The sequence below is a fragment of the Capra hircus genome, chromosome 27 (assembly GCF_001704415.2).
Source record: "Capra hircus breed San Clemente chromosome 27, ASM170441v1, whole genome shotgun sequence".
Taxonomy (NCBI): Eukaryota; Metazoa; Chordata; class Mammalia; order Artiodactyla; family Bovidae; genus Capra; species Capra hircus.
The window spans coordinates 16,983,132-17,271,489 of NC_030834.1; the positions used below are offsets into that span (position 1 = coordinate 16,983,132).

Sequence of the window (288,358 nt, forward strand, 5' to 3'; positions counted from 1 at the left end):
GCTGCTCAACATACAGTTGTTATTGAAAACGGATTTGGCTATTGGTGCTAGATTGGAGAAATGATAAAATAAATTTGATCAGTTTGTGCCATATAGACTGTGTCATTTGGGACTGAAAAGTTTAGTTTCCAAAATAACCTGGAGGGGAAGGAGCAAATAGAAGGTAGCATTTGAGTACTCACCATGTGCTAGACGTTTTCTAGCTTCCTCCAAGTGTTCAAATGTAATTCTCACTACGCTATGGCTTTGTAAAGTCATTTGAATTCCCGTGTTAGAGATCAGGAAATAATCTTGGAGGAGGAAACTGTCCAAATTCGCAAAGTCACTAAGTGGTGGGGACAGAACTTTGACAGCAAAGGCCTTCCTCGTTGCACCGTAGGATGCTACCAACATATTGAAGTTATGAATTCATCTTCCTGGCTACACTTCATTTCCTTGGGAACTGACTTTTAGGGAAATAAGCATAGAGTTACTCAGCCAAGCAAATTGGGCTCCAGAGTAACTTGTGCTGAGCCAGAGGGGCTCATATTCTTTCAAGTAGAGACTTGGTTTTGCATGGAACTTGTACTGTCCACGTTATGAAGGGCTGAGAATGAAAGAGTTGTTTGTGCTCAGCTCAGGGGAAGGGGAGGAATACAATTTGAAAACCTGGGAAAACATATTACCTCTGCAACTCACTAGATGAGTAGCCCGAGGACAGCTTTTTTTTTTTTTTTTTTTAACATTTCTGAGCCTCAGTTTTCCTGATGATTTCACCTACCAACATCCCAGGGTATTAAGAGAATAATAAAGAAATAAAGGATGTTTTAAGTCATAAAATAGCATAAAATGTTATTCTATTTAATAGTTTCTCTGCATAAGAACAAACATATAAAGCTATTAAAGATGTTTATGCTGACAAAGGTAATAATCCTCTAGACTCTTTGACATGTTGAGGGGGTGGGAAGAAGTGTTGTTTTCTCCATCAAATTCTATCCCCAAAAGTTCAGTTTGAAGGAAGAATGTTAGGGAATGATCCTGGATGGAAATTTTACTCTATACTCTGACTCCTCCTTAGGATTCCTATAGTATTCCTCTTTAGGAATTACTGGTCTCCCTTTCCTGATGTGTTTTCAAAAGGATTAGGTAGATCATGATATCTTTCCTCCAGGTTAAAAAAAAAAAACAACAACCTTTTCCTGTCTCCTTGGTGGGTGATATTTGGGAGCTTGAAGTTTAAAACCAATAGCTCACTGGAGAGGTCCAACAACTGCTATGCCAGGAGGTTAATAGGAGCCACAGGTACACACAGAAGTGGGTCTGACTACTCTTTCCAACAACAGCCTTAAAGGTTAAGAATACAGCAGCTTCCTAGAGCAGCAGAAAGGTTCTCTTGTAAACAGAAAGCTTTTCTGTTTCTAAATTAATCTTTTGGAGCAAGAATTTCCATCAATTTATTTTATTCCATCCATTACAGAAAGAGCAAGTCAGAGTGCAAAGTGACACTACATGAGATCATCAAAAATTTCCACTCCATCCAGCATCCCAAACCTCTAGATTTCAGAATTGCCTCACATCACCCCAAATCTCTGACATTAAGACCTTTGTCGTTTATCCTAAGGATGGAGAGCCAAGAAATCTAATGATGGGGAGGATATTAGGTTGGAAAGACAGACTGTTTGCTAGTTTGCAAAGCTGGCCTGTGTGACATTCAGGTGTCTACATGGTTAAAATAAATGGAGGATTGTAATCATTATCCAGATATTGAATGTGGACGTGTGTGAGTCTTTGCTGTCTCCACACCATCCTCCATCGCCCATGCTTCTGTCTCCAATATCAGTGTATCTTAAGGAGGGCATGGCAACCCACTCCTGCATTCTTGCCTGAAGAATCCTTTGGACAGAGGAGCCTAGAAGGCTACAGGGCAAAGGGTCGCAAAGTCAGATGTGACTGAAGTGACTGAGCACGCAAGGACTCAGTTGTAACCTAAATGACTAAGACAGCTGCCTGTGATTTTCAATTCCGGGGATGGACCAAGCCTTAGTTGTAAGCTGAATACAAAGGGAAGTGTCTTCACCTTTCGTTTTTAAGTATTCTGCGCACTCCTTGATTTGCTCAGTGGCTGCATGGACGGACTGGACACGTGAGTGAATGTCATGACTCTGGGAGGGTGTGTCAAGAATTCACAAGTGCCTGTGTGTGTATTTGTGTGCATACCAATGTTAACACAAATATGAAGATGCTGAATAGCTTTGAAAATTCAGTAATACCAATAGAAAAAAACTAGCACAAAGGCCCCTCCTTGAATCTCCTGGACATCCAGATGGCTTTGGAAATGATGCTAGTGGATCTTCCACTAGGTAATAGGAATTGCACACAGACACAGAGGTGAGAAGACTCAGGGTACCCTCAGACTCCAAAGGAGGCCAATGGTCACCCCAAAGGACTGCTGACCTCAACTGCATACACTGTGGAAGTCCCAATCCTGTTTGGAACAATGAGTAAGATGCTTGAAATATACAAAAAGTATCACTCATGCAAATATCTATTTGCTAAAGTATGGCTTTTGTTGAGGCTAATTTCAAGAAGAGAAGGAATATCCTCACTCCTATGACTGAGTCTTAGAATGCAGGACATTTCTCATGCCTAGGTCCTTCCCTGAGCAGTAAGATGGACACTGAGCTTGATTTACTGATAGAATGAAGAGGAAAGAACCCAATTTAGCCTTATTTTCTCTTAGACCTGTGAATCGCTCAATCATAGACCAGATGGAGAAAACACATTTACTTAAGCTCTAGGAGAGCTTAGCTTAGCCAGTTCTGACTGGCTGCCTTTGAGCTGTGGTGGCCACCAGATCCTTTGGACCATGGCAACATGTTTCTGTCTCACGACTGAATGGGTTTCCATACTGACATTTTCATGAGTTGGAAGAAATTACATGCTGTCTCTACAGAACGTGGTAGTGATCAGGATCCAGGCAATCAGGCCCTATGATGTCCCGTCTATGCTCTTATGTAAAAAAGTCATATTGCTTGGTTGTGATTCCTTCAACAAGGAACACAGTGGTAAGCAGAACTGACAGGCAGGAGATGATTTGAGGACAGGCAGGGTGGCAAAAGCAACGGACAGACAAGGTGAACATGGGATCCATCAAACAGGGTCCTGAGTTAGCACAGCCATCACAGTAAAAGGCAAGGTGCTGGTCTAACAGACTGGACCCTTTGTCTGCTGACCCACACTCCCAGATCTCCGCAGAGTAGCATCTTTATTGCAGTGTGTCTTTCATGGAAAATGGACAAAACTTTAAATAAATCACAATTACTTATTGCTTAGTATTTTGGATAATAAATTCTTTAGTTTATCGGTACCTCACGGCCTTCAAATGTGCATTCTTCAAATAGTTTCAGTTACATATACATTCTTTCTCCTGAACAATAAATTATTCTTAAAAAAAAAAGCAAAAGGAAAAGATACATAACTTTAAAGCAAAGAAAAACCAAAAAACATATATTTTTGACATTTATCTTAAACTTATATGAAAACAACTCTATGTTAGATGTTTAAATATAAATAATAAAGGACATTATGTTATTTACAATGTTACACAGTAAGTTAAGAGAGTTTAAAAAAAAAGAAACTGACATGAACTCATAAAGACAGTAAATGATTTAGGAACACATCCAAGTAATGTACAATGTGTATTTACAAAAGAATATATAATAGAACTTGTGATATGTGGCCATTTCCTTTTGTCTGCATTTCTCTGCAATGTTTCATGGGCCTTTGTGGATAGACATCTTTGTGGCTGGTGGGATGCAGCCAGGACTAAAAAAACTAGGTATTTTATATTTTTACCAATGTGAGCCATATACCTTTCAACCCAGGCCAAAAAAAAAAAAAAAGTTATAGAGCAAATGACCCTGGATAAACTCTATCATGACAGTCACACTTAAACAAGGAGGATATGGCATATTGGTCTTTGGGACACATTCACAAATTCCCAGGCAGACTGCCATTTTGTAGAAGGCAGGAGACTGTCCAGACACTCTCAGAAATTAAAGTCCTACCAGGCAAGGAGGGAGAGCAGGATGTAAAAGGAACCCAGAGTGAGAAAAAGGCATTTTTCATATTCTACGCTCCCCTGCATCTTCCTCAATGGGACATGATCTCAGACCCAGGAAACAAAGTCACTGTCAAACATCTCAGCAATTTCCACCACCTGAAGACCCAGAGAGGCTTCCCTTCTGCTGGGAATGTTGGTTCACATGCTTTCTTTGTATTGCCACTGCACTCCCGAGTTTATAAACAGGGATGGTGGCATTTGAACATCCCAGAGATGCCCCTGTGGACACAAATCTGGTGGCCACAGCAGGGAGCCCCGAGTAGTCTGCTGGCCTTTCCTATGAAGGAAATCTGTCATTCTGTGGACAGAAAGCCTGTCCTAACTGATATATGTCACCTTGATGAGTGACCAGAACAAAGTTGGAAAGAAAACTTCCTCTTGTCCTTAAGCTGAAAATTGACAGAGATTTTTCATACTGAGGAACATGTTGTTTCTTGCTCTCGATCAAAGATTTTATGTATTCCAGAAATTCTCCAGAACAAGACTCCCATGCCTGAAGAATTTGAAACTGAAATTCTAGAGTTTTAATCATGGTAGGATTTTTTTTTTAAATTGAAATAGTCTAAGAAGGAGGAGTCCAGGTCTTCAAAGGCAATTGAGAACAATTTGGAGAACTTCTTTGGGGTTGACTCTTTTCTTTCCCCTGCTGTGAGCTTACTGATTTTACCGAATTGGGAAATCAGTGCAACTTGGGGAGTTGTCAAGGGCTCCTTAGGAAAGGTGAACAAGCACACGAGGACACTTCTGAGCACAGAGGAAGTGGCAAGGAAACATGAAGGACGCTTGGGATACCAAATGCCAAGGGCCCATAGACGATCTCTGTGAACTGTAGAAACACTTAGGAGCTTAATGACATGAGTCATGCTCAGCCTGCACTTTTCTTCTAAGATCTCTTTGCATGTCCCTTCTTCCTTTTGATTTTAACATAGAGATGTGGTGAAGAAATAGACTCCATTTACTTGCAATCAACAGAGTCACTCTCCTTAAATTCATGGCTGGTATTTTGAGACCCCTGCTAACCTATTTCCCCATTTTGTCCCAGGGCTCCTAGGAGGCCACTTGGAACCTAAGTAAACCTCCAGCCCAACTTGACAGAGATGGGACTACAATATTTTATAAAGTTCTCTTCTTTTCCTTGATTAGCAGTTATTTCAAGTATTTCTACCTATAGACCTTCCTTGGATTGCTTACCACAAGAGAACGTGCAAAAGGTAAACCCATCTTAATCCTATTTTTGTTGACAGTAAAGCAAAAAGTAAGAAAGGGGGAAAATGGATGATGATACAGCTGCAAACGGAGAGGTTAGCACATGTGGGGGTCATTTCTGCAAGGAAAGGTGCAATCTTTCCGAGACTACCGCCATTTCTTGATGCATCCTCGCTCGTGGGAGGTTCTTCCTAATCACAAATTACATGCACATGGGCCATTCCTGACAAAAGTGTTCATGCATAGTACGATCTAATCAAGGTGAGACTGAAAAACAAGAAAGGAATAATGAGGACAAAGGAACGGGCAAAAAAAACTTAAAAAATTACACACCGGGTCAGACAGCCACTCTTCCCCTGTGTCTTCCACACGTTCACTCCTCTAGACAATCTACGGCGGAACCAGTTCTCTATAATGATGTCACCACCATATACAACAGGCACACTGCATTCCAGAAGTATTCCAGACAAATTGCTGAGTGTGCTGTTGAAACTGGGGGTTTTTGTGCCATAACACGTCTGTCCTTGAGCCGAGAAGACACAACCAATCACTAGCTCCCAAATCAGTGAAAAAACACAAGTCAAGAAGGATTGCACCTTTTTCAGCCATGGTTTGCTCTTCAATTAGATGAGCCGCTGTATCATTCCCCCAGAGAGAGAAACTGAAACCGAGTCCTCAACTTAGGGTTGGACCTTACCCTGGTCGCTAGCCAGCATCCACTTTGCATGCTAGCCCCAACACTTGTTTTTTCCTTTTGTTGAGAAAATTCAATCCGCATAAAGTAAATGGTAGCTCCTTTTAAGTCAAAGCGAGCTGTCTTCTGATGAATAATATAGTTTTTGAAAAAATCACAATATTACTTTCTTCCTAATATGTAACATGACTTAATGCAGTTTCCTGCTGTAATTAATAGTAGCATGCTGCTGGACCTACTATTATCTCAGAGCCCAGTGAAGCAACCTTTGGCTGGCAGAATAGACACAACTCATTTCACATACGGAAAGCAAAACAAAAATCTCATACAGAGGGGGAGTACTGGATGGATGCGCCATTACAAGACATCCTGATTGAGTACTACTCGAAGCAAACAGAGCGACAGGTGCAAATCTTGTAAATCATACATCCGGTCAACATGATAATGCAATACACGAGAAGCCAGCAAAAAACAGAATATATGGGGTGGAGGGTCACTGAAATACTGTGAAAAAGCAGTCACGGGATGGTACAAAACTTGCTCTGGACATAACATAACATAAAGGCACCATTGATATCTTTCTCGTTTGGAAATACTGTAAAAAAATTGCTACATATGGCACATAACACATTTGTACATACATATATTTAATTTATAAAAGTTTTTTTTTTCCTGTTTTCTATTTGCAGAACTGCTAAAATAAAATAAATTGTTTAATTTAAGGTGGAATACTTTATTATATAAAATAAAGTTTTACAGGTGAATCTATGGGTGTATTTCGGTTTTAGACAGCGATAGGGTCTTGGTTAGCGATTACACCGGAGAGCCTGGCCTGCAATTCTTCCTGCGGAGAGAAGCGACCTGTTGGGTTAGTCCTGCTGTCGACCAGGCGGAAGGCAGGGGCCGCCTCGAGACTGGCCGCCAGGGGGTTCTGTATGGCCAGGAAAGGCGTATCTTCTCCTACTCTCTCATCCTCTGTTTCGCTCTCTGAGTTACTGCTGTCAGTGCCTGTGTTGGCCATTTCCAACCTGTGGGCAATGTGACCATTGGGCTTGGTTCTTTTGGCCCGCCGGCTGCTGTTGGTGAGTTTCTTAACCGGCTCTTGAGCTGGTTCGTACTCCTGGGTCGTTTCATACTCCTCATCCTCCACTATCCTCAAGGGGCTAGGGGGCAGGCTGTTGCTCTCATGCGCGGGGTTGCAGTGAAACGAGTTGAATTGCTGGGCGTGGTGGTCATACTTCTCCCGCAGCCGTGGTGGCGTCACAAGAAGCAGGGGTCTCTCCTCTTCCACGAAGGGACTGATCGCCATGGATGGCATGGAGACCGTTGTGCTGGACACGGGCGGGGACATTTCCGAAGGGGGTGACTTGGGGGAGCTTGGCGTGTGGAAATCTACAGGTGACATACGAGCCGGGGTGGTCATTGCTGATACATACCTGTGTGAGCACAGAAGACCCCAGCGTAAGTGTGGTGCAGTGAGAGAGGCAGAGAGTGAGGGGTGGGGGGGTCAGGGGGCAGAGGTCATTATCTTATCATCAGATATCATCATCAGACAACAGAGTAATTCTCTTCATTGTAGACGTCTCAGATTTTACACTAGGACATTTGGAATCTCCAATTAGGTGGTCAAGAGTCTCCTCACAGGAGTGCATGCAAAGATCAGCTAAATTGCCTGGCTTAGCAAAGCGTTTGAGATTTTTTTCCATCTCATCGTGATTTTCTTTTTTTTTTTTAATCATGATTTTCAATAAAAGCATGTGAGTTAAGACAAGAGGGCACAGGGTCCTGGAAACCTCTCAGTTTGTAAGGACCAAGGCTCGGGGATTTGGAAGGGGAAGAAGTATTACTTAAATACTATACCTTCCTAAAGGCCAAGGGGTCTTAGAGAATGAAGCCCAAATGGGGAATGGAAGAAGCTCTAAGATGAGTTGCGGAAAGCTGGATCTGCATGCATTTGGATCTGTGGGCCTTGTTTCTCCTTAGCTCAGCTATAAGGTTATGTCTTATGAAAAAAAAAGAGCATAGTAACTTAGATTTATTCCTGAAAACAGCGTAACACATTTGTGTGCTTTTAACTTTTCCATGAAATGCGACTTCTTAACATTCCATTTGCAACTCTATATCCCACTGACCACGACATTCAAAGATAGCTGACGCTTGGCTTCATTGCTATGCCCAATCCCTGCTCTGGCTCTCTTCCAGAACCCACTGCTGTATCCAGCTCTGGCTTATCTTTTCTGACTGCTCAAAGGTGGCTGTACCGTGTCACCTTATGTCATGCTATGTTTGGTGACGCTCAGGAAATCTCGTTGTCAAGACACCGAGTGCACTGTTTTCACCATACCGTGCTTTCTTCCCCCCAAACAAGAAGGCCTTACGTGGCACTGAGAAAGACGTGGCTTATTCAGAGTCACATTTCTCAGCTTAGATAAAAATGTCACCAATGCGTAGCACTAAAGGACTCTTTCCTTCATGGTGGCATTTGCAGAATCTAATTTGACATGACCTGTGATGACACAGGACACCGTTTTCTCATCTCCAGCTAACAGGAACAAGAAACCTATCAACCCTCCTGCTTGCCATCCATGATTCTGAGTCATACAGATGTGAGATCTGACTGTGTCTAAAATGGGAAAGTGTCTCCAGATGGAAATATCTGGGGCTCGAGTCTCCAGACTTATTATTTTGGGGATACTTAAATTAAGCTCTCTGAGAAATGCTAATCCAGATTCAACCAACCCATAGCACGGCTTCATTGTTTTTCTCCAGGGTGCCAGGTACATTCTGATGGCCTAAATAATACCTGGGGTATGAAAGGAAGCCTATCCCAGCAGGAAAATGTCAACCTTTAAAGATAAACATCACCTGTAGTGGTGGAGAAAGAATTTATCCCTATCTTCTTTCTCAGGTTTCTAAAAGGATTGAATTGGAATAGGCTCAATATATGAAGATACACTTACTTGAATTTAAGGCTGATGTTTTAAACCAGCTTTGGACCAAGCTTATTTTTATCATAGATGAGTTAGAGCAACCACTAATTCCATAAAATTCTGAAAAGCCATTTTGGGGTAAAGGCCCTTGAAAAAGTAATAAGCAGGCTCTAAATGACCTGCAGGCTCCAAACTGGCCATCCTTTGCTGTATGTACTTTCCAATGCATGAGTGAAGGAGTGTACCCAAATCATCTCCACCCATGAAAACCAAGTAAGTATGACTTCGACATTATGTAAACCTTTTAGCAAGTGGTTAGAGATTGGACTGAGAAAGCAATACAGTAAACCAATAAACAGAACTCTGCTGGATTTGAAAACAAACGAGTAATAGCTTCTTGATGGACTGGGAATGCTGGCTGGGTATAACTTTCTCCTCCAGCTTAGGTGAGAATGGATCAGGAGAATCTATGAATTCAGCAATGCGATTAAGCATCTCTTTCAGGTTACTTTCTTCTGATCTTTATTTTACATTTGTCTTGACTTCCCCCACCCAACCCAATAGCGCCAGAAGAAAGCCAACACATTCTGGAATAAAACCCGTATCAAAGGCAGTATCTGCTTTGAAAACCTCCTGTGAAGACTGCGAGCCACAGTGGACAGGAGATTGATGGACGCATTCCTTGCTGGAATTTCACAAAGGGATACTGTCTGGTGGAATGCAAGGCATCCCCATGACAGTTGGCAAGGACACAGCCCTTGATCTGATTTAACTGAGGCTGGAAGGTAAGAAAGGGTTAGCTCATGAGAACAGGAGGCCAGCTAGACCAGAGTTTGGATAACCGGCCACTTAGGATTCTAGAAGGGTCCTGATCAATCACTGAGGCCAGTGTTCTCAAGTTCCAGTTGAGGAAACTGAGACTCCCCCAGAGGGTCTGAGCCTAAGGTCAAAGCTGGGAACTCCAAGACTGCTGCACCTTCCACATCAAATCATTCCAGCTCTTTTAAGAGTCTGTTGCCTGTCAGCCACTGGGATGATGCGAGAAGCTCGGAAGAAATGAGTTCAGTCAAGCCAAAAGATGCCTTCATCAACTAGGATCACTCCTAGACCAGGCAACTGGCGCCCCTTATTCTCATGAGAGCAGCTTCCTTAGGTGGGAGAGCGGATGCTCGCGGGGATTCTCTTACTGGGGTGCTTTCTTCTCTGCGGTAGCTTTGCCCTTCGGTTTTACCTTTCACTATGAGGAGAGTCTCGGTAGGAGTCAGGGGTTTCTCTGGCATGCCTGAGGAAGCTGTTACATTCACGAGGGCCTCCCAAGCCATTGAGACGTCCTCTCGGGCCCCCAGTGGGGCTGCTGTGCCTACTGTTCTCTACGGATGACATCACGATGACAGAGTGGCTTTCCGAAATGATGCTTTCCGTGTGTCCATTGCTCCAGCTACAGGGGAGTGTGAGAGGCAGAGAGAGGGAGAGTTTTAACTCTATGCACACACGGAAATGAAAGGAAGGGAAGTGACAAACCTTGCAAATGACTGATGTTTCACGCTGGGATTACTTGTCTCAGAATAGGACTGTCTATTAAGATGCTTGTGATGCATAGGATTGTGATTTAGGTTAGCTTTGTGAGGGTACACTTTATCTACACGTTCACCCATTCAACACACATTAAACAAATGCCATTTTGTACTAAATATTTTTAGAGTCTCTCTGTTCTTGAGCGTCTTATATTAAGGATGCCCTGGTCTTATGTGCTCCATTTGGAAGTCTAGTGCTGCCCTTGGCAGAACCCACTCAGATATCACCAGAGCATTTGAGAGTTTGAGGTTCAGCTAGGTAACCAGTTCTCATGTGATATCCCAGGGCAATCCAATCACTGGAAGAAGTTAACTTCTAAGTATTATATAGTATCTTAGATAAACTCTCTCCAGTATAGCAATTCATTGGAAAAGACCCTGATGCTACGGAAGACTGAAGGCAAAAGGAGAAGGGGGCACCAGAGGATGAGATGGTAAGATAGCAGCACTGACTCCATAGACATGACTTTGAGCAAACTCTGGGAGACAGTGGAGGACAGAGGAGCCTGGTGGGCTATCGTCCATGGAGTCACAAAGAGTTGGACAGGACTTAGTGACTGAATAACAATAACAGCAATTCCGAAAATGGTCAGGCATGAAAAAAGACAACCTCTAAAATGGGGAATAACAATACTGTAAGGTGGGCATTATTTCCCCTTGTTTTGGTGACAGAAAAGTTGAGGGTCAAATTCAAATAGCACTTAGTGGCAGAGTCAATTGGATGTCCAAAGCCTGTTTTTGTTCCAAATCATACACACTACAGTACCGTACTCCTGCTCCTTTTGTAGGCAGTGAGAACAAAAGGGAACACGTAAATATTCGTTCTTGGGGAAATGTCATGCAGCTTTTTATTCTCATACCTGTGACTGGGAGTCTGAGTGACAGTAGTGGAATGATGAGCTGTCGAAGTGTAGTGACTGGTGGAAAAAGATGTCTCCGCCTCTCTCTCAACAATATGCTCGCTAGAGATGACATTTTTAGATACGTATTGCTGGATAAACAAAGAGACACAACTTGAAGATTTAGGGAAGTCAAAATTCTAACAATGTCACATACACACACAAATCTAATACACATGCTTCGTAATAAGCTCTATTTCTCCAGTGGCCATATGGCAAAGCCTATCCTGGTTAGTATGATCTTTAAATTAGATAAATAGAATTCATGAAATTCTCTTTGGATATACACACACAGTGTAGGTCCTACCATAACAACTACATTTTATCAGAGAAGACCTGTTTCTTCTCTTTCGTTTCCAACTGATAACATGACTAGATTCAATACAATTCAATTCAATACAAACACCTTCATGGTACTTACTTTTGTAAGCTGTTGCAAGCACAGAAATGGTTTGTCTTATTTCAAATTTTAAGTTATTAGAAGAATTTTTAAAATAATCTCTATATTTCAATCTACATTTCTCTTTCAATTTCCCAGCATCCATGTTGCTCTAATGATATCATTGAAATTTTTACCTCGTTGTCAATGGTAAGACTAACAAGGTTACTGAGAGATTTGAAGAATTTATAACAGTGGTCAAGGTTATAAATGTTGACAAATCATACAATAGATAGAAGGTCTTATATTTGGTACAAGTAGATTCTATTTTATTTTTTGCCACTAAATCACAGTAGTTATTACCACCTTTATTAGTAAGAGAGGGACATTTTAAAATTTTCTTTTAAACACTGGAAATGGCAACCCACTCCAGTGTTCTTGCCTGGAGAATCCCAGGGACGGGGGAGCCTGGTGGGTTGCCGTCTATGGGGTCGCCCAGAGTTGGACATGACTGAAGTGACTTAGCAGTAGCAGTATTTATACCAAACTGAGTTAAGTAATGGGAAAAGACATGCATAGGAATAGTCTTAGATGAAATAGGACATTGATGATCTGATAAGTTATGGGCTCTAAAAGGAGAAGGTGAAGTCGCTCAGTCGTGTCCTACTCTTTGCGACCTCATGGACTGTAGCCTACCAGCCTTCTCCGTCCATGGGATTCTCCAGGCAAGAATACTGGAGTGGGTTACCATTTCCTTCTCCAGGGGATCTTCCCGACCCAGGGATCGAACCCAAGTCTCCTGCATTGGAGGCAGACGCTTTAACCTCTGAGCCATCAGGGAAGCCCTGGGCTCTAAAAGATGAATATATCAGTTTCATGAATATATCGGGATCTAAAAGAAACTGATATACTCATGGAAACAAACAAAAAAATACAATCTGAATTATACTTGAAACTCTAGCTGGTTATCCTAACCATAGAAAGGTTTATTCCATGTGGATCTTTGCTTTAAGGAAAAGATGGTGTTGTTGTATGTAATGAGCTATTTTTAGTCTGTATAACAAATGACTCTTGTTCCCTGGAAGGCAATGTAAGCTCAGTGAATCTAATGAAAATAATATTTAACAATTATACAACACTCACCAACTGCCACTGGGCCAATGGATTATGTGGATTATTTTTCTAATGCCCACTGGAACTTTTTGAAGTAGGTATTATTTTTATGATGAAGAAATGGGGGTTAGAAAAGTTAAAACTCACAATCACATAGCTTGAGCCATAACCAGGATTCAGGCAGTCATTCTGCTTCCTATATAACATACAACGTGACAGACTAAAGGTATGTCTATAGAGAATGTACTTAGCAACTGTGTAGAACATTTTAATGAACACACTGGTAGGGGGAGGAAAGGATGTTACTTCATCCTTTCCTTAACTACTTCACTGGTAGTGAAGGATGTTAATTTATCAGCACCTAACAGTCTTCTGACTTCCTGGTGGTTGAACTACTAGCAATCCTGAACTTGGGTCTTTTGATATATTTGCTCCACACAAAATTCATCTTTGACTATAAGATTGAAAATGCTACTGTCATATAATCTTCCAGCTCTGCTTATAAAAAGCCAATCGTCTAAGGGAAATGAAGGCAAAACAAGAATGATGGTGAAGTAGGAAGAGTAATACTCCAGAAACCAGGAAAGCTGAGTTCCGCTCTGCCCTGGCTCTTACAGTAAGTCCCCTACATAATTCATGTCAATGTATGGCAAAACCAATACAGTATTGTAAAGTAAAATAAAGTAAAAATAAAAAATAAAAAAAAAAAGAATCTTCAAGTTGCAAACTTTCAAAGATGTGAACATATTATAAACCTATTATAGTACTATATAGCCGGTTGTGTTAGCTGGGTATGTAGGCTAATTTTGTTGGACTTACCAACAAACTGGATTTACAAATAAGAACTTGTTCGCAAGGAACTTGTTTGTATGTAAAGGACTTACCCTATCTATAAAAAATCTAGGGGGAGTTTTGGAAAATGCTATCTAAAGACTCTCTGAATCTAATATTTAATGACTTCATTATATTTAAAAGCTAGATGATTGGTAAATTTAAAAAATGCATCTTTGAATGTTGAAGGATTTATTTCCTCCAGAGGGTTTGGTATCTTGTAGAAAGAGTCAAGGAATCAGAAAGTATTAAATTCTTCTGTTTTGGCTACTGAGAAGCAAGTCTGGTAATGCCCTTAACATTTTCCATGGCCTAATATCTCCCTTCTCAGAATCAGTAAATCATAAGGCGCCTCAAAATGCCTCTAATTAAAAAAAAAAAAAAGGACTCTAGAGCCTTTAGCTCAGTTATCAGTGCTAATTAGTTATAGACTCAAGCAGCCTTCATTTCCCAAGTATTAAAAAAATAAAACATTTCCTTCTGATTCTTGTGTCATGAGTTTTATTCTTTTTCTTTGTGTTTTTTTTCTCTGCTCTTTCTTCCGGGTTATGGCTTCCTTACAGAACAAACCCAACATTATTATTCCGACCCATTAATGAACACTTGAGAAGAGGAAATGTGCTGGTTTTACAGTCACCAAATCCACTTTAAAAAATGTTCCCATTATTTTCTCTTGGCGAAACCTTGGCTTCCTGGAAGCCCTGGTGATTAATGGCAGCAGCTAAGAGACTAAGAGCTTTAGAAAATAAACTTCAAGGTGCCTGAACAGAGGAGAGATGCTGAACTTTCCCACTGGGCAGAGTCAACATACATTCACCAGCTGCACGTTCTCGGGGGGCGGATTGGGGTGGTGGGGCCCGTTGGCTACGTTCATCATGGTGTTTCTTTCAGACCGAAGGCTCTGCCGAAGCCGGTCATGAAGCTTTTTCCGTTGTTTCCTGGATAGGGAAAAATGGAGCACTGATTTATTTTTTTTCTAATTATTGACATTTTTCAGTACAGTCAGTTCTTTCTTCTACCAACACAACACTCAAGGCAGCGGATTGGTGGGGAGAGAGAGAGGGCACGCCACACCATCTCAGAAGTGGAATCATCTGTTCTTAGCAAATAGATTGAAGAAGCCGGTGGGATTCTTACAGAAATTGAACTGGGCTGCTGAGAGATAAGGAAAAAACAGCGGAGAAGACAAGATAAGTCAAGTTGAGCTTTGGCTAAAACTCAGACTTTCATAATCACTCCATCTTTGCCCAAGTCTTACAGATGGTCATGTGTCTTAGGCTACAATTCATGCTGTGCAATTGATAAGGCTGATTTCATTTATAGTTTTGCCTGTGTGTCTTTCAAGAAAAGGGAGTTACTTTTGAATCTGTGTATCATAGTGTGTGTATGTGAGTGAAAATGTGTACATCTTTTGCCAGAAGATTTTGGCACAATTATAACATGATCCTATTCTAGTACATTTTTGTATAACTAGGTAATGAATATTCAAATATTGAGACTGAATCTAGTAAGACTCATAAGACGGATTCCATGAAGGTTTATTTTTCTCTGTTGCTTGCTCAATTCTGGCAACACGCTACATCCCAGGACATTAAGGAAATGCCATCCATGTCCTTGATTCTATGGCATAAATGCAGATTGTCTGTGTTTCTCCATTCAGATCGTAATAATATTCCCAAGACTAGTTTTGGCATGAGAGTTTATGTGATGAAATGACAAAGTAAAATAAAACTGTGAATAGCATTATTTCAAAGTAGAAGTTCTACATACGATACAAAAGTGAAAGGAATTCATATCATATGATAATTGTATTTGTTAACAAGGACCCAGCTTCAACAACCAACAAAGTGAACACAAATCTATTTTCATCTTTTCTCTTTTATTCTTTCAAAGCAAGTTTTGCTTGCTTCTCCTCCCGTGAGAGTCCTTTTGTACATCTCACACTGTGGGAGAATTTGAACTGGTAACCTAACTAGATGCAACTGAAAACTCCATCATGGTTTTTAAAAATGCCTGCCTTTCAAACGCCACCAAACGCCTCCATTGTCCCCTATGCCTGAGTGCAGATTGGACGTGTCCTCAGAGTTGAGGTGACAAGCTCACTTGTGGTACCCACCACACTCCTTTCAGGAGGGACCCATATCCACAGACACCCGCATGGGTACCTATGCAACCCTGTCCCTCCAACCCTTTTCTTGGGTCACGGGACTGTGGTCAATGAACAAAAGTCTGAACACTTTCACACAAATAGGCAAAGCTTTCTAATGCCTGTGGTTAGGAAGGTCCTCAGAATGGGTTATTTGGGACCAAAAATAAGGAGGAAATCCCCCTGCCCCTTCCAGGACAAGGCTGTGGAGCCCAGTTTCTGCATAACCTTTGCCACCCGGGCTGCCTGTGAGCTCAGGGGGAAGGAGGCCGGGGAGGTGTTTACTTGGTTTTGCAGTAGGCCACCACACACATGATGCCAACCACGAGCAGTGCGATGCAGATGCCAGTGATGGTGAGCACTCTCTTCTGGTAGAGCTCCTCCGCTTCTGGAAAGGGATGAGAACAGACGTCAGCGAGGCTAGCTCCCTGACCCTCGCCCAGACTTACAGCTGAAGAGCTGGCATTGTCCATGTTCACAAGAAAATACACACGGGACAACTCATTCCTTCGGCAAATAAGACGTAAGGTGCAGCACGCTCCACACCACATTTTGAGCATAAAGCTGCAAAGCCCATTGGAGGGCCATTTATAATTTAAAAAATACGATCTATTCAATGACTTTAATGTTAAGCCATAGATGCGTACTAAACTGACAAACCATAAACGTTAATGGTAAAATAACGATTTTGGTTAAAACTGTAGATTTTATTAAAAAAAAAAAAAACTCTTGCAAAGACAACAGGAATTGATGCCAATAAAAGGAGCTGGCATTGGCACCACTGGGACCCTCCCCTTCCCCCTTCTTCCCAGCCTCCTGTCCCCTCCCCTCCCCCACCCCAAGCCTTTTTTGATTTCCCAGCTAGTTCCTATTCCCGTGGTCTTTACAAAGAACCACTTTTAACTTAAAACAAAAGAAAAAAAAGAAAAGACAACTCAAAGACATTTGCAAACATGAGCTTGACTTGTAGTTAGAAACAAAACTGAGGCAGGATTCCTATGATTTAATAGGAAAATGGGGACAGAAGCAGCAGGACAAGGAGTAGCTTGGCACTGTATCAGAGAAACTCCAGTAAGATGGGTGGGATAGTCCTGGGCCACGAGGAAGACTTGTCCTTTGAGGAACAGTTATTACGACTTCACCAGTTGTACTTAGAGATCTAGTTTACGACACTACAAAACCACTGGCACAAATGATATGATTTGTAACAGACTGTACCTTCCTGCATTGGACAAGTTGGCAAATTGGCTAATGTCGGTTGCACCAGGGAGGTGGGATGTTTAGAAATTTCAGATGAAGGTACTACTATACTCCCACTGCAACCAGTTTCTGATTCATGGAGGTTTTCGATTTGCAAATCAGCTTTGGAGGGGGATAAATTGCTATAGAACGGGAGTCAGGTTCTTAATAAGATTGGCTGATTTAATGGTGAACCTGATCCTCTTAGGAACGAAGCTTCCAACCAGTCTGGTCACACTCACTGGGAAATATTCACAAGTTCAATGAGAAAGAGAAATTAACCAATGCATAATAAGCAGTCTAAGCTGCATTTGCTATTCTGATTAACACGCTGGTCAAGAACTGGGAAATATTTTACCAGTGAAGGTCTCTTATCTGGATATCAACATGGGGCCTTATAGAACAATTTCAATTTACATTCTGTCTCAGCAGCCACAGTTTTTTGTTTTTTGTTTTTTTTCTTTTTCCCTCTACTGACAGAGGGCAAGTTGCCGGAAGTCTTCTTGAAATGAAAAAAGGTACAATGCCATTTCTATGATACAGCAGACTTTATCATTAAACAAAAACATTTCCTACAAGCCAAGCCCATGGTAATCAAATTCCAGTTAACAGGTCAGGAACATTGTCAAATCAAATTAATAAGATCACTGATTATTAACAGGAGGAGGAGGAGGAGGAGAAAATAGTCAGTGGGTAAAAAAAAAAGACCAGAATGCTGCAGAGATTATACGAAAACAAACAGAAAGGGTTGGAAGAGGAAAAGAAAGCAAACCAAGAGGACAGACTGACAGAATGACGGAGAGAGGGAGGAAGCCAGGTAGGAGGGAAAAACGAGGTTAAAGAGTGAAGGAGCCATCTGAGGTTCCTGGCACAGCATGCCTGATACTAGGGGAGGAAAAATAAATACATAAAAGAAAACCAGAGGGAGGAAGTGCTGGGGTGGGAAGCAAGGTGGATATAGATTTGGAAGGGTTATCCCATACAGCATAACTCCTAACCTAGGCTGGCGGTCACGTGGCAGCCACAATTAGAAAGCAAAGCAGCTGGTGCATTGCGGGGGCGACAACGGACCAGGAGACAGAGAGCCCTGTCACGTTATTTCTGTGCCGCGTCAGTCAAATGAGGACGTGACGTGTGGATGCTTGTATGTTAATTGCGAGTGTCTGCTGCCTCCCTTCCCCTAGAGCCACAGGACAGGGAATTCAATTTCATAAGGTGTTAATCTGTGAGCTGATGTGGCTGGAACGGGCACCTGGATGATTTTAGCACTAAGTCTAAACAGCAAAGGCATCACCCCACTGGTCCTTCTCTGGGGGAAGCAGAACACAGAGCAGGAATCTTTTGTTTGGGATGAACTAGTTAAGAAACAGGAGTGTAAAAGCCTCACTGCCTAGAAAGTGAAGATCCTACTGTATTTCTTTCACTTACTCTATTTTTCCTTCTTTTCAAACAGCAAGCACTGGTAGTGCTTCCATCTTCCAGTTCTATCTTTAGAAAAACCTGGGAAACTGCTTCTCCAAACTGCAAAAAGAGGACCTATCCAAGGGCTAAAAGTGGGGAAGGCATCGTGCTGTCTTTGGCAAGTTTTTTGGTGGTTGTTAATTCTAAAAGAATAGACTGACTAGGCTTCGTGAAGAAATGGCATATAATGACTTGCTCATTCTCCCCCGGTTATGTCAGCAGATGACACTTCCCAGGAAAATCAATCACGGAACTGGAAAGGCAGCCCAGTCAAGGGCAAAGGGCAAAACAAAAGTGCTAAGATGAGCCAGTTGAAACCAAGTCCCCTAGAGCATAGATGTGGCTTAGGACTCTATACTCACATCAGGATGGCCTGAATGCATTAAATATTTTCCCTTTAAGTTTCTATCAGATCTTTCAATGGTTCCCTAAATCAGGTGACCCTCACAATATAAATATGTTCAAGGAGAAATACTTGGTGGAAAATAATATAAAAAATGCTTTTTTTTAAAAAAACAACCCTCCTTTTCCTCCCTTATTTTTTCCCTGTGTTACAGGGTCAACTGGACAAGAGCAAATTAGAGACAGTGTTGAAAAAAAGAATCCATCAGTCCTGTTGGTGGATCTGCCTTAATGAGTTGAAACACTTCTAAGCCTTTATGGTTTGGCTGGATGCATTAAATGAACCAGATCAAGCATGTGTTTCAGACTGATCTGGCCAGGCCAAGAGACAGAAGCCTTGGCCGTTGCAATTAGCCTGTAAGGTCTGATTTTCCTTAAGGATGGAACGTTCTGGCTGGCTGGAACCTCTGGAAGCCTTTCCTGTAAGAGGTGTGTGGGTATCAGCTCAGGGTGCCTTTACTAAACCCTTCAGGTCTTACTGAGGGAGGTCATGTATCTGAAAAAGCCATCACCCTACTTCATTGTTTGGGAAAATAAATATTAAATTTAATAATTAGACCCTAAAGTGATAACATTGGAAGGATGCTATTAGGGAGAAGAGAGAAGGTGATGGTGGGATTTTTCTTCCTTTCAGGTAAGGCCAATACGCCTTTTGAGAAGTGGGATAAATTTCATCCCGAGGGAAGTAACGTGAATAGATAACGCCCCTCAAGTAGACCACCTGACGCCCGTGGGATGTTGGTGGGGCTTTTCGTACTCCTTACTCTCGAGTGATGTTCTCTGACGTGCAAAGGACCAGTTACACGAATGTAGGGCTTTCCCCATCACATGAATAGTTTTCTCTTGGAACTTTTTTCTGGGGGGAGGGGAATGTGCAAGTAATTGAGTTTCTATCCCTGGAAACTGATAGCTTGCAACAGCCTCACTTTCCAGATTATGGAAAGTACATTAGGTGTAGACTGTGATGTTATCATTGAAAAGAAAGCAACAGCTATAAGATGCTTTTGTTGCATGATGTCACTGACACTAGCTGAATGGAGGCCAGACAGTCCTTTATCAAGGACATTGCTTTATTGACTGATACGCACTTCCAGCGCTGTAGCATTCAGGAAGCCTGGGGACCTGCACTGCAGAGCCTCCAGGAGGACAAAATGGCTTCCCCTTCCTGCCAAGCCTGGCTTTTCTCCCAACTATCTAGGATGTTGTCTAGTCGCTAAGTCATATCCAACTCTGCAACCCCATGGACTGTAGCCCACCAGGCTCCTCTTTCCATGGGATTTCCAAGGCAAGAATACTGGAGTGGGTGGCCATTTCCTTCTCCAGGGGATCTTTCCAACCCAGGGATAGAACTTGAGTTTCCTGCATTGGCAGGTGGATTCTTTACTGCTGAGCCACTGGCAAACAGCATGAAAATTTGTATTTGATTACTTGGGATATGGTGACTCAAATTTAATTCTATTAGTGCTAGAATTTCCACCTACAATAGCACAGTGTATTTTGTTGTTTTTTATTTCCTTGCTCATAAGATAATGAAGCTGACTAGTGCAGTGCTTGTGTCTATCTCCAGAAAACTAGAGTAATCCATGTCTGAAAGTTGCTCAGCCATATACAGTCCATGGGATTCTCCAGGCCAGAATACTGAAGTGGGTAGCCATTCTCTTCTCCAGGGGATCTTTCCAACCCAGGAATTGAACCGGGGTCTCCTGCATTGCAGGCAGATTCTTTACCACCTGAGCTATCAGGGAATGTATGTAATATTATGCTGCAGTGTAAGAACTTTCTATGTTTACAATATGAATAGATGATTTTTACATTGTACGTAAAGCTGCGATTCATGGGGTCGCAAAGAGTCGGACACGACTGAGCGACTGAACTGAACTGAAAGCTCCCATTAGCCGAAAATGCGGAGTGTTCTTAAGTCGGTGTATGTGAAGCTTCTTTTGTTCTCAGGCCCCTGGCTTGGTTCCTCCTAAAGCCTTTTGAATCACTTCAACTTACCCAGCTCTGGAATAACAGCATGGTCAGCTCCGATCAGTGGGTCAAGGAACATGGGATGTATGTGAATTGTACCAAGTAAGGCGATTTTCAACCCTAAGTGAAAGTTTTGAGTCTAAAAACTGCTGCCCTCAGTACCTCGTCGGTAAACTAACCATAGATTGAAAGCAAAGAAATCATTGTTATAGCTGTATGATCCCTTCTAAAGAGAAAGGAAATTAGTTAGGAACTGAAAGGTAAGAGTAGACAGGGGGGAAATATAAAGGTTTCAGCTCATAGGCTCTAAATTCTGCAGGCTAAAAGGAATGATGATTGGTCCATACCCATAAATTCAATCCCAAGATGCTCTGCCAATGCAGAAAGTTGACAAAAAAAAAAAAAAAAAAAGAAAGAAAGGGAAAAAGTTTCAGAAAAGAGCAATACACTGCACTCCAAAACACATTACACATGACTATTACGGCTCTGTGCGTGCACATGGAACAAACAAATGGCGGATGGTTAAGGAAGCAGTGCTCAGGTACGCCCCTACGAGTCCACAGAGGGAACTTCTCTTTCAAGAGGTGTGCAAATTTCAGCACTGTCTTTATTAACCCTTAAAAGACCTTACTGAGGGAGAAGTGAATGGCTGACCCCTCCTCTATGCTATGCATTATCTGGGAATCGAAAGACCGGATTTATCATCAGAGATGGCATTTGGTATCATTTCATCCTTCTGCTTTCAAAAGGCAGGCGTGGAGTTCCAGGCAGGGAGGTGAAGTCATTTTACCCAAAGGCAGAGAGTGGCAGAGCAGGGAGGTGAAGCCAAGAGGAGCAATTAGGTTGGAAATTTTTGTCCCATTAGATCGCTCATTTTCACTGTTTGGGGCTAGCTATGCTCTAATATTTCCTGTTGTATTATTTACTTATCTTTAAACTATTTCCTTTCCCCCAAATCTTCCACTCTCTCCATCATGGGTATGACATGGAGAACACTTCTGCTCAAAAAAGCCAGCCAGGGCACCGAGGCAACCGGGAGCCTGCTTCCAGTTTTCTGTATCATCTCTGTGTGGCATAAGATAGCAGTGACTCCCTCACTTTTTCAAATGGTTTAAAAAAAAAAAAGGAGGCAGGGGGAGGATGCAATTCCTGGGTTCTTTGGTTAATTTTTATTTAGCACTTCCTCAAATCACAAAGAGCCAATTAGATGGGCACTTCTCAGCACTGAGCCCGGATGCCCAGATGATAGCTGATGGCCACAGGCACCCAGCGGGCCTGCAGAGCTGCCCAGGGGACAGGGCTGGAAGCTGTGCGCCCCCAGCCCACAGTCCTAGCACACCTGACTGAGGACACATCAGAACTGCAGGCCTGGCAGGACCTGCATAGACTCAAGTGGAAAAGTGGGGAAAATCGGGCAAATGGAAAAAAAAAAAACCCCAAACACAAAAAACAAAAAAACCAATCGAGAAATGACGCTTTCCATTCTTAAAACAAAAAACTGTTAACCACATGTCATCATCTGGGGCCCTTTTGGACTCCCGTATTTGTGTGTGGGGGGCGGAAAGGCAGGTGGGAAGGCGGGGCAGGATGAAAACAGAGGGGTTCTGCGGTCTGTATTTCTTTTCCTTGGTCACTGACTAGAGAGATACCAGGACAGTCCCCGAATCTGACAAGGCATCTCTTCAGTTTGAAAGCACACGCTGGAGGGTACTTCTTTTCCAAAACAGTTTGGACATGAACAGATCTCCTCATAGAGAGATTGTGTTTGGAGTCATCCTGGTTTCAGGTCCTTTCTCTGCCATTTACCTGTTCAGTGACTTTGGACAAGTTCATTTCTCATTGACAAAATGCTTATGGTATTGACACAGGCCTCACAGGGTGACCCTGTGGAATAAAGGAGACGTGAGGTGTGTCGGCCAACAGCAGAGGGGTTTAACAGCTTGGCGGACAGGTGTATCTGGAGATTTACTTTGGGCCACTGATCGCAGGCATGCAGGCTTAGTTTTGACTAATTTCCGGGCCCTCAAAACTCTGACAGCCTCTGTGATATATCAAGAATTTATATTAAAAAAAAACAAACAAAAAAAACCTTGCCACCTCTTACGGAAATGAAGTTTCCCAGATTTTATATATATGTATGTATAATATGTATGTATAAATACATATCAAATAGTATACTGACTAACAATGATAAAGAGGCACTTTATGTAATAGAATTTTCTTTGCCTTAAGTCCAGGGTACGCAGACAAATCACGTACATTTTTCATAAATTTAAAGAAAGAGGCTGTAGAGTGACTTTGGTTTGCACCGTGTTCACAGCAAAATTAACAGTTTTTTCCCGTCCAAATTTCTCTTGCCTCTGTGCAACACTGAATTGGACAAATTGCCATTTTCCCTCAAGTTTTTTCTTCCATATAAACTTCAGAACATCAAGGTACCACAATTCATTTTCTGAGGAAGTGATAATAAATTTCCTTACACGTTTCCATGAGCAACTGACTCAATTTTTCTCCCTACAACCCTCTGTGTCTTGCCTTTTCCTCCTACATCAGTAACAATTTAAGGGTTAAAATCAACAGATGACTACAGAAACTCTTTCCAGAGAAGAGAATCATGATTCCATGCCTACATGAACACTGCTAATTATCTATATTAGTTGCATAGAAAGCTTGGTTAAGTCTTCAATAAAATTAGTAGCATGCTCATGCATATATATTACTGCATTTACAGTTTTATAGGTAAGTTGGTGAGCCTAACTCTAATTTCATTTCATGGGAAGTCATTCGTATCAGGCAGCTCCAATTTCAAATAATTCAAAGGGAAATTGGTACTTAAAATTGTACTCTCTTCTGCCCATAAGCCCTAACAAGGAAACACGCAGAGGGAAGCATGCATCAATCACCCAAGTCCTGGAGCAAACACTACTGTGATTTATTTGACTATTGGTGGCTACATTTCTTTCATTGTGAGTCAAGAAAAGCAGAATACACAAATATTTTTCATTTTCTGAAGAGCTTATTACTTTCTATCTGTTCTATTTAATCTAATGTTGGCTTAGGCTTATTACATATCATATGTTTCCTATTGAACATCTGCCTAGCCACTCCATTTTTCAAATTAAATTAATAATTCAAAAACACGAAGGTTACTGTAAACAATTTAGCTTCCTTTTCTACATGTGATTTCCTGCTGTGCAGTAAGCAATATAAAAAATTAATTTAAATCTGAGTCTTTAGAAACTATTAAGTACTGACTCACTAATCTTTTGCTGTAGGATTTTATAATTGTTTGAAGAAAACTGATTAACCTGTAGGTTAATTTAAATTTTCAATTGCCTTAGAGAAAAGAACAAGAAAACTTCTTGAAAAGTTGAAATTGTCCATACATGCAATTATAATTTCTGTTAACATTTGAAGACATTCTTGGGTTTTCTTAAGCAAGTAATCTCAAAGAGGTATGTGTCCTCTTGACTTTTGCCCCCCTGAGGATTGTAGAGGAGTCCTGTCAATGTCATTTCTAAATGGGACCAATTTAGCCACTGACTTCTAATTTTCAACTTACCTTTACAATAGGAGATGCTTTTTTTTTTCACATATACCAATCCATATTGCCACTGAACCCTTTGAAATGCAATAGGAAACTCTTCCAAGTTTACATATGCCATGAGCAAGTATGTTCATAAAAACACACAGTGAAATCTCACTAATGCTTAGCTGGAGTTAATAATTCTGTTATAGGTTGATGTGTCTTTATTCTACTTTCAGCAAGATGCGCATGTTTGATAAAGAAACTAACAACTTCAGTGAATTTTAAAAACATTTGGAAAAATCAACACAAATAATTTAGGCACTAGTAACCTATGAATCAAAAATACTTTTAAGGCTGTCTGAGTTTACTCATTCTGAGGAAATGCCTATAAACTCTAAAATTGTACTCTTTTAAAATAGTCTATACTTTGGGCTATTCTAGAATTACTTCCTATTAGATGTTAGTTTATATATGACCTATTTGCTCCATACTGCTTGAAACTATTGAAGCTGTGTGTTTTTTCCTATAGTCTATAAATTGATTATTGATTGTCTGTATACACAAACACAGACACACATGCACCCCCCCCACACACACACACAACACACACACAATGATGAAAACAATCCTTTCAAGCAGGAACTCTGTGTCGAGAGGGGCGAAACCTAACGCTTACTAACCTCGACAGTATTTTCCAAGAAAGTATTATAAATGTTTTATTTCAAGGCAAATGGCTTCCTTCAAGAAAGCCCTATAAAAGATACATGTGTTCCTTTCTTTTATATTTTAAATCAGTTTTTATAAATCAATACATGTCCCATAGGACACCCTGACCAGAAAAATTGTATTAAATCCTAATAATATAAGTTATGTATTTAGAAGCATTTAAAAAATTGTATGTTCTTTTACAATGTGATTCATCAACTGAAAATGTGGTTTGGTAAGTTGAACAATGTGTCTCTCTGAAGCTGGGGAATATTTTTTCTTTTAAAATGTATGATATGCGTTTTAAACTTTATGAACAAAAATAAGTAAATTTTAAACTTTACCAAGATGGCAACACTTTTTAGCTTTTGTGTAGCTTTCATTACTAGTTGAACATAAAGTTCTTAGAGCAGCAAATATTTATTTCCCTGCCTTCGATGTGAAGGTTTGTGGAAGTAAAAACTGAGAATTTAAGACATGGAAGTTAGAAAATTAACTCTGGGCAAGACAATTTTGGAAAGCAGTTTCTGAATGGAAGCTCTTGCTTTTCCAGACACGAGGCAGGACTGATGCACAGTCATTACAGACTTTGTTTATAAATGTGCTTCCTATCTATCTTTGTTAAATCAGGTTAAATCTGAATGCTGTTTTCCTGGACATCTTCCAAAAGTGCCACTGAAAGCTTACTAAAGAATTTATTCAAGGAATCACATTCTGATTAAAATACATAATGGCTATTTTAAAATTATATCTTATGAAAGAGAATATGGTCTAAAAGAGAAATTGAGAACATTTTTTCAGGTTCTTCTGTCAGATCTCACTGCATCATTATTTTGGAAAATGCCTTCATTTTTACAATGCTTTCAGTGCACAATGATATTCCAAAAATTTAAGTACAATACACATGTTCAGAATTTTCATTAAAGTTTAAAATATAATTGTACTGAATTTATACAGTCACAGGGATTTGTAAATCCATGTCATTTGAATACAAACATTTCTAAAAGGAATGGCTGTATTAAGTAAAATTTTATTATTTACCTTCTGTTTTTACGTTCCATCTTATCTACCTTCATAAAAAAAATCTATAGCTACAGAGAGAACCATTCTGTCCAATAAAAGCATTTTATTTAAAGGTTTTGAATAAAGAGGAGATTGTGTTTGAAAATTTGGCAATGCCAATTTATCACTTTTTCACAACAAAAAATGGTCTGTAACGTGATTTTTAATATGCAGCTTTTGTAAATACATCAGAAGTACCACTCACTAAAAAAATGATGGAATAGTATGGGTCCAATCTCCTCATAATGCATATGAAATTTCTTTTTTGATAGAATTTATTCTTCCATGACTGTTAACATGAGAAACGGAATGTTATTCTTTGCATGACTACAAATAAGGGTCAAATCTCATTCTTTTAGGGCCCCCAAATGACCAATTTCTATCACTGTTTCTTGTGTTACATGAATTTATACCACAATACACTATGTGAAATATTTTTGGGGATAAGCAATTGACAAGCCGAATCAGAGGCTGACAAATCCATTATAATGTTTTTGTAAATAAAATCTAATAGCACACGACCATACTTATGAATTGCTTTTGTGCTCCACAGGCTGAGTTTTCTGTGGTTATGACAGTAATGGTATAGTCTGCAAATGCAAAAGCATTTACTATCTGATCTAAATTTACAGAAAAAAAAATGTCACTCTTGATCTACATGGATAACTACATGGAATCTATTTTTAAAATAATGCTTTGAAAGTTCCAGAATTAAAAGCTAAAGTCCTTGTTCACAAAAGAAGGACAGATACATAGTTTAGTTATCCATGCAGTTATATACAATGTAAACGGTCTTTTAGGAATGTTCAAAACTTCATGAAGCCAAAGAAATCCATCAGAATTTCCCGGTCCTCATTTTAAAAGTATACATCTAGCAGTGAACTGTGATATTTCATAGTAACTAAGAAATATTTTAAAAAAACAACTTTTTCCTAAAATTATTATTGAGAGTAGAATAGCATAAATAAGTGATTTAACAATTCATCTAAAAATCATTTAGACTTGAATCCCTTGTTTCCTAAACAAGGTCAAATAGAAGCCAGGCTATCTCCTTTACTGTGAAATGTTTGCTTTTAATTTTCCTATTCAGTGCTTTTTTTTTTTTATGCAAACTGTTTGGTTAATGAAGAGAAACATCTGAACTCTTTTTATTCTGTTTATTTGTCGGAAAGAACACATTCTGAACCGAAGCGAACTTACCATCATTTCAAGTGTGTACTGGTTACAACTTAGCACACCTCCTTTTCAAGGATGGGGTCATTTTATAAAGAAAATGGACTGTTCCGTGGAATGATTTTTATTTTCTCAATAAAAGTGAGACTTTTCAAGGCCTTTATTGTCATTGCACTGGGTGAGAGAGACTATCACGTTGTATCACAGTAATTCAAGATCAATTTCAGAAACACTGGAGCCTCACGCACCTATGAGTAGCTCAGAGCCCACTAGTCACGAACAGAGGAAGTCATACATTTGCTTGTGTTAATGTTCTCATGCGACAGGCAGAGGCAGTCAATGTTAGACCTGGTAAAACGCATCTAGCTCTAGGTGGAATCTGAGGGGAGATGCGGCAACAAGAAAGCGGCACCAACTGAGCATGCTCCTATTCAGGCAGAGACAGAAAGGGAGTGGACGTACTGTAGAAGCTGGCCATTACGTAGTTTTGGCAGCGATCACCAGTAAACTCATTTGGGCACCTGAGAGAAGAAACAAAAAAACAATGGTAGAAAAAAAACAGAGAAAAAAGAGAAGAGGTGAATATATGCTAGAAAGAAGCTCCTTCAGTGTCATTTGACTGAACTTGGTGAGTTCACTCTCAGGAACTGAGTCTTCGTCCTCATCATGGCTTTTAGACTCTGGCAGTTCCCCCAGTGGGATAAAAATTTGGATAAACATGATAGAAAGATCCCAGCATTTTAAGTGACCGTGTTCTCTCAAACGGGGCCACTTAAAATGAAAGCTGGATGTTTTTCTTCAACTAGGTTTTCTGCTTGGTAGTGTTGGTCCAACGCACTGGAAGGAGAGGAGGTTTGGTGGGCCCGCCCGCCATGATTGCCAGCGTCATGGACCATCCAGATGGGTTTTATGAAATTGAGGACCTTTGTGGTTTGTTGCAGAGACATAGCTAGACAATATCGCATTGAATGGGTTTCTGCCCTGAGTGGGTTAACCATGATTAGAACAAAAGGAATCAGTCAGAACTGAGCTGTAAAGGCACCAAGCGGTAGCGATTGTTGCTGTAGTTTGGGGGAGAGAGCAAATTTCAGATTATTTTAACATACTTTCTTGGGTTTGGACTTTCATGGGCACATTCTCAGTACATCTTGCTCCAGTGAATCCAGGTTGGCACCTAGAGGGTAAAAATGTAATAAGCAATCGAACGCTACAGACACTGAACTTTCAGACTGGCAATATTCCTCCTATGGAGTATGGAGAGTCCTACAAATGACCTGGTGGCTGAACAACACAAAGAAAAGAAGACAAAACATTTAGAAAACCATGTCCCATGAAAACTGTGGGGTATATATTTCTGTCGTTTGCTTCAGTCTTTGTAAAATCAGTTAACTGAAATTTAACTAGTGTGAGGCTGAAAGGTTGAAAGGGCTTGGCAAGGTATGGGCAGATACGTCATTATCTCTTGGGCATTTCTGAATTTGTCAATGATCAACTGACGTTGAAACACTGATTTTGGTAAGAGCTTATATGGTTCCATCCATCATCATTTACCATTTAAATAATTCTGAGTTTTTTCTTTTGTAGACATAATTTTGTACTTCATTTCATTTTGCTGTTGTTTGGTTGTTAAGTCATGCCTGCCTCTGAGACCCCATGGACTGTAGCCTGCCAGGCTCCTCTGTCACTGGTATCTTTGAAATCATCAAATTACAATAGGAATAAAGCACTTTCACACTCTAATGATTACTGACAAGAAAAATGACATCCTCCTTTTTTTAAAAGATAATACAAAGTAGGTCTTATTTTTAATGGTGTAAAAAATCTATAAAGAGGCAGAGTTTTAGTTTAATTTCACTTCATGCAATTATCCCAAATAAAATTTAAAAAAATTTAAGCAGTTATTCTTCTACTGAAGTACTTCATGAAAATCATTTTGCATTTAAGGTAAACTGCTTTGAAACTGTATAAAATTTACATTTTACTCACTCACATTTGCCTATCAAAATTCCAGAATCTTGGTAGAATATTGTTCTCAAGGTCTTGGGATGGGGCTGTACCTAGAGATGGAAGTCCTTTAAAACTGCTCTTTTTGTTGCTATAACTCCAGTAACTAAAGTATTTCAGAATGGATTCATTTTACCCCAAATATCATACTCAAAGAAACAGGGTCATCAAAAAGTTCCAGGACACAAATATACTTCTTACAGGTGCCCCACACTGATAGCCATGATTATTATCAATAGTTCATCTAGACCATAAACGTCATGCATGATTTCTTTCCCAGAATAAATAAAAATAAACACCACCTTTTTGGCATCAAAGAGATGTGAATAAAACTATTCATTTTTGCTAATATCAGGTTGATTTTTTTTTCATCCCCCTTAAAGCCAAATTCAATGTCAAAAAAACATTCTCAAGTGATTTGGTATATCTGCTTCACTAACTTCACGAAGAATGGCTTGTAAGAATAAATACTAACAGTTCCATATTTTCAGCCCTATGAGTACTTGTGTCAATAAAGTATAATTATGGTCATTAATAATAATATCAATAAGCTTAACAACAAACATCTTATTTACATAGTTTGTTTTTAATTCTTCAAAACAAGTTTTTATAAATGAACTGGTTATTTTTGTATAGAATACTTTTGCTGCAATGAGTAGAGGAAGAACTACCTAGAGAAATACAAAAATAAGAACTATAACCTGTGAGGTTGGGTCATTTCTTATGGATATGTCATTCTACCTGCTTCAATTAAGAATGTCTTTCCATGTAATTTAAGAAAAACACATGGAACCTTGTTTTCCATGTACCTTATTTGATGTAAAAATTTGTGAAGTATATGAGATTTTATTTTTATATTTTTTCTGAACCAGGACTATAAATCCATGTAGACATATACTATAATTAAGTAGGTAATTCCAGAACTAAGAATATATTCTATAATGACCATTTCATCTTACCCATTTGTACTCTTCATAAAATTTTAAATTCTTAATTTGATCACCTAATAACCCATTTGCTTCATACAAAGAACATAGTATGTGTGACTATGGCGTGTGTGTGTGTGTGTGTGCGTGCACGTGCGTGTTTCTGTGTGTGTGAGAGAACTATTAGAGGTAAGAAATGCACTTATTTAAGAATCATAAAATTCACAAAGAGCTCAAGAATCATGAATCCCTTAAGATAAGAAAAACATTTATCAGAAAATTGCCAATTATGCATCTTAGATGACATTTTTGAAATAAGAAGGCATGGGACAACTAGATGAAAGGGATCAAAAATCCTACCCAATCAATTTTCTAATTAGTACAAGATTCTAAAATGATGTTTCCTAGGAAGCTAGTATTATAAGATGGTGGTTTATCTCTATCATAAAATGATACAGAATATTTGGTGCAGTAACAGGAGATCTGCATAAGGTATACCAATCCTTTTTGGAATTACCTGCTATGTCTGAACCAGAGCTACCCTTTCACTAATGTTTATCTTCACTTGGAGGCATTTTCTTAGCGTAAATCCTTATTATTATTCAAAGTGGGGTCCAAGGACCAACAGAATCAGCATCTGCTGGAATCTTGTTAGTAGACACATAGAGTCTCAGGCCCCAGTCGAGAACTATGGAATAAGAATCTGCATTTTAACAAGATCCCTAAGAGATCTGTAGGTACATTAAATTTAGGATGTCAGGGATCCTGACTTCCAAAGATGGAGATTAAGGCCCTCTATCCTGGCATTGCAGAATCTTGCTGTTTGGATGTGAGAAGTCCATTTGGCTTCACTGGGCCACAGTTGTCTTCAGTGATAAAATGATAAGATTTATCTAAGTGATTATCAAAGGTTTCTTTTACCACAAAGGTTCTGGGAGTCACTCTCCTACATGGAATCACTGTGCAAAAACCTGGCATCATCTCTTCTGAATGTATTACCAGTCAGGGAGGACTCAAGAACTTTAAAACCATTCTTCTGATAGAACTGATATTTTAAGACAATCATGGAGGCAAAACAAATGTCAAATACCTATTCCCAGGCCAGTCAAGGGTTCAGAGCTATAATCATTATGTAACTTTTGTGGACATCTGGAGTTGTTGCCCAATCAGACGGGAGGAATGGAAACAACTGCATAAGCAAACTGCAGACTGCATTGATTGGGCAGAGAAAGCATATGCAAATGGAAATGCACTTGATCTATGAGGTCTGAGTTGCTCAGTCGTGTCTGACTCTTTGTGAACGCATGGACTGTAATCCACCGGTCTCCTCTGTCCATGGGATTCTCCAGGCAAGAATACTGGAGTGGGTTGCCATTTCTTTCTCTACGGGATCTTGCTGACCCAGGGATCAAACCCAGGTCTCCCATACTGTGGGCAGACTCGTTACCATCTGAGCTATCAGGAAAGCCCATCTGATCTATAGGCTCTGATTAAACTCTACAGTATGACTCCTACAAGAACAGGGTGACTGTCTGGCTGCTGGCATACTTTTCTGTTAGCACTGTCCTTTAAGCAGCCAATCTGTCACTTTCTTCGGAGATAGGAGTACAGTAGCTTTAATTTCATTGTAAACAATATGCTCTGGCCTGAGTCTGAGCACCTTCCAAGAATTCTATGTCTTAGAAGAATCTGTCTGAATAATAATTGAGCCGTTACTGTAGCTTCAAAACTATATATATACCATTTATTTTACCGATCAGATTAGAAGATAGAGATATTTTTAAAAATGTTAGTATTTGCTCTTATACAAAGATAAATGAAGATAAACAAAGGTAAGCAATCTTTGTTCTATATTTGTTCTTCAGGGGATGAAAATTCATAGTTTCTTCTGAACGAAGCACTCTCTTCAAATACAACATTAACTCCTTCCTGAGTGTCACCTCCTCACCAACCCATGTCCAGACCTGGTTGAGGGATTCCTTATTTGGCTCTCACTGCATGGTGCCTGCCTCTCTTCCACTGCCCTGACCTGTTGGTCTTGTGATTATCTCTTTGTGAAGACGGTGAACAAATTCCGATCATTTCATAGCTCTAATGTTTTAGTCCAGTGCCTGGCTCTTGAAGGCCTCTCATAAAATACTGGTTAAATTGAACCTGATTGAAGGTTAAAACATAGTGTTCAGTAAAGAACTGTATCAAAGAGACCCAGATAGCCAACTGATTGGCCAAGTACAGGTTAATGTCAAACTTTTGGCTTTCATCTCTATAGTTTATGACCAACTCTCTCCTCTGTAGACTTCTAGATAATTTTTTTTTTTATGGTTCCTTCCTCACAGGCTCCTTCCCCTATACAGAAACCTTTAACATTGAGTCTGGAATTTGGAAAAGACTCCATATAACTCTTTAACAGTAAGTCTGTTACCTCAAATTTAAATCCCATTACTGAAATTAACCCAGGATTCAATGAAGCAGTTATAGTCTAGTAACCAAGACTTCTGCATAGTAAAATAAAAATGGTTCTTAATAATAACCTTAATATGTAGTTATTATTATATAATTCAGCATATATTATCATATATCAATATCAGCATATATTATCCTGATATGCTTACTGTGTAATCGATTATCAACTCATGTTATTTTGTGAATCAGTTTAGTGTTTGGTGTATTTTTTACATTCTAATTGAATAAATTATTCCCCCCCCCTTATTTTTGGTGGAGATACTAAATATCATTAAAGATATTTCCAGAACCCCAAGAAACTTTCAGTTATTTAGGATTTGCTAATTTTATAAGCCATTATAAATGGCTTAGTGGTTTTTGAAATTTATGGTCAATTTATAAACCATCCTTACATCCCTGCTTTTCCTGTCTTTACTTCTTGGTTTCATTAATTTTCATTAGGTTCTCCCTTGATCCAACAGGAGAAGGGAAACAGGTTTACATATGCTATTTCCCCTCTATTTACGCATCACTCCACAAGGAGGTATTTTAGACAATCATTCAAAAAGGAAGCAGCCCTACTGTCTTTTCACTCTACCTCAATATTAGTTGGGGTATTTCCTTCACATAGTACAACATCTGAAGCAATTTCTTTGATGTCCATGTTTACAAATAGTAGGTAACGGAAAGGCCAACATACACGTGTGAAGGGTTATCGGTGAGTTTAAACTTTGGGCTTTTAAGGACTTCGGCCCTTACTCTGTAAACCAGACTTGGCAGTGCACACACTACAGCGCTAGCTTGTTTTTCTACAGGATCCTATTGCAAGGGCTGACTCTTTTCACCCCTTCACTTGGGATTCTGACTAGAGCTCGCCCACTCACTGGCTGAGTCTCTGTGTTGTACATTATTCTTTCCCAAATGGACTGTTACTATTAGTCTGCATTTTTCCAAGATGATCTGCATTCTGTTATCTACTGTGAAGTGAAATTTCTTAAGGTTCATATATGCTTTTCTAATTTGTGTTTTAGTGTTCCTTATGGTATCATCTGCAAAATACATTTGTTTCCTCATGGAAATGCCTTCTTCAACATCATTAAAGAAAGTATTAAATATAACATGTTCCTTCAATAACATTTCCTACAGATCCAACCTTAGACCTCCCCATCACTGTTCAGCTAGTACGGATCATCCCATTGCGTTTTTATTATGATCTGGGGACTAGTTCCCAATATTTGAGATAACGGTACACACAGAGTGGCCACAGTGGACTCATGGATAAATACTGAGGGGCGAAAAAAAAACGAAGTCATCCTGGATCTGCACTGTTGATTTTCAATGTCTAAGACATACAATCCCACTAATGAGGTGTCAGTGTTTATGAATTAACCTCTCCTTGTTTGAACCCTGGTGCCCTTCCCAGCGTTCTGTTTGTACAGCTTGTTCTGAAATGCTCATCTGTAGATGAAAATCCTTGCCATTGTTTACCCTAAATGATGTATCCTTTACTTTGGGGTCAAACAATTTCATCGGATATGGGCTCAGTCTATAGCCCATACATCTCTCTGTCCCTGTGACATGATGACTTATGGACTCGGCTAATTTGTGGTTTGGTTTTGTCTCTGGAGGATGCCCCTATACACAGCATAGCGATTCTGAACCTTCCATCCACTCCAGCCTCATTTGATGATGAAACCTCTAAATACTCACTTTTGACTTAAATCTTTCAATAGAAATATTTCAAAATGGTGCATTTTATTTTATTTTAATTTTTGATTTTCCCCCAGACTTATGGAGGTATTATTGACAATACTGTCTACAGTTAAGCTGTGCAAACTGATGATTTATTATACGTTATTAAATGATTACCACAAAGAGCTAATTAACTCATCAGTCACCTCATATGGTGACTATTTAAAAATTTTTTGGTTATAAGATAAATAATTTCAGTTATAAGATAACTTATAACTTCTTCAGTTATAAGATAAAAAAACCCCCTGGGATCTAATGTGAAATTAGTTCATAATATGGTATCGTATATTTGAATTTTGCTGAGAGATCATTTTATTTTAAATAGACTATATACTTCTCAAGGCGAGGGCTGCATAAACATTTTTTCCCCCATGGAGGCTCTGCTTCTGGCTGGTTGGTGTCCTCCATGATACATTCCTTAGTTCCCTAAATACTTGTCAAAGCACTCAGCACACCTATCATTTACAATTTAATTAATGATTTGAAATCTGTCTGCTCCTCACAGGCCTATGGACTCCATGAGGGCTGAGACCAGCCAATTTTGTTTACTACTTCATAACGAGCACAAGCACAGAATTTGCCTCATGGAAGAAGATCAATAAATATATGTGGCTGCCTAACTGATTTCAGGAGAAAAAAAGAACCAAGCTGTTAAGAACACAATGCAACTGCTTTTAGGCCAAACTGCCACTAAATTGATTTCTATAAGAACCAAAATATTTCCTTCCATCTGTCTTCTTGAAAGTCAAAATGAGTTAATAAGTACCTAGGAAGTACACAGCAGGATTGTAGATACAGGGAGGGACACTGAAGAAATGAGTACTCCTTCAGTAACATTTTCTACATGTTACTCTAAGAAATGACTACGATGACCATCACTGTAGGTAGGTCATCTGAAGAGCTGACTCTCTAAGATCTTTGCCATGAGTCCCACCCACTCACAAAGGTTGGTCTCCCTGCTCAATGTGATAGCAGGTACGTGTCTCACTTGGTCTGAAGGATGAGGTCTCCCAGAGCTGGCTGTTCCTAGGCACTCGAGGACTAACCCAAAATATATTCCTTTGCTCTATTCCAAATGTCTCCTTCTACAGCCATGATGATGAAGCCACAGGACACAACTTGAATCTGAACCACCAGCTGCTGATGTGCTATAAATATATTATTTCATCATCATTTTTACTTGCATCAATTACTAAGCAAGGATTTTATAAAACCTTAACCTTAGCTAATGTCTTGACTTTTTCTCCCCATCTTATCTAGTGCCCAGGTGTCTCTAATCTGTACGGAAGTCTCTCTTCCCTAAACATCTTCTAGGTTTATGGTGTACCCAAACTGTTCCAGAAGGTACTATGACTCTTGATTATTTGTCACAATGTCCAAAGTCCTCTCCCTGGTTTTCAGAGCTCAGAAGCTGCTTCTCCTGTCTAACTTGACTTTTTTTGTTTGTTTTGTTTTACTTCCCAGAATGGAGTTGCTGGTCTAGGTATGCATGTCACTGTGTCTAATGAGAAGATTAGATGGTATGTTATATGGTGTATTTAATAGTATGTGGAAAAAACTCCATAAATGATGACTATGCTTATAAAGTCTTCAACAAATTCCAGTCTTTTCTTTTCCTTCTTTAAATTCTTATTATCATAATAATCAGTGCTCTACCACCTGGGATAAAGACACTCTAATTGATGTACTATTTTAGTTACTCTATTTCCATAAATAGACTAAGTTCCCAGGGACCAGAGACCATGCTGTATATTTTCATTGTGTTTACAAAAATGCCTGGGATAGATATAGCTGTTTTATAAACAAATTTTAATTAATATTTCATCTACTGAGTTTAATTTATTTTAGCACATTTGTTGTGACTTTATCTCCTATGGTTAAATATTTTTTATAACTATCTCTATAATCATGTGTAATACAATATAGGCCCTTATATATACTACATGGTTTCATAAAAGTTAATTAGACAAAATGATAAGCTCATGTTTAAAGGCACCTCCCACTTTCTTATGCTTTGTTTGTTTCCTGTTTCTGTTTTTAAATAAAAGGAAATTAACGATCAGAGATACTACATGATTGAATGAACATCAAATGCAAAGTTATAAAGCTAGCTGGTGGCCCCAACAAATCAAATAAAAATGGCTAGTGTTAAATAAAATGAAGAATTGGGAATTAAACATGATAACACAGTCTGTTAAGACAGGTGTATATATTTTTCCAATGTCTACAGAGAGAATGTAATTCTACCATTTATTTTTTATTGTAAGGAAAAACTCACTTCCCCAGAGTTAGAAGTGCTTTCACAGAAATGAGTTCATTTAATTTCACTGACTCCTGGGAAGAAATTTGGAGAACATATTAATTCTATGTTATAAATAAATTGTCCAGAGAGTTGCAGTGAAAGAGCTCAAGACTAGTCACCAAAATTGGTGGTTAAAACTCTAATCCCCACATGGGGATGCCACATCTGTCCACAGGACAGCACCGTGGGTTTATAAATATGGTCAGGTGTAAAGTCATTTTTAGATTAAAAAAAAAAATCACATCAATATGTTCCAAAAGAGTTCTCTTAAGTATAACTACTCAGAAGAGCAGATATACAAGAACAGGGGAGAAAACCAAGTGGATAATCTGGACAATGTCAAGTTCAAAGTGTTTTGTTTCTTTGAACCATGTGACTACATGGGGCACCAGAGGGTAAAAGATGGAATGATTCTTTTCTAGTCTTTATGCAGTCCTGAATAGAAACTGTTTTTTTTCTCTCCCCCTCAGGATAAATTTTAAATTATTATAGAGAGAAGAGAAATATAAAAGATGAGAAACACCGCGGAAATTCCCACACTGTTCCCAGGAGAGAAGTCCAAGTAACAGCAAACCTCTCCTCAGAGAAGTGTTTAACTGTTATATGGTTAATCCATTTGGAACACCTTGTTCTAAACGGAGAGACAAAAGAGATTTGCTGTAAAGTCTTCCACTTCAGCTCCCAAGAAGACAACAGTGGATTAGGTGACCAGAGAGACCACTTGGAAACTTACACGCTTGTGGTGTTTCTGAGTCATGTCTTAAGTCAGGGATAAAGCTGACTTTGAACCATGTGGCTCATGCTTCAGAAATGTTTTGCTCTAGACAGATGGACCATATGGAAACTATGAACTGGCTTCATACACAGGGCGATGATGAACCAATGCAACACTTTCACGTCTTCTGTTTCTATTCAAGTCATCCAATGAACAACATATTATTGTAAGACTCAGTATATGATGTGCCTTTGTCTCATTTCTGACTAGTGATTATTTTTAATGTTATACATGTTTACAACACAGGGACTAAAAATATACTCATTTAACAAAAAAGGCATGAAACATTTTGGATATTGACTGTACTCAACTCTTCAGTGTTCTGGCTTGCTTTCATGTATCAATAAAGGCAGTGCAAAAGGGGGATAAAACTTATCAAAATCATAGATGTCACAGGTTTTCTTTTCAACAAGAGCTAATGATAATCTTTAACACTTTTCTCAAAGATTATAATTACCAAAAAAAAAAAAGATATGATAAAATCATAGTGCAAATTTTCTGAGAATTGGTACAGGATTCAGTTGGAGGACACAATGTTTATTTGTGGTTTGCTGCTTTAATAACTATTAGAGGAATACCAAACATTTCACATTAAGATTAGAAAAATATAAAACAAGTATTTCTTTCTAGATTGGGCTTAATGTTTAATGAAAAGCTGTATGGGTGAAAAAAAAAAATCACAGCTGTTGGAACAATACCAAAATGGAACCAATGAAGAGCACTTAGGTGATAGCATGTTTTCCATAGGTCGTGGGAGGGCCACAGAAGAGCTGAAATTAACATGTGGGGAATAATTGCACTGGTTCCTAAGAGATATTCAGAAACTATCATATGCACTCACTCAGCTTGCAAATCTTTTTGCAAAGGCTAGGATGAAAAAGATCATGTTTCATTATCATAACTAAAATCGAGTGGTCTAAGATGCTTTTTTAAAGAAGTAAACAAACAAAACAAAACCCCCAAACAGGAGGCACAGATTTAAATAATCTGGGTACGATTGTTCAAAAAGGAGAAGCATCTAAGGAACTGTAATTTAAAGGTTTTCTTCCAAGGAGACTTACTGAAACATAACTAGATTGTATGTCTAGGACTAGGGCAGACTACCAGGATGTACCCATATAGTAAATGTACTTTATTTTACAGATTATAATTCTTAGCTTCTGATATTTTCTATTTTGATCAGAGAAAATCTTATAGGAAATTACAGAATTTATTCATTTCCACTCACAATGAAAAATTCAGGGAGGTAGAAATGTTTGGGATATATTCACAGCAAACTGGCAGAATCAAATGCTAAAACTGACCCATTTTAATTCTCCGCTATAGGTGCATAGTGGAGAAGGTGATGGCACCCCACTCCAGCACTCTTGTCTGGAAAATCCCACGGATGGAGGAGCCTGGTGGGCTGCAGTCCATGGGGTCGCTAAGAGTCGGACACGACTGATCGACTTCACTTTGACTTTTCACTTTCATGCACTGGAGAAGGAAATGGCAACCCACTCCAGTGTCCTTGCCTGGAGAATCCCAGGGACAGAGGAGCCTGGTGGGCTGCCGTCTATGGGGTTGCACAGAGTCGGACACGACTAAAGCGACTTAGTAGCAGCAGCAGCAGCATAGGTACATAGATTTGATATGCTGGTGACCAAAAAAAGTGAATCTTTAATTTTCAAACAATAAACATGTTGGCATAGGAAACTGTTCGGTGTTATGCCGCAGCCTCGATGGGAGGGGAGTTTGGGGGAAAATGGATACATGTACCTGTATGACTGAGTTCTTTGGCTGCCTACCTGAAACTATCACAACATTGCTAACTGGCTAAGTCACAAGATAAAATAAAAAATTAAACATCTGACAGTCATAAAATCATTCACACCTGAAATAAATTATTTTTATATATATGCTTTCAGTTTTTATCTTGCTTCAAAGTTTTGAAAAGTCTCTTACCTATTAATTTTATCTTGGCTTATAATTATTCTCTATATTTATGAAAGATACAGCTTCTAGTTAACTACAAAATAAACATGTACTTTTAATCATTTCAATGAGACATTAAATATCTTTTAACGTGACAAATTATTTGAGTTCATGGACCACACAGACCTTATATATCAAGCATAAACTAAAAATGCATTGCACAATAAACGTGCTTTTAATAAGATCTACTAATTTTAACTGCAGGGTTTTAATATTTAATGTCCTGACAACGTCTTTGTTTAATTTTGTCTGTTGAGAGAATAACTGTGATACTTCACAACGGTTCATCAACTCCTTCAGGTTATTGGAGAGAGCACCATTTTAAATATATCTATAAATAACTACAGTGCATGAAAAAACACTCTGCCTTCTACACGCAATGATGCTACACACACTAAGTGCATTTCCAAACTAATAACACATTGCTGGTTTTTCATTAGTGAGATCAACTTAAACTCCATTTTTAAAAAGGAGCTATAAAGCTAATGCCAAGTTTAACAGATCAGTCAGCAAATAATTGCCTGCCTTTCTGCTTCTTTTAGTTGTCCTATTTGCTTCACAGGTGACACCAGAGTAAAAAGGAACATTATCTTACAGCTTCAATCATACATTGGATGGAGATGCAAGTATCCAAAGTTCTAGGCGTCTATGATATTTGCACATCTCTCTTAAGTAACAAGGAGGAAAACCACAAGGAAAGCAACTTTATAAATATGAAGGCAAACAAACAAACAAACAAACAACCAAACACCCACATGGAAAAAAGCAAAAAACCATTCTGGAAATAACAGAGTAGATAAATGGTGTGACCTTTTCACAACACTCTACAAATAAAACAGCATTACTCAAACAATGCAACAAAACTGGAAAAGGCAGCAGCAATACATCATGAGACACAGAATCGTCTGAAAGAAGCGGTCATGGACAGAAGTCACACAGAGGGTTTCTTTTCTTACTTGCACAAGTATCTTGAGGGATTTGAAAGGTCTTTCACCATGAAGCACTCGCCTCCATTCACACAGAAAGTTTTCTCCTTCTCTGCACACTTGACAAGATGGCTTGTCCCAGCTGTAGATGTAGATGTGGCTGGATAAAAGATAAACAAGGGAAAGTTTTACACCCATCTTTCCCTCTTCTGAGCAGCCTTTAAATGCTCTTAAAAGGAAGAGCTCATATAAGATAAGATGTACTCCACGAGACTTTCTGGCTTAATAAACAACAACATTAAGACTTAAAGACATTAAGTACTTTCTATGTGTAAATAAATAGAATAAAATTATAAAAGGGTAATTATAGTTAATTTAATTACAATTAAACAGGAAACAAACATTTCTTATAACCAACACTCTATCTTCTAAAGAAGTGGAAAACAGATCTACTAAGAAAAATACATTTTCCATGTATGGCTGAATCCCTCCACTGTTCACCTGAAACTATCACAACACTGTTAATTGGCCATACCTTAATACAAAATAAGACGTTAAAAAAAAAGAAAAATTTTCCAAGCAGGCTCAAAACTAATGATATAAATTCATATCAGCACAACTGAATTTAGGTATCAATTTTAAATGGCAACTAATTGATAACATTATTTCATTTCAAATGAAATATTATCTGACACAGTCTTAGTGATTTTTAACCCTTTGTCCTCCTTATTAATTTCTATTTTAGTATTTGCAACTGGAATTCAGATCCCTTGTTTACTTATATTTGACCTTTCATGTAGTTTTCCATTTTCTCCTGCCTTTCTTTTTCATTTGCTTCATCAGCGCACATTGTGCTTTGACATTTAACTTAATTGCTCCTCTAATTCTGCTTGATTGTTACTCTACCTGATCAAAATACTTAGCATCTGATTATTTACTTTCTGCATGATTCAATTCCTTTCTGGTCTCTTATTCTTCTGTCTAAGGCATGTTTGGGACCATTTCATGGTTCTCACCAATGGCTTTTAGGAGGAAGAGCAAAGGACAGTCAAAATGATTTGCACTTTGGAGACAGATCTGGTTCAAATACTATCTGGTTCAAATACTAGCTTTGTGTTCAAGAGTAAGTTACTGAACCACCCAGATGGTCATTTTTCCCATTTAGAAAACAGGGGACTCTTAGAAGATTTTTACAGAGATTATCAATAATCTAGGTAAAGGATCACCGATTCTTTGGACACAAGTTTGAGCGGGAGATAGACAAGGATAGGGAAGCCTGGCGTGCTGCAGTCCATGGGATCACAGAGAATCAGACATAACTCAGCGACTTAACAACAACAAGTTAAAGGAACTGGTGCTAAACTGGCATCTGATGAATAATAGCAGGTGGCAAAATGGAGCAGATAGGGAAGAATCTCAAGTTTGGTATCTATCAATCAGATGTAAAGCTTAATAGAAATCTGAAGATTTTCAAAGAGGCATGCTTTTCTTGAATAATTACTATGGTAATTAAAAATTGGGTTCATTTTTAAATTCTTCCAACAAGAAGTTCTTTTCAGAATGCTTTTCTAAATGTCCAGCTCAGGTCTATAAACGTAACCAAAGAATCACGGAGTGATTTCCTTACCCTCTCTTATCAGGTAACCTTTTACCATTTCTTTTTTTTCCAGGAAGAAGGGAACATAATTTGCATCATTTGGCCTATAAAATCATTGAGTAGGCAATTTTTATATACCACTTAGCATGAATTTTGACATATATCTTCATGTGAAAAACTATCTACTTAGGTGCTATGAATATTTTCATCCATGGCAACTGCCTTTAAAAACATTAGGTGGGTGTTGTCTTCAATGTTAAAGGTTTTGTGCTTAAGAACTTTCACTGCTGACAGGGGTCTATGGAATGACAAATTGGGCAGAGTATTTCTGCTGAAGGGACCGCCCACAGAGTTCTGTCACCCTATTCCTGCAAAGGAGCCCTTAGCCTCCAACAGACCCCAGCAGCAGTCCCTGAATCCCTCCTGCCAGTCTGCTATGAATTCCCCCTTATTCAAGCTGGGCGGCAAACCCTGCAGAAGGCTCTTCCAGAACAAATGCTGAGGCTTTCACTAAAAACATCAAAATCAACATTCCCTTCCCTGCCAAAGCAGATACTCTATATTCATTGCAAACTAACAAAGAAAATTAGCTGTGATAGATAGAAGAGACACATACATCATACCTATTCCTTGGACGTTCTGATCTTGCATTATCAACTAAGTAGCATTAAGAAACCTGGGGTTAAAACTTGAAATAATCCATTTCCCCTCCCCAATCCTTTAAAAGTATTCTCCCTGACATGCATTATCCTTTGCATGACACCCTCAGTTATGACACAATCATTTGAAAAGTCCTTAGATCATGAAATAGGATCACTAGGAATAGGAATAGTTGATAATAAAATAACTCTTGGAGAAAATGAAGTAGCAGCTCTCTTATGTGGTCAGGGACTATCCTACATAGTGCTTGCATCCTTTAGCAGCAGAAAGAATAAAAATGATCATGGAATTACAAAGCAGAAATTAACTCCCAGGAGAAGCAAAGTGTGGACTGACTTGGGTACAACTGTTCTGAACCAACAGCCAAACACAGGAATAAGTTATAATTGTCGGAAGAACCGGGGCTGGAAATGGTGATAAATGCACCTTTCAGATTTTTGCCAGGCTTCCTTATATTCTCCTTAGTTGAACGCTGTGCACAGTCAGCCCTAAGCAGATCTATAAATTCTGCAGCAATATCCTTTGTCTTTGGCCTATACATGCTATATTGCTCAGTCAGTTTCCGTTTGGTAATTCTGCCAGAAATTAATGAAACAGACAAAGCAGATTCTTCAGCCCAAACTGTAGAAACAGCATTCTTTTTAAGGCAGCTGGCAGGAATTTATAAGAGGTAAAGATTACAGTTCTGCCAAGAGAATATGCTTTTGATATCGAAAAGATGACCTTCATAGCTGCTTTTAAAAGTAGGCGACAGAGATCTCACTTACTCAGTCCTTAATAAACTCTGCCTCCTCCTGCTTTGTAACTAGTTTGTCAAAATCTGCGGGTAGAGTCAGAAACGACAGCGACTCAACAACAACAACGAAAGTAAGTGCTAACTGAACAGCAATTAGGAATATGTAACTATGACTTCATTACCTTTACGTCTGGCGTTTATATGGACATTTTATCCCAAACATACTTTCTCTGGGATGTTACCGATTTCAAAATTATAAGGACGAACGTGTAAGCACAGTAGTTGCTTTCAAGTGTCTGTCAGGATAGACAAGCGACTCTCAGGACTACTGACTAGTGACCATTTTGAGGAGGTCTGGACAGTTCTCCGACTTAACCAACGATGTGCAGACTAAAATTCCCATTTTAAAGACTCCCCAAATCCTGCACCATGCAATAGGATCCTTCCTTTCTAGCCTGGCTGCCTCCCTCTCTCCCTTTCTTCTTTCCATCTATCCACAATTCTTTAATGACCACCTAGACATAACAACAGCTAAAGTCACTGCAGTGGACATTTGTAAGGCTGTAAACAATTCTCCCTAAAAGGAGATCTTTATAGATAAAAGGTAGTGAAAGGACCCTGGAGTTAGCTGAGAAGAATCAGGTGCAAGGCACAATTTTGCCAAATACTATCTGCAGGACTCTGGTCCCAGCTACCTGTCTCAGAGTATTCAGCTACAAAAATGAGATATCATAGAATTGCTGCAAAGTTTGATAAAATGCTTTGCCAGCTGCAAAATTACACACAAAGAGATGACATGTTTCCATTACTAATGGCATAAATATGGAACAAAGAGAAGCAAAAACATTTCTGTCTGGACTCTGTAATTACATATAATCAGCCTCGAATGTTGTTTCTTGGTAAATTATTCTTTTACAAAATGTGAAGAGATGGTTTGATTTGGAGGGGTAACCATTGAGTGATTACAAAACATGAAGTAAATATTAATAAATTATTCTTTTTCAAAATCACTGTCAATAATTTATACCTATTCAATTTGCTTATAAAATAAAACTGAAGAACAATTGAGCTAGAAGAAAAAGAAACTATCTCAAATATGTAATTATTTTCAACTTTCCAGATCCACATAATTCTATAATAGTTCTTAAAAATTTTTTTATTGAAGAATATGATTTATAATATATTGTAAGTTTCAGGTGTAATTCTCTAACATTTCCGACTGAGCTTCCAAGTTACATAAATTCAATGTATTTATAATCTTACGTGTTATCTGAACAGTTTAAAACTCTAAAATAGTTAAAAATATTAATAGCAACATGTCCATAGAATATGGGCCATATTATCAGTAACTAAACATTTTGGAAATCACATACTATTGCATACTTTAGTAAACATGCAGAATAAAATTTTGAGGAGTAATTAAATGTTGGCTGCTCATTACTAAATATTTTCCCATAGAATCACACAGTGTATTTCCTGTAGAATACCAGGCCTTTTCTGCTCAAAGACAGCCTAAAAAGAAAATACTGCTGGAAAGGATGGTTTCCTTTCTTGCTTGTTTTAAGTGGTGTTTTCCTTATCAGTGAAGTAGATAGTTCCAACAAACCATAGCTATTACACAAAAGCAAACTGCTGATAAGAAACCAGCCTATTCTTCTTTGACAATTAGCAGGAATTAGTATGAGCGTATAGTGTTTACCCCAAGGAAGGATCATTAGATCCTGTCTTCCCTGAGGGAATGAGCCCTGACTAGGAGTTTTAAGGACAATTCTTAACAATTTACTTGCAGAAGATGAAATTAAATCACTCCATGCAGTTTCCTCAATAACATACACAAATACTAACAAGTTTTATATTCTGACATGAACATGCCAATCACTGCAAAGTTGCAGAGTTTTTTTTTTTTTTTTCAATCCTTACCTGTAATATTCTCCGTGGCTATGTATTTAGAAATCTGCATGCTTCCTTGTTCTTCGATCTCCCAGTTTTTTAAAATAAATCTGAAATTACTATTTTTGCTTAGAATATAGCACCTCAGCAATTATGTACCAGAGCACTTTGAACTTCTACTAGGAAAAAGTGCTTATGTTGTTCCTGAAAATGATGCTCTGGCTCAGAAGATGAGCAGGAAAAGCCACGCCACCTAATGCAGTTCCTATAGATGCCAATGATGGGTGCGGAAGCCACTTGTTCTCCAAACGAAGATCCAGAGCCAGACAGAACCACGGAAGCATCATAGCTCTGGGTTGGCTTTTTTTTTTTTTTTTTCAAGTAGTAATTCAATCCTTTGCTGAATAGCAAATAGATACTTGGGGGAAAAAAAGTGATAAGAGAAGATCAAAGAAACCCATCCTGACCTGGGTATTCCCAGAGCCGATCTCCTTGGCCTCAACTCTGCTATAGAGACACTTCCCTCGTCCTAAGGGAAGAACCATCATGAGACCATAAGTGGAACCAGAAGTTTCTAAAGTAGAATTAGAGCATCTCACTTCATGGACCTCAGCACTCACTAACAAACTGGAAGTAATGTTTTTTAAGATTCTTTTTTTTTTTTATGGAGGCCATTGTTTAAAGTCTTTATTGAATTTGTTACAATATCGCTTCTGTTTTATGTTTTGGTTTTTTGGCCTTGAGGCTGGGATCGAACCCACACCCCCTGCATTGGAAGGTGAAGTTGTAACCCCTGGACTGCCAGGGAAGTCCCAAGCTGGAAATACTTAGAAGCTGGTAGATTACCCAGAAGGTAAGCATCTGTCCAAAGAATAAGCTGACAAGGGCTGATAGAGGTTAATTGGTTAAGTGATGGACTTGAGCTTTAGTATCTAATGTCTTATATTGAAAAAGTGGATACAAATCATCTCAAAAGAATAGTTTTGCAGCCTTTCATAAAATTGTTCAAGCAATTCACAAAAGTGTACAGGATGCCCAAGGTCACAGAAGTGAATCGGGACACACTTATTTTCTATTTTCTTATATGTATTTTGGGGCTGAAGTTGGTTCATAGGGTTGCCTTTAGATTCTTCCCTCCCTTACAAGCTCTCTGGGAAGACTCTAGTATTATTTCTTCCTTCTTCAGCAGAATGAAAAGTGACCCATGGGGGTTTCTGCTGGTAAAACAAAATTCTAACTTTTGTTGTAACCCTGAGCTCATTTGTAGCTAAACAGAAAACAGATTCTAAGTTGCCAGCAGTTGCTGAGCAAATGCTTGGGTGTCATTAGATAGCATTATCCTTAGAAAAATAAAACTTGTGAAGAAAGGTTATTTTTCAAACAATAGATGTTGCTTTTTTTTTTTTTTTTTCTTTCTTACAGCACATTTCACTCACAATGATCACAGGGTGATCATTCTAGTCAACTGCTTCTTAGAGCAACAAGTTAATGGCATAAACACCTTTTGGGATGTCTTCATTTTGCTAAAGGAGTCTCCTACAGTGGATTGCTGGCTGGGTGGAGTCACACAAAAGCTACCTTTTCTTCCTTAAGCCAATAATCTTTTCATAGCGAAGAAGCCACTCCAGACATACAGGTCTGCTGTATATTTTCTATTAATTGCTGACAGTTTTATCTGAGTATACAATTTCCATAGCCAGAAGCCAACAAACTTTTAAGCTGTTCGTTGACTCTTTTCCTATTCGTTGACTCTTTTCCTATCAATAATTTTCCTAAAGGAGTAAAATCCATATAGCCTACAAAGCAAATACTAGTAATACACTTGACTGGCTTAATTTGATGTATTTATAGATCTCACCAATCTGCATGCAGGTCAGGAAGCAATAGTTAGAACTGGACATGGAACAACAGACTGGTTCCAAATAGGAAAAGGAGTACATCAAGGCTGTATATTGTCACCCTGCTTATTTAACTTCTATGCAGAGTACATCATGAGAAACGCTGGACTGGAAGAAACACAAGCTGGAATCAAGATTGCCGGGAGAAATATCAATAACCTCAGATATGCAGATGACACCACCCTTATGGCAGAAAGTGAAAAAGAACTAAAGAGCCTATTGATGAAAGTAAGAAGAGAGTGAAAAAGTTGGCTTAAAACTCAACATTCAGAAAACGAAGATCATGGCATCTGGTCCCATCACTTCATGGGAAATAGATGGGGAAACAATGAAAACAGTGTCAGACTTTATTTTGGGGGGCTCCCAAATCACTGCAGATGGTGATTCCAGCCATGAAATTAAAAGACGCGTACTCCTTTGAAGGAAAGTGATGACCAACCTAGATAGCATATTCAAAAGCAGAGACATTACTTTGTCAACAAAGGCCCATATAGTCAAGGCTATGGTTTTTCCTGTGGTCATGTATGGATGTGAGAGTTGGACTGTGAAGAAAGCTGAGCACTGAAGAATTGATGCTTTTGAACTGTGATGTTGGAGAAGACTCTTGAGAGCCCCTTGGACTGCAAGGAGATCCAACCAGTCCATTCTGAAGGAGATCAGCTCTAGGTGTTCTTTGGAAGGAATGATGCTAAAGCTGAAACTCCAATACTTTGGCCACCTGATGTGAAGAGCTGACTCATTGGAAAAGACTCTGATGCTGGCAGGGATTGGAGGCAGGAGGAAAAGAGGATGACAGAGGATGAGATGGCTGGATGGCATCACCGACTTGATGGACGTGAGTTTGAGTGAACTCCGGGAGTTAGTGATGGACAGGGAGGCCTGGCGTGCTGCGATTCATGGGGTCGCAGAGAGTTGGACACGACTGAGCAATTGAACGGAACTGAACTGATAGATCTCACCAGGCTAAATGCAGAAGGGGCACATTCTTTACTGTATTCTGCATTTCCCACCAGTATCAGTTTGGCTGGAAGAAGGTCATGCCATTGCAGAAAATGCTAAACTGTCATTTTCCAGATTGGCCAAAAGTTTGGAGCACCAAACAAATCACATCAAAACAAAGGGAAGTGATCAAGGATTCAGTTATTCAGGGAGCTGCTGAAATTACCATATGACATTTAATGACATAGGTTATTTTATTCACCAAGTAAATGAAAGTAGATGAAAGGTTAAAAGACAGAAACTATGAGGCAAATTCATTATCTTATTCATCAAATAAAAAAAATCATGGCATATCAAAAATAAAAGTCATATGGTCATTTCAAGAGATAATCAACACTGATGAGACTGAAAATCAATTTCTATAAAAGTACCTATAAAGTATTTTTATCCCCCAAATCAAACCTAATCAAGCATCCAGATACAGCTACTAATTTACAGGAAGAACATAGGTCAGGGGGAACATATAAAATAAAGTCACAGGATGGAATTGGAAAAACCCAAACTATGGAGGCTCTACAGGGCAAATAACTAGATTTCTTTAAAAAAAACCTTTAAAGAAGATAAAAAGACAAAGACAACTAGAACTTGATACAGATCCAAGGGTGAGAGAAAAGAAAAACCTAAAATATAGACATTAAAAAGAGATATATAAACCAATCACAATGAGTAAAACTTATTTAGATCCTGATAAAAGAGGCACTCTGATCATTGATTAGATAATACATATTACTAAAGGGTTATCCTTAATTGGTATATGTATAAAATACATTATGGTTATATTTAAAAATAGTCCTTATCTTTCAGAGATACATGCTATAATATCTCTACACTGAATAATAAGATGCCTGTGATTTACTTCAAAACAGTAAGAGGAAAGGAAAGTGAGTGAAATCAGGACAAAAAAAACCTGATCACTGCTGAAGCAGATGATGGCTGCATGGCAATTTGTTGCATTATTCTCTGCACTTTCATATGTTCAATAGGCAAGTTTATCTATAGGTACATGTTTAAATGTATGCTTGCTGCTGCTGCTACTGCTAAGTTGCTTCAGTCGTGTCCGACTCTGTGCGACCCCATAGACAGCAGCCTACTAGGCTCCTCTGTCTCTGGGATTCTCCAGGCAAGAATACTGGAGTGGGTTGCCATTTCCTTCTCCAATGCATGAAAGTGAAAAGTGAAAGTGAAGTCGCTCAGTCGTGCCCGACTCTTAGCGACCCCATGGACTGCAGCCTACCCGGCTCCTCTGTTCATGGGATTTTCCAGGCAAGAGCGCTGGAGTGGGGTGCCTCTGCCTTTTCCGAAATGTATGCTTACCAATGTTTAAAACTTAAAAATGCAAAATATAAATTTCAGGCTTTAAAAAAAGATGTCTTTATAAACTGGAATTAGAGTGATACTCTATGCTACCTAAAAGTATTGACTTCTGGCCACCAACCTAAGCCATACTTGACTGTGAAACCCTTGGAAAGGTGGTTTCCTTAATATCAAGACTAAGCAAGAATGCTGACTTCTGCTTTGAAAGTTGTAGCCAATGCAACAAGGCAGAAATAACAAATTGTGGTATAACTGTAGGAAAGATGAAATAATCATTATTGGAAAAAGATACAATTGGATACTATCCATGGAGTTGGTTGCCACTTCCTTCTCTGCAGAAGACTCTTGAGAGTCTCTTGTACAGTCAGTCCTAAAGGAAATCAACCCTGAATAGTCATTTAAAGGATTGCTGCTGAAACTGAAGCCCTGATACTTTGGCCACCTGATGTGAAGAGCTGACTCACTGGAAATGATGCTGATTCTGGGAAAGATTGAGGGCCAAGTGGAGAAGTGGGTGGCAGAAGATATGATGGTTGGATGGCATCACCAACTCAATGGATATGTGGAAGTCACTCAGTTGTGTCCAAGTCTGCGACCCCATGGACTATACAGTCCATGGAATTCTCCAGGCCAGAATACTGGAGTGGGTAGCCTTTCCCTGCTCCAGGGGATCTTCCCAACCCAGGGATTAAACCCAGGTTTTCTGCACTGCAGGTGAATTCTTTACCAGCCAAACCACTAGGGAAGCCCAAGAATACTGGAATGGGTAGCCTATCCTTTCTCTAGCAGATCTTCCTGACCCAGGAATTGAACTGGGGTCTCCTGCATTGCAGGTGGATACTTTATCAAATTTGAACAAACTCTCAGAGATAGCGGAGGAGAGAGGAGACTGGAGTGCCACAGTCCAAGGGGTTAAAAAGAGTGGGAACATGACTTGGCAACTGATGAAGAAATGGTTGGATACCTATATTAACTAGCAAGAAAATCTAATAAAATAAAAGAATTATATTCACAACAGCAAGAGTAAATATCAATCAATTAGGTCAGGTAGGTGTGATCCTAACAATAAATATGCAGAATGGGAGATACTTTGAAAGGGTGATATAGAAGGGGAATTGCATCTGTACTTTGGGTAGAAGAAGGCATTCTATTAAAGGGAAAAGCAAATGAATTTCTGGATGTAGAAAACTAAATCTCACATTCAATGAAAAGTAGTAGTTCAGTTTGGGAGATGGATTGTAAATAGGGAGGTGAAGTTAATGAGGCCATAAAATAATAATACATCCATATTAAAGAAGCCCTGGATGGAATTAATGTTTAATCTGTAGGTCATGGAGGGAGCTGGGCTTTTGCTTAGGGCCATAATTAATAAAATTAATGGTCTATTCTACAGTGTTTGGAAGGGGAGAAAAATGGAGACCAGGAGATCAGTGAAGAAGCTGATATGAAGGCCTAAAGAGAGAGGAAGACTGCTCAAAATGGCACAGAAACGATGGGAGAGGAGCCGGCGCCATATTGGAAAGTTACAGTACTTTGCATGCTGCTGCTGCTGCTGCTGCTAAGTCGCTTCAGTCGCGTCCGACTCTGTGCGACCCCATAGACGGCAGCCCACCAGGCTCCCCCGTCCCTGGGATTCTCCAGGCAAGAACACTGGAGTGGGTTATAGCAAAGACATTAAAATTAAGCAAGAACTAAATGATGACATTTGTATGTCACACCTTCTATTGCACCTCTTTCTAAAGCATTCAAACAGCCTAAACACACATTTTCTCATTACTCTTCACACAATCTAGGAACTACCTGTGATATTGTTAGACAGAGGGACTGAAGCCCATTCTGAATACTCAACACTCATTGGTAAAATCAAAATGTCAAGTCTTGCAGCCAAAACTACATGACTGATGCTTTCCTAATGTAACTACCACATATCTGTTGATATCAAGGAACCTGTTACAAGCAGACAATATTCTGGTTCGCCCAAAATTCTAAGCATACAGATCTGTAGGTAGTGATAGTCTTAGGATTTATGAAAGCATGTCCTTGACAGAAAATGATTCCCGACAAATCATTTTAAGTAATTATGTTCAGTATTTTGCATAAAAGAGTCTCTATAAAAGTATAGGGAAAAAACAATGTTCAGACAACACAGACATCATCTTCCAAGGGTTTCAGCTTGGAGTCAGACCTCTTTGATCAGTGGCTCTCTAACACAACAGACCTGAAGACTATCTCTTCAAACAGCACCTTGGCAGCTCTAAACCCCTAGACTGTCCATCACTACACGCCATTTAGCCAAATTACAGCAATTCTGTGTTTCTGTGATGACTGTAGACATAAAGAGCCAGACTCCAGTTCCACAAGCTCAGTATTTTCCACACCGAGGCCAAAGGTTGTTGTGTATAAAGTAATGAAGCAGTAAAAGCATGTTTGACGATAGGAATCTTGCTGTCTTGCACTTGGTTAATTTCAACCCACAGATTTTCCCAGAACTCCCAGGAGTTCCCTCTTCCCAGGTTCGTGACCAGAATAGCAAAACATCCCTTTCTGTAGGATGATGTGTCCATGAAATGTGTTTCTGTGGTTTTTAGGGTCCTAGCACAAATTCTAGGTCACCAAATAACACACAGAAATCTTTTTTCAATATCGCTATGGCCATTTATATATGGCCAGAAAACAAAGTTTCAAACACACAACTTTATTTTTTCTTCAATTTTTTTTTTTTATGGAAGTATAGTTGACTAGAAAAGGAAATGGCAACCCACTCCAGTATTCTTGCCTGGGAAATCCCATGGACACAGGAGCCTGGCAGGCTACAGTCCACGGGGTTGCAAAAGAGTCAGACGTGACTTAGCAACAAGACATCATCATCAACAACAACAACAAACAGTTGATTTGCAATGTTGTGTTAATTTCTGCTGTGCAGCAAAGGGATTCAGTTATACGTATGTACACTCTTTTTAAATATCCTTTTCCATTATGGATTATCATGGAATACTGGATACAGTTCTCTGTGCTGTACAGAAGGACCCTGGTGTTTATCGGTTCTATAAATGAAGCTTACATCTGCTAACCCCAACCTCCCCCTCCATCCCTTCCTAAGCCTGTCCCCCTTGGCAATCACCACTCTGTTCTCTATATCCGTCCTTTTGTTTCTGTTTCATAAAACAGGGTCATCTGAGAAACACACATAACTTCAAATGCTTCACCTCCAGAGAACACTTTGCCCTGCTGCCCAGAGGACTAGCTGGTCTCGTAATATTTAGTTCACCCCAGGTCTTATTTTTCTAAAGAACATATTCTTTTAAGGTTAGAGGTGGGGATGGGAAATACGACAGGCAAACCCCCGCCTTTGCAGGAACTGGGCCGAAACTATAAATTAACCTGCATTACATTATGCCTAAAGAAGCTTTCCTTCAGGACTTGGGATTTTTGTCCTATTTTGTTTTTCAATTTCTAGGCCTTCACACTCAGGCTGAACAGACACCTGTTTTCCTACTGTTGCCATTAAACCTTGTTGTTCAATAAAAAGGAAACAGACAGGTGCATGCTTTGAACATTTTTTTCCAAAGTACACAATATATTAAAAACAAAACAAAACCAAACCTGGAGCCATGTGTTCAATGTCCTACTCTCATCATCTGGTCAAACTGTTTTATATACTGACATCATTTGCTTGTTGGAAAACCTCAATGGAAATCATCATTCCGCTTACAGCTAAACCAAACAAGGGCACCTTGAAACACGTTGTAAAAGAAAGTAGAGGAGAGAGGCCAGGATCTTATCAAAGCTGCCTGGCTGTTTCCCTGCTCTGGAAGAAACAGGGGATATTAAGAAGGTTCACATGTAGGGTCTTAGTTATAATTTATTGTTTTTTTCACATTTTTAAAATTAATCTTTAAATTGAAGGATAAGTGCTTTACAGAATTTTGTTGTTTTCTGTCAAACCTCAACATGAATCAGCCATAGGGATACATGTATCCCTTCCCTTTTGAACCTCCCTCCCATTTCCCTCCCCACGTTTTCTTTTACCTGGAGGTGATATATCTAGCTGGGCAATAAAACACTTCTATCTCCTGATGCTGTACTAATTCAGAATGGCTATGGTCTTCCTGCCTTTCAAATATAAACCACAGACACTGCAAGTCTGTATCTAACACAGATCTTTGCTCTTTCCATTCCTCACTGAGGGCTCCATACCTAAACGCTGATGAAGGAAAGAGCATACAGCAGGAAATCAGGGCTGAGTAGCCCCTTAGCTGTGAGGGAACCATGGCTCTGCAAAGCCACCCCAAAACATCCAAGCAGGCAGAACTCAACCCAACCTTAGCCCACATCCACTTTGCCAGTTTAATTCCTCCTGTCCCTATGCAGTTTCTGGAGAGGTATCAAACGTCTTCAGCTGAAATTTGTCACTTATGCAAAAAGTTTTTTTTTTTTTAAATATCCTATGATGCTAGGCTATTTATTTATTTAGCACTTGCTATGCAGCGTGTGGGATCTTAAGTTGCCTGACCAGGAATTGAACCTGTACGCCTTGCACTGGAGGCACAGAATCTTAACCACTGGACTGTCAGGGAAATCTAGGAAAAGCTTTAAAGAAGTCAAACACTTTGCAGAACCAAACAGTAAGTCTCAGTAGCAATCTGCGCTCAGACAAGCAATTCTAAATACCTAGTGAGAACTCGCCAGTTCAGTCATGACTGAATCCAGTGACTACCGTAAGGGGGAAATCCAGCCAGTGTTAGTCATGATTCTGAGCTCTGCTAAGGAAAAGTTCACAGACCACAGGCAAGTTCTGGTTATATTTCTTAGTGGAAACAAGACATCCGAGACAAAGGCGATCTTGTTAAGAAGAAACCAGAGCTTGAACCCTATTCTTTCAAAAGACCTGTCTGATTCATGGCTTGTCCCTTAAGGATGCCTTACTTCCTAATAATACTGAAATATAGAGCTCTTTTGTTAAAAGAAAGTTTTTTGTGTGTGTGTGATTACACACCTTGCTAGTGTGTTCGATACTTAATCCCAGGGATGTAAATATCTTCATAGACATCAGTCCCAGGTGGGTGATCTTTTCTGTTGAGGAACTTGCTTCTCCCTGTATCTTAATGCCTCATGTTCTATGCCCCAAATTTGAGTGCTTGCATTTTTCTCAGAGTCTAAAGAACTCACAGAAGTGAGTCATTATTCTACAGATGCCACACAAGTTCCTGGAATTACATGGTGATAATGAGAAAAGGATCTTAATTACCAGACAGATGTTGTTAGAACTCAGTAATCCTTCACATTGCTTTCCATTAAAAGGTTATCACAACCTGTCAAATGGCTGCATGGATCTATCACAGCCACCAGACTAGGCCTGAGGTCCATGCTTGGGAAGTTAATTCCCCACTTGGCAGAGCACTGTTTGTGTTTGTGTGTGTGTGTGTGTGTGTGTGTGTGTGTGTGTGTGTGTGTGTGTTTGCTTGTGACTATCACCTTCCTTCCTTAGAAAATCAAACTGCACTCTGTTACCCATTGACTTAAAGCTGCTTTCTACCTTAAGATTTTTTGGGGGGCGGGGGGTAGAGAAAAGTGACAGGACCTGAAGAATTCAATAAGGACGGTGGCTATTTTGTCCTTAACACAATCTCATCAATCCTGGAATCAAAGCTCTTTTCCTAGAGCTTATAAAGTACCCAAGATATCCCATGATTTCCCCCTATTTTTGTTTTCTAGACTTCTTGTTTTGTTTTTAGTCTAATTAGTTGACATTTTTTCATCATAAAGTCAAATAAAATTTTCAGCAGACTGAATAAAAACGAGTTCATTATTTACCAATATGGGTAAAATATCTGATTATTCTTTAAAGTATTTCAAAGTCAATGTTAATCCTTTGCCCGATGCAATCCTTCAAAGAGCCACCTAGTGATTCTGTTTTCATTTTTTGTCTGTTTGTTTGTTTTCAGGATTTGAAGGCCATTTCATCTGTGAATTATTTCAGTTGTAAATAACAAATTTTAGTCGCTCAAAGGTGAACAAGCAGGACACATGGAGGAACAGATGGAAATTGTAAGCGAATGCATAGTGTCAAAATATTTCTTCTAAAGTCAGAGCTAGACATTGGCACATCCACAGTAATTTCCACCGAAAATGCTGGCCACACATATTTTTAAAATTAGAAAAAAAATCTTACCCGTGAACGTTAGAGAGAAAGTACACAAAAAAGTAATCTGATGGCGGAGGGAAGAGAAAGAGAAAACAAGAAGGATGTTGTTGGTTCTGGGAAAGCTTAGCCCTTCTTGGGCCCTAAAAGTGAATCTGAAGGTCAATTCAATCAGGAAGGTCTGGGATGCCAGTTCTGTGATATAAAGAAGGATGAAGCATCCTTCAGGGAATAAACTTAGTCACAGGAGGATTTATTCCAACTGGAGGGATTTTTGATGCTGAAGTGAAGTGTGGTTAGTTTCCTTGGTTTCTTTTTCCCTGTTGAATGCACCATATTCCTTAGGCCGAGAGCCTGGAAAATTGCAATTTATGGTAAAGTCTAGCTTCAAATCCTGACATGAAGTTGGAGTTTCCTACACAGAACCAAAATAATAGCAACATGGCCATAAGAAAACTTACAGAAATGGAAGAAGTGATGAAATGGAGTCTGTTAAACAGGCAATGTGACCTATGCTGCTGGAATCACATTCTAGAGAAAGGTACCCCAGGACATACGCATAGGTCAAAGAGAGAAGGGGACTGAGCAAGGAATTGTTCTTCATTGTTCAGTCGCTAAGTTGTGTCCAACTTTGCAAGCCCATGGACGGCAGCACGCCAGGCTTCTCTGTCCTTTACTATCTCCTAGAGCTTGCTCAAACTCATGTCCACTGAGTCACGTCCATCTCATCCTCTGTTGCCCCCTTCTCCTCCTGCCCTCAATCTTTCCCAGCATCACGTGAGTCTTCTTACTTGAGGGACCAGTGCTTCAGGCTCTAAAATGACACTCCTGACCATTTGAGAAACTCTGTGAAAGAAGTCATGAATGACCCAACTCTAGAGATATGAAACACATCTGATTTATTGAAATGTCTCCTCTATTTTATAAGGAATTCTGTGACTTGGCATAAAATGAGGTCAGAGCAGAGTTCCGACTGTTCTTAGATCAGACGACCAGGGAGCAGAGGTCTAGACAGATAGGATCCCTCACTCTCATAACTGATGACAAGAAACACCAGGGCTGGCACTGAAGTCTTAGTCACAAGTACCCTGAAAAATCATCAGGAGCATTTTATAATCCCAATCACAAAGGGATCACACTCTCATTGCTCAGCTAAACCTGATGACTTAATAAGGTAAAAATGATACACTTGAAGTTGGAGGAGAGAAGTTATCATTTCAGCAAGATTGACAGGCATCTGTATCAAATCCAAATATAGAACTTGCAACTGTTAGCATTTCCAGTTCCTCAGGCATAAATTAAAATAAGAGACAAGTACCTTAAAATTATTCAAAAGTTGAAGAATGGGCATGCTTTGTGGCTAACTGGGAAGCAAATGCTAAATTCTCCATCAGGTTTCTTTCATTCTCTACTTCTACATTTTCTACTAAAATTCATTCTATTTAATCTTCATTCTCTACTTCCAACTCTTTTTTGGTAAAATATATATATATATGTATATATTTAAATATATATATATATAATGATAATAACAAATATGCTTGGTTACCTTTCTGAATAAGGCTCCCAGACACTTTAAAGGCAATTCCCACTATATATATCATCTAAAAGGGAAATAAAAAAATGAAAAAAAAAACAGGTGGTAAAGGATTAAATTGAATTGTCATCATTACCTGTGATAGGAACTGCCCTTCTCTGTCCCAGAAGCATCAATGTCAGAAAGACTGTCCTGATTCTTTAATCTTTGGTAGATTTGAGGAATACAAAGTACTTTTAGGAAACAGTTTCTATACAATGTCAGGAAAAAAAACCCCATCAGATTAATTAGGGGCTCAAAGAGAAAAGTACAAAGAAAAGGGTCATGTCAGACTTACTAGTTACTCAAGCGAATTCTCCTGCCCAGTATCCAAGTATGAGATCTTAAAAAGCAGTGCTTTTCTGGGAATACAACCCTTCTGCTGCCTTTCTCATTAACAGAAGAAACAAATCTATCCATGATTAACAGTCATACTTCTAGAATATGACCCAGAATAAATTATACCACAGTGAAGCTAAGACTTAAACAGCAGAGATCACATCAAATATGTTCACAACTACCATTTCTATTGGGCAAGCTATTGACCATGTTCTGGCTTTAAGGTAATCTTCAAGGTAGGTAAGGGAAAAGCACAAAAGAAATGAGAAGCAGAGAGAGAAGACATTTTATGATTCCAAAGATGGGAGAATTCTCTAGATATTATATTTTTATTCTAAGCATCTTCCTCTTGATATCATAAAACTTCATCCTTTTCTTTAGTTATCTTGTCTTCTGCAGTAGAAATCATATCTGCCTAACCTAATAGGTATCTAGCATTGATACCATTGGCTGTAAATTGGTAGGGAGTGTCTTTTGGTTTTATTCTCTCTGTTCCATTTTTTTTCCAGGAAGGATAAATAAATGCTAAAGAATCTCAAAAATTATCTGTAAGGTAAAGGCAATACAATCCTTAGCAAAGAACAAGATGCATATTCATTAAATGTCTACAGTGTCAAATAGTCTAGCCCCATGGTCATCAAAATTAGCCCCAAGAAATAGGTATGGGCTTCCCTGGTGCTTCAGTTGGTAAAGAATCTGCTTTCAATGCAGGAGACCCAGGATCGATCCTTGGAGAAGGAAATGGCAACCCACTCCAGTATTCTTGCCTGGAAAAGCCCATGGACAGAGGAGCCTGACAGGGTGCAGTTCACCAGGTCACAAAGAGTCAAACACGACTTAGCAACTAAACCGGCGCTACCCTTTTTACAGATGAAGAAACTTAGGTTGAAAGAAAATGAACTGCAGGCCTGTGTTCTCAGAGTAATAAACAAAGTGGAGAGAAATTCTAAGGCAGGTTGACTGCAAGCCCATAATATATCCACGAAAGCTTTCTGTCTCACGATTCTTTCAGTCCAAAACTACCTGTGACTGTGTAGAAAAAAATAAACAAACAAACATACAAAAAACTAACATCCTTTCCACAGAATGAGAAGTAATATTCTTCTACCTTCCATAAAAATCACTTTCTGAGTATGTCTGTATGTCGGAAATGAGACTCAAAACATTACTTTTACATCATGCGTTCTTAGCAGAAGACAGGACAACGTTAGTCACATGAGTGCTATTCTAATCTTAATTCAGGTAAAATGTTCAGTCCATGTTATCTAATATTATATTGTGTATTTCATAATATGCAGATAAAGTGGTTGTCTTTTCAGTTAAAGTTTTTTAAGAACCAGAAGACTAAATCAATACTGAATAGTTTAGGCTGAATTGGGAAAGTGATCAAATAATTTGGCAATATGACCATCTGATGTGGCAGTGTTATAATGGGTCTTATCTAACCTCCATTCAAATTATCCTTATTTTTCTTTCTAAAGTTCTTTTTTTTGAAAATAATTTAACTTTCATTTATTAATAACCTCCAAGTTAGAAAAACCCACCTCATTTATTTCTTTCTGAAGCCAAAGTAAGATAAAATTAAGGAGGTACATATTACAAATGCATGTACAAACATAAATACACAGATTTATAGACATCATTGGAGAATTATGGCAGCAGGAACTATTCCAACTGAAATATCAAATTAGTTATGATGCTTGACCAATATCTAATATTTGCATATGATATCTGATTGACCTCAGTGCAATTTAATACCACTAGATTCTTTAAAAGTTGATTGAATTCAGCAAAGAGATATGGAGAAAAGAAAAAAAAAGTGTATCTATAAGAGATGCACATAAATTACATAAAATGAAAATTATCTCTAGTGACATTTGAAATTAGGCTCATTTTGTTGACCTGTAATTTTTCTCTAACTTCATTTTCATATAATATCTAAATCACCCACAAGAAGGTTTTAAAAATGGGTCCTATGGTAGCACTCTTAATTGAAAATCAAATGCTGGGACTTTCCTGGTGGTCCAGTGGTTAAGACTTTGCCTTCCAATGCAGAGGGTATGGATTTGATCTCTGGTCAGGGAGTTAAGATCCCAAATGCCTCAAGACCAAAAAAAAAAAAAAAACCCCAAAATATAAAACAGAAGAAATATTGTAATAAGTTCAGTAAAGATTTGTAAAATGGTCCATATCAAAACAATATTAAAAAAAAAGGCAAATCCTGACTACCAGCTAGTTTAAATGAATAACTATTTTGAAAAAAAGGACTTTCTAAATAGTCTCTAAATGAGACCACCTTCTTTTGGTAAGATTTCACGTAAGGATCATCTAATCAAAACTGCTTTACATATTCATCCCTAACAAAATGAATGCTATATATCAGAGAGTGATGGACATAATTAAAGTGTTCACTAATGACAAAGGACTGCAAAATTGAAGAAGAATGCAGTTGCTTAATTTTTGTCAACTTATTCTCCATTAGTAATAAGGCAGCTCTTTTATTAATTTTTTATTCACTGTCAAGTCTTATCTTTACTTATTAAAAACTTGAAATATTGCAAATCATAGATTTGCTCAAAGTCAGTTAAAGATTGTATATTTATTTCTGCAGTAAGATAAGACAGTTTTTCAAGCTATAAGTGTGCATAAGAGACGTGACTAAAATATTGAATTTTGTACTTCCAAATGCACCATTAACATTTTTAGGTTAGCATCCTTTGTTTCCTAAAAATAAGCAGTCAATGTTAAGCAGAAATGTCAAGAAATCAATAAAAAGTAATTAGGAAAAGTGTTTAATGTCCTTGAGAAAAGCTTTGAAGGCTGAAAGGGGAGCTTTGATGGAATGAACAGTCAAAATTCTTATGTCCTCCCCCCACCCCCAATAAAAAGAAAAGGCAATCATGCAAATTACTTTATTTAAAAAATAACCATATAAGTGCCAAATGTCACCTTGGGCCATACTGCAGTTAATGAGGTTTCATTATAAAAATTCATAGTTGAAAACTGTCTTGCAGAACTGATTCCTCTACAAAGTAACTGGATATACCCATGCACATTCACAGACAACAAAGAAAATGTCATTTTAACACACAGATGCTTGGGTAACTATTTCTATCACCTCTGAGCAAAGACATTGAAGGAAAGGAAATAATTATCGAGTGACTTCAAGAGGCCAGTGGAAAATGACCTTACAGGGTTCTCCCAGTAGCCTGTGCGTTCTGTATTATTTCTCCTACTTATTGGAAAGCAAAATGATGTCTCAGAGAGATTAAAGAGTATGCCAGCATCCTATATATCCTTATTTTTAAGTTGGGACTAGCATCACTTAGTGGAGAAGGAAATGGCAACCCACTCCCGTATTCTTGCCTGGAGAATCCCAGGGACGGGGGAGCCTGGTGGGCTGCCCTCAATGGGGTCGCACAGAGTGAAGTGACTTAGCAGCAGCATGCACATTTTAGGGCTTCCCTAGTGGCTCAGCGGTTAAGAATCTACCTCCAATGCAGGAGATACAGTTTTGATCCCTGGGTTGGGAAGATCCCTTGGAGACAGAAATGGCAACCCACTCCAGTGTTCTTGCTTGGAAAATCCCTTGGACAGAGGAGTCCGGTGGGCTACAATCCATGGGGTCACAAAAGAGTTGGACATGTCTTAGGGGCTAACCAACCAACCAAGCCTTATTTAATATAGAAACCCAATTTTCTAAAAGGCAGCTGCAGCGATAACTTTAACAAAAATCACATTCCTTCAAAAGGAACAAAACACGAAGGACACAAACTTCTTAAACATATTTTCACTTATGTGATTGTTTTGAAGCACACAGCTTCAAAAAACAAAGGGCTGTACCTAAAACTTCTTTTTCAATATATCTTTAATAGAAACATTGAAGTTGAATTATCTTAACATACAGTACAGAAAATCCACTCATGTAATTTCAAATATTGTTGGCCATGAAAGAGAAACATTATCGCTGACAAAAGGTAATACTTTATTTCACATCCAGTTTGGAACAGTCCCTAATTTTTTCTTTCTCTTCTGAATCTCTCTGAAAACAATTCTGAGGAAGCATTTTGCCTTACTGACTTCTTTGCCTACTGTCCTTCTCTCAAGAGTATGAGAAGATTGGAAAGAGAACCCAGCTCTTGAGTTTGTACAACTTTCTTACCTTAGGACACTATTACAACTAATTTTAGGTAATATTTTGTTATTACTGCTAATCAAAATAAATATAACACTGCATGTTTATTTTATAGAAATAGATGGCAAGTCTGCTGTATCTAATACTTGGCTATCAGTTCAGCTCAGTCGCTCAGTCATGTCTAACTCTTTGCGATCCCATGAATCACAGCACGCCAGGCCTCCCTATCCATCACCAACTCCTGGAGTCCACCCAAACTCATGTCCGTTGTGTTGGTGATGCCATCCACCCATCCCATCCTCTGTCGTCCCCTTCTCCTACTGCCCTCAATCTTTCCCAGCATCAGAGTCAGCTCTTTGCATCAGGTGGCCAAAGCATTGGAGTTTCAGCTTCAACATCAGTCCTTCCAATGAACACCCAGGACTGATCTCCTTTAGGATGGACTGGTTGGATCTCCTTGCAGTCCAAGGGACTCTCAAGAGTCTTCTCCAATACCATGGTTCAAAAGCATCAATTCTTCAGCACTCAGCTTTCTTATACTTGGCTATAAATTACTTAAATTAAGTGAATTAAAAGTATCATTTATCAAGTGATAAATAAGCATTGCATCCAAGCACAAAATTCACTTTTTTTGAAATGTATTGTTTTCTCTTTATATGGATTGCTTTTAATTTTTCCAGAATATTCAGATAACATTGGAGGAAAAGAAACAAAAAACTTCCTTCACAATAGGACTTTGTAAACTTAGTGAATAATTTAAACTATATTTACTTTGATAATAAGTACCACTTATCTATAAAAAAGATTCATTTCTAAAGCCTTCTTTCTTTTTGAAATCCTAGTCCACAGGATTAATTCTGACTATTGGTTTTAATGATCCACTGAAACAAGTTATACAAGTGAGACTAATATTTGGTGAAACATGATTTGAAAAAATTTAAAATTCTAAAAGAAAATCGCCAAGCCTTCCTTAGGTCTTCAGTTCAGCACTACTACAGAGGAACTTAAAAAACCTTTTTGAGGATCACACATTGTCATAATTAAAGGCTAAAATTCCTAACAGAAAATGCTGGTTATCTTTTCCTTAAATTACTATTATTTTATAATTCTATAATCTTGGGAAATCACACACACACTTATGCACACTTACAATGCCTCTTTTAAAGGTTTAATTTTCAAGTTTAACTTTAAAAAAAGCATACTGGCCGTCCAATGCATCGAAGTCTTTTCTCAGGCATGAGGTCAAAATGATTCCATTTGACTTGCTCTGTAGGATATGACACGATGCTTCAGATCAAATGAGAAAACTATACATACATTTTTTTTTTCTTGTTGGCCTACTCAGGATTCTTACAAGTCCCAGGAGAAGAAAGATCAATGAGTGAAGATATAAAATCATTCATATACATCTATGCCAACATAAGATCAACTTATAAACAGACTTAACATTTGAAAATCTTCAGTGCAATTTTCATCCAAGATGGATTTCTCCCTCATCCATCACAAACTTTTCATCTCATGACCCTGCTATGAGCTCAGTTAGTCCTCAGAGACAGATTTAGTCTCTGTGAATCCAGTCTAGGTGTCTAAACTTTGGTTTGAATAATTTTTTAAAAATGTGCTATATTTCTTTTGGTAGTGCATGGGTTTAATTGTGCTGAGGCACGTGGGATCTTAGTTTCCCTGACCAAGGATCAAACTCACGTCCCCTGTGTTGGAAGGCAGATTCTTAAACCACTGGGTCACCAGAGAAGTCCCTGGATCATTTTTATGAGTCCTGTTTATCTCATTCTGCTGGAGCATCTCTCTGTAAGCCAATTCCTCTGACCCAACTTATATCCTTTACATCCCTGGGTCTCTCCTCCAGTCCCGCGGTCTGCATTCAGGCAATCTTCCCCCGTGCTGTTCACGGCTGCTGCTGCTGCTGCTAAATCGCTTCAGTTGTGTCCGACTCTGTGCAACCCTAGAGACGGCAGCCCACCAGGCTCCCCCGTCCCTGGGATTCTCCAGGCAAGAACACTGGAGGGGTTGCCATTTCCTTCTCCAATGCATGAAAGTGAAAAGTGAAAGTGAAGTCACTCAGTCGTGTCCGACTCTTCACAACCCCATGGACTGCAGCCCACCAGGCTCTTCCGTCCATGGGAGTTTCCAGGCGAGAGTACTGGAGTGGGGTGCCACTGCCTTCCCCGGTGCTGTTCACTACCCATTCCTATGTGTTTGCGTTCCTGAAGGAATCTCATTCTTTCTTTTCTTTTCTCTAATTTACAGCCTAGGACTAAACCTTTTGTCTTTAATGATAAACTTGGTATTCCTGGCTCGGATCAGACTCTCCTCTCACTCTTCCTGGTCTTCTGGCTCCTTCCACTCCCAACGGCTTTGTAAAACCATCTGTCCGATTTAGCCACAGCCCTCAGGAAAGGAAAAAATGCTGGCTCCTCTGTTTGGCCCCAGCCTCCCAGCAGTGTGGGTTACACAAGAAGGCATGAGGCTTCTTCCGCCATTTAACAGTCAATAGTCCTTGTTTCTTAAAGGATAATCTCTCAAAGGCGGGGCTCAGTTTCCATCTCTAGGTCTAGAAGCACAGGCCCCTTCTTGGATCAAGTTGACAAAATCTACCCCTCCCACAACCTCCACCCACCCTGGATTGCCCCTTTCTTTGTGTTTTCATGGTCTCAGATTCAAGTCCCAAGGCAGTAATAACTTCAGGGTTCATCATACTGTCAATGGAAAGGCTTGCTTGTTGGGCTCTGAGCAGTCCAAGGACGGGTCATGCACAAATTCTTAGCATCAACAATATTTATTCCATGTTTACAGGGCTCACTATGAGGACACAAAAGCCCATCTGGAGCTCACAAATTAGGCTGAGTTTGCAACAGAACTGTTATGCCCGCAGCACAGGCACCACGGAATAGAGAATAACCCGGTGCTGTGAGTCAGAGGGAAGATGAAGACAGGCTGAGACACCTGTTCAAACTGTATGCGACGAACATAGCTACCAAAGTTCCCTGGAATGGAAGTCCAGAAGAGAGGGTGAAATGCCTCACTCATCACATCTTCATTTCACTTAGTCACTATGCATGTCATGGATACAGTCATAACCGGGAACAGTTTTCAGACAGAAAAGAGTAGAAAGAACACTGGATAAATGGAACCAGTTCACAGGACAGAGATTTGTTTGGTTAAGGGGCTCAAATTTTGCCATATGCAGAAGGTAGATGAAATTATCTTCAGGTAGATGTTTATTGCTGCTGGTGGTGGTGGTTTAGTAGCTAAGTCGTATCCGACTCCTGCGACCCCATGGAGTGTAGCCCACCAGGCTCCTCTGTCCGTGGGATTCTCCAGGCAAGAATACTGGAATGGGTTGCCATTTCCTTCTCCATGTTTATTGCTAGTGGTAATCGAAGTTGAACATTTGAAACGATTACATATTTAAGTGGTAGAGACTGGGTTCAATTAGTGGAAGCTACAGGAACACTAGTTCTCAGCTGAATATACAAAAAAAACTGTAGAGCTAATCAAAGATAAAATAGATGTAGGCTGCTCATTTTTTTGTGACAAAAAAGCTCAGACTAGTTGACAATTGTTTGCCAATGGGACTCAAACTCAAGATTGCTTCCAACTTTGAGGTTCTATGGTTTTATCTTATTTATTTTTGTGTTACAGTAAAACTTTACTTATGGACATTGAAATTTACATTTCTTATAATTTTCATAGGTCTTTACTGAGGTTCCCTTCACTCTCCACAGTTATTTGCCAATGGCACAAACAGAGGCTGTAAATTTCTGACACTGAACTTATCAAAGTGCACTAACACTTTTTTTGTTCTTTTAAAAAATTGAAGTGTAGTTCATGTGCAATATTGTATAAGTTACAGGTGTACAATATAGTGGTTCACAATTTGTAAATGTTATATACTCCACTTATAAAATATCAGCTATATCCCATCTTGTACATTATATCCTTGTACTTTACTTTACACCTAAAAATTTGTACCTCTTTTTCCTCTACTTTTATATCACCCCACCATCCTAGGGGTTCTATGATTTTATAAAGAGGATTAAACAGTAATATCAGTGATACTAGTGGTTCACACTAAACTCAACGATGTTCACATTTAAGCACGATCGGACATGCTTATTACAGATGACAAAGCGCTACATCTTAATCTTAATTTCAAGCATCCTGATTCTAATTCCTCAACTTGCAACTGGCACATATTGGGACAGGAAGCCCCTCACATATTTCCTACTTCTGTAAATCTCTAAAGGGAAACCTGTGCCATTTTAGCAGGTCAAGGATAGCAGAAGTCAGTTAAAACATGTTGTCATTTATCATATGCTGATGGCTATTCTTAAAAGCTGTACTTTATTAACATTAAACAAAATCATTTGGCTACCAAAGAATATTTTTTTGTGTGTTCAGAATTTCAAAATACATATAACAATAGAAACAACTACATTTTATTAAGTCAAGCTTATATTTTCAGTGGTCATAAAAAGCACATCCCAATTATCACAAATCTAGAATGACAGGCATTAACTGCATCTCTGTCCCCACAGATTACTAATTTCATTGATGAGACTTCCTATAGCTTTTACTGGCCATCAGCAGATGAGTGGGAGTGGGGGTGACCAAATGCACCAGGACCAATAAAACCTTCCTATAAATGATAAATATGAACTTGCTTGTGCTCTGGCTTGAAGAATCAAGTCACTATATTTTAGTGGTGATTTTCAAGCAGAAATATTTGAACTCACTCCACTAGTTTTATGACAGTAGTGGCAAAATAAAGCATGGAATAATCAGACATTCTACAAAAACACAAGCAGTATTTCTGCATTTTTCTCAAGTCATAAACTGGTTTGAGCCTTGGGAAATCAGATTTTGCCTTTTAATACAGATTTTGAACTCCTTTTGTTTGTCTATTATGCTGCTATCTCATCATAAAATACGTGAGAACATGTTTCTAACTTTGTGTGACATGGAGATTCATCTTCTACCCATTACACAAAAGTTCTTTTCTTGTGTCTTCTGCAAAGCAATTTATACAATTAAGTAAACTTTAGGAGACTTCAGCCTGATGGTGTCATAGCTCCTCAAAGGAAAGTATCCTGATAGATTCTTAAAATAAAAAAAAAAGAAAGAAATGATCATTTCAAAGAGGCAACTCTAAATTCATTCAATCCAGCTCAATAAATGGCCATAAAAATTCACAAGTCTGTCACACTTTTCATTTAATATGCACCCCCCACCCCTTGCTCTAACCTGAACTGACTCCTCAGAGAGATAAAGGATAGGGGAAGAAAAACTAAGGAAAAGATTCTTTTTAGCCCACCTGGCATATATCATTCCTCTCTAAGATGGCTGGTGGGCAACTGGCAATTTGTTAAATTAAGTCATTTCTTGGAATCATTCTTCGTGACTGAAGGGCCACATTTTTGGTCTATAATGAGCCATTAGTTTAAAAGTGCCTGTTCAGCATATTCCTTTTTCGCTGATGGTATCTGAAACTAACCAGTGTGTGTGGCCATCAGCACATGCAAAGAAGTCAGAAGGACAGTGACAGTGAAACCATCTTTATCAGGAATCACTACTGCATGAGGCCAGTGTGTTCCTATGAAAGACTTCCTTTTTCAATGGCTGAATTTGTTCTATCCATAGCTCAATGCAAACAATAGGTATTTAGTCACTGATCATCTTAAAAGTCCCCCAGTTAAAGACCAGAGCATAAACTTCAAGTTGTGTGAATACTTTTATTCCAAATTCTTGGTTCCAGATTTTTTAAATAGCTTGCTTTATTAAGATTGTTTCAAAAGAAGCCTGTACATAGGAATAGATTGTCCTTTATCATTTTCTTTTCTGTACAGATTTTCATTTCTATCATTTTCTTTCCTGTGCATAGAATGACCAGAAGGAAATAAATTACACTCTGTTTATATATCAGCTTATCAAAAAAGGACATGAAAAACTGCCACCAGAACAGCCTTGTACTTAAGAGTCCTTATCAAGCCCTGAAGTCCTAAAAGAAACTATTTTAGAAGAAAAATAAATAGACGTTAAAGAGAAAGTAATACAGTAGTCAGTTGTATGTAAGACATAAGATTTGTTTTCGTGTGTGTATGTGGTAGGAAAAATTCTTTTTCTTAATCGTATTGCTATTGCTATTAGTACTATTGCTACGTCAAAGATATACACCTGACAGCCACCAGCTGATGAAAAATCCAGAGATTTCTTTCACTGCAGGCTCCTCCCACTTTTGGGGGGATACTGGTATCAGGTACAATTAAGAATATTAAACTAAGCAGTGAACTTTGCATGTCCCTTCACGAGCAGAATTTTTGGTTTACTGTTATTAGAGGGAAAAAGACTAATTTTATTTGATTCTGTTATTGATCTTCTGACTTTTGATTTGATGTCTCAGATCCCACTAGAAAAGCCTAAGGCATCAGAATAATGGTATTGCTTTGCACGTAAGTTTTATAAGTATGGCATTATAACCCAGGTCAAATATTTGTAAAAAGAAAATAAATTTAAAAAAAAAATATACTGTGATACGAAATCACAGTATCACAGGACAAAAGAGATCAAAGTACTTCTCCGCTCATTGAGGGAATGAAACAGATGAAAAGATGTTTCAAAACCAATAGTATTGATGAGAGTATTCAGCCTCTCTATAGGACAAGAGAAAAAAAGAAAATCTGAAGATTCCTAGGAGGTCAGGGCAATCCCTACTCTGATCAGTCCTGTTTGTGTTTAGTTTCTGATTGGCTTAAAATCCTGTGAGGCTCCAGGGCCTGCCAACAAGGTTACAGAAGTCGGGGATGCCGCTACAATCTTCATTTAGTATCTCTGAACCCCATTCATCCTTTGACCAAGATAAACACCATTCTAAAGAAATCCAAATAAAAAAATATTTCTGTAAATAGCAAATATAATTAAATCCTACCCAGTTACACTATTGATTCAAGTAAATCAACATCACACTCAAACAAATTTGCACTTCTAAGGTCTAGGTGGTAATATTTATGCTCACTTGCAATACTATTGAAAAATTCAACCATTAGGGAGAGGAAAACATAAGAATAAAACAAAAATAGGACTGTGAGACCAATTAAAATAGTCTCAGCAGTTTTATCATTCACCTCCTTTTCTTGATTCTTCCATTCCTCAAGTTCCAAGAGCTGACTGTTTTGCAAATGAAAATTCACGATAATACTGAAGACACTACTAACATTTATTATACTCATCCATTCTCCTCTGAAAGCTCAACCCTACCAACACAAATGACCAAACACAGGCTGTTTCAGCAGGTTCGTTTGACTTTTCTATACACGTATGATTTCATGGATGACCATTAGGCTCATCTGAACTCAGACAAACATGCTTTTTAGAAGCATAAATGTTTTCCCACAAGCTTCCTGAGAGAAATAATTGAGATTGATATCCTGGAGTCATTTTTTACATGTGGGCAGTCTCTGATCAATGTAGAACAGGTTTTTCTGTTTCCATTTCTTACTGACTTTTTTTTTTTTTGGTCATAATTTACTTCTATTCCTACAGTAAGAGAAAGAATTCAAACATATTTGATATGAGGTGTGCAAGCCAAGTTTCAAAGATGAGATAAACACTACCGCAATTCTTTTAGCTGATGTTCAGGATTAACCTAAAGTACCATGTAGCAGAGGTGAAGAAAAGAAGGATTTATTGTATTTGTGGTGAAAAGGAAGCATTTGTTGAATAAATTTAAAAAATGGCTGCGGATTTTTTAGTGGTACTTCTATCTAAGTTCTGTTTACATAGCTAAATAATTTGTGTAACAGTTTGTACATGAGTAAAAAGGTAATTACTTTATCTCTTGAAGAGAATTTATCTTTAATCTACCTAGATCACTTGATTTCTGTTATGTTTATTTTGAGTGACATAAAAACATTCATTTTCTTTCATTTCCTTCACAATGTGGCTAAATTATTTCATCAGTGTACCTATGAAAATATTCCATTATTCATTATCTCATTTCATTACAAAAGAAATGGAAAACAATATAATACACTATATATGCCAACAACTATTTGGAATCAGTTGCACTGAATTAATAAAATTTTTGCTAGCGACAAATGCAAAAGGCAGATACAGAGATTCAGTGAAAACACCTGCTTCAAAAATATCCAGGATCGCTGAGGGGCGAGAGGAAGAGGAAGCAGGAACTAACCGCATTATGAGATTTGTTCTGAGGTGATGAAAATATTCTAAATTAGCGGGTTATGGGTTGTACAAGTTCGTGAAAATACTAAAAGCAATGAGTTGTACAGTTTAAAAGGGTGAATTTTATGGTACTGTCATATATCACAATTAAGTAGTTAGCAAAAAATCTTTTTTTTTTTCACTTGAACTATTAAACTGTTAAGGGAGATATGCACATTTGAATATTTTCTTATATACTTTGTCCTGTTGATAACGAAATCCCTGTATTTTCAAATAAGGGTTTCCACAGTGACATTACAGTAAGATTTGAACCACTAATAATACCGGCACATTTCCAGAGAAAAGATGGCTGAGGACAACGACAGGCAAGAAACTCTAAAAGCATACTCTCAGTTATAATAATCACATTCACGGGGTGACATAAAAAATAAAGGAAACAATAACATTTTTTTCTCTTACACGTGAAGCCATCTTTCCACTCTTTCTTCAAGTTCCAATATTAAATTACATCCACATCTGACTAAGTTCACAGATGGTCCACACAATCAACAACCGTCACATAACTATCACGTTTAAGGCGCTACTTCCTTATTTTAATTGAAGCATATTTGATTTACCATACTGTGTACAGCACAGTGACTAAATATATATATATGCATATAATATATATCCTTTTCCATTATAGATTATTACAAGACACTGAATATAGTTCCCTGGGGGTCCTTGTTGTTTACCTATTTTATATACAGTAGGGTGTATCTGTTAATCCCAAACTCCTAATTTATCCCTCTCTACTTTTCACCCTTTGGTAACCACAAATTTGTTTCCTATGTCTGTGAGTCTATTTCTGTTTTGTAAATAAGTTAATTAGTATCATTTTTTTTAGATTCCACATAGAAGTGATATCATAGGATATTTGTCTTTCTCTGACTTACTTCACTTAGTATGATAATCTCTAGGTCTTAAAGGTTTTCTTCTGGCTTCTCTAGGAAAACAGATTTTACTCCTTACAGCTGTATTACTCCCCAACCCAGGCAAGCTGTTAACTAACCAGAATCTGGGCATGACAACTGCTCTAATTTATTGATTCTATCTTGGTGCCACCATGGGTCCATCAAGCTCCTCAATCACTGTCAACTACAGAATAGGAGAGAGTAGACCAGTTTCATTTTTAATGATTACTTAATTAAAGGCCGAGTTTCACTTGCATCGCGGCTCTATGTATGCAAAATTACTCAAAGCCCCAAACCAATTGATCATGGGACACACGCACTATATGAAGTGGGGACCTAGCAAAGAATTCACAGGGATGAAACAGACAGAATGAATATCATTTAAGATGTTTAAATATACTTGGCAAAATAACAATGGGAGAGTTAGCTTTAAGGGTTTTGTTTGTTTGCTTGTTTTTTGTTTGGGCTGCTCTGCATGGCATGTGGGATCTTAGTTCCCTGACTAGGGATCAAACCTGCATGCCCTGCATTGGAAGCATGCAGTCTTCACCGCTGGACCACCTGGGAAGTCCCAGCTTTAGGGTTTTATCACTAGAAGCAGTAATAACAGCGGTTGTGGAATTTCTCCTGGGAAGATTGATGTCTTATTTGAGAATGGATGCGCTGGATAATGTACTTCCTTGGTCCATCGAGGTAAAAGTTGTATCTGAAGGTGCTGGTTAGACTCAGTGCCTCAGGAAATCCCTCCTACCTAACCTTAAGATTGAGTATTATATGAAAAGTCAACCCCAACTAGTTTTATCATCTCACCTCCATGTTATATTTGGGCTGAAAAGGATAGAAGAGAAATTCTCTGAAATTAGCCTTGGGAAACTGGAATGCCACAGAGGACGCAAAGGCTTCCCTGGCGGCTCAGCAGGTCAAGAATCTGGCTGCAATGCAGGAGACCTGGGTTCGATCCCTGGGTCGGGAAGATCCCCTGGAGAAGGGAATGGCAACCCACTCCACTATTCTTGCCTGGAGAATCCCATGCCTACAGTCCACGGGGTCACAGAGTCGGACACACTGAGCGACTAACACTAACACACTAGAGGATGCAAAGCCCATCCTAAGTAAACTTGTGGAGGGAGGGCTGCGTGCTTTCCTTTCTTACCCAGGTCTCCAGCTGACCTCCTCTGAGACTTTTATCTTGTCACTGGCGGTGGTGGTTTACTCACTAAGTTGTGTCCAACTCTTGCAATCCCGTGGACTATAGCCTCCCAGGCTCCTCTGTCCATGGGATTCTCCAGGCAAGAACACTGCAGTGGGTTGCCATTTCCTTCTCCAGGGGATCTTCCCGACCTAGGAATGGAACCCGGGTCTCCGGCATTGCAGGCAGACGTTTTACTAACTGAGTTATGAGGGAAGCCCCCATTTTGTCATTATTTCTTGTTATGGATGCTCAGGGCTCTTTCCTGGGCCCCTTATTTCCTAACACTTTTTTACTATCTGGGTTTTCTCTCCAGTGCAATGGGAGACAGGTGTGGCTGCTACTGTACCACCTTAAAGCTGCGCTTATGTTTATAATGTCCTTGCTTGAATGTGGGCACCTCCCAGACAGTACCTGTAGAGCTAGAATATCCTGTCTACCCTCATAACTCTCCTGCAATCAACTTTTCTTACAGTTGAATATGTGTTTCTTGATGCCACACTCCTTCAAACCATCTTCCATCTTCTACCCGTCCCTTGAATGCTATATAAAAAGACAATTTTATTCGATGTGCTTTATTTACGTGTTTACTCATTGAAAATCACTGTTATCTTTTCAGCACATTGAAGTCTAACAGACTGTGCCATATTACACCGAGGTATCACTGACAGCACTGAAATTTGTTTTTCTAATTCGTAATAAGCCTAAGCCATAATTCAGATGCTATAAAAAGCAACAGAGCCATACTTCCCTGATTTATGAAAAGCATATCAGGTTTTGCAATTTATTTTCTGTAACACAGTTTTAAACTGATTGCTGTGCCTTTAGATCGGTTGCCTGTTGATATATACCAACCAGTTCCAACACAGACATATATAGGTTAGCTTTCAGCTCTCAACTGAATCAGCTCTCTCAGAGAGTCCTGTAACTGAGCTGAAATTCTACTGCAGTGCGCATTTATTCTGAAGGACTGTATCAGTCCCAGGAAAGAGTCTTGACACTTGAGGGTAATTCAACGTCACCCTGTCAGGCAGTACGAAAGCTTTTCCAGTTCTTTCTATAGGCTGAAGAAGTACTTCTTCAGCACACAGCAGTCTTCTGGTTTTTCAAGCCAAAAATGAATGGTTAACTTTGGATATGAAGTAGGAGACATTTAATAATTAAATTTAGAATTTATCCAAATTATTATGATAAAAATTATAGGCATGGCCAACACCAGGTTGATGAAGAGTGCAGGACTGTCTCCTCTGGAATGCCATAGTAATTCTTCAACGGAATAGACAGACTCAAGCTCCGCCCATGATGCTGCCTACTTCAGTCCGCGTTTATGAAGAACTTGCTCTTTCGCTCTAAGGTTTAATGCCATTGTAAAGATGGTTCTCCAGACGGAATGGCAGGAGACATCCATGCAATCCTACAGTTTATAGAACTTTTACTCTATTAACCCACATCAAGCACACAACTCAGACTTATGAAACAACCATTAAGGATTGACTACACTGCATTTACAGGTTCTTGGAAAAGAATAATGAGAACCTGTGGAGAAAAGTTTTAAGAGAAAAACAAATATCGTATACCAACACCTATATAAGGAATCTAGAAAAATGGTAGTGATGAATCTATTTTCAGGGAAGGAGTGGAGATGCTAGAGAAGGAAATGGCAACCCACTCCAGTACTCTGGCCTGGAGAATCCCAGGGACAGAGGAGCCTGGTGGGCTGCCGTCTATGGGATCGCACAGAGTCGGACACGACTGAAGTGACTCAGCAGCAGCAGAGTTTCAGGCATAGAGAATGGACTTGTGGAAACAAGGGGATGGAGAAGATGGGATGAACTGAGAAAGCAACATTACCAAATACACACTGCTGCTGCTAAGTCGCTTCAGTCGTGTCCGACTCTGTGTGACCCCAGAGGCAGCCCCCCAGGCTCCCGTGTTCCAGTGATTCTCCAGGCAAGAACACTGGAGTGGGTTGCCATTTCCTTGTCCACATATAGACACTACCATGTGCAAAACAGTAGCGAGTGGGAAGCTGCCATATAACACAGGAAGCCCAGCCTGGCGCTCTATGGTGACTGAGAGGGGTGGGGTGGGGTGGGGTGAGAAAGAGGATCATAAGAAGGAGGAGAGTTAAGAGGGAGAGGGGGTGTGTGTGTGTGTGTGTGTGTGTAGTTATGACTGGTTCATGTTGTTGTGCAGCAGAAACACAACATTGTAAAGCAATTATCCTCCAATTAAAAAAATAAAGTAAAAGTTTTCAAAGACAGGAAAAGGTAAGAGCAGGAAAATATTTGAGGTTGCTTAACATAATCAATATAATCACAAACATAATCTCAATATTTCTGAGACAGTAATTTTCAAGACTCTATTATTTGCCCAGAAGTGGCTGTGAAAGTGAAAGTCGCTCAGCCATGTCCAATTCTTTGCCACCCCATGGGCTATACAGTCCATGGAATTCTCTAGGCCAGAATACTGGAGTGGGTAGCCTTTCCCTTCTACAGGGTCTCTTCCCAACCCAGGGATCGAACCTAGGTCTTCCGCATTGCAGGCGGATTCTTAACCAGTTGTCACAAGGGAAGGTCAGAAGTGGCTGTGGATGGAGTTGAATGTGGATAGAAAACAACTTGAGACACTGAGGTGGGTTTTCAATTTAAGAGCACTACACCCTTTTTTCACTAAGGAAAAAGAAATGTAGATTTCCACCACTTCTTTATTTTTGCCTCTCTAAGGTAAGTAAAGAAAGAACTTTGAAAGTGAAGAGGATCATGACATTATCCAATCTGATCCAGCTCCTGGAAAAGCTTTTCTAAGACATGAATGGTCTTTTCCTTTTTCCTGTCTCCCCGAGACTGCTGGTTTTGATGGGAACATTTTCCTTCACATTATACTTCAGTGACATCAAGCTCTCTTTCAAACAAAACAACTGAAAAAACCATCCTCTTTTCCTCCTGGGGCTGGGGGTGAAGAGGGGAAATACAGAAATGGAAAACTGGAAAATACTCTTGGAAAGGAGGCTAATGCATTTTTGGGGTCAAAATCATCTAATTTTGTGGTCACTCTCATTGACTAGTCAGTCTGATTTTTATAGCATCCAGACACTGGCTTCAAACACTGAGGACATTCCTCTGCTTCACTCTTGGACTGTTTCGTGTCGTCTGATCACATCCTTATTTGGTTATTATACTTTGATAATAATGGGGCATACATTATTTTGCTTCCTCCAATTATTTAAGTAGTCTCGTTTGTAAGCATCTGATTTTTAACAGATGGCATTTAATACTATTAGCAAAAAAGGAGTGGTACTTCTGATCATGTGGCATTTCATGAATCTGGAGACTCACATACGCCCAGCAGAGCATCACCAACTCAGCATCACAGTGACTAGGTAGTCACCCAACTTCAAACTGGATCTCAAACAATTGTGATTTCCACAGTTTTGTTTTTCAGTTCCCTAGTGAACATCTGCCTGGAACTAATTCTTCCCTGATTGCTCTGTGATATCTCCATTTACCAGGTACAAAAAGTACCAGTATTGTGCTTTTGAGTCATGTCTGTATTTCCCCATAGAACTATGATAAATATACACTGATAGTCTCCAGTTCTGTCTAGCAGCTCTGGAGTTCCCATCATTGCTGGCGAATTTCAGCATCTCAAGATAGACTGGTAGGCTAAGACTTCACCTGCCCTCTCCTTGGGTATCATCAGTAGTTAAGCAGTGACTGTGAGGCACTATTGCAGGTCTGATGCAGAGACGGCTTCCAGTAAAAAGGATGGGATTAAGAGCGTCCATGGGAGACAGGTTCTAGCTCCACGTGCCCACTGTCGTGGGATTTCAGGCAAATACCATATTCTCTCTGGGCTGTAAGGTCCTAATCTGTAAAAAGAATACCACGTACACTGCAAAGCTCCTTTCATTTTACTACAAGGACACTGCATAGGGGCTGTCTGAGGATGTATTATTAGCATCCCCGGCTGTGTGCTCGAATCCTTTCTTTCTCTCACTCTCTTGCTCACATGTGCACACACCCACGCACATTTTGCTTGATTCGCAGGATGATTTCTTTGAGACATGACCTAATTTCATTTAGGCTCAGGATCTTCTCAGTGTGGGTTTTCAGAGTTGCTTTATATAATTAAAATATGGAATATGAGACTGGAGCTCAGACTTTATTACCATTAGTCATGCTCAAAAGAAAAATAAGGAACTGATCTAGTGCAATGATGGGTCAGAAAGAAAAAAAAAAACCTCACAATAAAAAGAGTCCTTTAAACACTGAAGCACCTCATGAGACTAAATATTAGGAAGACTGCAATCTCTGAAATGTCAGAATAGTTACACAGTAGAGACTCTTGAAAAGAAAACACACTGAAATTGGAACACTCATCTATGGGAGGCAAACAGACATATGAATACTGGCAAAGTCTGAGGATGAACATCTGCATTCTAGGATTTACAATTATGATAATAATTGATACTAACAAGTGTTGGATATAATCTAGGACATACATTTTTTAAATATGAGTTCTAACTAGATAAATTCTAGGGGTGAAAGGCAGAAAAGAAGATTAAGTTACAACCCTCTACCCTTTGTGAAAAGAAGACACTTGTTTCTACCTGGTAGAATGGGCTCCATGCACAGAGTTTAAGAAAGCACAGCTGAAAGGAAGCCAAATCTGCTCCCTGAGCCAGATAGGAGGAAACAAAACACAAGGCAAAAACAGACCAGCATGAGAGATGCATCCTTCTGTTAAAAAATGAATCAAAGTGCAAAGGGGTTGCTCTTGTTCTTTCCACAAATGAAAGCGGAACGTCTATACAGCTCAGTGGTCTCTTACATACTCCTAACACCTCATGCGAAGAGTTGACTCATTGGAAAAGACTCTGATGCTGGGAGGGACTGGGGGCAGGAGGAGAAGGGGACGACTGAGGATGAGATGGCTGGATGGCATCACCGACTCGATGGACATGAGTTTGGGTGAACTCCGGGAGTTGGTGATGGACAGGGAGGCCTGGCGTGCTGCGATTCATGGGGTCGCGAAGAGTCGGACACGGCTGAGCGACTGAACTGAACTGAACAAGTGTCATGTAGGAATAATGGAACAGATAACTTTCCTTATCCATGAGAACATCTCTCTCTATGCCACAAAGGTTCTCAAGATTTTCATTTTACTGGATCAAAGAGAAGAAAACGAACAAAGTAATCTACATATGAAACCACAGTTTCTCCAAGGGGAATCAACATTTTGTAGTTAGCCTCAGCACCCTCCATCTAATGATTTCTGAAACAGAGAATGCTGGATAAAAAGGAAGAGCATGTTCCTTCTGTCTTGTGCTCTGCTCGTGATACCGGGGCCACTTAAAGAATATATAATCTTTGAAACTTTAAATATCCATTTAAAAATGAGTGACCTGTAGAGAAGACAAATTAAGCTGTCCTTGGAGCCATTAGCTAAAACGATCCTTTGTTGCATATAATGTAGCTTTTTGCATAATGAAATCTCTTCTAAGATTATGCATATGTGCAAGGAGCAGCCCCCACCTCAATATCCTCTTTAAGGAAAAAAATTCATTTTCCAGTGGTTCACAACGAGTCAAGGCAGCTACCAGCAAAAGCACTGGGTGACAGGCTTTCCCTCCACAAGGACTGTGATGACCTGCTTGTATTTTAAAACCCGGACATCGATGATGATGTCTTCCTCCCTGGTACTTAACTGCACTTGGAGGTCAGGGGAATGGCCCCTGAAAGGGAAATTCCATACATGACCATCTTGGAGGAGGTGGAGTGGAGAAGGCGTGTTTCTCACTCGTGCTCAGTCCTATGAAAGTGTTAGGCGCTCAGTTGTGTCCGGCTCTGTGACCCCATAGACTATAGGGGAATGGACTCTCCAGGCAAGAATACTGAAGTGGGTAGCCATTCCCTTCTCCAAGGATCTTTCCGACCCAGGGATCGCACTGAGGTCTTCTGCACAGCAGGCACGTTCTTTACCATCTGAACCACCACGGAAGCCCTGCTTAGTCTTGGTCCCTTGTCAAATGCATGGGGCGGAATTTCTTATGAGGAGCCACAGTGTCTCTTCAATTCAAGACTGTGACTCAGGTTTATCAGCAAAAGCTATTCAGTTCCTTCCGGATATACCCTGCATTCATTATCTTCCTGCAACTGAGAGTAATCTGGCCTCAAGGAATCAAAAGGCAAATGCTATTGTTTCTTGTACAGACACATATTAAGCCAACTTATTCATACACGCATATGTTTGTGACCCACTTTGGAATATCGGTGAATTGCAGAGCCTGACTAATTTTTCCAGGAAGCTTTCATTACACCATCTTTCTTCCCTTAGAGGGGACTTCTGATTCCCTGGACCAATTTTCTGGGGCCAAAGCCCAGCTGGACTCTAGAAATGCAGAAACAGGGAGACTCTGCTTGTCACAGCTGTGCCAGGCAAAGAGCCCACATGACAGAAAGTCGTGTGCTGCTGGACAAAATGACTCTGCTAAGAGGCTGAATGAAACTGACTCACTCATGATCCATTAGGCAACTGGCCGGCATCCAAGAGGCCAGAAAAATAGCTGCACAGGATAAATCTTCGTGTCTGTTGCCAGCGGCCAACTGTGCTAAATTCTCACAGTGGATGTATGTAATAGGTAGTGCTGGTCCTGTCTGCAGAACATTAAAAAATTTAAAAAAAAACCCTGATTTAATTTGAAATATACTTAAAGTATGCATAGTATGCCAAGTATCTTATGCATATTAGAATTGGACTTTGGAGGTTAACTAAGTTATGGAAATAAAGTAGGAAGAAGAGGAATCAGACCTCAAAGGTTGATTTATTTGCTTGTCTTCCATTAGAACAGTACTGTGTATACACGGGTTGCTCAATAAAGGTGTTTGCTGCTAACAATGAAGATGCTGATGGTGTGATAAACTCAGTAACATTTTTTTCTTCAGGGAAAACACGAGATATCTAATTTAATTATCAAGGCAGAAAACAGATCAACTATTAATATCAAAACCTAACAGAAGGATGCCACTACAGTATCTCTTTTATGAATGCACAGAATTAGTTAAATTAGCAGGAAACAATACAAATTTTACCACTGAATCATGCCGACAATTCTCCCAACTTTTTTTTGTTATTCCTGTTTAACTTCTGCATAATAAAGCTAGCTTTTTCCAAAGTTTTATCCAGTTAAACAACAGCAGATAAACAGGACTTCTCTAGTGGCATAGCGGATAAGAATCCGATTGCCAGTGCAGGGACGCAGGTTCGAGGCCTGGTCCGGGAAGACTCCATGTGCACGGTCCACGACTGCTGAGCCCGCGTGCCAGGGCCCGGGAGTCACAGCTACTGAACCCATGTGCTGCAACTACTGAGGCCCACATGCCCAGAGCCCGCGCTCCACAACCAGAGAAGCCACCACAGTGGGAAGCCTGCACACCGCAACAAAGAGCGGCCGCTCCTCAGCGCAACTAAAGAAAGCTCGCACACCGCAACGGAGACCCAGTGCAGCCGAAAGTAAAACAAGCACAGAAGCTTTCAGGAAGTCTACCACAATGTATATGAATTAAAAAAAAACAGATGAGTACTGTTTAATATGTGCTTAATACGTCACAATACACATCTTGACTCAGTAGTACATTAAAAAAAATTGGTGGCTGCAATTAAAATTCTCTTATCCTCAGACAATATTCAGATTCTGTGTTTCTTAACAGCATGCCCAGTGCAAGTTGGAGAGATGAGGGACCAAGGGAAGGAAGGAAGGAGCGGGGAAGAGACAGAGATTATGACAAAATCCCTCGATTTCCACATAACGTTCGAAAGGATACCTCTCCAATAGTAGTCAGATGACTCCTACTAGGAATCTATGAGGAAATAAAATCACCTCAAATTCCTCCATCCTTTGTGATGGCATCCCAGACTTAGTGTCAAGATCCCTGATAAAGGGTCATCTGTTCAAGGTTACTGTTGATGTTGAAAAGGTGAAAAAGTGGCCATGTGTTTGCATCCCTTGCTTTCTTTAGGTGCCCATGGAGTTTGACCTTCACCAGGACACTTATGCTGGGTGATTTTAATGCCTTGGTGCCCTGGGTCTTTACTGTCTCAGAGCTTTTCTGAACTGTTAGAGAAAATTGAACAGGGCTTAAAATGTTGGGTTGAGGGTCCTGTAGGAACAGCCCATGGGCTCTGAGGAAGGCAGCACTAGGCACCTGACAAGTTGAGATCTCTGGATCTGTGTTGCCCTCACTGTACACGTGGACACGATGGGCAACCTGGAAAATGCAGGGCGTCCAGCCTGGCTGAAGAAGAGCTGACACGCTCACATGGTGATGGGCAAGCTGAGGAGCCCTGAGACTTGCTGCAGAGAGTAAGCGTACGCGCTGTGGTTCACTGTCGTTCAGTCGCTAAGTCGTGTCCAGCTATTTGTGACCCCCCAGATGGCAGCACGCCAGGCTTCCCTGTCCTCCACTATCTTCCGGAGTTTGTTCAAACCCAGGTTCATTGACTCGGACCTTTGTGGGCAAAGTGACGTCTCTGCTTTTTAATATGCTGTCTAGTACACGTGGGGGCAATGGCATTATGGGTTCCTGGGGTCCTATCACCGTGTTGACAAGAGAAAAATCTGATTCTATTGTTTTAAAGCAAAACCACAGGATTTCATTTGCAGAAAACAAGGATTCAGATACCTCAAAAAAAAAAAAAATTGAAAAGCACTAGGACCTAAATTAGCATTGAGTAGCTAGCTCTATTGGAAACCGACTCATTCAAGGCGACGCAACATCCAGGTTCTTAAAGTTGCTGCTGCTGCTGCTGCTGCTGCTGCTGCTGCTAAGTTGCTTTAGTCGTGCCCGACTCTGTGCGACCCCATGGACGGCGGCCCACCAGGTTCCCCTGTCCCTGGGATTCTCCAGGCAAGAAAACTGAGGATATATTAAATTTGGACTCAGGAAAGGTCATGGACATCTCAGACCACTTAAGATAGACCTACAGTCCTAGACAGACCCCAGAATTAAATCAGTTTCCTACTGGATCCCCTCTCCTAGGCCAGACCAGACAAATAATACAATTCAAATGATTAAGATTAGAATAGAAGCTAAAACATTTTCAGAGGCAAGAGGTTGGACTCAATTTAACTAGGGTATTATCATGAGATGTACAGGAAATCCCACACTTCTTTAAGATTTGCTACTCATGACCATGAACTGTACTAATAGTTAAGAAAAAGATGTGAACCATTTCATAAGATAATGAAATGAAAATACAGATGTAATGTTAACACATTTCTTTCTTAATAGGGAGGTAATCCAAACAGTGGGCTTCCCAGGTGGCAAAGAACCCATCTGCCAAAGCAGGAGACATAGGTTTGATCCCTGGGTCGGGAAGATCCCCTGGAGAAGGAAATGGCAACCCACTCCAGTATTCTTGCTTGGAGAATCCCGTGCCAGAGGAGTCTGTTGGGCTATAGGCCACGGGGTCACAAAAGAGGAGGGGTATGACTTAGTGACTAGACAACAACCCAAAGGGTGCCCTCACCACAGAAAAATATAACTTAGCTATTAAAGAACAAACACAATTGCAAACACTCCTGACTTACTGAGAAAATTCAATAGGCAAACCTTGTTAGGGAGAAAAACAGAAAGAACAAGGAAAGTGGCTTATTCACAGCTGCAGTAGTCTATAGTTCCAAAAGCGATCTTTCTTCATTCTTTGTATTACTTGCAAATATCAGGAAAGGTGATTTTTATCACATGGCATTGATGCAGAAACAATACACGCTCAGCTCACAAACTCTTCCTCTCTTTTTTTGTTTTGTTTTTGGTTTCTCCTGCTGTGGCTAAAATCCTAGTTTTATCTACACACTGCCAAACATCAAGTCCCTTCTAGAAAAGCAGATATTATGATGTGAAGCGAAGTATCTTATCATAAAATTTTTTTCAAATTTCTATTTGATCATAAAAACCTCAATGATACAAAGAATAGGCTATTTCTTGGACAACTACACAGTTGGCTATGTAGTTGCTTTTTCAGTTCTATCAATCCCTTTGGGTATTCAAGATACTATCTTGCTTTTCTTGGCGGCAGCATCCCCTCTTGGAAAACATCTGGACCACAAGGCACATGTTGTGTTTAAGATTATTGTGTGACGACCCTAGGAGGCCGGCTAGAGCCTAGACAATACAAGAACAAATGTGATGCAGAGTCATCCAACATTTCAAAAGCCTAATAAATGAACCACAACAAGCTGGGCGTTCAGGAGTATCATAAAAACAGGAACCAGAATTCACAGAGAATCAAACTGATTTAACTGAAAAGAGAATATTTACTTGTCTTTAGGAATTAACAACCTGAAGCAGCAATCATTTTAATAACTTAATATGGAATTTAGATAATTGTGGAAAAGCTGTCACTATTTCTACACTGGGTCTCCTGGGGCTTATGAAAATGATTTTCTTAGAGTTTTAGCAGGGAGGGAAACTCCTTGGATATATAGATTTGGGATTTGATCATCACTCAACAACTATATTTTGTGCACGTACCTCACAAGGGTTCAGGACTGGGCCCAAGGGGAAACAGACAGGTGAAGATTAAAACTAATAAATGGGAGTGATAACAGGATTTCTGTCTTAAAGAGTTTACTGTCTACTGAGAAAATAGGGTAAATTTTAAAAGAATCTTTATAAAAAGCAGCTTTTGGAAAATCCTTGTAGCTAGGAATAAAAGTAGTTTTGTTCTATGCCTTGAAAGATGAGTTTAACGCCAATTCAAGGAGACTGGTTATGCATTCCAGGTAGGAGGTGTCACACAGGTGAAAAAAAACACAAGGTATTTGAAAATTACAATGAGCCCTGAAGGACCATGAATCTTAGCTCAAGCCACAATGTTTTTATATAGTGAATATTTCAGTCAATTCATTCTTTTTTCTTTCATTAAAAATGTTATTTGCAGCAACGTGGATGGATCTAGAGATTATCAACTACAGTGAAGTAAGTTAGAGAAAGAAAGACAAATATTATTAATATATCTCACTTATGTGTGGGATTTGTTGTTGTTTAGTCACTCAGGCGTGTCTGACTCTTTCGCAACCCCATGGACTGTAGCCCACCAGACTCCCCTCTGTCCATGGGATTCTCCAGGCAAGGATACTGGAGTGGGTTGCCATTTCCTTCTCCAGGGGATCTTCCCGACCCAGGGATTGCACCTGCATCTCCTGAACAGGCAGGCAGATTCTTTACCACTGAGCCACCAGAGAAGCCCCAATAATACATGTTTTATATATTTTATACATCTAAAGCCAAATCACTTTGCTGTACATCGGAAACTAACACAATACTGTAAATCAACTATACCCCAGTGAAAAAAAATTAGTAGTCTTATTCTACCCTTCCACGATTTCCCTTCCTATATACCATTCAAAGCAAATTTTTTTTTCCTTGTAAGAACTGGCCAGGATGTTGGGAAGCTCATTTCTGCTTCTCCACTGCGACAGCTACATAACCACCCCATATCAACCTTTGCCCCAGGCTTGTGGATACATTACTTCACATGTGTACCTGCATGTTGCTTGGAGGGTAACAGAAGAAGTGAGGAAGCCTGAGAAAGACTTTTCTGGTGGTGGTGTTTGCTATGTGCCAGACACTGTTACAGTGCATTACATATAATTACTCACTTCAACCACTCCTTGATGCCAGGGCTATTTTTATCCCTATGTTACCGATGAAGAAACTGAGGCTCCCAAATATTAAGTAAATTGTCTAGGGCCAACAGCTAGTAAGTCGAGGCAAGAATTGAACCCAGGCAGTGTGCGTTCAGTCTGTGCCCTTAAATACATCCCTATGTGGTCTCTGATCAAGATGAGTCAGGGCCAGTGGCAACATAAAACACAGAAAAACACCACTTCTAAAAGTGACGACACCAGCTCTCTTTCTCCCCCAAACACCTAATAAAGTATTTCATTCACACGCTGTGATCATCAAAGTCCGGCACAATTACAACTGCTGTAAAAAAAAAGGTGGGGGGGCTTGTGTGTACTCAGGAGCCGCGGGCTGGCTGTACCTAGGATTCTCTTGAGCCATGTGCTCCATTTTTCACAAGAAAAGTTTGTGGTTTGGACCCGGTGATGTTCTCATGATCATCATGTAAGCAGCTATAACTGCTCCTAGGTGGACCCTGATCGCCTCTCCAGGCACTGAGCCGGGTCCCAGGCTGTGAGGATTACAGTCTCAGCTAATGGCTTGGAGCTGCTTGGTTTCCACTGGTAATGGATCATCCATCTAGTCTGACAAGCTCCTTAATAGCTCTTCCTCCTCCCAGTGAGTTCAGGCTCATGCTCAGCTTGGCTAATCCCATATGTGGTTTCCGGTTTTTCCTTTGTTCCCTTTCCTTTTAGAATAACTTGAAGTGACTTTAGAGGCCGGTGCTCTGTTACATTGTCTTTCAGTGCACATAACCCTTTAGCCCCCATCCATCTATCCATCATCCATTTATCCATCCATCCATCCATCTGTCATCTATCTGCCTCCCTTCCTCCTAAAATAAGCTCATCTGAAATTCTCACTGATGATACAATCTTGTTTCAGGCCTCTAATAAAATGCTGGTTGTGATAATATATTTGATTTATTTATTTTTACAGTTTTGAAATGTATTTAATACTTATCACAACACATTTATTAAGTGTTGGGAGATAATTCTTTATGGGTCTCTTGCATTTCTTTGCTTCTTGTGGCCAGAGGTAATAATTGCTCTTTGGGGGTTCCTGTTTACCTTCTCAGCTGGATTATATAGCAAGCATCTTGGAAAATAGATCTTGTGTCTCTCTCCTGAGCCAAGAGCCGGCTTTTTTTTTCTTCAGTACAATAAAGATCAATGATAATACATTTTTAGATTTTACCAGTTCTTAGCTTCTCTTGTCTCCTCTGCTAAGGATCCGTACTGTCTTTTCTAGTTTATTAAGATAGAGTGGTGTGCTGAAGATGGTTGAATGTGGCTGATACATCTTTGTATAGATCCGGAGTTTTAAAAGAAACTTCAACAATCCCCGAGTCTCCCAAATCTGGCACTCATTCAGGATTGAGAATGTGAAGGATTTTGTAGCTGGCACCACCCAGGTTCTTGCATCCAGACGCAGACACTGGGTAATACAAATCAGTTCCCTACTTCAGTGGTAGCTGCTGCACTTCCTGTTTTCTGCAGTATCAGTGGGTCATTAAAATAAAATGATTTGTCTTATGCACTACTCTGACGCTGCCCATAAATTGAGCACATGTTCCTCCACTTCCCCTGAGTCATCACTGGATGCTCTCAGGCCCAGAGCTGATTTGCCCTTCCAGTCTCCGGGGCTCCCCCACTCAGATCTCTCACAGAGCATCTCATCTCTGAGGACAGCTGTGTCACTTGGCTTCAAGAATTAGAGGAACTTACTTGAAAGCAGGGGCACCAAGTTGACACTGCCTTCCCTAAGCTCTGGATAGCTTTTAAATTGCAATCAAGGGTGTCACAAACAATGCTGTATCTACATACAGATATATATATATATTACATATATATATTATATATATATATATCTTTTGAGTTATTCTAAACCTGGAGGCTGACCCATGGGCAAATACTTTCCTCTCCTCCCTATTCCTAGCTTAACCTCCCTGTCTTGGCTCCTTCTAATGTGGGTCTAAAAATCTCATTTAGCTGTCATTTTGCAGACTCTATGATAGTTTCTGGCATCCCTTAAGTTTTCTTTAATGTACCATCCCTAGGGGGATACAGAAAAACTTTATTTCCTTTTCTTTTCCTTGTCTCTGTGGTTCTGACTTCAGACTAATTTTTTTTTTTTTTGGTTCAACATTCCAATAAGTTAGCTATAGTATGACATCTTAGATTTTTTCCTCTCCTTTTTCCATATGTCCTGGTTTCTTAAGGAAAGAAATAGAAAGGAGTCACAGTGGTAACTTGTATCTGCCACACTCAAGGAGAGAGCACCCACCTGAAGTATAAAACTAAGGAGGTTTAATAAGCTAGACTGAATTCTGGAAAGAAATATTTAAGACAGTCATTATCATGATACAAACAATGGTATCTTTCTTTTATGCTATAAATTTACAACGGATCTGTTTTGGAGATAGGTCATCAAAGTTACAGAGAAAGTTCTCTATTTCTAAAATCAAACTATAAATACTAAAATGTCTTTAAAAACAGACATCAGACAGGGTCTGAATAAGGATTTGAATAGGGTCAAAATCTCCTGTTGAGGGACTCATTTGCTTTACTTTCTCAAGCTGGGTGATTCAGTTTCTGTAGGAAATTCCCCAGTAACAACTACATTTTCTCAGATCCCTTTTCTCTAACTCACTCTTGGAGGCAGTCTTCCACAGACACCCCTCTGAACTTGGCTCACAGGTTGAGCACATTTTCCTCCACTCCTATGAGTCATCAGCTGGATGCTATAAAGTGGAAAGGTTTTCAGTGTTCTTTGCAGGTTTTTTTTTTTTTAAATCATTATTTTAAAGTCAAAAAGTAGCTAAGAGATGTTTGAGATTAGTTGTTGGCTAACTGTAAATCTACAGCCCACTAGTACCTTATCTAATTGTTACATATCCGATTTCATAAGTAATTCTCAGCGGAGGATGAGGGGGTTGAAATCCTGGAAGTCTAGGGGCAAAAACAAATCAGCATCTGCATGTGATGGAGAAGGAGGGGGAGACAGACGCGGAAGTGGAGGGATGCAGGAAAAGGTGTTGGACTGTGTCTGGAAAATTCCTTCAACCCAAGATCCTGAAAAGTCTCCACGAGAGGAGGAGGAGGAGGAGGAGACAGCCTTTCCTTTCATTCCAGTTGAGAATCACTGATTTAGAGCGAGTCCCTACAAAACGACGAATTAAAGCATCATGAGACTGTGACTTCCCAGATGTGATGAAACCAGTTATAGTGACAAAGCTGAGAACTGAATTCAGGGTCACTGACCCCAAGTCGCATCATTTTTCCTAGAAATCTCGTTGTTCGTTTGCCCAGATGGAAGAATATTAGTACTAAAAAATTTAAGAGATGAGATAGTCCTCAAAATCTACTTGAGTGCTCTTTTATAGCCACATACCTTTGGTGACAGGAATGTTCTAAATCTTGACTGAATCAAGATCACAGTCCTACTTGTGATACTCCACTATAGTTCAGAAGAATGTTACCATTGGAGGAGACACTGGGTAAAGGGTATATGAGATCTCTGTGTGTTATTTCTTAAACTCATATGTGGATCTACAATGATCTCAAATTCAAAAATGAACTTTAGACAAAAATTCACTTAATTATCAGCTGGATTCACCTAGACCTAGGGTATGGGTATGTGTATGTTTTTTCTGCAAGGGTCAAAACTATCGAAAATATCACACTATATCCCTTATTGGCAGAATCTAAGAAGAAATGATCCAAATACATTTATTTTCAAAATAGAAACAGACTCACAGACTTAGAGACTGAATTTTTGGTTACCAAGGGGGAAGGATCGGAGGGAGGCATAGATTGGAAATTTGGATTGACATGTACAAACCTCTATATTTAAAAATGGCTAACCAACAAGGGCCTAGTGTAGAGCACAGGAAACTCTGTTCAATGTTATGCGGCAGCCTGGAGGGGAGGGCAGTTTAGGGGAGAAGGGATACATGGATACGTACAGCTGAGTCCCTTTGCTGTCAGCCCGAAACAAGCACATCATTGTTAATCGGCTATACTCCAATATAAAATAACAAGTTAAAAAATAATTAGATAACGAACATAAAAATGTTCTTACCACCCACTTAATCACTGCTTTACTCTCTTTACTCTCACAGCTACTTTAGTAGGTATCTCACAATACAGTGTTAGTAGGTATCTCACAATACAGTGTTAATAGGTATCTCACAATACAGTGTTAGTAGGTATCTCACAATACAGTGTTCAAGTTGTCAAGAGAAAAATCAGTATGAAGTGCTGACTAAAGAAGACCGTTTGAGAAACAGGCTTTTCCCACGCACATTTGAAGAAATGGTTCATTATCAACAAACAATGTTTTAGGATTACTTCCCAAAATGATACTTCTCATTGCTTTCTGAATAATAGAAACTCTATGAAGAAGGACAGCAGAAACATATACACAGGAGATGAGGAAATCTCAGCTGCATCAAAAAGTAAGTCATTCATCTATATAAATAACTTACTATTACAAGTGAAAAAGTAAACTCCTGCTGAGATCACTTTCTTTCCTAAGACTCTTTTTAAAAGCGGAATACCAAGAGAGAAAGCAAAAAGGAAACCCTCCTATTCTGATGAGATACAGCAGAAGCAAAAATTGTAGTGATGAAAAGTTCTTTTCCTATGCATTTATCTCGTAAATGAAAGAACTTAACAAATGTGGGTAACACATTTTATGAATGTGTTGATAAAATAAAAATTTAAAAATTCTACGTGTCTTCTGGTTTGCTCCTTTGTCCCTCTGAGCTAGGGACTCCAGAATTCGTTTTTCTTCATGAAACAAATCAGAAGAACCTGGAGGTTTGTAAGCAGAGTTTAGACCCAGGTTCCTGGCTACAGGGCATGATGAATCAGCAGGAGACACCAGCAAGATTCAAAGGGAAGTGAAACACGACAGCCGTTCATCACAGTCATCCATCAGCGGTTACAGAAGAGACTGGAGTCAGAGGGAGCTTTTCCTTCTAACCCTACAGAGTGGGAAGGGCTGGAAGATTTCCCTGTGGAGGAAGGAGGGGAAACATTACAAAGAACTACAATGAGGCAACCCTTCTCCTGGGAACGTGGCAGGCTCCAACAAAACAGGGGGATGGCAGAGTGTCAGTGTCGGGTCTGAACGTCTATTGTGAACGAACAAGCGGGATCCTGTTTTTGTCTTCATGAAAGCAGTTACGCCTAACAGTGCATTCTGGCTGTTTGGTGGCTCCTCATTTGCCATCACTTTCGTTCCAGAGTCTGAGGAGTGGAGGCAAATTTGCATTTAGAGCCAATTTCCAAAACTTGACACTGAATCTTCCTGCAGATGCTTTTCTTAAATTGTGCAGTTCTGCAGAGCTGAGCCTCCCTGACAGCGCAATAGCCTGTGTTTCCCTGCTTTATGGCAATTTACATCAACATAAGCCTGAACACTGTCAACTGACAGAACACAGTCAAACAAGGAGGAAATAAACATGGAAATTGACTCTGTTGGCTTCTGGTCATACGTGCAGGAATGGTGAAGTTCTCAAATGGCCTGCACTTAATGGCAGTATGTTTCTTGATGGAGCTGATCCCCCAAATTTTAAGCTAATTTTCAAGTCAGAATTCTTCTTATACGTGAACAACAGCTAAAGGGTTTAAGCAATTAAATTGCTCAAACTGGTTGGAATAAATTATTGTTTTAAAAATAAAAGGTTAAGTATAAATTATGCTGAAAGTATTGTTCACTTTGTTATTTATTTTTTTGGTTTCAAAACTTATCTATGAGTTTTTAGATATTTGCCAAGTATGTGCTCTATAAATCAGTTTAGAAAAGGCACAGAATTTTTATTCTAAATTAAGTTATGACAAAGGACAGCTGATTCAAGGAGAGCAATAACTTTTCCTACATCAATTTTATATCAATTACAGATTTATAAAAGTTTTCATTTCCATAAGCCTTCCCATAATTACTTATTATTCTATTATTTTTTATATGGGAAGATAAAACCCAGTATACACTTGGGAGATGGCACCAGCTGCCTTCCCCATGACAACAAGAGAGGTATTCCAGGAAGCACAATAATTGTTCGTATAGCTCTAGAGCATTTGAGATTTGACATCTAGAAAGAAACTGATATATTCAGAGAAGGAAAAGGGAGCATCAGATGCAGGTATTATGCAACTAATGGTAAGTCACAAAACTATTTTACTTGTGACTAAGTTTTAATACACTGATTCCATCTTTTAAGCATCATAAAATCTTTTTAGTCATGTCATGTTGAAAGCCACAAGTCTCACAAAACTATATAATTAATATCCCAAATTCTAATAGAGTGATGACAACTTTTACTTTGCTGAAACTTAAGAAAAGAACACCATATTCTACAAGGAATTGAAATATAAGTAATAGCCGATGACTATAAGCTTTAACACAGTTAAGAAAAATGGGTATGATTGCTCCCATTATATCACTAGAAATACAGAAGCAAAAGAACTTTACAAGACTTCTAGCCTGAGATTCTCCTTTTTGTTTGTTCATCTGTGTTTAGTTTACTATTTCCAAAAGAACTTTAAAAGTAAGCAGATGTTTGGGAAAAAAATAGACATCACTGGCAAAAATCTTGAGAAACACTGGATTTAAAAAAGTGTGTGTGGCATTCTAACATGTATACTATCATGTAAGAATTGAATCGCCAGTCTATGTCCAACGCAGGATACAGCATGCTTGGGGCTGGTGCATGGGGATGACCCACAGAGATGTTATGGGGAGGGAGGTGGGAGGGGGGTTCATGTTTGGGAACACATGTAAGAATTAAAGATTTTAAAATTAAAAAAATAAAAAAATATATAATAAAAAAAAAAAAAGTGTGTGTGCGTGCAGGCGTGCTCAGACATGTCGAACTCTTTTGCCAGGCTCCTCTGTCCATGAGATTCCCCAGGCAAGAACACTGGAGTGGGCTGCCATATCCTACCTGGGGGGATCTTCCCAACCCAGGGATCAAACCTGCATCTCTTGCATCTCCTGCATTGGCAAGCAGATTCTTCACCATTGCACCACCTGGGAAGCCTTAAAAAGTCAGTAGATTATTTTAATTCAGGAATTCTACCTTGTGTATGATCGAGTGCTTTGTGAATCTCCAATAAAGGGGGAAAATTGCCAAATTTTGCATTGCAAATTTCATTATTTTTCTGTAGTGTCCTTATTAAGGTGTGCTCTGATTAATTCATTGTCTGAAATTCTTCAATCACAAAACTGCAACCTTGTGAGGATACTCTGTGTTTGGCTGTTAATTTTGAATTTGAGTCATCAAAGTAGTGTTCTGCATTAAATACTGACTACTTGCTTAACTTCAGAACTCAAGGTTTGCTAGAGAACATGAGAAGAATTGGAATGAAAGCAACGCTGGATTGGGAGACAGAACAGCTGAGTTCAATGTCAGTTCTGCCTCTAACAAGCTCTGTGGCTCTGAGGAGGTCATTTAACTCCAGCAGGCAGTAGTTTTCTGCTCTAATATCAGGAAGTTCAGCTAAAAGTCTTTGTAGCTCTTTCCTGGTGATTCTTCCAATAGCAAAGAGCATGTATATGTTCCCAGGGAAGTATTTCTTTACACCTGACAGTTAATTAATCAGTGAATATAGACTGATAGCATTTCCATTGTATCCAAAGCTGAAGTCAGATTTCTCTGCCAGTAATAAAAATGCCAGAAACAGGATGTTAACAAGCAATACATGATAATCCAGTTTCAGATTAAGTAATTTCTACGGGTTGTATTTTTAATACTAATAAAAAAATTCTTGACTGGTGCAAAATTTGTATTTCTTACCTATTCTCAGATACTACTTTACAAGTCTGACCCTAAATAACATGGATCACACTTGCTTATAATCTTTTTTTTTTTTTTCTGGAAGCACAATGGCCAATATATCATAGAAGTGGTTTTGCACATTACAAATTAATTATTTTCTCAAGTATATTAGAATATGTTCACGTCTGTGACCTTGGACTGAAAGGACAATAATGTCATTTATAACTTTATAATCATATATGAAAATATGATATATAATAAGGAAGGATAACCACACAGAGTATGATACTACTCTTATGCAGTAACAGTATATGAAAAGAAAAAAAAAAGTAGAAAGTCTCAATTAATTGCTATGAGTACACCTTTCATTTGATTCCCTGGGGCCAGGGTAACTCTGTATGATTATACATATAAATTAAACAGGCAAAGGCAATAATGAATGCAAATGATTCAAGATGTTGAACAAATCAGTGGATGTGATCTGTTCAAATGAATTGAAATTCAACTGAAAACCAAAAACAAATCTCAGAAAAGATTTTTTTTTAAGTGGAAATAAGTAAAATGATGATGCATACTAATAAGAGAGAAAGATATTTGCTGTTGCTGCTGCTGCTAAGTTGTGTCCGACTCTGTGTGACCCCATAGATGGAAGCCCACCAGACTCCCCTGTTAGAGTGGGCTAAATTAGTATTGCTGCTGTTACTGAAAATTACAGCATTATGGCCGCTATGAATCTCCAGACATGGTAACTAAGGCATCACCCATCCAAGTATGGAACAAACACACCCTTTTGTTACACAGACATGATAGAGAAGTATGATTGCCCTATTTTTTAAAACTTAAAAAAAAAACACATTTTTTTAAAACTGGTAAAAACAAACAAACAAAACCCAGCAGGACACTAGTTTTGAGTGTCCATGCCTACAACTGACTTTTTCAGAAGAGCCATCTGATCATGCCTATCCCTACTCTGAATTTCCCTCTATGACATCATTTTCACAAGCCAACAGTGGTCAGTAGGACAGAGAAGAACTCAAGGTATGTCAAATGCTTCCAGTCACTGACTGGGACATAATGAATTCAGTTCACAGGAACGAGCTGTATCTTATTTTAGTGCTGTATTTAGGAAGATCGGACAAAGAACTAGAGGTGCAGGGAAATAAGTTATGTAAAAGATAAAAAGCCAGTTCTTCTGATGTCAAGGCACTGGCTGTTTTTTCCATGAAAAGAGACGGTGGAGAATGAGTAACTACTTGCAAGCCTGTGAAGAGTTACGAGGAAATGAACAGCTCACTGTCCATCTGAAAGGGAGACAATGGAGATAACACACTTTTACCTCACAGAACAAAGTCCACTACTCAATTTTAGATTAAACACTTCCCTTTGGGGAAATTATATTTAAATTTATATTCTCCAAGTACATAATTCTTACATAGCCTGTCCAGTTAAGCTTAATAGACTAAATACTCCAAACTCCCTTACTAAATAAGCATAGCATCACACAGTCTCCAAAACTTTTCCAATTAAGTTCAGATTCTTCAACCCAGCATTTCAAGTCTCTTACAAGAAGATCCTAAATTTGATTCTAACCTTACCTTCCTCCTTGTCCCTATGCTGCTTCTTTACTTGAAATTATGTATCTTCCTGCTATATGAAAATGGACTGCAGACTCTTCTATCTCTGAATTTTGGAATTTTGTTTTCATTCCAGTAATTTTTCCTTTTTAAAATGTGACTATTCCGCTGAGATCTCCCTTGACTTGTCTAATCAGATATGATACTATGGAGCATTCATCTTCTCCCTTTCTCTGTCCACACTGAACTGTGAAATTCTAAACTACTGAACTATGTTGAACATTGAACTACAAACAGCTACGAACTCTGCACTGCCTCTCTTAAGTCATCTGAAGACGCTCTCAAGGTATTCAGTCTAAATTTTACTGTATTTTCGGTGACAGTGGTTAAGCAGAGGGGCTCTGGCAGAAGACTGGTGGGGATCTCCTGCTTACTAACCAGGTCAAATCTATCCCTCAGTTAAAAGAGTAACAGGGTTAGTCATAGAATCTAACTCATAGGGTGGATAAAAGGATCTGATTAGATGGCAAAGATCAAATCTTTAGAAAGAGTTTGATACATAAGGAAGTGTTCAAGATTTATTAAACTGGAAAAACTATCTTGGAATACTTTAAAAATTAAAAATTCCATTGTTATACCAAGTTTAGGCTCAGATAATCACTGACTATTACAATCTGACTCAAGTTCACTGTGCATTTTTTACATGTAACTGCAAATTCACTATACATATATTAAATATATTAAATGAACGTAGGCTGGACTTAAGGGAGCTTACAGTACATTCAGTTCTGAAGAAAAAGAGCAAAACCAAAAAATGCATAAACATTCTGGAAGTATACAATAGAATGTAGCTTTAAATAGTGAGAAGCAATTATGGCTTTTAGAAGTTGCTTTGGGGGGTTATGTAAGTCTACTGTTTGAATTTTTTATGTTTTAGAACCAACTTTTAGACCTATTTTTATATAGAGAACTGCCTATTTATATTTACTAGCCTACCAGCAGGGGCTAAACAGGATGCAAGCTTGGGTTTCTTCCAGGCTTATTATATAATTTGACTCAGTAAAACAGATTACTCTCATCAGTAGCTCTCAAGTTTGTGTATTATTGATGTTCATGTGAAGACAGATAACTGATCGGCAAAGGAGTAAGACATAGATACCTAGGTTAAAGTGCTGAAAATTAGATATTTAAGGTACAGTGTTGAAAATCTAAATATTATTACTTTTGCTTAATCCACATGAATGGGCTTCTTAGTAGAATAAAAATAGCATAATTTCCCAACATGCCAAATCACCTGTAAAAGTGAAAAGTGAAAGTGTTAGTCACTAAATTATGTCTAACTCTTTGTGACCCCAAACACTGTAGCCTGCCAAGCTCCTCGGTCCATGGGATTCTCCAGGCAAGAATACTACTGGAGTGGGGAGCCATTCCCTTCTCTAGGGGATATTCTCAACCCAGGGATTGAACTTGGGTCTCCTGCATTGCAGGTGGACTTTTTAATGTCTAAGCCACCTTACCTCCCAAAAGGAACTATACAAATTTTGATTACTTTAAAAGGAAACACTTTGCAGTGATCTTGTCACTGACAATACATTTTATCTATAATCATTTTCTTTCTAAATGTAAAATATAACAAATGAACATACTAACAAATTTAATTTTATTTGATTGCAATTTCCAATAATACATTCCTGGAATGCAGTGCCCTGCCCATAGTAAGCCCTTACTATCTAGGTTCTAATATAATGTATTTACTCTGTGTACACATTTACATGTTGTAGCTCATTTTGCACTGAAGATCTGAAACCTTAAACACTTAATTCTTGGCAAATATACTGTGATGTCTTTAAAGCCCCTCCGACAACTCCATAATGAACCTTAATGAATGGGTCACTTTTTCCATGTCATAGAAACAAGTCATATTTTCAGGTTTATTTTCAGATAGTTTCCTGTGAACATCCTGAATTTGCCTGAATCATCACACTTCTATGGTAACATTATACCAAGAGCTTATTATTATGAAGGTTTGTATACAAATGTTTTCCAAGCAACTGGGAAACTCTTTGTTTGGTTTGGTTTATTTTTTAGCTCATCACGGTGTGAACGAAAAGGTGCTAGTATAAATATAGTCTTCATGCAGGCCTATGCTGTCTTAATATACTTTATAATACTGACATACTTTCTTACTTTGAGTCCCAATTTAATAAGTAAAACGATGTGATGCAACGCATAGGAGATGACGCAGAAGGATGAGGATGCATTGAGTTAAGGTTCGCAAAGGGTTTCTTAACGTAGATCTGGTTCATTGTGTCTAAAAAAAGGATTTATTAAAAAACAGTATGGATGTTTATTAAAAGACTAAAAGCAGAGGTACCATATGATCCAGCAGTCTCACTCTTGGACATATATCCAGAAAAGATGAAAACTCTAATTCGAAATGATACATGGACCCCAATATTCATAGCAGCACTATTTATAATAGCCAAGATATGGAAGCACCCCAAGTGCCCATCAGCAGATGATGGGTGTAAGAAGCTACGCACAGGATAGACGATTACTCAGCCATAAGAAAGAAGGAAATACAGCCATTCGCAGCAGCGTTGATGGACCTAGAGATTATCGTACTAAGTGAAGTAAGTCAGACAGAGAAAGACAAATATGATATTATTTATATGAGGAACCTAAAAATAAAATACAAGTGGATTTATATATACAAAGCAGAAGGAGACTCACAAACATAAAAACCAAACTTATGGTTGCCAAAGGGGAAAGTGGGGGGTAGATAAACTAGGTGTATGAGATTAACAGATACAAACTACTACACACGAAAGAGATCGACGACAAGGATTTACTGTATAGCAGAGGAAACAATATTCAAAATTTTTAATAATCTATAATGGAAATAATATAAAAACTCAATCACTTTGCTATACATCTGAGACTAACACAATATTGTAAGTCAACTATATTTCAATAATAAAAAAAAGGTTTACTGGTGACACAAGAAAACAGATACAGAATCTTTTATTTCAGTTGTGTGACTGTAGCACGCATTTTGATTCCTCTGTCTAAACATACCAGCACTGATTGTATTTTACATTTAGTCACTTCTTTTTCACAGTAATAACCTATAAAATCTATTATGCAGATTACCAGAAAAGCTTAATCAGTATCCATGACCAGACTAACAGGATTTTCATCTGTATCACTGATTCCTATCGGAGAAGGCAATGGCACCCCACTCCAGTATTCTTGCCTGGAGAATTCCAGGGACAGAGGAGCCTAGTGGGCTGCCGTCTATGGGGTCGCAGAGAGTCAGACACGACTGAAGTGACTTAGCAGCAGCAGCAGCAGCAGCAGCTGATTCCTATTCTCCTGCCTGAAAGAAGGGGTCTTTCAAGCATTGACAGTGACCAGTTATTTAACACAGAGTTAATGGAAAGAGAGGGCTTCCCTGGGGGCTCAGTGGTGAAGAATCCACCTGCAATGCAGGAGGTGCAAGAGACATGCATTTGATCTCTGGGTTGGGAAGATCCCCTAGAGGGGGCAATGGCAACCCTCTCCAGTATTTTTGCCTGGAGAATCCTGTGGACAGAGGACCCTGGCAGATTACAGTCCATAGGGTCGCAAAGAGTTGGACACAACTGAAGCGACTTAGCATGCACATGCAATGGAGAGAGAATGGGCTTTGCAACCAGACAGATCTGATTTTCCATCTTTGGCTTCATTGTTTTTCAACACTGTGTCCTTACGCTTGTTATATAATATCTTGGATCTCTGAGTTTTTAATCAGTAAAATAGCGATAATAAAAACCATGTATTTTACTGTAAAGCAGAAAAAACATAGGTAGTATATTGTAGAGTAGAAAATACATAGGTAATTCATTCATTCATTAGACACTAGATACTTGGGGTCCAAAGATAAATAAAAAAGGCTTCTATCCTCCTCAGGAAGCTTCCAGTCTCGTAGTGCTCAGTTGCCAAGTTGCATCCAACCCCTTGTGACCACATGGTAGCCTGCCAAGCTCCTCTGTCCCTGGGATTTTCCAGGCAAGAATACTGGAGTGGGTTCCCTTTTCCTTCTCCAGGGGATCTTCCCAAAGCAGGGATTAAACCCGAGACTCCTGCATCGGCAGGCAGATTCTTTACCATTGTGCCACCTGGTCAAGTGAAAGTGAAGTTGCTCAGTGGTATCCGACTCTTTGCGACCCCATGGGCTGTAACCCACCAGACTTCTCTGTCCATGGGATCTTCCAGGCAAGATACTGGAGTGGGTTGCCATTTCCTTCTCCGGGAGATCTTCCCAACCCAGGGATTGAACCCGGCTCTCCCGCATTGTAGGCAGACGCTTTACCGTCTGAGCCACCAGGGAAGTCACAGGAGACAAATAAACAGTGAAGTTCACCAACACTATAATAAACTTTAGGCAGAGGGCACATTGGGTGTAAAAAAGAAGAAAAGGTAAAATCTGTCTGAGGGAAGGATATCAAGAAAGGTTTCAGAGATAGTCATCTTTGGCTAAATTTCAAAAAGATTCAGTGCTGTGATTACTTAAGTGGTGTCCTTTGTTAATTTCATCGTGGGAATCTGAATCATATGTCTCCTTCATTAAGCAAAATCCTTTATCTTAGTTGTCAGTGGTTAAATCTACAAGTTCATCAAAATCATGTTCCAGTAGAGGCGAATCAGGTGATGGCTAGCAAACTCAATTCATCAGAATTACCTTGTGCAGTAAGCTAGGTGGGGTCACTCACTCCTACTTGCCTGGGACTTTCTTGGTTTTACCGCTGAAAGTCCAGCAACCCCTGTACCCTCTCAGCCCTAGTTTTAAAATGGAAACTCCCCTGGGCTGGGAACTCTCACAGGCCTAGGCAAACAGGTGCAACTGGTCACCCTAGGTCTATGTTAATAGTGAATATAGTGTAAATAGTGGATTTACCATTCTGCTCATAGTGTATTCATCTTGAAAATGTGCAACTGGAGAGTATTTCTAGTCAACCAACCATCAGACCCATGAACAATAATAACCTTTCACTAAGGACATGGCAATTATGTTAGACACCGTACTCAAACTCATTACCTTAATTCATAGTTAAATGTTATTGAAGGTAAATCTGAAGGATTAACAAAAAGGTAAAATGTCATAAGAATGCTCAAACTACCGAACAATTGCACTCATCTCACACGCTAGTAAAGCAATGCTCAAAATTCTCCAAGCCAAGCTTCAACAATATGTGAGCTGTGAACTTCCTGATGTTCAAGCTGGTTTTAGAAAAGGCAGAGGAACCAGAGATCAAATTGCCAACATCCACTGGATCATCGAAAAAGCAAGAGAGTTCCAGAAAAACATCTATTTCTGCTTTATTGACTATGCCAAAGCCTTTGACTGTGTGGATCACAATAAACTGTGGAAGATTCGGAGAGACATGGGAATACCAGACCACCTGACCTGCCTCTTGAGAAATCTGTATGCAGGTCAGGAAGCAACAGTTAGAACTGGACATGGAACAACAGACTGGTTCCAAATAGGAAAAGGAGTGCGTCAAGGCTGTACATTGTCACTCTGCTTATTTAACTTATATGCAGAGTACATCATGAGAAACGCTGGACTGGAAGAAACACAAGCTGGAATCAAGATTGCCGGGAGAAATATCAATAACCTCAGATATGCAGATGACACCACCCTTATGGCAGAACGTGAAGAGGAACTAAAAAGCCTCTTGATGAAAGTGAAAGAGGAGAGTGAAAAAGTTGGCTTAAAGCTCAACATTCAGAAAATTAAGATCATGGCATCTGGTCCCATCACATCATGGGAAATAGATGGGGAAATTGTGGAAACAGTGTCAGACTTTATTTTTGGGGGGGCTCCAAAATCACTGCAGATGGTGATTGCAGCCATGAAATCAAAAGACACTTACTCCTTGGAAGAAAAGTTATGAGCAACCTAGATAGCATATTCAAAAGCAGAGACATTACTTTGCCGACTAAGGTCCATCTAGTCAAGGCTATGGATTTTCCAGTGGTCATGTATGGATGTGAGAGTTGGACTGTGAAGAAGGCTGAGCACTGAAGAATTGATGCTTTTGAACTGTGATGTTGGAGAAGACTCTTGGGAGTCCCTTGGACAGCAAGGAGATCCAACCAGTCTGTTCTGAAGGAGATCAGCCCTGGCATTTCTTTGGAAGGAATGATGCTAAAGCTGAAACTCCAGTACTTTGGCCACCTCATGTGAAGAGTTGACTCATTGGAAAAGACTCTGATGCTGGGAGGGATTGGGGGCAGGAGGAGAAGGGGACGACAGAGGATGAGATGGCTGGATGGCATCACTGACTCGATGGACGTGAGTCTGAGTGAACTCCAGGAGCTGGTGATGGACAGGGAGGCCTGGCGTGCTGCAATTCATGGGGTTGCAAAGAGTCGGACATGACTGAGCGACTGAACTGAACTGAACTGCACTGCACTGAAAATGTCATAGGTTAATTTATAAAACACCATCCTCAATGTCTAAAATAATTTGACATTTTTAGTTTTGAAAGCTATCAAATTTTCTTTATCTCTAAGAAATTAGAAAGGAGTAAGGTTATAATCTTGTTAGGCTGTTTAGCTCATAATAAAGTTTCCTAGAAATTCATTAGCAAAATTTCCTTTCATTCAGATCTAAATGGGCATGTGTTCATTCAAAAACCTCTGAACTTACTATTTTGCCCTCAAAATAGTGAGTGTGTGAGACTGGAGAAATACAATACATTATGTCTGCAATTTAGTCCTTATTCACTATATGTTGAATTAAAACCATTTTGACTGACTTGATTAGCCAACTTAAAAAATAAATATCAGATTATTTTGGTAACAAGTGCTCCTATAGTCAAGTTAATCCCAGCTAGCAGTGTGGTATTTTGTAATGCACAATAAATTGGTATTATGCTATAGTACCAGGAAGGGGAGAGGAATCCATTTGTCAGTGTATTCAGTTCAGTCGCTCAGTCGTTTCCGACTCTTTGCGACCCCATGCAGCACGCCAGGCCTCCCTGTCCATCACCAACTCCTGGAGTTGACTGAAACTCACGTCCATCGGGTAGGTGATGCCATCCAGCCATCTCATCCTCTGTTGTCCCCTTCTCCTCCTGCCCCCAATCCCTCCCAGCATCAGAGTCTTTTCCAATGAGTCAACTCTTCGCATGAGGTGGCCAAAGTACCGGAGTTTCCGCTTTAGCATCATTCTTTCCAAAGAATATCCAGGTCAGTGTATTAGGGTAAAAATTAAAGTGACTGTTTTTGAGAGAGCTAAAAGTTTAATTCTTTTGAGAAAGACAACTAAAGTTACCATGCTAAGATGATTACTGGGTCACAGAAATAAATAAAAGGAAAATGGCCAGAAGTTTGAAAAGTTAAATTTCATTTATAATATTAGAACCACTATCTAGAGAATAAACATATACTATACACTGTTATGAATTTTACTAAACTATTCATTGATAAATTTAAATTGCTGGCATTTATAGCTCCGAAATTCTGAAAACCATGATGGCTACAAGACATGTCATCTTTTATGCATAAAAATAAGCATATACAAATCACTGATTTGTATTTTCTGAAAAATACAATGACTGTTTAGAACTGATAGCTTATTTTCTAATGGAGTATAAGTATTTATTTTTTCCTTTTCTACACTATGAAAAAATATTTTTGAATCTTTATCCTGCTCAAGCAGTTGTCAGTATTTAATACCCAGTTCCATTCACCAATGAACTGAAACTTTTTAATCCTGAGCAATTACAATTAATGACATATCTTTTGCAATATGTTGACTGAAAAGATATTCAGCATGGGGCATCTTTGCACTAGGCTGTTTGCTGCACATGTGATAATCTCTTGCAAGTAAAGTAATGAAAGTGGTTATCTACTTTTTGTCCCCACTGGTAAAATGATGTTAATTAATTTCACCAAGGCCCAGAAGTCTAATTTAACCTCCTTTATTCTTATGTTAATTGCTTTGAAGGAGAGGAAGCAATTGATTGAGCCAGAAGATTATTTGAAAAGCATAGCATATAATGAGAGTACTTCTGAGCACTCATTAAAGCTGACCACCACATAATGCTAGCAATGAGAACTTTAAAGAACCTTAAACTGGAATCATCGTAAGAAAGTCTACACTAGACATTGCAAAGAAGACCAATAAAAAATAGTACCAAATGGAGGCTATAGGACCAACAGCCCAAATCCCCTATGCTGACAGTGATCCTGGACCACAGGTGACATTGATAGTATTCTTTGTCTCTGCTTCCCAAATCTACATCCCATTCCTAGTCACCATCCACCATCCCCTGCCCAAGAATCCCCTTTAAGCAATCCCTTTCCAATGGTATCAATGGTCATGAAAACACCAGAATGAGATGATGGGCTTAGCTCTACTGTAGTATTGACCTTCACAGCTGTGCTCTGTGCTCAGTTGTTCAGTCGTGTCCGATTCTTTGTGACCCTTTAGACTGTAGCCTGTCAGGCTCCTCTGTCCACGAAACTTTTCAGGCAAGAATACTGAAGTGAGTTGCCATTTTCGCCTCCAGGAGGTCTTCCTGACCCAGGGATCACAACCATACCTCCCCATGTCCCCAGCACTGTAGCCAATTCTTTACCCGCTGAGCCACTGAGGAAGCCCTTCAGAGCTTCACTCATCTATTACAGCTGTTAAAATAATAATCATTGCTATTATTATTATCAGCTTTGTTAGTTACTATTACTGTCATGCTCTCAGTTATACAACCTGAACAAGTTAGTGAAAAGAGTTAGCCAAGTATGTAAGTATTCCGATCCTTTTAATTTGTAGTCAATTAAACAGAAAAGGACTAGAAATTAACTTTTGTTGAGGAAGCTCAGTGAAGTCCAGATGAACATACTAAAGTAACCCTTGAGTACTTTACAAACAAAAGACTACATTTATCAAATAATAAATACTGTATCTGCCCTCACTTAAAGCTTCACTGTATATAACACATCTCTTATTCTCCTCAATAACCAGATATACCCACCCACGTCAAGCAGGTGGTTCCTTCTCTCTAATCTCTCCTCTTAAGCACTTAGAATAGTTGTGTAATATAGCTACTGTTCAATAAAAGATGGACTAAAAATATGTCATAACTAAGCAGAAATGATAAAATTCAGACAGCCCAAATTGGATTTAAGTATTTTACTCTAGATCTCTGAGTACAATCAAGATGCTTTTATCTGTAAACTACAGGTAAGTTTTAACCATCTTCATTCAAATCAGGGTAATAAGCATTTCCTAAACAAAAAAGGACTCTGATGAAAGATCAGATTGACCTAGACTTAAGCAAAGTCAAGTCCACAACAGTCATTCTCTTAATTAATTTGTTAAGTCTTTTTTGATTAAAACGGTAGAATTCTAGTGCACATAACTAGATATATATGAGGGAGGTTGCAATCCTTGTTGGTGCAAAAAAAAAAAAAAAACACAAAAACTAGGAAACACTTTGAATTCAAAATTCTCAAAACAGACGGCTTAGTTTGGGTGGGTGACAAAGGAAGATGAGAGAGTAAACTTCAACCAGAACACAGATGGCTGTGGTCCTGCTCTTTTCACGGCCAGCAGAGGAGTCCATAGTCTACAGTCCATAGGGTCGCAAAGAGTCGGACATGACTGAAGCGACTTAGCATGCATGCAATAGCACCAGGCTGTTGTCCAGTCTTCAAGTCAGTACTGGGAAAGCCATTCTCTCTTTGCATTTTTTGGTGAACTAGTGCAAAAGGATGGACTGCACCCAAGGAAAAACTGTTACTCTTGCTGTTTGCAGTGACATCTCATGTAATACAAAATCCAACTGCTCTGGACATTTGGCCCACAGATATGATTGAGAAATACCTTAGTGTAGCAGACGGCGCTAGACTGGAAAGCAGACTTGGGCTCAATTGAAACATGTCACAATCTCTTACTGGGATGAAATGCAGTGACTGCTCAACACCTCTGAGCCTTTGATTCATCACCTTTGAAATGCCCCAGGCCAGGGAGGGAGGGGAGGAACTGTTTATACTAAAAGATATCAATTGCTATTTTTTATAGAGGTAAAATATACACCACGTTCAAAATGATATTTGTTATGAATAAAAAAGTCATGTATCCAGTATCATGGGCATGTGCATGCTCAGTCATGTCTGCCTCTTTGTGACCCCATGGACTGTAGCCCACCAGGCTCCTCTGTCCATGGGATTCTCCAGGCAAGAATACTGGAGTGGGTTGCCATTCCCTTCTTCAAAGAATCTTCCCTATTCAGGGATTGAACCCAGTCTCCTGTACTGCAGGCGGTCTTTACCACTGCACCACCTGGGAAGGTTTATGTATTCAATACTACATTCTGTAATTTCTACCTTGCCTGGGTCCTTTGGATATTCAATGCTTTTCTTTTGTATCAATCACTCTAAAAGAACATTGGAGAACTTATCCAGGCAGTTTCCTGAGGTCTGAATGAAATTATCCCCAACTTTTCTCAGTTACCACATGCCAAGTTACTAGAGAAGTTTTTTTTTACAATACATTGAAAATCATTGCCTTCACTCTTTGCTCATTAATTTCCTCAACAGACTTTTAAAATGGGGCAAAAATTGAAAGGAAATCCAGACTCAGTGAAAAGAGATTCTGGTGAAATTTTTCATGAGCTCTTCAGCAAGATCAATGAGCTTCAATTAAGCTTTCTTCGATTTATTAAACAGTACCATTTAGTTTTTGCTTGTCTTGGACTTTGATTCCAGGTTTGTTTCATAAAATAAAATTTGACAGCATGGATAACTCCTTAGATGTGAAAAAATAGTTAAATAAAACTGAACTACAGTGCTAAGACAAAAACACATACAAAATTATATTTAGTTCTTCTAAGATATTTGTATAGGATTAGAAATAGGCAAATATCAGATGCTTCCATAGACATACCTTTTGCTTCTTTGTATTAGCATAAATACATAGAGTTGGCATCACACATGAGTAAAATATATTAAAAGGGATTAAGATTGCTTTCTTCAATTTTCATCATGATACAGTAAAGTTCAGCCTCCTGAAAGGCATGTCATAGCATTTTACCACCCACACATGGGACCTTACATGTGTAAGTGACACGTTTCATCTGTGCTCATATGGCAGCGGACAAAGAGCATTCAGCTCAAATGTCATGGTCGGGCGTACAAGGTCAAATAACCTCAATTCTGAAACAGAACACTTTCAGCTCACTGCCCAAGTCACGGGTCCTTAAAAATGATGTGGAGGGATGTGAAGGATTTTCGATAGCAAGACAGTCACCAATTCATTGTAGCACTCAGCCAAGAGTAGACTCTTTTTCCAAGGGCTTGCTGTCTCTAGATAGGGATGGACCATGTGGGGGAAAATACTGGACTGAATGGGTTAATTTTTTTTTTAATCCATTTTCCACTGTCAAGAGCCATAATTGAAGATTACAACTTACTATTTATTCTTCTAGCCCATCAAAGGGAGTGTCAACAGTGGAGGACAGTGATTTGTAAAACACAACCATTTTATAATTATTTGCTGTGTAATTAAACATTTAGCAATTGTTACTTGAAACAATTAATTGTTATCATTCGTTGCATAAATATCCTTTGATCTACTCAACAACAGAAAAACTAGAAGGCTTCAGAATATCAGATTCTATTATTACTGTACTCAGAGGTGTCTTACCTGATAAACTGAGAGATAAACTGTATCATCTACCTCTTCTTAGAACTGTACTACATCTATTACTGAAAGAATCAATTTAAATGAAAACTTTATGAACCTCTGAAAGAGATTTTACTTTATATAGTATGATATACAATCAAATCACATTGACAAGAAGGGCGGTTATCTACTCTGTTGCTGAATGCATCTGGCTGCTTTAAAATAATTTGCTTTGTAGTGTCTGACTGACACTAAGCCGTGTGAAAGATATGTTTTTGGCTGGTTGTTTGAACTGTATGGGTAAATAGTATGGTCATACTGAGCACTTATTCTTACACACAATTTAATTTTAACTTTTCAATTCAGTGGGAATAATTCACACATTCCTGTTTTATAAAGTAAATAGTTACTTTGTCATCTACATACAGCTAGTTAAAAAAAGAAAAAGGAGTTCTTTGCATACATGCCTAAGAAGAGGAGGGATGGGTTAGGGTTAGTACTTGGGTACTCTGTAAACCCATTTCATTAAGTTCTCTGGGCTCATTACTCCAAAGAACATAATAATCATAACCACAGCTGTTGTTATTGTTAGTGTTATTTTAATAGGGTAGCACAAGAGTGTTGTAAGGTCAATATTGCAAGATTTTTTTCTTTTTGGTCTTCAGATGAAAGATACTGCATAAGTGAAAAAACCTTTTAATTAAAAAAAATGTACTAATCCATCCACTGTGTACATATGCAATTGAATTTCCATTTAACTAATGAATGGGAGACACTGGATTGGTTGACACTATCAACTGTTTATACGGTTGTTGTTATAAACAATAACATTAACTGTAGGCTGATCTGTCTAATGTAGAATTTGGGGTTCATGTGGGATAGTGTCATGATGAAGGGATTACAGAAATGACAGCAAATGAGGAAATCAATACAAAGAAAAAGAAGATGGGAGAAGTAGTGAATAAAAAGTGATTGAGAATAAAAAAGAAGTGGATGAAAATCACACATTGGAATAGGGGTACGAAAAAATGGTTCTCATTTCAAGGCAACCAGAGGAGAAGTCAAATTCAGGGAGAAAAATGACAAGATACCTGTATCTTGTACAATTTGATGCCAAAAGAAAGCTTGGAAACACAATGTAGAAACTGGCATCTTTTATTTTCACTTCAAGTGTATACGATGACTTTCTAATCACATAAATACATTTACGTCTCATTAGTTGGCTTTTTATTGAATTAACTAACCAAGTTGCTGCTTAAATAAAAGTACTTTATTTATAGAAGGATTTCAGGGAGTCCATCTTAAACACTTACTCTTTAGGAATCCATGAAATATTGACACTGTTAGTTTCTACTTTGAGGACTTTCTTTGCATTTGATCAAAATAAGAAAAAGATTTGAAGAAATTGTACATGTGTATGAGTGTGTGTGTTCGTATGTTGCTTAACATTTATTTTAACATTTATTACGCATTTTAAGATGAAAATCATCTTGTTGATTATGAAGATGCTCTATTTCATTATTCCATCTCAGCTTTAATTAATTAAGGCAAGGTTTTCCCTATAGTGTAGATCACAAATTATCTCCAGGAAACCCTTAATCCGCCTCTCTCATTTGTCATAAAGGCTCTCTGATGCAAGATACCTGGAACAAAGAAGTCTCTAATCAAATCAGCCTTTGCCTTTCCGGATAAGGCCCCACTTGTCAACTATGCTTAAAAAAGCAGAAGGAATCCTGAAACAGAATTCACTGTAACACAATGAAGACGAACACAGGAAGACATAAAGAAAAGCAAAATAAACCCGGGCCTTTGTCACTGAGCTCTGTTCCAACCACCACTAGCCAAGAGAGTTAAACTAGAAAACATTTAAGGATGATTTTTCCTTTTAATCAGTTTAGGAATACAGCAGCAGGAAAACAAACCCATGAACAGTGAGTGCTCAGGAGAGAAGGGATAACAACTAAATCACACAAACGTCCTAAGTGATTCTCACCGCCAGTTTCCTTCAGTAGCTGCGCCAGCCCTCAGGGGCTAATAGAAAGAGGGCCTGAGCTGCCCTCCTCTCACTGGGAGATGGATGATTTGAAGCAAAGCACAGACCTCCTGGGAGGGATGAGGGCTCTAGTCTCCCGGGTCAAACAGCTTCGGTCAGGGCTCACTTCCTTCGCAAATGCTCTCTGAACCTTCTCCACAGGCTCTGAGGTAGTATGTATCATAACACTCTGATATTTTTAAGATGCTGCCCAAACAATTTTTAGCTTTTCTAAACTTGCTGATTTTTCACTCTTTCTGCATGCATCACATTTACGACTTCTAATATGCTTTCCTGTTTTCAGAGATGCCGAGTTTTGATGGAAGTGGGAGGGTAGAGGTGGGCAGTGGAGAAGGCGCTGGCACCCCACTCCAGTACTCTTGCCTGGAAAATTCCATGGACAGAGGAGCCTGGTAGGCTGCAGTCCATGGGGTCACTAAGAGTGGGACACGACTGAGTGACTTCACTTTCACTTTTACCTTTCATGCACTGGAGAAGGAAATGGCAACCCACTCCAGTGTTCTTGCCTGGAGGATCCCAGGGACAGGAGAGCCTGGTGGGCTACCATCTATGGGGTCGCCCAGAGTCGGACACAACTGAAGCAACTTAGCACCAGCAGCAGCATCAGAGGTGGGCAGGGTGGTGGAGACGAATGGAATAATCCATGGAAGACCGGACAGAACGTTTACATCCAAAGGCACAGGGAGAAAGCTTGGACTCCCTTCAGGTAGGAAGTTAGAGGGAAAACTGAATTTTCTATTCTTTCATTTTCTAAAACATGGCCATGGTTAAGGGAAATACAGACCTACAACCACTTTTTAACAAAGACTTAAACCATTTTTTTTTTTAAAGAATAATCCTTAAAATATCACTGACAGCCTTTACAGCCATTCTCTTAGGAGCAGATGGAGTGGGGAGAAAGGACTAGGAGTCAGGTGAAGAAGGTTAAGGGAAAGTTGTGGACTGTGTTTGGAAGGACCGTCTGTTGACTCAAAATTAAGTGAATCTTCAGCTTCCAAACCCTTTCTCTCTCTTGGTCCTCAAACTGGCACAAGGTTCAACCTTAAAATCCCCTTGCTTAAAACCCTGAGTATATCTGCACTCTATCAAAAGGCCAAAGAGCTTGTTTGTGCTGGAGTGTCGCGATGTGATTCATTTAGCAAGGCAGAAGAGGCGCATCAAGTGTTTTAATTAAAAAAGAGAATCCTTCTACATCAACAGGAATACTTGATTCTACAATATATCAAATGTAAAAAGTTCAGTGTTTTGAAAATTTAATGACACAAAATATGTTCAAAATAGAATATTCAATTTTTAAAAGCTAGGAAATTGAATATATAGCTAGATATCATTTTGGTAGACACATAATTTCATGGGATGAGAATAAGAGACATTGGAAGGTACTGTCATTTTTCTTTTTCTTTTTTTGCAATTTTCACTTTTCCAATCCTCGATGGCATCACTGACTCGATGGATGTGAGCCTGAGTGAACTGCGGGAGTTGGTGATGGACAGGCTTCGGCATGCTGCGATTCATGGGGTCGCAAAGAGTTGGATACGACTGAGCGACTGAACCGAACTGAACTGAACTGAACTGCTAAGTCACTTCAGTTGTGCCCGACTCTGTGTGACCCCATAGATGGCAGCCCACCAGGCTCCCCAATCCCTGGGATTCTCCAGGCAAGAACACTGGAGTGGGTTGCCATTTCCTTCTCCAATTCATGAAAAGGAAAAGTGAAAGTGAAGTCACTCAGTCATAGCGACCCGATGGACTGCAGCCTACCAGGCTCCTCTGCCCATCGGATTTTCCAGGCAAGAGTAATGGGGTGGGGTGCCATTGCCTTCTCTGCCAATCCTCTCTAATGAATATATATATATTTAAAAAATCCTCTTTAATGAATATAAGAAAAATAAACAATATTTCTAAACGAGAGGTTAGGGTTCACTCTGGCTAGATAAATCAAACTTCCCTGTATCAGCACATGCCATGAGCCAAAGCTATAGATTTTTGAAAGCCATGATTCAATAAGACTAACTTCAATCATTTCTCCAGAGTAACAAATGTAACCACATGCCAGATAAACTGTAATATGTTAAACAAATCCACTAGAAACCACTCTATTATCTCAAATGTTAGTACACAGCAAAGAAAAGCCACTTAACTAGATACCTGACTCTAATATAACTTGAGTTGGCTGATCCACTGCTTTCTGGACAGTGGACCATCGGATTTTAAATACCCTGAACAATTCAAAATAAATGTAGCTTTCAGTGTTCTTATTTTTTCTTTCTTCTTAAAACTTCCATAGGAAAAGTTTTCTGTATTTATGAAATGTGGGATTTGCTGATCTACAGAACTTTTTTGCTATTTCCATTTGGGCCTGAGGTTAGGGTGGGGGGCATGGGACGGGAGGTCTGGAGGGGACCTCGATCAGAAGGAAGTGCCAAAAGATGCTTGCTGAAGATTCAACACATCTCAGACATGATGAAAGGGTCCAAATCAATACTATTGGCAAAAACATCAGGTGGTATGCATGCCATATTCTATCTTTCACTTTCTGCCTTTTCCCCCTATAAATTTGCATATTGGCCCTTAATCAATCTCATTCTCATTATGAATGAGAAATTGTTAATGAACATGTAGAATCATGTAAAATAAGCAGTATGACAACAGGGACATTTTTGAGGCTTAAACAAGTCATTTCCAGAACGCATTCAGCTGTTAAAACATCACTCATGTTGCCATACACATCAGCAGTACACTGTGCCTTGCAAGATGTGAATATTTTACTTCCTTATATTAAAGGGAATGCGTTTCCTTGATGGCTCAGATGGCAAAGAATCTACCTGCAGAGTGGGAGATCTGGGTTTGATCCTTGGGTTGAGAAGATCCCCTAGAGAAGGGAATGGCTACCCACTCCAGTATTCTTGCCTGAGAATCCCATGGACACAGGAACCTGCCAGGCTAGTCCATGGGGTCACAAAGAGTCAGATACAACTGAGCGACTTTCACTTCACTTTCATTACAGAGAATAGTCTTTATCAAGAAATGTTAAGGGAAAAGGTTCTATTTTCTCTGCATAACCCAAAGAACACTGTTATTAAATGGGGGAAAAAGGACTTTATTGTTGATGGCAGAAGTTGGAGTCATACCGATTATAACAATAAGGGCCATGGACACCAACATGTCCTTCTCTTTTTTTCTACTTCTAAAGTTGTAGGTTTGTCAGAGTCAACAAATGCTTACAGACAAGTCACCTATCTATGTCCTCAAAACAGCAGGAATCTTATATTAATAGTACAGAATTTAAAGAGAAGACTAATGTTTTGCTCTGGAAAGTGAAAAAAAAAAAAAAAGAAAACAGCAAAATATAAGAGTGATGCTTGGTATAATTAATGATGCCTAAATGTGCTCTGGGATTACACTCTGCCTCTGGCAAGCGCACAGCAAGAAGCAGTCCCAGTACACCAGGTGAGACATCTGGGTGGTGACAGTGGTAATCAGGAGTCTTGCTAACAAGAAGACTCCCTCCATGATTTTAGTCCTCGTCACGCTAGCCAAGACCAATACAACCTGACACTTCAATCACCTGCACTCTTATTTTTCTGATCGAGACCCACGACTGATATAAAAGGATGACTTTCATGAGCTCGGCTGCACAGAACACTCTGCTGACAACACAAAGTGCAATGCATCTTACCAGGCAATCCTGGCTGGGGCTGAGAAAGGGGGAACGTGGATCTTTAACCGAGACCCCATATGTTAAAAAAGCAGCACCATAGCCTCTCCTCCCTTCTCAGCACCAACACCGTGTTGAAAGCAACTCTTCTGCCCCTTTCCTATTTGCCCATTTCTATCTCCCTCGAACCTTAAAAGAACCTAATCATAGGACTGAAATCACTAAATAATCAAAGCTAACTCCCGGTAATGCCTTCCTGAATGCACACCATGTCTTGTCTAACCTGTTTATTCTTTTTCTAGATAAAAGGAAGCAAGACTGAAAAAGTAAGCAGTTAAAAAATGACTAGTTTTCCACCCCCAAATGCCTACCCCCAAAAGAAATCCTGTAGGCAGATCGCGCAGGAATGATAACCTCTGAAGAGGGAGCTAGTCTGCACTCAATGGAAAATAATGCAGAAGCCAACCTCCCGCCTTGACTATTCAGAGGTTCCTCCCCGCTCTTGACAAACTGTCCTGGCTGTGCAGAATCTTCTGTTGGTCTCTAGACACAAGTTCACTTTCTCCCCAGACTGCCAGATTTTCTAATTAAAGCACCTTTCTTTTCTACTGACATTTGCCTCGAATTATTGTGGCTGAACCTGCTTATAATGTATGGCTGAATGAGAGCAGACCGTTTATAAAAAATTCAAAGCGGCCAATGCATTTCAGAACGGATAACTTGTTTGATATAGTCTGGGTGTGTCAGTCATCAACATCAGTCAGCCTGTTTTAATGATCAAGTTGCAGAGAAGATCTTATAAACAATCCAGTAGAATAAGAGGAAGAAACAGGTGAATTCTAAGTCTTTGCCCTAAGAAACATCCTTCTAGCAAGCACTAACTTCATCTGCACCTAACCACAGTACTTCTACTTTATAATTTTATTTATTTATTTTATCTAGTCTATTTTATTTTCTTTTACTTAAAAAAATTTAAATTAATTTGTTTTGGAATATAGCTGTTTTACTGTTGTGTTAGTCTCTAAAATGAATCAGTTGTATATTACATACATAGAAACAGTGGTAAGTTTAATATATGATAAGGAAATAAAATTTATCACTACATTTCCCTAGGAAATTCTACTTTTCACAAATTTGACTAGCTTCATTAAAAAAAAAAATACCCTTGTTTTTATCTTCACACCTTAGATGGACAAAGATAGACTGAAAAAACTCATCTAGAATTTGGGTGAGGTTTTCAGTTTAAATTGGTATAATAGGAACAGGGAATAAGGCTCCCATTTTTTCTCTTGAAAAATATGAACAGGTTGCTTTTATTTGAAACCAAAGATGGAAATCAGTGAATCTAAATAGAATCCTCGTGCATCGCTCCTCCAGGGGTTTTTCACTTGGACTTATGGTGACTCCCATTCTTCTCTTGTGCAGGGCACAAGAGGGTAGACGTTGAAATGCCAAAGAACAGTCTCAGTTCATATTCATCTGAGCAAGCGATTTAGAAGTTTCTCTGACAAAGAGTTCCATAAACTTCTAGAGTTTACATACTCAATATGCAGAAAGAGGAACTAAGTAGAACTAAATCCTAATTTCCAAGCTAACCTGAAGAAATTCAACTTTCTCTTTCCTGCTTTGGACCCTACGGAATTTTGGTGCAAAAGTCAAAGAATTATTAACAAAATAAGTTCCATTTCAAGAAACACAAGGTCAAGATCAGACAGCAGATAAGAAGGAATAGAAATCAGAATTTTTGCATTGCAGGATGAATTTTAATTCAAATGAGAATGTACCTTTGGATAAAAAATATTAAATATTCTAACCATATTAAAATATGACATGCAATTTCTTGCTCAAGCTTTTCCTCATTGTTTAAACCAATACAAGTATTTTCATCATACTTAAAATTATTTCCTTATTTTTACTAACTTAACAATTACTGCTTGAAATAAACAACTCAATAAAGAAATGTTTGTAATATTAACTGCCTACATCTGTGGTCATAGTATGTATGATGCACCTCTAATATCCATGGCTTGTTTTTCAACAGTACAGGTAGAAATTATATTGTCTCTTTCCATTTACCAGTTTTGAAAAACTGAATAAAAGCACCAACATGTGAACTGCCTCTTTAATCTTGAAATGTTCCTTTTTCAGGAACATAGCATATATATCACTAAAATTACATGGATGAAGGAGCTACAAATTGAGAATGTTATTATTAATAGGCTGCCAGAAATCTTATATTAACTGCAGTACTTCAGACCTCATACTTTGAATAAACTGAAAGAACTAACTTGTGGAATTTAACGAATATAGTGCCTTATTTGAATAGTCAATGAAAAAAGAGAAAATATATTAATAATGATTTTGGAGGAACAGTATTTCCTGTAGTAGCTGTACAATTATAAGCTAAGAATTCACACACAACATTACTAAATATAAAAGGATCTGTAAAGCTAAGTAGTATGCTGTGGAGATAATACATAGAGATCTTTAGTAGAATGGGCTAACTATAAATCCAATAGGCAATTCCATATGCAACTTCTACATCAAAATAAACCTCAGTACCGAAGCTACTGGCACTTACTAAAGAGGATAGATTTAATATATTCCCCCCAAATTCGGATTCACCAGCATCAGTGAATAATATCACTAAAAAGTGAAGTAAAAGTGCCTGTAAATTTTGAATTTTATTCATTTCAATTTTTAAATAATATTGAGGGAAGAACAATTAATATTATTTAACTGACTGGCCACTTCAGGAAGCAACAATGAATATTTCCTGGAAGCACAAGTCATTTATTATAAATCTACTTCATTCTGTAAATGTATAAATATGCAAAGACGTAGCAGAGCACAGTAAATACATGGTGAATAAATATATGACCTTGTCCTTCAGAAACTCATTCATTTAACAACCTCTAAATCACTCAAGTATGGATAATCACTTCCTTCCTTCCTCATATTCAATTAGTGTTGAGGAATTCTTTATTCGTAGTCTCTCTTACGGTTTTCTTCCCACTCTCTTGCACTATTCAGATCATCATCATTGTCATTATCATCATCCTTCTTATTATTTTAACTTTTGGACCATCAGTTTCTTCTATGCCATAGTTTTTTACAGCAGAAGGACAAGGAAAGCATCTAGCCAGTGGTTTTTGTGAAGACTGGATAATACATATAAAAGATGGAGCATACAATGCATGCTTCATAAATACCGGCTATTAACCAAACCCTCATACCAATCAAACCGGTCTACTATGTGCCCAACATGTCCACTTCACTCTCGACCTTCCTTTCATCTGAAATAAAACTAAACCCATCAAAACTGCATATATCTTTCAATGCCCACTGTGATTCCTTTATCCTTAAATGAACTAAATACCCTCCTTCAAGTCTTTATTAACTGCTCTCTTCTTGAGGCAGCCTACTCTAATCATTCTATTTAAAATACACGTGCTTCTCCCTGAGAACTCTGACCACCTTACACGGGCTATTTTCTCCATACAACTTGCCATCTTCTAAAATGGTTCATGATTGACTGACTTGTATCCTTTTGTATGTTTTCTCCCTTTAGAAATAAACTCTTGGAACAAAGTCTATAGAGTCACTCAATAAAGAATAGGTAAGAAAGGAAAAACTGAAGTTTTTACAACTCTAAAACATTCACTGATTTATGTAAAAGTAGCATTGTTGTTGTTTAGTAGCTAAGTCATGTCCAACTCTTTGCAACCCCATGGACTGTAGTCTGCCAGGCTTCTCTGTCCATGGGATTTTCTAGGTACGAATATTGGAAACAGTTGTCATTTCCTTCTCCAGAGCATCTCCCCTGAACATGAGTCTCCTGCACTGGCAGGGAGATTCTTCACCACTGAGCCACCCAGGAAACCATAAAATAGCATAGCTTTTGGAAAAAAAAAAAAAAAAAGCACAATGAGGTGGCATCGCCCTTTTTTAGGTCAGTCTCAGTTTCTTACAAAGAAAATACATAAGGCCCAATCATTTCATATTTCCATATCTTGGTTTCCTCAGTAGTAAAGTAAAATATTTCAACCAGGTTATCTGAAAGAACTCTGGCATCTTTGAAATGTCAATGGTTCTGTTTCATAAAATTCAGATACCTCCAAATCACTGTTCTCTCATCACGGACAGCTCTGATCATCACATTCATTTATTGACTCCTACATCTGGGTAATGAGCAGATTTCTGGCCTGCTGAAATGAGAGCATTATGGAATCTGAAGCTTCTGCAATTGTTCTCCAGCAACGAAGAGAATTCCATTGCCTCCCTCCCTGTAGACCTGCACACCATTTTATGACAAAGTAAGAAGCCACAGCAATAAATTTAACCATGCACCCATGTGCTTGTTCACAGCCATGTCAACAGATGGCAATTTGCCAGCAAGGAGGGCTTCCTGTCTCAACCCATCTATACCATGCAGCTCTACTTTTGGCTGACAGGTGGAGTGATGATTATCCTTCTCAACTCCCCTTCTAATTCCTGAGAACAGTACAGATAAGATGGTAACACAAATCACACAAAGGAAAAAAACCCACACGAGCAAACCAAATGAAAATGGGAGTACAGCCATAGCTTTGTCAATGTTTCCCTTGAAGTCCCTATTCCTTTCTTCAAGCCTGCTATAAGCCATAGCAAGGTGTCAAGTTCGGAATTCAAAGAAATGCAATTTAACTTAAAAAAAACCTGCATAATGGCAGCTCAGGATTACATTATTATACATTATACATAATGCTTATATACCAGGGGTGACTCTAAATATTTATATACATTAACTTATCTGATCCGCCCAACAACCACAAAAGGAAGGTATAATTAGTGCCACTTCACAGACAAGGAATTGGACAGTTTATATTATTTTTCTTTCTGCTGAAAGAAAAGATTTGGTTTAAAGCCCTTCCCTGAGGCCTTAAACCTCTGAAATTCTAACTGCATCCATGCAATAACTCAGTGCATTTAAAATACATATAGTTCTGGGATTAGAATACCCAATATAACTCAAAATGTCCTAATGAGCTCAGTTTTCATGAAAGTTATAACCTAACCCACTATGTCCTTAAGATACCACAGGATTCACCATTATGAAGATCCTATATTGAATAAATTCCATTAACAAGTAGCATAAATTATCAAATTGATGCTTTTGAACTGTGGGGTTAGAGAATACTCTTGAGAGTCCTTTGGACAGCAAGGAGAAAAAAACCAGTCAACCCTAAAGGAAATCAGTCTGGAATATTCATTGGAAGAACTGATGCTGAAGCTGAAGCTCCAATACTTTGGCCACCTGATGTGAAGAACGGACTTATTGGAAAAGACCTTGATACTGGGAAAGATTGAAGGCGGGAGGAGAAGGGGACGAAAGAAGATGAAATGGTTGGATGGCATCACTGACTCGATGGGTATGAGTTTGAGCAAGCACCAGTCCGGGAGCTGGTGATGAACAGGAAAGACCAGCCTGCTGCTGTCTATGGGGTCACAAAGAGTTGGACAGGACTGAGTGAACTGAACCGAGAGATGTGGGAGAGGGAGAGGGCGGGATGATTTGGGAGAATGGCATTGAAACATGTATAATATCATGTAAGAAATGAATTGCCAGTCTAGGTTCGATGCAGGATACAGGATGCTTGGAGCTGGTGCACTGGGATGACCCAGAGAGATGGTATGGGGAGGAGGTGGGAGGGGGGTTCAGGAGTGGGAACTTAGGTACACCCGTGGCAGATTCATGTTGATGTATGGTAAAACCAATACAGTATTGTAAAATAAATAAAGTTTAAAAAAAAAGAGATTTTGATCCAAAATGGATAAAATTAAAGTTTCAAGGTGACAAAGCATCAGCTATTTAAAAAACTAGGCAACTAATTCCCAAGGATTTTGAGAGGCCAAAGACTTACCATATTGATCCCAATGTTTTTATAAATAGTTTCAGTTCAGTTCAGTCGCTCAGTCATATAAACAGTTTACTGTTTAGTAAAATGTAGGTCATGGGCTATGTGTACCTCAGGTTTCAGAGTGCAGATAAACTACAGTTAGAGTCATATGAACCTGAACTTCCTAGGTAGGAGTTAATGGAGATATCTCTCTGCTGTCACTGAAGTAGAAAGATAATATGATTGACGTAATTATTTTATAAAATGTTTTTTTCTCCCTATGTAAACCCAAGTCTTCACAGATGACATGATGTTTTTTCTCTTCTCTTTGAAAAGTCATGAGTTGTTTGATGGGAAAACTGTAAAAACCCAGCTTGCTCAAGGATTATAGCCAGGAAAAATCAGAGCTGTAACACTCAATGCTACCACTAATCACTCTTAAGATTTGCTTTGTAGGCAATACTTAGCATCATGTAACAATCAATGGTTACTGATTCCTTTTGCTCCCAGAAGAGCAAGCAATTATGACCCAGGAAGCTCCACCAAGGGATTACAAACAAATGCTAACAAGAGTTCAATTCCACTGTCTTTAAGATCATTCCATTTATTTATGGAGCTTTTATTGCATGACACGAACATATTTTATAAAACAAATACTTCCTGTTACTTAGCAAAGGAGGAGGCAACAGCGAAAGTCATCAGGCTGTTCGTGGTCAAGTCTGCGGTTCAGGTCTCATTCACTCTCCATCCCCCACCCCATCTAGGGAGAAACCACAGGTCTGGACCATCTGCTCCACATCCTCTGATGCTCTGGGACCCTGGTTTCTGAGCATGGTGGGAGAAATTGAGGAGGGACGAGCAGAAAGGCCACTGGAGAAGAAGAAATAGTGAGGAGAGTAGAGAGAAAAGTAACTGTAGGATAGCAAGGAGAGAGGACTTCCCTGGTGGTCCAGTGGTTAAGACTTGGTGCTTCTACTGTAGAGGGCATGGGTTTGATCCCTGGCTGGGGAACTAAGATCTTGCATGCTATGCCACATGGCTTCCCCCCTCCACCGCCCCACCCCCACCCGCAAATAATGAGAGGATGGAGAAGAGAGGCATATTAGAGAAATAAGATTATATCACCATCAGACACCAACATTTAGACACCAAGCTGCATTTAGAAAAGGCAGAGGAACCAGAGATCAAATTGCCAACCTCCGCTGGATAATAGAAAAAGCAAGAGAATTTCAGAAAAAAACCTCTACTTCTGCTTTATTAACTACACCAAAGGCTTAGACTGTGTAGATCACAACAAACTGTGGAAAATTCTTCAAGAGATGGGAATACCAGACCACCTGACCTGCCTCCTGAGAAATCTGTATGCAGGTCAAGAAGCAACAGTTACAACAAGACGTGGAAAAATAGACTGGTTGCAAACTGGGAAAGGAGTATGTCAAGGCTGTACATTGTCACCCTGCTTATTTAATTTATATTGCTGGGCTGGATGAAAGACAAGCTGGGATCAAGACTGCCAGGAGAAATACCAAAAACCTCAGATACGCAGATGATACCAGCCTTATGGCAGAGAGTGAAGAGGAACTAAAGAGCCGCTTGATGAAAGTGAAAGAGGAGAGTGAAAAAGTTGGCTTAAAGCTCAACATTAAAAAACAAAGATCGTGGCATCTGGTCCCATCACTTCATGGCAAATAGATGGGGAAACAATGGAAACAGTGACAGACTTTATTTTCTTGGGCTCCAAAATCACTGCAGATGGTGACTGCAGTGATGAAATTAAAAGACACTTGCTCCTTGGAAGAAAAGTTATGGCCAACCTAGACAGCATATTAAAATGCAGAGACATTACTTGACCAACAAAGGTCCATCTAGTCAAAGCTATGGTTTTTCCAGTAGTCATGTATGGATGTGAGAGTCGGACTATAAAGAAAGCTGAGCACCAAAGAATTGATGCTTTTGAACTGTGATGTTGGAGAAGACTCTTGAGAGTCCCTTGGACTGCAAGGAGATCCAACCAGTCCATCCTAAAGGAAATCAGTCCTGAATATTCATTGGAAGGACAGAAGCTGAAGCTGAAACTCCAATACTTTAGCCACCTGATGTGAAGAACTGACTCATTAGAAAAGACCCTGATGGTGGGAAAGATTGAAGGGGGGAGGAGAAGGGAATGACAGAGGATGAGATGGTTAGATGTCATCACCAACTCAATGGACATGAGTTTGAGCAAGCTCCTGGAGTTGGTGATGGACAGGGATGCCTGGCGTGCTGCAGTCCATGGGGTCGCAAAGAGTTGGACATGACTAAGTGACTGAACTGAACTGAACTGAACGGGGATACCAACACAGACAGCAAAGCTAATAACTCGAAACTTCTGGTGTCATTTGTTTGCCTGTTAATTATGTGTCCTTCGTGGCCACCATCTTTGTCTTCAATGTGGTTGCCATTTTCAAATGCATACGAATAAATGGACATTTGCTTTAATTTTAAAGAACAAATTTTAAAAATGAGTTTGGAAGACACTTTTTTAGAGTAGCGAGTTATTTCAGTATTAAATTCCATACTAACTTTTGATTAAAACAGAGCTCATAAATTTCCCCTTTGGCTGGGACGGCAGTAACTCAAAGAAGACAATTCAAACGCTCAAGTGCATATCACTGAAAATCACAGTAAATCCAGTCTCGTCTTGTCACACCATCTTCATGATGAAAAATAAAAAATGCTTCATCATAGGAAGCTTTCCATGATAATTCATCAAATTTCATTGGATATATCAGTTTATTTCCACTGCACTGTCAGAAAAGCCTCTGCCCTAGTATGTTATCAAGTTTTTTCCCCTTAGAAATGGTGGCCTCGCTGCTCCAATATTGATTCAGAGCTCAATTTCTGCAGCAAATCAATCATACTAGAATAGATAAGAATCAAAATGACCAACACATAAAAGTTTTCCCATGTCTCTGGTTCTACAGTAAAGAATAAATGAAAACACATATACTGCGCTGATTATTATACATGCTGCTAAGTGACAAGCTCTTACAAATTACATATCTATGCAAGAAAGAGCATTAGATGTACAATAATATCAAAGGCCCTTAAGTGCATCCAGTATTGTTTACTGTTTTCTTTTTGTAGTACAGGGACCAATATCCCAGCTAATAAGATTTCAAGTTCACTGTAGCAGAATCTCCAGGATATATTTAAGATATAATTATTCTCTGCTGCTGTAACAATTTTTTTTTTTTGCTTCTTTTAGTTTTTACAAGCCTCTAGCATTTAGATATAGGGCTAGAGTTTTGATTTTATTTGTGTCTTGAAACTTATTGATAAACAACTGGTTCCTCTACACTTTAAATGATTTTATGTACCAAATTTTAGTTATTAGGTAATCATCAAATCAATTCTCCTTTTACTCAGGATATTATGGGCACACATGAAACATATGTATTATTTGTAGAATTCAATATACACGTTTATATTATAATTTTAACCAAATTAAAACAACTGCTATGTTTGATCCAGCTCCTATAAAATTAGGAGAACCCAATGGACAGAGGAGTCTGGTGGGCTACAGTCCATGGTGTTGCAAGAGTCGGACACAACTTAGTGACTAAGCCACCACCAGCTACCACCAAAATTATTCTACATAAATTATTGTTTTTATGGGTTTTACAAAAATGCTGAGAACAGCTGAATTGCTATCTTTTGGGGGTCCAGAAATTCCACTTTGGAACAATGAAAAACATTTAGTGAACATCATTTCCATTCAGATAAATAAAGATCCATGATCCTTTGGGTCCAGCTCCTTCCAGGCACCACACTTAAACTGTATAAATTCCTGTTCACTACCCTGAAGAAGGTATTTTCTTGACAAACACAACTTTAGCTACTACCTGTCTTTTTCTCTCTTGCAAGTAACTCCTTATCATTCTCCCTGTAAGAAAGTCCCTCACAATGTGACTTTTTGACATTACTCAAAGAGAATCAATCTATGTATCCTAACAGTTTTTATGAGGGAAAATCACTCTTTTATGATACTAGAGTTCAAGAAATGAGTAAAGTTCTATATCATTCTAAGACATAACAAATTAATCCATATGTTAAGACACTCTACAATTTACTCCTAGGAATGTTAACACATGTAGATAGTGTTCATATGAATGGTGCTAGAGAGAGGAAGGAAGTTAATATTTCTTAAGTCTTGTCCTAATATCCTAATATTTTTTCCCATGGAGTAATTTATGTAGCCCTCAACACAATCTCACGAGCATTTAAGGGATTAACATTCCAATTTGTTCTGATGTAAAAACTGAATCTCAAATGGTGATGTAATTTTCTCAAGGTCATACAGCTTATAAATGGTAGAACTAGGATCTGATGACAAGTTTCCAGTACAGTTTCCACAGCATCATGTTGCTTCTTCAACTCTCATCTTCTAAGGTTTTTATAAGCTTTCCCAGACTCCTAAACTTATTCTCCAGATTTTGTTATAAAACTATATATTCAAGATCAAAAGCGGAAAAGAGTACAGTGAAGAAAGCAGTCTAAGTAGAATGAGAGAGAAAAAATTGGTACTGGTTTCATATTTACTGTATCTTAGGCTTAGGACTTCTTGTTTTCCACTAACTCATTGAATCCCCCAAACATCCCCAAGAGAAGCACACTACTGTTCTCACGAATAAATGAGGACACAGATTCGGACAGATGATCTAACTTGCTCAAGCCTATGAGGAGCGGCACGTGGGATTAAAATTTCAGTCTGCTCCTCACAGAGATAGAGAAGAAATTTATGGTAACCAGAGGGGGAGGGGGAGATGGAGGCACAGAGTGGGAGTTTGGCATTGACATGTACACACTACTATATTTAAAACAGATAATCAACAAGGACCTACTATATAGCACAGAGAACTCTGCTCGATATTCTGTAATAATCTAAGTGGGAAAATAATTTTAAAAAGAAGAGATACATGTATACATATAAGTGAATCACTTTGCTATACGCCTGAAACTAACACAACATTGTTAATCAACTATGCCCCAATATAAAATAAAAAATTTTCAAAAATTCCCAACTAGAAAGCTAAGGCCTAGGGCAAGACAGAAATCAAAAGCTGTAAAAGACATCAGTAGTAAACATATTTAATAACCTGCTAGGAGCATGAATGTCCCTCAACAATGTCACTGATTGAATATTCTATTAAGAAGATACTAAATTCTTTCCAAATAAGGAGCACACTTCAGTCGGGTTAGCTTTGATTGCTAAAAAATTCTCCCATATCTAGACCAAAGGAACAAGATAGAAAACCCAGAGATAAACACACCGATGGGCACTGTATCTTTGACAAAGGAGGTAAGAATATACAATGGAGAAAAGACAGTCTCTTCAATAATTGGTGCTGGGAAAACGGGACAGCTATATGTAAAAGAATGAAATTAGAACACTTCCTAATACCATACACAAAGATAAACTCAAAATGGATTAAAGACCTAAATGAAAGATCAGAAACCATAAAACTCTTAGAGGAAAACATAGCCATTACACTCTTTGCAATAAATGACAGCAAGATTCTCTATGACCCACCTCCTACAGTAAAGGAAATAAAAACAGAAATAAACAAGTGGGACCTAATTTAACTTAAAAGGTTTTTAAGAATAGGAATTCAAAGAGGAAACTATAAACAAGGTGAAAAGACAATCCTCAGAATGGGAGAAAATAATAGTAAATGAAACAACTGACAAAGGATTAATCTCCAAAATATACAGCAGCTCATGCAACTCAGTACCAGAAAAACAAATAACCCAATCAAAAAGTGGGCCAAAGACCTAAACAGAGAATTCTCCAAAGAAGACATACAGATGGTTAATAAATACATGAAAAGATGCTCAACATCACTTATTATCAGAGAAATGCAAATCAAAACTACAATGATGTATCACCTCACACTGGTGAGAATGGCCATCATCAAAAAAATCTACAAACAATAAATGCTGGAGAGCTTGTGGAGAAAAGGGAACCCTCTTTGTACTCCTTGTAGGAATGTAAATTGATACAGCCACTATGGAGAACAGTATGGAGTTTCCTCAAGAAACTAGGAATAAAACTACCATATGACCCAACAATCCCTCTACTGGGCACATGCTCTGAGAAAGCCATAACTGTTCAAGACACGTGTACCCCAACAGTCACTGCAGCACTATTTACAATAGTTAGGACGTGGAAGCAATTTAGATGTCTATTGACAGATGAATGGATAAAGAAGCTGTGGTATATATATGGGGCATACAATGGAATATTACTCAGCCATGGAAGGAATGCATTTGAGTCAGTTCTAATGAGGTGGCTGAACCTAGAGCCTATTATACAGAGTGAACTGTCCAAAAAAGAAAAAAAATATTGTATATGGACCTATGTATATGGACTCTAGAAAGACGGTACTGATGGACCTATCTGAAGGGCAGCAATGGAGACAGACAGAAAACAGACTTATAGACACAGTTAGGGAAGGAGAGGGCGGGATGAACTGAGAGTGGCATGGAAACACATGCATTCCCATATGTAAAACAGACAGCCAGTGGGACTCAGGGCGCTCCAAAGGGTACTCTACGACAACCCAGAGGGGTGGGATGGGATGAGAGTGGGAGGGAGAAAACATATGTATACCTATGGCTGAATCACGTTGATGTACGGCAGAAACCAACACGATATTGTAAAGCAATTATCCTTCAATTAAAAATAAGTAAATTTAAAAAATTGTCCCATATACATATGTTTTTGGGAAAGGCCAAACTGATTTCCTATACGGATCAAAATCAGAAAGGGAAAATTGTCTTCTTTAAAGAAGAGATCTGTAGTGGAGCCTTACTAGATGAGCCTTACTAGTTAGTATTTAAATAATAAATAGGAAGGCACACTCATTTGAATTAAGGCAATACATACTATTTGAATATAAAGGCTAAAACTAATTTGGACAGGAAAAGAGAGTGTAGAGAAGACAAGAATTATTTCTGTTTTAGTCTTAGCACTGACAGCACTTAGCTATAGTGTTTTGGGTGAGTCGCTTCACTTTTCCAGATCTTAATTTCCTCCCTCTAGCAGACACTTGGATTATCTCTCCAAACGTTCAACATATAAAAGTCTATTATTACATAATATCAATTATATTTGTCAGAAATAATCTTTGACTGCATATACATACACAACACTAGGTTCAATTCACTGCAGTAAAGATGGCAACAAGGTTTGAGATAATACAGACTGATCACTCCTACTCATGTGAATGGTATATGAACCTAAGTTTTATTTCAATTTGAGAACTAAACAACTTAATGACAGATTCAATCCTTTCTCTGGACAATGAAACTAAAAATCCTTGGGAATATTTTAATACCCTTGTTCAGTAAGCCATAAAAATACATACAAAATATGATTAAAAAAATGTTTACAGCTATCAGGTTGCTAGAATCTACAAGCAATCTTACAATCTTTACATGGTGGAAATATGGAAATATTTTCTATTTTAGGGATTTCCTGGTGGTTTAGCAGTAAAGAATCCATTTGCAATGCAGGAGACACAGGTTCAATCCCTGGGTTGGGAAAACTCTCTGGAGAAGGAAATGGCAACCCACTCCAGTATTCTTGCCTGGGAAATCCCATGGACAGAGGAGCCTGGAGGAATACAGCCCACAGGGTCTCAAAGAGCAACTAACCCACTTTCCCATTTTCGGAGAGTGTTCTTAAAAGGGCTAAACACATTTCACCTTCTTGACCACGTCAATGGTTATGGTTTGGTTAAATTATGTCATAGAGATCGAACAGGAATCAGGCAAAGTTACCAGTAGCAGAGATAGAAGTGGTGTAACTTTAAGGCAGAGGATATCATTGGTTAAGTGTTCAGTATCCCACAAAGAGGAATACTAGAGAACAGGAATGGCAGTCAAAATGTGAATAAAATGAAGGTGAGGAGAAGAAACACTGAATTCAGAGAGTATTTATGTAGCAAAGTAAAAAAACAGAGTTGTGCTAATCAATTCTAAAAATCCACTAGAACATAAGCTTTATGAGGGCAAGGGCTTTTATTGGTTTCTATGGTGATATGATGCCTTTAGAACCACGCCTGCACATAGTAGGTCCCTGATATGTATTCACTGAATAAAGACAAAGAGGAAACAACAGAAGCAAATTGAAACACGAACATAACAACAATAATAAAAACGGAAAAACAAGCATAAACGCAGACATGGTGCCATTCATGGCCTGGTAGAAAGTTCAGGATGAGAGTTATAGACCTAGTTCTCAGGGGCTTCCAGCTCAACATTAGACAAGTCATAACCTTTTAATGTCTTTGTTTCTCAGTCTACAGATTCTCTCTTCCTTCATGCTTTAAAAGGATATTATGCAATATTATTTAAAGGGAAGGAAGACAAACAGAGATGTATGGTCTGGGACATGATTTTCTGGGAATGTGAAAATGCTGATATGTATATTTATATGTCAATATAAAGGAAAAGAAGAAGGTGAGATAAAGGAAAGGGCCAAATTTTGAATGAATGGTGGCTGTAACAAACCAGTATGTTGTTCATCAGATGAAGACATTTTTTGGTATGTGTTTTTGTAAAATGTGTAAGTATTGCTCAGTATTTAAATCCAACAAGTTTCTATAGGAAAGAAAAGACAGGTGAAAATACTTTGATATCTCACAGTGTAGTAGAATTTTGACATAGAAAAGCCAACACGGCATAATTAGGAAAATAAAAAAGATTCAAGATACAATTGGGAGTGTGAGAAGGGAGAGGAAGGAAGAAAAACTGGGTATCATAAAGGAATAAGGAGAAATAATTAAATTGGGATGTTCAGGAAAGAGGTGAGCCATATAGCCATCTGCTGCCTGTCAGGAAAGAGGTCATCTGAGAAAAACTAAGCTGTTTTCTCAAAAGCAAGCTGAATACTGTATGAGTGATGAAATAAAAAAAGGTCGTATCTGCTGAAAATTTAGTAAGAACAGAACAAGAGAGTAAAAACAAAATTTAATTTTAATTTTTTAAGTGGGAACTCTATACACATGACCAGTGGTCTCACTTAAGTACTTCCTGTAACTAGCAGTCAGATGCCACTTAAACTACCTGATTTAGTCTTCAGCTCTAACTCTCTTGGGCTTCCCTGGTAGCTCAGATGTTAAAAAATCCCCCTGCAATGCAGGAGCCCCCGATTCGATCCCTGGGTTGGAAAGATCCCCTGGAGAAGGGAATGGCTACCCACTCTAGTACTCTTGGAGTTCATGGTGGCTCAGACGGTAAAGAATCTGCCTGCAATGCAGGAGACCTGGGTTGGGAAGACCCTTATCTAAACAGTCAGACATGACTGAGTGACTTTCACTTCTCTTTACATCTAATCCTCTAGAACAGGGGAAAAATGATAGGAGAAAACAGCACTGTTGGGGATTAAATTCTGGGAGATAGGACATTGCTCTATTTTCTACTACTAGGGTTTCCCTAAACTTTTCAGAGTTTTGTGAATTTTAATAAAAGGGTTCATTTTACTAAATTGTTCAGAGTCTGGCTTTCCTCATCAGTAAATTAATAAAATTATTTAGTTCACATCGAGGATCTACCCATTTCTTCCAGTTTTTAATGTCTTAGGCTTTCAACAAATATGGTGAAAGCAGAGAAAATTTATTTGGAATCACCATTCTGAAACAACTATAGATACAGTTGCAAGGAAGTAGAAGAGTCTACTGGGCTTAAAACGAATGCCACTTTTCAACAGAAAGGGAAAAATCCTGATAGTATAGTCAATTGATCATGTTGAATTTTGCATAGTGTAGTGATTCATATTGTCACTCTGGTAACAATGGTGGGCCATGAAACTCAACAGTACAAAGATTTAAGAAAAAGCAAAACAAGTTTGGCCTAAGATGAAAATACGAATACATTCTTTTTGTGTTTGTGTGTGTATGTATACACACATATATACATATATATATATAATTTATTTATTCAGCTGCACTAAGTCTTCGTTGTGGCACATGGGATTTTTACAGCATATGGGATCTAGTTCCCTGCAGGGGCTGAACCCGGGCCCCTTGCATTGGGAACATGGAGTCTTAGCCACTGGGCCACCAGGGAAGTCCCAGAAAATACTAATACATTCTTATACCCAAGAGTCAGTTGTCAAGCAGGCTGCACCATTCAGAAATACATTTTCTTTCAGGATGGTACCCTAGTTTCCTGGTTACAACTTAATTAATCAGCTCTTTTTATAGTCATCTAAGTTTGCAATCTCCCAGCGTCAGATCTTTCCAGATAAACAAAAGGTAAGAAAAATTTTAAAGCCCAGGCAAAGGAAACAAATGAATGGTTCCAGAATTGCCTTGATGAAAACTATAAACTTAACTATTAACATAATAATATAATTATGGTGGGAAACCACTAACCACACAAAGAAAAACTTTAGAATTACATATACATGTTTTAATGTTTTCATATTTTATGTAGTCTAAATAGTAAATTCAAGCCCTGTATTAGATTGCTTACTCTCTACTTGTATGCATTGTCTAAGATGGTAAGAACATGCAATTATATTGCCTTATGAAAGAAATACTCATTTTAAAATAGCTGACATAGTCACTATACCTCTAGTCTATTTAAAAGGTGACATTTTGCCTAATAAAGACAAAGAGTGTCTTGATTTTAGAAGAGTCAATAAGGGAGAGAGTAATTCTAGTATTTATGGAATAAAACCCTAATGTGCTAATAGGTAGATTGGTTTGGGAAATAACACAGCAGACACAATTACCGGGATTGTCTCTGTTCTACTCTCACCGGCTCCAGGATAAAGAAGAATCAATTAGCCCTCCACAGACTATGACCTTGAAGGCTACAGCTCTGTGCATAATACACTGAATATGCTGAGCCAGATAGAAATGGAGAATCAAGTTCTGAGACCACGGAAGAGCACGGTTCAGATATGATAATGTCTTTTTAAAACATAAGCTGTGACAGCTTCAGGCATGTCAAAAGCATGCAGGATGATGAAAGAAAAGCCCCATTCTTTCTGTGACTAAGCGATAGTTTCTTAGTAGAAGAGCAAAAAGTTAAAGAGGCTGCAAAATGACCATCTAATGCCAAGTTTTTCTTTCTTTCTTTCTTTTTTGCCCTCCTTTAGTTAATGGTTACAAGCTTCTAAACAGCTAAACAATCACTTAAGAGTGTTTAAAACCAAAGCTTCCTGGACCAGTGCTTTTCCAAAATAAGAGAAATATAGACTCATAATTTTTAGGATATTTATGTTTTTGTTGTTTTCAGGCACTAGTTCAAAAAAGGAACCCTAAGGGTCTCACACAGCAAACCCTATAGGCGGTGAAGTGTTAACCAACTGTCTAACCCTAACTTTCCAGAAAACTACATCCCAGACAGCTTTTGCAGGCTTATCTCCAATGCACTCAGAGTGCTGCAGCTGTGTATCTGGCCAGAACTGGCTACTATGATGCTTTTAGACAGTAGTAAATCTTTTCCACTCAATAGAAACGCCAGAAAAATCAATGTCCTGCCTTGGAAAAAAAAAAAATAAAAGAAACTGTATGGAATGTATAATCTATTAAAACACTTAGGGAAAGAATTTACCTTAGAAAAGAATTTCTCAAAACATTACAAGATACTTTTTAAAACAGTCCTAGATCAGGAAAATGTGCTGGAGGTTTCTTTGTTTGCTTGTTTTCCTCCAATGACAAAATTATAGGATTGAGTCAAAGAGTTTTCAAAGGGTCTTCTTTATCTTTCTGAACAGCTAAACTGATTCAGGCACATTTAAATTCAAGACTGAAGTTGAAAATGATAAAAAGACAAAAGAGGTAACCTTGTCTTCACAGTGAATTTTGCTTCTCTTTGCAGGATCTGTACTTGCTTTTTATAGCCTGTCATTTCATCTGGGTATTATTTCCCGGTCACTTTGCCAGGTGGGAAGAGACGGTGAATACAGCGACGGCTGTCAGATCTTTAATGATGCTTTGGGGATTTGATAAAGATACAAAGCAGTGTCTGCAGGAAGGAGGTTCTTCCCTAATTACACCTGAAAAGCAAGCCTCTTTTGTTTTTCTCTTTAAATCTTTGCCACTGAAACTGGTGTGTATGAAATGAGCCTGAATCACAAGCACAAATCAAGTTTTTCTGCATTTCTAGAACATATGGCTCTCTCGCATACTGAACGACATGTCTGCAAAAGATATTTTTAATCTTCATTACCATCCAGAGGGAAACAGTAGGGTATTACATCACAGAATCTTTACCCTCACCTCTCCTTTAGAGACTTGACTTACACATGGTATTCAAACCGAGTTCTCTGATCCTTTACTTTTTTCTAAGGAAACAGTTTCAATGGTAAATAGAAGACAGTGAAACAAAAGTAAATTAGAAACTTTTTTAAAAGCTATAGAAAATGCCTCTCTTCTATAATGACATTTAAAACAATCTGACTAGTCATGGTTTCATCCTTGTCAACTTTTCCATTATAAAGCATTGCAATGACCAGTACAGACGGCAGTAGGACCCCTCTGTATTGTTTTAAGAGCACGGGCTCTCTTCACTCACAGATTATTAAACAGGACGGCTGCAATCTTACGGACAAAAAAGACACATCTGAAAAAAAATGATTTACTAATGCGCTTTGTACTTTCTAATGACTGTCAAGGAAGCTGTTTAAATATTTGATTCCAGAAGGCAAAACTAATTTGGACAAAGTATAATAGGAAAGAATATATATATATATATATGTGTGTGTGTGTGTGTGTATATGTGTGTGTGTGTGTGTGTATATATATATACACACATATATACCAGAGTCTCTTTGCTATACAGAAGAAATTAACACAACATTGTAAAATCAACTATACTTGAATAAAATTAAAAAAAAAAACCTAGTTTGGGGAAAATCTTTTCATGTGGAATTGTACCAGATCCTGAATAAAACTGCCCCTAACAAGTGCTCAGCAACTCAAACTATAATCTGAACACGACAGCAACCTGCTGGTAAGAGGTGAGTGCTGTAAACATCTAAGACTTCATGTGATATTGGGAAGAAGCAATTAAAGTACAAACGTGGGGAGAAGTGGTTTAGGGAACAGGAAGAAGAGATGGAGAAAGATAACTCGCAACTTGGGCTGGCTGGAAGGCAAAGGATAACAGAAAGGTGAGGAGAGATAATGGAAAGTTTACATGGGGGAAAAAAAACACATCAGGATCCTACTCACTGCTGTACAGAAGTCATATATATATAAAATGGTCTGATGTTTTCATCCTAAAAAGTGTTAGAAACCAATGGAATGGAACTGAAAGTCAAGCATGGCTCAGAGATGCTGCTGAAGCTCTGGGTCCTCGCCCCAGATTTCACCATCCAGGAAGAGAGAGTTGCTGTGATAGCATCAGTTCTAACCAGCAGTTTGTAAGGTCTTTTCACTCATCTCTCCCGGAGCAACCCAGTCACATGATGCGCTTAAACCAAACCGTGCCATTCAACTCCGAGAAGACAAGGGCCTCAGCTCTACCCTCTAGAGAACACTTTGGACGACCTCAAGCCCACCCATCTCCTCTACACATCCTCACCCGTCTCTCTCTACTTACAAAGTTTAGGAGCAGTTTGGAGATTAGTTTCTGTTGACGGTGGCTGAGTGGCTGCCTTGGGTGTTCTCACCTCAGGGCTCCGAGTGTGTGAAGGGAGGGATGGAGCAGTGGACGGCCGGAAAGAAAAAGCGAAGATACGGTTCTTGGGGGTGGGGACTGCCGAAGGCTCGGAGGACCCAAGGGCATTGTCAACTTGCACTGTAACTCGAACCTCAGTTTCAGACTGAGCCCTGGAGACAGGTGAAGTGTACGCCTTGGCTGATACCCACACAGCAGCTGAAGCTGCAGTTGGATCCAGAGAAATAATAGGATCCTGGCCTAATCCCCCAGGGTCAAGGTGAGTGGGAGAGTCATACTCAAAAATCTTGTCCACAAACACCCACTTGAGGCCCGCGATGCAGAGGCAGAGGCTGACCAGGCAAGCCAGGATGGGGACGATGCAGATTTTCTCTGAGTTGAGGCAACCTCTCAGGCGCTCGGTTTCCAGGCAGACGCAGCAGGGAAGAGTCAGGCCCACGAGCCCCGGGGACCTCCCATCTTCAGTCTGGGTCTCCGGCATGTCTTCGGCTGCCGGAAGTCCGTCCAGAGATGGGTCTGCACTCAGCTGAGTGGAAGGGCTCGAGGACCTCTCAGCAGCTCCCTCGGACATGTCTGGGGAATAAATCTCCATCGGCTCACCTCCAGGAGGCCTGGCCTCTCACACTGTCCATTACCATGCAGAGCCCCCCCCACCCAAATGATACAGCATCTTACAGGGAGAAATCGATAAGTTGTCCAAGTCCAAGGCCATTATCAAAAGCAAGAGGAGTTCAGGAGGAAGGCATGGGAGGCCAAAAAAAAAAAAAAAAAAAAGCCTCTAGCAACAACCAAATAAAAGTATATTGTAATTCTTGACTGCTGTTTCTGGGCCACTTTTGCAGTTCTTTTATATGCTTCTCCAAACCATCCTGGCTGGGTCAGGAAGACGCGAGGCCAGCGGAGAAACCCAGGAGCTGATGCGGCGGCGGTCGGTTAAGTAAACCAGTAGCCCAAACTGAAAGGCATGTTTCTCACCTCGAGCAGCTGCAGCTGGGGTCTGCTCAGATGGAGAAAGCAACTGTCATGCAGAAGAAGTAAAAGCAGGAGCAGGACCAGCGGCGGCGGCGGCGGCGGCAGCAGCGGCGGCGGCAGGAGCGGCAGCAGCGACAGTAGCAACAGCATCCTGTGGTGTGAGCGCGGCGGCTGAAAGGGGCTGAATCATCACAGAGCAGCAGGTGCCTGCCCTCCGAGCATCACGGCGAAGCGTCTCTTCGCAGAGCGCGCTGGAGGCGAGAGCGCGGCCGGGAGGGGCGGTCGCCGCGCTCGCCGCCCTGCCTTCTCCCCCACCCGCGCAGCCACTCCTCTTTGTCCTTCCCGAGCGCTCATTCACTTTCTTCCTCTGCGGCTCCTGCCTTCTCCACAGTCTCTTCCCCTTGCCTTCCCCCTCTTCATCCAGAGACTCTCTCTCTCCCCTCTTTCTTTCTTTTTCACCTCCCTCCTCTCCCAACCCCCACCCCTCTATCCGCACTCGGGCTGCTGGCTGGTCTGAGTAGAATCAGGATACCCAGCAAGGCGGGACTGCCAGTGACTTCCTATTTTATCCAATTAGAAGGAATAAAGGCCATCAAATCAAAGAGAAGCAGGCAGACAGCAGTTAAGCTGAGTCCCCATGGCCCCCACCCGGCTAGCCTCCTTTCTTTCTCTCTCTCTCTCTCTTTTCCTCCCTACCAAAGCTGCCCTAATCTTCCACCCCCACCTCCCATGCTCTAAAGTCTCCCTGGTTCTCTCTTCTGCATCCACTGTTGGGTCAGAAAAAGCCAGCGATCAATGCTAGCAATCTAACAAAGCTAGGATGAGGCGGGGGGTGGATGTAGGTGGGACCTTATGGGTTGGACCTGAGGCTTGGCAAAGTCTGATATCTGATTCCTCCCTAGAGAGGTAAGCTTTTCAACAGCAATTTCTTCCTGCCTGCTGCAGAGAGATAGCATTCCATCCCCAGCCCTCTAATAAGTTTTGTTCACCGAGAGGACTGTTATTGCCTGGTGTTTCAACCAACAGCAAGAACATTGTTTTTCTTTTTTTCCCTCCTAACCATGGACAGCTCTGCCTTCAGCCCTTGTCGCAATGACTGGGTAAGACTTGGTGATGCCCAAGTGTGAAGTGTGGAATATACATTGGAGAAGGGGGTGCTCAGGGAGGGGAGAGAGGTCTTTATGTGCCCACATGGGTCCCCTTTAAATTTTCATCCTTCTGTCCCACTCACAGCAGTCCCGGACTGATGTCCAGCCAACAAGAAACACCAGTAACAGCAATAGAGAAGGCTCCCGCTTCATCTTGAAAATAGCCTTCACTGTGACTCCACACTGCGGAGGTTGAATTCCCTGAGCGCTGTAATGTATACCACATGTCCTCAGCTATAACTGCACTGCAAGGATTAAGAAGACTTTTCTATATAAGAGCACGCCTTTAGGGTTAAGTTTCAGGAGCTTTACCTTAAAGATAGTTTCACTGCCGACTCTCTTCTTTTTCCTTTTAAAACAGCAGTGGTTAAAAGGCTGGAAGAAATGCACTGTCCTTAATACAGAGAACAGGAAGCCCAGACCCTCCTGTTCACTGCATGTCTGCATCTGAATCTTTAATCCACCTTTACTGTGACTGGACACCTGAATGGTTTCCAAGGAACCATTTTGTTCACCTATGTCAATAGGAGTCTTAAAAACGGTCTCTAAATCCATACTACATAACCATCATGTGAGTCCCAGAAGCAATAAAATTTAAAGTTGAAGTCCTGAGAGAATCTGCTTTAAGCACGATATATTTTGTAAAACACAATCTCCACTGCTTTGAAATATTTTTAAGCTTCTAAGTGGGCATGAGATAATATTATCATTCTTTCAAAATGAAATTAGCCCATAATTATAAGTGATTTAAAGGGTACTGACATCTTAAAGTGTGTTTGCAGTACTATAACTAACAACAACAACAAAAGCCTGAACCAATTTGCATAATTGTAATTATGGCTCTGACAAGCTTCTGGGCAAAATGAATTATCCTTAAGTTCACCTCTACATAACCTGCATTTATATAGCAGTAACCTGTACTTTAAAATAATTCCTATGCCCACTTTCTAACTTTTAACTATTTGATTTTAAAGCAGAAAGATTTTTCTTAAAGATTCAAGCAACGGACATGAAATTTCACATCATCGAAAATCTATAGGGAGGCATTTACAGAATTCAGACTGAGAGGAATTAAAATTTTAATGACCATTTTTCATGGAATGCTCAAAATCAGTTAGGCAAGTAAATACTTATGCTAAATTAGGATCATTTATAATTCCTTTAGATATCACCCAGGTTAAATTTGTGTTACTTAATTTCATGATTCTGCACCAAACCAGTATTTCACGCAAGTATCATACTCATACATTGGCATTTCACCCACAGCCAAGGTCACCTAGATTTCAAAGACTAACACGGAGTTCAGAGCCCAGATCAGGCAGGGAAGCGAAGGTACTGAGAAGAGTAACCTGTAGTTAAGAAAAGTGCTCCTTCAGTTGTGCCAATGCCAACTATTCACCTTGCCTTAGTCATTAAGAACAAACATATTCAGCAGACAAAGTAATTACTGGGCACTGCTCTAGCCGTCATATTAAAGATGACCAACACTTACAAAGGAAAATAATGGATTATGTAAAGGATAGGAACTTAAGAGACAGACTACACAAATCACACTGTGGGATATATATGCGTCCTCCCTGGAGAGGCAGTTCATGAATCCTGTGAGTTCTTGGAGCTAAGATCAGTTTGCAGACAGCCAGCCTCCCATAGAGCTGCTTCCCATGCAGGTAGAAGGTAAATGTAATTGAGAAAGGGAGTAGGACAGGAGGTAAAGAATAAAAGGAATTCTCCTTTTATTCTAGGAGACTAGGAGTCAGAAGTTGCCTTTATCCCTTTAGCAAATCTTACTAGCAATAAAGAAGTGAATACAGGGTGATATGAATGGGATTGAGGGTCAGAATTTCTTTGACTAGAACATGCATGTTTGTAGGAAGAATTGCAAGCATATGTTACTTTAACCCTTTAGCCTCCATCTTCAATAAAGTTCAGAAACACCCATATTTCCATGTTCCCTTAAACAGTGAACAAGAAACAAATTACTATTACCTTTTAAAAACTGCATAACCACCTCTTCTATAACAACAACCTCTACCTTTATAGAGCTCCACTGTGATTCCAGGCACTCTGCTAGGTTCTTGTCATACACGATTTCTGATCTTCACTAAATTCTATACAGAACATATTATCATTTTTGTTTAAAACAACAAAAAAAGGACTCAGGCAGCTTATATAACTTAGCTATGGACATATAGTTATTAAACGATAGCACCAATAGCACAAATTTTGAACTAAATTGTGACTCATGCTATTTCTACCAAATAATACTGTTTCTTGTTTTTAATCAAAAGGCATCTGATTACATATTGTTTACCTATTACTTCAATAGGAAAAATAAGAGAACCAGAAAGTGTAACAATGAAATAGGCATTTTAATTTTACTTTAATGTAGTTGCTAAATGAACTTAAAGGTGCCGATTTTCCAGAACAAGAGCCTTCTAAAATTCTGCCTAGTAATCTTTAGAGGTTGCAAGAATGAACCATAAGTTATTTACATATGATCTGTTTATAGTTTAAATAGAAAAGCTCTTCCACAGTCTCTGTTCTGAGATCTTCTTGGGAAGATCTCAAGATTTCAGTTACATATTGCTATGAAACAAATTGCCCTGAAACACATTACATTTGTTGTTAAACTAACAACCACTGTATTACATCTCACTAGCCCGCAGGATTACTGGGTTCAGCTGAGTGGTTCTTCTGCTCCATTAGATATCAGCTAGGGCTGCAATCCATTGGAGGTGTAATTGAGCTGAAAAAGTCAAGATTCACACACATGACTAGCAGCTGATGCCAGATGTCAGCTGGGAACTCAGCTGGGACTGTCAGATGGTGCACCAACATGTGGCTTCTCCACGTGGCCTGGACTTCTCACAGCATGGCAGCTGCGTTCTGAGAGGATACAGCCCAAGAGCGAGGAAGCACAAGCTGCCAGGCCTCCTTAAGACTGACTTTGGAAGTGGTACAGGCTCATTTCCATTGCATCCTATTGGCCAAATAGTCACAGTGCCAACTGAGATTCAAGGAAAGGGGAGATAAATCTTGATGGAGAGAGTAACAAGGAATTTGCAACCACAGTTAATCCACCACAACAGTTAAAAGTCAATGTTAGTAAGTCAACCTGGGTCAAGAGGCTCTGCAGTAATGCAGAATGAGATTCAGCAGAACCAAGTCAAAATGCACGTATATTTCTGATACACAGTATTCCAGCTTCCTTCTAAACCAGCTTCAATGAAGAAAACAATCCCATTATGTTGTGCATACATGAGTGCTTATGCTCAGTTGTGTCTGACTCTTTGCGACTCTTTGAGCCCGCCAGGCTCCTCTGTCCATGGGATTTTTCAGGCAAGAATACTGGAGTGGGTTGCCATTTCCTTCTCTAGGGGATCTTCCTGACCCAGGACTGAACCTGCATCTCCTGTGTCTCCTGCAGGCAGATTCTTTACCCACTGGGCCATCAGGGAAGGCTTCTTTTATATCATCCAATAGAAAATACTAAAATTCCTCTGCTACTTCAAGTCAAGCTAGGCTACTACATCGGCATCCCTTTTATTTATTATCAGAAATATTTAGCATACCTCCAGGAGATGGAAGAGGATGACCATATCACATAAACTTACTTTCTCTTTTACTTTTTTTTTTTTTTTTTTTTGGTGTATTGGTTATTTCCCACTGAAAACGTTTATCTCTGAAAAAGTCGACCCTTGCTCTGTAAGTTTATGGCCAAAATATAGAATTTACTTTGTGATATCTAATACCATGATGATAGCAGTGATTTCATTTTTTTGGACTGTAATCTTTGAGGATGACTATGTATAAATTATAATGATTTATTCATTGCTAATGAATTAATCACAATTTTCACAAGAAAGCTTCAGGACTTAAAGGGATCCCTAAAACTTGCTGCTTCTTATGAGAGGACCGAGTACCCAAGTGGATCTGTTTGCTTCTTCCCATCCATTTGAAAATCTTCCCCCAGCTCACATCTCAGCCCCTCCATGGAACTTCTTCATGGTCCCAAGTCAAAGATACATCATTCTTTAACTTCATTTTTGTTGGGGCACATCTTCCCAGGTGTTACTACTTAATTAGGGGACATATATAGGATGGATGGGGAAGAATGCCATTTCTTTGAAGGCCAGGTCTATTAGTTTCTGGCTGTCACAAACTAGAGCTATGCTAGCCATTCAATACACACATTTTGTTTGGTTTTATTTTTAACTGTAATTCAATTACACAGATCATGGCACCCCTAATAAATTGGTAGACTTTTTTCATGTCCATCTATCTATTCAAAATGCCCTCTATACTCCACTCTATTTTTTCACATCTTCTAATGAGCAGTTCAGATACATGCTAATCAAATTTATGACTGTTTCCAAATATGGCTTTTATGAATTTATTTTCATCTAGGGAAATTTTGTTACCCCAACTATATTAACTCTCAACTGCCATGGTATTTTTCAGGAAAGAATACTAGAGTGGATTGCCATTTCCTTCTCCAGGGGATCTTCTTGACCCAGGGATCAAACCTGCGTCTCCCATGTCTCCTGCACTGCAGGCAGACTCATTACCTGCTAAGCCATCAGGGCAGCCCCCTATTATACCACCCGATAGAAAACACTCCAATTCCTCTACCACTTCAAGTCAAGTTAGGCTACATAAACTTATCTTTTGCATAGATCCTTTTAGGAGATGGAAAGTTAGGAATAACCCAGTATTGAACTGTTTTTCCTGCAGTTCTCTCTTCACCTAAACAGAAAAGTTCTCTCAGGGCAAACCAAATTCATGGGCTTGCCAGTGTTCTTCTATATTACTCAGAATGTTAAACAGGCTAAGATGAAACCCATTTCACTTTACTGGGCAGGTATTTTTCTGCCCACTTTGAGGGTGAATCAAGACTCTGATTCTCCTTTATTTTTACCCAGTGAAAATTATTTCAGTAAAGACGGTTTGACTTAATTGTAAGAATCATTTTGTGAGAAGCTGTATTGAATGTCTGATACTGACTCTGGGACTGTGTCCTCATTTTGTAACAAATGATCCATTTACTCTGGCACATTTTGTTCTTTATAAGTTTAGGTCCTTTATCTTCAGCTGCAGTTCAAGAGACAGTAAAGGATCTCAAAGATGAGGATGTGAGAATTTTATACAGACAGATGATTTTTTAAAAATTAAATCCCATGTTTACAATCTGATTACTTTGAGAGAAACTATTATTTTCTCACTCCCCGTAAAATCATTAGTTATATACAATGATTTTCGTCTTAGTTTTACAAGTCAGCTTTCTTTTAATATTATCTTGGACATGTCTGGAACTAGACGGAGATCACTGCACATCTCTGTGATAAATGCCAGTGAACTGTTCCTAGTAAAATGGTTAATTTTATGTTATGTGAATTGCAACTCAATACAAAAAAAACTATTACACTGCACACTCATCATGGTTTCAGCTTCTCCAACATTTACTTTTAAAAGGAAAACACAGTCAATCTGACCAGTTTTCCAGTGCACTGCACTAAAATAATGAGACTTTGTCATGTATAGATTGTTCTTTCTTCTACAAAATCTAACAGGTCATGTAGCATTGAATCTCTGACAATTCTTAATTATCTATGGACTCTAAATTGATGTTGATGATGCAATACTACATCCCAAGGAACTCAAAAGCACAAATGAGGATATAATAAATTGATCTGTCATTGAGAATATCAATACAAAAGTTTTATGAAAAAATGAGTAAAGGCTTATAACTCTGGTTCATTTTATATACTTAAAATATTATTTGTCATTCTTCAATACCATTCCATTTACATATTTAGAATACACTAGAAATATAAGCCAAAAAATGGGTAGACAGTAGCAGGTATCTGAATTATCTGTATTTTCAACACAGTGTGCTTTGTTATGGAAAGTGTGATAAACTCATTACCAGAATGTGAGCTCCATAAGGGACAGCACTTGTGACTGTTTCCATTAACACATCCCTACTACCTAGAACATGTCTGGCACACAGAGGCCAGTAAGTAAGTATTACCGAGTTAATGCATCAATATGGAAACTACTAAAGAAGGATGTAGTTTGGAAGGACTGATGCTGAAGGTGAAACTCCAATACTCTGGCCACCTGATGCGAAGAACTAACTCATTGGAAAAGACTCTGATGCTGGGAAAGATTGAAGGCTGGAGGAGAAGGGGATGACAGAGGATGAGATGGTTGGATGGCATCACCAACTCGATGGACATGAATTTGAGCAACCTCCAGGAGTTGGTGATGGACAGGGAAGCCTGGCGTGCTGCAGTCCATGGGGTTGCAAAGAGTCAGACATGACTGAGTGACTGCACTGAACTGTAAGGATGTAAAAACTATTGAAAAAATATCTTAAAAGACATGGATACATCATTGTTCAGTTCAGTCGCTCAGTTGTGTCTATATGGATATACCGTATAGACTTTTATTTGTGTGAATGAAGCAAATAATATTAAATTAACTGTCTATGATGGGAAGAAGAAAAACCAAAAGGAAAATCATCTTTATAGTGACTACTCCAAGGTTATATGGATGGATGGTCATTCATGATTATTAGACAATACATGGTGGAATTAGTTACCTTGAACAAGTGTCCTTGCTTCACTTCATTAATATTCACTACTATAAGCTCCCAGCACAAAGCAACACAGCTAACAGAGAATTTTTGTTTGTTATAGGTATTGTGGCAAATGGCACAAATATGCAAGAAATAATCTGTATTTTTAAGTGCATGGATATGTATAATAGTATTTAAGGAAAATCATAAAGGCTGTACTTTGGTGAAGTAAGAGAAATTAAATATAACAAATAATTAACTAAACATGACAATCAATGCAAATGTAATACAAATTCAGTACAGTTTCAAAAAATGGAAGTTGTTGAACTTGATTTATACTTAGGCACTAGCTATTTGTTTATAGTTGGGTTGCTGATCAGCTGACTGATCTCCAGAGGAATTAGAAAAAAATGCATTGAGTACATCACCCTTACAAATGCTCTAGCAATCTGTTTGCTTTGAAAATCCTCTGTTTGAAACAGAAACTGTTAAGCATGAGATGGTCCACATGTGAAGGCAGTTATGAATTACTTACAAAAGAGTTCCATCTATTTAAGAGACTCTGAAATGCCATAAAAAGCCATGTGTAAAGTAAACCCTCAGTTTACCTGAAATAAAGGAAGCCTGGGAAAGGAATGATCTGAATTGTTCTACTTTTCAACACAGCCCAACCCTGTACCTCTGAGAAGACTTCAGCCAGAGGAAACATCTTAAAAATATACATTTTCCACAGAATCTACACAGTTCTCTCTCTTTTCTGCTGATTAAAATGAAAATGCAAAGTTGTGCCAAAGGGAAAAAAAAAAAGAGGGATAAAAATATATGCATTTTCTAGAACTGATCTGGCATTCCAGTGAGCCATCTAACCGGCGATTCTGCTGTAAGGTCATAAGCCTTATGATACTCTTACAAGCAGAAGTATTCCATTTAAAATCAGATGCCAGCTCCATATTTTCTGCAGTTTCTCAGTTCAAGGGGTGGAAACTTTTTCTGCATTGTGGGACAATTTTCATTACCTTCAAAATATGAATTTGAAAATTGTAAGACAAAAATATCTTATGATTGGAACTCCAATTCAAAACTTTGTATCATAAATCACACCACACCATGTATTGTTAGTTACATTGGCTTAAGAATGACTTGTATCTTTTCTATCTCAGAAATTATCTGGAGTGAAAGGATGTAGGCTTAATGCAAAGATGAACTGTAATCTTGAGAATAATTAGGTTTTAAATTTTTCATTGGCTGACTGTTGGAGCTGGAACAGCCTTGACCCATGAATTTTATCTTACACAAAAAAGATCTCCAGAGATAAAAAATAATCTGCCTGGAGCACCAACATTAATTTCAGAGATAAGACTAGAAGTCAGGGATATTGCTCCTCCCCTTTCAACTCATTCCTACAAAGGGAAGCTTTTTAGTTTCTCACTAACCACATAGATACCCTTTAGTAACTGCCATAAAGTGAATGGGTCAATGTTGTTACTACCATCATCAGTTATTCCTATAGCAATATCTTACATGAACTTTTACTGTGATTGTTTCTATTTGAAAGTTTAATCTTTTTAATGCTCCTCTGACCACTTTTGGTCACAGCTCTACTGAATATTCAGACCCTTTTTCTGGAAGTTATTAAGAAGCCAATATTCATATTTAGACTCGGTTATTAACATTTCATCACTAAGGGATGTAGAATGCAGAATGTAGGCAAAATGTAGGCTCTAATCACTTACATGGGAAGGTATAGAATAAAGAGACTCTAGAGGATAAAATGGAGCTTATCTTCAGGAACAAAGACTATCACCCCAAAATAGTGATCAGGGGACTCCCTGGTGGTCCAGTGGTTAAAGTTTCACCTTCCAACGCAGAGGGTGCAGGTTAGATCCCTGGTCGGGGAGCTTAAATCCTGCATGCCTTGTGTCCAAAAAAACAAACATAAAACACAAGCGACATTGTAACAAATTCAATAGAGACTTCAAAAATGGTCCACATCAAAAGAAAATCTTTTTAAAAAATAGAGGTCAGTCCAGTATTATGGCAATGATTCCAATACATACAATGTCAAATGTTGTCAATATCTGAGAATTGGTGAGCCAGGGTTACATCTTTTAATCTGGAGAATTAGAAATCTGGGACAGGGGAAGGAGTGATTGTCAGAAACAGGAAAAGGAAGGCTTCTGATGACTGAGTTAAAACCTGAAATACGATGACTAGAAAATTCCAGGTCCAAATATGATGACTTATTCCAGGGAAACATGTGTTCTATTTGTTGACATAATCCATCAAACATATATTATTTTAAATAAAGCAATTAAACTTCTACATCATTCATGCTGGGATATTTGGGGATAAGATGCATTCACAAATGCAACTTACTTCAAATTGCATCAAAAATAAAAAGTTGACTGATAGATAAATGGATACACATTTGACAAAGCAACTATGGCGGAAGTTAACTGTAAAATCTAGAGATACGGCATTGTTCACAAGTCATTCAACTTTTCTGTATGTTTCAAATTTTCATAATAAAAATGCTAGAAAAACTTAAAAAAGATTTTTTCATGGCTATTTCTGACCACTACATATATAGTATGTTTTATTATAAAACCTTGTAGTGAAAGTGAAAGTCGCTCAGTCGTGTCCAACTCTTTGTGACTCCATGGACTACACAGTCCATGGAATTATCCAGACCAGAATACTGGAGTGGGTAGCCTTTCCCTTCTCCAGGGGATCTTCCCAACCCAGAGATCAAACCCAGGTCTCCTGCATTGAAGGCGGGTTCTTTACCAGCTGAGCCACAAGAGAAGCCCAAGAATACTGGAGTGGGTAGCCTATTCCTTCTCCAGCGGATCTTCCTGACCTGGGAATTGAACTGGGGTCTCCTGCAGTGCAGGGGGATTCTGCACCAGCTCAGCTATCAGGAAAGCCCATAAACCTTGTAAGCTGATGCCAAAGAAAACAAAATAATCTACCAGTCTCACATTCGGTAACCCTCACTGAATTATTTTCTTTCCTCTACTGCATAAGCTCTCCCCACCACACTTACTTTAAGATGAATTCCAAAATTATATCAGGAATATAAGTCACACAATTTGAGTCATTATCTAATGGCAAAGGAGTATCTTTCTATGACAAACCATTAGCTGCTATAGAAAATCTAAGATCTCTTCCTGACCCCTCCTTCCATACCATTCCTTTATTGAGAAGAGATTTTGCTTAATGTGATTCTTTAATCACTAGGGAGTTGAAACATCTATGAATAATGTGAACAGAGAAATCGTAATGTTCATTCTCCTGACAAAATCAGAAGGGCTGGACAGTAAGCTTCATTTTGTTGCAGGCGGGGTCGGGGGGGAGGTGGGGAAGAATCCTTTTATTGTTAACAACACTCCCATCCTGAAGATATCTTTTTCAAAGGTCAACTGGTCAGTGGACACTGTAAGGTCAAAGGCTTTGATGTAGAAGTTGAGTTTCTCCACTGCTGTATCTCCCTTCCAGTTCGGCATACAGAAATTTTATAAAACTATTAAATATTTATGATTCAGTACAAAGCCCCTCTAAAAGCATCTGTATTTAACTAAATCATGTCACTGACAGCAAGAGGCACGCACAGTAATTTAACCTAGCAGGAAAAGTACTTCTTTTACATAACACTGCAGTGCAGAGAGTTTCAACCATATGCTTCTTTCTGTCCCCACATACCTCCTGTAAGAAGGAAAAGCTTAACTTAAATGGTTCAAAGGGCTTTTAGACAGGCTTCTCAAATGAAACATAAATCTTTTGAAGTGCTTCTCAAAAGTTCTTCCCCGAGGCTTTGCCAGGACTCTATCACTAGAGGTCAGACAAATAGTCCCTCCTCAGGTTAAGCCTCCTTAACCCCAGGTTAAATACCTGGATTTAGTTCCATCTTTTCTTCTATCACCACGTCCTTCCAAATGTTCACTATACTCTATCACTGATTGATGTTAAAGGCACCCATGTCCAACAGGATCCCCGTCAGCATTCCCTTTACTCACAAAAAGACTCCAGGTTTTGTCTGGATACTCATGCTAAGTCACTTCAGTCATGTCCAACTCTTTGGGAAGCTATGGACTGTACCCTGTCAGGCTTGTCTGTCCATGGGATTTTGCAAGCAAGAATACTGTGGAGTGGGTTGCCATTCCCTTCCCCAGAGGAGCTTCCCAACCCAGGGACTGAACCTGCATCTTCTGTGTCTCCTGCATTACAGGTGAATGTTTTACCGGCTGAGCCATTGAGGAAGCGCCCCTTGTATGGGTCTATCTAAAGTTAAATTATTGTTAACCATTCATAACTCTTAGTACCAAAGAATCTATTGAGATATGTACTACTACTTAAGGATTTTTTTTTTTAAATTTTAAAATCTTTAATTCTTACAAGCGTTCCCAAACATGAACCCCACTCCCCACAACATCTCTCTGGGTCATCCCCATGCACCAGCCCCAAGCAAGCTGCACCCTACGTCAGACATGGACTGGCGATTCAATTCTTACATGACAGTATACATGTTAGAATTCCCATTCTCCCAAATCATCCCACCCTCTCCCTCTCCGAGTCCAAAAGTCCGTTATACACATCTGTGTCTTTTTTCCTGTCTTGCATACAGGGTCGTCATTGCCATCTTCCTAAATTCCATATATATGTGTTAGTATACTGTATTGGTGTTTTTCTTTCTGGCTTACTTCACTCTGTATAATTGGCTCCAGTTTCATCCATCTCATCAGAACTGATTCAAATGGATTTTTTAATCTACCTAAGCATTGGGTGATGCAGAAGAACAGCAGAGAGATATCTCTAAGATGAAAAAAAAAAAAAGGCAAGAGAAGGGAAAACATTTTTTAAGCATCTGAGGCTTAGAACTAGCTGTACTCCTGGAGACAGGAGGTTTCAAAATAACCTCTGGCTGGGAAAAGAAATGGGTACAGAAATTATTATTTTAGTGATGTGTATGCTGTCAAAAATCAGGGCTAAATGCTTGAGTTCTCCAACTTGCAATGATATTACTGTAATTCTGCCAGCATACAGCAAGTGATTAGGAAATTTGCTGCACAGCATTTAAACTAACTTCTTTTCTCAGTCTGGCGAGTAAAAACTGGAAAATCACGGGATGACCTGCTTCTCAAAAGCAGGTTTCAAATTTTAAGGTCACTGTATTTTATATAATGAAAGTAACTTACATTCCTAAAGCCCCACGATATATGTTAATTTATCTACCTATCCATCCACCCATCCATCCAAAAAATTGTTTACTAAGTGGCCAGTTATGTGCCTGGCATTATGCTGAGGCTTACAGACTGGGCAGCAAGGAGGTAAAAGACGTTGCATCCCATAATCACCCTCTTCTCTGAAGCAGTAAGCGGGGTTATCTCCCATAATCACCCTCTTCTCTGAAGCAGTAAGCGGGGTTATCTCCCATAATCACCATCTTCTCTGAAGCAGTAAGCGGGGTTATCTGCTGAGAGAGATGGCATGATTCAAATTTCGAGAGTGGTAAGGTCTGAGTCACCTTGGAAAACAGAAGAGAAGGCTAACTGTAAAAAACAGAAGCAGGTCAGATATTGTGGCAAGTCGTATACACCCATCTGCTGCTGCTGCTGCTAAGTCGCTTCACTCGTGTCCGACTCTGCGCGACCCCATAGACGGCAGCCCATCAGGCTCCTCTGTTCATGGGATTTTCCAGGCAAGAGTACTGGAGTGGGGTGCCACTGCCTTCTCCATACACCCATCAGTCCTTCCTTATTTACTATCCTCACTCTCAGGATTGTAAATCATTGTCTCCTCCTGAGAATTACATTTGGAAAGTACAACCAATGGAAGAAGATTTTAAAATAGTCATTGGAGGGTATATATGCCAAGTGAAATAAGTCAGACAGAGAAAGACAAATACTGTCTGATATGACTTATATGTAGAATCTAAAAAATACAATAAACAAATGAACATAAAAAAATGCATAATATAAAAAAGAGGCAGACTCATAGCTACAGGGAACAAGCTAGCAGTAACCAGTGTGGGAGGGGATATACGGGGTAGGAAGACTAAGAAGTACAAACTGTTTTGTGTAAAATAAGCTATAAAGATATACTGTACAACATGGGGAATATAGAGGAACATAGCAATTATTTTATAATAATTATTAAGGGGGTATAACCTTTAAAAATTGTGGCTCACTATATTGTGCGTCTATAACTTATATATCAACTGTAGTTCAGTAAAAAATAAATTTAAAAAGTCATTGATGACATAAGAAACTATTTTCTGTTGAGCTCTACAGAACTTAAACTCAAACAAGACTGAAGTGGGGATAGGAGGAAGAGAAGAAAACAAGAACAAATGAGATAATTAGAAGGTGAAAGTTCAAATGCCTATCACAGTTGCCACTTCAGATTTACTTCTCAAATCAGTGTACTTTTTTCCAGCACCAGAATTTAATTTGCAACATCAGGTGATCCATTCCATTCTGCTGTGTGGCTTGACTCTGGCCATGATGAAACCCACCCATTCAAATGATGTTTCCAGGAAGCCCATGAATCTAAGAACTTTAACCTACTAAACAGAATGACGCCCTTCTGTTGCCTACTTTTTCTGTGAATAAGATGAGAGAAGAAGATATGCCATAAATGCAGAGTTCAGCAGGAGAGTTTAATTTCTCTCTTTCAGTGAGTACTTGGGAGAAATTAAATCAGTATTTGAAAACATTCTGCATTTACAGCAAGTTCAAAATTATTCACATTAAACTGAAAAGGGAAACTTTGGTCTTTAATGACTCTTCTGCCATAGATTTCCCATTTATTTCTCTCCTTTTTGACACTTTATTTCTATTTTTAATTGAAGGATCATTGCTTTAGAGAATTTTGTGGTTTTCTGTCATACATCAGTAAGATTTCCCATGTATTTCTTGAAATGTGTGCTCTTTCTCAGATTTCGCAGATCTGTTCTAGATTGATTTTGCCCCTACTGCCTTTGGGAATTTCATTAATTCATTCAGTAACTGTTTGGTAAATGCCTAGCATGTTCTATGGGGTCACAAAGAGTCGGACATGACTTAGCGACTGAACAACACAATATGTGCCAGGCCTGGCTATGGTTTTTCCTGTGGTCATGTATGGATGTGAGAGTCGGACTGTGAAGAAGGCTGAGTGTCGAAGAATTGATGCTTTTGAACTGTGGTGTTGGAGAAGACTCTTGAGAGTCCCTTGGACTGCAAGGAGAGCCAACCAGTCCATTCTGTAGGAGATCAGCCCTGGGATTTCTTTGGAAGGAATGATGCTAAAGCTGAAACTCCACTACTCTGGCCACCTTGTGCGAAGAGTTGACTCATTGGAAAAGACTCTGATGCTGGGAGGGATTGGGGGCAGGAGGAGAAGGGGACGACAGAGGATGAGATGGCTGGATGGCATCACTGACTCGATGGACGTGAGTCTGAGTGAATGGGAGTTGGTGATGGACAGGGAGGCCCGGTATGCTATGATTCATGGGGTCGCAAAGAGTCGGACACGCCTGAGCGACTGAACTGACCAACTGACTGCACAAAACTGAGAAGAGGGAGGAGACTGCAGTGGTTCCTGCTTCCAAGGTGTTATATTCTAAAAAGGGACTTGTTTTCTTAATCCCAGTCTGGCACAAATGCAAATACTGCAGAAGTGAGAGTCCGCAGTCTTAGAATAGATTCTATTTGTGTGACAGACACATTGTGGAGTGATTAAAAGGAAAAAAAAAAAAAAAAGAGCCCAGCAAGAAATACTATTTGTTGTATAAGCATGCATAAGTTTCTCAGATTTTCCTTCACTGAGGATCCAGTTATGAAAGCGATTACCTCTGAAGAGTTTTGTTTTGTTGAGTGTTGGAAGAAAAATGCAGAAATTCCTTTCCAGAAAGGACCATGCCCTAGAGGCTTTGGAATTACAGTGACAATTATGCTATGAGAAAAACATAGTCCATCTTTTTCATTCTCAGTCACTATTAATATCAAAACAAAACACCCATCAAAACCAACTGGGTATAATAGAAAATTAATGGTGGGTTGATTTTTTTTTTAAGTTTTTTAAAAAAGTTTTTGCTTGATTGTTTCTGGCAGATAGAGTAAAATTTTAAAAATATTAATACATTTTATTATTATCTTTTTTGGGGGCCACACCATGTAGCATGTGGGATCTTAATTTCCCATCCAGAGACTGAAACCGTGCCCCACTGCATTGGAGGCATGGAGTGTTTTAACTACTGGTCTGCCAGGGAAGTCCCTCTTCTTGATGAAGACTTCTTATTTACCGATGATGCCAATGCAGTTTTAAATTTAGGTAGACAAGTTTCCTGAATTATTCATAAATACATTTTATTCATATTTTATTCAAATTTTTATTCATATGAATAAAATAATATTCATAAATAAAGTTTTAAATTCATAGAAATTCTGACATTTCAAAACATAAACATCAAAAAGAAAAAACCATATTACATACATGCATATAGAGATCTGATGATTTGATTAAAAAACTGGTTGCTTATAGAAGATAGTGTAATCAATAAGGAAGTTCAACATGATTTGAAGAAATAAGTATTAAATATTTTGACTAACATTAGTTCTGATAACTACCTAGTCTCTGCAAAAGTGCTGACCTGGCAAGACAAAAGATGACCAAGTGAGTTTTACTATTAAAGTTATGTTATTGTACTCATAAATATATCAGCTCTTCAAATATGAATGGATGATTAAAGAAACCAAATATAAAGTGATTAGAATTAATTTGCTTTATCAAATTAGAAACATGATTTTTCCTTTTTTTCAATTAATTCTGATAAAATATATAGAGAAACCCACTTATTCAACATCCAAATCAATTTAAATATTTTATTCTTATAATTTTATAAGTGTTTATAAGCTAAACATTGTCAGAATGTGAATGCCCAATGATAGCATATTCAATGAAGAGAAGGATATATACTGGGATGAAACTTTCTTATTTTATATTAACATTGTCTGAAGGTGCATTTGAAAGAACATTGCTAAAACAGTTTTCAGTTTTAAAAAATGGTGTCTCTTGTTTAAGTACTAATATCTTTTGTGTTCAAAAATAAAACATTAATTTTTAATCCTATAAGTAACAACTTGAAAGTTAAAAGTATGATATACATTTCTTGCTTTGCTTATAACTGTTTTGGGGTAATTTTTGGGTGCCCCAACCAGGGATTAAACCCACACCTCCTGCAGTGGAGGGCAGAGTCTTAACCACTGGATCACCAGGGAAATCCCCATTTTTAACTCATTAACATAGTATTTTCCCTTCTTCATTTCAAATCCAACAGCGTGTTACACCATCAAGATACCTGGAGCATCAGGTATTACCTTTACCCAATATCTCATCTCCTTATTGTTCTTAAGGACAAGTCTGTACACACCCACAACGTCAATGAATTCTGGGCAAACTAAAAGACATTCTTAAAATGAGGAGCAAATTAGATCTAATTATGGGTGATAGAGTTTTGAAAGGTCCTAGATTAACATTACAAGCACTTTCCATGTTAAATTAAGTGTGTAGTTTAGTCAGCAAAGATATTCTTTTTATATATCTTGTTTATGTCTACTATAAATATCATAAGCATTCCATTAGCATCTAACCCAGTGATTAATGCATATATGATGGAGTCAGGTTCTAATCAGTGACAATAACTGCCTGCAAATATTTCCACAACTGTTCATCTCCCAACTCTTTTTCCCTGACTAACAGCGACATGCCTACCAAAGTCTAAGGGTTCATGTAGTTACAGGAAACCAGATGCATTATTTATAAGGATGCAGAGGCTAGAAAGTTCGGCTCTGCTGCCTACCCCAGCAGTAGTAGGCTCTGAGCTATTGGCGACAGGAAGCTTGCCAGTGCATTAGAAGATGAGATTGAAGGGATCTCTGCCAAATAAAATAGCTAAGTAATAACAAATGGTAAAGAAGAGCCTTGGGGGTTGCAGGGAGTCCTGAGCTCACCGCTGAAGCACAATTCGGATCACCAAGCTTTTGCAGTCAATGCAGAAAGAGTTGTAATCCCAATTAATTCTTTGTCTCATCTTTCTTGAGTGCTTGCTTTTTAATTACAGTTATACATTAAAAAGAAAAAAAAATAAACCAGTCGATTCTAAAGGAAGTCAACCCTGAACATTCATTGGAAGGACTATTGCTGGAGCTGAAGCTCCAATACTTTGGCCACCTGATGCGAAGAACTGACTCATTGGAAAAGATCCTGATGCTGGGGAAGATTGAAGGCAGGAAGAGAAGGGGATGACAAAGGATGAGATGGTTAGAGAGCATCACTGACTCACTGGACATGAATTTGAGCAAACTCTGGGAGACAATGAAGGACAGAGGAGTCTGGTGTCCAAAAGAGCTAGACACAACTTAGTGGCTGAATGACAACAACAAATAGAATCAGTATACAAGTGAGAAAATTACAACTGCTATCCATTAGGCATGGTGTACAGTATCACGTTTTAAGTTTAGATAGAATTCATTCTGCATTTGTATAGTCCACCCTATTTATAACTCCACTTCACTGTTTTAGTGATTCTGGACAAATTGGTATATTTTCCCTTTTTGATTTCAAAGAAAAGTAAATCTGGCCCCAAACAAAAAGCCACAGTTTTTTATTCTTTATGTATTCAAAATTGATATATTGCTACAGCGATATCTGTCATGACTTTTAGTAGATTTTGAGGTAGTGCCATTCAAGTTTCATTTTCTGTTTAATCATTGGTAGGCACTTGGAATTTATACCACGGTGCAACAAAAGGCTGCCTGCTAAATGTTAACAGCAGCAGGGGATGAGAATGCCATCTTGCCTGGGGAGAAAAAGATCCTAAAGATGGACAAAAAAATGTCAATCTAAACACACACACAAAATTTATGGAAGGAACTGTTAAAACCAAATAACCTTTCCTATCACTTTAATATATAAACAAAAAGCTATGGTTTTCATTCTGTATCTCAAAATTAACCTGAAAATTATCATCAAAATCAAAGATGAAGTAGTTGAAACTACACAGCACATATTATGCTTAGTCTTATCTTGAGCAAACTGAGTTTCAGATATTTAACACAGGTACTTCTTTGGGTGGAGGAAGAATGGTTTATGGTATTCCTTCTATATTATCCATGGGCTTCACCAGTGGCACAGTGGTAAAGAATCCACCAGCCATGAGTGAGATAAGGGTTCGATCCCTGGGTCAGGAAGATCCCCTGATGAAGGAAATGGCAACCCATTCCAGCTTGCCTGGAGAATCCCATGGACAGAGGAGCCTGGCGGGCTACAGTCCATGTGGTCACAAAGCGTCAGACACGACTGAACAACTGAGCACAGGATCAGCAGTTCAGCTCTACATTATCCAAGTATCTAACAAATATGATGTTACCAAAACCCATCTAGTTTTAACTCCTTTTACCATAATAAATGTGCATATATATTTCTGTACCTTGTTCAGGAACCCTGATCCATAGAATTGATCTGGTCCAAGTGATCTCATTAGGGGAAAAGAGTATATGTATGTAAAGGTAGCTGCAATGATTACACGGCCTTAGAGACATATGATGGAGGTCACAAAAGGAACCTTCTGAAGGCTTTTTTGTTCACCTCGCTTCTACTCTCAGTGGTCAAAAAGAACAGAGGACATGGAGTCAGAGAGGCTGGCATGGAATTTAGATATTAAAATAACCATGACAAATACTGAGTTATCTAAGCCTCTCGGTGTCTTCATTTATCTAATGGGACAAATACTATCTGTTCTCAGATGAGAGTACCTGACACATGGTAGGTCTTCATTAAAAAATATTGTTATACTTCATTATTACCACTTTAATGATAACAAAAGAAAAATCCACCTTATTAATGCCATGGCATTCCCTCACTCCCAAATGACTCTTCAGCACCACAGGGAGGAACAGCGACCAACCAGTTAACTTGTAGATTTTCAGACAATTTGCAATAATCCCATCTAAAATGAAACAGGGGCTTCCCAGGTGGCTCTAGTGATAAACTGCCTTTGGATGAAGGAGATGCAAGAGGCAAGGGTTCGATCCCTGGGTCAGGAAGATTCCCTGGAGTAGGAAATGGCATCCCACTCCAGTATTCTTGCCTAGGAAATTCCATGGGCAGAGGATCCTGGCAGGCTACAGTCCATGGGGACACAAAAAGTCGGACGCGACTAAGCACACACACACACATACACACACAAACGTGCACACACACAAGGTGAAGCAGTCTTATAAATCACCGTGTAAAAAAGTGATCATAAATGGAAGAAACCTTCAATCTATGATTTAAGTCAATGTGATCTGTCAATGTGAATTTTTAAACCTTGATTTTTAAATATTTAAAAGTATTTAAATATTTAAATGTATTTTTCATGATCAAAGGTTAGTTGGTTTTCCAATAACTACACCTATGCACAACTTTTAGAAATTGGGAACATTTCATGCAAAGATGGGCTCGATAAAGGACAGAAATGGTCTGGACCTAACAGAAGCAGAAGATATTAAGAAGAGGTGGCAAGAATACACAGAAGAACTGTACAAAAAAGATCTTCATGACCAGGGTAATCATGATGGTGTGATCACTCATCTAGAGCCAGACATCCTTGAATGTGAAGTCAAGTGGGCCTTAGAAACCATCACTATGAACAAAGCTAGTGGAGGTGATGGAATTCCAGTTGAGCTATTTCAAATCCTGAAAGATGATGCTATGAAAGTGCTGCACTCAATATGCCAGCAAATTTGGAAAACTCAGCAGTGGCCACAGGACTGGAAAAGGTCAGTCTTCATTCCAATCCCAAAGAAAGGCAATGCCAAAGAATGCTCAAACTACCGCACAATTGCACTCATCTCACATGCTAGTAAAGTAAAGCTCAAAATTCTCCAAGCCAAGCTTCAGCAATATGTGAACCATGAACTCCCTGATCTTCAAGCTGGTTTTAGAAAAGGCAGAGGAACCAGAGATCAAATTGCCAACATCTGCTGGATCATGGAAAAAGCAAGAGAATTCCAGAAAAACATCTATTTCTGCTTTATTGACTATGCCAAAGCCTTTGACTGTGTGGATCACAATAAACTGTGGAAGATTCTGAAAGAGATGGGAATACCAGACCACCTGACCTGCCTCTTGAGAAATCTGTCTGCAGGTCAGGAAGCAACAGTTAGAACTGGACATGGAACAACAGACTGGTTCCAAATAGGAAAAGGAGTAAGTCAAGGCTGCATATTGTCACCCTGCTTATTTAACTTCTATGCAGAGTACATCATGAGAAACACTGGACTGGAAGAAACACAAGCTGGAATCAAGATTGCTAGGAGAAATCTCAATCACCTCAGATATGCAGATGACACCACCCTTATGGCAGAAAGGGAAGAGGAACTAAAAAGCCTCTTGATGAAAGTGAAAGAGGAGAGTGAAAAAGTTGGCTTAAAGCTCAACATTCAGAAAATGAAGATCATGGCATCTGGTCCCATCACGTCATGGGAAATAGATGGTGAAACAGTGGAAACAGTGTCAGACTTTATTTTTTTGGGCTCCAAAATCACTGCAGATGGTGACTGCAGCCGTGAAATTACAAGATGCTTACTCCTTGGAAGAAAAGTTATGAGCAACCTAGATAGTATATTCAAAAGCAGAGACATTACTTTGCCGACTAAGGTCCGTCTAGTCAAGGCTATGGTTTTTCCTGTGGTCATGTATGGATGTAAGAGTTGGACTGTGAAGAAGGCTGAGTGCCGAAGAATTGATGCTTTTGAACTGTGGTGTTGGAGAAGACTCTTGAGAGTCCCTTGGACTGCAAGGAGATCCAACCAGTCCATTCTGAAGGAGATCAGCCCTGGCATTTCTTTGGAAGAAATGATGCTAAAGCTGAAACTCCAGTACTTTGGACACCTCATGTGAAGAGTTGACTCATTGGAAAAGACTGATGCTGGGAGGGATTGAGGGCAGGAGGAGAAGGGGACGACCGAGGATGAGATGGCTGGATGGCATCACTGACTCGATGGATGTGAGTCTGAGTGAACTCCAGGAGTTGGTGATGGACAGGGAGGCCTGGTGTGCTGCGATTCACGGGGTTGCAAAGAGTTGGACACGACTGAGCGACTGAACTGAAGTGAACTAGAAAAACCATCTCACTGTTAATGATCATTTCCATTTAATAAATACTTCCTAGGAATCAGAATAGTGGTATCTTATGGGAATGGAAACACAAACCAAAAATTCTTCATTCAAGACCTTACATTCCAGTTTGGGAAGTGTTGTAGACTCCTGTGACAAGTGGCAAGCTTTTTGTCTGAAGCAACAGCAAGGAAGTCACCAAGATAGTAAGGCTGGGCATTGGAAGATAGATCTAACATATGGGTATAACAAAATATAGAGTTCACTTTTACTCTTCGATTAGAAAAAGACTTTTTTTTTCTTACAATTTCAAACATCCTTTTTTTTGACACTTAAAACTTGTTTTATTAAAAACAGTTTTTGTTAAAGAGACTGCCTAAAAATGTCTGAAATTTGCCTTTAATAAAATCATAAAGAAAGTTTGGGGATAGCTTGTGTGTTTTTAAAACACTCAAATGTTGTGTTTTTTTTTTTCCCTTCTTCTTCTTCTTCATTCTTACTTTCTTCCTCTTCTTTTTTTTTGTTCATTCTGCACCTCTTCTAAAATGGTGGGAGAGAATGACCTTTCAAAAATTATGTAGACTATAGCTGATCCTATTCTTCATGAAGTCTCACTCTACCAGAAACTTCAGTTAGACTTATCCTCGATGCCCTTTTTACCCAAAAGCTCACAGCCAACATTCTAGAATCTTAAAAAAAAGCAGAAAAATTTGCCATAATACTTGTTTCTATGTGTACACATGGAGTGGATGTGATGTTTCATTTCTATTTTTGCACTAAGTTTAACAATTTTAAATCTCGGTTCCCTTTACCTGCATTGTAAAGACATTTTTAAAGGCTCAAATAAACCGCTTATGTGCCCTTGAGCCACCTCTTCTCTTCCTAAAGCTTATCTTGCTTTCACACAGCCTCATTTGCACATACAAGGTAATTCTCCTGCCCCATGATCTATTCATTCTAAAACATACCCTAGGACTCTTTGTGTGGTTTATTTTTTTACAGATAGCTTGAGTGAACAAAGATGTATTTCTGCTTTGGAGCATTAGGGACATGAAATTAAGAAGCTTCTACAAGGAAAGAAGTGGAAAAAATTCATCTAGGTCAACCAGAGGGAAATGTACATGATTTATAAAAAATCTATCATGGCCACTTAATTTTTTTCTCAGGTATATGTAAAATTACTCTTCTTTATATTCCCTTCATATCACATTTTACCATAAAAATATCCTGTCTGACAAGGTGGGTTCCTCCAGGCATATTTTATCAGAAGGAAGATATGCTAGATTTTACAGCATTTAAAAAAAATAATTGCAGCAACTTCCTTCTTTCTTATAGCTCTGTAGCCTGAGAATTATAAATAATTATGACTTATTCTCAAAGTTACCTTATTTTTTAATGACATAGATTTCTGCAGGTTGACAAAATATATCTCTGAGTAAAAATGCAAGACAACAATTGTACAGATTGTTAAAAAATTGTACAGATTGTATAAAAAATTTAATATATTATCTCCTGTAGATTATTCTGTTAATATATCTTCCTTCCTATATGGGGAATTTATAGTTAAAAACTTGATCAAATGACAGAGAAGCTTGTCAATTAATCACTGTGCTTAAGAAATGAAGTTTAATAAAATTGAGAGAGGAATCAATTTAAAGGATCATTTTACTTTTCAATATGTGAAAGAGGAGAGTGAAAAAGTTGGCTTAAAGCTCAACATTCAGAAAACGAAGATCATGGCATCTGGTCCCATCACTTCATAGCAAATACATGGGGAAACCGTGGAAACAATGTCAGACTTTATTTTTTGGGGCTCCAAAATCACTGCAGATGGTGACTGCAGCCATGAAATTAAAAGACGCTTACTCCTTGGAAGGAAAGTTATGACCGACCTAGACAGCATATTGAAAAGCAGAGACATTACTTTGCCAACAAAGGTCCATCTAGTCAAGGCTATGGTTTTTCCAGTGGTCATGTATGGACTGTGAAGAAAGCTGAGCGCCGAAGAACTGATGCTTTTGAACTGTGGTTTTGGAGAAGACTCTTGACAGTCCGTTGGACTGCAAGGAGATCCAGCCAGTCCATTCTAAAGGAGATCAGTCCTGGGTGTTCTTTGGAAGGAATGATGCTAAAGCTGAAACTCCAGTACTTTGGCCACCTCATGTGAAGAGTTGACTCATTGGAAAAGACTCTGATGCTGGGAGGGATTGGGGGCAGGAGGAGAAGGGGACGACCAAGGATGGCTGGATGGCATAACTGACTCGACGGACATGAGTCTGAGTTGGTGATGGACAGGGAGGCCTGGCGTGCTGCGATTCATGGGGTTGCAAAGAGTCAGACACGACTAAGCGACTGAACTGAACTGAACTGAATTCTACTTAATTTACTATTTTAACTTACTAGAGTATCACTCCATTATAACTAAGATACATTTTCAAGTTTGCCATTTCTGCTACCTTTGGACCAATTAAATGGCCTTTAGGAAATAAAAATAAAAAAAACAAACTTTACCGAATGAAAATAAAATTCAAGAAGCTGCAAGCTATATACATTTCTAGGCCACCTAATAAAAAATATCTCCTTAGACATATCACGTATCTTTGTAAGTTCATCCGTGTATCATGGAAAAGTTTCTGATAATCAAAGAGTGATCTCACTGCAGTTAAACTCCTCTAAAATACCCAGTTAAATTTCTAAGTTCTTTAGAAACTCTCCAAACTTCTTTCAGAATCCTACATAGTATGACATAATTTCTGATGCTGCTTAATCTTAGACTCCTACTTTTAATGGCAAATGATAGATTCTCATCATGTTTTTTAAATGAGATAAATGCCAGAATTCTGATTTCTTGGTAAAATGACCAAACTTTAAATATGAGGCAGAAACAACAATTGACTACTTAAAAAAAAAAAGAAGACAACAGTAAAACAAATCACTACCCAAACAATACTTCATTTTAAACAATACTTACTGCAGAATGAATAAATATATTCTATCTGAAGCAATATTATTTAAAAAATAATTTGATTTAAGGCAAATCACTACCCAAAAGATACTTCATTTTAAAACATATACCACCGAATGAATAAACATATTCTATCTGAAGTAATGTTATTTAAAAAATAACTCGATTTAAAAGTCTGTGCCCCATGTCCTAGTTTGTTATACTATATATTGTCACGTCCAAAGAACACAATTAACCACAAATAACCTCTTCTACTTTACTGCAAACTCCTTCAGCCCCAGGACTACTCTGTACTCACCTCTCCCAACCACCTTTTCCACCAAGAAATACACATCACATTTCCTAGCACTGTGCTGGAACAGAGTAGGAACTGGGTTATTGACTATTTGTTTATTTTAATTAAAGGGAGGTCAGCCCTCAGTGGTCTAAGAATCAAATAGTAGAAACAGGCCCATCAAATTTGCATTGTAAATTTACCACTTACTTGCTGTTTGACCTTAGTAGACACTTAGCTTATCCCTATCTATATATTATTATTCTTACTATTAAAATAGAAATATTAATAGCTCCCAAACTTCTTTTATTTATTTATTTATTTACTTTATTTTACTTTACAATACTGTATTGGTTTTGCCATACATCAACATGAATCCACCACGGGTGTACATGAGTTCCCAATCCTGAACCCCTCCTCCCACCTCCCTCCGCATACCATCTCTCTGGGTCATCCCAGTGCACCAGCCCCAAGCATCCTATATCCTGCATCGAACCTAGACTGGCGATTTGTTTCTTACATGATATTATACATGTTTCAATGCCATTCTCCCAAATCATCCCACCCTCTCCCTCTCCCACAGAGTCCAAAAGTCTGTTCTATACTTAAAACTTAAAAGAAAAACTGATGAAACAGTTTATCATTACAGATGAAAGTTCCTTTTATCTGGAACTGGCGTTATTTAACAAAGCCAGTTTGTCCTTCCTCTTTCTCTCTCTCTTCATGTCATGTTTTACAAAGCTTGAAGAAGAGGCTCTGGAATACCCAAGCAAACACCAGAACAGCAGCTCATTTTTGATGAGCTCACCCAATCTAAATACCCAATCTCCTAAAAAGAGACAGTTATGGACTTGAAGGAAGATGGGCACAGCTTTAGGCTACAACCCACACTGGCCCATGTTATTGGTTTTAAGATTTTGTTGACCTCTGACAGAGATAAAATGGAAAGCGCCATTTCAGCATTTCTTTGATGATTAGTTGACCTATGTATACACAGCCTCTCTATTAAAGAAATGAAGTAAGTACCCAAGCAATGGTTATGCTAGAGGCATTATAATAAGAATAAGGCAGAGAACAGTGGGAGATGATCACAGATAAACTACTAGAGGCATTATTCCCCTCTGGGATTTAGTGCTAACATCTATGAGGTTGATAAAGCCTCAAATCAGTGTGAGTTCACATTTTTCAAAAGACCTGCTGACTATTCTATGCAATCTTAAATGGAATGGACTAAGCATGCTTCTTTTTCTTTTCTTACTGGAATAAAAAAAAGAAAACCCTAATCAACATGCAACTACTGTAGTGAAAGAAACTAGTAATTTCTCAAAATCTACTTAATCATAGGTTTTTTAAAAAAAATCTGAAGTACTTTCTGGCTTTTAACTCTAAAGTCTAAACATTTTACCAATTTGAAAATGCTTCGCATGCATTCAGATTTGAAAACTGTAACCCATTTTTCTACTATTTTCTGCTTTCTTCAGAAGAGGCTAAAAACGTTTGGAAATTAAAAGAGGGCATTCCTAAGAATGATGATAGTCAGCTCTTAGGTACTAACAAAGAGTCCTTTAAAAATGATATTTCAGTTGTCTTCAATTTTTTAACTATTTTCTTTACAATGGTAATTTTGTCTGCCCAATTAAATAATTTTCAATAACATGTATTATTAACTTTCCTTTAAAATTCTCTGTGAGCCCTGTTTTCTGACTCTTTAAATTTGTCTGCTCATCAGCTCTAGAGGGCCATGTTGGTTTTGCCTGGCTGGTCCATTTTCTCCTTGTGTAGGTACAGAACCCTCCTCTCTATAGTGAACCCACAGCATGGAGTTAGTTCCCAAGGGACTGAGCCCACCTGTCCCACTAACCCAAACACACACACAGCGGTGGATATCTGACCCAGCCCCCACCCAACTGGAGTCATTAATCTCCTTGGGATACAGTCATTATTTTAGGGGTAAGTCTATGATGCAAGCAGAGCCAATCAGATTCTTCCTTAAAATCTGGTATTCGCTTAAGAAGTGGATTTTCTCTTCTTAGATTATGAACCAAGAGGAAAGAGGCTTCAAGATATGAGCAGCTATACCCATATCAGACAGAGAAAACCCACTAAGAACAAAGTCAACATTTGCAGAGAAGTGAAGCATAAAGACAGAGAACCCATCATATCATATCATACGAGCCTCTGGATCAAACTGGGCCAGTTTTATGAGCCAGCACACTCCATTTATACTTAAGCTCTTTGCAGTTGAATTTCTATCACCTGCAGTTGAGAAACTTCTCACTGAATCACCATCCATATTTCTTACTGCTTTATGACGCTGCTCTTCAATCCTTCCTGCACCTAGTCCTCCTTTTTGAGGGGTGGGGGGTGCAGCTTCCTATAGCATGCAGGTCTTTTAATAATAGATAGGCGTCTCTTCCCATTTTTAAAAGATCCCTAGATAACTTGAAAAAAAGTGAACACTGAAGAAATCCACCAAGTCAGTCATTTACTTTGATAAGCAAACATCAAAATCCTGCTAGCTCTGTTTCCCTTGATGCTTTCTTTGTGCCTCTCTGACTCCATTCTCTTGTCTTCATGTCACCACTTAATTTTCTTTTAATTTTTATATATAATCCACCTCACTGCTCTATTCCTAAGGATTAAAAACACTTAATTATGGTTTTAGTTCTTCTCTAAAAACAAGAAAAATAGAGATGTCCTTCCCTCTCCCAGCTGATATACAAAAAGATGGAGGATATTTTCTAATGTTCGAGGGAATATTCTAATCAAAAGCCCCCCGAAGAATGAAATACAGGAAAATAATTGCTTTGGGGCTGATAATTTTATACTAACAAATATAGCTATCATGCAAATTATATCTAGGATTTATGATATTATGCAAGGCTTCCCTGATAGCTCAGTTGGAAAAGAATCTGCGTGCAATGCAGGAGACCCTGGTTTGATTCCTGGGGCGGGAAGAGCCCCTGGAGAAGGGAAAGGCTGCCCACTCCAGTATTCTGGCCTGGAGAATTCCATGGACTGTATAGTCCATGGGGTCGTAAAGAGCCAGACACGACTGAGGGACTTTCACATCACATGCACGAGGTTAAATAGTAACCATCCTAGAATAAGGTCGCACATCTACCCCCAGCATCAGTGACCACTGGGGAAGGTTTCCCTGTTTGTTGAAAATCCGATTCCTATTAGCACAATGGCTCTTATTCCCACCTCTGTAAATAGCAATGTTTTGAAACAGATAAATTCTCAAACTAACAAAGTCAAACAGCAAGTCATTGGAATGATTCTAGGCTGTCTTCTGCCTCCTTTTATAGTATTAAAACTTTGAATTACATTGCTAGTAACTCAGGGCTTTCCTGTCCATTTCATTATGTAGGAGATTGTAGACAGTATATTATTTCACCAAGAAGTTGACCCTGAGATAACTGGTATAAGTGTGATTATATACCTAGACTCCATTTTGATGCTTTTTTAAAAGAAGGTCTCTTTTTTCTCTCTTTTTTTTTTTAAGAAGTTCAAGCTTCACAGATAGACTTAGAGACTGTCATACTGAGTGAAGTTAGTCAGACAGAGAAAGACAAATATCATATGGTATTGCTTACATGTGGAATCTAAAAAAGGGTATAAGAGAACTCATCTACAAAACTGAAAGGGAGTTACAGATACAGAAAATAAACTTACGGTTATCAAGGGGTAAGGGGTGAGGAGGGATAAACTGGAAGGCTGGGAATGACATACACACCACTACATATAAAATAAGTAACTAATAAGGATCTACTGTATGGCACTTGATACTTCACAATGCTCTGTAATAACCTGTATGGTAGAAGAATCTAAAAAAAGAGTGCATATATGTATATGTGTAACAGATTCACTTTGTTGTACAACTGAAAATACCTCAATAAAAATTTAAAACTTTTAACTATTAAAAAAAAAAAAAGAAGTTCAAGGTAGTTGCATGGATCCTGTAAGACTTTGTAATTAAAAAAAAAAACCAACATGATTTAAATCAGATGATTCAGGTTTAAATTTCTGTTTTACCACTTAAGTGGTTTTTGAATTTGGATATGTCAGAAATTTCTGAGTCTCAAGTTCCTTATCTGACAAATGGGATGAAATCTAGTTCATAGAATTATTGAATGATTGTGTGAATAAATGACTTGATATATGAAAATATGCCTTATAAAATTTACAGTATGATACAAGGATCAGTTATTTATATATACACAGTACACATATATTTGTATGGGTCAAAATAATAATTTTGTAACAGATTAATTTCAATGGAATACAAAAGGTTAAGGACAATTTAGTTATAAGCTTGATGAAACATTTGATCAAGTAGTGGAATGCAATGAGGGACACTGAATGCCTTTAGAAAGGCAGACTGCGGAATGATATGACAGTTGCAGGGCGTACAAAGGAAAGCTGTAGGGGAAAATGTAAGACACGTTCACATAGAAATGAAAGAAGTGAGCACGAAGGTACGAATATGAATACTGCGACATACAAGCCCCGACTCTCTTCCAAGTCCCTCTGTTGCCCTAAAAATCTGTAACTCACTCTCCAGGCAAGCAGGAAAGTGGGGGTAATACCAGTTGGGCAATCTCCATTGAAAGTTTTTCTTTTATTGCCAAAGAGCATGGCAATTTGTTTGTCATTCTCCACAAGACACAGAGTTACCACACCCTTGAAAAGACCAAGTTTATAGAAATCTGGAAACACAGCTTGCATTCAGTCAGAAGTAGCTCTTCAACCATCACAGGACAGAGTTCATATTTGGTACCAAAAAAGATCTGAAGTTGGAATGACACTTTTTTTCCAGATGAATCATTTAGCAAAGGTCTGGGCAGTTCTGTCTTCATTTAGAGTAGGTCAGTCAGTTATAGATGAAAGGGGAAGTAAGAACCGTAGCTCTGAAGCTCACGCATGGACCAGTAGACCTGGTCCAGTCTATTCAATCCAGAGCACCAAGCTATCTCCCAGGGAACATGCTATAAATCTCATTATAACAGAAATGATTTTGCAGACAAAAGGCATTCTTCCTTCAGCTAGCTCTTTTAGGTGCCAAATTAAAGACTGAGTTGTTCATTTCATTCAGAGATTTTAAAGAGGACTTCCTGGATAAGTTCCTTTCCAGTGCAGTCTTGGCTGAGAATATATATTATTTTGGAAAAAGACAGTGATTTCTTGGCATATAACTTCCAGCATCATCACTTAGACTGAAAAATCATTAATCCCTCCCTGTTCCAACAATAAGGATAATTTCTTATGTTTCTCAAATAAAATGGAAGGACTCCCTTCATTTCTATTTTCTTCAGAGACACATGCATTGTGCAGGTACTGGGTCTCTTCGGTCTATAGGGGAGACCACCTAAGTGCTAAATGATTCACATTCATTTGTTCATATTAGGCTTCTCAGTATAGTTTAAGATAAACATGATTATACAGACACAGTAACTGAGACTTAAGGACATTGAATCACTTGCCTAAGAATACACAATTATTAACAGCACTGGTATTTAGACTTAAGGACATGAGTCCATCCAAGGTCTGTGTTCTTTTCATTTCCCTTCACCACCCTTTGATGGGTAACATAAAGATTACATGGGCTCAGCTGGTTCAAGGCAATGCATTTACTTTAATCTACTACACATACTCTCAATCCACTTTGTATCAGTGACAACTTTCCCACCCATTCACAGAATCTCATTCCTTTCAATATTAAAGTCTTCTTTTTTTTTTAAGGCAACAAAATGTCATGTGTTACAACAGGCTAGCATACTGCTTGGGTTTGAATCTTGCTTGAGAAACTTTAGACAAAATACATGAGTTTCATCATCTGAGAAATGGAAGAAGGTTTTATGAGAACCATGGACCATGTAAATCACCTTGTATGGTGCCTGGCATGCAGTGAGCCTTCAATAAAGGTTTACTATTACTATTACTATAACTTGAAACATATATTACTATTTAAGACTGTTTTCCAGAAAGTTTTCTTTATTTTCTTTCTTGTTATTATTCATTAGATTTTCTATTTTTGTTTCCCTCACTTTTATATTAAATTGGAATGGATGGGACTTAATTCAGTAAAGTGGTTGGTATAACAATTATATTTTTTATAGCATTTGACAAAATCGTCTGCAAAATGGGGTCACCAGCAGCTGGCAGTTCAGAGAGAAATCGTTAAGGTTTGTCCTAAACAATCCATTTACTTTTTTGCTGATGCTGTGTAAAGGAGGAACAAGATAGTCCTACTGACTTTTGCAAATTTGAAGCTCTTCTTTTCTACAACCTGTCACGCGTAACAGGACACTCATTTAGCAAAGTATTCATATGTTTCAAGTCACAGATGCCTCCTTTACAAAAGAATAACATAAAATGAAGGGAAACAATGCTAATTTTTACCAAAAGATTATTAGATTATTCTTTAAAAGAATAATAAATGAACAACTCTAGAAAGAGTGAATGTATAACGCAAATTCCCAAACTCACAGAGGAAGTAGTTAAAATGAGCCTTACAAAGGGAAAGATTAGTATCATATCTCTGTTATTTCACCAATATTTATGAAATGCTAGGAAAAATAAATAGAGGGCAAAAATGATAAAGTGTTTGCAGATGAAACATAAATCTGTTAAAATCTCCAGTCACATACAAGGGTTTTACATGTCTCCTTTCTAGCTGAAACAACGCGAAAGGAAACCTACTCAGGGCTGATTATTTCTGACCTGTGGGAACTTTTCCTGGGCCGTTGACACTTTTATATATTTTGAATTTTTAAGTCCAGGGTATTACAATTGCTGGTTCTTCAAGTTTCAGCTCCAGCCTTTACTAAGCTGAGATATGCTTGCATCAGAGCCCTGCCCCAATGCAGAATTCCACTGGATATGGCCTTTGGAAGAGCTGAGTATTACGTGCTGCTCTGATTGTTCTCACCCAGCATGGACCTAGGACCCTGCCACTATTGGCTTATGTTTCCAAATTACAGAACATAATTTCATGAGATTAAAAAATGTATTCATTGAATGGATGCAATATGCCCCCCCAAAATGTATTCATTAATCAACTCAGCAGTACTTACTGAGACCCCACCAGGAGTGGGGAGTGACATACGGAAATGGCCCACTGAAATGGTTTAACACAATGGTACACAAAGCCTTCTTTCTTACTTTTAAACCCTGACTAAGTATCAGGAACTAATTCTGCTGAGAGTTAAAGATCAGAGTCAAATTTCAAAATGACTTCTCTCTCCACAGTGTTGCAGTGAACAGAAACGTAAACTGAGAGATTCATTTCAGTTCCCTAAGTATTTCTTCCATTCCCAAACTACTCAGATATACTTACGAATCACATCCATCCCATTAATGATAGCATGAAGGGTTCCAATTACAAGAGTTTCAGTAACTTTTTTCAATGAATCATGCAGGGAGAAAAATGATTCCCAGACAAAATGGCAGAGAGAAAATCCTAGTGTTTGCTTTTGCTTAATAAACACTCAAAAATAGAAAACGAGGCTCAATATGATTCCTCAACACTAGCTAGCTAAAATCTACATAATTATTCCAATCTTTTTGTAATGAGAGTTAAATAACAAATATCCCAAACTCCCCAGAAAGGATTATCATTTTGGAGAATGTAATGCTTATCCTTAGGGGAAGTCAATCTAATCTGAGCATTTCCTTTCCTGTTTGATCTTACTAGATTATTGCCATCAATCCAGTTAAATGATGCTTTATCTAGTTAAAGTATAGTCAAAACATCATACTTCATGTAATAAAAACACATTTACATCTTATTGTGACAGTCTGGGTATCACCAACCCACATGGATTTTAAAATCAAATTGGATATTTAGACTGATTGGCAAAACTATGGAAATTGCCTCAAGTAAATACCTCCTTTTCAAGTATTTTATACCAGGCTGATAGAGAAAGGAAATTGTTCATTAAACACACTCTCTGGGCTGGAATAGAATACTTAGGAATATCTATGTAGTGAAGAACTTACCAAACTGAGAAAGAGCTTTAAATAAAGAGCTACAATCAGGGACAGAAAGACTGTAGTTGTAAGTTTTATTTTCAAGCCCTGATAAACTCCCCTGTTGCATATCAAAATTTAATTCTAGGCTATTCACAATTTATAAGTATCAAAACTATTTTTACTAGTCCTTGCTAACTTCTTAAGTTCCCCTGACACAGCGCAAAGCACCAATCAATCTAACAGTTGTAGACCTCCACAAGCACAAAGCACATTTCACATTAAACATTTGAAAACTAATCTGAGATCTTGCCTAGGGACTTGCTTTCAAACTTTTTCATAATTAGTCACTTGCTATCAAATTTGAATCAAGGGCATCTATATATAGTTTCCATAATCTATCACAACAGACTTTATATGAGAACTGAGGAGCTTTGGCATAAAGGTCCCAAACAGCTGGGTATCACGCCTTAGGCAGTTGCTAAAGGCATCACGAAACACTAAAAACACAAAAGTAAAGAAACAAAGAACAACCCACAATGTTCTCTGTTGCTCACCCAGAACTAGGCCTCAGAGTGGGTGCAGTTATATTCCAACATTCAAAGACATTACATTACCTTAAAACTGTATGTATGTATCTCAGGGGGAGGGGATATCTGGTCAATCCCAAGCAGAGCAGGAGTTCATTTCTATTCCAAACAGCAAACACCATTCTGTTCCCAAACTTGACACCCCATTCCCCAATAAGGGCAGAGGAGAGATACGAACATGTTCTTCAGAAGCAGATACTGTCTTGGGTTAAACACTGGTGAACAGAATATTTAAATATACTTACATGAAGAAGTATTTGTTCCTTCTGTTGATACTGATATTCTAATGGGAGACTCTATAAAAAATAAAAGTGGAATGAAGCTTTATTGAGTCATGCCACTTGGATTCTTAAATTAGAAATTTTGCCAGCCTTGGGTATCATCTAGAACAAGAGGTCTAGAAAATGGTGCAACAGAAAAGCTGAAAGCATCTCAAAGTCAAAGGAAGGTATATGCAATATTCAAAGAATATTTGAATATTCCACAGAGGAATGTTTCTACAGTCTGGACACAAAGACTTCTGAAAGTTGCAAAAGGGGCTGGTCCATCTGCAAAGATACCCCTCCACACACCAGCTGCTCTTCAAATTTCCTAGAACCACTTCTCTGAACAGATCCACACTCCAGGTAAGACAGACAATTCCTTTTCTTAGGTTGGTCTTGATTTTAAAAAACATGAAACCAAAGAGAACACTCTCCACATTGAGAGAGAATGAAAGGCAACTTTCATGCTTAGAGGAAAAACAGAAGGATGAAAATATTTTCAGGCAAATTGCTCTGCATAAACATTCTGGCCAAACACGATGCTGAATACAGTCCATGCAAGGTCCTCTAAAGTGAATGCATTAGGATCGAACAAAACATACTAAATAAATACATAATACAATCATTGGGGTTGCACAGCAGCTTGATTCTCTTAGATGGTAAGGCTAAAGGAAGGAAAACCAGTATTTAGGCAAAGCAGAGCATAAAACATACCTCATGCAAAAAAAAAAAAAAAAATCATGAGACCTAAAGGTTTTTATGAGTAAGAACTAAGAACAACTCAGTATCAAAGAAGGATTGAAATTCAGCAGCCATTAAGCTATAAAGATTCAAGTCACATATCTGAAAATAATAGTTACAGTCATTTCAAATTCCCAAGGCAAGCAGCCCATAAATCTAAAAGCTCAGATTTGTAACAGCACCAATTGGGATTGGAAAATGAAGTCCGTACATTAAAGAAATGCCAGAGTGAAAGGTGAGGAAATTCAGAAACTCTACAAATTTTTTCTTATCTCCATCTCTCCATATTCCTTCTCTCTCTCTCATTGTTTTTCTGCTACTCAGAAAAGTGAGATCTTCTTATACTCCAGGATCATACCACCTAACAACACAAGCATATACCCTAAATATGGTCAAAGTGGCTAAGACATATAGGAAGTTAGCTTTTATGATTTTGAACAATGGCTTTGAAGAGAAGAGGCTAAACTGGGGAAGGTAAGATAGGAAATGGCTGTTAAATCACATGGCCTCTGAGATTAAATATTTATTTGTAAATATTCTAAAGGTTTTGTTAACTACAGAATCACAAAGGATAAGAAAAAGTAAAAACATAAATTCACAACAGATGAATGACATTCACGGCTAATGGAAAAATCAATGCATTAGGGTTATACATGGGTTAGTAGAGTTGGGCTTTAAGTAGCTAATATATGCTCAGATCACAACTGCTATCAGCAAATATTATACGCAAGTGAGAAACAAAACCAAACAAACCAAAAAGAAAAAAGCAACAGCATTTTTAAAAAGTCAGGCCTATAACAGTGCTTCTGCCCAAGTTTAGTGACCCACAACTGAGCATTAAGAGCCCAAAGGTCAGAGGTCAGACAGTGATACATTATTCAGGAATGAACTGTGATGGATGAAGGAGGGCAGAGCCCACTAAAAGAAACACCTAGAAAGATATAAAAGCTGAAGTTACAACCCAAATATCTCCTTTCCTGGTGTAGTACTCCTTAAGTTGCATCTAGTTTTCTTTTTCTCATGCATGCCTCTCAGGTCCAAGTTCAGACACACAGCAAGAACGGTACTCCTTTAAGGAAAATCCAAAAAAGGCAGAATGAACTGGAGAAAAAATGTTGGCGCAGAAAACAGGAGCAGCTGAAATGTGGATGCAGAAGGGGTTCTGATTAGTAGGAGGAAGAGCCAGCTGTGATGCCTGTCGTTCTGGTTAGTAAAACTCGACAAGCTTATTTTCCTTACCTGAAGACACATACGCTGTCTCAGTTGAGGCTGGCATGCCAGTGGTGATCTCTGCAAAAAAGAAAAGTTGATAGGACATTACGATGTACAGTCAGGAGGCTGGGAGTCAGCTCCACAGCCTGCCTTCAAACCAAAAAATGTGTTTAAAGAAGGAAGTATTGCAAGGAGGTGATGAAAGCCCCGGCTTTATCCACACAGAGAGTGAGAAACGCGAAAAGAAGACTGTCCAAATAAGTAGTTTTTCTTTCTTGGGCAAAGAGCAGGAGATGGGCTGTGACAGAATAATTAGCAAGAAGTCCCTGCCCCCACTGGGCTCAGTGGAGAAGAATATACAGCAAAGAGACAGTGGGCTCCTCTTCAGAAAGGAAGATCGAAATGGCCAAACCAGGAAAAATCAAAGCCGAGGGATCAAAGTTGTGGTCAATATTTTTAAATTAGAGGGCTCTGGAGAATTCCACTTCTGCCCAAATCAAAAGCAAGTAATGTTTCTAGTTGGGATTGATGAAAAACATCAGATTCTGGCATCAAATGCTACATAAAATTGCCAACGGTAATCATACAAGTGTCTTATCATTTCAGCTACTCAGGGCAGGGTACAGAGCAAGTAGGCAGCTTCCAACTCAAGGAAATGCAGAATTGACCTGCACACTTCTGGACACACCATCATCATGCGAATTGTGACAGTATTGTTCAAACTGTGATCTGCTTTCTTACTGCCTTTTATGATTGCCTGAAGGATGATTATGTTGCCTAACTCTGTTCATTCAGTCTTTTCGAAAAGAGCTTCAGTTTGTTAGAATCTAGTGTTTTCAGTAAGGCAAAGGTTTATGAAGCCTGGCAAGATGTAGAGATGCAACAATGGATATTATTCAACCATCACGGTGTGTATTATTATTGTCAGATGACTTAATGATATTCTGTTATTCACTATTACTAACCAGGACAAAAAGAAAAGTTGAATGAGTGACAGATATATATATATTTTTTAAGTTACTAGATTCTACTAAAATCCTATGTTGTTTAGTAGTTAAGTAGTGTCTGACTCTCTGGTGACCCCACAGACTGTAGTCCGCCAGGCTCTTCTGTACCAAAATCCTAAGTATGTCATATATTATCATTTTATGTCGGAATTAATAGCCTGTTAATCATGTAGTTGGAAAAGTTCTTGACCAATATAATCATCTTTAAATACAGATATGACCACTTAGGGTTTCCCTGTTAGAACTAGACTAGTGGGTAAGACGAATTAATTTAAGTGGCACTATTTCTTCAAGTTCAAAGTCTCTAAGGGTAAATGGTTTGCGGAATCGGAAAAAAAATGGCTTCTGAGATTCAGTAGGTATGTTTAAGAAAAAGCATCAAGTTAAATGAGTATATATAAACATCAGAAATACATCTTTAGTAAAACCAATTATATTTTCTCTCTTGCAAATGAATACAGACAGTCCTCTCTAATGAGGCATTAGGAAGACAAACCACTCAAGGTGCAAGATTATCAAGCCACCAGTCGCCTATATCAGCTCTTATACCTAATGAAAATGGGACACAGTGAAAGGAATCTGTATGTGAGGATGTATAATGTTCTTGGGACATTCTCAAGCAGTAACCACTAAAGAGGATATTCCAGGGGTTTTGTTTTTTTGTTTTTTTTTTCAGTCAAGTCATGCAGCAGGTGAGACCTTAGTTCCCCAGCCAGGGATGGAACCCATATCTTCTGCATTGGAAGAACAGTCTTAACCACTTGACCACCAGGGAATCATGAATTCTTGACAGGAAAGCCATTGGCTTTATCCTCTTTAGAGTTAGCCTGCTGGCATTGGACATAAAAGATGGGGTTTGTAAAATCACTCTTTTTTGGAAATTTATTTCTTGGCTCTGTAGAAATGGTTTTATTAGATGTCCTTTATCATTTCATAATATACTTGTGGACTAAAAGATATAAGTGGTATATAATATCAGTCAATTATGTTTAACTAACATGTCTGCCTATAGTGTTTGTCATTAGCCTGAATAGGAAGGCCTTTAAAACTGATTTTTTATGAAAGCCTTTGAATACATCTTGCTTGGTATTATAGTCATTCAGTAAAATATTTAATCATCACTAAGTGTGAACTAGACCCTGTTGCTAAGCCCTAGCAAGCAATCATCCTAGGTAGAGTTAAACCCTTAGTTTAACATCTGCCATATTGCACATGTCTTAATGAGGTATGAATGTTAAATAAATTGTATACTCACTTTAAAAAAAATAAAAAATAAAAAGGATACTCCAAGTTGGTAATATGGCAATAACTTGTTTCTGAAGTGGGTACAGCTAGCTTTCTTGATATGGGCTGCAGAAAATAAAAATGTTCCTTTCAGGGTAAAAAATCTAATTGAAGAAAAATCTTATGAGAGATTCACAGCATTTGTCTTTTTCTGCGAGTTTCCAAGTAAGTACCCACACGAGGAGCGATGCTTCCTCATTCTGTGCTTGGACTCATCAGTGACACAACAGCCAGATAGAAGCAGGAAGCTCAGGGTCACAAGAATTGGGCCAGAGTCCCAATCCTGGTATGAAGATCAAAACTCTTTTAAAATTTATTTTTGACAAACCAAGTAGTTGTTCACTATGACCTTCCAAAACAAACCAAAAAAAAAAAAAAACAAATAAAGAAACCCACAAACCCAGATTCAGAGCTATTCTATCTCCAGCATAAAAGATATCTCAATGGGAGGAAAGGTTAAAAATATTTCCTTTTTTAATTGAATGATACATAAAACTACCAGAACAGGAGGTTAGGGCAAAAATATATCTACACACAGAAAACTTAAAATAACCTCCTTTCCTAAAATTAGATATTTATCCTGGAGACCTTAAAAATATCTTTAATGATTATGGTTTCAAATAAAAACCTTTTGAATTATCTTGGAGGTACTACAAGCTCATGGGCTTCCCTGGTGGCTCAGTGGTAAAGAATCGGTCTGCCAATGCAAGAGACATGAGTTCGATCCCTGAGTTGGGAGGATCCCCTGGAGGAGGAAATGGAAACCCACTCCAGTATTCTTGCTTGGAAAATTCCATGGACAGAGGAGCCTGGCAGGCTACAGTACATGGGGTTGCAAAGAGTCAGACATGACTTAGTGACTAGATAACTACAAGCTAAGAACTTGTACACATCTATACGAAAAGAACCTTGCTAGTAAAAAAGTTAATCTTTTTGATTAAAGCCACTCAGGAAACATTTTTACATGTATTTGGGGTAGAATGCATAGACTGAGCACAAAAGCTCTTGTCACAGTGGTGATTGAAGATAATCTTGTAACAATTACAGATTTTTAAAAAATTATCAAGTCCTGCAGTCTCCTTGATATTTAAGCAACATATTTCCCCCTGAGTAATTTGGTAAATTTTGTTAATTGATAAAGGACACCCCCTTCATTAGGGCAAATTAATAAAGACTTAGGATCATCAAGAACTGAACACAGCTGAGCAATTTATGCTGCGTAGACAGGTAAACATATGAAACATTAATATATTTGTAATGTTTGCTTGTTTAATAAACTGGATCTGGTCTCAAGGAAAAGTTGCCCTGTCTTAAAAATAACACCTTCTGGAAAGGAATTTTTCTAATTATTATGTATGCATGACTTGTTTGAGAATTCATCATGAGCACAATATACTAAATATAGCAATTTAGCAAAATATACATAAACAAATACAAGCATACATATGATGTGTCTGTGTGTATTTAAAATCCAATTATGTGACTTTTTATTATTCTAAAGATACAGGTCATTGCTGTACATTTGAAAATAATGATAAACTATTTATTTTTAAAGATTTAACATGGGCATACTTATTTATTAGCACTAGTAAAAATGACTTCAGGAATATATTTAAGCATCTGAATTCTTGCTCATAATGAGTGTTAGTTTTAGCATGGTATTGACTGGGCGATTTTTATAGAGACTAATGCCTGTGGCCTGTGATTTGTTATGTAAGTGAACACTGAAATGTCTCCAGTCAATAACATTTGAGTAACAAAAGACGTTTTAATATGTTTCTAGTCAATATTGAGTTAAGCAATTGAGAAATTTTGGAATTAACAAATGGCATAGAGGCAGGATGAATACTATGCATTGAAAAGAGAATTTTTTCCACTCAAACTTCTCTTCCATTCTACCCTTCATGGGAATCCTATGTAATGCAATATACATGGAGATTACTACACAAACTATGTGCTTCTTAGTGTCACTATAGGATTCTCCTATAGCCAAAGGTCCATCTAGTCAAAGCTATTGTTCTTCCAGTAGTCATGGACAGATGTGAGAGTTGAACCATAAAGAAGGCTGAATGTCGAAGAACTGATGCTTTCAAACTGTGATGCTGGAGAAGACTCTTGAGAGTCCCTGAGACAGCAAAGAGATCAACCCAGTCAACCCTAAAGGAAATAAATTCTGAATATTCATGGGAAGGACTGATGCTGGAGCTGAAGCTCCAGTACTTTGGCCACCTGATGCGAAGAGCCAACTCACTGGACAAGACCCAGATTCTGGGAAAGATTAAAGGTGAAAAGAGAAGGTGGCGACAGAGGATGAAATGGTTGGATGGAATCACCAACTCGGTGGACGTTAAGTTTGAACATACTCAAGGAGATAGTGGAAGACAGGGAAGCCTGGCGTGGAACTGTTCATGGGGTCAAAACTTTGCGAAAGAACAACAACAACAACAACAAAAACATAAGCTGTTCACCAATATCATGGCATTTCTAACAACACTGTCAATGGGGGCTATCCATATGAGCCAACTTTTTAAAGGAACAATTGATACATTAATCAAATTTTGTGGAAATAATTTTTTTCTGATCATCTAAAATGAAACAGCTATTTATTGCCAGGAGCCCCATGGCTCCTATGGGATCTTGAATCTCACTCAAATAATTTTTCTCCTGATTAAAAAAAAGAAAACCTAGTAGAAAATATGATTGATTAGTTGTATAGTCTCCTGTATTAATCTTTGAAAAGACAGCAGTACTTAATTAATTTGAAAACTAGTTAGGTCTATTATTCTCTTCCCTAATCTGATGCCCAGGAGTTTTTAGGAGCTTCTTAGATATGAAGTCACGGCTAAACTAATGTTTCCTCTATAAAGACCAAGCCAAATAAAATACAACTGAAAATGAACAGACAGCATAGGGTCTATTTGAGCATGGTGTATGTGGCCTTTTAAACCACTATATTTGAATTCATGAAAAGAATTCACCTATAATCTATCATGTAATGATGACTGCCTTTGAGATCCTTCTTTGTATGAAAACTCAAACGGACTGTGTTAGACTGACAGTCTCAGAGGTCATTAGCAGACTGCATAGGTTTATATATGCTTCTGTATGACAGGTTCTTATTTCCAAATAAGGTAGGGGTTAAAAGGCAGTGGAAAAGGCAGAAAACATATAAATTTCCATAATGCTTAAGAAAATGACTAGCCAAATATATATTCTTTTCTAAATGCTTGAAAACATCAGAAATTGGGTCATTGTTTCACTCAAGCATAAAATGATTCAAGGGGAATTTCTCAGTCTTTTTGTATTATGTCATTTATATCTAGTTGCTAACCTAAGATCTAAACAGTGAGTTTCATTTTAGGATGTTTATAACATTAGATGGAAGATCTTTATGATCTGTGCTAATTTCATTCTAATAGTTACATAGCTGTCATAATGGGATTAAAAACAGTGTCAAACAACAAGCTCAACTTGTTAAATTTTTCTTTTTATCCTAAGGAGAAAAGAAAACAGAGTCTCTCGTGTATTTCTACCTCAAACTCCTGCCATTTCTCCTACAATCTTGTCTTAAAATATATTCTAAACATCTTAATACAAAGAAAGCAATGGTGTGAGAATTTAAGTAAATCACAAGAAATCCTTTGCACAGAGCTAGGATAATTAGCTCAGGGCTGTATTCCAGGATCTTTCATCAAGGCAAGCTATATAGAAATTGTCAAGCCATAGTTATGTATTTATTGGAGAAATATGGGAGAGATGAGTGAGACCACGCAAAACAAACAAAATGAGTAATATTCCACAGACAAAACAAAATCTCAAGAGGAGTTCTACCTCGTATAATATTTTGGCAACATGTTCTTATTTTTAAGACTTTTTCCCCCCTAACACTCTCACCATGGTGGGGGGGTGGGGGAGATTCTTGAGAATTTTACTCTCTCAGCTCAAGTCAATAGTAAATACATATCTAAGAAGAGATGGTTTGGCTGAGTGACAGCTTATAACCACAGTAGAGCCTTCTTTTTCTCTCTGAAAGAGTGTTTCTGTGCAACCTCTGCCCAGAATCTTGGAAGACAGGAATCTGACAACATGAAGGTAGTGAATTTGAGTCCCTGAGAGCTCAGGATCTGAGCTGAGACTTCTTGGATAACCAACCTTGAGCTGAATATAGCAAATTCATAGATTGCAGTAGAAGAGGGTGAACATCAGAATGATTATGTATTTTCCTGCTGGTGGTACTACAACCAAGCTGCTGAGATGCAGGGAGAAAAGAGCGTTTCCCAGTGTGCAGGATGCTCTGGCCCTGTCTGTCCTGGTGCCTGACAGTACAGGCTCTGAAGAACTGCATGCCTGACCCACAGCCTCGGAAAAGAGGAGCATTTCTAGGCAGCCATGTTTCCGGCTTCTCTCTCCTGGGTTGGGCCCGTGGTGGGGACCTGGGGAGAACACGCTGTAAGCTCTATGGATCTTCGGACATGATCAGCTCTGCCAGTCAGATTCTTATGGGGAATCTGATTTGGCCCCCAAGGCAACAATCATAGAGCCGGAGTCAAAACTGAAAGGATGCCTTCAAAAGAACCATGAAGAAGAATATGGCCAAATGGAGCCATAATCAGGTCAAAGCTTGGAATTATAAAGGAGCATAAGTGAAAGCAGGAGAGGTTAGAAAATACAAGAAAGAGTCGGCGAGTCAAGAATGTATCTGGGCACCTGAAGGGCAGACTTGGAGAAAAGCCAAAAATTCCTGATGTTTAAACTTGCAAAGACACCCTAGGTAGCATTTTCTCCTGGAGCCCCAGTTATAATGAAGCTCTAGTTCGTTCCAGTGGAACCCCTCTCTCTTTCCGCCTCACACCATTTTTGTTTTTTCCAGTTTTCGTCTTTCATAAATCAAAGAATCTACCTTAAACATTCACAAACACACAGTCTGGTATTGAGTAAACTGTACTGAACCAGGAAGTAAGGAATTTAAAACAAATCTTAAGTCTTTATTTCTTTTTAAATACAATGAAAAGGTTGGATATGGAAGAACTAGTCTTAACGTTCTAAGAAGAAAATATAAACAACCACCTTGCACAGTAATTGAGATTCTTCATTCCTCCCTTCTAGTCCTGAAGAAATTTTAGTTGATTGTTCCAAGGATGATTTCCTTACAATATTTCACGACCTTCTCTTTTTTCTTGTCAGGTAGAAAAGACTGATTATCCAAAACATCCCTATTTTCATTTCTCTACACTTTATAATTGTTCAATACTACATTCCAATTTGAGATCAATTCTTAAATAAATTAATATGGAAAATAAGCTAAATATTTCTCCCATGAAAGGGATGTGAAAAACTGCTATTATCAATACTTCAGCACCCCCAAATTAATAAAAAGAAATCCTATGAGTTTTTGCCAAGAATAAAATAGTGGTAAGTAATTCACTGCTTGATACTGCAATTCAGAAAATGTGGAATATTAAATATAATCCTACTGTAAGCACTCAGTGAAACTATGACACTTTAATTCTATTTTCCTGGGACTTTACAGTATACATAGCTACACAAATCTAATCCAAGTGTCCAAATCATAATTCAGGAGCCTTTACCAGGAGAAGATGCACTGAAACAAGTCACTGACAAACTGAGAAAAAGCTATTAAACATGGTATTATAGGAAGGAAAGATTAGTCACTGAAATTTCAAATTTGCATTTCTAGTTGCATCCTATAAAATTCCAAGTGGAAAAAAATAACACAAGCAAAACCGTGTTGCTTTACCTATGCTGATTAAAAAGTAAAGTGATGTTATATTTACTCACATAAATTTTAAATGGCTTTTACACTTTAAACAGTAAACACGGCCCCTAAAAATAATCATGGAAACCAGTTTTCACTGTTGTCTTTTACTTTCGGTGGAGGGAGGTATTTAAAATGAAAGAAATGAACTTTGATTACACTGCAATAGAGCAATGCATTGGGAAGTCCACAGAGGACTAGGAATTAACCTGAATACTCCCAACCCTGTTCCATATTTTTATCTCACTCCCTTCTCCCTATCCTGTTATCAACTGAATTAAACCATACCAGTCTCCTAAGGAGTTAACCCCTAGAGTACTTTTACTCTTCCTTTGTTGGCTCTGTAATTTTATCTTATCACTTTAAGAGATCAGGCCTTTGCAGTGGGCAGTCTTTCTCATCACCTGCCTAGAAGTAGTGCAATTATGCTTGGTTTTATAATAGATGACAAGGCTTGTGAAGACAGCAGTCCAGTGCCATATCCAAAACAGCACCAAAGGTTTAGAGCAGCATTTTATTGTTTCAAGAGATGCTCACTGCTAGCTCATCATCAGCTTCTCCATCACTTTGTGGAGTACTAAGGGATCGTGAACAGAGAGCCCCCAGCTATGCCCTTCCTTTACCCTTCCTCAGATAACTCAGAGGGGTTGTCAGAGGATAGGGGGCACCTTCTGTCTCCCAGTTATTTATTTGTTTAACAAATAGTCCCTGGCACCTCTCTTAGGAAAACAGAAGCTGAAACCTATATACATGCTTATTTATAAAGCCTATACAAGTGAGTAAAAAAATGCTTTGCCTCTAAGGCTTTCTTGATTTCTGAATTAATGGGCTCATAAAAGCCCTGATAAGCCTAGCTTTCTACTACCTAGAGCCAGACATATTGAAAACATGTATAAGAACATAAAAATTGCCAGGACTAACTCAGCATTGTATTCTGTTTACACACACACAATGTACATATATTCATACATAACACATTAGCATGAAATATATACAATATATATTCTGTATATAAATTATATATATATACATATAGATATATACATATTGTTTTGACAGAGCAAAAAACTTACCTGCTGTCCCTGACTAACTTAAAATGGAGGTATAATCTCTTTCTTTTAGCAATCCGTTCTGTCTCTGCTATTCATGATATTATTCTAATCCTTTTTAAATAATCTGTGTATATTTCAGGCCTATTTCACCTTATGGAGTAAAGAGCTTTACAAGAGGACCCATAAGCTATTTCAAACATAGAGTTTTCCTTTCTTGATTTTTATTTGTTCACAATGAGATTTAACACACCTACGTGATACACATGTGACCACATACCTTGATCACTCCTCTTAGAGACTGAGAAATAGCACGCAGTAGGCATCTCTTACCGTTTGACTCCACAATGGTGATGTTGGCAGAGGCACTGTCATTTCCTAGTTTGCTGATCACTTTGCACATATATTCTCCAGAATCAGCCAGTGACGCTTTGCTAATGCGAAGTTCTGACTTCCTACAAGATCAGGACCAAAGAGGTTTAAGTATATTTCACAGAAATACGATGATCATAGATATACAAATATATACACACATATATGATTTTACCAAAATCACACCAAAAGTGAGATACATCTCATTTAAATTATACCCTGGACAGAGTCTTAATTTCATCACCCAGATCAGCAATTTGGAGGAATTCTTTACTAAGTTTTCTTTTTATTCCTCTAACACTACCACTAACCACATTACATTTCAGAATATTTTTTTCACCCAAATGTTAAGTTTTCTTTCCTCTCTTTATCTCAGTGTCAGTAGCCAATAGGGTTAATTAAGGAAGATAAAAAAGTGTAAAGCCGTTTCTTATAAATCTGGTAAGGACAGTGAAGGCTAGACTAGATTAAAATGCTCTATACTTCGTTTCTTAGCAGAATGATATCAAGAATTATGTTAATTTTGAAGGAAGAGAATTTAATACTTTCAAAAGAAAGGGAATTTGTCATTCTTTGAAATGATTCTCATTGCTGAGAGCACCATACCACACAAATGGTTCTTAATATTGAAATAAATATTCATGCAACAATAACACACACTTTCCTAAAACTACATATTAAATCAATATTTGGCACTCTTTCTGAAGATGGGCAACACTGATTTGCATCTGTCTATGCTTTACTATTGCACAAGCCTATAATTTAAGCAGTGCCTATGATTTAAAAACTCAGAACTACTGGGATTGGCTCAGCATTCATTAAAGCCTTTCTAAAGTGTCCTTACATACAGGAGCCTGATATTGACAGCCTGGATTCCTGAGAGGAGGACAACAGGGAGAAAACAGGGCAGGGAGCAAAGATAGCAACTCACAATTACACACAAACCTCTTGTAAATTTGTCGTTGGTGTTATGGAGTTGCTAAGGCCTCTCTGACGTTTTGCGACCCCACGGATTGTAACCTGTCAGGCTCCTCTGTCCATGGGGTTTCCCAGGCAAGAATACTGGAGTGGGTTGCCATTCCTTCCTTCCCCAGGGGATCTTTCTGACCCAGGGGTAAAACCCATGTCTAACTCAAAAATGTGGATTGTTTACCGCTGAGCCACCAGGAGAGCCCTCCTGTAAATTACACCCTCCTAATTTTAAGTGAATTTTCGGGTCTTCTTGTTATATAATATTAATCAGGTTGGATCAATTATTCCAAATTTAATTTCTACTCTTCTCCTCCTCCAGTCTACTGAATTAATCCACCCTTCTCCACCTGCAAGTGTAAGCCTTATGGCCTGCCATCTTCATGCTTTGCTTGTGTATTTCTTCTTCCTAGAATGGGGACCCCGTATTTTGACCCATCAAGATATTAGCTGATCTTCAAGTACCACGTCAAGTGCCAATTCCTGCATTAAGCCTCTCATGATCATGTAGCTGGAGCTGCTCTCTCTCTCTCTCTCTGTCTAAATTCTGCCATCCCTGAGTACCTCTCTCAGGAGAATCTTCTTAAAGAAAGAGGGTAATGAAATTTATGGTTAACATTAACTTACAGTTTAATCTGACAGGGATAGCTCTTAAACTCATACTTCTCCTAAAAGACCTGGGCAGTGTTTACTGGAATACTCTTCCAAGGAATGAAAATAAATGTTATGCTTAAAAAGAGAAACAGAGACACAGATGTAGAGGATGGATTTGTGGTCACAGGGAGAGAAGGGGAGGGTGGGATGAACTGGGGGATTAGGATTGACATACATACACGACCATGTTTTAAACAGGTAGTGGGAAGCTGCTGTAACACAAGGAGCACAGCTTGGTGCTCCGTGATGACCTGGAGGGGTGGGAGGGAGCTGGAGGGAGGGAGGCTCAAGAGGGAGAATATTTACAGCTGCTTCACATTGTTGAACAGTAGAAACTAACATACCATTGTAAAGCAATTATGCGTGTGCGCTCAGTTGCGTCTGATGCTGAAGCCTCACGGACTGTAGCGCACCAGGCTCCTCTGTCCATGGGAATTACCAGGCAAGAATACTGGAGTGGGTTGCCATTCCTTCCCCAGGGGATCTTTCTGACCCAGGGATAAAAGCCATGTCTCCTACATTGACAGGGGGATTGTTTACAGCTGAGCCACCAGGGAAGTCCTCCTGTAAATTACACCTTCCTAATTTTAAGTGAATTTTCTGGTTCTTCTTGTCATATAATATTACTAATCAGGTTGGATCAATTGTTTCAAATTTAATTTCAACTCTTCTCCTCCTTCAAACTACTGAATTAATCCACCCTCCACAACCTGCATGTGTAAGCTTTATGGCCTGCCATCTTCATCCTTTTGCTTGTGTATTTCTTCTTACTAAGAATGCAGACCCTGTATTTTGATCCATCAAGATATTAGCCGATCTTTAAAGTGAAAGTGAAAGTCACTCAGTCGTGTCTGACTCTTTTCGACCTCATGGAGTTCTCCAGGCCAGAATACTGGAGTAGGTAGTTGTTCCCTTCTCCAGGGGCTCTTCCAAACCCAGGGACTGAACCCAGGTCTCCAGCAGGCACATTGTTTACCAGCTGAGCTACTAGGGAAGCCCCAGCCGATCTTTAAGGACCACCTCAAGTGCCAATTCCTACATCAAGCCTCTCATGATCATGTAGCTGGAGCTGCTCTCTCTCTCTGGTCTAAATTCTGCCAGCCTTGAGTACCTCTCTCAGGAGAATCTTCTTAAAGAAATAGGGTAATGAAATTTACAGTTAACATTAACTTACAGTTTAATCTGACAGGGATAGCTCTTAAACTCAAACTTCTCCTAAAAGACCTGGGCAGCGTTTATTGGAATACTCTTCCAAAGAATGAAAATAAATATTATGCTTAAAAAGAGAAACAGAGACACAGATGCAGAGAATGGACTTGTGGTCACAGGGAGAGAAGGGGAGGGTGGGATGAACTGGGGGATTAGGATTGACATACATACACTACCATGTTTAAAACAGAGAGCTAGTGGGAAGCTGCTATAAAACAAGGAGCATAGCTTGGTGCTCTGTGATGACCTGGAGGGGTGGGAGGGAGCTGGAGGAAGGGAGGCTCAATAGGGAGGATGGGTATATATATACATATGTATGTATGTATGCATTTGTATATATAGATATATGCATATATAGATATGTGTGTGTGTGTGTGTAGCTGATTCACACTGTTGTATAGCAGAAACTAATACAACAATGTAAAATAATCATGTGTGCATGCTCAGTTGTGTCTGACTCTTTGCAACCCCCATGGACTGCAGCCCACCAAGCTCCTCTGTCCATGGGATTTCCCAGGCAAGAATACTGGAGTGGGTTGCTATTCCAAGCAATTATACCCCAATAAAAAAATTTAAAAACAGAGAAATAGAAAGACAATAAGAAAAAAATAAGAAATTTTCTGTGCTCAAATGTTTCTTTAAACAAACAAATTTCTTTACAACCTACCTCTTAGTCATTTTTATACAGTTACAGTGAATTTCTAAGGCAGGCATGAGAAGTGACTAAGAAATCCTTTCTGTAGAGACACCCTTGGGAATTCTAGGACTGTGCATCAATGGGCCAAGACCAAGAATCAATGTAATCAAGGTAAGCATAACAAATACATCCAGGTTCAAAAATCTGTAGTAGAAATACAGGTTGGGAGAGAAGAGCCTTGACAACAATTTATACAGAAAAATGAATTTCAATTAGCCACATGTTTAATATTACTCCATTTTAAATAACTTTAAAAAAGGAAGAAAAAAGTACCACTGTATGGCCAAATTAATATTAAAAGAGCATAAATCAAATTGGATAAAAGTCTCAATATACTGCTCATAGGCTGGATCATATCTGGAGTATTGAATTATGCTTCAAAGTGGCATTTGATTAAAAAAAATATCAACAGCTAGGGGACTTTAGAAGGTGATCAGAATTGAATATGGCCTAGATATCTTAACACCAGAGAAGATGCTATTAAAGTAAGAGAGGTTCCACTGGCAGGGAGCTATGAACAAGATATATATAAATATATTCCATCTTTATTATCTGGAAAAGGAAATTATTTGGTGAAGCTCTTGAAGGTAGAATTATATCTTATAGGAAAAGAAGGCATATTTTGGATGATATATAAGGAAGGACCTTTTGAGTGTTCAAAAAGGATAGGATGTCATGTAAAAGAGGTTTTCTCTTTGGACAGATTCAAGTCTGGATTTCCACCTGTCAAGCAGTTCCTAACAAGAATATCTCTATGCAGAAAAGAGTTAATTAGATCAGTGGTTTCAATTAGTTTTGAAAAAATAAATCCTGTTTTTAAATGAAAGCTTAAATGAGAGCTGCATATTTAAAAACATTATGAAGGGAGAAAGCATTTATGTCAAAGAGGTTGGCAATCCTTTTTGCAGTTCAATGGAAACTCAAATTTCTCTAGGGACACAAAAAACTCCTTTGAACTATAATGATACATTTAACTGTGAGATTCTTCAATCCTTGGGTCTTAAAGCAGGAATGGGAAATAGTGAGAGAGTAGAAACAGACAAACCTTTCTTGAAAATTATACATTGCAACCATTTGGGGCCTTAATAAGTATGGCTATAGTTTTATTTTACTTTCTTCAATAGGCTACTATATCTTGTCTATAAGAATAAAGTTAACTCGGAAGAATGAATGAACTCCCAATCACAAAATTAACTTTTTGGTCTTTAATTGATGAGTTATCTGGGGTTCTGGGAGGGGTGCATGTTTTGGTGGATTTTCATTTTCTAAAAGCTTTCAAAGAAGTTAACTCATACACAGTGTTTAAAACAATGCTTGAAATAGAGTCATCTCCCAGTAAGAGTCTGCTACTATTATGACGACATTCTAAATTCCTGCGATTTTTAGATTTTCCTAATATGCCTGCATTGTTTTGGAGCAAGAAAAAAATGATACAATGTAACAATAAAGCCATAAAAATTTATAAATGGAAGTTATAAGGATTAACTTCATTTTTTATATTAAAATGCAAGCTGTGTTCTTTTAATTAGTTCTCACTCACAAGATAGATTCAAGGTTTCCACAGCTGCTTATCTCATTTTTCATACTTAATTCTTCCACCATATTTTATAGGCAAAGGCAACTTAAACGCATATAGAAAGGATCAACTCAGTTTATATCATCCCCTTCTTCTGATACCTAACGAATCATATATGAATTCTCGTGTGTATGTTAACACAGCTCAGATACTGTTGAACTGCTGATAATGAGAAGGGTAAAGAAAAGAGAGAGGGATTTCATGGGGCAAACTACAGAATGTCCGTCGTCATCTGGTTCTACCAGAATGAAGTCACTTGCCACTGCAGCAACTATGAAACTCTACAGAATCAGACACTGCATAAAATGCTTCACATAAATGCTATGAAACGGACACTGGTTATTCCCATTTTAAACCTAAGGAATATGAGATCTTCTTACATATAAAGTTAAAATGACCTGTTGGAGAAGCTCAACTAATAAAAGAAAGAGATGTATATAAACCTCTTCTATTAAGAGTCAAAAAATCCTGAAACAATTGATAACAAGAGGAATCATCCCTTAATTTTTTTAACTTGACAAAACCAATTAGAATCAATTTTAAACAAAATTATAATATGTAAGAAGGGTATTCCCTGGCAGTCCAGTGGCTTGGGCTTTCACTGCCGAGGGCCTGGGTTCAACAGGGAACTAAGATCACACAAGCCACAAGGTGAGTCCAAAAATAAAGCAAGAACAGAGATGAAGAGCTGATACAAAATTGTTGTTGTTTAGTCACTAAGTTGTGTCTGACTGTTTTACAATTCCACTGACCGTTGTCCACCAGGCTCCCCCATCCATGGGATTTTCCAGGCAAGAATACGGGAGTGAGTTGCCATTTCCTTTTCCAGGGGATCTTTCTGACTCAGGGATGGCACCCACATTGGCAGGCGGATTGTTTACCACTGAGCCACCAGGGAAGCCCCTGATACAAAATTAAGAGCATCCAAAAATGTGCACCATACACAAACAACAGGAAGTCAGCCTTTAATAAGACTGCTGATTCATGCCCATGTATGGCAAAAACCACTACAATATTGTAATTAGCCTCTGATTAAAATAAATTAATTAATTTAAAAAAAGACTGATACAAGACAAGCAAGTGAGGCCAACAGGCTGACCTGAAATATAACCTGTCACACAACCAAATTCTTTAACCAGTTTTCTTGATCAAAATTGTCCACTAGGCAAAGGAAACAATAACAAAGGGATAAGTAGACACTTAAGACCAGGGTAGTTTCTATTTCTTTTGATTGGTCCCGCACCTTGCTCAGCCAAATAAAACAAACAAAAAGGCTCATACATGAATGCAGAATCATAGGAAGAACATGTAGGAATGTCATTTATTAGTAGGAGCAGGGGCTGAAGAGGGGATAAGACTTTACAAGATAATAGCGATTCCCTGTTGGTGTAAAATCTTTTCATAACACTAAGGGATTAAAAGGAAATTCTGACTGTTACAAACAATCTAGATTATAAAATGTGAAAAAGAAACCTAGGCGAAGGATTGGAAGACAGTCAACATTTTACTTTAAATAAAGAGGGTCCCAGGGAAATCCTAAACCTTACACTGAAATTCACCTCTGCTTGTGATCATAGCCTAAGAGACAGTTTATCCCTTCTTGGCCTGTGGGCTAAGAGCAAATGTCATGAGATAAAGTTAAGTAAGCAAGTAACCACTACAAATTGTTAACATTTTGAAATGTCTTCATAATGAAAAATTATGAGCACGTAGAGGAAGCTGACAAATAAGAATGCTTTTTATTAAGCAGTTTAAGCCTAAACAGGTCCCTTGCCTTAAACATGTTATGACTTCACTGGATACAATGGAAAAATCACAAGTAGTTGTGAAAAGACGTGAGACATGCAGTGAAAAAGACAAAAGGCATAGATACAGATCAATTTCAAGTCCAAGAGTAACCATTTATTAACATTAGATCTACAGGAAGAAACCTAATTTCCTTCATTCTCAGGATATTAATTTTTTAATGGGTATAATAACAATAGTATTCATTCTCTTATAAGTTGAAAGTTGAAATAATAGAACATCTTGCAAATGTTAATTAAATTTAGATTCAGTTTGATCCCTTAAAAAAAGAGAGCACTAATTTTTTTTTTTTTTTAAGATACAACCTCAGAAACGATCAAATACCCAATTCTGAAACACAATTAGCTGATCACTTATCAGTGGCTGCCCACTTTACACAAAGTGTCTTATTTTCGGAGGCTCAAAAATGTTTAATGCTTTGCAAGAGTCATTTGCAGTCACATTACTTGAATAAAAGTCTTTTTTTTGTTCCCACTTAATTCTTTCCAGCAAGGCTATTGTTTAAAAGAAGTAATTTCTGAACATTGGCCTTTCCGGGATAATGGGATTTTATTAATATGTAGACAGTGCTCTTAGCTGTCTGAGCCTATGAAGCCAACATGAAAAAGCCTTTCTGAATACTAATGACACTTTTACATGTCATCCAAGCCATGTAACAGATTAGTTCTTCACCTATACATGTGCTCTTTTAGAACCATTTTCATTCCGGGGAGTCTCTCTCTTTTTTCTTGTTGTTCCTTTTTGTCATCTTATTTACCCAACCAACTCAGCTTCTTCTCTTCAGGTATCCTCACCTTAAATCCCTGCAGTCCGCAGCTGCTTTGTTCTGTTCCTTCAGCCTGGATAATCCGGCTCTCCTTCCCTCCCTCCTCCCCTTCTTTCTAGGAAGCCTCCACAGTCCAGGACTGGGTCCCCTCCACCGTCCTTGTGAGTACCTTTCTAAAGCATCCTGTGATCGTTGCTATCATCGAATTTAAAACTGAGAATTATAACTGCTTGTATTTCCCTTCCCCACTTGAGACCAAGCCTCTGAGACAGCACGTACTTCTTGTTCATCTCTCTGGACCCAGCTTCTAGCCTAGGGCCAACACATAGCATCTTATCCAAGGAAGGGCAAAATTTCACTCTTTCACTGGCCCAACTCAATTGGCCTCTTTATTGTCCTATAAACAGAACCTGCTACTGCTACTCTATAACCCATCCTACCCATCCAGGGGGACTCTCTTTAGCAGAGTCAAATCCACCCCCTCACAGTGACTCCTGAAGCTCCTGGGGTCTTCCCCACTTCCCAACTCCCATGGCACTTAGCATCAGTAACCTGCAATTCAGTGCTTAGTTTTACTGTTTGATATTAGTGTTAGCTATTTTGTTTCCCTAATTATTAATAAATTTTAACTTCCCACAAGGTAGACTTTACCTCAGCATAAATAATCACATTTTTAGACCACTATTTATAAATAGATGGGCTGCTTAAAAATCCTGAAGCCCCCCAGCCCTAACAGGGTTTCAGCACCTGATTGCTTCATATACGGCTGTACTAGATAATCTCTCTACAATCTTTCAATGCCTTGAGTATAAAACGCCCTAGTATTCTTTCATCATTTCTAGCATATAAGCTTTTCATGGGCTCTTAAATATTTTTGCTCTCAAATAATAGCCACATAGAAACAAATGAGACATCACTCCACTTATGCAGAAAACTGTTTCTTACTAACCTGGCTAATTGACGAAAAACAAAACAGACACCAAAACCTAGCTAAAAGTAATTTTTCTTTGTTGTTAAACTTCTCAAAAAGAATCATGCTTATTTTTTCAAGTTGCTCTCTGTCCTCCCTTCCCCACATGGACACATGCGATAAAATATGTCTGCTTTCCATTTTTAAAGAAGGAATGAAACATTAGGGAATCTGAGACATTGATTTGTGTTCCAGCTTATTCATAGCTAGTTGGGTGACTCAAGGAAAGAGAACAGTTTTTTGACCCTTGATTTCTTAACCTGCAAAATGAGTCACCACGAGCAGTAAACTGACCTTACTACTAGGGGAAAATTGTTAAAAAACCAAACAAATAAGATTATATACAAAAGCACTCTGTCACTTCACAGAATTTTTTTTTTTTTTTGGTATATTTGAAGTACCACCTGTTACAGTGATATTTCCTTCTGTATTATTCTTCCAAATAAAGACACTGTCCTGACACAATCAATAACAAGGATAAGCAGAGTAGTTACTAAAACCATAGAAACAGGAAAACATCCCTAATTATGGCTCTCACAGTCATTAGACACTTTGGTAAAATTAAATTCACTTCCCTTCTATCACTTTATATTTTCTGGCTCATGTGTGTTGATGTTTTTGGTATTTGCCCTATAAAATCAAAGTCTAGGAGGTGATTCTCATTGTTGCTTCATATATCATCTCTGGGATTTCACTGGAATCCTCTGAAGTGTAAGAAGAGAAAAAGGTCACCCTGGAGCTGTGAACCCCTATGATACGTGTCACATTGAGGAAAGGACTGTTCACAAGCAAAAACCCAAGACATTTAGCTCTTCTGTAATTTCAAAATGTAGTTTGAGGTTAGAAGTAAATGTTCTTAAATAAGGAGGGAAAAAATGAAGAAAAAAATAAATAAAAGAGCATCATTTTAGAGTAGGTATAGATAGAATACACAGATGTTATAGGGGGTCATATGAAGCCTTCCCAAACAGGGACCTCCTCAAGGAGGGCAGGAAAACTGAAGATTCTTGCTACTTAGGATTACTAGATGTTTTAATCTGCTCTCACGGTGATGGAGCTTAATAGAATTGTCAGTTACACATTAATTGTACATATTAAATTTACTTGAGAATAGTTCAGATTCAACTGATTATATTCTAACTCTTCACATGACGATACATGTTTAGTTGCTAAGTCGTGTTCGACTCTTGCAAACCCACAGACTGTAGCCTGCCAGGCTCCTCTGTCCATGAGATTCTCTAGGCAAAAATACTGAAGTGGGTTGCCATTTCCTTCTCCAGGGGATCTTCCCTACCCAGGAATTGAACCTGGGTCTCTTACATTGCAGGCAGATTCTTTCCCAACTGAGCTTGATTGTATAAGGCACAGGTATTTTATACAGGATTTTAGGATCTCATCTATTACTTACTACTACAATAGCTCCTATTAATATTTTTTACTTTTTAAAAAATTCTTGATTTTAATTATTTTTTTAATTTATTTTTTAATTGGAGTGTAACTGCTTTACCAGTATATGTTAGTTTTTCTGCTGCACAATGAAGTGAATCTGATATATATAGATATATAGATATATGTGTATATCCCCTTCTGCTTGGCCCTCCCTTGCTCCCGCCCCTCAGGTCATCACAGAGTACTGAGTTGAGCTGCCTGTGCTATACAGCGGCTTGCTATTATCTTCTCTCACCCCTTCTATTTCTAGCCACGTGTTACAGTTCTTTCCACATCCATCCTTCCTTTCTTTGTCCAGAAGTTGTAAGATGACATACTTTGAAATTCTTTCCTATATAATGACCCAATTTCTAGCCCCCATATAACGAAAAATGTTTTCACTTATCATGTATCCGGTTTGTTGACGGTATACTTATTTACTAAGCTGTTAGTAATTTTTATATTTTATACCACTGTATTGCTAGGCATGGCCTCTGCTGTGACATGCAGGATACTTACCCTGGCCTTTTCTGTATCTTGATGTTTTGTGGTTTGTTCTTTCGGCTTAATTCACTCCCATTTTTGAACCACTTGAACTTGAGAGAGGAGTATTCAGAACTGGTCTCACACCGAAGCACTAGTTTGGAACCTGCCACAGACTCCTGACTCTTCATCTCTTTCAAGCGGGGAGGCAAGGCTAAAAAAAAAAAAGAGAAGGAATAAAGTTCTGATCACATGGTAACCTTTCCAAGAGAAACATGTTCATTTTGGTGAGCCTGATCAAGAGACCATTCACAAAGGTTTTGCTAACTGAGAGAGAAAAGAAAAAAGGGGACGGGGGTGTCAGTCAAAATGTATCTCAGCTTAGAGAATAATAAAGATGCTCAGATAAAACATATACAGGGGGAAAAAGAGAACTTAGGTTATAAAATTATTCTTTGAAACAGACACACAGATATAAAGAAGAAACTAGCGGTCACCAGTGGGGAAAGGGAAGCAGAGAGGAGCAATATATCTGTAGATGATTAAGAGGTACAAACTATTAGGCATAAAATAAGCTACAAGGACATATTGTACAACACAGGGGGCATAGCCATTATTTTATAATAATTATAAAATATAGTGAAAGTGTTGGCCGCTCAGTCGTGTCCAACGCTTTTTGACCCCATGGACTAAAGTCCACCAAGCTCCCCTGCCCATGGGATTCTCCAAATAAGAATACTGGAGTGGGTTGCCATTTCCTTCTCCAGGGGATCTTCCCCACCCAGGGATCAAATCCCGCTCTCCTGCATTGCAGACAGATTTTTACTGTCCAAGCCACCAAAGAAGCATAAAGCATAAAATATAGTACACCATTTAAAAACTGTGAATCACTACATTGTACATCAAGTCTACTTCAATAAAAATCTATTCTTTAAAAATATTCTAAAAAATACATATATATATATATATATACATATATATATTCAAGATAGTTTTTCCATCTTTACATCCTCTGGTACTATTAAAAATCCTGAAGACTGGTCATTTCAAAGAATCAAAATCTTATGCTAAAGAACAGGTAACTGGGCCATTATTTCTACAGCACAGTCACATCCCAGATCACAATTAATCTGCATGACAGGCCTGTGAATAGGTACAACAGGTATCACACACATTTTTTCAAATAGGAAGCTTATTTTCAGAGACAGGTAAGTGTCTCTTGTCCACGGTTACAACACTCTGGAGAGTCAGAGTTAGACTATGCTATCAACAGTAGTAATCCAGAGAACAAAGAGTACTCATCAATCTTAACACTCATTTCTTCAAGACAGGGATTCTTTGGTGACATCACTCTTCTTTGGTGACAACACTTATTGGGTCTACAGATACTCTCCCACAAACAACAAATGGCCTTTCCAGAAGACCACCACACTCCCATCAGATTATCAGTTTGATTGGAGTTCCCCCTTATAAATCTTCTCAACAGAGATGGGAGAACGCTTATATTGTGCATTAATTTATAGGACACTTTATGTGGCTCAGCTGGTAAAGAATCTGCCTGCAATGTGGGAGACCTGGGTTCGGAAGATCCCCTGGAGAAGGAAAAGGTAACCCACTCCAGTATTCTGGCCTGGAGAATATCACGGACTGTATAGTCCATGCGGTTGCAAAGAGTCGGACATGACTGAGTGACTTTCAGTCACTCATTCGCTTATATTAAATGCTTACATACCATTATTATTTTAAGCAAGACTGCGCCAAAGAGTACCTATTCTCTACTGATATCTTTATGGATAAAATGTTAGAATATCTGAGATTTACTTCAGTATGAAATGGTAGTGGGGAATGTGCTCAGTTGCTTTAGTCATGTTCGACTCTTTGCAACCCTATGGACTGTAGCCCACCAGGCTCCTCTGTCCATGGAATTCTCCAGGTAAAAATACTGGAGTGTGTTGCCGTGCCCTCCTCTAGGGAGTCTTCCCAACCCAGGGATGGAACCTTAATCTCTGTATCACTGGCAGGCCAGTCCTTTACCACCAGTGCCCTCTGGGAAACCAGTGGGGAATGGTTAGGCATAAAAATGAAATAAATTCCCCAAGAAGTTGACTGTGGTAAGCCAGTCAATATATAGAAGCAGGGATTTAGTATACGATTCTTTTTTAAGATTTTTTTAAAACGCAGGCCATTTTTAAAGTCTTTACTGAATTTGTTACAATATTGCTTCTGTTTTATATTTTGTCTTTTTGACCAAAAGGAATATGGGATCTTAGCTGCCCAACCAGGGATTGAACCTTCACCCCGGCATTGAAAGGCAAAGTCTTAGCCACTGGACTGCCAGGGAAATTCCTACACTACTATATAGAATGTCTGGGGTTTTTTTTTTTTCCCCATAATAAAACAGTTTAAAAATAAAAGCATATCGAATGGATTTTCCTCTTCACACATAATTTCACTTAATCAACACTGCAGAAAGTGATGCCTCAACATCTCTGTTTCAATAGAGTCTTAGAAAAGCCAAGTACAAAGTCTATGTCTGCCCCAGTTCAGGACTTCACGTGAAGTTAATTCTTCAAATCCACCAGAGGAGACTGCACCTCTCAGATCCAGTGAGCAATTATTCACTGTGTACAGCATCAAGACTCCAAAGATGGCAATCAGAACCGTGTTAGGCACGCACAGGGAATGGTGTACCTCTCCCACTCTGCATATATTTATTTTTCCACAACTCTGCCCTTATGAAGAAAATCCCTCCAAAAATGTCAGGAATGAGTATATACATTTTCCATTAAATTACAGCAAAAACTATTTGAACACTGTGACTTCTTAACAGTGTTCCTACAATTACACATCCCCCTTTTTCTTATTAAGAGGGTGGGAGATAAGGTGGAGAAGCAGACACTGAATGTGAAGACACAGCAGCAAGTTAGAAAATGGAATCAATATTTCAGCTGTTCTTAGCCTCTGACACCTGATGATTTTCTCTGTTTTTTTTTTTTTTTTTTTGGACAGCTTGAAAATAAGATTTACTTCCTGAAGAGCTTTCCTAGGAGCCTTCCCTTTAAGATGTGGTCCACGAATTTCTGTTCTGGAGGTTTTAAAAAACAGACTAAATTCTCATCTATCTGGTATAGTATTTGTATATTCCTATTAATTCCTTAAGATCATTTTCAATTTTGTAAACCTAACAAAGGGTTTTAAATGATACCAAAAAACTGGTTTACATCTATTAAGAAAAATAAACCACCTCATTCTTTTATGTACAGATTAAAAGAACTAGTTTGAATTTTTGATGTTGTTTTCACTTAATTGTGTGTTTAGCTTGGCATACAGCCCAGATTCTCAAGGTTCAGTCCCTTGTGTCTATCCAAAATGTTCTAAACACAATATCTGAGATGTCCTTAATTCTCAATAAGTACCATGTTCCCTCACCTACCTCTCCATTCATTTGCTTACCAATACAGCCTGAATACAAATCTACCAGATTCTGTCATTTTGTTTGAAATCTTCATGAAATCTATTTGCATCTCTTTTTACTTTCTTGTCTCTTACTCTATTCCACTGTCTCTTTCTGTCGCCTCTCCTTCCCCATTACCCTCCTATCTTCATTTCTTTCTTTATTATGGCTTTAGTAAGAGTCTTGATTTCAAATGTGAGGAAACAATTGGACAAATTCAAACTGAGGGATATTTGACAAAACAGCTGGCCTAGGCTTCAGGAATATCAGTGTCATGAAAGATAAAAGACTGTGAAATTGATGTAGAATAAACGAGACTGACAAATGCGATAGGCTTTGACTAGTGATTGGATCTTGCTTCGGGGAAAAAACAGTTATAAGGAACCTTATCAGGACTACTAGGGAAATCTGAATAAAGGTCCTATATCAAAAGTAAGTTTCTCAAGTGTGATGACTGCATTGTGGTCATGCAGAAGAATGCCCTTGTTCTTAGGCAGTATTTGCTGAAATGTCATGATGTCTACAACTAAATGTCACATGATTCTGCAAATAAGGATATATACACATACACGCAGGTGTGCACACACTCTCACACACACAGAAAAGGGAGGAAAAGGAATATTGGTTTCTCTTAGCTTTCTTGCCTTTTTAATCTGATCTTTCTGCCATTAAAAAAGTCTCAAGCCTTCAGTAACTACTTTTGAAGTCTTGGCTAAATTTGTAGTCATTGAGATTCTTGGGAATATCTGTGCTGTAACTTACAAATGTAGCTCTTAAGATTATATTCTCCATTAAAATTCTGCAAGTGGTATGGCACTGAAGTCCTCCTGCATTCAACCTGATAACCATGACTTTGGGGCTTCAATCCCACTAGGTCCTTTGGTGGAAGGAAAACAATCTCTTATTTGGCAGGCCAACATATCTGCCCTCTCCTCTGGGGGTTCACATGCAAGACCGGTACCTCTTTGTCCTCAAGAGATGATATATGACATAATGAGGCACAGATCTTAAGAGGCAAGGCCTTTCGTAACTAGAATATCCACTCCTTAAGCTGACCCCAACATAGAAACATTTCTTCATGTTTGGGATTTGGATATACCTCTATTGATTAGCCAAAGCTTCTCTCTCTTGCATGTAGCTTCAAGACTGTCATAAGCACAGACGCTTCCAGCATCCCTGGAAGTCTACTTATAATGCCTCTGCTGTGTCTTCAGGAGAAACCAGCTACGATGTGAGGATACACAGCTTTTCAGAGAACAGCTGTTCTGAGGCATTAAAATTCTCCGTAAATGGAGAAACAAATCTGTGGCCGACTAACCCAGCCACACGACTGCACTGTCGGCCCCTGGGTATTCTGCGGTCAGTGATACCTTCTAGAAAAGTACCACATAAAGGTTCTCACTCACTCCAGGTGGAGCCCACGTGGAGACATCCTACAGTACTGGGCAACAACATACATTTTTTCTTTATTTCTTCTCACATAACCACCCTAATGGAATACCCCTGGATATTTCACAGACTCTTGATAAGTGTGCAAACTAATGTTGACGACACATGGTCTGTGTGCTTTCTCTCCTCTATTCATAATGAGGCAACTTTCAATAGAATCCATTTCCTTCCATTAGATTATAAAATAATACGTATATATTACTAGAATACATTTGAAAACTATGTATGTTTCTCACACATTTTATTCGCATAAAATAATCTCATTTATTTCGCTGAGAAAGCACTCCACCAAGCACTTTCTAAAATTCAGATATAACTTTATAAGACCACGGGTAGCTTCTAAACCATGGGCAATATTTTAAAGCGAGTACTTGGATTTTAAACCTGTTAAAAAAAAGGTACATGGCCTTCGATTCTTGTTTAAGAGTAAACAGCCTGTTAATTAACCACTGCTGTGTGTGCTAAGTCGCTTCAGCTGCGTTCAACTCTGTGCGACTCTGCGGACGGCAGCCCGCCAGGCTCTTCCGCCGTCCACGGGATTCCAGGCAAGAACACTGGAGTGGGTTGCCATTTCCCCCTCCAGGGGATCTTCCCGACCCAGGGATCGAACTTGTGTCTCTTATGTCCACCTGCACTGGCCTGCAGCGCCCCTGGGAAGCCCTAATTAAAAATTGATTGAAGGTAAACACAACGCTAAGTTACTGCTTCCAATGTAGTAAAGGATCTGAACATCTTTGGGATGATTTAATTGTATTTGGTCTACCACAGTTCATAATTCTGCGTTCACTGTGATTCTGGGAGGCAGCATTTCCACACCCTGAAACAATTTAATGACAGAGCAAGTTTTAAACAGTCATTGCCTAAATCTACTTCAAACTTGCTTGACATTAATATGATCCTAGCCACACCCTTAGAAATGTATCAACCGAGACAGACATTAAAGTGCAAAAAGGAGCAGCCTATAAAAATAGAAACCCCCAAACACTCAGAGCGATGCCACACACTTTACAGGCACTTGTTTTTACAGGCTTTAAGTGTTTTACAGGGCTTTAAAAGATCACAAACATACTCTTCCGACTCTAAGTCAATGCAAGCAGGTATGACTGTATACCTTAAAAGTCTATTTTTGCATGTCTACATTTTTTATTTGATACGTCGTACAATGGAGAAAAAGAAAAACCGTGGCAGTAACCCCAAAGCAATTATTTTACATGCTGACCACACAAAAATTGAAGGCACGAAGCTTGTTTATTCCAATTCTTTAATGTGTGAATGAGTATTTGTGATACAGGTGAAGAAGAACTATCCATCTAAGCAATCCTCTCATTTTACTTGTCTACTGGGTACTTATTTTTTTTAATATGTTCAATACTGCTATTATCAAATATTGTACTGTACTGTTAAGAACAAAGAATGCATTTTAGCATGTGTGTGCTGATGAGGTATGCAGATATCATGGGACACTAGACGAATTGTTTCTTTTCTTTGGATGTCCTGACGGTGCAAAACTAGCTCATAACTCTCCACGTTTGACTGTACAGTTAAACTGAAGAGCCTTGACACTGATCAAATTAAACAGGAAACCTGCAAAATAGTATCAAGTCACTGTGAGCTTTCAGCTACGACCCCCAGTGAAGTCTTCCGCACATAAAACAATTTAAAAGCCTGATACCACACAGGTGCAGATCTCACAGTGAAAACTGGTGACTGACAATGATGTTAGTTAAGGAAAGCCACATGAATATCATGAATGAGTCTTCTACACAGAAGGATGCCCTGTTTTTTATAGTCATGTTAGAGGTAAATAAGTGACTGAGGAAAGTCTCTACAAGTCCTTTATTGAGAAAATTATGGTCACAACGTACAGAATGGATAAAGTTTATTATACTTAGTCATCTGGTCTTCTCTTCTGAATTGTACTCACAAATTTGACTAAAAAAGGGAAAACTTATCAGGTTTATATTTTGTAAATATAATTGTGTATAAGGCTGCAAGGTCAAGCAGCAATGGTATTTCACAATACACCTAGGATTAAAATCACTGCTACTGAGGCAGTGTGTAGTCTTAAGTTATGTTAGGGACCATCTCACAGGTCACCATTTGCTGCCACATGTGGTGACTTAAGGCTCACGCTGCCTCAAGTCCAGCTGAATCATCCTCCAGATAGTTTGTCCCTAACTGAAGTTAACTAGAGGTCCCTGTGAGCCTAAATGGAAACCTGTTATGTGTCCCTGTGTATTCAGCAAGGATATTTGGAGAAGGAGATAAAGCATACGGGTACCTCCACTTGTGAGAAAGTCACTATATAAAGTTCAGGGGTTTATTACAAGATATTCTCGAGCTTACGCCATACCACTGGCAATAAACTAAACCAGTCAACATACTAAGACTAGGCTTCAAAATATAGTTAAGATAGTTGGACCCAGAAATACCATTTTAGCAGTTCTATGCCCAACTCCTTATACTAGGATGAATGTGTATCACCAAATAATATCTTTACAAGCATTTGGAACAATCCTCATTACATATGCATGGAACATGTCATTATACAACATATTATAATACAATAAATTCGGGAGCAAAATTTCAGCATTTTACTTCTCTTATTCACAATGGTAGGACCACTAAGGCAGAGTTGGCTTCTTACTAGTGTTAACCTTCATCTCTCAAGCATTTCAGTCTTCAGTGGGGCTTTTCACATAGAGACTTGCACAAAGTTCCACATCCCCCAGTTCACTGCTACAAACTGACTGTAACAGCAGGATTCTTTTAAATGTTCCTTTTGAAGATATGAGCCACAACCAGCCCAGTCAAAAACTATGTTCACTCTTCTTTTTTTTTTGGTTGCTCAGTCATGTTCGACTCTTTGTGACCCATTGGATTGTAGCCCACCAGGCTCCTCCATCCATGGGATTTTCCAGTCAAGAATACTGGGGTGGGTTGCCATTTCCTTCTCTGGGGGATCTTCCTGACCCAGGGATCGAACCTGCATCTCCTGCGTCTCCTGAATTGCAGGCAGATTCTTCATCTACTGAGCCACTGGGGAAGCCCATGCTTACTCTAAGGCCACAGAAAAGGACTGATCACATTCTACAGCTGAACATCACATCCGCAGGCTGCACTAAAGAGCACATATACAAACAGAGGGCCATTTAAGGAATCTGCTGCTACCCAATCAAAGGAGGGGCAGGAGCAGTCCTGAGCAGGTGGTCACAGTCCCTGTGTGGAGGCTCAGGCTTGTGGTGGTGGTGGTGGTGATGGGTCCATTTTGGCTGGCACTATAATCCAGACATCCAAATGTCCAGCGTAGTGTTAGTCTCAGTTGTGTCCAACTCTTTGTGACCCCAGGGACTGTATAGCCTGCCAGGCTCCATTTCCCAGGCAAGAATACTGGAGTGGGTTACTATGTCCTTCTCCAGGGGATTTTCCTGACTCAGGGATCGACCCCACAAATCTCGTGCCTTCTGAACTGCAGGCAGATTCTTTACCCGCTGAGCCACTGGAGAGGCCAGTAAACATCCAGATGTCCAAGTGTATTGGACACACGGGATCTCAAGGACTTAGCACAAAATGTCCTTGCTGAAAACACTAAGTAGAAGCAAGGATCTAGAAGATACTGATCAAGAAGAGATCCAGGACCAAATATTACTTCAGAACCCACACCCAGTTTCTCAGAAAGGCTTTTTTAAAATTTGAGATCAAAGGGCCCCACTGACATTATTTTCATTTTTATGCATTCCACTGGATCAGGACTCTTATGCTCTCTGCCACATGACGCTAATAAAAAGGAAATGTAAATCTAACTGGAAAATGGTCAAAAAGGCATTCCTGCCTTGACTTTGCCATTTTTACATCCTCCTGGATTTCTCTCATCTGGTCATCGTCGTTAAAATGTCCTCTACTGGCGGCAGCGACAGAGGCGCAGACATAGAAAACAGACTTAGGGCCACGGGGGGTGAGGGGGGAAGGAGAGGGTGGGACAAATGGAGAGGCAGCTGGAAACATACACATTACCATATGGAAAGCAGATATCAGTGGGGATTTGCTGTATGACTCAGGGGACTCAAGCCAGGACTCTGCGACAGCCTAGAGGGGTAGGACAGGAGGTTCCAGAGGGAGGGGACATATGTATACCTATGGCTAATTTACGTTGAGGTATGGCAGAAGCCAATACTGTAAAGCAATTATCCTCCAATTAAAAATAAATTTAAAAAAATGTTTTCTACTTGATTCCTGCCTCAGCTAAGACCCCAGTCATCGCAACCACATTCCTTCCCATCTCCTTTAATGCACCTTATGTCAGAGGCTCCCGCAGAGGCAAGGCTGTTATTCCACTTTAAGAAGAACAAACATTTTAATATGATCTCCTCTGCTTTCAAATCAAAGTTGATCAACTGTCTTCATCAAGTGACCCCAGTCTACAAGGTCTAAATTTGCCATTTCCCTCTTCCTTATTCCTTGTACGTATTTCATATAAAGTGGATAACCATTCTTTCCATTTTACAGGTGAGGATAGGGGGGTTATGCCAACATTTGTATAAGGTCACAAGGCTGTCAAGAAGCAGACAAGGATTTAAAGCCAGGACAGCTGACAAAAATCTAGGAACTATTATTTCATTTCATAGCCTCCACAGTAATTTTATGTTTCTTACAATCAGATCATCTCTCCATAAATGTGTGAGAGATTTACAACACTGTACAATTCTACAAGGGCAATAAGCACAGATTTACTAGGTAAGATAATTTTTCAACCTGAAAAATTAATATTATGTTTGCTGAAATTAGCAGTCTTCATTTTCTATACAGCTCTATAGGGCTGTGCCCAGTATTTCATAGTGAAGGTCAAAGACAAAACTATAAAACTACTATAATAGTGGTTTCAAGACTTACAAGGTGAAGTTACAGTAAGGTCCTCATATAGTACTTTCAACAATAAATTCCTTTAGACTAATAATAGCTAACACTGGTTGAGTAACCTAGTATGTATTAAATATCAAGCACTGTCTGTCCTAAGAACATCATGTTTATTAAGTCTTTTAAGTTTTGTTACAATTCCAGGAGCTATGTGCATTATTCCAATTTACAGACAACCAAACAGAAACAGAGAAGTAAAGCAACCTCCCGCAGTCATGGAGCTGGCACACTGGGGCGCCAGTACCTGGACCCCAGAAGTCTGATCCAGAGCTCATGCTCTTTTCATCGATGTGGATCATTTTTACAGTTTTTATTAATTTGTTACAATATTGTTTCTTTTTTTTTTTTTTGCCAAGAGACCTTCGCTCCCAAACCAGAGATGGAACCCACATCCCCTGTATTGGAAGGTGAAATCTTAACCACTGCATTGCCAAGGAAGCCCCAGCTCCTGCTTTTAACTCCTAGGCAACCAACTGAACAATTTGCTCTGTCCAACAGGTTTATAAGTCAAAGGTAAGATTTATCTTATTGATGTATTAAGAGTGCCCTGATTAAATCCTGGCATACACCCCATGATAGATCATTTCTGCATATTCCAAGTATAAAACATATAGTCTGGGGGAGAAAGTGGAGATAAGCGGATATGAAAATGGCTATCTCTTCTAAGCTACCTTGATGATTTATGGGGAAATAAGACAGAATACTTAAAAATGGTATGATACAAATATATATATATATTTTTAAACTATGCAATTGCCTATCATCCCCCAAATGCCATAAGGGTGGAGCACACTGCGTCTCACTCCAGTGCTGTCTCACTCACTGGAACGAGACAGCTCCCACGTGGGAACCCAGCACCGAGGGTCTGAAGAGATTACTGATGCTCCATCAAGGTGTAAAGGCAAGTGGCCTTGGCCATGGAATCTGGAGCCAATCACAGCAGCGGCACCGTTGTCGGCAGCTTTAAGGTAAGTGTTCAACAGGCCTGCCTGATTAACGCTGTCACCACAGCTGCCCCAATTACAAGAGAATCTCACCCAGGAACATGGAGAAGCTATGCTGCAAGCCTCATTTATGGCCATCAACACACAGGGTTAAATGGATCCATTATAATCTGACCTAACTGACATACAGCAAATTTCATTTGACATGTTTGTAAATTTGATCTTTTCTGTTGTCAAAAACTATTTTTTTTTCTTTTTCATTTGCTATCCATACCTGCCATATTTATCTCCAACATGCCACTTAAACAGAGACTTCGAGAAATATCCGGTTACTGAGAATTTGATATTATATTTATTTATTTTCTTATGGTAATGGAAAATGTGCTTTCTGATGTGCTTAAGTAAATTTTAGACAGGAACATGACCTTGAAGTGTCCATATTAATATTAATTAATATTCAGAATAACAATCATTTAATTAACAGATGTCACTAAAATTCTTTTTATCTTTTGAGAGAACCTCATTCAGATGTTCTAAACTGGATAAAATTCCCAGGTAAGATGAGTAGGTGCACACATGATTAGAAGTAGTTTTAAAGAATAACAGCTGTGGGAAAACTTTGAAGCACTGCATCAAACATAAAACAATGCTTTGGAACAAAGCCCTAATTTATACCAATAATAGCACCCCATCGTCTACTTTTCACATAGCCCCTTAAAACCTGAATTGAAGAAGAAAACACGTTAGCAGAGCTAATCACAAAATCAGTGTGTCCTTTCAGGACCTTGAAAGTGTCTTCCTTTGTAATTTAGGCAGGTCAGCTTTTCTGGTAACCATGTTTCTGACTTCTTTTTTTTTTTTTTCAAATTCACGGATAACTTATTAAAGTGAATGACACTAAAAAGTGAATGCCAGGATCGAAGGGAAGCTTCTTGACGCACTGAAGCCAACCAGATCAAAGTTAAATTTCTCTATGCTCTGCTCACTACAGTTAAATAACCAGCTTTGCATCCTTCCTTAAGTAGGGCCCAAGTCTGACTTTGGAGTATCTTCAAAGCTTGTGTAGCTTTAAAGACTTTTCTTCGTAGTTTTAAGCTGGTCCACAGACAATCTAACAGCTGAATCCTTATCATTTTACTGCTCTCCCACAGGAAAGGTTAAGAAAGGCGAGTTTCTTATCTTAGGGTTCCCAGTGTCATGAATTTGTTGAGGAGACAGAAAATGACCAGAGTCAAAGAAACAGATCGTTTACAGTAAGAAAATGCTACATCATTGATTATCAAAAGCAGCCTAATGCTGTGACCCACCTAACAGAGCTACAAGGCTGTGATACCCTCCTGCACCGTCCTTGGAAGTCAAAGGATCAGATCAGAGTGAAAGGAGGCCGGTTATAGACAACACACACAATCAAAATAAGGGAGGTTAGAATTCATAGTTTCCCTTATTGGGCATAAAAAATTAGCTCACTAAAGCATCTCTTGAAAGTACAAATGAGCTGCTTTCTATACCTTCTGAGAGAATCCACTGGTTTCTAAATTGCAATTGAATCTTCTCAGCGCAAAGATTCACACATATTGCATAAAATGAAGCTTACTGAGCATGACAACATGTGACTTTCACTTCCTCCATAGGGACAAGCACGCCACTAGAAAGGCTCTTGTTTTGGTTGTTTTTATTTAGGAAGCAGTTTAATTGGCTTCTTGGCTAATAGTTTCTAGCTCATGAATTTAAATAACTAAACTCCACATATAACATCCTGTGCTACTGCTCATAGATTTTTATAGTCTCCTTGAATAGCAAGAATCAGGAGTTTGCAAATTCAGAGTCTAAGGCTTGTTTGGTCTGTGGGACCAGAGAGGTACTCTGAAACTCAATCATCTTATCCTTAAAAGAAGTAAGAGGGGACTTCCCTGGTGGTCCAGTGGTTAAGACTCTGCTTCCAATGCAGAGCTCAAGGGTTCAATCCCTGGTCTGGGAATAAGATCCCACATGCTGTGCGGTGTGGTCAAAAAAAGGCGGGGGGGGCAATTATAGTCCAATAAAAAATTAATAAGAAGAAGGAGGCTCTGGGCACTAGATCTGCTGTATCTATTTCATACAGCTGTAAAAATCTAATGAAAGATGGTGGTGAAAACATTTTGCATCTTTAAAATAATTACTTTTCATTCTTAGTGCTGATTTGACTGCCAGCATCCATAAATCATCTGAAAAGTAAAAAAATACTAGCTCATATGAATCCAAATGGCACCTAATCATATAATTAACAGCTGAAAAACTGCATGTAGCTATGGTCATTCCTCAAGACAAAAAAAAAAGCACCTGGAAACTATCAAGAAGGGTCACTAAAATGTTCAAAGGGAAGGGCTGCCAATGTAAAGAAATAGACTAAACATTCTAGGAACCTAAAGATTGATACAAGGAAGGCCAGGAAAGGAAAACAATGGGTCTTTAAAGTCATAAAAATTTTAGATTCATAGAATACTACAATGAGTGGAAAACCCTCCAAGCATAAAGCAAGAAGATTTAGAATAAAAAAGGAAATGAAGCACTTAGATGTGTGATTTCATTTTAGCAAGAAAGGTTATAGTCAAGATGGCAAAATCTGAATAAGGCCTAAAGTTTAGCTAATGGCACTGTACCAATGTTAATTTTCAGTGTTGATCAATACACCAAGGGAATAAGGAGCTGGATGAAGAGTATATAAGAACTGTGTCCTATCTTTGCAACTCTCCAATAAATCTAAATTACACCTTTCCCAAAATATATTCAAGATGACCAGCCCAAGTGAAGTATTTTTTGGATAGTAAGTTAAAGGTCCCTCTTCTGTGTTCCCATAAATCCATTATTATTCCATTTAATACAATGCATTTTATCTTAATAAGTATTTGTTTTAACCAGGAGAGAGAAGACTCCTTTACATCATGAACTTTTTCTTTTAATTCATTTTTTATCCTAGTAACTAGCACAGTGCCCAATAATATTTGCTGAACAGGAAAATGAATAAAGTAATAAAGTCAGTACAGGAGTCAAATACTTCATATCAAATGAGCTACTTGTTTCTCTCTGATGCACAGATTTATGCAAAAACACCTTAGTGTTTGCAAAACACTTGTTGATGCAAAAACACCTTACTAGATCATGTACCTTTCCTACTCATACAATATGAACCTATTACATCATCTTTTAGCCAAACACATTAGAATACTCCTGAAAAGACCTTCTGAAATCCAACTAGTAGCCAGATACTGGCTCATTCATAGAGATGGCCAGCTTTATTCTCTTAGATAGTTCTCAATTTCCATTCTTTCAACCAATATTATTGAGTATGTATTGAATGGTTTGTGTTGTTGAGGCGCTGAGTCACATCTGATTCTCTTGCAACCCCATGGACTGTAGCCTGCCAGGCTCCTCTGTCTGTGGGATTTCCCAGGCAAGAATATTGGAGTGAGTTCCCATTTTTCTCCTCCAAGGCATCTTTTCAACCCAGGGATTGAACCTACGTTGGCAGATTGACTTTTTACCACTGAGCCACCAGAGAAGCCGATTTGAATGGATGTTACTGTTTTAAGTACTCAAGAAACAAACGAATAAGAAGAACAAGAACCCTGCTCTCCACGGTGCTTACATCTGGGGTGGGGTCAGAGGATAAGACCCTGGTGCTGGGAAAGACTGAAGGCAGGAGGAGAAGGGGACGACAGAGGACGAGATGACTGGATGGCATCACTGACTCAATGGACATGAGATTGAGCAAGATCCAGAGATGGTGAAGGACAGGGAAGCCTGGTGTGCTGCAGTCCATGGGGTTGCAAAGAGTCAGGCACAACTGAGCAACTAAACAACAGCAACAGGTGTGGAGGGAGAGCCTATTAATCAATTAAGCTATGATAAAACTTCTCAAATTCTTTACCTATAGAATCTAAGAGCACTAAAAAATGTTGAAGGATCTATTTACTTTCAGCTTAGCCATGCAAAATAGCTCTCTTCTATTTAAATGGAAACTCTGAGAATTGATCATTAAATCTTAGTTACAACCAACTAATACTAATCAGTTAAACATAGCGCATTGGTAAAATGGCATATTGAAAGCTTTTCTTCATGGTAAAAAATTATTTTTCATATTAAAAAGAACTATCATGGAGACTTTCTCTACATAAATTATACTCTCAATATTTCATTATACTCTGTTACATTTTTACCACTAGATGACTCAATGTAAGTAGAGAAGTTTACTGGATAAAAGGTTGAGTCAGACAGACCTAAATTCAAATCCCATTATGCCACCATATACTACTTATGCAACCACGAGCAAATTGTTAAAGAATCCTTTAGACCTCAGTTTCTAAACATTCAAAACGAGATTATAACAGAAACTACCTCATAGGTCTGTTAAAAGGATTAAATAAGATGATGCATTTAAGCACTGAGCAGTCAGTGTCTATTGCAGTGCAAGCCCTCAATAAATGTTGGTAGATGTTCTTATTATATCGTTAAGTCTTCAGTAAGTTTCAGCAGTTTATAAAGTGTTCTAAATTAAAGTTTTTACAGTGATTGCCCACTTAGAGCTGAGACCAATGAAAGCACATTTCTTCCTTTGGTAGGTAGAATATTAACTCCTAAAGAAGTCTCAATCTTAATTCCTAGAGCCTGTGAATGGGTTGCCTCAAAAGGCAAGAGGGACTCTGCAGGTGGGATCAAGGTGAGGATCTTGAAGTGCGGAAATGATGCTGTATCACCAGTTCACCCAATCTACTCACGTGAATCCTTAAGAGCAAATACTATCCCCTAGGTGTCATTGGTAAAGGAATGGGCAGAGGTGTAATGTTGCTGGCTTTGTAGTCAGGGGGATGGGGACCTGAGCCAGGGAATGCAGGCAGCCTCTGGAAGCTGGAAATGCCAAGAAAACAGACTGCCTCCCAGAGCTTCTAGAAGGGAATGCAGCCTGGCCAACACTGATTTTTCGCCCAGTGAGACCTGTCTTCGAATTCTAACCTTCAGAACTTCAAGATAATAAACGTGTTGTTTTAAGCCTCTAAATTTGCAGTAATTAGCTACAGCAGCCATAGACACCTAATACAATTTCCAAAGAGAAACTGAGCCTATTGATCTTCCAGTATGAAGAGCTGGGCAACTCTATCTCAAGAAATGATAGATAGGACCTTTGTGTATAAAACTTGATAAATCGGGGTGAGTAGAACCACTAGCTGTGCATCATGTCACCCTTCATAACCTCCTACTCGGGGCCAGAGGGAGGATCCACACCAAAAGAATCACAGACCTCAAGGAACAGGGGTTGGAAACCACTCGGAGCTTAGGAACCAAGTTCAGTCCCAGAGACTGACCCCAACCAATCATGGCCCAGTTCACCATTCTCTCTCTTTCTGGACTCAGCTTCCTGTTCATAAAATGAAGAGGTCGGGTCATCTTTCAGTGCTGTTAAGCTCCAAAGTGAGTCAAGGAGACCTTTTCTTCTTCATGTACATAGCGTTTCAGGAATTTATGAGCAGAAAGTCATCGACCTAATTTTTATATTTAAACATGATTCATGAACTCTAGCATCCAATGACAATAGTATTGTCATACTACTAAAAAAGAGATGAAAGGACTTTTTAAAAAGTTTCCTTAAGAACCCAAACCTACATATCGGCAGAAATCGGCTTAAATTTGACAGTGAAGCTAACAAAATTATTTTTCAAGTAACTTTACTACTTAAGTAGCAGTAATTTTTTCTTGAATTTTGGAAAAAGTCATTTAGGGATTTTAATAAAAAGTTAAAACAAATCTTCAAACAAAAACTTTACAGATTAATATTATACTCACTTTTGATTCACTTTTTTATATGGCAGAAAATAGCACAACTGTAAAGCAATTATACATCAATTTTTAAAAAAGGATGGGTCAAAACATAATGTACATTACCAAGTTGTCTTTCAAAAATATAGGCAATTAGTTCATCCATTCTCCCATAAATATTAGAATATTATCACTTTTTAATATACGTGAATTTAATAGGTGAAAATGAAGCCTCGTTCTTGTCTTTTTTTTTTTTAATTTGGCTACTAGCTGTACCAAAGATTATTTCACATGTTTACTGGTCACTCATGTTTCTTCTTTTAAGGACTTTTTCCTTTTAACTATCCACTATTGAGATCTTAAGACTTTTACCATCAATTTCTATGTACTCTGTATATATTAAGCATAATACTACTTTATCATATTTGTCATAAATCTCTTGCTATTTTTATTTATGTTTAAATTGTACTATGTTCTTTGAGCACATAAAGATATTCTACATATTTCTGTATTCAAATCTGTAAAACTTCCCATTTTTAAGCACAATATATTTCAAAAAAGAAACTTTACCTTACCCCCAGCTCACTTGGGGCTAAAAAAAAAAAAAAAAAGGGCATGGTCTGGACAATAATTTAAAGAACTACCAGACAAGCTTTCTTCTGATTAAAAAGATGGCTTCAGTAATACATGAAGATCCTATGAAAAAAAGCTGATATCATATAGATGGGCATTGTGAGTTGCAGCTGGTTTAGTGGCTTCAAGAACTGCTACATTTTCCACTATGACTGGAGGAGCTGATGGCACAGATGAAAAGCTGGAAAGACATTTCCCTATTTTTGTAAGAAGCGCTATAATGATGGCATGTCAATCAGTCAGTTCAGTTGCTCAGTCGTGTCTGACTCTTTGTGACCCCGTGGACTGCAGCTCACCAGGCTTCCTTGTCAATCATCAACTCCCTGAACTTGCTCAAACTCATGTCCATCGAGTCAGTGATGCCATCCAACCATCTCATCCTCTGTTGTCCCCTTCTCCTGCCTTCAATCTTTCCCAACATCAGGACCTTTTCCAAGGAGTCAGTTCTTCCCCTCAGGTTGCCAAAGTATTGCAGTTTCAGCTTCAGCATCAGTCCTTCCTGATTCCCTTTAGGATGGACTGGTTGGATCTCCTTGCAGTCCAAGGGACTCTCAAGAGTCTTCTCCAACATCACAGTTCAAAAGCATCAATTCTTTGGTGCTCAGCTTATTTATAGTCCAACTCTCACATCCATACGTGACTATGGAAAAACCATAGCTTTGACTATATGGACCTTTGTCGGCAAAGTAATGTCTCTGTTTTTTTAATATGCTGTCTAGTTTGGTCATTGGAGAAGGCAATGGCACCCCACTCCAGTACTCTTGTCTGGAAAATCCCATGGATGGAGGAGCCTGGTAAAGGCTGCAGTTCATGGGGTCGCGAAGAGTCGGACATGACTGAGCAACTTCACTTTCACTTTTATCTTTCATGCATTGGAGAAGGAAATGGCAACCCACTCCAGTGTTCTTGCCTGGAGAATCCCAGGGACGGGGGAGCCTGGTGGGCTGCCGTCTCTGGGGTCGCACAGAGTTGGACACGACTGAAGCGACTTGGCGGCAGCAGCAGCAGTTTGGTCATAGCTTTTCTCCCAAGCAGCAAGTGTCTTTTAATTTCATGGCTGCAGTCACCATCTGCAGTGATTTTGGAGCCCAAGAAAATAAAGTCTCTCAATGTTTCCATTGTTTCCCCATATATTTGTCATAAAGTGATGGGACCAGATGCCATGGTCTTACTTTTTTGAATGGTGAGTTTTAAGCCAGCTTTTTCACTCTCCTCTTTCATTTTCATCAAGAAGCTCTCTAGTTCTTTGCTTTCTGCCATAAGGGTGGTGTCATCTGCGTATGTGAGTTTATTGATATTTCTCCTGGTAATCTTGATTTCAGCTTGTGCTTCATCCAGCCTGGAATTTCACATCATGTACTCTGCATCTACGTTAAATAAGCAGGGTGACAATATACAACCTTGACATACTCCTTTCCCAATTTGGAACCAGTCTGTTGTTCCATGTCTGGTTCTAACTGTTGCTTCTTGACCTGCATACAGATTTCTCAGGAGGCAGGTCAGGTGGTCTGGTATCCCATCTCTTGAAGAATTTTCCACAGTTTGTTACAATCAAAAGCTTTGGCATAATCAATAAAGCAGATGTTTTTCTGGAACTCTCTTGCTTTTTCAATGATCCAGTGGATATTGGCAATTTGATGTCTGGTTTCTCTGCCTTTCCTAAATTCTTCTTGAACATCTGGAAGCTCATGGTTCATGTACTGTTGAAGCCTGGCTTGAAGAATTTTGAGCATTATTTTGCTAGTGTGTGAGATGAGTGCAATTGTGCAGTAGTTTGGACATTCTTTGGCATTGCCCTTCTTTGGAACTGGAATGAAAATTGACCTTTTCCAGTTCTGTGGACACTGATGAATTTTCCAAATTTGCTGGCATATTGAGTGCAGCACTTTAACAGCTAATGACAAGTACCGGTCATTAAAAAAGAAAATGTTGATTAAGAAGTTAATACTGATCTCTGCTAGAAGAAAATGCCCTCAAGGACCAATGCCTGAAAAAGAAGTACCGGTCTCTAGGTTTAAGGGTATAAAGAATTGACTGTGTTGTTAAGAACAAATGTTTCTGGAGCTGTAACTGGGCTGTGCTGTGTTCAGTCACCTCTGACCCTTTGCGAGCCCATGAACTGTAACCTGCCAGGCTCCTCTGTCCATGGGAGTCTCCAGGCAAGAATACTGGAGTGGGTTGACATTTCCTACTCCAGGGGATCTTCCTGACCCGGGAATCGAACCTGAGTCTCTCTCTAACATCTCCTACATTGGTAGGCAGGTCCTTTACCACTAGCACCACCTGAAAAGCTCATAACTGGGCTAGAGTTTCTTATTATTGTTAGTGATCCAGTTACAGTTTCATACGTTTTCACTTCTCTTCACTCATCCCTTCCTATCCCAGAAGACCTGTTATTTTTAGTGTATGATTTTGCACAATAAGGTTTTTTTTTTTTTTTAAGGAATATAAACATGGATTTTTGGCAAAAATATCTGTAAATAGGACAGGGATCTGTCAGTGGTCTGGCAGTCTGCCCTCTCCCCAGTCAGAAGTTCTCAAACCTTGTGCCCATACAAGTCACCTGGGCAAGTTTACCAAAACAAATATGAAATATTCATAGACCCATCAGAAGACTCTGATGCACTAGGGTCAGAGAAAAGGCCAAGAATGTGCTTTTTCAAAAAGCATCTCAGATGATTTGGACATGGGTTATCTGGGCACAATATTTTCAGAAATAGGACAGTTCTCTACAAAGTTGCTCAGCATTTTCAGAGTTAATCCAGTCTCCACTACGCCTTTCCAGTACGAACATCTTTTTGGGGAAGGCTTAACATTTATTTTCCTAGGGAAATTACAAAGAAATAAGACTTCATTTCCCTTCTGGAGAAATTCAGAATCTTATAGAATGAGACAAAAGTAAATTATGAGAAATTTTACATTCTTATGGGAAGTATTCTAAGTACATGCTTATGGGCAGTGCTTATGGGTGGCATCTACTCAATTACCAACAAGGCTCAAATTCTAACCCTTGATAACCAAAGTAACAGTTAACTGTTAATAGGTACTTGATTTAATTTGCTTTTCAAAAACTTGATAAAGAAGAGAAAATGAGAAAGGGCGAATCATATATTCCTAAAAATTTCTTCTGAACTAGACATCTGAGTGCTTTTTTATATGTTGGGAAAGGTAGACTATTCTCTATGTAAAGGCAGAGTCATTTCATCATATTTAAACAACTGACTTAAAATGTATTGAATCAATCAGGCTTGCATTTATTTTGGAGAGCTCATATCGAGGTTGCTTAAAAATATTTTTTCCCTGGTCTTTAAAGCTGTGTAAGAGAAAGAAACAACTTCCAACTTGTGCTTTCTTTTTCTTTTCGCAAATCTCTTTAATGCCTAATTTTTTAAATTTATTTTTAATTGGAGGATAACTGCTTCACAATATTGGCTTGGTTTCTGCCATACAAAGATGAGTATATATACCCATCCTAGACTGGACTGGCTAGATCTAGAAAAAATAGTTAAGAATCATAAAATACGGTATAAGAACTTTGCATTCTCAGACTTAGCGTACGCTTCATTCAAACATTTAAGCCCCATCTCAATGTCACCAATCTTTACAAAACACTACTTCTTAATCTTCTCACACATCCTTCTCTTGGAGGTGACCATGAGCATAAATACCTGTGTGAATATGAGTGTCTCCAGCCTAGATTTCTTGGTTGAAATTTAGACCTTTATTCGTGTTGCTTAGCTAAAAAACAAACAAAAAATGGCACAAACATCCATTCAGTGGAGCAAATCTGAAATTTCTTTTTTTTTTTAAACTGGGGTATAATTACCTTACAATGTTGTGCTCGTTTCTGCTGTAGAACAAAGCAAATCAGCCATATGTATCCATATATTTCCTTCCTCTTGGAACTTCCTCCCATTGTGGGGGGGGGGGCGGGGGATGATTTGGAAGATTGGGATTGACACAGATAAAATTTCATTTCCTCATCGCTTCATGCTCTATATCCAGTCCACCATAAAATTTAGTTAACTTTACTACCACTTTCTCCCATCCCCCCCTGGCCCATCCCAGACCCTTCCTGGAAGGGACATTCTGAACGAGAAATTAAGCAATAGGCAGAGCCAGTGGACTAGAACTGAGCCAACTGTAAAGCAACCACAGAAGTTCAAAAGAGGGGAAAGAAGAAGTAGGCCAACCACAAGGGCAATTAAACACCAACCAAACATTAACCTGGTTCCAAGGAAAAGGGGAAGTAACCAGAAAAGAACTGTGCTTGTGAAGGATGGTGACACGCGTTACGGATCCCACACCAGAGAGGGAGACCCAGCCAGTGTGGACGGTGAGCAAAGGTCAGCTGTGAAACCTGGGGAAGGATTAGAAGCTGGAGTTGGAGGAGTATTCCTGGGTGGGGAGCAAAGAGAAGGACTGATAAGCTGCTGTTTAGCTCGGTTCTACATTTGGCCCTAGATGTGTGGTTCGCTTCTGTTTCTGAGCCACTTGCTTTTCCCTAATAGCGTAGGACTCCATGCCTTCAGGGCTGCAGCATAACTGGTTCTCTCACAACAGCTTGGCATCCTGAGCATAGTTCAAGGTTCAGCAACTACGAGAACAAATGCAGGAGAGGTGGGTGGTGGACTTGTAGCATCAACTCTAAAATAAAGGATACTGGGACTTCCCTGGTGGTCCAGTGGCTACGACTCTGAACTCCCAATGCAGGGCGCCTGGGTTCAAGACCTGGTCAGGGAACTAAGATCCCACATGTTGCACAGCATAGCCAAAAAATTAAAAATAAATAAATAATATAAAATAAAGGATACTCATTGATCTGATCAATCTCTTATTTTGAGATTTTTTTTTAAGAACTATATTGGAATAAATTTATCAAAAACCTTTTGAAGGCTTCATGAGAACTCAGATTCCTAGTAAAATGCTAGAATAGGCCAGAGAATATATGCAGTGTCAGTTAAGAAAAAGTCAGAAGAAGGACTGCCAGAGCAAATAGCAAGGATATATGTTTTATGAAAGAATATGAAGATGACAAGTTTTCAACTTTTCAAGGGAGATTATAGAGCAGAAGAAAGCTAAATATAGCCCTCAGGTCAAATCCTGTCCACCACCTGTTTTTGCAAATAAAATTTTATTGGGACACAAACATCCATTTGTGTGTGTATCATCTATGCCTGCTTTCATGCTAAACTACAAAGTTGGCTCTTCACAGAAGTGTTTGCAGATAGCTGTTACAGAGCATCAGCAAATCATCATAAGGCATCTACAGAATTTCATCTAGCAATTAGAATTGGCTGGTTTCATAAAGGCAGACTGCAGAAAGGGAACAATTCCTGTGGGATCTACATTTTGAGGTCCAAGAATGAAGTGAGTATACAGAATGAAATGTCCAAAATACTACCTGTGAATACAAAAGAAACCAACTTCCCATCCAGATAAGTAGAGGAAGCTATGATATGCTTAATGGTAAATGCTGGCTATACATAGTTTTCAGTTCAGCTGCTCAGTCATGTCTTCGCGACCCCACGGACTGCAGCACACCAGGCCTCCCTGTCCATCACCAACTCCCAGAGTTTACTCAAACTCATGTGTCATTAAGTCGGTGATGCCATCCAACCATCTCACCCTCTATCCTCCCCTTCTCCTCCTGCCTTCAATCTTTCCCAGCATCAGGGTCTTTTCAAATGAGTCAGTTCTTCAGATCAGGTGACCAAAGTATTGGAGTTTCAGCATCAGAATCAGTCCTTTCAATGAATATTCAGGACTGATTTCCTTTAGGATCTCCTTGGATCTAAGGAGTCTCCTTGCAGTCCAAGGGACTCTCAAGAATCTTCTCCAGCACCACAGTTTAAAAGCATCAATTCTTCGGCACTCAGCTTTCTTTATGGTCCAATTCTCACATCCGTACATGACTACTAAAAAAGCCATTGCTTTGAATAGATGGACCTTTGTTGGCAAAGTAACGTCTCTGCTTTTTAATATGCTAAGTTGGTCATAACTTTTCTTCCAAGGAGCAAGTGTCTTTTAATTTCATGGCTATAGTCACCATCTGCAGTGATTTTGGAACCTCCAAAAATAAAGTCTGTCACTGTTTCCATTGTTCCCCATCCCATCTATTTGTCATGAAGTGATGGGACTTGATGCCATGATATTAGTTTTCTGAATGTTGAGCTTTAAGAAAACTTTTTCACTCTCCTCTTTCACTTTCATCAAGAAGCTCTTTAGTTCTTCTTCACTTTCTGCCATAAGGGTGGTGTCATCTGCATATCTGAAGTTATTGATATTTCTCCCGGCAATCTTGATTCCAGCTTGTGCTTCATCCAGCTCAGTGTTTCTCATGATGTACTCTGCATAGAAGTTAAATAAGCAGGGTGACAACATAAAGCCTTGATGTACTTCTTTCCCGATTTGGAACCAATCTATTGTTCCATGTCCACTGCTAACTGTTGCTTCCTGACCTGCATACAGATTTCTCAGGAGGCAAGTCAGGTGGTCTGGTATTCCCATCTCTTGAAGAATTTTCCACAGTTTGTTGTGATCCACACAGTCAAAGGCTTTGGCATAGTCAATAAACCAGAAACAGATGTTTTTCTGGAACGCTCTTGCTTTTTCAATGATCCAGCGAATGCTGGCAATTTGATCTCTGGTTCCTCTGCCTTTCCTAAATCAGTTTGAACATCTGAAAGTTCACGTACTGTTGAAGCCTGACTTGGAGAATTTTGAGCATTACTTTTCTAGCGTGTGAGATGAGTGCAATTGTGCGGTAGTTTGAACATTCTTTGGCATTGCCCTTCTTTGAGATTGGAATGAAAACTGACCTTTTCCAGTCCTGTGGCCACTGCAGAGGTTTCCAAATTTGCTGGCATATTGAGTGCAGCACTTTCACAACATCATTTTTAAGGATTTGAATTCAGCTCAACTGGAATTCCAACACCTCCACTAGCTTTGTTTGTAGTGAATCTTCCTAAGGCCCACTTGACTTTGCATTCCAGGATGTCTGGCTCTAGGTGAGTGATCACACCATCATGATTATCTGGGTCATGAAGATCTTTTTTGTATAGTTCTTCTGTGTTTTCTTGCCACCTCTTCTTAATATCTTCTGCTTCTGTTAGGTCCAAACCATTTCTGTCCTTTATTGTGCCCATCTCTGAATGAAAGGTTCCCAGAGATCCCACAGAGACTGAGATAGAACTGTGTCTGAGTGTCTCCTGAGGAGGTACGGGTCAGCAGTGGCCTGCCACAGGGGCAGAGGCTCTGGGTGCAGCAGACCTGGGTATGGCATAAGCCCTCTTGGAGGAGGTGGCCATTAACCCTACCTGAGAGCTGCCAGAACTTACACAAAACTGGGAAACAGACTCTTGGAGGGCACAAACAGAAACGTGTGTGCACTAGGACCCAGGAGAAAGGAGCAGTGACCCCACAAGAGACTGACCCAGACTTGCCCGTGAGTGCCTACCTTCTTGCTGGGGCTTCTTGATCACCTAGTTAAGGAAAATAAAAAAATGCTTGCAACTAGGGATGGGATATAATGATTAGAAAAGGATGATGGAGAAATCAAATTCAAAATTAAGAAAATAAATGTTATATATTTGTGAATGAATATTTTATTTTGGTATACAGTTATTCAGTGTATATAATTCTATTTAACGATGATTTCCTACCTAGAAAAAGAGCACAGATTTACCCAAACCCTGCTCATAGAAACCCCCCTGGTGAGTACAGTTATCAGAGCAGAGAAATGACGTCTACAGAATAGAAACCTAGAGATATAATCATGAAACATCTCACCCATTTAGAACCTGAACAACTGTATCTCTTCAAAACAAAAGATTCTGGGGACTTCCCTGGTGGTCCAGTGGTTAAGAATCTACCTTGCAATGCAGGGGACATGAGTTCAATCCCTGGTCGGGGAAATAAGACCCCACATGCTGCAGAGCAACTAAGCCTTCACACTCCAACTACTGAGCACAGTGCCACAACTAGGGAATCTGTGCACCACAGTGAAGATCCTGTGTGCTTCAACTAAGACCCAACACAGCTAAAATACACAGAAAAAATCAGCATTAAAAATTTCAGTATCACTGTGTTAGTAGTTTATAAAATTGTCTATCCTCTTTAAATTTGAGAGGTTATGCCATTATGTTCCTAATGACTGTCAGTGATTTTCAACTATAGTCAAGATGACTGGGAAAGATATAAAATGTTAAGTGGGAATAATACATTGTAGTTAAGCAGGAACTATTCCAGGATTGTGATAATGAATTATTATTTTAGAAAGAATGGACTTTTGGTTTAAGGAATCAAATTGGGACAGTAACAATATTAGGAGGCTCTCTAAACTATCTCAGAGACTTGATTCTGTACCTTGATTATGCTGTCTGGATGACAATTTTGTTTCTTCCCAGGAGAACTCTGAGACCATTTACATTATTTACAAAATTATGCTGGGTTTCTGTAATGGGGATTAGCAGGAAAGAGATAAGAGACTTTAAAATAAAAAATAGAGAAGTTGAGGAAAACAGATTTTAGAAAGATTTAGAAGTGTGTCATACATTGTAAATATTTCTAAAATGTGTTGCAATTATTTCTTTGAAAGGAGGAAATGAGAATTAGAGAAGTAGATTGAGATGAAATACTTGAGTAAGATGTCAAATGAAAGACACATTTTAAAAATGCAGGCAGCATAAGAATATAGGAAAGATAGAAGATAAAGATGAACATTGAAGAAAAAGGGCGAATAATGAACTACATAGGGGTTTGGGAATCAGACATAGTTCAGGGACTGAATTACCTCAGTATCTTTTTTATGGTCATTTATATATTTGTAATTTTAAAAACAGAAATATGATGATTGCACATATGCAATGATTTACTAGCTGTGAGTTGTATTACCAAGGAATTTATTTCTACCCATTCCTTCTGAATAACTCTGTTGGCTTGCGTGAAGGCAAAGGAATCCAAGGCTTGCACATGAAAGCTGAATTGAGAAGGGAGGAAGACACTGAGGCAGAACCCAAGCAGGAAGAAGACACAAGTCAAAATCTTGCAGACAGAATCTCAAAATCAAAACCTCTTCACCTGCGCTGTAAAATCATGACATTGCAGATTACTTAAAGAGAGGGCCAGACCCTCAGTAAGAGAGTGGTGCTGAACATCTCATTTACAACAGAGCAACAAGAATTTATAGACGTTCAAACTGCAAAGGAACCAAGATTCTAAAATCGTACCAGTAAGTAAGGGATGCTAAACAGAAAGTAATAATAGGACCAGCACCCATTATTCCTAGTTTCAAATGTATGTGTCATTTCTGTTTCTTTAATGACAAGAACTGTCTTTATTGTTTTGTTTTATTTTATTGCCTATAAAAATATTTATAAAGGCCATGACAAGTTCACTCCCACCTTGAATCCAGATGATACAACTCTCCCACCATATGTTTTATCTGTACTTAACTGGGCATAGCTCACATGTACATCAATATACACACTGCCCATATGTTCACTGATGAACGACTCCTCTCATATGTAATAAGCAATAAGGAAAGCACTTCTTCTGGATTTGGTTCAAAGATTAACTTTCCGGGTATGGCAAGCTCAATGGACATTACTATCAATCACCTACACTACTGTCCTTTCCTGATACCTTATAATCATAATTCATATTAACATAATCACCCTCTCATTGATTACTGAAACATCCAAAATCATCAATAATTCAGTTATGTATGTGGTACTTTATCTTAAAAAAAGGTCTCTTTCAAAACAAGGGTTGATATCCAGGGATTTCTGATTAATTCTTAAATTAACTGGAAAACAATTAGCAATGATATTATATTTGAAAATAGTTTGGTTGAGATTTGTTCATATTAAAAAGCTTAATTATAGAATGGGGCACATACTTATTTAGAAATTCCCATTTAATTTTTTTTTTTATTAGCTCATGAAGTCCAAGTAGTGGGTAGTACAAAAGAAAATTTAAAGCAAGAATTACTCTTCTTGGATTTTTTGTGTATAAGAGTTTTGTTAGAAAGTATAGAATCATTAGACGAAAAATTATCTTCCCCTTTGGGGTAAGAATCATTTCTATTCTATTCATTGTTTATTCCCAGCATCTAGCACAATACAAGGAACTACTAGGTACATATAATTAATAACTATTTGCTGAACAAATGAAAGCAAAAACTTCCTGTAATAAATCAGTAATTCGACACCAGCTTATCTTTCTGATGCAGTAAAAGCCTTAAGAAAATGAACTTGAGAACTATCATAGCTAAGTAAGAAAAGAAAGGACACGTGTTTCACCTCCAATAGTCACCATTTTCATATAATTTCTCTGACAGATGTTAAGAAATGTTTTCTTTTTTAGAGGGGAAAACAGAAAGCAAAACATATAAAAAGCTTATAGTTTTCTACTGAAACAATCTTGACCTAGATACACTCACTCTTTATAATATTGCTAAAGTAAGCCTTGAAAGATACACTCATGGACCCACATATGCACACACACACACACACACAGGAACACACAAACACTTAAAACACATCTTGGTCTTTGTACATAATTTTATCACTTCCAAGGGGTACTGTGGAAGTCTTGGCTCTTTTTTCTTTGTCAAAGCCTTTCATCTCTGCTTCCGTGTCAAGCGGCTCTTAGATGGATTACTCACATGCATATTTATCATCTTTTGGGTTTTTTAAACAACTCCCTGTACTAACAAGATATCACCTGCACGTGACAATTTGCTTGAAACTATATAATCACAGCAATCTCTCAGATACAGGTATCACTTTCAGACAACTCTTCTGACTTATCCAGACAGACAAATGCCTATATCAAATAGGTCCCTCCATAAGCACGATCCCCAAAGTTGGGTAGGCATCTGAATCAAATCACCTGAAGGGCTTGTTAACACGCAGACATCCAGGCCTCATGCCAGACTTTCTGATTCAGGAGGTCTGGGTTGAAGCCGGGTGATTTGCTAATGCTGCTGGTCCAGAGACCATGCTGCGTTTAACACATCCTGAGGAATAAGGACAAAACAGATGACACAGAACTGATGACAACCCGTAAAAAAGAACGGATATTAAACATATTCAGGATTCCTCACAGAATAATGGCCGCTAATCTGTATTTCCTACAGCTACAGAACAGAGGATGCGGATGATGCCTAAAAGATCTGAAGGCTTTTAAACTGATCAAAACTTGTACAGAAAGAGCCAAACCAAAATTCTATTTGACATAGACTTCCTTACCAGGAGAATGCTTGCATGGTGCAGCATGAGAGGGGCTTTTCAGCTGACCTTTATGTGGGTCTTAGCTTGAGGACTTTACTGGAATAGGAAGAACAAGTTACAGACAGCCATAGAGTGGACAGCATGAATGATGGTCAAGGTCAACTTCTAGGAAAAAGTCATGGTGTCCACAAAGGAACCATTACTCAGATGGTTTCGTTGTTTCAACATGTACGGGGTACCTTCTCCACACGGATACCATGCTAGGATATCAAATGATGTCCTTATCAGGAGAGAGATGAGGGAATAGATTTTTTTTTTTAACTTATAATAAGCAAGTTGATGGTACAAGTGATGGTACCAGGGAAGCACAGGGGAAGATGTAGTCAACTGTGTGAAAGAGTTAGAAAGGCTCTGTAGAGGAGGGATTTGAGGTGAATTTGAAGGAAAAGGAAGAACTAGATAGGTGGAGAATGGAAGAAAGACCTGTCAGGCAGAGACAACCATGTGATCACAGGCACAAAGCTCTGAGACCACCCTGCAGGGAGAGGTTCCTGTGGCTGAGGCATGAAGGGGTGTGGCTAGAGATAAAGAGCAGTGGAAAAGAAGCCCGAAATGCCTGGGGCCTTGCAGGCAAGTGCCAACCTTAGGAACAGAAATCTCAATCTGTAGGTAAAGAGAATTAAGAAGACTTTTAAAGCAAAGGATTGTCATGTCCCAATTCAACTCTTAGACAGTAAGTCTTTCAGCAGCACAGAGAATGAACTGCAAGTGGGGGCGGGGCAGAAGAAAGGCAGGGGGAAACGAGCCTACTGAGCCCAGCTAGGGCTTAGGGAAAGGTAGGGAGGGTGGAGAGAGGAGGTCTCCTTTGAAAGGCATTTCGGACGCATCACAGGCAGGACGTGGTCAACAGGCAAGTGTGGGGAATGCCACGGAAAGAAGACTTGGTACTCATGCCTTTTAATGACACTGATTAATGAATCATTAATTAATGGTCTGTTCAACTTGCTGACCCATGGTTGTGTTTCATATTTAAGGAGCTCTAGTTATATTTAAAGCAGGGATTCCCTGGTGGCTCAGAAGGTAAAGACTCTGCCTGCAATGCAGGAGACCTGGATTTGATCCCTGGGTCGGGAAGATTCCTTGCAGGAGGACATGGCGACCCACTCCGGTATTCTTGTCTGGAGAATCCCTGTGGACAGAGGAGCCTGGAGGGCTACAGTCTATGGGGTCGCAAAGAATTGGACACGACGGAGCAACTCACATTCACTCAATTATATATAAGTCGCAGCTGTAAATACCTATAGCTGTGCAAGACACACTCTCTGCCACCAAGATGATGATAGTCCAACTTCACTTTAACTTGGAACCATGCTCTTGCCCTCTGAGAAACTTACTCTCAGAAAAAATTCTCTGCAAGAGTGCAGGCTGCCTCAACAGGGAGTTCTCCAGAGAGGATCACAGGGTTGAACAAAGTATTGCTCCCTTAATTTTGTATTTAATATAAGGAGAAATTGGGGTGGGAGGCAAGGAAGGGGAAGACCTAGATGACACCCCCCCTCCCACCTCATGCCAAAATTACATGCCAAAGAAAGATATAACTTATCCTTCAGGAATAAGGTTGCTTCTTAACCATCCCCTGGTGGCTCATACGGTAAAATATCTGCCTACAATGCAGGAGACCCAGGTTTGATCTTTGGGCTGGGAAGATACTCTGGAGAAGGAAATGACAACCACTCCAGTTTCTTGCCTGGAGAATTCCCTGGACAGACAAGCCTGGAGGACTACAGTCCATGAGGTTACAAACTGAACAATTATCACACATACACAAAAACACACACACACAGCTCTCTCCTATACCTGTATGAAGTCCATACCTAGATTGAGCTTCAACAACTTTGCCAGGCATTCAAGGTTAAAAAAAGGTACGTAACCCTAGAAAACTCTACAGCAATGGGACCAGGATAAAACAAGCAGAAGTTGTAAAGAAAAACCTGTCTTAAATGGTACTACCCTTCATGGGTAGTAACCCAATGGTTACCCTTCATCTTTTCTGACCTGACTTAGGAATTTGTAAACCAACATTTCCACTATCAAAAGCATCTCCTAGGAGATGTCCCACGGTGTTATAACTTCTCTCCTTTACTACACGGATGTATTTCTACAGCATATTTCTATCATCCATCATTTGGTAATACTTGAGATTTTAAAAATAAGCATAATGATTTAAAACGACTTCATTCTGGATTTAACTGGGGAACCTGCAGCTACGCCCACGCAGAGTCCAAATTCCGCAGGAAAAAGCATAAAATACTCAGAGAGGTTGACTGAGTGAGCTTCCTCTTGAAGACAAAAGTGCTAACCGCTCACTTGGAGCAACATCTACTATTGGAACAAGCACTCAAGATTTATGGTGTATTTTCAACATGCAGGAGCAACTGTCAAGAGAAAACAGGCTCTATTACAAATCAGTGACTCCCAGGCAATGAGTGACCCACTCCCTCCTCTTCATATCCTAAAACACATTATTTTTTGCTTTAATAATACTTAGGCAGTAAGAATAACGGAAACACCTGGAGTTCATTTTAACACAGCTTCGCTAGCCCAGGGTAGAGTCCAAATCGCGTCAGGCTAAATCTCACCCTTGACCCGCCAAATACGATTACCAGAGTCCAGCCACTTCCCCACGTCCTGCAGCTGCTCCCTGCCCCCCCCCCCCAATAAACATCACATTTACTTTTCTGTCCAGAACTCCAACAACAGCGAGAGCATACATTGCCAATTCAAGTGCAAAAACCATCTCTGCAACGGACACTGAAAAGCAGAGGCCTGTGTTTACCTCTGCACACTATCAGTCCACGCCATGCACACACCTGCAGAGTGTTACAGGACACGCTCATTCGTGACGCCCTGAAGCAGGCCCTGATGGAGTGCAACACCAGCAACCTCAGAGCCCTACAGCAACAGGACACGGCAGCTGCACATATGTACACTACCATGTGCAAAATAGCTAGTGAGTGGGAGGTTGCTCTCAAGCCCCGGGAGCGCAGCTCGCTGCTCTGTGATCACCTAGAGGGGTGGGATGAGGAAGGTCCGAGAAGGAGGGGATATATGTGAGCCTATAGATGCTTCACTGCATTGTACAGCAGAAACCAAGGCAACATTGTAAAGCAATGGTATTCCAATTAAAAAAAAAAAGTGAGGGACCCATGAAGTTAAGGCCCAGGCAAGGCAGGAAGTGAAGTGTCAGGCAGGCCCACTTCTGTAGACAGACATCCAGGGGCACCAGGGAATCGGCTGTGAGACCTTGGTCAAGTCATCATTTTCCTCTTGAAGGTGACTGAATTCCACCAGAAGACAAAAAAACAGGTTTTTAACCTGATTCCTTGGCACGCTGGTAACGTCTTACCCCTTCTCTTGCAAACTGGGTAGTGACCACAGCAATTATATTCAGTGAGATTTACACCTTGTCCTATTACATGCTTTGTTGCACTTTTCCCTTATTTCACTGAAGTTTTCAGGATTAACCTTTTGGTTTATAAAGGCCATCCCTACCTCCACCCGAGGCATTTCCTAGAGATCTCCTTAACTTGAAATTGGCCAGATATAAGATTGCTTAGATCCCAAAGGTCAATGAAATGCAGCAATGCATCCTCAAAATGTTACCTTCTGAAAATCCCTAACTTGAGGGCCCTTCAGGATATCAGATCTCTTGTGAGGCATTCATATTGCCCTAAAGTTTTTAGTTTCTTACTGATTAATGATTTCTAGTAATAGAGGGTAAGTTTTCCATGATAACCCTCTGCTGCAAACAACTAAAAATGTTGTTACATATAATAAGCCTCACTTGAAAAAGGTCTGACACGATTGGGAACATTTAGGACAAAGTCTGAGGAAAATCTTGAAATATAAAGGAAAGAACCTAGGCACTAAATACACACAGTTCCTTTAAGAGCATTTACCCACTTGGAGATATAGGGTCCAGAAGTCAAGACCCAGGGGTGGCCTGAGGTGGGAAATATGGGATCCTCTCCATATTAACCCAGGCGCGAAAGAGCTATTCCCATACAGAAGTCCCCCCCGAAGCTATAGTCACAGGTAACCAAAACAAAACTCATGTCTCCTCCAACCCCAGAGAACTAAGAGACACTGTCTTAACCCTATGAGAAGCAGGAAGGGAAAGCTGAGGCTAAAGTCAGTTTCTGTAAACCCAGATAAAGCAGAGTGAGAAGCCTTGGAACCTGAGCCCATGAACTTGGTAGGGTTAAGGTATCCAGCAAGAACCAACCCAGACCTAGGCAGGCATGCATGTGCTTTTGTTCTTCTTATTTTTTTGTCTTTATTGAATTTGTGACAGCATGGCTTCTACTTTATGTTTTGGTTTTGGGGCCTTCAGGCATGAGGGATCTTAGCTCCCAGACTAGGGATCAAACCTGCACCCCCTGCATTGGAAGGTGAATTCTTAATTACTGAACCACCAGGGAAGTCCCCTTTTAAAAAAATTAGTCAATTAATTATTTCATTCATTTTCATTCCACGTCTTGAGAAATGCCACAGATCATTTTTCCTGACCAAGAACTGGCACAGAGTCAGAGACAACTAAACAACACACACAAAATAAACCCAACAACAAGCTGTGAGTGAGAACCAGCATATATACTAACAGCATCACACAGAAATGGGGAAACAAGTGCGCTTCCTCTGCTAAAGTAAATAACAAACTTGAGAATATCTGCAGGGACCAGGAGAATATAAACTGCTACATGGAAGGTTTGAAAGGGGGTCAGCCAAATGAAACTGCTAGGAAAAAAAAAAAAAAGGACTGGAAAGAAAAATCTTAGTAGCAGACTGTACACAGCAGAAGAAACAAAAAGCAAAGCAGAAGACAGATCAGAAGAAATACAGCAATGGACTGAGACAAACGACTGGTATAAAGAGAACTGATTAGGGTGAGAGGGTCTGATACACTTTTAATTAAAGTTCCAGAAAGAGAGAAGAGAATGGGATAAAGGAAATCTTTGAAGAGACGTGGGTGTGAATTTCCCAGAATAAAGCAAAGGTACCGGTTGAAGAAGCCCAATGAATCCTGAGCAGGATAAATACACACCTAAGTACATCACAGTGAAACCAGGAAAAGAAAAAAAAAAGACAAAATCTGAAAAGCATTCAGAGAAGAAAGGCAGATTACTTTCAAAGGAGTGGCAGCGGGAATGACAACTAACTTCTCAACAGTTTTTGATTGATTAAAGTACAGGGACAACGCACTGCATCTTAGTTTTAGACCGAACTGTATATTTTATCTAATACCATAATTGCATGCTGACTAAGCCCTTTCTCTTAGCTCTTTCTCAGAGAGGATGTAAATTTCTGAAAAAAACTCTGAGACATTTGGCAGCTTTTAGCTTTATTACCCAATAATGTGGTAAAGCCACTGGACTAGAAATAATAGTGCTTGGCTTATAAGTTTTGTGTGTTAAAAATCTTCCCACCAATCAATTAAAATTCCTTCCTGGAGCTGTGCCACAGAGAAAGAGAATAAGTGGAATTGATCCTCTCCTGGTAATAAATGGACCTCTGGATGATACACTTAAATATATCTCTAGGCCACAGTGAGGCACCCAGGGTTTACCCAATATTTTTTCACTTAGATTAAGTTTTTGAGAAATAAATTTTCTTTCATATACTTCTCCTCAGACCCTTGATTTGAACTTTATATCTTATCAACAAATCTTTGAAATGCATAGTATGCAGAAAACATTTTTTGTTTCCATGAGAGGGACCCAGTGTTATTGATGTCAAAAAAGGCAATCAAAATGACTTGTTCACACGTTCACAGCAACAATCACAATAGCTTAACCCACTTCACTTAAAAAGAAGTCTGCTGCTTTTCCATAAAATATTTGCTTTATCAACAGGAGAATAGACAAATCTGTGAATCTTCATAATGGAAAGTTTACAAGTATCCTTGATGACAATTCATACTTACTACAGAGAAAATATACAGTATCTTAACTTAATATTATGATCCTCCTGTTAATAAGATGATTGACACTGTTAAAGCTACGTGTTGTGCACTTTAGTGCAGGAGATCATTTCTGGAAAAACAACAGAGCCTATAACAAAAAATAAGAGGAAAACGTCTTACATAGAAAGTTGAGGATGGAGAAGAACCAATATTAAATCTAAAGAAAAATCAACACAGAAAAAAATTAAACGACATTATCATGTTTAAAGCAAATATGTTAAAAGTTTCTCAACACTATCTAGTCTGTTTCTTTGCTGCTTCACATTTGTTGGTCTTGATGGAGGTAAAACCTCATAACTCTTAACTATATCATATCCTTTTCAGGAACAACTACCTTAAGGTTATCAGAGTTCATAATTCACAGCCAGCACCAAGCTCCTCCTGGGTATTTCACATGAAAGGCTTCTGTATTAGTCATTTATGAACATATTTATTATCTATATTTTCTCTAAATAATTCACATAGCTAAAAAAATCTTCCAGGTGTTTCCCAAGATAGATTAACCACATTACTAGCTCACCCGTCAAAAATTACAGAAGATAATTTCCTACACATAATAGATTTATTTGCCTAGACCTTCAGTTCAGTTCAGTTCAGTTGCTCAGTCGTGTTCGACTCTTTGCGACCCCATGAATTGCAGCACGCCAGGCCTCCCTGTTCATCACCATCTCCCAGAGTTCACTCAGACTCACGTCCTCGAGTCAGTGATGCCATCCAGCCACCTCATCCTCTGTCGTCCCCTTCTTCTCCTGCCCCCAATCCCTCCCAGCATCAGAGTCTTTTCCAATGAGTCAACTCTTTGCATGAGGTGGCCAAAGTACTGGAGTTTCAGCTTTAGCATCATTCCTTCCAAAGAAATGCCAGGGCTGATCTCCTTCAGAATGGACTGGTTGGATCTCCGTGTAGTCCAAGGGACTCTCAAGAGTCTTCTCCAACACCACAGTTCAAAAGCATCAATTCTTCGGTGCTCAGCCTTCTTTACAGTTCAACTCTCACATCCATACATGACCACTGGAAAAACCATAGCCTTGACTAGACGGACGTAACTATTATTTATCGAATACCTTAAGATTTCTGTAAAGGTATTCACTATAAAATGTAGTGGGGAAGCATTACACATGATTCAGCAGGAGAGTCTTATGGGGACCACCGATGGATACAATGCAGATTTTGAATCCTCTGATAGCTTTCTTTTACATCTAAAATGTTTACACTTTCAGTCTAGTGTCATACCACCCTGAATGTTCCTGATCGCGTCTAAAATGTTTACATTTCATCTAAAGAAATCATAATTTTGAGATAAGACAATAAAGCCCAGGTATTTTAAATGATCATAAGAACACTGTATGTTTTCTCTGTCTGTCTGTCTGTCTGTCTCTGTTCTGCCCACTTGAGCAGCACCCTTTCCACCCCATCACACTGGGATTCCTTCACCACATCTACTGCTTTCCTCTTTCACTCAAAAGATGACTGATTATTGTACAGTTTTACAGGTTCACACACACACACACATGCGGAAGCCAGGCTTTCACTCTCCAGCGCTCCCAGCCAGTACTGCTTCCTTGGGGTTGACCTGGGAGAGTCTTTCGATCTGTGACTGGCTGGGAATCAGCACTGTCGGCCCTCCCAGCTCCTTGGACGGGCTCCAAATGAACTCTTCAGTCTCTTCTAGCCACTAATTAAGGCCCTCATTAAAAGGGCCAGTTGAATATGAATCAGCCAAACTTTGTAAGTTTCTTCCACTCTCAAAGGATCTGCGCTGTCCTGCAGGCAAAGCTCCTCCCTGTCCAACCTGTAGAGAGAGGGTCATTCTTCTGCGAAGCCCCAGTTTAATGATGGTTCTCGGTAACCATGAGGACACCGCAGGAGGCGCGGACGAAAACCACCCTGTGCTGAGGCTTGGGACCCTCCTTTCTTTTAGGATTTTAGCAAAATCCTCCATGTAAAGGTCTGGACAAAGGAATAATCCTCTAAGGGAGGAAAAGACAACAACTGCATCTGTCTTTCCTCCTGTTTCTCTCCTTCTCCCCCACAAAAAGCTAAATAAATAAACATAAATAAATCTCCTAAAGCAAATTGAACTACCACTCTGGAAATTTAATAATGGACTAGGAGGCCTTTGACCCCCTGGGTCTCTGGGTCAAAGATAATTCAGGTTGTTAGCGATAAAATGTCACTGTGATCAGTGACTGGTCAGTGGCTCACAGATGCAAGGGAGTCACTTGGTGGCCTCCGAGCAGCTGTCAAGCCACAAGCGTTCATGGCTCCTTTTTGCCTGGACATCTTTTCTACAGAATACTCAGCCCACAGAGGTCTTTCTTGTTGCTAGAGCCTGTTGCATCAAGGTATCAGTGCTAACAAAGTTTTGGAGCACTGAGACAGTTCACACCCATACCACCTGTGAATTCACACCCACCCTCCCACCTCCCCCGCCCCACCACACACACACTACTCCCATCTTTCATGTTATGACATTAGGACGATTTACTTTACTAGTCATCTTGTCAGTTAATATTTATTGAACCCACTTGGGCACCAGATATTATAACAAGGGACAATTATACAAAAATTTAGCAGATTTAAATTTACTGCACCCCTCAAAATAATTAAAATCATATCAATGATGTACTCCAAACAGCTGATGATAGAAATATATCTCTCTTATTTGGAAGCATAATAACACCTACAGTACTATAAACATTGAATTCATATACAGTGTCCATCTTAGATTTGAAAATGTAGCATTATAGTAATTCAAATGTCTACCATGAAATCTGGACACCTGGGTTCTAGTACTGGGACAGACATTCTTGCTGGGTTTTGTGGTTTCCTCACTTTAAAAGAAGTGATTCAAGGACATGGCCTCTAAGATAACCTTTTCAGTTCTGATTCTCCCCCAGAGCTGCTGTGGTTGTATTTAAGAGCTTACTCTTTAGGCAGTATTAATATTGTTTAAGATTATTTTCACTACTTACCAGGAACGACTGTTATTTATTTACATAACAAACTCCTAACATGACAAACACGATGTTCCAGGCAATGGTCTAAGTATTTATAAATATTAATTCCTTGACCGGCATCAGCTGTTTCTTAACTGCCTTTACGTACTTAAGAGAAAATGTAACAAAAACAATTTAGGGTTGAATAAATTTTGAATTCCTATTTATTAGTCCGAATAATTCAGTACTGATTATTACTCACTGAGAACTTGAAGATAAAACGTGCAAATTTAAAGTAGGAAAACCACACATGGTCAATTTAGGAACAAATCCATGAATTGCTGCTGCTGCTGAGTCGCTTCAGTCGTGTCCAACTCTGTGCGACCCCATCCATTGCCTTCGCGTGAATTGCTAGTACTGCTGAATTTCCACTCAGACTTTCTTATTAACTGATAGAAACATAATACTTAAACTGCTCCTCATAAACCCCCACAACACATTGTTTTAAGCAAATTAGAGATATTTCCTTCTTCATTCGATCACTGAATAAATTCTTAAGACCAACAACTACGTCCCCATCACTGTGCTGGCCCCTGGTGATATGAAAACACACAAGGCAGACATGACCTTGAGAGGTTCACAGCGAGGAGACATGAACTGCTAAAATGGGCACATATGATCACTCAGTTAAAAATTCCTCTGGGTGAGGACACTGGTTTGTTCTCTAAGAATTAAAAGTACATAAGTGACCAAATCAAATGCTCAAAGTAAAACAGATTGTTTTGACCTCTATCCTGCAAACCAAAAATGAAAACCAAAGAAGGATAAATTTAAAATAAATAAAATAATCAAAGTCAATAAAATAGATAAAAAATAGCCCAAGTATGCTTTTTGCTTTGTAGAAACTAAGGTGATAAAAAATAGAAAGTTACCTATTTTTGTACATATGCTTGTAAATGTCCTTACAATGTAATGACTCCATTCTTATACCAAATCCTGAATATTCATGGGTTGAGTAATCACAAAAGTAATCCTATAAAATGTAAACCTATCTGACTGGTTAAAAGGTAGTTGTAGTCCATTATAAATACAATTATTTGTTAATGCTTTTTGGAAGTAACTGAAAATAAAGTTTGTTTCCATAGAAAGCATATACCCACATATTAAGTCATTGTGCAAATTTAGAACTTAGATCTTTGAATATGTATATCAATATGTAATAAAATTTCCCATTTCTTATTTCCTTGAGTGACCAGAAATATAGTGACTTTGTCCATGAAACCATGTTTTTACTTAAATAAGAGGCTTTTAGTTACGAATGGACCATGAAAAATGACAATTGAAAGGATATCTATTATTTCCTTAATTTGTCAAGGGAGCTTTAAACAAAGAAACCACTGTATTCATAACAAAAAATTAGATTCTTATTAAGTTCTGAGTAGGGAATCTATTCTTACATTTTACAGGGAGTTGACATATTGACTCTAGCAAAACACTGAATCTTCCAGAGGGTGACTTCTGAGTGAATGCGAGAATTGTAAGACCACTGAGGGATGGATACATTGTTCTCCTGATACACTTATAACTTATCTTGCTCAAGAGCAACAACATTATTCAAAAGCCATGCCATCTAGCTGCCTTCGAGTTTCACAGCAACAAATCCCAAATGGGCATTTGCATTAAGGTCAGCATCAACTTTACAAAGTCACATGTCTAAAATGACAAAAAAGACCATTCAGCCTCTGGCTGCCTCTCTCAGGAAATCCTATGATTTCTGAAGGTATAGGTGCCCTGAAGTTTTCCCAAACGTGCCTGTCCAGATGCAAATCCCTGTAAGACAGTTGCTACTACCCTTCCGGCTCCAGGGAGTTTTAGTCCCAGATTGATGGGCTCAGGACAAGGTGGCTGCATCCTGCCCTTTCATCACGATTTCAAGAGGTGAGATGAAGTAAGCCTACCTTCAGTGGAGGGTGCAAGGTAAAACTGAAACCTGTCTTTATCTTAGAGTGTGGCTATGGTCACCAAATTCAGATACCGGGCTGTCACTGAGCTTTTTATGTTTTGTGAAAATTTTCTCTATTGCGAGTAGCATCTTGTAAGTGGTGACATTTTTTGCCCTGCAACAGTCTAACTCAGATGCTCTTTTGGTGAAGGGTGTCTCTTGTACATTCGATCTGAGAGGGGAAAGAGTCTGTGGCTCTCAGAGACTATACTCTCTACAGGGTCCCTTAGTTTCTGCTAATTCCCAGTGGAAGATAATGGCCTTGTCTTACCTACCTTCCTGTTACATGTATAACTCTTTCCCCAAATGGATAATGCATGAGCTGTTCTCTCTCCCGTGCCCCAGTGGAGCCCAGTCTCTTTATTTTTGGGCAACACTGTGTGGCATGCAGGGTCTCAGTTCCGCACCCAGGTATCAAACCTGTGCCGCTGTAGTAGTGAAAGCGTGGGGTCTTAACCACTGGACTGCCAGCGAAGTCCCAAGCTAGTCCTTTTCGATAGGGCATGAATAATGAGCACAATATTTAAAACTCTGATGCTACTTTTCAAATACCAAAATATATAAAATAATTCTTTCTATCCATATTTCTCCTTCCTGTCAGGTTAAGGGCAATGGAGAATACACCATACAATCAACATGTGAAAACAAAACCCAAAAACAACCATTAGGACCCAAATCTCTCATTCTTATTCAATTTAATATATGGAAAACTATGTATTTCATTTTCTATTCAACTCAGTATTCAAATAATTGGTTTTCTCTTGACAAACCCACCAGCTCATTTCCATAATTCCTGTACATGTATAACTCTTTCCCAAAATGGATAATGCATGAATGGTTCTCTCTTCTGCTCCCCAGGGAAAATTTCAAGCGTACAGCAAGGTGACCTCACTAAAGAAATTATAACCAGCGTCTATTTTCTGTATTCGAACTAATCCTTCTGGGGGCAAAGTACCAGTCTTCAATATATTTCTCAGATAGATAACAATAATTTTCAATATTACTGCTATTATAAATGTTTATAAAAATCTGCCATTTCACAAGCTTCAAGGCAGGCTCCCCTTCTTTATTTATTGAAAAACCATTTAAAGTGGAAAATGTAGAAAATTCCATAATGTCAAACAATGAAACATCATGTGCTTAATATAGATATTGTCACTCTGTTGGCAGAGAAAAGAGAACATACCAAAATATAAAAGCAGGCTTTGTATACATATACACATATATACATATACATATATATACATACACATACAAAATGATGTTAACTTAATATACAAATGGAAAATTTTTCAGACAATAAATTACACACACATAGCGCAACACAATATGCTCCAATTAAACCAATTTATCATTACAATTATCTATCCTTGTAATGCAGAAAACAAAATAGACAACAAATATATACAGACAAATGATTCTCACTCCTTTATTCTATAAATATTTGTATGCAAAGTACTCTGCTAGGCACTATGTGTAAAACAAAATTATCCTTGACCATCAAGGCATGGGAGATTAGCAAAGCAAAAGTTATAACTAAAGAACTAACTGGCATATATTTTCAAAGGAGTATATTATTAAAAACACAAGTGTGCATAAACCGTTATTGCACCCATCTGTTAAAACATCACTCCTAGTATTCCTCTGTTCTCCAAAAATATGAGTCTATCTATAGACTGAAATTCAAGGGAAGTTCAAGGTCAAGAATATCTGGCTGCTCTTTTTAGGAATGTGCTATATATATGGCATCCAACTCTCAGCAAGAGTTCAAAGTCATAGAAGGTATGCCTAATAAATATTTGACATGTAGTATCAACAACACAGTGGTTATTTACAAAGAACCTCTGGGTATAGGACCCTGTGAAAAAATGTACAGTATTTATAGTTATTTTCGGAGGACTTAAAGTTCAGACAATATTGATACAGACACATGAAGTAAGAAGATACATTGGGAAAGGTTTTGTTAATAATTAAACAAACAAACCAAAAAAAAAAAAAGGGATCATTTAGTTCCTACTCTGTTCCCAGCACAATACTCAGCATTATTCCTAGAACGGTTAACCATGTGAATTATCTCATATTTCCCACAGTGCACACACATAGCAACTGAGGCTTACGTGCTTGTCACTGTCAGAGTTCACACCACGCAGTCCGAGGACAGAACCAGAGCCTTGCCTTTCAACCACTCCTCCGGAGGAACTAAAACCGGCGCTTCTCAACCCTGGAGGCACACAGCCATCATTAAGACAGGGCCACGATGCAAGAGTCCCAGAAACCTCTACTCTGGGATGCCCAAGGTCAAATTTTCATGCTGGTATATTCTGAATCACACTCTATTCAAACATGATAATTCAATTCTCACTTGGACTCTTGGTTAGAGAAGAACAGAGCCAATTCTCCCCACCCAGGGGTCACATTCATTCAGAAATGGGGTTTTTATTTTTAAGGTGAACAGACCAGAAAATGTGGGGAAAAGGCAAAATATTGCTCAGTTCTAAAGTGCTGCCAAATGTCAAGATATTGCCTGTCAGAAGACGGCTGGATCAAAGGTGTCAGGAGCGGGACCACACCCAGGAGGGCTTAAGTCCAGGTATGGGCTTCCCTGCTGGCTCAGTGAGAAAAGAATCCGCCTGCAGTGTGGAAGACCTGGGTTAGATCCCTGGGTTGGGACGATCCCCTGGAGAAGGGAATGGCAACCCACTCCCGTATTCTTTCCTGGAGAATCTCCAAGGTCAGAGGAGCCTGGCGGGCTGTAGTTCATGAGGCTGCAGAGTCAGACATGCCTGAGCAACTAAGCATAGCACAACACACACAGGCTTTTTTTGCAGGGGTGACGGTTCATCCCATCCCCTGTGGAATATATAGATGTGGATTCAAAATGTCATTCTTCACTGTGTACTTCCTTCACGCCAGTGGGTTTGGAGAGAAGAAAAGAGAACCATCAAAATGAGGCATTAAAGCATTCATCTGGGTTATGCTGAACTGCACGAGTACAAGTTTTAGACTCAGCTCAGCCCCAACCGAGGTTACAGATAGATAGAATGTTGGCCTCCGTCCAAAGAAGTCTTCCTACCTTATACTCACATATTACATGAATACAGAACACAAATACAAAACAACCCTTTCAGTTAAATGTTTGTAACCATCCGCACAGTGTAAACTCGTAACTAAAAAGTCAACTTTCCAAGTTTGGAGGAGAAGAAAGGCAAAGGAAATTCCACACGTAAAAAATGTTTTCCATGTGCCAGTTCATGTTAAACATCCCAAATGACCTTTCTGGCCAACCCAACACAAATGTTCACATTGCAGACACGAAACCACTGTGTCCCAGGAGAAATCTGCAGCCTACTTCACGTCAACCACTACTAGAGCAAGTCACCAATCCTCTTCCGCCCCCCAACCCCTCACCTGTCTCTCAATACAACAGCAAGTCCACTGCATACCATGAGGAAAGGGGAGGAGAAACACATCCAGGGAAAACCAGAAACTTTTGTAACTCCTGAAAAACTTAAGGACAGAAAGGGCATTCAATTCACAAAATCCACATTTGTAAACTAAATAGCAATGAATGCATTTATCTCTAGAAAAGAAAACTCGCTTATCATGGGCATTAGTTTATTTTTAAATACCTATTGATTATCTCCTTCACTTTTTTCCTTCTTTGATTTTTGGATGTATTTCGTTCCAGTTCATGTGTAAATATGATTTCCTATTACTATACACCAGTGGAAAATTTCAAATAGATGATGTACTAAACAGTTCATTTGTTGGTATGGAGATGGTTGGGTGGCATCACCGACTCAATGGGCATGAGTCTGAGTGAGTTCCGGGAGTTGGTGACGGACAGGGAAGCCTGGTGTGCTGCAGTCCATGATGTCGCAAAGTCAGAGCCAACTGGGTGACTGAACTGAGCTGGAAACAGTTAATTAAGATAAAAAATTATCTTTAAGGCTTCAATAGAGAATTTTTTATGCATAGTTAATATCCAAATCGTGCCTTACCTAGGATTGAAATACATTTTTGAAAAAGTTACAAAATGTACAGGAATTTTCACTTCAAATTCTGGAGTCGTTAAATATAAAATGGTCAGTATTCAGAACATTTTGGTAAATGCATATGACTTATTTGTTCTGAAAAAAAAAATTTCCAAGTTAGAATTCAGACATTTCCTTTTAACAACTGGTTTTATATTTACTGTGGAATAGTTAAAGAGACTGACATATCCTTTAAAAATGGAGTTTGTCTTTACAATTGTAAGCTTATATGTAACAAACAGATGAGTTCTTTACAAAGTAATAGAGGCCATTCAAAATGAACACATTTTCACTTGACAGTAAAATTCTATTAAAACTACTAGAAAAACTGAATTGCTATAGTATAGGAAAACTGAGTCAAGTTTTAAAAAATATTATTCCATAAAATAAGGCCAAGATTGCTCACTAGTCACCAATATTTCTCACTCACATCTCGGTAGAAATATGGTGGGTAAGATCAAGTATAACAACAGTTTGCTAAAAGGTTCAAAAAAATCTAAGTGATATGATATGGTAAGCATGTATTACTTTTCTCTCCAAGGGAAAGTGCTCTTTGCCCTGGCACCCTACGTTTATGGTGAATTCATTTTACATGGATATCACATGACCTGGTCTATTTATTGAAGAAAATGCCACTGGTTTAATAACTTCCTAGTCCAGATTTCTTCTATACAGTATATTACTTTAACCTCACTTAATTAACAAAACTTCTACGAATTTTTTTCAAAGTTGTCATTCTTCTGTTTTTAAAAACACTATGTAAGGCATAAAGTCAAGCTACTAAAGAGAGTCCAAATACAAAAGTATAAGACATTGACAATATCCAGTCATGCATCATTTACAGAATTGACAAGGTCCGATGGTTCAGCCTAATAAAGCATTTCCCTGCCTCTCTCACATCACTGAAACTAAAACTCAACAGCTGCCCAGAGGACCCAGCTGCCTGCGACTGAAGCTATAAAACAGAAGGTCTGGAACACCAACGCAGAGCAAAGGCTACTTTCCATCAGTGATACCTTACCTGGACCAAAACAATGCGAACAACATTGTCCTTTAAAAAGAGAAGGGAGTAATAGACTTGGAGTAGCTCATTGTAAAGGTGATCAGCGCAGGGTGGAATAAACCAGGAGCAAATAACAGTGACTCTGTGACAGTGTTATAACATTAGCCCATATCTAGGAGAATTAGTCATTCCAACCCATTTTCAAAAACGTGTAGTTCAATCAAAGTAAGGTTCATAAACATTTAGCTAGGGGTTGCGGATACGGTGTGAAGACGTGACAATGGACATATTCCTAAAGAGCCTTCATTTAATTTTGATGTGTTCATGTATAAGTTTCCAATGCTATAGTGAAACCTTTCAATATGACTAAATGTCTTTGTAGATACTGCCCGAACTTATGCCAAAGAAACTGCTCTAAAAGGCAACCAAAAGATGCTTATAAGATGCTAGTTCTTTGGGGAAAAGTTTCTGGCTGACATATAGACACTGCTACATATAAAACAGATAAGGAATAAGGACTTACTGTATTGCACAAGGAACTCTACTCAATACTCTGTAATGATCTATAAGGCAAAAGAATCTAAAAAAAGAGTTGATACATACATACATATATATATGTGTGTAACTGAATCACTTTGCTGTACACCTGAAACTAACACAACATTGTAAATCAACTATATCCCCATAAAATTAAAAGAAAATGAAAGTATATTTCAGAGATGTGGCATTGCAAATTGACAACTGCATAGTCATCATCAGAATAATGTCTTGGAATGTTCTGATTCGGAGTTCTTAGCAAATTTGGTCTATTTTGGTCTAACTGGGAAACAAACTCCAGTTGAGGTAGTAACTCAGGAAATCCAGATCCTTTTCTTCCCCAAAGATTGCCCAGAATACCGAAGTCACTTAAGGAAAGAAAAAAGGAGTCATTCTTTGGGGAATAGCAGTGTAATGCTCTTGGAGCACCCTCTGGAGGCCAGAAAAAGGTGACACTAGTGAAACAGAAAGACAAGAATTCTGACCATATCTGACCTTCCAGAGGCAGAGCTCCACAGACCTACTGGAGCTGGACTCAAAAATGCACTTACCCAGTCTTAATAAGGTGACCTAAGAAACAAGCATACTTAATTTATAGTTTACAAATGCAAAATAAATGCAAGGTATATGTAACACATTCTCAAATAATTGTTCATTCAGTTTAAAAAAAAAAAAAAAAGGAAGGCATTGATGTGTATTTTCAGCCTGCCTCCTAAATTCCTTAAGGAATGAACTGCAGAGACATCTTTTCATATTTAGAAGAGAGGGCTGTGGAAATGTGATATTTCATTTACAAAATGTAAGAAGTAAGGTTGCTATTGTTGTTGTTCAGTTGTGTCTAACTCTGCAAGCCCATGCACTGCAGCACCCCACACTTTCCTGTCCTTCACCATCTCCCAGAGCTTGCTCTAACTCATGTCCATTGAATGCCATCCAACCATCTCATCCTCTGTCATCCCCTTCTCCTCCTGCCTTCAATCTTTCCCAGCATCAGGGTCTTTTCTAATGACTCATCTCTTCACATCAGGTGGCCAAAGTACTGGAGCTTCAGCTTCAGCTTCAGAATTGATTTTCTTTAGGACTCACTTACGGAGAAGGCAATGGCACCTCACTCCAGTACTCTTGCCTGGAAAATCCTATGGACGGAGGGGCCTGGTTGGCTGCAGTCCATGGGGTCCCTGAGGGTCGGACATGACTGAGCGGCTTCACTATCACTTTTCACTTTCATGCATTGGAGAAGGAAATGGCAACCCACTCCAGTATTCTTGCCTGGAGAATCCCAGGGACAGCGGAGCCTGGTGGGCTGCCGTCTATGGGGTTGCACAGAGTCGGACACGACTGTGACTTAGCAGTAGGACTCACTTAAGTCAATCCTAAAGGAAGTAAGGTAACAAGGTTATATAGGGTATTACTAATTGTCAGCTTCTCAAAGTAGCCAGCTTTATGTTTATCAAAATTGAGAATAAATGGAAGGATGAAACTTTTTACTTTTTTAGTTCTAACACCTCACTTTTTCTAAAGCAACAAACACTGACATCTATTGGCATTCTGGTAGCTTGCTTTTAAAAAATCTCTTAAAACCCACATAGGACACGTGTGTAAACGTGTAAGATTAGGATGAACCCACCAAAGCACATGTTCCTTTGAGGAAATTCATTTTATGTACCTGATAGTATACTTGCTACTTTCCTCTCATGAAGAGAAAGAGATTTTAAGCTAATACTGTATGATACCAGTTTCTATATTTTCTGTTTGTCAAGAGGAGAATTCAAGGGTTAACCAAAATACTAGAAGTCCTCTTTTCTGTTTCTTTAAAAAAATTTAAATCACTCATCCACAATATTGATGTTTGGTCTATTTTCTTCTGTCATATAAAAACAGGATAATTCTTGATACCGTTACTGTCCAATTTCACTTGTGACTGAGAATGCTAATAAAACATTGATGCGCTAAGAGTCACACTCCTAGAACTTTAAGCATTACCTATAACTCTAGTACCCATGCCTGGAGAATCCCATGGGCAGAGGAGCCTGGTGGGCTACAGTCCACCGCAGAGACCCGACTGAGCACAGACATGCAGCCTATAGCCATTCGAGAGAGGGGTAGGGGGATAAAATAATGAAATATGTAAATTTTTTATATTAATTATTTTCTTTATATTTAGAAATACCTGCACTGGATTCTATGAACCTTGCTGGCAATATACCCTTACACTTGATTAAAAGATAACCAAGAGCATGTTGATACACAGTTTCCTTTTCAATTCCTACTAGTCCCCAAAGAGAAGGCTACACATGCATCCTATATAAGCATCAACTCTTCAGTGTGATCAGAAAAGGACTCATGTTTCAAAACCTTCTCCAGTTTGAAACCTCAACCTTTTTCAGCCAGAGATAAAATGATGTTGCACCTCACTCTACTTTCAATATTTAGACTTCATTCAGGACTGTTTTCATAATACATATATGCAGTGATGGTATTTGACATACTTATCCACTCTTCTCTCTATTTACAGGTAGTAGATATTAATATTTATACTCACTCTCATCTAAGGCCAGCTGTGGATTATTTTTTACCATAAAAGGTGAATTTGGAAAATTTTAATCAAATATCTTGGCAAAGGCATAGATGCTTTGGATATTGATGGGGCACTTACTACTGCTGTTATCTCGTTTAAGCCTCAGAACAACTTTACGATAACACGATTATGATCCCAATTTTACAAATAAGGAAACGGGCATGGAGAGATTAAGTAAGTTGACCATGACTATACAAGTAAAGAGCAGCAGAACTAGGATTTAAACCCAGGCAATCCGGCTGCAGTGCTAAGGACTAGGTATCCTGTAATAGTGAGGCAATTTCGTACTAAAGGACAGGCGATAAAACACACAAAGCATCGGTTACATTGCCTGGAACACGGTAGGATAGTGAATGAATAGCAGCTCCCTTATTAATAAGTATAAAAGTGTCCAGCCTAGTGCCTGGCATGTAATAACGTGTTCACTGCTTTCACACTGGTTGGATATTTTCTAATTACATACATATTTCATGTTTCTTTTCTCCCCATATTTCCATCAGTATCCTTTTCTCATTTTGCAGATAACAGAACAGTATCTCAAGTTTCTCCCACTCTTTCTGCTTTAAAACCGTTCTCCAAAATAAACCCAACCTCATTCTAAAGTGAACATTTAATGCGTTTCGTAATTACATAATCTAAGTGGTTACAAGCCAGCAGGCTGAAAACAGATCATGGGCATTCTTTCTGTTCTGTAAACACACGCTGCCCTAGTCGTGACGGTGCACTTTATACCCAAGAATGTTGACAAGCACTTCAGCCTGGGGAGACACTGAGTTAACAAAACAGGTGGGTGATGTCACTGGGGGAGCACCTGGCCGGCTTCTATTCCTTTGGGATACTAAGTGTCTTGATGCATCCACCACTTGTACTTACAAATGAGCCCTGATGCCAGAGATGAAGGGAGACCTAGTAGCTCTAGAACTAAGCTAGGCTTGATGATGAGTTGGTTCCAGGTCATTTAAGAGGAAAAAAGAATCCTTTGCAGTGTTTTAAAGAAACAAAAACATCAGCAAGCAGAGGTTCATAAAAGAAGCTTAGAGCCAGACACCAAATTTGGGGAGGAGGGTGAAGCTCTGGGTTTGCAATTCAGGCTTCGAGGGACAAAGTCTGCTGAGCTGAATCAAGATGAAGAACCTGGACATGGGAAGTCTATGCAAGAGGCACAGGAAGTTACAGGGCTCTTGGTACATGGATCTGAGTTACAAAGCCCAGGATAATGCTGAGGTTGTGGTTTTTTTTTTTTTTTTTTTTCTTTTTGAGCAAAGAGGAAGAATCAATGACCCCAAGGGCTTGGGACCTCTTAGAGCCATTACTGCAGCAGAGATAACGCTGCTGAACATCTGCAGCCCCAATAGTATGCAATTCAATATTCAGTTAATTGTAGAAAAATGCGATGCTATGAAACATAGCTACGTATGTATCACGTATCAGTCACACATGTCGCATGAACGTTAAAGAAACCTTTTCCCCACCGAAACGATCCCTCCAACAGATGTGTTTATGCCTCTGCACATAATACAGCTCACAGCAGGGCTGAGTGGCTGAGCTCTCTCAGTCTTCTCTCTCCCTTGACTGTCATGAAGTAATGTTATAACATCCAAAGGGAGGCCTGGCCGTTGCATGGGTGTCACAGAGGACAGAAAGTTTCAGCGGCTGTTTTAAGAACGAGGTGAAACTTGGGATTGAAGGATGGGGGAGCTATTTAAGAGATAGATGTCCTCATAAGTCCTAATTCAAGCTGGTATGCCAAGTGGCAATGCTATAATCATGGCCTCTAGAGGTCATTTCCTTTGAGTATGCCTGAGGACTAAACAGTGCAAAAAACCTTGACAAAGAGGTGTGTTTTTTCTCTCTCAAACCACTGTGGCTCTCAGTTATTTATTCTCCTAAGATAAGGGAAAGTACACTGACAGCATTACAAGGGAAGGACAAGAAGGAACCAACAGTGATTTCCAAGCAGTACTATTTAATGCCATGTGCTGTTACCTAAAGCAGGTTTTCAGTTGATGGCTCTTTTTGAGTCCAATGAAGAATAAATATTCTTATCTGGTTTTTAGGGTTTAACAAGCACAAGGGGCCTTGGAGGAGGGGTAAAAAGTTACTCCCCAAAGAAGACAACCCACCCGATGGAAAAGAGACAAACACACCAAAAGCTAACCTAGAGCCAAGTTCACCCCAGATTCTCTGGGAAGACAGTAAAGAAAACATCACTTAACTCTCGCTTCCCCTCATTTTCCCCAACACCCCCCACCCGCCGACTGCCCCAGAGCGGGCAACCATAAGTTCCTTCTCTAAGTCTGTGAGTCTCTCTCTGTTTTGTAAGTAAGTTCATTTGTTTGGGATGGACAAGTACAGACTGCTATGTTTAAAATGGATAACCAACAAGGACCCGTGCTACTGTATAGCACAGGGAACTCTGCTCAGTTACTTGGCAGACCGGATGGGAGGGGAGTTCAGGGGAGAATGGATACATGTGTATGTATGGCTGAGTCCCTTAGCTGTTCACCTGGAACCATGACAACATTGCTAATCGTCTATACCCCGATACAAAATAAAAAGTTTTAAAAAATAAAGAGAATATCACTTAAAGATGCCGATCTCTCTGGTTTAAAGGGGATTACAGCGATGGGACTGCACAGCACAATGAGAGTCACCAAGGAATCTCTGGGACCCCGTGTCAGGGGACAACATTAGATGGTCCCCACACAGCTGCCGACCTAGTAGAGGAGATCTGCAGGGCCCAGAAATGCCTGCTGGCTCTTAAAGTATCTCCTACCTCCACGGGTGCTTATCTGAAATGCCTATGTTAAGTAAGGCACTGCTGCCCTGAAGCCTTGACAAAGTGCAGACTGAAAGAGATGCTACTTCAAACCACTATCCCCTCCTTAATTCATCAGACCACCTCCAGAGGACTCTAGAAACTTCTGAAGGCAGAGTCTTCCCAGGCAGGACAGGACAACACTTTAAGAGCCCGGCAAGAAACTCTTAACAACTTTACCCTTGTGGTCAGGTCTAAGAGCTCTTTCACTCACTAGGCTGACCTATGAACAGGCAGTAGAGAATGTCACTTAGGAAGATTGCTAATCCAGCTCCCGCACTTCAGCTCTGCTTGAATAAAACGCGATGGGCTATCTCCAAAATTGAGGGAGGGGAGGAAAATTTCAATTACACCCTCCTAAGGACTAATGCAAGGTAAGGAAAGTGAAGCTGATCAGCAGTATCTTATCATAGAAACAGGCGCAGGAACCGTCGGTCAGTGGCGAAACAATTACACTCTGTTCAATTTGTTTTGCTCAAAACCTGCTTAAGGTCTCTGCCAATAAGCCCGGCTCTGAAATGCTCTCAGTGATGCCAACAAGAGGACTAGGCAAATCTTGTTTTCTTCCTGCAAGGAACAGGCAAATACCTCTGCTATCTTTCTCAGTTATGGTACTACCAAGTGCTATTGAATCAATTCCTCACAAGCGCTTTATAAACTGTGCTGGGGGATGTTCTAAGTGACTTACTGGTATCTGGATCAATTAAGAATTGGGAATCGCAGAGGCAAAAAAAGCCCTTATATTTTTCTCCCTCCCCGCCCCCCGCCTTTTTTTTTTTTTTTAGCATCTTCACTGAGTCACTCATAAGCAAGTATCTTTATGGAGTGCCTCCTAGGTCCAAGGTAGTGTCTACAGTATCAGACCTTCTCAGTGAAACAGAGGGTGAAACTGTCACTCACGTCCGTGTTCTGATGACCCAACAGTAGACTTTTCTCTAGAAAGTCTCAACTGCATTTCCTTTTCTGTTACAACCAGCAAGCAACTGGGTTCAAAAGTTCAGGTGAACTTTTGCCTTATGGGCATCTCTTGGGAACATAAATTAACCGTATTGATCAAAGAGGTCACGAGAAATAGAACTGCAAAGCCGAAAGTTTGAGAACGTTTTGGGAGTGGACCTGAGTCCTGGCGCTGGGCTGGGTTTGATCTGCTTCGCTGATCTCTAGGAATCTCTCCCCGCTGATCTGAACACCAGTACCGCCGGGCTGACGCCGGGTGAACGTCGGTGCACACTCGGACCCTGCACTCCCTCCCCGGAGCCCAAAACACCGCTGCGCGAGCGCTCGCGTGGCCTCTCTCCAGAGCACCCCTTCTTACGAGCCAGGCGCTCGGAAGGGGGGACACCCGTTCCCGCTTTTCTCGCTAGAGGGCAGGCGGGCCCCGTGCAAAGAGCGGCTGGAGCGGGACCAGCGCGCACCCGGCCTCCGCTCCGGCACGCCAGGTCCGGCTCCCGCTGAGGCTCGGCTCTGCGGCGCTGGGCAAAGGCCGTGCCAGGGAGCGCGGCGCGTCCGGATCCTCCCGGGGCGCGGGCCCAGCTGCCGCCCTTACCCCGCGCGCGGGGCGCGGACGCCCGGGTGGGGCTCGGCGCCCAGGTAAGGGGCGGCTCCAGGGAGGGGCGAGCATCGCCCGGCCCTGCGGACGCCGGGGAGCAGAGCCAGGCGCCGGGTGCGCAGGGCGCGCGGGCAGGCGAGGGAGAGGCGACGGCATCCGAGGAGGAGGAGGAAAAAAAGGAGGAGCAGGCTCGCGGAGCCCCGGGCGCGCGGCGCACTCACCTGGGCTCTGGCCGCCCGCCGCGGGCGCGGGCTTCTTCCCGGAGCCTCGGTCCTTCTTGCCGCCCTTCCCCTTGCCTCTGCCTTCTTTGCGCTCCGACATCTCGCCGGAGAAGTGCACGCTCGGCGCGGACGGCTCCCGGCGAAGGCGACGCGCGACAAGTTTGGGTCCGAGGGCTGGGATCGGCTTCGGGAAAAGTTTGTCCCCGGAGTGGAGGCGGGCCAGCGACCGGGCCGAGGCGCGCGCGGCGCTGGGGGGGAGCGTCTCCTGTCGCCGCCGGGGAGCGCGGGGACGCAACGTGCGGTCCGGGCCACCTGGGACTGGCGGGCGCTCCGTCCCGCGGTCGCGCGCGCTCGCGGGGTGGCTCCTGCTGGCGCGCCGCTGGGGAGTCCTCGGTTCCCGCCGCGGTCCGCTCCTGTCGCTGCCTCGGTCCGGCGCGCTCGCAGTCCGAGGAGGGAGAGGCGATTACCGTCCGGCCCGCGCTCGCATCGCCCGGGTAGCCGCCGCCGCTCCGCTCCTGCCCTGCGCGCGAGCCCAGAGTTCCGACAAGTTGGGGGGGGAAACTCCTCGCCGGCTCTTTTTCAATTGCCCCACCGCCACCCACCCGCAGGTTGGACGCTGGCGCCTCCTTCTCGCCCTCCCCTGGCCTCGCCCCCTCCCTCGTCCCCACCACACCCCCACCCTGAGGCGCGGACACGCCACCGGGAGGAGCCTGGGCTCGGCGCTCCCGGGCGCAGCCCCTTTCCCTCCCCGAGCCCGGCCGGGCGGGGGGCGGCGCGCGGGGCGGCTGCCGGGCACCCCCGACAGGGGTCGCTGGAAGCTGCGTGCAGCCGCAGCGGCGGCGCCCGCGGGAACCGGGGCGCGCGGCCCCGGGAGATCCTGAGACCCGGGAAGGGACGCGGGGGCTCCCGTTCCTCGCGCCCCTTCCCCGCCAGGCAGCGCCCCGGAGGGCTGGTCCCTGCCTTGCAAAGCAGAGAAAATTATGGAGTCAAAAGTTTGCCGCTCTGACACCTGCCCGCCAAATCAAGGCTTGGAACCCGTGGGGAGGAAAGGAACGGTTGCTGTTTTTCCCCTTGGAGTTTGGCTTTCGGTGCTTTCTGACTTTCGTGAAAAACCCCACACGCACGCAGGGCAAAGAGAAACTCCTGGGTGCAAAGGGGACTGGGTAAGGCAGTTGTGGATAGAGGAAGGGCTCAGGGAACCTTAAGGATGATTAGAGGGCCCCAAGGTCATTCAACTGCTCCTTGGTGTGTCTGTGCCCTGCTTTTCTGAGTTTAGCAACTTGCCTGCCAGAATTCTCATCTTCAGCTTTTCCTAAAAGAATAACCTGTTCTCTGCAAAGGGTTGGGGGGGGGGGGGTCTCCCAAAGTGTCTCTCACTATAACTTAATTATTTAAGTTGTAAGTTTACTGATAAAACCCTGGTTGAAAAGCAATCCGCGATAAAAAAAAAAATTACCGAGATAGCTGGAGTCCCTCCGCTGTGCTGTGAAAGAATACAGGGAGGTGGAGTGGAGAGACAGACTGGAGATCCTTCTAGTTAGGGGGGATTCAAACTTCCCTCAGAACTGCGGGTGAAACCTGCTTCGCTTCCCTTGTCCTCCCTCTGGTGGAGATTCTAAAGAGCAATGAAATCCAGAAAACGTTAGCACCCTGCCGCGAAGGACAACAGGGAAAGGTCAGGGTGATCCGCAGGGCGGAATGATCCAGAATCAAGTAAAGAAAACGTTCTGTTCTAGTTAGGATGACAGCTGTGTCTAAGTTAGAGCTTCATGTGCAGTGACAGGCTCCCATGTTGACTGTAAGAGGTGAGTACCAACGATCCCTATGTGAAATTTACTTCCTCCTCTTTAAAAGGGATTTGCTCCGGATTTTCCATCCTCTGGGATGAATGCTAAATGAACCATTACCTACATACAACCTTCTTAGTGTATTTTTTAAAATGTCACCCTTCAAATAAAGAAGAAATCTGGGTGCTTTCTTGCTATGTAAGGCACGGAGGACATTTATTTAAAACCTGTCCTAAATTAAGAATGATTTTTTTCTCTCCTTTAATTTGCATTGTTTTAAACACCAATTCTACTGGGTGAATTAAGTTAATAAAAGATAGTTTAGCAGTAGTGCCATCACTGTTTACTGTGAAAAATATTATGTCCAAATAGCTTCTGATAACCTTCCAACAAACACCACATATAAATTATACTGGGCCATAAAAACAGCAAAGTCTGGGAGATTATGAATACTGAATAGCACTATAATATTCCACAGAGTCTAATGTAAACTGAGAGTGAATGATGGCTAAAATAACTCTGCTTTCCCAGGTGGGGCCACTACTTAACAAACAGGAAAACAGCAAAGCTCAGAAAAGGGGACTCCTTTCAAAAAGGAAACTTTTCCTCCAGGATTGGAGACCCTGTAAGTGCTTACTATTTGATTGCTACAGATTAGCAGATGTAGCATTATTTTAGAATTGGAGGATATAAAGCAGAAATGTATTTTGGAATTAAAAAATGAAGTTTCAGATCTTTCCAAATAAAATAGGAAGCTATTAGAAAACCCAATGAGATGATTCTTAAATTATTCACCTCTGTGGTCAGGAAGCAGCAGATGAAATTTTGTTGTTTTACATTTTTATCAAACTTTGGAAATGATCAGAACAGGATGGAGAAAGGAGGGAATTTTCTTCCTTTCTTGAAAATCAAAATATGAACCTCCCGTTAGAAACAATTACTTGTCTTCGCAGTATAAGTTTGTTAACTTACTATGTATTGTTCAGCTCTTAGAGGATATATTTATTATACAGAGTATATCAGTTCTCAGGTAATATATTGTTAGCCTGTCAACATATGTCAACTCCTGAAAAACAGAGTGGAGATGTATAAATAACAACTTGAGAAATAAAGACAAAATGGAGATGTTATAGTAAGTGACAGCTTAAAATAAATGCTACCATAAGCCTTAACACTTTTCTTTGGCTATGTTTTAGCTATTAGAAGCACTCTTAGAATCTATGAAACTGGTCAAATATACCTTTTCTCTCATTCATTCCCATTTGGAAAACACTTCAAGAAAATTTTGCAAAGAAGAAAGAAGAATGAAAGTACATTAACATGTGACCATATTTTACATTTTTGCAAAATATTTTACATACTGACAGTATGGGAATCTCATTTAAAATTCTGCAGACATTTTGAACTTTAAAAATTAACAAGATAATTTATTACTTTTTAAACTTTGCAACAAAATAGTTATTTATAAAGATGCATGGATACAAAAGAAAATCTCCCTTACCACACACATTTTAGTGTTGTTTGAATGTTACCTTTTTAGGATTTTTCTTAGGATTTTAAACTCAAAATTTTGTTATCAGATTGACTCTTCGCAGCAGATAGAACATGATGAATTAATAATTTTGTTAAGTGTTTTCCAAGTGTAATAGTAAAGGCACATAACTTATTCACTAATTCACAAAGCATTTACTGAACTAAATGCTAGATAGCAGACAAAAAAAATTGACCCATTTTCATAAAGCCAAAATGATATAAGAAAAGCATAAAAACAAATTAATTATTACAATACAGATTAAAAGCAGAGCCAGATAAGTTTTCTAAGACCTGAAGCTCTTAAGATTTGAGAGATTATTTTAAAAATTAAAAATACAAATTTAGATCCATCACTATTAAAGGAAATCCAAGGCCCTGAAACTTCCTTAGTGTCATGGCAAATTCACTACTAGTGATTCCAAGTATATTCCACTATCTGCACAATTATAGTGATGATCAATAATTATATACTAATTCAGAGATTAGATACTACTTTCACATACTATCACTACAGAAAAGATATTAACAAGCAATCAAAGGGAAACACACAAAACTGAAACAAGCAAAGACTATTGTGTAAGGAGGATGAAATGAAAGCAGCCTTAAGAATTCACTGATTAGCAATTGTCCTCTATGTTTAGTTAGACTCTTAGAATAAACACCCAAGCTGAGTTTGTTAAACAAAAGACTTCTGACCAACAAGATACCCTTGCAAAACTGGTGATGGTGTCCTCCAGTACATCTGGAAAATATTCAACAAAGTTATAAACTAGTCATGTTCGGTCTGCTGTAAAGAGTCGGTTTGCTAACAAATTGTGAGTTTAGAATCCTAAGAAAAATACTAAACAGGTAAAAAAATGGTAACATTTCAACAACACTAAAATGAAATCTACATTTATGCTTTTCTGCTATGTATGATTTGTAAACATCCCATACCAATGATTGTTATTATTTATCATTATTGTTAATGATAGGATTACTCTCATGATTATAGGGATACATCATGGAATAAAAAATGGATTATACATCTGAATGCTTGAGTCTAATTTCTTTTTGTGGACACTTCAAAAAACAGGGCTAAAGTCATAAATCTGATCTGTAACAAGTTGGAGATGTAAAACTTAATAGTCTGAAACATTTTAATTTCTTTTAAGAATACAATCTTACATAATTTTTTGATTTATCTTTCTGAACTCCACACTAATTACTTATTTTCATATTCTTCATCTCCTTTCAATATATACTTAATATCTGTGATACAAAGACCTCATATATATATATATATATATACATATATTGCGCATGTTGTCATTGTTTAGTCACTAAGTCATGTCCTACTCTTTCGTGACCCCATGAACTGTAGCCCACCAGTCTCCTCCGTCCATGTAATTTCTCAGTCAAAAATACTGGAATGGGTTGCCGTTTCCTTCTCCAGGGGATCTTCCCCACCCAGGGATCGAACCTATGTCTCCTGCATTGGCAGGCAGATTCTTTACCACTGAGCCACCTGGGAAGCCCATATATGCACATATATGTATGTAGACATACATGTGTGTAGACATCTGTATTTGTGTATAAACACCTATATGTGTGGCATATAGTTATTTCATCTATTAGAAAGGAGAAACACTGTATTTGATTGTGAATCTATAAAAGGTAGAAATTATGTATATCACTTTATCTACTTTTTTTTCATATCACTTATCCATGAGAATTCCCAGCACCATGCCTTGCTCCTAGTAAGGACTAACTGGTTCTGCATAGAATGAATTTAAATAGAATAAGGTGAACATGAAAAGCCTGGTTCTCATATTAGCATTTCAAGCAGTCAATTACCAATCACCTCCCCTGACAATCATCTCTGACACCTCCTTTCCGAAGCCAACCCCTTCCCAAGTCCTGTCATTGTAACTTGTCTCCTTTTATTTTCTTCACTAAGCACCACCCAAATCCAAGCCTTCATCCTATCTTTGCTTTGATCATCTTAAAGCTTTCCACTCGAACTCTTGCTCCCTCCAATTATTTTGCTACAGACAGCAGTCCGAGTCTTTTTGAAATGCAAATCTAACCCAGTCGTCCTTTGCTTCCCAGAACCACACGCAGTGTCCCTGAAGGCCTAGGCACTAACTCCAGCCTGAACTAACTATGCTTCATCTCTCACTCTCTATGCCCCATGCCATGCAGGCTTCTTGGAAACATGGCTCTAATACTTGTCATTCTTTTTGGCCTCAGTGCCTTTGCACTTGCTGTTTCCTCTGCTTGAATTTTCCCACATCTACCATTTTGGGTCTAATTCCACTTTCTCTCAGGCTCCAACTAAATTTCAGTTGTTGAGAAGAGCTTTCCATTCCTTTGAAACCAATTTTAATCTCCCACTCCACTCTTATGTCTCCTCCATAACATTTCTTCTAGCTTGTAATTAATTTTGTGTGTGTGGTTATTTTTAAATTTTTAAAAATTAATTTTAATTAATGCTGTGCAGCACAGCATGTGGGATCTTAGTTCCCCAACCAGGGACTGAACCCATGCCCCCTGCATTGACAGAACAGAATTTTAACCACTGGACCACCAGGGAAGTCCCATTAGTGTGTGTTTTTTAATTTCACAAGGATCTTTTTGTGACTTTTTGTACAGTGTTTTTGTGACTTTTTTTTTTTTTACAATGACCTGTTCCCACTGGACATTTTTTGAGGGCAAAGACTATTTCATATTCTATGGTATATCTCTACCACTGTGCTTGTTTCATCATAGACAATTACATATATTTTGTTGACTGGTGAATAAGTGAGGATAACACTATATATACATATGTGTGTTTGCTTATGTTTGTGTGTTAGTCACTCAGTCGTGTCTGACTCTTTGCGACCCCATGGACTGTAGCCCACCAGGCTCTTTTGTCCATGGGATTCTCCTGGCAAGAATACTGGAGTGGGTTGCCGTTTCCTTCTCCAGGGGATCTTCCCAACCCAGGGATTGAACCTAGATCTCCAGCATTGCAGGTGGATGTTTTACCATCTGAGCTACTAGGGAATCACATGCTTATGTTTATTTAGTCAAATTTTTAAATAATAATGATTCTTGTGGTACCAGGCATGACATTTTGGGATAATTTCTATTGACTAAGCCTCCCCAGGAAGAAATATATAGAATAAAACCCCTGACTAATTGGTCAGATTTTGATAATTTCTCAGAACTTTAAAAGGTGAGGTGATAACTTCTGTGAAATGTTAAAATCCCACAGAAATACTTACCTTTTCTCCTAAATTGCCTCTGCAAACTTCACCTGTAAATTCTATTTATTGGCTCCATTTCCTCCCTTGCATTTGTATGATGTGATAGAGAGACCAGGTTTTAGCAAGGCGGTTCTAACAAAATGATAATGAAAACCTTTCAACACATCATTGTTAACAGAGAGTTACAAAGCCCTTTCTAGCCTTGGCATCGTATAATCCCACAGGATTATTTTTCACTTTACAGGCTAGTGGTAAGTCCATATACAGCCATTTTAGCAAGTTGCTCCAAGTAACCACCTTGCAATTATCTTTGTGTTTAGATTTAACTCCCCTGACATTTTCCTCACTCCCCACTAGGTATATCCATATAACAAAGGATCTGTCCATACATGCGTGGAGTTCAGACTCTGTGAACATCTAATATACAGCCCAGAGAGAGATTCAGATGCTTCGATGCCTTTTAAGAGTCATCCCACAAGATCATCTCCAAGGTCAACATCTTTCCTTTCAAGAGTCACTTTATTCATTATTGTGGAAAGATTCAGCCCTGTTGAATTTATAATGATGTGAAAATACAAATTTAAGGTCATGAGTGATGAATTAGTACTTCAAATATTTGAACAGTGTGAGTAATTTAACAGATCAACTCCTTGCTTTGGTATGTCCCAGAAGAGACACCTGGTAGAAAGCGTTTCCAAAACAGATTATAGTATATAGGAAATTACTTCACAATGTCATCATGATAACTGGTCTGTATGAAATGAAACTCTGACCCACAATATTATGTACCTGGCCCAGGCATGTAATAACACCACAATTATTCTTTTTCCTTCTTTCCCACATAATTCCTTCTAACTTCCTTACTAAAGCATTATGAATATTACTCTCCCCGCCTTTTTTTTTTTTTTTTCAGTTCCTATTCAAGTTAGAGCCCCATACTTCATGTTTCTGACTTGACGAGGGATTTTTCGTTTTGAGCTCAGAGCCAAGAGTGAAGCTCTCAGTGGAATGTTATAGTCATCTCCACCCCTGGACCCTGGCCTAGAATTCTAGTTCCTTTGCAACGGACCAACTTTCAACACACTAGATGTTTGGGAAATTTTGTATATGTGTGTGTTAAAAAATATACATCTTTCAATCCTCATTCATTTGGGAGAAGAATTTCACAAGTATTAACCACTCAAGAAAGCAAGTCATCCTGTAAAAATGATTTAGCAGGATAATTAGCTAACTTGACAGAAACTAAATGACCATCCAAAAAATAACTGGGGACCAACCATGCAGAAGATTACATTCTTATGGAAAATGTTGTCTTTTCTGCTTAATCATAAAGACTCAGTTTGTTCCAACTCTTTCCCATAAATACAAGATGGAGATTACCTAATTCAGATGGTCCAGGATGCTCTGGTCTTGCCTAGCATCTTAACTGGCATGTAAGATTCTTTGGTTTTTTGATAAATTCTGGGGGTGTTCTAGAACCTAGATATTCAACTGAATGTCTAAGAAGTATGTTTGGATGAGCATTTGTGAGTGTTTGTTCAATCCTAAAGCGATTTGAACTCTGTGAGATCTTGTGAAGCAGGTACAAATAATCCTTTCTGTCGATCTGGGACTTACATCTTCAAGACTGACCAAAACCAGCCCTGGCATTGTATGTAAGAAGAGAAACTTTCTTTTACTTAGGTGGTAATTATCTTGCTTTGGAATTCCGCCGTCTTTTTTTTTTTCTTTTTCCTGTTGTATCTGTTGTGGTTTCCAAAAGATCATCTAACAGAATGAGGTGGAAATCAGCTGTCACCTTTATTTTCATAATAGTAAGTAAACCCCTGAGAGCCTGCAATGGGCTAGGATTTACATCTGTGTGTGCTTCTTATGGGTACAAAAACTACAGTTCTATCACAGAAGTGCAAGGTAAAGAATACATATTTTCTCTCAACTCGTTTTCTTTTAAAATGTACTTTTTTCCCCTCTTACCTAAGACCCTGTCATCAAACTATTGCTAATTCTTTCCCTCGCTTGTCCTACTGCTGAATCCACCCACCAATCTCTAATGCCAGGTCACTCTAATTACTCAGTTTTCTCCATGAACATTGTCTTTCTCCATTCTAACGAAGAAGCTGGGACCAAAAAAAAAAAAAAAAAAAATCCTCTCTTGTCCCTTCCTTTCCCTTTATGGCCAAATGCTCTCCTTTCTTTTTTGTTTATCAGCTCAAGGAATCTATCTGCTCTCCCAGTTCATCACCAACCTCATGGAACTGCTCAGAATTCACCATTGCCTTCCTAATTGTCATATGAAGCATCGTCCTCTTAGTCCTTATGCTTGGGAACATTGATACAAACATCATCTTAAAACCTTCTCCTGGGACTCATAGTAACATCTTGCATGTACGAATGCTAACTCACTTCGCTTTGCCCTTATGAACCGTAGCTCTCCAGGCTCCTCTCCCCATGGGATTCTCCAGGCAAGAATACTGGAGTGGGTTGCCATGCCCTTCTGCAGGGGATCTTCCCCACCTAGGGATCAAACTCGTGTCTCTTTACGTCTCCTGCATTGGCAGGCAGGTTCTTTACCACTAGCACCGTGTGGGAAGCCGAGAGTAGTATCTTAGTGGCAGAATTTTCTCTGTCTCCTTTTCCTGATTTTTTTTTTTTCCTACTTGAATCATACACACTGGTTCATGACCCAATACTTAAAACTTTTTTTCTATTTTTAAAATTTAAACTTTATTTTCTATTGGGCTATAGTGGATTAACAATATTGCTATAGTTTCGGGTGAACAGCCAAGGGCCTCAGCCATACATGTACATGTATCCAATTCTCCCCCCCAATTCCAGGCTGTCATGTAACATTGAGCAGAGTTCCATGTGCTGTACAAAAATCTATTGTTTTTTTCTTAAATACCGATAATCTTAGAAAAATGTCATTCACTGCCACAATATCAAATGTTGGTAATTCACAAACGTGTGTGTGTGTATCATTTTTTCCCTAAACTCCAAGCCTCTGTTTCCAAATACCTCAAACTAAACAATTAATTCCCATTCTTCCATTTCCCACTCCCCCTAAACCAGACGTAGTTGAAGATCAGAAACTAGGTGTCATCTTTCATTTTTCTTCTCACATCCCCCTTTCTTCTCCTGATTTCAGCCATTTGGTGCCCCCATCCCAGCACTCTTATCAGAAGCAGTTTTTACCCTCATCATCTGTCTCCTTTCCTTCTCCCCTGATCTGGGCGCTCAGTCATTCTGTAACAGACCTTTTCCAAATTCCCGTCTTACTGCTTCAGTTTCCATTCTCCCAGGCAGCCATCCTCCTTCCTGCTTCTAGAATTAATCTTCTAAAATACAGCTATTATCTTGTCATCCTTTATGTAACATCTCTATTGGATTCCTGTTGCCATAAAGTTGAAACTTCTCCTTAGAGGGTAGTCAAGTCCTTCCCAATTCAAGTGCTGCATAAATATTCAACCTCTTTTCTATCTTCTCCTGGTGTTTAGTATACTCTGCTCACACTGAACTATATTTTTCTTACTTTTGTAGCTTTAAGTCTGTTTTTCCTTCTCCCTAGAAATTCTTTCGGAGAAGGCAGTGGCAACCCACCCCAGTACTCTTGCCTGGAAAATCCCATGGACAGAGGAGCCTAGAAGGCTGCAATCCATGGGATCGCTAAGGGTTGGACATGACTGAGTGACTTCACTTTTACTTTTCACTTTCATGCATTGGAGAAGGAAAAGGCAACCCACTCCAGTGTTCTTGCCTGGAGACTCCCAGGGACAGGGGAGCCTGGTGGGCTGCCATCTGTGGGGTCGCACAAAGTTGGACACGACTGAAGTGACTTAGCAGCTTAGCAGAAATTCTTTAAAGAATCATCCTGTAGTATGGGAGACCTGGGTTTCATCCCTGGGTTGGGAAGATCCCCTGGAGGAGGGCATGGCAACCCACTCCAGTATTCTGGCCTGGAGAATCACCATGGACAGAGGATCCTGGCGGGACACAGTCCATGGGGTTGCAAAGAGTTGGACACGACTGAGTGACTAAGCACAGCACAGAAATTCTTTCCCTGTTCTGCCTAGTAGGCAGACCCTACTCACAACTCACCTTTTCTATTTTTCCCTGATGCTCCCTCACAGAATCGGTTGCTGCTGCATATGCGTCTTCCTTATACATCTTCTCAGCTCAGCACCTTTGTGATTGTCATTGTTTGTTTTCAAGCCTGTCTCTCTGCTCCACAGGAATGATGCCTCAGGAATCATTGTGCTATCTCATAAAGTACACATCTGACATACGTTTATGAAAATGAATAGGATGTAAATGTATTCAAAGAATTCCCAATTTACATGAAATTCAATTTCAGAGCGATTGAGCAGCAGTTGCAGGATTTCGAAATCTTTCCAAATTTAACTTTTTACCCCAATGCAACCGGGGCTTTCACGAAGTAATCACAACTTTTCCCAACTCTACAGCTATATGAACTCAATCTTTTTAAAAAAATTTTTATTGCCGTATAATTGCTTTACAATGTTGTGTTAGTTTCTGCCGTACAGCAAAGTGATTCAGCCACATGTATACATATATGCCCTCTTCTTTCAATTTCCTTCCCATTTAGGTCACCACAGACCATTTAGAGTTCCCTGTGCTAAACAGTGGGTTCTCATTATGAGCTCAATCTTAACTAACTTGTTCAACCAGAGGTATAGTTAGCAGGACTCAAGAACAAGGCAAGTTGGTTTCTATCACTACATTTTTATGTTCTTATCCATTTGAGCCCCCGCGTTTACTTACTCTGTGCCTGATTTGCTCATATTAAAAAGAAGCAAACATATAGTAATATCAATACTTTTCTCATTAACCATCTTCATGAGGTATTATAAAGGTCAACTCATCCCTTATCTGTTAAATTCCCCTATAAAGAAAAATAACTTTATGATGCCAAGCCTTCATCTTGATTTCTGAAAACTTTAATGATAACTCTAGAAGGGAGAAGTAGAGTCCCTTTATAGAGTTGTTATTTTATGATTGGTTAAAATAGCCTCTGTCTCCAAGACTGCTGGTTACTCACCAGCCCCAGTACCATCCACTACTCTCTGTGTAAGTGTCTGAGAACCTCAGAGGGTCATGGTCTCCACCTTGAACTTTTAGATGGAAGCCTGTCCTCGAGAGAGCACCAGTGAAGCAGACAGAACTGTGAATTCTGACTCTGCCCCTTCACATGTGTCTGCTCATCTATAAAAGGGGGACTATGCCACCCATTGTAACAGATCACTATGGGGAGGATTAAATGAGCTCACGTGAGTCAAGTGTCCAGCCTACAGGAGGCACTAGAAAAATAGCACCTCTGTTCGTCATCAGTGTCCCCTGAATTCTAGCTTCTGCTGCTCCTAACAAACATCTCTGAATCTGGGTTTCCTCGAACCTCTCTGAATCCAGGCCAACTTTACTAAAAGAAGCATTTTGCCAAAAGAATAGGTGATTTTTCTTTTTTTTTAACCATTCAGTTATGGCTGAATAGGCAATTTTGAATTATGCTAGGTCATCTTGCCTGGAGAATCCCATGGATGGAGGAGTCTGGCAGGCTACAGTCCATGGGGTTGCAAAGAGTCAGACACGACTGAGCAACTAACAGTTTATCAGCACTTAAGTCTGCAAAGAATAAGTAAAACTAATAAAAAAAATCAGATATTTTTATGGACTTGAAGTTTTCATCTCACTGCTCCTAATTTACCTCCTCTCATCATCCCTTTCTGGGTTTTCAGGAGGACAGACGACTCTTAACTGACTCAATGGGAGGCAGTAAAGGGGAAAAGGAGGTTTAGAAAAAGTGGGAAAGGAGTATTTGAATGAGTAGATTTAGTAAACAGAATCCCAGTTCTAATCATAAGATTCCCATCCCCTGTATGATCCTGCACATACCCTGTATGATCCCTTCTTCTTGAGCATGGGTGGGACCTATGGATATTATTGGTTATGGCTCCTGTGATTAGGTTGGGAGATTATCCTGGGTGGGTCTGACCCAATCAGGGAAGTCCTTAAGTGGAGGGCTGAGCCTTCCCTGAAGAGAAAGGTCATCCTACTGACTCTGAAGAAGTAGCTCCTGTGTAGTGAGAGGGTCACGTGCCTAAGAATGGAGGGCAGCCTCTAGGAGCTTAAAGCAACCCTGGCTGACAGCCAGCAAGAGAACAGGGACCTCAGTCCTACAATCACAAGGAACTGAATCCCACCAACAGCCTTGATAAGCCAGAAAGAGGACCTGAGCTGTAGCTCATAACACAGTCCGGTCAATGGCCTAATTTTAGCCAAGGTCTTTCTTCTAAGACCTGATGCAGAGAACCCAGTTGTGCTGTGCTTAGACTTCTGGCCAACAGAACTGGGAGCTGATAAATGAGTGTTGTTTTTCAGTGTAAGACTGGAGTGATCTGTTACAGAACAATAGTAAGCTAATGCAGTTATTAAAACATTTTAATTTATACAGTGCTTTAGACAACAGATATTAAAGAGGATAGATCATGACAAAGAGGAAGAAAGTCTGGAATCTGCAGTGAGTCTCACAGCTCTGCAACTTCCTAGCTTCATGGATTTGGAGAGTCAATTTCCCCAGCCATAATTTTCCTTGTCAGGAAAATGAGGAGATGAATGATGGAGAAAATGTGTCCAAGGTGCTCTCCAGGCTGTAAAAGTCCTCTCACATGATATTTTACATCCTCAGATGATGAACCTCTGGTTTTCTGAGAGGATAAAACAAGGCACATGGGGAAGTAATGCAGAAACTTTCACAGGTGGAAGATCAAGCCCAACTCAGAAATCCTAGCTCCTCTATTTGTAGACCATCCCATCTCCAGCCCTTTCTCGGAGCTTCAGCCAGACTCACAGGCATTAAATGGACTCCAAGAAAGTTTATAAGCTCACAGGTCCAGAGGGGATCTGAAGAGTTGTGGCTTTTTTTCTAGTTTTGGAGGGTGGAGGTTTGTTTTTATTTCTCACAGGGAGATTTTTGGTATATGTTCTCTGCCAAAATAATCAGCAAGATAAAGCGCCTGCCATGGAGATGAATGCTATGTAAACTTTGATGTGCATTCATGGTGGACATAAAGAATTTTCCTATAAATAATAACAGTTTAACTCAAAAATATATCACAGCCTAAGGATTCTTTAGGGAAATGCGTATATGTTCCTAAGGAAGGTCCATGGTCCTGAAGAAGCGAAATTGTTGGCATGGATGAGAGAGACATTTAACAGAGCTGTTTCAGCTCTAGTACATAAAGCTTTATCTGTTGATCTGTACAAATAGCCCAAACGGAAACTTCTTTATGAGACAGAAAAGCAGAGTGAAATGTTTCAAGTCCACAAAATCAGCTGGAATGAAATTATAGCTGTGTCATTTAGAGAATGGTTCCTCTCAACAAGATTTACTACATTACTATGACTAGATGAATTTATCTCCTTTTCTCAACCTTATTAAAACATAAAACACTTCCCTAAAGCCACTTTGGCTCAAATATGTTTTTCAAGGAAAGTTGTGGTATGCATTAGCTAATTCCAAGAAACCAGAGTAATTTAAAATTTTCAAATCCTGGAACAATCTCAAAACGCTCAATAACAGAACATGCTTTAACTCAGCCCACAGACTACCTGTAAAGGCGAGATGAAATGGATGATGAAAGGCCATAGTGAGCCCAGCTTTGACAAACTGAACCCCAATTCTGAAGGAAATGTTGGAATTGAGATCTGAGCTAACCAGTTTGGTCAATAGGCATTGGTGAAAATGTGTATACAAACATCAGCGATTTTGTAGACAAGAGTTTCAGGTAATAAAAGCCACTCATGAACTATCCTTCAGTGTTTTAATGGGGTAATAGAACTAATATTTAACTGGACTTATATGTCTTTAATCACACTTCCTGTGTCTTGAAAATATCTGTGAATTCAGGTGGAATTATGGTGAAACCAACAAAACTTAAGTTTCATGGCTCCACACTTGCAGGAGTCCCTTCCAAGGGCTGTGACTAATTTATATTAATTTTCTATTTTTTAAAAGGGTCTCCAACATTTACGAAGTGACTTCCCTGGTGGTTCAGATGGTAAAGTGTCTGCCTACAGTGCAGGAGATCTGGGTTCAATCCCTGGGTTGGGAAAATCTCCTGGAGAAGGGAATGGCAACCCACTCCAATATTCTTGCCTGGAAAATCCCATGGACGGAGGAGCCTGACAGGCTACAGTCCATGGGGTTGCAAAGAGTCGGACACAACTGAGCGACTTCACTTTGCTTTTACTTTCCTTTCCAACATTTACTCCTATTTGAAGGAGACTATAAATATAGTTTGAAGAATATAGTGAAAAGGCAGACAAGTTTAACAGCTATGGTTCACTCTGTTGATGTTTGACTAAATAGTTGTTTTTTTTCTTGCGTGATCAACCTGAATGGTTGAGATTATCCTTCTCTTCTCAGTGCAGAGAGCATCCTCTGCTTACCATGCTTTGAGCACATGGGTTTGTACAGCTTCTTCAAGAGTGTTAGGATAAGGGGCACCTGGCTGAAAAAGGGAATGTCCTTTTTTGTGTCACAAATATGGTATCTGTTTGCTGACACCATCACTGACACCATGGATGGAACTGCCCAAAACAGTTTTATTCCATATATTTCTTATCAAAATGCTCCAGAGTACAAAAAATGAATATAATTTTAACCTTCCTCTCTGGCCTTAATCTTTCTTCCTTATGGTACAAATCCTGGAAAATAAGGACCATGCCTGATTATATTGCTCATGTATCACTGACTAAAATTCTATTTACCTTCTTGATGATGAACGTATATTAATTTACATGTAAACTGAGGAAAAGGTCTTTGAGGGCAGATTCTGTGTTATTGGAATTTCATATCTTTCATGGTACATAAAGAGTGATTTATTCCTGTTAGTTATGTTGAAAATATAGGATTCTGTGGTTCTTTCTAAGGAGGAAAATAACACAAATTAATCATTCAAGTTAAATTGACTAAATTAATCTAGTCAAAACATTTAACTTGTTATCCAGTGTAGACCTAGCCTAAAATTAGAATATAGAAGTATCTCATAGCTGCAGAACTAATCCAAATCACGTTTATCTTACTTACAATCCTAGAGTTTCATATCCTTATTACATGCTATTTTCAAACAGAAGTTCAAGGTTATACTTTTAAGGTAAGCTCTTAATAGCAGTAATGGTTTTTTGTTGTTGTTGGTAATGATGCCTTCAGGTGTCACTATCATGGGAAATTGTGTCTTTCTTCTATTGTTTGTATATATGCATTTATATATACACAAGACAATGTTTGCTATTTCTCCTGATTCTGTGGACCTAAACTATGACAGATCAAGAAAAAGTGTTCTTATGTGGAAACAGAAACAGGGTTTTCTGTTTTCTTTTTTTTTTTTTTTCAGGTTTTAGGAAAACATCAGCAAGCCATGCCAACATGTAGTAAATTAAGGCATAGGTTGCACTTACAAAACACCAAAACATACAAATAAAAATGAAAAGAATACTTAGCAGCTTAGAGAAATGTTAGACCATGGAAATTATCCGCAGTTTTTACTTCAGGGAAATTTTTAAAAATTTATGCAGAAGTGATTTCTATCTTGAGGCATTATAATAATTAAAATTTTAGCATAATCATGATCTTGGGAGACCTTCCACACACAAGCCTTTGAGAACAACTCTCCACAAAATTCCTATTAATGTATGACCAAGTAAGCCTGCCATGAGTTATAAAAATAAAGATTCTCTTTGTAACTGAAGCGATATTGGAATGAAAACAACATTATCTACAATGTCAATGATATTTTTAAAAAATTATATATCTTACAGCAAATGTTTTTAAAAGAGAAATTCTAATACCATTATAAGCAGCTTGATAAATACAGCTGTTTTCATCTTAGTTAGAAAGAAAAAAAAAAAAAACACCTTTTCTCCAAGTTGGTTTAATTGCATTTCAAGTGAAAACATGTTTTGTTCTCATTAGGCATCATTTTAATTTCTGATAGAAATCATGGGCACTTTGAAATAAATGCACCTTCACTGCAAGGATAGCTAAAGAAAGAAAGCAAACATTTTGAAAACATTTGGCACGTATATTAGCTTCAATAAGCCAGACAGTAAAACCGTGGGGAAATTTCTGGTTTATAAGAAAAGTGGATATAAGCCAAGTGATCTTGTGGACATATTTGAAGAATCTTTGGTGATCTTCAGTAAAACCAACCTCTGATTAAACCGTAGTGCTAATAAATATTGTTTCTTGAAATTTTAGGTGAGTTACTGACACATAATTGAATCAAGATTCTGCTTGTCTTGCATATATGTGATCTCTGGAAAAGAAATGTTTATTGCTGCTATGATAATTGATTCTAGATAGAGCAACCACACATTCTATTGGGTTGGCCAATAATTTCACTCGATATAATGGAAAAACCCAAATGAGCTTTTTGGCCAACCCAATTATATTCCTAGGACTCTACTGGTTTATACTTGTGGTTCAGGTATAATTACTAATAGCATGTTTGCTTACTCTCAGAAATCCTTGCATTGGTCCATAAATTATAGTCACTATAGTTATAAAGTACTTTGTTTAAGGAATTTATTTTTTAGCCATCACTAATGTAGCATCAGCTTGTATCTCAGGCATTGTGCTAAGTGTTTTGTATGTCACTATGTCATTTAACATTCAGAATAATTCTATGAGGTAGGTATTATTTTTATTTTATAATTTTTTAGATGCATAAATTAGAATTTAGGGTTTCAAAATCCTGTACTTGGAAAATTTGCCTAAGACTGTGTCTATGCAATACCCTTAGTAATATCAATACAAAATCCATTTCAAAAGTTAAAAACAAAATTTAGGTATTTGAGCATGTAATATGCTTTTACATTGCCCCCATAACATTTGAAAATGGATTTTTTAATTCAACTTGCATAGTTTCCCTTTTTTAGATTCTTCTTTTACAATGTTGGCTGGAAACCTCTGGCAAAGAAACAATAAGAAACTTCTCTTTTCTTGACCATATTATCAGAGCAATCTCTCCACTTAATGTAATTAATGTTTAATTGCTTTTTAGGAAAAAAAGAAAGAAAGAAACATAAAAATGGACAGAATACAGTGATTTTCTTGGAAGACTTATAAATGACTGGGGTTTTACTCTCCTTAATTAAGAGAACTTCCTGCAGATGACAAGGTATTATCAATTTCCTTTCTTCTCTCACTCTCTCCTTTTTTATAGATTTGTTTTTCAGAATCTTCACTGAAATATCATGGTTACTACTTTCCTGGTTTTCTCATTTCCACTAAATCCCAGATAGCATTTCCCAAAGATAACTTTTAAGCCCAAATATATAATTGCTCTTAATATGTAGTTTGGTTTACGGCTGTAAAAATAATTACCCACTAAAAGTAAATGTCTAACTCTGACTATGACAACTTCGCACAATCTCATTTGTTATCTGGTTACTAAAAAAGATGGACGTCAATTTTAATTGAGACACCCAGAAGACTACCTGAGTATTGAAGTCATTTTCAGCCTAGAAATTGCGTATCTTAATTTCTTATTGAAAACGGTGTTTGGAAGTATAGACTCTGGACTATTCTATAAAGCTATAGTTGTCACACTAAGTGCCACTCAATTATTTAGTAGACTAGTCTGCCTATGTTTCCATTCAAATTGTAAACTTGGGATTGGAGGCTGGGATTGGAGTGAGCCATGATAGAGTCTCAGGATAGCTCAGTGGATTTTTCAAGGTCAAGGTCACTTCTGACCTTGACAAGAACAGTTTTGTTGGTGTGATGGGGGGGGGGTGTAACCTTGATGGAATTATGTGTGCTCAGTCCTGTCGAAGTCTTTGCAGGCCCATGAACTATATCCCAACAGGCTTTTCTGTCCATGGAATTTTCCAGGCAAATGCTGGAGTGGGTTGCCATTTCCTACTTTCCATCTTCCTGACCCAGGGATGGAATCCACGTCTCTTATGTCTCCTGCATTGGCAGGCAGGTTCTTTACCACTAGCACCACCTGGGAGTTACAAGCTTGATGGAAGGAAAAGAATGAGGACTTCCAGTTAGTAATGAGGACTTGGATCCTTGTGTTCATCACTGATGGATGCTATGCCAGGCAAACCCTAAGACAACCCCCCATCCACCTCCCGGTATTTACACCCTCCTGTAATAAATACCCTTACCTTGAGTGAGTGCTTCTAACCAATAAAGTGTGGCAAAAATGATATCAGTTCTGCGATTAGCTTACACAAAATAACGATTTCTAATTTACTATGAGAATTCTTCTCCATTGCTGACTTTGATGAAGCAGGCTGCCATGTGGGGAGGGGAGGGCCATGTCGCAAGGAACTGAGGGTGACCTCCGGCCAACAGTCACTAAGGAACATAGGCTCTCAATTCAGTAGTTCACAAGGAACTGAAACGTCGATCATTACCTGAGCACAGAAGAGAATGCGTCCTCCTTTGAACCTTTACATAAAACCTCAACTCTGGCAAGAACCTTGACTATAGCCTTGACCCTGAAGTAGACCCAGTTAAGCCATGCCAGAGCAATTCTGATGCACAGCAATACTGAGAGAATTCATGTGTGTTATTTTATTCTGCTAAGTTCATAGTGATTTGTTACTAAGCAATAGATAACTTATACACTTTGTGAAATGCCCCTAAAATGAGGGTCAGGAAAGGAATAAAAGGGTATTGAGTTAAGGGCTTCCCTAGTGGCTCAGACCATAAGGAATCTGCCTGCAATGCGGGAGACCTGGGTTCAGTCCCTGGGTTGGGAAGATCCCTTGGAGGAGAGCATGGCAACCCAGTCCAGTATTCTTGCCTAAGAGAACCCCATGGACCGAGGACCTTGATGGGCTACAGTCATGGAATTGCAAAGAGCTGGACATGACTGAGCAACTAACACTTTAAGCCACCAGAAAAGGAAAGCAAAGCCAGAAGAGATAAAAAATAATAGGTAAGATATATTCAAATTTTGTAAGATGGGAAGCTGATGGATTTATAAAAACTAACTTAATAAAGCCACAAAAGTTGTTCATATGAAGGAGGAAATGCAACAAGAGGAAAATGTAGCAATGCTAAAGAACTACAGAAATGCCCTGGAATGGGAAGCACCGGACCACTGGAAGGTAGGGCAAAAAGAGGCGAGTATGGTATGAAAACAGAAGGACCAAATGAATGAAAGTATGAGGAAGAAACATTTAGATACACGGGTCTGTTCCAGTACCTTGAGTAGCAAATAACGCATAGCCTAGAAGCAGCTTTAAACAAGCCTCACTCAAGTTTTCAGTGGTAAATCCACCTGTAGAGCTCAATGATAGCTAAATATTAGGATTATTTTGGGGGGGGGTGGAAAAAACTTTTCCTGATTTAAAATAAAAGTTGAAAACTGGTGATTTTGATGGTAATTCTGGTGGAAAGTGTAGAGGAAACGAGGCAAGTGAAAGTCTACATGGGAAGAAGGGGAAGACAGTTAATAAATAACTACAGATGGTGATGATAAGCTTGCAAAGATGCACTGTCTGGGAATGGATGGGAGAAACACAACTCACAAACAGAACACACACGTGGGGTTGTGGGAAAAGGAATAAAAAATTACTCTGGAATTTTAAGATTGGGGAACTAAGAGAATGGAGCCTCCATAATAGAACCTGTTGAATTTGGTTTTAGACCCATTGACTGAGATACAGGTTTTCAGCTGGCAACTGGAATGCTTTTGTTTCACACCATGAGAAAGACTTCAGATCCAGAAATGTTAGGAAAAGAGATAGGAAAAAATATCTTTAAGGACAAGCATGTAGAGGCAACTGAGAGGGAAAAAAATCCCAGGGAATAGGACCCAAGGGAGAGGAAAAGGGTGTAATCATGAAGGTACTGAGAAAATTAGAGGGGTTTGGTGTCATAGAAGAAAGAATTTTAAGAAAAGAGAGGTAAGCAGTGTTAATCATTGCTGAGAAACAATCAGAAATTTTAAAAAACTGGAGAAAATTCTTTAGTATCGAAATAACTTTGAAAAATCTGATGTAGGGTATCATGGGGCCGAGATAAAAGAAAGAGGGGAGAGTGATGAGCGAAAGGACACATAATATAGACCTCCTGTTCTCAAGCCTTTTTTCATCTCAAACTCTTTTTCACTCTTAAAAGTATTCGGGACCCCTAGAGAGTGATTTTGTGGGTCATCTTTACCAATACTTAGCCTACTTGAAACTAAACGCTAAGGAAGCCATTTTCAAAGTTATTAATTCATTTAAAAATAGAAATGCTAGGGAATTCTCTGGTGGTCCAGTGATTGGGACTCTGTGCTTCCACTGCAGGGGGGTACAAGTTCAATTCCTGGTCAGGGAACTAAGATTCTGCAAACTGAGTGGTGTGGCCAAAAAAAAAAAGAAATTAAATAAATGTTTAAAAAATAATGCTAACTCCATTATACGTAAACATAAATAACATCATCTCATTAACATGAAAAATAACCACACTTTCCCAAATAAAAATAATTGTAGTGAGAAGAGAGCTTTCATTTGCATTTTTGCATATTTTTTAGGTAGGAGCAATATTGGAGGCTTGAGTAAACATAGCTTGCGAGGGGGAGTTAAAAAGAGAGAAGTAAAATCATGAAAATCATGATTCAATGAGCTGCATATGCGGAGATGAGTGTGTTGTGTGCTTAGCTGCTCAGCTGTGTCCAGCTCTTTGCAACCCTGTGGACTGTACCCCTGCAGGCTCCTCTGTCCACAGGAATTCTCCAGGCAAGAATACTGGAGTGGGTAGCTGTTCCCTTCTCCAGGGGATCTTCCCAACTCAGGGATTGAACCCAGGTCTCCTGCACTGTAGGCGGATTCTTTACCAGCTGAGCTACCAGGGAAGCCCTCATTTGTGGAGATACATAGCAAGTATCTAGCCCCTAAGGAGTCACTATGAAATGTTCTCTTTAAATAAACGAAACAGCGCTGAAGAGGGGTTCACGGCGGATGATGCTGAGCAAGGAGCAAGCCTCTCTGGTGATCTTGTGTGTGGCTGCAGTCCAACACAGCTGGACACACTTCTTCTTTCTTGGGGTGGCTTCACAGACCCACGAGGACTAATTCTCTCACTGACATGGAGTCAGCCCAAATCATATGGGAATTATTTACAAGAGAAAACAACCCCTGGGTATGTCACTAAAATGCGAATCTGTGGTGCTATTCTCATCCTCTGCTTTTGAATATAATTTGAGCAAGCACTCTACTCATCTGTTACTTATTTCAGGGATCTCTTTCCAGCTGTCTGTCATGTATTTATTAACGACTCATATTTACCTAGAGAATCAACTAAAAGAAAGTAGAAGATAGAGATGAAACAAAGAAATTTTTCTAACTACAACTAATGGTGCCCACCCAGGATCCCTTTGAATTGAAGGGTTAAAGGAGCCATTTCATTCCACATCTTTAGAAAGCTATACTTGAATACACTTCTTTTTCTTTAGGAATAGCCAAAGCTCTCATTCTCCTGAGATGTTTTCACTTTTCACTCAATTTAAATATTTGAAGCTATCATCTTTCTCTTCAATATCTGACTTTGTTAAGGTCACTAATTCCTAATGTAAAACAGTTTTAAACTTTTTTTTTAAGTGTCCCTTTGATTATTTCTTTCTTGAAAATGAATGTTAATAAGTTTTCTGTTTGATTTTTATTTTCACGATTTATCTTCTTAGGTAAACACACTTAAGTTCCTTCTATATTAATTGCTTTCCATAGGGGCAATAAAGAAATAATCAACTTGGTTTGATTACCACAGTTATTTTTCTATCATGGACTTATTCCGTAATCAGGAATAAGGATTTCCAATCTCAGCGCCTTAACATCTACATTTATAAAATTAAATATTGGTAATCGGAAAAGGAGTACGTCAAGGCTGTATATTGTCACCCTGCTTATTTAACTTCTATGCAGAGTACATCATGAGAAACGCTGGGTTGGAAGAAGCACAAGCTGGAATCAAGATTGCCGGGAGAAATATCAATAACCTCAGATATGCAGATGACACCACCCTTATGGCAGAAAGTGAAGAGGAACTAAAAAGCCTCTTGATGAAACTGAAAGAGGAGAGTGAAAAAGTTGGCTTAAAACTCAACATTCAGAAAACGATCATAGCATTCGGTCCCATCACTTCATGGGAAATAGATGGGGAAACAGTGGAAACAGTGTCAGACTCTATTTTTTTGGGCTCCAAAATCACTGCAGATGGTGACTGCAGCCATGAAATTGAAAGACGCTTACTCCTTGCAAGAAAAGTTATGACTAACCTAGATAGCATATTCAAAAGCAGAGACATTACTTTGCCGACTAAGGTCCGTCTAGTCAAGGCTATGGTTTTTCCTGTGGTCATGTACGGATGTGAGAGTTGCACTGTGAAGAAGGCTGAGTGCTAAAGAATTGATGCTTTTGAACTGTGGTGTTGGACAGAACTCTTGAGAGTCTCTTGGACTGCAAGGAGATCCAACCAGTCCATTCTGAAGGAGATCAGCCCTGGGATTTCTTTGGAAGGAATGATGCTGAAGCTGAAACTCCAGTACTTCGGCCACCTCATGCGAAGAGTTGACTCATTGGAAAAGACTCTGATGCTGGGAGGGATTGGGGGCAGGAGGAGAAGGGGATGACAGAGGATGAGATGGCTGGATGGCATCACGGGGTCGATGGACGTGAGTCTGAATGAACCCCGGGAGTTGGTGATGGACAGGGAGGCCTGGTGTGCTGAGATTCATGGGGTCGCAAAGAGTCGGACACAACTGAGCAACTGAACTGAACTGAACTGAAGCACTAAAAAAACAGAATATAATAAATCTATGTAATGCCAAAATAAATCATTTAGATTTTCCTAATTTTTTTAAATTTTAGTTAAGATAAATTAATAAATGCAAAGGATATTCTATATCCATTTGCCTTTATTGTCATATAGCTATAGCCTGCAATTACATTTTCACTGTGTATCCACATGACAATATTATATGATAGTACAAAGAACAAATACCATTTATTGCTCCTTTATTATATTGCTGGCTCTGTGGCAAGAGCTTTATATACATTATCCCATTTTAATTTCACAACAACCCTGTAATATATTCAGTTCAGTTCAGTTCAGTCGCTCAGTCATCTGAATCTTTGCCACCCCATGGACTGCAGCAAGCCAGGCCTCCCTGTCCATCACCAGGTCCCTGAGTCTATTCAAACTCATGTCCATTGAGTCGGTGATGCCATCCAACCATCTCATCCTCTGTCATCCCCTTCTCTTCCTGCCTTCAATCTTTATGATATATTGGGTTGGCCAAAAAGTTCATTTGGGTTTTACATAACATCTTACAGAAAACCCTAAACTTTTTGGCCAACCCTGTAAGTACTCTTGCTGCTGCTGCTAAGTCGCGTCAGTCGTGTCCGACTCTGTGCGACCCCATAGACGGCAGCCCACCAGGCTCCTCTGTCCCTGGGATTCTCCCGGCAAGAACAGTGGAGTGGGTTGCCATTTCCTTCTCCAATGCATGAAAGTGAAAAGTGAAAGTGAAGTCGCTCAGTCGTGTCCGACTCTTAGCGACCCCATGGACTATAGCCTACCAGGCTCCTCCACCCATGGGATTTCCCAGGCAAGAGTACTGGAGTGGGGTGCCATTGCCTTCTCCGGTAAGTACTCTTATCTCCAGTTTAATGAGTGAAGATCTTGACCTGAGTTAGCTGAGTTCATGCCTGCATTCTAGCCCCTCTATTATACACACTATTAGATTGTTTCCAGCTTTACTGTTTAGACTATAACTCCTAAAGATAGAAAAGGTGTGTGTAGCTGCAGGGTATACACATGTGCACTGCACACACTGAATACAAAGAACACTTGTGAAAATGTGAGAAATACAGATCAAAGTCTACCCTGCTTGTACTTTGCTTATGTGTCCTCAGCACACAAGAAATCCTGGTTACACAAAGAAGGACATAAAGGTTCGGGGAACTTCTGACAAAGTCACTTTGATGAAACAAGGTCACGAGAAAATGCAAGCTTATCTATCACAGATTTCAAATCTCTACGAGTGAAACTGTTCTGCTTGGCTTGAGTTCGACTTGATCTTGGAAGTCTCCTGTGTTACCTGACAGAATGCTTTGGGTGTCCTTCATAACATCAGGTAATTTAGAATTTAGTAAACACAGCAACACAACATGTGTGCTACACTGTTGTCAGTTTCTCTTAGGCTCCCCCACTGGAAATCTGGTTTGTGGAAATCTCCTTCCAGATCTGAAAATGTTCCAAATCCCACAGGAAGCTCTATTATTATAATATTCTCATAAATATTATCTGAAGCCATTTGCTTCTACAAGGTAATGTCCTCAAAAAAAAAATGTATAAATGATACATTTAGCTTAAAAACATCCCAGCCTTTAATTTGTGGCAAGGGACATCCATCAGATATACAGTCAGCCTTCCCTATCCACACTGGTTCTGCATCTGAGCATTTGAACCAACCATGGATTGAGAATACTTGGGGGGAAAAAATTCCAGAAATGCTGCAACTCATAATTGCATATCCTTTACATTGTTTTGGATAGTGTAGGTAATGTAGAGATGATTCAAAGTACACAGGGGCATGTCCATAGGTTATCTGCAAATACTGTGCTTTGAGCTGTGGTGTTGGAGAAGACTCCTGAGAGTCCCTTGGACTGCAAGGAGAGCCAACCAGTCCATTCTGAAGGAGATCAGCCCTGGCATTTCTTTGGAAGGAATGATGCTAAAGCTGAAACTCCAGTACTTTGGCCACCTCATGTGAAGAGTTGACTCATTGGAAAACACTCTGATGCTGGGAGGGATTGGGGGCAGGAGGAGAAGGGGACGACCGAGGATGAGATGGCTGGATGGCATCACTGATTCGATGCACGTGAGTCTGAGTGAACTCCGGGAGTTGGTGATGGACAGGGAGGCCTGGCGTGCTGCGATTCATGGGGTCGCAGAGTCGGACACGGCTGAGCGACTGAACTGAACTGATACCATCTTAAAAGGGTTTCCCTGATGGCTCAGTGGTAAAGAATCTGCTTGCTAATGCAGGAGATGGGGGTTCAATCCCTAGGTCAGGAAGATCCCCTGGAGAAGGAAATGGCCACTCACTCCAGGATTCTTGCCTGAAAAACTCCAAGGACAGAGAAGCCTGGTGGGCTACAGTCCAGGGATCACAAAGAGTCAGACACGGCTTAGTGACTGGAAAGCAACACCATCTTATGTGAGAGACTCGAGCATCTCTGAATTTAGATATGAGAGGGGAGTAGGTTCTGGAACCAAACACTCCTGATACTGAGGGATGACTGTATACATTTTAAGAGTTAGTGAGTTTTAATATTTAAGGTAAGTACTCATTGAATAAACTGGTTCTGATTATTTCAAAGCTATACCAAGTTTTAAAAACAAACAGCTCATGGTTTTCAGGACTTTGAGACAGTCCAGTTATCTCAAGGAGCTTAGTACTTCTAAGAACTACGTTAACTTTAATTAACTCTGAAATAATAGCCACATTGCATGGCAATATTGAAGGGTCTTGTAATGCAGGTCTCTCTCATATCTGGAAAAAAATTTCAAAGTCTCAAAAAACTCTCATCAAGGAAGAAAACAACACATTGTTATTTTCATAATAGCTTAATTTTATAATATTATTCATTAGAATGCCAAATATTAAACTGGCTCATATGAGAGACATTATTTATAACTTAACTTAATAATGCAGTGTATTCAGTAGTCTACCAGTTGATACTCCTGAAAATAACTACTGTCAGTGATGTCAGCCAGATTTTTAATTATGTGCAAAATTACTATGGCCATAGAATCCTATTGATATCTTTACAGTCAACTTTTCTTCTTTTTAAAAAATATCTTTATACTACAACAGATGTTCTTCTTTTAACAAACATAGGCACTTTTTCACCTTCTTGCCTTCTTATGAAACTTGCCTGGGAATATTTTTCTCTCTGAATTTTCATGGTAGCAGACTCCTTCTTCTGTTCCTTTTCCAACTTTTACTTATATTTTGACATCTATGACTTTTCCGTTATATAGTGTTTCCCTGTCCTAAATCCCATTTCTAGATATTTATTTTCTTCCCCTGTTTCTCTGTCCTGGATTTGCACCACACTCCAGTACTCTTGCCTGGAAAATCCCATGGATGGAGGAGCCTAGAAGACTGCAGTCCATGGGATCGATAAGAGTCAGACACGACTGAGTGACTTCACTTTCACTTTTCACTTTCATGCATTGGAAAAGGAAATGGCAACCCACTCCAGTGTTCTTGCCTGGAGAATCCCAGGGACGGGGCAGCCTGGTGGGCTGCCGTCTATGGGGTCGCACAGAGTCAGACAAGACTGAGGCGACTTAGCAGCAGCAGCAGAGAACATTTAGGAGCCTGGTAGGGTGCAGTCCATGGGGTCGCTAAGAGTTGGACACAACTGAGCGACTTCATTTTCACTTTTCACTTTCATGCACTGGAGAAGGAAATGGCAACCCACTCCGGTGTTCTTGCCCGGAGAATCCCAGGGACGGGGCAGCCTGGTGAGCTGCCATCTATGGGGTCGCACAGAGTCGGACACAACTGAAGCGACTTAGCTGCAGCAGCAGCCCAGAATATTTAAAGCAATTTAAGTTGATAAGGTAATATTTTAACCCATTTCTATTTTACCTATCTTATGGACAATTTAGTAACTATATTGGATTAACCCAATGAATATTGTGTGCAAGTACTACAAGTTAGACACCTTGTCTCAGCTCTCCAGTGGCCCCATAGAAGCCAGCCCTGTACCTGTCATATGATCTAGCACATCATTATATTATACCCAATACAAGTAGAACGTCTCTGTTATCTCTCCAAATAAACCTGAAGCTTTAAAAAGGCTATATCCTCCATCTTGTATATTTCACAGAGCTAGATATGTTAATATCCACACATTAGGAGACTTCCCTGGCAGTGCAGTGGTTAAGACTCCACGCTTCCAAAGTAGCGGGTACAGGTTCCATCCCTGGTCAGGGAATTAAGTTCTCACATGTCATAGTGTGTGACCAAAAACAATTTTTTTAATTAAAAATATTTTTTAATTAAAAAAATTTCTACACATCAGGTACACAATGCTCGTTAATGCAGTTTTTGCCAATACATAAATGAATGCCTTTAAGAAATACAGCTAAACACAATCATTGTTTTCGTCTGATAAAGCTTCTTACACTTAGTCCTCCTCCTCTTGAATGTGATACCAAATACAAAATCATCCTCTTTTAGCCTCAACTGACGTGCACAACTTGGAAGTTATATTTTGGGTGCTGTAAGAGTGTTTAAAAGGAGGACTCAACCTAGTCTTCATTACAAAGAAAGAGTTTTTCAAGGAAGTGAGCTTAAATGGAGACCTGAAAGATAAGGAGCATCTTCCCATGTGAAGAGTAGGGGGAAAAGCACTCCAGACAAAACATAGCAAGGGGGTTGGTGCATGCAAAGAAACGACAAGACAGCGACGTGGTGGAAGGAGAGTGAAGTCACTGCCGACTCCAGCTTCTCAGGGTAAACGCGCAAGCAGAATGCACATCCCCTCCAACAGTGGGGAGCAGACTGATGGGGTAACAACACAGGTTTCAGCCAACTTCCTGATCTTAGTCTGACTGAAAATCACCCACTTTTACTTATATAACTGCTCAAATATATTCTGATTGCCACCATTCATCAGTAGAGTCTCTTTTCAATCCAGGAGAGAAAAGTGTCAGCTATCATCTGGGTATAGTAGTTACTCACCAAACAAAACCATGAATTGCTGTTCTTGATTGATTCTCTAGTCACAACTAATGATAACTGATAACTCTCACCTGAACAATAATAAAAACAGAACAATCAAAAATAGTTTTACTTAAAGCAATAGGCTTATTAGTCACTACACGTTAACAATAAAATTTTCAGTGTATCGAATTTTTAAGCCTAGTCAAATCTTCAATAGTCATCCACCTGATCCCAAATACTTGGCTTTTTCCTACATATTGGGGAAAAAGCAATCATTAAATGATGATTTTACCTTAAAAAAAAAAAAACACCCAGATGCAGTTGGTAGTAAGTATTTGAAAATCCAGCTCATGTGGCAATAAAAACTGACAGTGGCTTACTTTGCCAAATGTGTGTAACCTATGTTTTGGGATATAACACAATTTTCCATATAATAATAATCAGAATATTTGTTGTATGATATATGCACCATATAAATTTAAGTATCAAATGTTTTTGAACATGAAGTCTATTAGAAACACTGGATCTCAGAAAAGATCAAATGATATTCACATATGCAAGTGCTTTGAAAATCCTAAAGGGCTATAAAACATATCAAGTAAGGTATGAAAGTAATATATACACACAATAGCAGAAACCAAATGTAAGTGCATGCAGCAGATGATGCAATGATTATTTGTCTAATTTGCATTTTCAGAAAAGACTGTTCCTATGTTAGAGCAGCAGCGAAGTTTACAACAAGTTTTCTTTGTTCCTGGCAAACAAAAAAAGGTTAAGAATTTGCAGACAAGTCTTGGCAAAGAGACATTCTGATTCAGCCTTGCCAATCCCTGGGAGCTACAATATACAGCTGGGAAATGTACATAGGTTATGGACTTGTTCAAAAATTTTTCAATTAGTGTTGCCAATCAGTACATCTTTAGGACATCATTGGGTCCTGAGGACTATAAAAATACTTCTAGAGCTTTGGAGACCATAGTTAGTTCCTCCCGTTCCTATTTCTATGCAAAACTGCTATTTGGGTTGAAATAGGAAAACAGCATAACCAAGAGCACTTTAGTCCACCTAGATAAGGCATCTGATTTGGAATACCACATTTTCGTACTTTTAGAGATTAACTAAACTGTTCCCCATCACAAAGTTTTGTTTTCATTGACATGCAGAAAAAAAAAAAAAACTGTTAATTTTATCCTCAAAAAAGATACTTTTTTTTTTTTTTGGTATCTGATGATACTTCTGGCTGGTCATGCATATCAGCAGACCAAGCCTTAGAGATTCAAAGGATGGTGTAACCAAAGGGAATTGATCAGTCATGTAATTGATCAATCATGTAATTGATTCCTCTGACCTATTACCCCATTAAACACATAAAGCCTGAACCTCAAAGAGGTATTCGCAGTATACCTTTGTTTCTAGAGCTTTTATTTAAAGCGACAAATCAACTGCTACGGAGAAATAATGGCCACTTTTTTTTTTTTTCTGAAGAGCTAAATGTTTCAAGAATTTTCCCCTCTCCTTTCTCTTTTTCTTGCTTGCTCAGACAGGATGATACACTTCCTCTTTGTCAGCCTGCCTCATAGCCTCAAATTCTTTGGCCCCTTATATGGAAAGATACCACTTGCTTAAACATGTCAAGAAGCACAAATAAAAAGAAATCACTAAAAAGATTTAAATGTATATCTTATATGTAAATACATAAACTAGGTTCAGTAAACCAGCCAGTACCAAGAATTACCCAAAATAAGGTATTACACAAAATAGTCGGCCATGACCTGACATTAGACTTATGTCGTTAAAATTGTCTTATACATACTTCTCTGTTTCATCTGCTTATTCCAGAATTACAGATTCCTTTACAGATAATTGCCTTTCTGTAAAGGTCATAATTTCACAGTTCCAAGTTTTCACCTATTCTATCTTCACTTGAATTATTTTAAAACTAAAAGAAATAAAACGAAAACAATCTAGACCAAAATAGATACCCAACACTATCTTTTAAAACTAGCTTTTCTACTTCTTTTTGTTCAAGTTACAAAATAAATGCATGCTTCTTATAAACAAATGCAAATAGCTTACAACTATAAAAAAGGAAAAATGGAAATTCCTCCTTCAAAAGCATCCTCATAATCTCTCTTCCAGAAACATCCATGGAACCTGGGAAGCAATACAGTATTGTGTTAAAGATTTTAAGTGCTGAAATCAACCTACCTGGCTTCACATCTCTTTCTCTTAGGGTTTATAAGTAGCTCCTGCATGCATGCTAAATCGCTTCAGTCATGTCTGACTCTTTGCAACCCTATGGACTGTAGTCCGCCAGGCTCCTCTGTGAATGGGATTCTCCAGGCAAGACTACTGGAGTGGGTTACCCTTTCCTACTCAGGCGATCTTCCTGGCCCAGGGGTTGAACCTGCGACTCTTGCGTCTCCTGCATTGGCAGGCAGGTTCCTTACCACTAGCACAACTGTAGCTCCTACCCAGTCATAATGTACATGCTTCTCATGAGTGTATGCACAGAACTGTGTGTTTCTATGTGTGTGTGTGTTTATCTTGGTGAGAAAGAAGAATGGCGAGGCAGGGTCATATAAGTTTGCTTATTGATACGTTTATGGATAAAAATGTGTTGCCTATCATTTCATCATTGTTTGAATGTGCCTGTCTCATTGCTCTGTGAATTGGAACAGTTTCCATCTTATCTGGTCTGGTAGGTAAAAACTCAGTCCGTAATTCAAAAAAGTAAAAAAATATACCCTCATTTTCTCAAAGTTGATTTAAATCCATCATCTCTGGGATGGGAGAGAAAAGAAATCTTGGTCTTCCTAGGATCCTCTATGCAGAGATAGTTTTCCTCTGGGTGCTGGGCGGATGGGACAGAACCAGAGCAGAGGGGAGTCCTTGGTCCTGGGATCATCCACGCCCCCTCCCCGCCCCCAGAGCACTCAGAAGACACCATGTCTCCGCTTGCATGGCCCTTACAGTGTGGTGGCCCTTGATGCTCTGGCATACAAACTTGAAGCTCTGTTGTGGCTTGCAGTGAAGCCATCAGCCTCAACAGAATACACAGCCTTTTTTTCCTCTGGGGTCACTCTTCCTGGAGTTGTGTGTCTGCCCATCCCATCCACCCCACCCTTCCTGCCAAGATGAAGGTCCCTGTTCGTGAACATGTATTCATGAAGGCCTTTGAACTATGGGTTCCTTACTGTCTTCTTAGCAGTATGATCCAAGAAGTGGAGGGCTGATTTTTCATCTCATCTTCCCAGATACCTGTAAGCATTTCTCTTTTTTTTTCCCTCTTTTCCTCCATCTTATTAAAATCCTTTTATTTTAAAGGTCTAGGATAGCTATGTTCTTTCACCTGTTCTGGCCAAGACATTTATTTCCCAACAGTGAAGAGTCTTCTCTCTTTTTAGGACTAAGCTTGAGTGGGAAGTTAAACCGGAAATAGAATCTGGCATGCCATGCTGTGTTCCTTCCTTCTTGTAATAATTTCAGCCTCTAAATGAAAGGCAAGTAAAAGAATCAATGCAGATAGAAATATTAATTTCTAAAAATATTAACATCCCCCCCCCCATATACACACAAATTAAAAGACGCTTGCTCCTTGGAAGAAAAGCTATTACAAACCTAGACAGTGTATTAAAAAGCAGAGACATTAGTTTGCCAACAAAGGTCCATCTAGTCAAAGCTATGGTTTTTCCCGTAGTCATGTACGGATGTGAGAGTTGGACCATAAAGAAGGGTGAGCAACAAAGAATTGATGCTTTCAAACTGTGGTGTTGGAGAACACTCTTGAGAGTTCCTTAAATGCCTCTGTCAGACCTCGATAGTCAACCGAACTCTTATGCAACTAATATTGCAACTAACATTCCATAGACTGGCCTCAATCTACCATTTTAGTTTCTTTTTTTAGATATGGACTCCCACAAATCTTATGCTTCTACCACCTGAAGAATCTGTTTGTGCTTTAAACAAGTGACAAATACTCTACCACTAACCTGCTTCACATTCCACCTCCTGGAATCACCTCCCCTCAATCTGAACTCCTATTCTGCTTCAGAATTCAGCTCTGAATTTAATAGGCTTCATGCTCCTTAATGGGTCCACTCTGAAGGGAATCAGAATACAGATAACCTTGTTTGGGGGCTTCCCTGGTGAGTCAGTCGGCTATTGGGTAATATCCACTCACGCAAGATCATCTTGGTACTGACTCTCCATCTTTGTTGAGTCACTTTTTCTGCCTTGTACAGGGCCAGTGGGGTTCAGTGATAGGTAGCACCTTCCTCAAGGGGAAATTTTTGCCCCACTTTTTTCAGGTAGATAAGGGGAAGGCAGGGAATCCTTCTTGCATCTGTAGATTCCCAGCTGCCTTCAGTTAAAAATAATCTTTATTTTATTTCACACTGGTAGGCTTGGAGGTGGCATATGGGTATACCTTAGAGATATTGTGGGTTTAGTTCCCAACCCATCACCATAAAGCTAGTCACATTTTTTCTGGTTTCCTACTGCATGTAAACATTAAGTTTACACTATATGGTAGTCTATTAAGTGTGCAAAAGCATTATGTATTAGAAAATGTACATAACTTAATAAAAATATTTTATTGCTAAAAAAACGCCAAAACAATGACAACAGTAACATCAAAGATCACTGATCACAGATCACCATGACAAATACAGTAACAACGAAAAGGTTTGAAATCCTCTGAGAATTACTAAAATTTTACAAAGAGACACAAAGTGAGCAAATGCTATTGGGAAAATGGCAGGAATAGACTTGCTATATGCAGGATTACCACAAGCCTTCAATTTGGGGAAAAAAAAAAAAAACACAAAAAAACCAGTACCCATGAAGGGCAATAAAGCAAAGCACAATAAAACTAGTTTCATGGTGGTAGTACAGTCACTAAGTCATGTCTGACTCTTGCAAGCCCATATACTGTAACCCTCCAGGCTCCTCTGTCCATGGAATTTCCCAGGCAAGAATACTGGGAAGACCCCCTCCTCCAGGGGATCTTCCTGACCCAGAGATTGAAGCCAAGTCTCTTGCATCTCCTTTATTGTTAAGTGGATTTTTTTCTTTTTTTAACCACTGAAACACCTGGGAAGCCTAAGCACTATTACATCTAGTTTTTAATATATAAAGGCAAGATTCTAGGTCTTGTTGGTTCTTTCCCAAGCTTACTGAATTTAACTTGGGAATTAAAATAATAATATTAAAAATGCAAGTGGGTTCTAATATGCATGAGCAGACATAAAAAAATTGAGAATTCCAATGAGAGACAAGCCCTACTTGAGCCCATGTACTTTGGTCAACCACCTCGCCACATATTGACCCTTTCTAATTTTAGATGAAAATTAGCAATTTCTCAAGAGTTCAGGGGCTATCTATGGTGGGCTAATCAGATAAAAGTCAGCCCAGACAGAATAACAAAGCAACTGCTTTTTTTAAAACATCTTTTTTCTTCATTAACTACTGTTCAAGGCAAGCGCTGAAACAATAGGAACCTGTTAAGACATTTGACATAGTGTCTGGGGATGTTTGCTAAAATCTTCAGGGCTTTTGTGACAAAGCTAAACAACTGCAGCAGAGGATTTCATTCCCTTATTACTTAGAACTATCTGTCCAGCTTAACATCATAGATTTTTCTAAAACTCCTGGAGGAATATTTTTAAATTCTTATAAATGTATTCCATTCAATCAGACCACCACAGAGAGGTGATTCTGTTCAGAAAGAACTGGGCTGATGCTGACCACCAAAAAAAGTCCTATTTGACAAATCAAAGGAAGTAATCTGAGAAAAGAATAGACTGGCCTATGAAGGTCCCTTTTCCCTGTGATGCTGTGAAAATACAGAACCACTTATCATTGTCAGCTATAGTTATCAGTATCACCCACTGACTCGGTTTCAGTGTTGAAGCAAAGAACCAAAGGGAAACATATCAGACCCACAGAAGCGATGGGAAATTCTGCATTTTCTTCTCTATTGTTTCTTATCTGACTTTGTCTAGATGTACAACTCCTAAGCAGTATTTTACATATCTGCAAGCTCTTCCCCTGGCTAAGAACTATGTGTATGCAGGACCAGAAGTACGTACTTTGTAATTTTACACAAATTATCTGAAGGTTTGGAAATACGAATTGTACTAAATTTACCACTAAGGACAAAGCGTATCAAGGTACAGGCGCATGGAAGAGCTAAAGAATTATTCAAATGTATGGACGCCAAGGGCGGGTAGGGGGATGAGCTATGTGATGGAGACTGACATCTAAACTACTGTGTATAATACAGATAACTAGTGAGAACCTACTGCATAGCACGGGGGGAGAAAAGGAAGCTACAATCTATTTACAGGACATGGATTGTTAACCTTAAAGATGCATTCCAATATACCTTGAGTGAGTGAGTGAGTGAAGTTGCTCAGTCGTGTCCGACTCTTTGCGACCCCGTGGACTGTAGCCCCCCCAGGCTCCTCTGTCCATGGCAGTGGGCTGCCAATATACCTTAGGTGCAGACAAATACTGTTTGATTCCACTTATATGAGGTATCTAGAATAGTCAAATTCATAGAGTCAGCATACTGGCAGATGCCAGGGGCCGAGTGGAGGGCGTCGGGGCTGGGGAGGCGGTAGGGGACTTAGTGTTTAATGGGGACAGAGTTTCAGTTCAGGAAAGTGAAAACTCAGGAGATGGATAATGGTGAGAGTTGTACAACAGTGTGAATGTAGCTAGTGCTGCTGAGATGTATACTTGCTGCTGCTGCTGCTGCTAAGTCGCTTCAGCCGTGTCTGACTCTATGCGACCCCATAGACAGCCCACCAGGCTCCCATGTCCCTGGGATTCTCCAGGCAAGAACACTGAAGTCGGGTGCCATTGCCTTCTCCAATGCATGAAAGTGAAAAGTGAAAATGAAGTCGCTCAGTCATGTCCGACTCTTCGCGACCCCATGGACTGCAGCCTACCAGGCTCCTCCGTCCATGGGATTCTCCAGGTAAGGGTATTGGAGTGGGGTGCCATTGCCTTCTCTGATGTATACTTAAATGTGGTTAAAAAAGTATGTTTTATATTATGTGACTTTTACTACAATAAAAGTTTTTTTAAAAAGGAATTAAATACTTCTTAAAAAAAAAAATTCCAGGGTAAGAAATCAATCTGAGTAAACCTGGACACCGGTTTTTCTAAGCTCTGATTTTCATTAAAATATGTATTTTTTTCTAGCTTTATTTTTTGTTGTCCATCTCCTTTCTGGCTTTTCCACATGGCCACTAAAAGAAATTCTTTTCTCCATGGTTGATTTGGCCATTTGGACTTTAAGTCCAAATACATAACTGACCAAGTGAACAGAGGGTAAGTCCCCCTCCCCCCACAGAGATGCACTCCTTTCGTCCAGGTCATCCAGGTAGGGTTTTCAAAATACTAACAAATGTATCACTTTGGCTCTGTGTTGAGACACAGTTCTGTTTGATGTACAGTTATATTACAAATTTAAAAGACAGGTTAAAATAGGACACATAGTATGAAAAATTAGTGCAAATGTGACTGAATATATATATGGAAGAAATACACCAAAATAGTAAAAGCCTTAAGAATGATCTTCTCTAGTGGGACAATTATAGGTTATAGTTAGCTTCCAATGTTCTACAATAAACACATACTACTTTTATAATCAGAAAGATTAATTTTAAAGGAGGAGCTTATATGTAAGCTTTTTTTAAAGGATAGGATCCCCCCCCCCCTTTTTTTCATAGTTGAATTCTTCACAGTGTATTTAATTGGAAAGTGTTTTATTATTGTAAAAGCCACTTAATTATAACATTGCATTTGCCACCAACAGGCAGTTTAAAATAATTATTACAAAGTGAGGTGGCCGCTTACCTGCAACTAAAAACATTTTCTCTGCATTTCCCCTTTCACTGTTCTATTACTTCCTTGCAAACATTTTTAAAAATTCTTCTTTCAATACAATGATGGATTCTGTAACCATACTCTTAGAAAGAATTTTCGTGATCGCCTATTCCAACATCACCTGGAATTATCCAACTAAAACGTGACATCCTCTAACAAAGGCAATTTCATTCTCTTTCCAGAGAGTTCATCAACATCAGCAAAGTTAACAGCAACATTGTTTGATCTATTTGTATGTATTAACCAATTTTTTCCTCACAGAGAAAAAAGATATTTGAAATGGATTTTCGCTTTTTAATAACAATATACTCCACTATATCAAACCAACTCCACTATGCCAATTACCACATGGGAGATTGCAATTTCTAAATGAAGCATTTACAAGGATGTCATTGTGTCTCTTTGAAATGCATGACCTTTCTATTCCACTTGCTTTTTCAAGGTGTCTCAGAGTTGGACACGACTGAAGTGACTTAGCAGCAGCAGCAGCAGCAGATGGAAGCCTCCATTCCAAAGTCACAAAGTCGCTTCTCTTATTAAATTTAAGCAAAGAAGAAATAATTCAGCTATATGGATAAAAGGCAGCTGCTCTTGGCCAGTCATTCCAAGTCTATTTTCTGAGACAGGAAGTGGGAGCCGGAGGCAGCATCGCCCAGTGAGTGGTCTGTTAAGCAGAGCTAATCCAGACCCCGCTTTCACGTCTTTGTGGGTCTCAGGACCTTTCATGAAGCCTCTTAGTTCAGCTATTCTAATGGGTTTAGAGTCACCAGTCCGGTGTCTTAGGAGATTTTTAGAGCATGATTAACAAGAAAAGAGGCTCTGGCACACAATAAAAATCTGAAGCTTCCCCACTCCTGCAGATACCTAATTTAACCCACAGAAGGACTCTTAATTACCTCCATTTGGGTAGAGATAAAGTTACCTTGAATGGAAAGTGAAAGTCGTTCAGTTGTGAGTGATTCTTTGCAACCCCATGGACTATAGCCCAACAAGCTCCCCTATCTATGGGATTCTCCAGGCAAGAGTACTACAGTGGGTAGCCATTCCCTCCTCTGGGGGATCTTCCTGACCAGGGATCAAACCTGGGTCTCCCTCATTGAAGGCGGATTCTTTACCACCTGAGCCACTGGGAAGCCCTTGAATGGAAAAGCTCTGTTTTAATGAGAACTCTCTTTCCGCCTTACTATTTTATTATTATCCATCTACTATTTTTTTTGCTGTTATGCTACCATATGTTTTGAGAAACACTTCCAACACTTCTTGTTAATACTGTTTACTCAACATTCAATAAATTTACCTCCGCATCACCCTCCTCTCTCCTGAACCCACACACTCAACAAAAACGTATTTAATGAAAACTAGTTCAATGTCACAGCAAACTGGACTGAGACAAGCAGATGTTAAGCAACTAGAACTGTGAGAGTGCAAGCCATCTAAAGAGTGCAAATAAATGGAAATACTGGGCAGGCCCAAAAGTGCATTCGGGTTTTCCATACCGTCTTATGGAAAACCCCCAGAGGACTTTTTGGCCAACCCAATACAAGGATGTATACACATGCTGGACAACAGGGACAGAAAACAAGATCCATTTAAAGTTTTTCTTGGTTCCATGTACTTTTCTGAATCCTCATATTTTATTTTCTTGAAAAATAAAAGATTTGCCCTAGATCCTTAAGGATGTTTGTCTATAGTGAAAGATCAGTCAGCCCTTTGACGTATTTCAAGGACTAAGTTGAGTGCTGCAAACAGTGGTGTGGTGGACTGGCAGGGATTTTATACGGGGATGTGTTCTTTATCATACAAATAAAAAAGAAAGAAAGAAAAAAAGGAAAAAGAAAGGAAGAAGCAAAGGCCTTACTGTATAGCACAGGGAACACTGCTCAATATCCTGTAATAACCTACATGGGAAAAGAACCTGAAAAAAAAATGGATGTCTCTATTTATAACTTTTTTACTTTGCTGTACCCCTGAAACTAACACAGCATTCAAGTCAACTACACTCCAATAAAAAATTTTTAAAAGAGTAGAAACAAAATTCGAGAATATTGGTAGATGGGAAGAAAGCGAATGCAAGATTACAAAACCAAATGTCACCCGGGTCAACTGAAAGTCAGTTTGTCAAGGACTCAACCTCTTAATTCAACGCTTGGCGCAGTAGTTGACTTCCATATAACTCAGTCCCACAGGGGCTTGTTGGACATTCCAGCATGTGCCCAACACGGGGTCGGCCCTAATGAATCAGAAAGACAATTTGGTCACACTAACTGTTTGAGGAGAAAATTGCTTTTTCGTGTCCTGCCTCAAGTTTTCATATCTCAGCTGGATAAATCTCTCTGATGGGTGAAATAATTATGGGTATCACAAACCAAAATGTAGATGTATGCCTAATAAATCATATCTTGTCCTGACTTTTCTTGGTTATTCAGCATATTTTACTTGACATTCTAATATAGACTTGACTCCAGTTTTCCATGTTTTGAGAGAATAAGCTGTAGAGAAACTTTTATAGCATCCAAGGGAGAAAGCCACTTCACTGCAGTCCCAGATAATCAGAAGCAAAAGCAGTCCCTGGGTATATCTATTGGATTTCGTGAACCCCAGAGGAAATGGCTCAAGTCCAGGAAGCTGTTATCCATATACCAAGGATGCTATGGTGGATCTTGTTATGGAAGGCATTCTGAGCTGATTTCCATGAATATCATATAATTCCCAGACATTCTTGGAGTTGGTCGAGGTAGCCTTCTCCAGCATGTCTGCAGATAGGCAGGACCTGGGAAATGTGTCTAAGCCAGGCTACCTGAGGAGCCTATCTCTAGCATGTGGTACATCTCAAATAATATGGGGTTGATTAAACCGAAGGGAAGAAAAGCTTCTATTTTGTTAGAACAAAAGGACATTCCATCCCAATCTTCTTGGCCTCAAAAGCAAATTAATGTGCTTGTTTCCTAGTCTCCTATTACAGTAATGAAAGAGTAAAACATCTTCTTCCACATGATGGGAGTGATTAGGAAATTTATTTAAATGGTGATTTTTTTTTTTTATGAGCATGCCAGGATCATAGATTCAAACACTAATGTCCTTAAACATATTGTATCTTCTTTGTGTGATAATAAAATAAGACGATTTTCTTGTGAATTGGTTCCCTATGACTAATTCCAAAGATACTAATGTGAAAGAGACAGAGAAGTTTCAAAGTATCCAAAATAATTGTGTTGGCATCAAACAGTCAGTCATAATTGGGGTCTGTATGGGTCAGACTCTGTGGTAAGTATCTTGGGGGTGTTTTTCTCCTTATCTTCCCAAGATTTCCATTGTCAGCCTACTTATAGAAATTACTTAGAAACTATAGGAATTATAGGAAACATCCTGAGATTAAGAGAAGCCTCTCTAGGACTTCCCTGGTGGTTCAGTGGTTAAGGCTTTTTCTCCCAATGCAGGGGGTGTGCAATCCCAGGGTCTAAGATTTCACAGGCCTCATGGCCAAAAAACAAGAACATGAACAACAGAAACAACATTCTAACAAATTCAATAAAGACTTTGGAAATAGTTACACCAAAAAAAAAAAAAATCTTAAATTAAAAAAAAAAAAGATGCCTCCCTTGGGATGAGAAGAAAAAAAATATATGGTCCCCTCTGCCCAGGTGGCTCAGTGATAAAGAATCAGACTGCCAGTCCAGGAGACATGGGTTCCATCCCTGGGTCAGGAAGATTCCCTGGAAGAGGAAATGGCAACTCACTGCAGTATTCTTGCCTGGGAAATTCCATGGGCAGAGGAGCCTGGTTGGGCTACAGTCCATGGAGTCTCAAAGAGTTGCACACCGCTGAGGGACTGAACACTTGGAATGTTTGTGAACACTGACCCTTGATTTGCTGGAGTCTTCTGATAACATATACACAAGCATATTAAGAAATACAAGGGATATAAAGTGGAAGATTGGGGACGATAGGGGGAAATCACCATAGCGGTGCTGAACGATTGTGGGCAGGTAGAGATCAGAACAAAATGGTCAAGCGCTCCACCCCCAGGACTGAATGTGTGGTTGCTGTTCTTTCTTTTTCACCCTTGACTTCCTTCTCTTTTTAGAGGTGGGAAATAAAACAAGGAGCTGAGCGCCAAGTTTGGTAAAGAAATGAAACAAGTAAACAAACTTCGGAAGCAAGAGAGATGTTAAAATAGCTCCAGACAAAGGGTCCTGATCTCTGGTAGTTCTTCCAGGACTTGCAGAGACCTTGGGCCCTGACACCCTGATCTCTGTTCACGTGGCCGCGAGTGCGAGGGATGCTGCTTCTGCTCTGCACTTAGTACGGATGATAACAACAGAATGCTTCACCCCGAGCAGGGACTGAATCTACGTTGATCAACTATTGCCTACTTTATGAATCCCAAAGGCTGCCTCTAGAACGGTCCTTTGAGTCATCATGCCCTAAAACCTGCTCATTCCCACAGAGGGGCAGTTCTAAAACCTGAGTGCACAGCAGAATCACAGGGAAGCCTTTTTTTTTAAAACAAAACAAAACAAAACAAAACCAAGCTGGCCACATCCTCAGCTTCCGACTCAGTAGGTCTGTGATGGCCTCAAAAATTTGCACTTTCAACCAGTTCCCAGGTGCTGCTGATACCGCGGATCCTGGGGTCTGTACATAGAAAGCTACCGCCCCATAGGTACATACAATTTAAATGTATTTAGAACATCCAAAATCACAAGTTAACAAAGAAGAATGAAGGGAAGCGGAGAAGTTTTTCAACTGGACTCCCAAGTACAATTTTTGGGGGAAGAGTCTTGAAACATTAATCTCTGAAATATTAAAGGGATGGTGATGACAACTTTCTGGACGAGCCAAAGGTTGGCTGTATTTTCCTCTGACTTAATATTTGCCAACTATTGTTAAATGAAAGCCTGTTGCCGACATTTGGAGAACATTTAAGAGTTATTAATTTAAATATTTACCTTCCATTAGTTAATATCTTTGATTTTCGGCAGCCCTAGACTCACACAGTCTTAGTCCTTCCCCAGGCAGACAGCTGGAACCCTCCTTAGAAAAAGTCTACCCTGCTCCCAGTCCTGAAATGGTGCTGCCATTACTTTCAGCTTTGAAGGGTCATTCTCACCTAGGTGCTACAGATTTCTGTGCCATCTAAGACTCCACCCCTTGTCTTTCCATTTCTGCCTCCTTATTCCATCGATCACACAGTTCAGTCCCAACAACTCGTGGGACTTTTCAGCCATTTCCTTGGGGCTGCTTCCCAAATGGTCAGAGGGATAAAGATCTCTCTCTTCAATGGCCTTTCGTTTGCCCCTGCATTTCATTTCCTATGTGATGATTACAATTCCGAAAGAACGATTACTTTCTCATTCCCAGTCTTCCATGAATTCCTCTGATGTTGCTTTGGCAATGCACTTGCCTGAGTAGAACTTCTAGGCAATAGACACTGCTGCATATTTTGCATGAAATTGAATTCTTTACTATTTAGTAATGTTCATAGGGGGTGTTGAAATAAATGAAAACCAAATTAATCATGCTGTATGTTCTGACACAGGGCTTTAAAAAAATAGGGTAAAATATATGTTCCAAGGATCACAGAGTTTCGGGATCCTGAACTGGTACATGAGCAGAGAGCTTAAGTTTTCAAAATCATCCCTCTGCTTTTTTAAACTGGAGAATAGCTTTATGATGCTGTGCTAATTTCTGCTGTGGAACATGAATCAGGTATACATATAGCCCCTCCCTCCTGCCCCCCTCCCCGCCCCATTATCTTGATTCTACCTTCCCTCCATTGTAAGAATGAAATGTAGGATGAAAGCAATGAAATCAGAGTGGTTGATTGAAACTGTTCATCCTAAAATATTTGGGGGAAATAATAGAAGACGCCATCAGCTCTGCTAAACAGGGTCTGGGATTAAAACAAGAAAATCAGGACACAATAGAGAGGAAAGAGCCGCAAGTTAATTAGCCAGCAGGATGCTTTTCATTTGGGGGTAGACTGTGGAGCTGTAAGAAACCATGGGTCTCTGGAAAGATTCCGTCTAATGGGGCCCAACAATTAGAATCACGACCGCCTTTGTAGCCTGTTACACAACCTCATGCCTTTAAAATAGATCTGTCAGGAATGACTGAAGGCTGCAGGCAATTCACTTCCCTCCACAACCATCTGCTGAGTATTCTCAGTTCAGACTCCAGTTGAAAGGGACCCATAACCGGTCTCCTGAGTAGACCCCCCTTCTCTTTAAAAATCGTTTAGACCCTAGTGTTTAGAGAAATGCTTCCAATCCACAAAAACCAGGGTGTGCGCCTCAACAGATGCTCTGGGCCTGGCTTTTTAAGGTTCAGTGGCATCAAATGCTCCACGGGAGAGTGAGGACTCCAGGGGACATACTCCAGGCGGAAGGAATCCATGGATGAAATGGTGCACGTTTCATTTGTTCAGGGATTTCTAAGATCTCATTTGCCTCTTATCTCTAGAATGGCAGACCACAGCGACATCCACCAAGACTCCTAGAATCATACTTGGGAAGGGAAATTAGGAACCTGAAGATATCAAGCCCTCCTTTATAACAAGTATAAAAAAAAAAATCAGTCTCCAAAAATCTATCTTTCCAAAGCAGCTTCTTTCTCAGTCAGACATCAGAAGTCAAATGAATATCCATTTTAAATATAGCAGTGTGTACCTGTCCATCTAAAGGTCTTAGTGTAGAGCAAGGGAACTCTGCTCAATGTTATGTGGCAGCCTGGATGGGAGGGGAGTTTGGGGGAGAATGGATACATGTATATGTATGGCTGAGTCCCTTTGCTGTCCACCTGAAACTATCACAACACTGTTAATTGGTTATACTCCAATACAAAGTAAAGAGTTATAAAAAAAAAAAGAAGTCAAATGGGTCAAAGTTACCTCCTGTATCCTTTGGGTAGAATAAAAACTGAGCTATTGGCTGAGTTAAAGTTGCCCCTTCAGCCTCACCTCATTCATGCTTTCAGTGGCAGATTTGAGGCACTATCACAAGTTTCAGTCAAAACTGATTTTTACTCTTTTTTTTTCCCCCCAAGTTAAAAAATATATAATCCAATAGGTCACCAGGGACATACACATACCGTTCTACATGTTACTATTGGCAAGAGTAGAAACTCTGAAACTTAGAAGAAGAGATTTTGTTTTGCCTATTATGTTCATTTGACAAAAATGTATTCTATGTTTTTAATTAAAAAAACGATCTGAATTTTTCAGTCCCGTCATTAATGTGTATCAGGTACCTACTATCTACTAGGTCTGGAAAGAAAAGATCATCTAGAGTTGGCATTAGATTTTCAGCAATTCTTTAGCCTCTTGAAGAAGCCTCTTATGGTACCTTAAAAAGACTGCTTTTACTTTCTTTTGGCATGAAAGGCCAAGAGTAAATTTTATCATTTTTTAAAAAGAGAAAAATTAGAATATTTCCCATCATGTTTTATCACACCAGGAAAAAGCCAAATGAGCAACATGGATGGACCTAGAGATGATTATACTAAGTCAGATAGACGAAGATAAATACCATAGGACAGCACTTCTATCTGGAATCTAAGAGAGTGATACATATGAAAATATTTGCAAAACAGAGATAGAGTCAGACACAGGAAAAAAAACCAAACAAACAACTTATGGTTACCAAAGGGCAAAAGGCAGGAGAGGAATAAATTAGAGTTTGGGGTCAACAGATAAACACTACTATTTATAAAATAGATAAACAATAGATTTTAAAAAAGCTAAAACAACAGATACACAAACAATAGATAAAAAAATAAATAGATTCCCCAATATATCACAGGGAACTATATTTAATATCTTATAATAACTTATAATGGAAAAGAATCTGAAATCCACCTGCAATGCAGGAGACCCAGCTTTGATCCCTGGGTGGGGAAGATCCCCTGGAGAAGGAAATGGCGACCCAACTCCAGTATTCTTGCCTGGAGAATCCCATGGACAGAGAAGCTTGGCAGGCCACAGTCCATGGAGTTGCAAAGAGTTGGACTTAGCGGCTAAACCACCATATATAAAATTGAATCACTTAGCTGTATACCTGAAACATTGTAAATAAACTATACTTCAATGAAAGAAAATATTCTGTCAAAATAAACACAAATAGCAGTTCCTAAATCTCTTGTAGGGCAAAGACAAAAGAATGTCAGGCATAGGTATGCTACGGTGAGGCACATGCTGGCTTGGCCAAAAAGTCAGCTGAGATGTTACAGAAAAACCCAAACAAACTTTTAGGCTGTACACATGGGGCCGGCGGCGGAGAGGAGAGGAAGCAGGGGTGGAGGACACAAAGATTCTATCTCATCTGCCTGCCTGCTGGGTAAGACACTTGGATTTGGACTTGTCTGGTGGTTCAGCAGTTGAGAATCTGCCTGTCAATACCTGCTTGAACCAGGGTTCAATTCCTGGTCCAGGAAGATCCCGCATGTTGAGGGGCAACTAGGCCTGTGCTCCACAACTACTGAGCCTGCACCCTAGAGCCCATGAGTGGCAACTCTTACTACTGTAGCCTAGAGCGTGCCTAGAGCCCAACAAGAGGAACCATCGCAACAAGAAGACGCGCACCGCAAAGGGAGAGAAGCCCCACCTGCCGCAACTAGGAAAGCCAGCCCACAGCCAAAAATAAAACCAATTATAAAACAGGAGCTTGGATTTCAAATAGTCATCTTGACCTTAAAACTGAACTCATCATGTCTCCAACTCCATCTGAACCTCTCTCTTTTCATTAATGTTACCACATTATCAATATGTGGTATTGATGACAGAGGTATGACAAAACCTCTTTCAATACTGGCTGCCTTTTATCTTGTTTTCTCTATGTAAAGCTGTCCCTTGTTGTTGTGCAGTTGCTCAGTCATGTCTGACTCTTTGCAACCCCCTGGACTGCAACACGCCAGGCTTCCCTGTCCTTCACCATCTCCCGGAGCTTGCTCACACTCACGTCCATTGAGTCGGTGATGCCATCCAACCATCCTTAAGGCTGTCCCTGCTGCTGCTGCTAAGTCGCTTCAGTCCTGTCTGACTCTGTGCAACCCCATAGACAGCATCCCACCAGGCTCCCCTGTCCCTGGGATTCTCCAGGCAAGAACACTGGAGTGGGTTGCCATTTCCTTCTCCAATGCATGAAAGTGAAAAGTGAAAGTGAAGTCGCTCAGTCGTGTCCGACTCTCTGAGACCCCCTGGACTGCAGCACGCCAGGCTTCCCTGTCCTTCACCATCTCCTGGAGCTTGCTCACACTCATGTCCATTGAGTCGGTGATGCCATCCAACTGTCTTTAAGGCTGTCCCTAAAGCATGCTAACTCCAAATGGAGGTTACCACTGTCCATTCGTTCTGCCCAATGACAGCAACACTGCATGGCTGTTTAATACTTTCAGCCTGAGCACTGCCGTAGCCCACCGTGGCTTCTTCACCACTTTTTTTTTTTTCTCATTTGCACTGTGTATTGCACAGAAATGAAGTAGTCCTGTTGAGACACCGCCTGTGTTCTATTTTGACCATCTGAATCAAATCCTTAAATGGCTTCTCCTGAAACTCTGTGGTTCTGCCCAAGCTTTCTTATGGTTAGTGGAAAATTGAGGCAGTGATTTAATATTGTGAAAGGGATGAAGTTATTTCTGGAGGTCCCTTTCCACCTGCTTCTCCCCTTCTCAGCAGTGAAAGGAAAATGATGGGACAGCTGTACCACCCGAGAAGGAGGGGGTCAGACATTCAGTCCTTCCTGTCTATGCTTAAGTAGGAACACACACACACAAAAAGACTAAGCAGAGTCCCTGCTCCTGCCTTCAGAGAGCTCAGATAGGATCATTATTAGCTTGGCGTTGGAGAGAAAGACACTCTAGGAAAAAATTGTAAGGGGGAGGATGGAAGTCTAAGACATGAGCATCTGTGGTATGCACTGAGGATGAGAAGTAGAGTCACTTGCTCTGAGTCTAGAGTAGTGACCAGAAGGGACCCGGAAACATGACATCCATGGTGAGAGAAGAGGCTGAAGATGCAGCAAGAGTCAGGAGACTTGAAATCCTTCCAAGCACTGTGATTCTTCTGGTTTACTATGTGAGCGTCCCTTGGAAGGCAAGGGAAGTGGAGAATTCCTATGAGTCTTCCTGAAATAGCTTCCGTCTCAGATAAGTGGTATCTCCATGGACAAAAGGCATGTCCAGCCAGACTATCCTTTGAAAAATGTAGGATTTAGCCAGAGATGTGTGGGTGAGTAAGAAGACAGTGACCTGCAAGAACTGGGAGAACCTGCAAGATCTGGGAGAAAATGCTGTCTTTCACCATTCAACACACACACACGTACTTATACAGTTACAGGCTCCCTTGGATCATGCTAACTCAGTGTCGTCCAAGCACGGATTGAGTGTGCATCCTATGCAAAGCAGGGGACTGTGGGAAGACACCTGGCAGCCTCTCATTCTCCTAACCCCCTCTCCCCCTAGATCAAAGGCTTCTCTCAAATTAGTCATTTTGCACTCTGGTGTAAATGAGTTTTCAAGCCAGGGCTGTTCCCTAACAGCCACTTGGCTTAGAGAACTCCTTATTGAGAAGGAGAGTGTCTCTGGGGCTTTGGTTCAGCCCATCTGTCTGTAGGTTATTCTGCTTCACTGTTTCCCTCCCCCTACCCCAATCCTTCTGGCAGGACACTCCAGAGAATCTTGGAACCTCGAGCCCTCTGGGTTTGTTTCTTTTCCCTGCTCCTGGCCTTTCCTCCTGCAGACCAGCTTCTCATGTACAGAAGATGAAGGGGCTTGGTCTTATCCAGAATGACTCGCAGCACTGGAGCAGTCCCTTCCTAATCCCACCAGAACAATGAAGGGAGATCAGGTCAGGCTGGTTCAGGGCAGCAGAGCCCTCAGGACACAGAGGTCTCAGCAGAGATCTGCTCTGAAGGGCACGCAAGCTTTTGACTTTGAGCATGTTATCCATGATGTGCAAAGAGTAAACTCAAATACTGCTTACAAATACTATTTACAAATACTAAACAGAAAGAAAGCAAACCCATCATTTAGGTTGGTTCTAGAAAGGCGATGAGGGGCTTCCCTGGTAATGCAGGAGTCACAGGACACATGGGTTTGATCCCTGGGCCTGTAAGATCCCCTGGAGGAGGGCATGGCAACCCACTCCAGTGTTCTTGCCTGGGAAATCTTATGGACAGAGGAGCCTGGCGGGCTACAGTCCTCAGGGTCACAAAGAGTCAGAGACAACTGAAGTGACTTAGCGTGCGTGCATAAAGGCAATGCCAGTTACCATCATTGTTTTCTGATCCATTTATGTGTACGTCCCTTGGACTGCAAGGAGATCCAACCAGTCCATTCTGAAGGAGATCAGCCCTGGCATTTCTTTGGAAGGAATGATGCTAAAGCTGAAACTCTAGTACTTTGGCCACCTCATGCGAAGAGTTGACTCATTGGAAGAGACTCTGATGCTGGGAGGGATTGGGGGCGGAAGGAGAAAGGGACGACAGAGGATGAGACGGTTGGATGGCATCACTGACTCGACGGACGTGAGTCTGAGTGAACTCCAGGAGTTGGTGATGGACAGGGAGGCCTGACATGCTGCGATTCATGGGGTTGCAGAGAGTCAGACACGACTGAGCGACTGAACTGAACTGAACTGAACTTATCTATAAGCATACAGATGATACACCTACACACAGATGACTTATCATCTATACACATACATACATATAGTATAACTTAGATGCCTAGTGTGGGGGATATAGAAGAGGATAAGAAATAGTTGCTGCTTCCAGGGAGCTCATTCTGTGCTCGTAGAGACCAAGTAGGAGGCAGTGCTCACACCTGCTCACAACAGCCATCTCTGCAAGTGTCTTCCCAACTCCCTGCTCAGTGACATCACTTTGATAGTTTCAACTGACCATGATAAGAGTATTTATATAAACTAAGATTTTGGTTTTAATATGGAGAGGTGGTTACCAGCACACCACTGATTATGCATATCATTATCTGGTAAACTGATTTTGTTGTGAAATTGTTGTCAGATTACAAGTGCTTAATACTGCTCATAGTTACATATAAGTAACGAGTTAGTTACACACAAGTGTGTTCTATTACTTATACAGCACCATTACTTATCTTACGAGGAAGAGAGGGGTAGAAAATTGTCTTATAGAATGGAAAAGAAACCCCCTGTCTTAGTGTTTAGGGTTAATAGTCTGATCCCCATGAATCTCATTCTCACAGGAGTATCCTGGTCCAGTTACAGATCTTTTTGCTACATGCCCCAGACCAGCCAGGCCTTTCCCCATCCCTGCGTTCCCACCTGTCACTTCATAAAGTGTGGTAGCTTCACGCTCCCTATTCTAAGACAAGACATGCTTCAAGGCAACTGGAAGGTCCAGCTCCTTTACAAAGTCCACCAAATATGGGTCTAAGCGGTTTCTTAACTTATTGAATCCTGAGAGCAACTACGACAGGCTACTATCAGCTCTAAGTCAGAGATGAAAAATCAAGGCAGAGAAAGGTTAGGTAACTTCCTTGAGGTCTTGTAGCTCTTTGTGGTAGGGCTGAGATGTTAGTCCATGCAGGTTGACTCCAGTATCCAGACATTTAACCGCTCTGTGATCTCATCCAAAAACCAGGGCTCAGTGTACCGTCTCCAGACCATAACCATGGCTCACCTCTTTTGACACCATGCTTGTATTCTTGATCACTCATTTGGCACATGCTAGCTAATGGCAGTTCCAGCTATGTTGCCTTGTGTTCTTAATGCTTCCTCCATCTCACTTGGTCACCTTAAACAGTGGGACCACGTGTTCTGCTTCCTCCATGTGTATCCTTTATACACTGGGTACCTAATGAGCACCTGCTCAGTGATTCAGAGTTATCTCCTTAAATTCCTTTTGATCCTTCCACATCTCCTCCCTAAGCTTAGCAGAATGTTGAAGTTACATTGGACAAATCCTTACGTGTCCTTGATTGACCTCAAAGA

At 39.3% G+C, this 288,358-nt stretch overlaps 1 protein-coding gene across 8 annotated transcripts; it reads right to left on the bottom strand.

Annotated features, from left to right (window-relative positions):
- On the bottom strand, positions 3,315-239,792 carry NRG1 (neuregulin 1). 8 transcript variants are annotated; one of them, XM_018042030.1, is made up of 13 exons: positions 239,176-239,792; positions 187,088-187,265; positions 176,455-176,576; positions 167,033-167,083; positions 165,035-165,085; positions 40,548-40,677; positions 27,879-27,937; positions 16,160-16,262; positions 14,540-14,666; positions 11,367-11,497; positions 10,164-10,370; positions 7,863-8,004; positions 3,315-7,438 (listed from the first exon to the last, which is right to left on the bottom strand). In XM_018042030.1, exons 1-12 carry the CDS (start codon positions 239,273-239,275, stop codon positions 7,884-7,886), a joined length of 1,380 nt encoding a protein of 459 aa, XP_017897519.1. In that variant the 5' UTR covers positions 239,276-239,792; the 3' UTR covers positions 3,315-7,438; positions 7,863-7,883. The 8 variants fall into 8 exon arrangements, with proteins under 8 accessions (XP_017897519.1, XP_017897514.1, XP_017897517.1 ...); XM_018042025.1 differs by lacking the exon at positions 7,863-8,004 and adding an exon at positions 21,295-21,318 and having other exon boundaries at positions 239,176-239,791; XM_018042029.1 differs by lacking the exon at positions 27,879-27,937 and adding an exon at positions 28,523-28,590 and having other exon boundaries at positions 7,191-7,438.

What these genes read in the sequence shown, in the direction of transcription:
- NRG1 (XM_013975454.2), bottom strand. Translation starts at nt 130,736, where the DNA reads ATGGAGATTTATTCCCCAGACATGTCCGAGGGAGCTGCTGAGAGGTCC. An exon ending in CCCTCAAGATACTTGTGCAA is followed by an intron (nt 27,938 to 40,547) that starts GTAAGAAAAGAA and finishes TTCTTCTCTCAG; the next exon opens with GTGCCCAAATGAGTTTACTG. An exon ending in AGAACGTGCAGCTGGTGAAT is followed by an intron (nt 11,498 to 14,539) that starts GTATGTTGACTC and finishes TTGTTTATCCAG; the next exon opens with CAATACGTATCTAAAAATGT.